This window comes from Camelus ferus, chromosome 14 (genome assembly GCF_009834535.1).
Source record: "Camelus ferus isolate YT-003-E chromosome 14, BCGSAC_Cfer_1.0, whole genome shotgun sequence".
NCBI lineage: Eukaryota > Metazoa > Chordata > Mammalia > Artiodactyla > Camelidae > Camelus > Camelus ferus.
Window position 1 is genome coordinate 26,256,327 of NC_045709.1, and position 243,793 is coordinate 26,500,119.

Sequence of the window (243,793 nt, forward strand, 5' to 3'; positions counted from 1 at the left end):
GAAAGCATTCGTGGATGTGGTCATATCCAGCACCCTCTCCCAGCCTGGATGGAAAAGCTGGGGCTCAGAGAGGCGGCAGGACTTGGTGAAACAGTCCACGTCCTCGGATGGGAGCCTGGAAGAGTCTGGCTGGGGGCTGTTACCCTGCACCACGCCCCTCCCGGCTGCCTGGGGGAGGCACCTTGGTGGCCTTGGTCTGTTTCTAATCTCCCAGGGTGGTCACCCCCGTAAAGAGCAGAGCATCTGCGGACATTAAGAGGAGGACCCCAGACCCTGAATTAGGAGAGATGCATGTTGCTGGGATGGGGTGGGGGTGGGGGGCTGAAGCTCAAATAGTTGGGGGAACCCTTTTATAAAAAGAATCCAAAATTGCAAAGCCAGGCATAAGCCTTGGAGGAGGAGCTTTCTGCGTCATTAGTTCTGTCATTAAGTCTGCCTCTGCAAGTAGCTCGAGGAGAGACCTGGACCAGGAGACAAACCTGGCTTCTGAACACGAAGAGGAGTCACCTGCGCCTCCCTAGAAGGGTCTCTGAAGCCGGATGGGAGGGGAAGGCGGCTGAGCAAGGACCTGGAGCAGCCCGCGCATGTGCCGCGCCCAGACAGGATGTGCATGGAATCCAGCGAGGTCTGACCGTGACCATGGACGCCCCCACCCCATCCTGGCTGCTTCCTCACCCGCCACTGCCTCAGCCTGCTCGGGGCTGCCCTCCTCCCAGATCAGTTGGGGAGGTGCTCGTCACAGAGTTACCCTGCATCCAGTCCTCCCTCCCCAAAGCACCTAACTGACCGTGGGACGAGCCCCTCAAGGCACTCTGTCCTGGATGCCCCACGACTCCCGTGGCATGCGCTCAGGTGTGCTCCAGCTCAGGCGTGTCCTGGGGTCTTTGCTGAAGGTGCTGACAACCCACCACCACTATTGCCAGAACCAGGAGGAGCACCTGGGCCCTTCCAGTGATGCCTGATTCTCCCGCGGGCCTTATCCCCCAGCTCCGGGTGAACAGAAGGGGTGGGGGGAAGAGAGGAGCGAGGAAGGGAGGGGATTCCTGGAGACTGGCAGAGCTGAGGCATTGCACCACCCCGCCCAGAGAAGACCCCAGGGCGGGCCTCCCCCTCTCCCCCTCTCCCCACCCTGATGTCTACCTCAGCCTTGGCACCTTAAGGCTGACCCAGTGTCTCCTTACTTACCCACAGCACACCAGAAGGGCTCCTTTCCTGATCCAGAACTTGACCCCCTGGCCAGCCCCATCCCCCTGACCACCCTCAGCCTCCTTCGGCTGACCACCTGCCTGGACAAACCCGCCCTGCCCAGCATCTCTGGGCAGGGGCTCCACTCGCACCTTTTTCCTGGTTTTTCCAGCATGACTTTCCCACTGGACACCATGTCCACCCCAGACTCAGAGTGGCCACAGCACCAGAACCCAGCTGGGGTTAGAGCCTGGCCCCACCCCCTCACTTGCCCGGGGCGGGAACTCAGAGCTTCCTGCACACGGGAGGCGCGTTTCCAACAGGGGCAGCTCAGGAGTCTCACGGCAGAGTGGTCGGGGCGGGTCTCGGAGGCAGCTGGGACTCGAATCCCGGACTTCGCGACCGTGGGGAAGGGTCTTAGCTCTCTGCTCCTTATCGTTCTGACTGGGGAGCGGGGTGATTACTGCAGCTTAGCTCAGAGGCTTGACTTTGGGACGAAGTGAAGTGTCACAGGGACGGACGCCCGCGAACACACGGGTGGGCGGTGCCGACGTCGGGAGGGCTTGCCCCCGCGCACCGCCCCCACAGCTCCTCGTGAGGAAGCCCCGCCGCAGACAGCACTGATGCTGTGACGGGCCCGCTGTCCTGGGCCTCGTCCTCCCCCGTTTCCTCCAGGACCTCCCCGTTCCGTTTCTCTCGCCCCCCAGGGACTGATGCTGACAGACGCAGTCCAGCCAGGTTCCGGATGCCCGTTTCCCATTTCGGCTCTGCCGTCGGGATGAGCAGACAGCACCCTCACTTCTCTGTGTCCCCGACTCTCCATCTGTGAAAGAATCATCATTCCTGCCAAATACCTGCCCTCCCAGAGATGGGCCAGGATGAGCCGTGCCTGCGCGGCAGCTCGACATTTGGGAGCAAAAGGAGTCACAGAAGCGGAAAGTATTGTCGTGTGCGAGGGGCTGGGGCTGTGTGTGTGGCAGGAAGGCTGGGACCTGCGAGACAAGGAGGAACGGCGGTCTTCCACCGCGTCCAGTCCCCCAGGGGTGCTCTGGCCCCGAGCTAGCCTCGCTCCCTGCGAAGCCTCCGTGATTCAGATGGGGCGCAGACGGGGTGCTGGCTCGGATGAGCTGAGCCGGTGGTCGGAAGGGCCTGTCCTGCTCCCGGCCGTCCTCGGTGTCTGCTCCACCCGCACGTGGCGACATTTCGAGCCCTGACCTCGCAGTATCTCCCACGGCGTGGGCTCCACCTGCACGTGCTGAAATTCTCAAGTCTCTCGTCCTTTCTGTGACGACTTCCCAGCTAAGCGTCCTGCAGCTTCTCTTCGCACCCCAGGGGCAGGAGACCCCGGGGTGGGCAGCCTTGGTCCTCTAGAGGGAAAGCGATGTGGGGCCAGATCCCACGAGTGGACGATGAAGAGCCGTTCAGAAACCACCTGTTCTTTTTAATGGTGGACAGAACTGACCAACGGTTGCCCTGACCTCTCCCCACAAGCCTCTCACACATCCATCCCCCCTCTTACTGCAAACTGTGGATCCAATCAGAAAAAAACAGGACCCCAAATTCTCTATTTTTCAAGGGCAATTTCTGTTAGTTGGAGGAGCAGGCCCAGTCGATGTGACAGCACCCATTTCTGCTGGGGAAACTGCCCGTACCCTCCCGGCCCCTGCTGTCGGGCCCAGGAGCTGACCACGCGACGTGAGGGGCAGCCCCGCTGTCCTCCGCGGGCGTCTGGGAGGCGGCGCTCCTGACTCCCGGGCAGAGTGAGCAGGAGGTTTGCGGTGGGCGAGGCCTCCAGGAGTCGCCGTGGAAGGGGCACCGTGGGCTTCTGCTCGCCTCTGGATTGGAGGCGCAGCCTCCAGCGTCGTCTGCGGACGCCCCCGCGGGCCGGGCCACAGAACCGAGGGCCTGCTGGTGACTGCACAGGACAGCAGCAGCTGGACTGGACGGAGGAGAGAAGTTAAATAACTGAGGTGACAAACAAGGGGGACTGAGGAGAGGAGCCGCCAAGGGGGTGGGTGCGGGGCTGGGAAGCGCTTTCTTCCAAGAGGCCAAGCCAGGCGGGCGGCTGGGGGAGGTCCGGCCCTGAGGTAGCAGCAGACCCGGGGGGAGGGGGGGGCCGGGCTCAGCCTCCGAGCTTTTGCGCTCGCTCCCCGGGGCCCTGTCGCCCACATTATTTACGCCTCGGGCTCAGAAGTGCATTACTCTTTGGTGATAGCGGCGGGCGACTCGTCAGTGGATGCAGAATGCTGAGCATGTGCTGTTCCGACCCCGGGAAGCCACCAGCGAGCGCACAGCAGTGTCTCCGAGAGCACCTCGTGGTGGGCTAAGAGTGGCCAGCGCTCCTTCCCTCAGGAGCCCTGGGGTCCACGTGCCCTCCCGCAGACCCGGGTGCTGCCCTCGTGGGGCGGCTGGAGTGGGAAGGGGAGCGGGGTGCGGTCCCCGGTCCTGACCGGTTGCAGAGTTGACGTCGGACGCCTGTCCTGGTGCCATTTTCACGGAGACGCTGCCCCGGGATGTGAACAGGGAGGCAGGAGAGAGCGGGTGGCCGCCCGGAGCAGGTGGGCGCCCAGACCTTGCATCGCTCCATCGCCGGGGTTCCCAGGAGCCCAGTTTGCCAACCGCAGCCCGCCCACCACAGTTCTCATCATCTTCATGGGGAATCCGGGCCCCGCCCTGATGGGTCACCTGCAGGCAGCAACTCCAGGCGTCCTCCCTGCACTAAACTCCTTGGAGAGCTCTCTGCAAGGTGCTGAGTCTCTCATTTGCAAATGAGTGAAAGCTCATGAGCTGTCTCAACAAAGGAAAATAAGACAAAGCAAAACAGGTACAGAGAGACTTCCTGGGTCACTTACCAGGAAAACCCAAGGTACAAACTTAGGCTAAGTTTCATGAATTTGTTAAATGAGCACGCGTTTCTGTGTGTGTGTGTACTTACCTGTATATGTGTATTCTCAGCACGTAGTTCATGGTTAGTACTGAATTCTGCTTCCAGGCGGCCTGTGGAGCTGAACTGTAGGGCCAGCTCTGCCCCGGGGCCTCCGGGCTGCCGGCCCGCCCTGCGGACGTCAGGCTTGCCTGTCCCCCACTCACGGGAGCCAGTTCCCTAAAATGAATCTCTCCTTCTCAAATGTGTCCACGTATAACTGTAGACACACACACACACACACACACGTTCTATGGGTCCTGTTACTCCAGAAAACTGCAGAAAATAGTCCCTAACACATGTATTTATACACATTTTTAATAAAAATCGACTCATTTTCATACGGACGGACTCCTGGCTTTGCTCACGTGGGAGTGAGCAGACCACCCGGCTCCTTGCGGGGACTTCCAGCGGCTGCACAGTGCCGCGCGGACGTGTGGTTATGTGACCAGGGGCCTGCCAATTTTCCAGACGCGTCTGCCCTCCTGCTCTTCTCCAACGTCTCTCACAAAACCCCTCCCAACGGTGACAATCAGAAAGCCCTTCCAAGGCCCCACCCTCCTCCTGCTGAGGGCCCTGGAGTCGGGTCCCCTGTGCCCCACTGGCCTCGCGGGGTGCAGGATGGGGAGGGGTCCGTGGAGACCAGGCCCTTCCCTGAGGACCCAAGCTCCCTTCAGGAGCTGCCAGAGGTGGCTTCCAGGTAAGCAAGCAGGTTGGGCCCAGCAACCGTCCACACCTGGCGCCCCCTCATTGATAATGTCATTACCAGGAGAGCCCCAAGCTGCACACACAGCGTTTTCAACCATTTATCACAATGTTGATCTTTATTTTAAATATAAATCAGGCAATCATTTATGTCTTTTATGTTCTTTGTATTTATTCGGGAATATTTAACTGTAGACAAAAGGTGACTTATTCATTATTCATCCTGAACAAGGCAAGTGTGGCAATTTGAAAAGGCTGACATTTGAGCTTTTTGCCAACACTCGCAAAATTATATCCTTCCCATTGTAAATCAATGAAGTAGAATCATCGCACACAAAGGAATTAAATTGCCTTGTCACTTTAATAAGGCCACCTTATATGCAGCCCTCCCCCCACGCCATTGTGCAGGGAGAGGCGAGGCCGGTCCGCAGCAGCCTCAGCTCTCAGCTGGCTTTCCAGTCACACGGGCCCGTCTCTGTCCTGGGAGCAGCGTCAGAGCGTCAGCGACACGCACGCTCCTGAGCAAACTAGCATCCGGGCGGCAGCCTTGCTGTGGGCGTTGCGCCAACCTGTGCATCTGGTCTTCCTCCCCCGGGCCCTCCTCTATCGCTCTGCCTCCCCCTCCTCACACCGGTAGGAGCACGTCTCTCCCATTCACACACTCACACTCACACCTTGAGAAATAATTCTGTCAACTCAGTTTTGGTTTCTTGGGAAAGGTCCGAATTTTCCAGGTAGGAAGCATTTGTGTAACAACGAATGGCAGCCTTTCCGATGTAAACATCTTGGTGGGCAGTCAAGAAAGGAAGCAGGAGGGTTGAGGAGGCAAAAGCACACAGTAAAGGAACAGCGTGACGGCAGCCCAGAAGGCAGCTGCAGCGGGCTCACCGAGGCGTCCTTCGCCTCTGTCCCCCGACGCCGAGTTTACCCCAGGACCAGGGGAGGTGGGGGGGAGGCGCCGCACACAGAGTGGAGCTGGCGCTGCCCGCAGGCTCGCGGCAGGAGCGCGGTTTGCGGGGTGGGAAGCAGGTACCCGAGCACAGCCGACGGGGAACAGTGATGGGGGCTACGCAGGGTGAGTGCTGAGCGCTCCAGGGTGGAAGAGGTGACAGAGCCGGGCTGAGTCACCCCCAGGGTCACCAGGAGGCTCGGGAGTTGGAGATGCCTGGGTCTCCCAAGGTAGGGGCGCAGGGCGTTGAGCTCAGGGCTTGTTGAGACGCGTTTGGACCCCAGGCCCCTTCCCTAGCTTCCGCAGCCCCTTCCCGGCTCAGGAGAGGGCAGGACAGCTAGGCTCTGAGGAGGCTGAATGAACCAACGCTGGGACGGGGGTGTGAGGGTGAGATGCTGCCATGAAACAGGCAGAGTAGAGGTCTGCGCACCAAACCGCCAAACAGCATGACATCTGCCCTCCTCGACGGTTCTCTGGACGGCAGCAGCCAGGCCTCCAGCCAGAAGAAGGGTCATCTTTGGGAAAACCGACAGACCAAAGAGAAAAGGCAACAGACACTTAGGGGTCGGCCAGCAAACAGCAGGGTCCCCACCCAGTCACCTTCCAGCCCACAAGCCTCGTCTGTGAGAACAGAGCGTCCAGACGTCCACCCAGGGCATCAAGGGTCTCCGGGCACCTGGTCAAAGTCCCCCACATACAAGCCAGGGGCAGAGAGACAGGAAAGAAAGGGGGGGAAAATTAACTCAGAGGAAATAGAAATAATAAAAGGAGAGAGGAAGCTTTTTGAAAGTACAATTAACATCAAAGAGATGAGATGTCGACTTTGCGAACAAGAGGATATACTGTCCAGAAAACAGAGAACATTTGAAGCTTGTCTTGAACACAGTGACCACCTTTGTAACTTGGAAATGTCAAGAGATGCAATGAAGGGAAACCACTAAACTACAGGAGACAATGTCTACGTTCAGCCCAGGAGAGGTCCAGGGACAGAGCACCAGGAGGGAGGCGGAGTCAACAGAGATGGTGATGGCGCAGTAACTCCACCTCTGAGCACAGCGCGCTCCTTCCCAAATGCGCGTGGAGCATTCACAGCAATTCACCACACTTAGTCACAAGTTTAATAATAATTTACAAACATAAATCTTATTAGAAATGCAAAAAAAAAGCCAGAATACAGAACCTTAACACCAAAAAACCTTCCTTTTTTGGGGAAAAAAAAAAACTCTATAATAAACAGCAATTGAAAAGTACAAATAAAAATTGTAGAATTACTAAAAAATAGTGGTGATAAAAACGCTACGTATCAGACTATGTTTGTATCTATATACACACGTATACATGTATGTACACAGAGATACATGTATGTATACATAAAGTCAGCCTTGAAGTCATTATCTTTCTTAACAGGAGAACAGCAGAGGTATTTCCCGCTGAGGTCAGAAACCAGGCAAGAACTCCCACTGTCTGCACCAGTTTTTAACACTGTGTTGAAAATATAATGAACACAATTAGATATGGAAAAATTTAACCATTACAGGGTTAAAAATTTGGAAAGAAACAAAATTTTATGTGCACATGATGTAATAATACACTTGGAAAACAAAAGAGACCCAGTAATGAAAGTAACAGAAACAATAAAAGAATTTTAAAAAATAGAATGAATGTGAAATGAGTGCACAAAAATCAATAGCACATGCCTAGGGCGGGTGATGGGAGAGACACTCACTGTTACGAGAGCAACAAAAAGGATTAAGTGCTCAGGAATTAATTTATCAAGAAATATGCAAAATCCATGTGAAAATAATTTCTAACCACGCCTAAAAAACACAAAAGTGACTTGAACAAATGCAGAAACATCCTTTGTTCTTGGATGGGATGACTCAACATTATAAAACACCAGTCCTCCGAGAGAGAACGTATAAAGCTGACAAAATTGAAATAAAACTCCCAGGCAGTTTTTAGTCTGGACTTAACACAAGTTGATCCTACAGTTTAAATGAAAAATTAAGCTGTCAGCAAAATTATTACTGCATATTATTCAAATGCAATAATAGCTGGGAAATCCTAAAAGAAGAGCAATGAGGGGGGATTAATCTTACCAGATGGTAAAATGTGTGAAAAAGGCTCAATAATTAAAACTGTGATCTTGGCAAATGGGTAGACAGACCGATGGACCAGGAAGTCCAGGCAGAGCCCTGAGAGTGTGTGGGAACACAGCACAGGGCAGGTGACCTCCCAGACCTCTGGGAGTGGGCAGGCTCCGTGAGGACACAGGTGCTGTGGCCGCTGGATGGCCATCAGAAAGGCAGAAGCAGGTCCATGCTCCACACCAAAACCAGAACAGAGACCAAACGCATCAGTCATCTAAACGGGGAAACTTCTAGAAGAAAATATGGGTAAGTTCTCTTATAATCTGTATATGAAAGATGTGAAGAAAACTTTAAACTGTTACATATTTACATGCAGTAAAAGCCACAATTGATTAACTTGACTAGGAAAGCTTTTTTTTAACTTTTGAAAAGCACCATAAACCAAGTCGAATAGCATGAGACAAACTGGTCGAAAGCCTGCCGCGCGCTCACAGATAAATGAGCTGTTCTCCCCAGTACACAGAATGATCTCAAAAACAGAGGAAAAGACGGAAAATCCCATAGGAAAATGGACAAAAACATAAACTATTCACAGAGAACAACATACAAAAGAACAACATACGAAAGATGCTCAAGGTCACTCAGAAGCGCGGACTAGAGCTGCGCTGGGAGGACACCCGCCTCCTCACGCTGGTGACACTCGGGAACCGGGCCACACGCCTGCTGGCGTCCCCCCCCCCGCCCCCCGCTGCGCGCCTGCGCCAACCCCGCCGCCTCTCTGCGCCTCAGCTTTCTCAGGGGTCTGAGGACAGCGCCGCCCCGTCGGGGTGTTGAGAAAGTTAGGACTGAAAACGTGGAGAGCAAAAAGCAAAAACGAAAAAAAAAAAAAACCCAGGGAAAGTGCTTGGAAGGACGCCGGGCAGAGTTAAGTGCTGAGGAAACAGCGACTTACGCACATCTGAGAACAGCTAAGGACCCACGGAAGGAGAGGGTTTAGAGCCACACAGGAGACCCCCAGGCACCACTGCGACAACGAGCTGGCTGCCGCTGGGCGGAGGACGCGGGGGTGGGGGGGCGGCGACAGCGTCACAGAGCACAGAGGACTGACCACCTGGGCGCTGAACTGCACCCATGCTGAGCCTGAGGGAGGCTCATTATGAAGAAAGAAGCAGGGCATGATTCACGGTGCGACCTCTGACACCTCTGCGTAGAAGTGAGCTCTGAGCCGCAGGCGCCTCCCCTGGGAAACGAGGGCCGAAAAGCTGGGCCCCGGAGCACAGCGCAGCAGGTTTTATTCTGAAAAACAACAAACCCACAGCCAGTGAACTGTTACATAAAAATCTTGAGATTAAATCAAAACCAGCAACAACAGAATCTGTCCCATTGTCTGGCCCACCATGGGCTCCACGGTGACGGCCTGCGTTACTGGTCGGCACAGCCTGTGGGAGTTGGGACCCTGGGACCACTCTGCCCGCAGGCTCTTCTTTCCCACCGGCTCCAGGTGCCCGCAGGTCCCACAGGAGCAGGGTGCCTGTCCCCACCTCCACCCCACCCGGCCGGGAAGCGACAAGATGTGGTCCTCAAGAGGCAGCAGAGCTGACACAGAGCTGTCTTCAAGTTCACACACACAAACACACACACACACACGTGTGTGGAGCTCTTTCCACTCTCAGTATTTGGTCCTGCTCTGAGGCTTTCCTGAAATGACGTGACTGAAGACACGCACACACGCACAGGGGCCAGTGCGGGGCGACGACGGGCTTCCCTGCTGCTCACACAGCTATGTCCTCGGAAACGTTAGCACTGAATGACCTTTTTCTGAAGGGCATTTTGAGGAGACAAAGCAATTTGCCGTAATGTGGTTACCATGGTGACTGGCCCTTCAAAAGGCCGGGGAGAAATGTTGTATGTCCGTAATCACTGTAACAGCAAGTGGTTTGATCAAGCAACATTTGGGGATTAATTTGAAGCAGAATAGATAAATGGGTTTTAACAAGTCAACCAAAAAACCAAAGCAGCAGCAACAGCAGCGACACAAACAGGGTCTTGGTAAGTGGCACCGACCTCTGCCCAGAGAGAACGGAGGCCCCGAGCCAGTCCCCGGAGGTGCTGGGGACAAAGGGGGCCCAGACGGAGGGGGACATTGTGGCAGCCCCTCCCTGAGGGGTGAGGAGTGAGCTTCCCCTCCTCGTGGAGGAGAGTGACTGGAGCTGGCCTCTCAGACTGAAGAGGAAAGGAGGCACCCCTGCAGGCCCAGGGCTCGCGGGAGAAGCGCGGCTCCCGGGCTGGGCCTGCAGTGCCGGGCGCGTCAGGGCGCAGGGACGATCTCACGGAACCAGAGAGACGCAGGGCTGGAGCCAGCTCGCAGGGGCTTCCCCTGGCGGAACCTGAGAGAGTTTAGACGTCAGAGTAAATCATGGCTGTAACAGACTCTCCAGAACCGTGGGCCGTGGGTCCGCGCGGAAGTGCACGAATGAGTATACAAACAGGAGGATTAACGCGGATTCTCACACAACTTGAAGTTACCTGCACACGCCAGCTAAGGAGGGGGAAGGAGTGACATAACCGGGGGTGCCACCTCCATCGAGTGAGTCGCGATGGCCATCCTCAGCAGCGGGGCTACTGCAGAGCGACACCTCTGTGTAGTCACGACAGACACACGTGGGCTGAGTGTGTTCACAAGGAAACAGACAGACTCAAAAGAAGGAAGCTAGCAACTGGTCTGTAATCTTCAAAAGTGACCTTCGCACAGTAGTCTGGGGAGGCCCGAGGATTGTTCCATGATGAAGACGACGTGAAGGGCCTGACAGCCAGGTGTCAGGTGTGCAGGGCCGGCTGCCTCCGACGTAAAGGGCGTCACTGGGAGAAGCGGCAGCGTTTGACTAGGGTCTAAGGACAAAAGGGCAGTGGGCGGACCAGTGCTAGCCTCCTGACGCTGATAGGCATGCCGTGGTGTTTTAAGAGAACATCTTTGTTTGCTGGAAATACACATTAGCATACTTGGGAGAAGAGCATTATGTTCGCAATTTATTCTGAAATGTTTCAGTGGAGAAGAAATGTTTGTGCTGGGACTTGCTACTCTTCTGTAAGTTTGAGGGCGTTTCAAGAAGTAGATTTTAAAAAGACGGCAAATTACTAACATCAGAAACGAAAGACGGGACACCATACAGATCCACGGACACTAACAGGTTAATAAGGAAACGTTGTGAGCATCCTCATGCCCGCAGATTCGATAACCTAGATGGAATGGACAAATTCCTTGAAAAAGACAATTTGTCAAAACTTACACAAGGAGAGATAGACAATCTGAATAACCTATGTCTATTAGATAAATTAAATCAACAATAACCTTCCAAACCAGAAAGCACCAAACCTAGATGGATGCACAGATGAATTCTACCAAACATTTGAGGACAAATTTATACCAATTTCTTCTACAATCTCTTTCAGAGGATGGAAGTAGAAGAAACACTTCCTGATCGTTCTGAGGCCAGCGTCACCCCGATACCAAGAGCAGACGAAGACGTGACATCAGAAGAAAAAAAGGCACAGAACAATGCCTCTCATGAACATAGGAGCAAAACTCCTCAACAAAATATTAGCAAACTGAACCCCAAAAGGATTAAAAGAGTTCTATACCACGACCAGGTGGGCTGTACCCAGGTGTGCAAGGCCCGCCCAATATCTGACAGTCAATTAATGTGATCGTCACAGCAACAGATGAAGAAAAATCATCTGAGCACATCAGTAAGTGCAGGAAAACGGGTTCGACAAAATCCCAAACCCACTCATGACTCAAAACGCTCAGTAAACTAGGAACGAGGAGGAACTTCAGTCTGATGGGGATAGCCACCAAAATATCTGCAGCTGACCCCACACTTAACGGTGGGGAACTTGACCCCTTCCCACGAGGTCGGGTACAAGCAAGCTGCCCCCTCTCACCGCTCCTCTTCAGCACTGTGCGGGGGTCCCTGCTAAAGCAAACAGACAAGAAAAGGCAACAGGGGCACACAGACTGGAAGTGCAGCTCTACCGACTGGGAAGGAAGAGTTAAAGCCGTCCTTGTTCACAGAGCACCTGACTGTTTACACAGAAAGTACGGCCGATCTGGCAGAGCCATTCCTGGAACTCACTGGCAGCTGCACAAGGCTGCAGTGTAGGAAGTGCACGCACGCAGTCCAGGTGCTTCCCTACAGACAAGCAGGGAACCAGTGGGACCTGAGATTAAAAACACAATACCATTTACGTAAGCACCCTCAAAAATGAAGTCCTTAGACATAAACCTAATAAAATGTGTACAAGACCTACGTGAGGAAAACACAAACTCCGATGAACAAAATCAAACTAGGTGAGTGGAGACAGGGTCCATTTCCGTGAATAGTGTGGAGATTTCAGTTCTTCCCAACTTGGCCTATAGATTCAGTGCAGCCCTAAGCAAATCCCAGCAAATTACTTTGTGGATATGGAAAAGCTAGTTCCAACGTTTATATGGAGACGCAAAAGGCCCAGAACAGCCAACACGATACTGAAGGGGAAGAGCCACAACGGAGGACTGACACCACCAACTTTAAGGCTTACTGCGAAGCCACAGGAGTCAAGGCAGCGTGGCGCTGGTGGAAGACGAGACGCACAGATCAGGGAACCGAGCAGAGAGCCCAGAAACAGACTGACGTGAGTGCAGCTGACTGATCCCGGACAAAGGAGCAAAGGCAACACCGGGGAGCAGACAGTCCTTCCAAAACACGATGCTGGAACCACTTAACGTCCACATGCAAAAAAAAAAAATCTAGATTATGCCTTTCACAAAAATTAACTCAAAATGGATCATAGGCCCGAATGCAACATGCAAAACTAAAATGCCTGCAAGATAAGGCAGGAGGAGGCCTAGATGGCCTTGGGCATGGCGGTACCTTTTCACGTACCACACCAAAGGCGTGGTCCGTGAAGGCAGTGAGTGACGCTGGCCTTCATCAACACTCAGAACTTCTGCTCTGGGAAGGACAGCACCAAGAGAGTTAGCGGACAGTCCACCGACCGGGAGAGAATGTTGCAAAAGACACAAAGGACTGCGATCCAAAACTCGTAGAGAACTTCTAAAGTCAACAGCGAGAAAACAAGCAACCTGCTAAAAAGTGGGCGCCCTGCCCCTTTCCCATCCTCCCTCCCGGCTGAGGATGCGCTCCTCCTGGATTTGAGCCTTTTCGGCACCACCCCAGCGCCCCCGGGCGAGCGCGCTCTCTCCTGGTCTCACCACAACCTGGTGCGTGCAGACGCTTCACGGAAACTTGTCCCTTTGTTCACCCGAAGGGCTGGTTACCTGCTGCTCTCAGACGATGAGCAGTCGGTCCTTGGTGGCCGGGCGGACAGCAGGCTGCCCCGCCCCACCTGGCATCGCCCGGCCTTGTCCTTCCCTGCTGTGGAGCCACCAACGCCCAGACCAGGGCCCACCCTGAGCGTCCGAGCCTCGGCCACCTGCTCCGGTCCCTCTCCAGGTCCAGATGTGTCCGTGACGTGAAGGGAGGATGCCTCACCCTGCCCCCAGCCATGCTCCAGGGAGAGGGGACAAAGCCTCCGTGGCAGAGTGACTTGGAGTGACCTTTGGTCTAAGACCACCAGTCTATGAAGTCAAGAGATGGGGCTTCATTTTTTTTTCTTTTTAAATCCATTTGCTTCCAACCTAGAAACAGGGGAAAGAAAAGCCAGACTGGAAACCACAGTGGGAGGGAAGGGAAGCTTTGAGCCAAAGAAAACGTTCTGACTGTGTTTTCCTCCTTTGTAAAGAGTCAGTAGAATCTTTCGTGCGGATGAGACCCGGAAAGTTCCACGTGCGGCGGGACACACTGACCCGCAAGCGCCCGCAGAGGCCAGGGAGCGGGCAGCACCCTCCAGGCGTGTACGTACATGGATCCAAATTAGGACTTATCAGCAAGTTCATTCTCTAAAAATAAATCAGCTTTTCTTTGCTTCATCAAAAGATCAGATTAGAGTGTACGCCGCCTTACTTGCAGAATAAAATGTGTTTATTCTTAGACAAGCAAGGACAATGAAACGATTACATAACCTGTCAGGTCCCGCAGGGCCAGCTGCGGGAGGGGACTGCTCCTTCACGGCGGGGGTGAGCCAGTCCCCCCACCGCGGAGACAGACTATAGTGGTCAAGAACAGAATGATTCCGGGACCCAAGGTGCAGACTAGAAAGCATCCATCGCTAGCATTTCAGACGGACGCTCTCCGCAGCACGGGGGTTTCCTCCAGGCAGAGGACGGCCCTGGCACCCTGAGGTCAGAACTTGGGTCCCCCCACCTCCACCGGACCCCTCACAGTGTGATGAGGGTTCCGCTGGCCCCCAGTGGGCGCCCGAGCAGATCCCCACAGGAGCGGGTGAGCTCGCCTCCCGCCCTGGCCAGTGCGTGGGCCGGCGGGAAGACGGCTGCTGGAGGGAAGAGGGGACAAGCGTTTAGCCACGCTGCACCATCCGAGGGACCGGTGTCCACAAGGCTGCTGTCATCTCAGATACTGGCCACAGTCCAGGGTCCCCAGACCACCCGCACTTCAGGCCAGATGGCTGCCAATTTGGGGGTCCTCACAGCCACCCTCGTGTTCCGTGATTTGTTGGAACAACTCACAGAACTCAGGGAAGCCCTCTTCTTGTGGTTAGTTTTTTGTAGCAAAAGGGTGCGACTCAGAACTGGCCAAAGCAAGACAGACGTCGGGCGAGGTGGAGGGGCCCCCAGGTGAAGCGTCCGTGTCCTCAGGACACGCCCCTCCCGGGACATCAGCCAGGGGTGCTTAGCCCAGCCTCCCTGTCGAGAGTGTTCACTGTGGCCTCGTGATACAGACGTGACAGAGCCACTGCCTGTGCGCTTGGAGCCCTCTCCCGCCCTCGTCCCTCCCTGAGGTCAGGCTGGCGCCCCATGGTAGGTCTGCCGGGGCGGCCAGCTCTCATCCAGAGTCACCGTCTCAGTGTGAACTACCCAGGGCCCCCGCCCTGAGTCACACACACTCCTGTCGTGTGGGAAACTCCATGGCTTAGAGGCACCACTCTCCCTCTAGGCTGATGTTTATTGCATGGGGGTACACGGGTCAGGGTTCTCCAGAGGAAAGGAGCCCATGGGAGATGGAGTGACTGATGGCAAGGAACCGGCTCATATAAATTACAGAGGCTGCCAAGTCCCGGGATCTGTTGGCAGCACCCGAGGCCCAGGAAAGGATATGCTTCAGTTTGAATCCAAAGTGGAGAAAGCTGACATCTCAGTCCAAATGTGGTCAGGCAGGACGAGTTCCCTCTTACAGGAGGATAAGCCTTTTTGTTCCCTTAAGGCTTTCACCTGATTAGATGAGGCCCACCCACAGGCGAGCAGGAACCACTTCCCTCAGGCCGCCTGCTTGCACGTTAACCTCATCCAGAAACACTCACACAGACTCACCCAGAACAATGCTTGACTGCCTCTGGGAGCCCGTGGCCCAGACACCGACACCAGAGTGACTCAGCCCAGGGGGAAGACAGGTGTCTCCCGTTGTCCCCCAGGACAGGCTGCGCACGAAACGCTGTGCGGTCAGGAAGGAGCAGGAAGAAAACACCACCCACAGGTAAACATTGCCATTTAGGGTCCCTCGGACGTAAACAGTTTATTCTTTTTTTCTGGGCTTTTCGTGTTTTCTATAACAGATTTTTAAGGCGGAGGTAAAAACTTAAGCAGCCACGCAGTCCCATATAGGCTGCCGGGTTTCATCTGACTGACGCTCCAGCCCACAGAGCTGAGCACGTTCCCCGTCCTTCCCCGGGGACGTGCCATGCTGAGTGCGGGGCTCGCAGCGGCCAAGCCACTTCTGCCCAGAGCGGGCCCCCAGCCACCCGCTGTGCCCAGAGCTCCTGTTGGGCCAGGCTTCGGAGCCACAGCAGAGCCGGGAGATCAGCCGGCCTTACCAGCCGCCCTGCCCCTCAGGCCAGGCCGGACCCGCATCACAGGCCAAAGCCTCCTGCTCCATCCTCCTACTGGGAGGATGCCCGAGAACCCTCCTGCCCTCCCCCCACCGTGCCCCCTGCCTGGGGACCCAGTGACACGCAAGTAGTCACTCTTCTCCTGCTTCTGCCACCAGGTGGGACGCCTTCAGAGCGACCCCCACTCCCACCTCTGCTCTGGGTCCAGGGCAGTTCCTGGGGGTGGGCAGTTCTCTCCCACAGCCCCGTGCACCTCCGGGTCCAAGATCTGCAGCAGCGGGACTGGAAGGGCTGAAATCCTGAGCTTCCCCGAAAGGGCCACGGCCAGCCCTCCCGAGCAGCTCCGCCCCGGTGACGCCTCTGTGATTCGGGAGGCAAAGGGATGACAGGGCCCAGGGCCCTGCTCTGGGACGCAGCATGTGCCACACAGGAGGTTAACTGTGTTCAGCGTCACTTGGCCACGAAGGAGGTCACGGTGCTGCAGCCGCTGCCCAGGAGCCCGGGGAGCTGCCGCCTGGGGTGCAAGGTCCAACCTCCCCTGGAGGAAGGGGAGCTGCGAGGCCGCTTCCGCAATTCTCCGCAACGCACCCTCGTTTCCCATTAAAGACACATGCAAAGAGGTGCGGGTGCCCACACCGCACCTCGGGGCTCAGCTGCAGATTCTGGGGCATCTAATCCGCCTCATCTCTTCGAGGGATGGTCCAGCCCCGGTCAGCCAGGGACCAGTCTCCTCTGGACAGCACGAATTTATAGCCAGAGCCCACCCCCATTCACGGGCCAAGGCCTCAGGAATCTTCCCCCTTATTCCGAGACAATCAAAGGAACACACAGGTTCCCAGTCAGTGGCCTCCAGAGGCATATCTAGGAACTCAGGACCAGGGATGACAAACCACAGTTGGCCGGCCGCATCCACCCGTCACCTGGTCTCATAAATAAAGTTTTGCTGAAACCCAGCCACATCCGTGCATTTCCATGGTGCATGGCCGCCTGGATGCTGACAGGCAGAGCTGAGGAGCCGTGGGAGCGCTGGGCCGCAGAGCCCGAGCTCCTCGCCCTCCTCTGGTCCTCTGTGACCTGTGGGCGGGCCACACCCGATGCAGCCCAACCTGCCGCAGGTGCCGGCTCCAGTCAGCAGGACGCCGGCCAGGAGGCAGCGCTGCCCGGGCCCTCCCTCCTCCGGGTGCCTCGATGCCGCAAGGGGCCCGTCCCGGCTCAGCTACACACCGTGCATCAGAAGTGACAGCTTCTGGGGCGTGGGCTCAGCTGCCAAGGCTTTCTCCCTCCGAAGACAAAAACACAGCCTTGGGTGAACAAGACCAAGCAGGAAGCACTCAAAATACCTTTACTTTTTTCTCCCCATGGCCATTTCCTCGTACATCTCAGCCATCGCTCACCGGCTACCCCGCTTCCCGTCGAGGTTTCTGCCAGCCTTCACTTGGTCTTTATGAGGCACTTCAGTCCTCCGTTTCATATTCTTCTTCCATTGTCCATGTTGCTGGATTTAAAACAGAAGGAAAAGAAGTGGTGTTTTGGGTGGTGTTTCGGCAGCCTCACGAACCCTGCTCAAGGCCTGCGAGCACGTGGGCGGGGACGCGCTCCGCCGGGATTTATTCAAGAGCAAGCTTGGGGGGCGGGGCGGGTCTCTGCTGCCCCGCGTCTTTCCACTCGCTCCTGGGGGAGAAAGGCTTATTAACAGGGATGAGTGGAGGCGCCTCGCTCTGCAGAGCGCATCCTGAGAAGGTGGGCAGCGGGCCTGCACATCCGCCAGGGGCCACGTGCAGGTCCCAGGAAACATCTGGGCAGGCCACTCGCTGACCAGTAAAGCCACGTCTTGACGAGAGACCTAGACAGAGTCCCCGCACAGACATCCCCCAGGACAGATCACTGAGGACGCTTCTCTAACCTGCCAGGGGCTCCCCCACGGATACAGAGCCACAGGCACTGGCCAAAGGCCACCTAAGAGGCCAAGTGACCAGACACGCAGCTGGCCTCCTGGAAGCCAGAGCGGGCGGGACCCGGCACAGCCCTCCCGGTGCCGCAGAAGAAGTGGCGCTGTCCCCCACCAGCACCCCACTGCCCACGCCCTGCACACGACACCCAGCCTGAGGGGCCGGGGGGACACAGAGCAGGGAGGGAAGAGGGAGGCTGTTTAAGGAGGAAACAGACTTACAGACAGGAAACTGCGCTGAGGGCAGAATCCACCTTGCAAACCTGACCCTCCTCATCAGAGAAGAGATATTAGACTTTGGTCCAAACCAAAAAACAGATACAACTTTTCGAAGGGCCAGTGTGGCCTCCGAGTGTCGTTCCCAGGTACCAGCTCCAGAGCAGTAAGGCTGGGCCCATCCCCCGCCTTACCATACTCCCCGCTGGTGTCCCAGCTCTTGTGTGTCCGGTCTGTGCTTGAAGCCTTCGACGCCGGCTGCTCAGCGGGGACCACCGTCTCAACTTTAGTGCTGGGCTTGGATGACACAGGTATTTCCGTAGGGACTTCCTTTTCCCTCCACCTCTCTTGGACAACTCTGATGGAAAGAGTTTTTATCACAGTCAGAGGAACTAAGGGTGGAAAACTCTATGGGCCAGTCCAGCCCTCCACCAGGATGTGTCCCTAAAAACACAGGGTTTGAGGGGCGGGAATAGCTCAGTGGTAGAGCATGAGCTTAGTGTGCACAAGGTCCAGGGTTCAATCCCCAGCACCTCCATTAATATAAACAAACCTAATTACCTCCCTCCAAAAAATAAATACATAAAAATAATTTTTAAAAAAAATATGGTTCGTGGTCACACGTGTGTGTTTGCCAAGATAAATGCTTTGTCTTAATAGTCCCCACTTTTGTTTCTTATAAATGCTCCCAACAGTTGCTCTGCACATGGCATCCAGGCTCTCAAGACAGAGCAGGGCGTGGGGAAGGCATGTGCCCCGCACAGTCACAGCCTGGCATCTTCTGGAAGATGCCCCCCACCCCCGCACCACTCAGAGGAGGAAAATGGTGCTCGTTGTTGGACAAAGTGACTCAGTGAGTCTCATGGCTTTTACTCGTGTCGCACAGCCCCACGGCCCCAAGGAAGGAGGCTGGATGCCAGTCCTGCCTGTGGACGACAGGCAGCTGTGGGGGCCTGGCTGAGTGGGTGTCCTCACTGCCAGTGGGAGCTGGGGGACTCGTGTCCGAGCACACGTCTACACCGCAGCCACCTCAGGCCGAGGGACACGGCCAGCCTTACGGGGACCAGTGGCCAGGGCTCTGCAGACACACGCTTGTGGGCTGTGAGGCTGAAGGGAATAAGCCTGCTTGGCGACGGCAGGTGTCATCAGATGCTGTGGTGTCGCTGTCAGGAGCGCGGGGGAAGTGGGCTGTCCTGCTGGCCCACCCGCGTTCTCGCAGGGCCCTCCTCGTCACCGACATCACAGGCTGAGGAGCCCCCCCGCCCCCCCCCAGGGTGGCAGGTGAGTTTGGAAGGGCACAAGCGCTGACCTGCAGATCACGGTGATGACGAAGGCCCCGGCGATGACCACGACCAAGGCAGAAAACACCTGCACATAAACTGGAAAACAGTGTCGGCTCACCCCTGGTCCAGGTCCCTCCTGCTCCCTGAGGCAGCTGTGCCCTCCACCGCCCCCACGGCCTGGCTCAGCCCTGAGCACCAGCCTCTCCACTTTGTCCCTCAGGACTGTCCCCTGAGGACAGTGGTGGGAGAGCTGCCCTCTCCTGTCCCCCAGAAACGGCCCCAAGCGGCCCCCTGGCCTCGAGACCACACCCTGCCCCCTGCTCCCTGGAAATGGCTCCTTAATAGTCACGTCAGTTGTCACAAAATTGAGTTTAGGAGATGCTTTGGGGCGACAAATTCCACAGGTCTGATTTCAAATTTCACTGACTGAGCTTTCCTTTGTTAACATGGGGCTCGCACGGCCCCAAACTGTCCACGTCGTCCCTAAACCCACCCCCAACAGAAGACCTGGAGGCTTTTGGGGTGACTCTTAGTGGGGGCCACTACCCCCGCGGCTCCCTGTGTGGGGGCATCAGTTGCTGTGAATTCTTGGCCCATCCCGGGTCCAGGGGAAGGAGAGGGAGGAGAGGTCGGGGTGCCACCCCCGGAGCCCTGGGGATTCTCCACCGCAGGGGCCCTCTCGGTGCCCGGCTCTCAGGCTGGCCCAGGGGACCAGCCTCCCTGGAGGACGGGTGGTGGCCCACGTCCGCTGGCCGACCCGGGACTCACTCGGGCAGACTGGAGGGGTGTTCTGCACGAGCGCCGCCCCAGGGAGGCCTAACTCAAACAGCATTCTCCCCCGTTTTCATCCTGCATGTTGTCCTTGTTGGGTGGGTGTAAGGACTCAAGGACGGCACGCCGGCGTGGTTGTTAGCACGCAGGCCTCGCTGGGCCTCCGTCATCGCTGGGCTGCCAGCCACCCTCCATGCTCTCGAAGGATGGGGCCGGCTTGCCTGCAGATGCCTATCTCAAGGGCCACGAGTCTCCCACCCCCTCCTCCCGCGGGGCTGTTTCCCCCGGAGCCCCGCACTAGGAGGGGCGTCCTCACTGGTGCACTCGCTTCCTGGGGCGCCGTGATGGAGCAGCACGCCCCGGGGGGTTACACTGCAGGAGTTCCTTGTCTTGCAGTTTGGAGGCCGGAAGTCCCAGATCAAGGTGTCAGCAGAGCTGGGCTCCCTCTGAGGCCCTGGGGGGTCGGGGAGGGGACCCTTCTTTGCTTCTTCCGGCCTCTGTGGCCCCCGGAATCCTGAGCTTCTGGATGCCTCACCCCGTCTCGGGCTCCATCACCACATGGCCACCCCCGTCCCTGAGTGGTGTCTTCACGTGGCATCCTCCTCCGTGTCTGTGTGTCTGCGTCTCCCCTTACAAGACACCGGTCATGTTGGAATGAGGGCCCACCTGGTTCCAGTGGGACCCCGTCTTAATTCACTGCATCTGCAAAGACCTCGTATCCAAGGAAGGCCACATTCTCAGGTACCAGAGGTGGGGACTTCAGCATCGGTCCTTGGGGGACACAAGTCAACCCGCAACACTAGGAGAGCCATGGCTGTAGAGGATGCGATGGCCCCTGGGACCTGCACTGGCCGGACGGACCTGCAGGACCTCTGGGAATGGTGAGGCCACTGGGGCCCTTTACGCGGGGCTGACGTCGGGAAACAGAAAGGGCTTGAAGCCGAGCCCAGGGGCTCGGGGACCAGCGGTGAAGCACATGGCGGGCACCCTGGGATCGGGAGTCCGCGGGAGAGGACAGAGGGGAGGGCAGCTCCGGGCTGTGTCGTGCCGGGTATGACACAGCCTTGTTCCCCTACACAACCGCCGGACCAGGAAACTTCCTGTTGCAGGTCCCTTCTCACCAGCTGCTCTTCTCTTTCAACAGTGCCTTTCCCGCAGAAATGTGTTCACCTGGGTTCACCCTCGAGTCTCCAGGGCCGCCTCCAAGATGCCCCCAGTGATTCTCACCTCCTGGCATTTACCCCGTGGTGTAGGCGCTCCCACAGTGGAGAGGCTGACCTCTGAACCAGGGGCACTGCAGTGGAACGTGACCCCCAAGGCGGTGTCCTGATCGCTTGCTCCGGGGAAGACATCTCGTGTCATAAGGACATGCAAAGGGACCTTGTGACAGGGAGAAGGGCTTCTTATGAGCTCCCAGTGCCGAGCCACCTGGAATTAGATAGTCCAGCCCCGGCCAGCCTTCTGATGACCACAGCCTCCTGGTGTCCTGACTGTGGTCTCAGGAGGCACCTGAGCCCAAACCACCCAGCTAAGCCTCTTAAGCTGTTGCTTTAAGCCACTACATTCTGGGCCGCTCGTCGCAGACTGACAGATAACTAACATGGGGCGTGTCGTCGGCGTTGGCTCAACATGCACATTAAATGATGTTGGATGAACTGAACAGAAATGAACAAATTCAGTGAAAGAATGAATTAGGAGCTTTTAAGGGAGAAGAAGGCAACCCTCGAATTTTTGAATTCCAGAGGGTACATATTCCTTAATGTGATTCTGTGTCCTGGTTCACGAAAGAAATTCGGAATTTGTATGTCAGCGAAGTTAGACCGACGCGTATTTAGTCAACGATTGAGTATTCAGCCGTCAGTACATCTCTATATGTGCGAGCATGTTTTCTCCTTGCGGTCAGGTTCCCAGAGGCAGAGGCTGAATTTCCAGGACTCGCTCCCGGTCTCTCGGCACGGCCTCCGGCAGCACCCCCCTCGTCAGGAGCACAGCGCGCGAGTGCTCGCACACCGCGTGCTGTGACCGGTCACTCGGAAGGAGCCGCAACCAAGGAAAGCATGCTCCCGAAGGGGGATCCCTTGGTCAGTTCTTCCCCCAAATACAGGTAAACAAAAGTTTTGGAACCGTCATGAAGCCCCATGAAGAACCTGAAGGCAAGCACCGGGGAGAAGCGACAGCTCGCACAGCGCCCTCCAAGCCAAGACGGACGAACGGAGGCGAGTCATGCTCTTTGAACTCCCGAGTCTTTCCCAAAGAGCTCATGCTAATTCCCCAAGTTCATATTCTTAATAATACAGATTACGCCATCACACAACGCGTGCTTCAAACCAGCCAATTTAAGAAGTTGGTGAAAGGTTTTCATAACATGGAATTATGTGCACAAAGAACTCATAACGCCCTGTCACCCAATACTGCAACTTACACAGCACAAAGGCTCACTTGCCGTCTTGAATGGGAAAGATGTCAAAGAAGTGGAAAATAATTGAGGGCACAGTGAGACCCCAAACGCAGGGCTCGCTGCCCAGACCCCTCCCACGACGGCCCGACCTCTCAAGCTTGAAAGAAGTCACAGGAAAAAGCCCAGCCCACACAGCTCGATTATTCGAACGGAAAGGATTGGAAGCAGGCTAACACTTGCCTCCAGGGAAAACGGCCCACCCACCGGCTGAGCCGTGAGCCGTCTCCAACCACAGAAGTTTCTGGAGTCTGTGTCCTTTTCCTGGTTCCTTAAGGACACTAATAATTAAGGTGTTACAAAGAATAAGTTTCATTTTTTTCAAATAAATGACAGACATAAGGTGATTGTATTAATTTAAATGATGTCTGAAATACTAACATTTGCAAAATGGCCAACTCCCACATAAGACGCTGAGGAGCAGATGTCCAGGGGACAGGACAGAAACGGCAGCGGCGTCTCGGATTTCCGTTCTTTGCTGGCGACCGTCTTCCTTGAATGGCCCATCTCCTGAGATCCGAGTGAGCTGGGTAATGAACGACCACGGACTGTGACCAGGGACTGTGACCTGACCCGGGAACTGAGCGTCTTCTGCACCTTTGTGTGCGAGAGACTGGAGGAGCGAGCGCGCACGCCCCTGCGATGTTCCTGTTTCCTGCTCTGGGGGCCCCGTGGTAAGTGTCTCAAAAGACCAGCCTGTTGCCTTGGATGCAGAGGCCTCTAAGAGGCGAGGCTTCCTGGTGGAGGAAGAGGGCTGGCTGGGAACCGTCTGCTCTCCCAAGTAAGATGCGTGCAAGTCAAACACCAAAGCCACGAAACAGCAACAAAAAGATGACAAGTTGCAAAAAGCATCAAATTATGGCCAAACCACCACCTGGGGCTGCAAAGCCAGCTTCGGGAGTGGCAGTCACGTGCGCCGGAGCACGAGCGGCCGGGACGCCGCAAGATGGCAGCTCGTCCAGCGACGGAGGCCCTGAGGCGAGCCAGGCCCCGAGTGGGATGCTGGCTAGAGGCTGTGGGTTACGATGTGACGGGTGGAGGCCGTCTTCCTGGTGCAGCTCTGACTTCCCGATTGTGTAAACTGGACCCGAGATCTGCTGGGGCCCAGAATTAATGTTCAAAAACAGCGGAGAAGGCGCCCCTCCTCCAATTCAAATGCCCTCTCCATGGAAGCACTGGGACAAGGGCAAAATGGCCAGAAGGAAGTGTCTCGGGATTCTGGAAGCTCACCGCGAGCATGCAGCCGCCGGCTCGCTCCGGGTGTCTTTGCCTGGCCTGACCGGGAGCTCAGTGCGAGCGGCCCTTCCCTCAGCCACTGGCTGAAGGCAGTCAGCCGCAGCCTGGAGAGTCAAGACGGCTGGCGTGGCAGGTGGTCGTTGGGGCAAACGTCAGGCTGACCAACGGCTAAAAGGGGAACTCTCGGGGGTGATCTGTCTACAGGGAGGTTTGGAAAGCGGTGACACGTTCCTTGGAGTCTAGAAGGCGGGGAGCACATCCCGGGCTGGGAACACCCCCAGGAAAGGCCCTCCCAGGCTCTAAGCTCACACTGCTGGGTGCCCTTGAGTTTCTGTGCAGGCGTGAAGGCAAGATGAAGGCAGCGCTGGAAACCCTCGGGCTGAGCGTTGAAGGTGAGCCCAACACACACACAGGGCCCTCGGCAAAGACTGGGAAGGCACTGTCCCAGGCATCTGTGGAGATTTCTGTCCAGCCATTAGCTGACCACAGGGCCAACACCACAGAGAATACAGATGTTAGACAATTGGTTCAGAAAAGTCACTAAACAAGGACAACAACACACAGCAACAAGAGGTCCTGGGAGGCCGGAGACCCTGACTTTCAGAGTTGCTATATTGTATTATTTAAAATGTCGGTTTTCAACAAAAACTGTCATCGGGAAATCCTCCCAGCTGTGAGGGGCATTTGCTGTGGCCTGTTTTTGAGTCAGACAGATTCCTCTTTTGCCCCACGTGCCAAATCTTCACCATAAAGGAAGGCGGACACCCCCCTTCGGGTGAACCCCAGTTCTGCCAATGCTGTAGCTGCTTGAATTGTCTTCCCCGTGATACCGCTTTCCTGAAGGAGCTGGTCTAAGGTTTGGAGTCTGGGGGTTGGCACTGTCCCAGCGGGCAGCGTCTGACCTCCAGTGTCCAGGCACAAGAAGGCAGACTCAGCCTTGCCCCTGGGGGCTCAGCCCGGCTGGGGCTCAGAGGGAGACCAGGGAGGAAGCGCCCTGGGAAGCCCTGGGACACGGGTGCTCCTGTGACTCCTGGGGTGCCGGAGGCCAGGGAGAGGACCGGGCAGGGAGGGCCCGGGACCATTTCCCAGAGCACTGGAGCTGCTGAGCACCCACGGGTTGTGTGTCTGGGGGCAGCAGCCCCTCCCTGAGCCAGTGGCTTTGGTGGAACTGTTCCCTCACACCCAGCTTTCTACACCCCCCAGAATGGCCAGCCCTTCAAAAAGGAGGGCTCTCAAAGCAGCCTCCTCAACCGCAAGTGGACTTTCTCCACTTGCCTAAACGGCCTGAGTCCCACTCCCAGACCCGCAAGCCTTCCCGCCCCCTGCTGCACAGAGCAGGCGGGGTGACCAGGGAAGGGCAGCGGAAGCCCGTCCAGCAGTGCTGACCCGGGCGAGGGAAGCAGGTGGCTCAGGGCTCACGAGGCTTTGTCCGCAGGCCGGGCGGCCCCACACTTACTGGGAACAGCTTTCTCGTAGCAGACGCCTTTGTAGAAGCAGCACCCGAGTTCCTTGCAGCGATCCCTGGTGACGTTGTAGTCACATATGTCATACAGAGGAATGTCGCACACTGCAAGGCAGACACGCAGGACGTTGCCGCCAGAACACAGCCCCTCGGGGCCTCTAAGGAACGCGGGGCTGGGAGTGGGAGCTGGCGGCTGTGTGTTGTGGGTTTAATTACGCGTCACACAAATCTCACTTTGAAACGTGAATTAGATTTCTGAACAAAATAACGCAAGTTAATCACACAGAACCACGCGGGGTCTGCTAACAAGAGGAACTGGCCGGGCTCAGCGCCGGGCGAAGGGCCGGGAGACGCAGACCTCACACCACGGCTCTTCGGGGGTTTGGCCAGGAACGTGCTATTAACTCACATCTGAGCACCCAGCGAGTTAAAATTATCAACATGGGCTGGGGAGTATTTCAGAATTGAAAAGCTGAGCAAAAGGACGGCAAGCTGAAGTTCAGGGAGGCGCAGGCAGGGCAGCGCAGCACAGGGCTCAGCCCCGAGCGCCTGCTGAGCCGCTGCCGGGGGCGGGGGGAGGGCCCCCCAGGAGGGCCCCCCTCCCCCCGAGCCTCCAGCGACGCCCGCCTTCCTCGAGGGGTTAGTCTCTCAGACTCGGGGATTCTGGACAAACTCAGTGCCCCTCCTGCCCTTCCCTCCCTGTCCCAAGACACGCCCACTCCAGGTTTGCCAAATCCGTCCGCATGGCCTCCCTGCCGGCCGGGGTTGGGAGGGAGGGAGGGAGGGAGGGACAGCCTCTGCCACGGGTGCCGCAGACACAAGGCTGACAGAGTCCCAGAGTCCGAGGACGAGAGGCCCGAGGCTGGCCACCTCCTCCCACGCCGCTGGCCCTCCGACAGCCCAGCCGGGCCCCAGAAGCCAGAGCCCCGCCTGCCGACCTGGGGGCGGGCTGGCCCCCCGGGGCCCAGCGGTCGCAGGGCAGGCACTCGGAGCCTGGGGAGTGTGAGGGAATGAGGGCTGCGCCGGGCTTTGTCTCAAGTGTGTCTGGGCTGCAGGGACCCCCTTGGGGTGGGTTTTCTTTAAGTTCTATTTCCCCCTTTCGTGACACCAGCCCCTCTGCAGAGACCTCGTGGTCCCCACGTTCAAGGGGAGGAAGTGAGGATGCTGGTTCTGAACGTCGCGGCCAGCTGAGGGGGAGGAAGTCGCAGGACCGTCCTGCACACCTGTACCCGAGACGGCCCCGGATGGGGCTGCAAGGACCTGGCCCTGAGGCCACACCCCGTACCCTTCTCGCTGCAGGAGACCAAGATGTGTGCAAAGAGGCTTCTCACAGCGGCGGGGAAGAACCGGGCCCTGGTCACTGGTTCCAGGCTCGCCTTCTGTGCTGCTCGCTCAGGCCGCAGTGCACCCGCCACCTCCTCCGAGCCGGCTTCTGAGAGCCAGGAGCCCCCACACCTCAGGCCCCACGGTGGCCCCACCTCCCTACCTGCAAATTTCTTCAGGAGGTGCGATGGGGACTTCTTGAATTCTGGTGCATATCTCATTGTAGTGGTTGAAGGTCAGGCGGGGGCTCAAGGGCACCTGGGGGGAGAGCAGGTTAGCATGGGGGACCTCGTGGACGGGCCGCAGCTGCAGTCAGTGCCAGGATGGAGGTGGCCAGGCTGAGCCGGGGGGGGGCAGTCTTCACCTGTCAGGCACGTCCCCCACTGACCCCTGGTCACACGTCTCTCAGTCACACTCCAGGTGGACAACAGCTTTTAGACCAAACAAGAAACTGACCACCACCTCCCTCCTGCTGCTCCCAGCCAGTGGAAGGTCCGCTCTGCCCGCTGTGATGTCACACAGGCCTGGTGACATCACAGAGGGTCAGACAGGGGTGGAAGATCCCTGCAGCCTCCAGACCCCACACCTGAGCCCCTTTTCTGAGCAACACTTACCCCACTGCCCGGCCAGGCTCACCTTCAGAACAAGTCCAGCAAGGATGAAGCAGCAGCAAGTGCAAAGGCCCTGGGGTGAGGCAGCCCAACAAAGCTGAGAACCCGGAGGAGGCTGTGTGGAGTGAGGGGAGGCAGGCAGAGGAGAGACACAGATCACAGGCACGTGTGAGAGCACCGTGGGCCTTTGGCCTTTGCGCTGAGTGAGGTCTGGGCGTTAGGGCAGGATTTGGTGCAGAGAGAAACTGAATCACACATTAACACGTCATCCCGGCTGCGCTGAAAACAGACCCTGAGGGGGCAAGATCAAGCCTGGGGAACGGCACAGAGACCCAGAGAAGATCAAAGGTGGAACTGGCTAGTGACAGTTGACGCTTCTCGGACGTCCTCAGAGTCAGGACTGGACGTGGTGAGGGGGGAACTGGGCTGGACGGTGGAGCTGCCATGTTTAGGGTGGACACTGGGCTGTGAGCAGACAGGTCAGCAGACATTTCCCCTCTGGTCAGGGCTGAGGTCCTGGAGGGCTGCCACCAGCAGACTGGGGGTGGGGGAGCGGGCCGTTGAGGCAGGCGTGGCCACGTTCCAGGAGAGAGGATGAAAACATGGGAGGGTGGAGAATGGAGCCTGAATCACTCAGGCCCAGGGGTGAGGGGCTTGGGAGAGGACCTCAGGGTCGGAGCTGTGGCCGGAGCCCAGGTGTGCGTGTGACTCAGGGAGCAGGTGGCCGAGGCCAAGAAAGTCAAGGTCATTGAAGGTCATGGACGATGGGACAAGGAGCAAGGAAGCCCAGGGAGGGAGGGAGGACAGGAAATGGGGTCAGCCAGGGACGGGTCAGAGCCTGCGGGGCCGCCGGAGTGATCTGAAGCCTTGGGCTCCGGCCGTGGAACGCGCAGAGCAGGCCGAGAGCGCCTCCCTGGCTCCTGCAAGATGGAAGCGGCTTTGGCAGCCTCTTTGTTATCATGTAACCAAGCTTCTCTGGCTTCAGCTTCCTGGTCTGAACCTAGGGTGATGACATGTGCCCATTGGCATTACTGTCGCCCAGTAACGATGTGCAGTGATGGTCCAGCTGGGGGGGTCAGGGCAGGCGTCTGCTGTCCAACAGCTCCCGGGGCTGCACCACTCTCCAGTGTGGACAATTCACCCGTCTGAAGCGTGTGCTTAGTGTGTGACCATGGCGTCCACACGGTTTGCAGCCACCACCACAGCATACTCCCATCAGCCCAGGAAGAGGCCCTATGCCCACAAGCGGCCACCCCGCATCCCCCACTCTCTCCCAAAGTGACCACGAATCCACCACGAGTCCAGGGCTGCGCCTGTGAACACGCCCTGCCCTGTCAGAGGAGCTGCACAGTGCGGGGCCAGTGTCTGTGTCCGGCTTCTTCCACCTGCCCTTGTTCCAGACACACCCGGCGGTGCCGGAGCCCCACTCCCTCCATGTCTGGGTGCTATTCCAGTGCACGGGTGGACATCACTTCCCTGTTTGTCCGTGGGTGGACACCTGGGCCGTTTCCACTTTGGTGGCCATTATGTGTGAAGCCGCCGTGGACGTCCACGTATGAGTTTGGTGTACGTGTACATTTTGACTCCCCTCTGGTACACACCTTGAGTGGGCTCGTGAGTCGGAATAACTCAAGGCTAACCTTGACTGTTTCCCAGAGTGGCTGCCCCGCTTGGCGTTCCCACCAGGAACTCTAGAGGCTGAAGAATAGTAGAAGACGGTTCATTTATTCACAAGCTTCCTGTGAAGCCGTGGAGACGTTCAGGTGTAGCCATCTGAAGGCTGGGTTGCCAAGGAGGCTTAGAAAGCCCCGGAGGGTGGTGGGGGCTCAGGACAGGCCCCCATGGCGAGGCCAAAGGGGACCCAAGATTTCCAAGGATTTACTCAAGTGGAGACATGGAGAGGAAAGGGCAGCGTGGAGATCGCATGGGGGCACCGGAGGCCACAGCGGTGCTGGTGAGACCCAAAGAGGAGAAAGGAGGGCCGACCTCCCACCCCCCCAGGACCACAGGACAATGTGATGCCACGAGGTGGCCATCACCCCAGAGCACGCTGCTTGGGGGGCCCCTCTGGGGCATGTCTGGTGGTGGTCAGTGCCTGGGCCGCCCCACGGCCTGCCATCCACTTGGCTGAGCAGCCAGGCCAGGCGCATGGAGGACGGTGGCTCCTCGGGCCACAGGAAGGTGCTCTGTCGTGGCTGGGCCAGTGTCTCCCTCCACCAGCCTGGTCCCCTGGGATAAAAGTGTGGCTGGAAGGCAAGGCGCCTCTGTCCTCCCACAGGGGCTGGGAGCAGTCGTGGCTTCTCTGAAACGGGAGCAGCGTTGCTGGGGCCCCTGGACTTCCCTCACTCGTCAGAGCCACAGGGGGGTTCAGTTTCCCGTCGGACCCGAGCCGTCAGCCGCCAGGAAGAGCGAGGACAGCGCTGTGGGAGGGACGTGCCTGGCCCAGCGTCCCCGGCACTGCGGCCCCCCGCACTCACCCCGCGGCGGTGCCGATGCAGGGGGGTGGCCACCTCACACCTCCTTCCACTTCTGGACGCAGCCACGTTTGTTCACAACTAGAGTCGAGTTAATTAAATACCCTATCTGTGGAAGAAGCAGAGACGGCACCGTCTCGGCCCTGCAGAGCCCAGCTGGTTAGCATCCGGCGGTGCTAGGAAAGGCATGCCCACGCGGCCTATACGTGAGGAGGCTCTCAAAGGGCAACGCTGTCCCCGCTTTGTTCTGGTGGAGTGTTCAGACCGGCCCGCCTGTGGCCCTCACCCTCCTCTGGTGGTTTCCAGCCAGGGGGCCAGACGACCACCACCGAGACGGCAGGGGCAACACGGCCGCAGCCCCCTCCCAGTGGCCTCGATGTGAACGTTGTCAGGACGAAGGAAAGGTCTCGGCAGCTTTGGTCCCTCGACCCCTTTTTGAGAAGGCAGAACTGCAACGCTGTCGAGGACATCACTTCTAAAACCCCTCCGAGGAATCCGGCAGACCCTACGAGAAGGTTGAAACTAAGCACAAGGCGTCCCTAGGAGCTCACCACGCAGCTCCTCAGCGGGGCTGCCGGCTGCTCAGAGCAGGACGTCCGCTGGGCAGCAGCCCCCAGGAAACAGGCGCGCCCGGGGGGCGAGCGGCTTACGGAGTGGTGGGGGCCACAGCCGGATGCACACACCTCTGGGGGTGACACCTCAGATGTGCTCAGTGTCACCGAGCCCAAGGGCGTCACAGCTGTGTTTCCTTCTGAAAGCGCCATGTGGCTTTTCATGCATAGCCCTTATCTACCTGGAATTAACTTTGTCTATGATGTGACGGGGAATCTAGTTTTTCCCCCATGTGGGTTTAAAAAAGGCAAGTCAGAGAAGGCTAGACCTCGTGATCTCATTCGTGGGGAACAAAATACACACAAATACCGCAAACCTGCTGTCTGCCCAGAGGACGAACAAAAGGAAGCAAAAACACGTCTCGCGGCCACGCTCGTGAAGGAAGAGAGGGCAGGGCGGGGAGGGGGGAGCTCCCTTGCCTCACACCCCCGGCAGGGGTCTCCCAGCGAGCAGGCGTTGTATGATTAAAGACGAGCAGGAAACCAGACACCTCCGCCTCCCCCACTCGAGCCGAGGCCCCTGGTGAACCACACATCTGCTCCCAGTGCAGATCAACACGGGCACCTTCTCAGTGCTGCTGCCTCAGCCTGAAGTATGGGCAAGCCTGGCCCTCCAGGCAGCAGTGGCACTAGGGCTCGTGGTGGCCGGACACCTGCACAAGTCACCCCCGGTGGCCAGGAGCCGGGCCAGGCACAGAGACGCTGGGCAGCTGCCACTCGCGGCCCTCACGGCCCCCTTCCAGGGCCACCCACCGCCCGCGTGCAGCGGGCACACCCGGGCCCCCCTCCCAGGAGCCCCCGCTCACAGCTGCGGGGCCTGGCCGCCTGTCCTCGCCCCCCAGCAGGCCTGCCGTCTGACCAGAGTTTCCGGGGATGCAGCCAGGACAGCCTCTGCCAGACACACGAACCCTCACTTGTCCCCAGAGACCCGAGGGAAGACAAGCAGGGGTGGCTGCGTTACGGACGATGGCTCCTTCACCCGTGGTGGGGGGGTGGTGACGAGGTGCCGTCAGCTCCCAGGTGGGGGGGGCTCTGGGGGAGGAGGTGCCCCAGGCCCCTGCCCACGCCACCTACTCCCCTGGCCTCCGGGAACACTGGCCCGGCCTCCTCAATGGACGGAGTGCGGGGAGGACAAGGCTCCTCAGACAAGCACCTTCCTCCTGCCACACGGCACTGCTGGGAGCACCCGCGGCACCGGGCGACACGCTCACCCGTCCAGCCTGCGGCGCAGCTGCCAGGAGCTTCTGGTGGGGGGGGGGGGGCCGCCCCCGGGGCGGCAGGGAGAGCAGAGGCCGCGCCCGTCAGCCCTTTCTTCCGTGTCCCTCCCCAGGACTCTGCTTCCTCAGCTTATCGTCACGTATTCCCACGCCATAGACCCTAAAGGCAAATGCGCTATTTCCCAGCGTCAAAAATTCACACTAGAATTTAAAAATACTAAAAAAAGCAAAAGAAAGTGTAAAAGTAACACACACACACCACGGACAATAAACGACGTTTGTAATGTAAGAAAAATAGTCAGTTTAATAATTACAACAATGTAGCGTGAGCCGTCAGCGCCAACGCACTGGAGGGGGCACTTCCTGGAGGGTCCTGGCAGCTGTAAACAGGGACTCCGCACGTCCCAGAGACACGAGGAAGGGGTCCACACGTCCTGGATGCCCCCACCCTGGCGTGCATCGTGTCCCGGGTGAGGACTGCTTGCCTCCTTGTCCACGAAATTGGGAGCAGAGGTGACCCACGGAGGCAGACAGCCGCTCCCTAACGTCCCCCCCAGCCCCCAGCCCTGCGGAACATCACACGAAGTGGATGCAGTCTATTTACAACAGGGCAGGCTTTTAGAAAGAACTGCTCAGACTCAGATGTGTCTTCTCTGCTCCCTAAAAAGCCTCCTGAGGTCTTGGCTCCACGGGAAGAAAAGGCAACGCACCACACGAGCACCCCCCGGCACCCCTTCAGAGGAGGGGGGGCAAACACAAGTGTCCCCCCGACGCCAGATCAACAGTTAAGGCAGGTTCTGTGCAAGCCCCACCCCGGGACGCTGGTGGCGACGCTGCCAGTCACAGGTGGTGGAGAGATCAGGCGGTGAACGCTGTTCCTGAGTTAAAATCTGCTTGAGAAGGTGGACGGCAGCACGCTCGAGCGCACTGCTTCCCACCGCGATGTCTGCGCGTCGCCAAGAAAACCACTGTGGAAGGGGGGCTTACAAAAAGCCGGAAGACGGCCTTCTCTAGTCCGAGCACTAATGAACAGAACGCCAAGTTCAGGAAGCTGGCGATTCTAGTCACGGGGTCGAGTGTGGGCAGGTCAATGCCGCTGCCCAGACACACCTGCTGGGCAGGTGACCACTGTGCAGGGAGCTGAGAGTGCGGCGGGGGCCGCGGGGGCTGCGGGGACCATGGGCACCCAGACGACCAGCTGCCCCAAGCTGCCTGGTCCCCGGACACCAGACGACCCCATGCAGCTGAAGGGTCACTTGAACCCCAGATGACAAATCGCCAAGTCACACCTGGTGCCAAATGGGTATTTGAGCCGTTTCTAGTGCACAGTGCTGTGATTCGGGTTTTTTTTTTTAAGATATGACATTTGTCCTCTGTAAAAGTTTATCTCACTTTAAAAATGACCTCTTCAGCAGAGCAAGGGGAGAACATGGGGCCCGACACCGCTGTCCCGCCTCTGAAGCAGAACCAGCTGGACCCAGGCCCGGCTTCCTGCCTGGACATGGAGGGTCCTGGAGCCCCGGCCCAGAGGGGTCTCCCCCGTCTCGTCTCCTCTGCCGTCTGGACGTGGGGGCGGGGCTGGGAGGGAGGGGCCTGCGTTTCAACTTGCCTCACCGAGGGGAATCTGAGACGTTTATTGCTTTGTTCCTGCCAGAGCGAAAGCACCTCCCTGCGGCCGCAGGCGCCTGAGGGCAGGGCGGGCCTCAGAGGAACAGCGCCCAGCCTGCCTCGGTGTCCTCAGGCCCCAGCGATGTGGATATATAGCACATGTTATTTACAGGCTCCAGTGAAGCTCGCCCTCTCGGGGGAGGGCAAAGCTGTGGGCCCTGTCAAGCGTCGGACCACCCCACACGTCAGGTCCTCTGATCCCCAGCGGGGGACGCGCTCCGACGCTCACCGTGTCACGGGCGGGCGCACCTGTCGCTGGACACCTGGCGGCAGGCATGGCTCCTCCGGTCCGGGGCTGAGGCCCAGAGCCCTGCGCTCCGCCACCTGCGACACTGCCTTCCCTGGTGACTTTCACGTGGGATGACGGCGTCGGTGCAGGTACCAACGAGGTGAACTGCCCCGGGCAGCCTGGCGTGGGAAGTGTTTCAGAGCCCCACGGACATGCGGGGCTGGACAACCAGGCGTCTCCCCGAATCACCTGCGCCCCGCAGGGGAGACACACCAGACTCCCGGGTGCCTGAGCTCAACCCGCCGTGCGCGGGACCAGTGAGCCTGGTGGAAGGAGATTCTGGCGCCAGCATCAGCCCAGACTCAGCCAGCACGGATGCGCATTCAGAAGGGAGCATTTACAGGAAACGCGTGTGTGACATTTATATATATTCCACGAGGCCTGACAGACCAGGCTTGCAGTCCGTCGCCGTGCTTATTGCAAAACGAGGTACGGAGACGTCAGCAGAGCAGGAGTCTCGCCGTCCAGCCCTCAGCGTCTCTAGCTCACGATGCTTCAGAACGGCGTGGCCGTGCTCTGCACGAGTCGGACTCCGGCTTTCCTTGCACAGAACGCGGGCGGGCGTTGGTCCAGCCCCGCCCTGCGGCCCCGAATGTCGCACCACGGGGTCCCAGGGCTCTGGCCGGCCGTGACTGGTCTTCAGGAAAGAGGCGAGGACGCCCCTCAGAGGTTGGTCTCGTCCCAAGCAGGGTCGTTCATGTTCTTGAGAACTTTCCGCACCAGCTTCTCCAGGTCCTTGCGGGCTCGCTGCTCCTCCTCCAGAGACTTCTTCATCTTCTTGTTGTCCTGTAAGCGAGCAGAGTACACGGCATGAACCGCCTCTGGCACCAACAAGGACACCCCCTCCCCAGGAGACTAGGGGCCACCGTGCGCCGCAGCCAGGGGTGCGCTGACCAGGACCCCCAGACGCCCAGCGGACGTGCAGCTGCTCCCAGGCGCACAGGCCCGGCATCTCCACTCGCTGACAAAGCCTCAGAGAACGGCCGAACACGACAAAGGCACCCCCGCGTCCTGCCTGCTCCTTCCAAGGCCATGGTGGTCTTATTTGCAGGGTTACACGAGGGGGCAGGGGCCAGGTTATCGGACGCACATCTGCGCCCCCACGGCCGCACGCAGCGCCCCCGGCTCACAGACGTGCCCCCTGCTGAGTGAAGCACAGAGACCCCGACGGCAAGAGGGAGTCGTGGGCGGGTGGCCGAGGGCAGCGCTGCGCGCAGGGAACCCCCCGGCCTGTCCAGCCCAGGCCATGCTGTGCTCCAGCCGCCCCTCCTCGGACACACAGACACCGCACAGACACAGAGTGTGCGCCTGGCCGGTTCCCACGGCTTCCCCGGAACAGGGACCACGCGCCACACCAGGAAGCGGCGGAGGATGGTCTGGGGGCCCCCCGACAGAAATTCTACCCAGATGGAGCTTCCGGTCTCCTGCGTGATTCTTCCAGGCAAATTTGAGGTGGTTTATGACGTCAAAAACAGTGCAGCAAAAAGAAAGGTTAAACGAGTCACTCTGGAGACTCAGTTTCTGGTGTGTCACGTGTACAGAAGACCAACCATCCTGACCTGCTGCTGGGACCCGAGTTCTGACAGAGGCGCTCCTTTCTGCGTCACTGTGCCGACACCTGGCTTCTGTGTCTAACACACTGTTTTTCTTTTGTCCCCCGCTAAAAAAAAAAGATTAAAAACGAACGAGGGCTCACTCACCTGCCTTAACTCCTGGACCTCGTCCTTCAGCGCGTACACAGTGTCAACGAGGCTCCTGAAACAGAACAGAAGGCTCCTGAGGGAGGCAGGGCCGGGCGCGCGCGGCTGCCCCCGCCCTCAGCCCAGGCCGCCCCTGGCCGTGCCCACCACTGGCCGCATCTTACTTTTCTTCTATCACCGTCTGCCCGTTACTCCTCGTCTCCTCCACTATGATCTTCTCTTCCTCGGGAAGCAGAACCTGTGGTGCTGACTCTTTGCGTGAACCTGTCACCATTAAAAAAGAAAGAAAAAAATGCACACAGGTAAACACGACGACAGAATTGAAGCCAGAACTTGACTACACAGCACTACGTAATTATTAATATTAAATTCCAAGGGTTAATTCCAGTATGTTAAAAAAAATGTATTTTCTAGATAAAACAGGGAAGGGCAACTTTTACCAATTTTCTCTACCTCTGTGTACCGAGCCCAGTCTTCTTCACGCCTAAAGCATCACACAGGAAAGGAGACATTAGCCTTTCTTGCAATTTATTAAGCTTCAGTTTCCGAATCTGCATTGTGGGTACTTTTATCCCTGAAATTTTAACCAGGTAGTAAGTTGAAAATTCTCACCACATCACCCTGGCTATTTTGAAGGAAATATTCAAATTGGTGGGGGTGGGGATAAATATTCAAATCAACCAAATTTTGAGCCATATTATTCCAGGAATTTCAGAAACATCCAGCAGACCACACAGGACACCTACCCCAGGCGTTTATCGAGCCAGTGAACCAGCACTTAAAACATTTAACTCCACGGCCACAGCTAACGATGGTACAGGACACAGTTTAGAGAAAGTGAAGTTCATTACTTGGTTCTCTTATGGAAACTTTACTCTACATTCCCTGGAATATAAACTTTTTTTTTTTTTTTTCCCAAAGGGAGGAAAATAAGCTGTTTACAGTGTCAGAGGAATGTTTCTGTCATTTAACCAACACCCGGCATAAAAGCTTACCCAGGACAGGGGCCCAGAAACATGCAAAAGGCAGACATTAACTGGGAAACTCAACCCATTTTAAAATGTGAGAAACGAGAATACAATCCTAAATAAGATTTAAATAAGGTTAAGATTTAAATTTATTTTCAATAAAATTAATTAAATAAGATTTAAATAAGATTAAGGATGCAAAGAAGAAAATACTCTTTTTAAAAGGTCGTATGGCACAAGCGTCCCATTTACATTTCTGAAACATCACATCAGATGCACCTTTGAGGAGGGACTACTCCAGCAGACGCCTGCTGTGCCACTGACGCAAGTGCAGCGTTTCTCCCTTGAAAGCACACCTGAGGTCTGGCAGGTGCTCACCAATCACGGAGACGGTGCTTCAGCCTGCTCGACCTTGTTTCTGCTGGTGTCCCTGCCGTTCGGGATGGCACCTCACGGGAGGACACACATTCGGTGTAGCACAAATGCTAAGACAGGACTTAAGGGTCTCACCAGTGTCTTACTGGGAGCTTATACCCCCCTGGACAGAACAAGACTGACAGTTACAGTCAAAGCCCAGTGACGAGAGGCTCATAAAACGCTACCGGGGTCCAGAGAGCACGCGCCCGTCACCTCTGCGGCAGCAGGCCGCAGAGACAGGGACCCTGGCTTCCCGGCCCCAGCTGTCCTCCCCCCCGGTGCTGTCTGGGCGTCTGCAGACAGACACCAGCTCCCCCCCACCTCCCCGGCCCGCTCTGCGGAGCCCAGCAGGGCGGGTGCTGGCCTCCTCCTGTCATCCAGGCCCCGTCAGAAGACTGAGCTCCGGGGAGCAAGTACGAGTCCACGTTGCACAGGGCGAACCTCTGCACAGACACATGAACAGACGTCTTACGCCAGCAAAGGAAGGGCTGTGACGTGCCCTGAGAACCTCAGGGTGAAGATCCAGTGCAGTCCTCAGAATTCCGTCACGACCGTACAGAGCAGGTGGATCTGTCCTTAAATCTGTCAACTGCTACTTCAAAGGTGGCCCCGCTAGCGGTCTGGAGTTCACACGGAGATTGCAGATCCTGGGGCAGCGGCCCCGTGGCCAGCGGGGAGGGGGACGCCCAGCTCACACCCCACCCAGTCACAGTGACCTGCAGGCCAGGGGAGGGCTCTTCAGACAGATGGTGATGCCCTGCAAGACGTGGGCCCAGAAAGGGACACGTTCTAGAAGACTCCATCAGGCCGACAAGAATCACCTCCCGGAGGACCGCCTTTCCCAGGTCCCTCTGCGCGCGGCTGGCAGGCTCGCTGTATTCTGGGCCTTTCTCAGTAAACAGGAAACACTGCCGGGATATCTGGGCCACGTGGGAAAATACTGCCTAAGAAAGAAACTGGTCCATGACACACATCACAAGGAAGCACAAGGCCCTGGCCGGGTCAAGAGCTCTGAAGGTCCAGATGGTCCCCCTTCCAGCACGAATGCAAACATCACCCACGTTTTTATCAGGAGAAGGTAGCTCGCGCTATTTTCCTTAGGAACTGACAAGGATTCCTAAGATTCAGATGTGGGTACCACGTGTGCAGAGAGCAAAAGGCTCGCTCAGTCCCCCGGAAAGAGACGCAGGCAGATGGCTCGAGACCACTCCATTCCCGAGGGCTGAGGGTTCCCACCATCACCAGCTTTGCACCCAGACAGCCGCCGTGTCAGGGTCAAATCGAGAGCTGTCAGTGTGCATCCGTCAGCACTGTCTGAGATACAGCATTTCTCCCGATGCACTAGCTAACGAGACAACAGGCTGGAAATGGTTTTGATGCAACAGCACTTCAGGAAGATTAAATTCTGTGTCTTTTCAATCATTTTGCATCTTCCAGCTCCTGAGGCAACCCATCTACATTCTGTGTTTGCAGCAGTAAGTTCTTCAAATGACATATAGAGTAGAATCACAAGGCACGTCCACTTAGGGAAGAAGTGGGTCGGGGTGCAGGGGCCGTTGTGCAGGTGCTGGAGCTCCCGGGACGCAGGAGCCGGCCCGTCACCCAAGCACGGAGCCTCAGTTCCATCACCCGGAAGACAGAACAACAAAACCAGCTGCCTCTGCAGAGCTGTTCTGAGGACTAACTGAAAACTGAACATTTTATAGATCTCTTCTGTCAAACGAAACCGTAAATATAAAGCCTGAAATTCCATTAGGTAGCGACTGAGTCAGGCCACTAAACCCGTGACACCAGGTCACCAGCCGCATGTGCAAGATGCCACCCTTAATGTCTGCAAACACACGCAAAGCCACAGGAGAGAGTGGCAGCGGACCACAGAGAGGCAAGCACGAGAAGGTACTGTCACAGACAGGATGTACTGAAAAGTGCCACCGATGGATGTGGTGGTGAGCCGGGGGGCTGTAGACAGATTCCTGCTCAGCCTGCACAGAAACCCATGGGGTGCCAGTTACCTGCCTGGTCTCAACACAATGTCCTTTTCTAAAATGACGGGAAAGATCCGACAGTCTTCAGTAAACACTAAAGGAACATTCTCCAGCCAGGTTTATAAAGAAGTTGGCTGTTTCTATAAAAACAGAAGCTTTAGAAAGTAGAACTCAAAGACCATTTTGGTATCTGTCTAGGTGTCGCGGAACTTTTCTCTGAGTTGCTTGGCTCGGAGAAGCCCCTCGGCAGCACCACCACCGAAGGCCGTTCTGCCTCTTGCCTCAGAACCTCCGAAAGGGGCAGAGACCCAGATGGGCGCATTCACGAAGCTTCCAGCTCACTCCAGGCCTGTGCTTCCTCAACACAGAGTTGTGTGTTTACAAGCGATAGCTGGGAGTCTGCAACACGTAATTTTGAAAATGCTGAATGCTGTAGCCACCTCCTGGAGATTCACAGCGCACATCTAGCATGTTTGAGGCTTTCAGCAAAAATACCCATCTAACTTCGGCATTTCCTAAATGTGTCCGAGTGCCAATCTATCAACGTTCCGCAGCATTCTGGGTAACTGGGGAGTGCGAGACTGGCCCACAACCCCATCTGTGTCTGTGAACACACATGAACGCTGCTTGGCTCCGCTGCTGTTCAGCGTGGGGGAGAACATAATGAAATAATAATACTCGTTGCCACCAACCCAGCCGCCACGGCTCCCCAACAAGCACGTGGCAGTTCTGCACCGCCACCAGCAGGGGTCACCCTGCACCGCACAGCTGGAGGCGGGGCAGGTGCCCAGGCGTGAGCTGGCTCAGATGTGGGACCCAGAAGCTGGAGCCACGCTTAGAACCCTGTCCCCTAAAGCAGTCACAGACCCCCCGGAGAACTGTGGACCTCAGTCTGAGAAACACAGAGGGACGTAACATCTCCACCGTGGACAGAGGACTGGCCCAGGCAGCAAGCATCAGGCCTCAGGCCCAGGGCGCGGTCCGGGCTGCCAGAGCACCACCTCCCGCCTGAGCTGACGACACGCGGCCCTCAGATCCGGGCAGCAGCACTGTGTGCACACGCCTGAGGGAGCTGGCGGGCCTGCACAAAAAGCCTAAAAACAGGAGGTTTGTCAGCAAAGAACATCTGCTTGTCTGGCCGGCGGCTGGTGCGTCTGCAGACTCACGTGGCTTCTCCAGTTGGTAACCTTCCTGAGGTCTACATCTCATTATACTCAATGGCAACTGAAGCAACTTTCAGAATGAAACAAAGTATTACACTAAGAAAAATCTACTTAATAAAATCTCTCTGAAAGGCCACTTTGTTATTTATGGCCATAAGATTCAAATTCATTTTTCCTAAAACAAAACAGAACACGAGGACCCCTTCAGAGGACAACGTGCATGTGAGCATCACTGGTCCCAGCCCCGCACCTGCCGCAGGTGCGTCTTTTCCTTCCTTCCAATCTTGCTGTTCCTAGTCAGCTGGACATGCACTTCACCAAACAAAATTAAAACCTGACCTTCGTCTAAGTAAGAACTTTCATGGTTAGGCTTTTTTCCATTTATGCAGCTTCCTCCCTACCCCCTCCACCCCTGCCCAGAGGGAGAGAACTCTTTCTGAAAACAAATCTCCCAGTGACTTAAAACTTGTTTTAAGAAAATTAGAGGGAAACAGATGAAATAAAAACGTACAAGGAATGATCCTGTATCATCCAGAACATATTTAACCTAAGAACATGCAAGTTTTGCTGTCCAGGCAGATACGAAGCGCTCTACTGCCCGGCCCCCTGTGGAAGGCGCCACCTCAGACAGGCGAGGGCTCGCACTGACCTGCGGGCTAGGCTGCTCCCCCCACCGTGTAACAAACAGTAAAAGCCACAGGCTAGCAAATGCAAAATTTATTTCAACTGTACATAACAGATATCTTTTTTATAAAACAAACACTTCATTGCCATATGCAACCACAAACAATATGCATACTGTACAATACAATGCAACATTCAGGGGTACATCCAACTGAGTGTCCAACGGTAGTCACCCACTGACAGTGGCTTTCCTGTTCACAGATAAAAAGCACAATATATAGATTTTTTTCAAGGTCTTATACCACTATATACATGTCACTGTGTTTTGGCAATTTTAGGCAAAACACATACTTAATATAGCATATACTTGTGGCAAGTGTTGAGTCAATGGAAACACCACTGAGGCCGTTTGCAAAGGGCCCGGTAACGGCTTAGACCTACCTCCCAGGTCAGATGCCTCACCCTTCCGTGGTAACGCTAACTGTGCACATGGAGTTACAGAGCTGCTTACACGTAAGATACTACTGCGGCATAACTCAAGTCCCACAGTGGGGAAGCCCCGGCCTCCGGATGCCGCGTCACCACCGCCACGTGAGAGCCATTTTCAAGCCGGGGCACCAATACTGCCAACCAGGTCACAAGAGCTCACGGTGTCAAACAGACAAACAGCCAGGCTGTTCAACAAAAATCAGTATCAGAAGGGCTTTAACTGGTACAAAAAAAGAATCATGGGAAAATGTCACACCTTTGGCGTAAAGAATACCAATGAAAACGTCTCATCAGGACAGCCCAAATGACAGCCGGCATCCAAGGGAACCCAGGGCGGCAGGTGCTGTGCTGCCGTGGGCCACACGGCACTGGCACAGACGAGCAGCCTGACCGAGGGCGGCGGCGGCGGCGGCGGCGGCAGGAAAGCCAGCGCGCATCGCGGCCTCCGAGCAGACGAGTCAGCGACAAGCGCCAGAAAAGCGGTCGTGGACCGCCCGACGCAGTGTGAAGGAAGCCAGAACTGCCTCACTCGCTGCAGGGTGGTAGGTGCGTGAACTCTGCAGTTACTTCTCCCACCATTCCATCTGCGATCTGGCTGGACGCAGACAGACCCCTCTCCAGCGGGGTTAGTGCTGGGCTCTAACTCAGAGGGCTGCTCCTCAGCTTCCTAGTCACATGGATTGCTTTAAAAGCAAACGCAACTCCCAGAAGTGGGCAGCTTGGCAGCCACTGGGAACAGATAGGCATCTGGAGGGACCGCTCTCCCAGCGCCTCCACTGCGCGGTCCTGGAACCGCGGGCTGTCTGAACGGCACGGGAGGGTCCCGGCACCTCGGGGCTGTGAGCAGCGGGGCCAGCTCCCAGGACACGAGGGCCGAGCGCACCAGAGTCGTCTCTGCGCAAACAAGGGCAGAGCACTGAACACACGGGCTGGGCTCAGGAGGTGCGGTGGGAGCAGAGGGTCATGGCCACCCTGAAGAGAGGAGAAAACATTACTCCCAATTGATTATGGCATCTCATTTTCTGAAGCTGGTTTTAGGGCGTCCTTAACGCTGAGCCTCTAGCTCCCGTGGAACACCAAGGAGAGCACGCGTGGGGAGCACACGCTCTCTCCCCCAGCAGCGACCTGTGTGGACCGGGTGCTACACCTGAACGCAACATGGTACTTTCAGTTCTTTCTGAAGCAGGAATCAGTCTGAGTGAGGGCAGAGAAATTACCTTACAGAAAATCCCAGGGAAGTGGGGGCCCCCTCAGATCTGAGATGTTCTTGTAAGTTGAGTTACATGGCAGCTGAGTAAGTTCCAGCCAACTGAAACACCCCCACAACAGTCAAGGGTGGTCCCATTCCACTGGGTGGCTGTAAATGGAGTTTCCCTGCAGCTCGTGGCTGAAAGCACACACGTGTCCGTCATAGGCAGTGAGTACGGATGTGGGTGGTGGGGCGCGGCCCCGCTGTGACTGAGGCCCAGCCCTCTCCCTCTCAGGCACGCACACCAGATGCCCCTGTGACACAGCCAGAACTACACGCTCAGAGGCTGGACACTAGTCCTCCAGTGGAGCGGTGCAGGCCTGCCAAGTGACTTCAATGAGAAATTACTCCAACTGAGGAAGGTGTGGTGCGATGAGTGGGTGTCTGAGCTGCGGGGAAGTGGGGACACGGGAACACACAGCGGGGGTGTGGACAAGCCCTCCTGCTCCTGTCCAGAGATACACCAGCCACACCAGCAAGGGCTCTCTGTGGTCACACGGCACCCTGCAGAGGCCCGGCACTCGGCCGTCTGAACTGGACTCAGGACTCCAGATGCGTTTCTTCTCATCTCTCCTGCACCGCTGTGTCCAGGACACATAAAACTTAGATCCCTGCACAGAAGGCCAGGGTGCCTTCCGTGTCACTGGCACTTAGATCACAAACCTGTGTGGTTTCAGTATAAAATACGAAAGTGTTCATACAGCTGATCTAAAAAAAAAAAATGAGACAGGTGCTACACGGGCAATAAAAACCCAACCCTCTGGGGCTGTAAACCAGCACTGAGAGAAGACCCTCAGGTAGAGGCTGTGTGCGCACAGGGTCCCCTTCCACGGTCAGGAACTTGGGTGGACACTCCAACAGGCAGTTAAGCCTCCACAAAGTACAATGGGAAATAGCAGAAACGCTCTCCAAAGTTGTTAAAATATCACATAAAAGAGACAAGAAACAGCAAGAAAACATCTAAGAAAAGCAGGCTGCGGTACAAGCATCGTTAAGGAAAGCTCAGAAGTGCGTTAGTTCTGGTGAGAGATATATGAGCAACAGCTCTTACGAGATGCAGAACCCATCCTGTAACTATGGGCTGTCCATATACTGTCATAGTCAGAGTCTTCCGAGGGGTCTGAAGGCTCCAAGCGGGAAAGGCTGCTGCGACGACCCAGGGAGTCTAGGCTTGACTGGTCGTCGTCAGCCAAGACGTGATTATGCATCAGGTCAGTGCCTTGCCATGCTAAGACGGGGGGGGGGGGGGGGGGGGGCGGGTGGACAGGGGACAGGCAGAGGAGGGGTGAGCAGGAGGACGGCAGGGAGAGCCACAACCAAAAACATGGAAACAAAAGCAAAAGGTGACGGGAAGAGAAGGGAAAGAGAAAATACTGTTACAAAACGGCAACAATGTTCACTTCTCCTTATTTATGGCTGGGTTTTAAAAACGAATTTATTAATTAGCACAACCTTTAGAATAAAACTAGAGCAATTATTTAAATAAACCTAAATCATGATACTGTTTCCAGAGTGTTCCTTGTTTAAACCTACTGCTATAAAGTGCTCACTTAATTTTTTTTTTTAACAAATCAAGCCCATGTCCACAAGGTAATTCTAAAGACATGCGACAAGTAACCAATTCTGCTACACATTCGATTAACAGTCTCATTTAGGACATTATTTGTGAAAGGAACCATTTATGGGCTTAATTAAAACCTATTCCCCATTCATGAAGTGGATGCACTGGGTGCAAAATCCTTCCAAGGGTTCCAGGCTCCTTTCTCCAGCTGTCTGCTTCCTGGGCTGTGAATCTCCTGATGTCATCTTACCAGTGGGGTCTAAACTTACCTTACCTCACTGTGACGCCTATGACGAGTTCAGACGGAGAAAGGGGTGAAACAGGGTCCCCCTGCCCCTGCCCGTCACTCCTCCACCTGCAGAGTGAGCCTGTCTCCCCCCAGGGCTCGCCGGCACTCGGCCAGGGAGTCTGTGCAAACGCCATCAAAACCCTGGGACAGGAGGCGTGAGCAGGCAGCGCCGCTCCGTGAGGAGGACGGCAGGAGGAAGCGGGCACGAAGTGAAGAACAGAAACGAGCCCATGAGTGGCTGGTGGCTGGCGACTGCGAGCGATGAGGCTGGCCAGGCAGCTGTGGGTTGGGGTGCAGGCTGGAATGGGCCAGGAGAGGGTGCTGGGGTCACACTTGGGGGGCACCAGGGGCCCCTCTGGCTCCGTTCTGTTCCTGCTTCTGAGCAAAGGTAGACCCATTCCCAAGCCGTAACAAGAACAGGCAGTGGACCAGCCTGGGTCCCACAGACCAAATCCCTACAGTCTGTGAAGCCACGACACCCTGAGAAAGAAATCAGCACTCACGATGCCTGGCCGAGTGTCTCCTTGGCGTCTACACACCCTGAACAGCACTGAACTTCAGGCGAGATGGGAGAGGGCTGCTTTCACCCAGCCCCATTCCTGGGTGTCTTAAATACACACCTTCCCAGCACAAGGGATCCGTTTCCCCCTCCTGCCTGCTCTTGAGAACGTCAAGTTTAAGGCCATATGTGACTGTAAGCCCTCCAAAGTCCCAGAGTGGTAGCCCATAATGTCATTAAAACAAGAATCGGCGTGCTGCCCAGTGCTTCTCCTGCGCAGGTGCAAGGTGGTGAGGTCCACACCCGCCCCGGGCTACCCTGCCGGCAGCCACGGCACATCAGGGCACCGTCTCCGCGACAAAGAATCTCAGCTCACACAAACACACACACAGCTCCGATCACCTAGCCTGTTCACCTGAGCCCAACAAGTTCAAATTTTACTTCAAACAATTGAAGTTGAGGTGAGTAATTTTTTAAAAATCTCAAATTCAAAACCCAAAGAACTATGGTCACATTTTTAGCCTATTACTTAAAAAACAATTTTTCTTACCAAATATATGAAACTGTAATATCTTGAATGACAACAGCCCATATTCACAAATCATTGCTCAGTTCTCAGCAGACCCACCGCACAATCAGGCCTTTCCACTTTTCTCCTGCTCTGCTGACCAGACAGAGAACGGACCAGAAGTCTGAACATCAGAGGTGGGACATGTACAACACCAGCCTTAAAGAAGGTTCTAGATCATCTGCAGATTCCACCCAGGGTTTAATCCTATTAGCCCTGTCCTCATAGCCACAGTCATCTTTAACACAAGCCAAAGCAGTTGAAAATTCCTTCTCCCACCTGTTTTTCCCCCCAGAGTCAGTTTACAACAGACATGACACTGATTTGAACCACCACTTTGCAGGCGGTAAAAACGAGGTGAGCGCTTCACCAGAAGTCAAGACGGAAAGAGAACCAAAACTACCAAATCTAACGGAGACCAAGTGTTTAAGTCAGAAGTAACAAGTAAGTTGTCCAGTATGAAGAAAGGGGGGAGGGGCGGCAGCCCCTTTCTCCTAAGCAAATCGCACGCACGACCACACCTGCCGCCACCCTGCACTCCTCTCTCCACTGCTGGTCAAGTTAAAAAAAAAAAAAAAGAGCCCACCTTTTTACTGTTCACACAACAGATTAAGCTTTTTTCCACTTAAGACATTATGCATAAGATGCAGGTAAGTTCAGTGGCACTGAAATCTACCCAATACATTCACTGGTGTCTGTTTCCAAAAATTTTTAAGTGTGACCGTTTTAAAGATGGTGGTGGCTACTAAAAGAATTCTGACTCTAGGCTTATATTTTTGACAATTCTATAAAGCCAAAAAAAGGAAAAAGAAAAATTCCACCACCACACTCGTAGTTTAAACAGCTTAAATAATGGAGCTGAATGAATCTCCGTCTTCGAACACATGCTCGCTAAGCCAAAGAGCTTCACAATTCCTCGCAGGACCTGATCCTCGCAGGACCTGATCCTCGCAGGTTTCCCAGCAGAACATTCTCTAGAAACCAGTCATTTTACTGACAGCTCAAACCCTTCCCAATGACTGAGGGATGCTGGGGGGGAAGCCATGCCCTATGTGGCCAGGCCACGGAAGCACCCTCATGGGGGACCACGCTGTCGAGCCTGCACGCGGCCCAATGGCTGTTCCTTAGATCATGACCTGAAGCAAAAGGAAGCACCACGAGCCCCGGGAGGCTCCCGGGAAACTTACTTGAATTGAGCGTCTGCCGCGTTTTGGCGCTTGTGCAGTAAGCCTCGATGACTTTCAGAATCTGGGCGTCTTCCTCCAGCGCAGCCGTGCCTGTCCGGGGACACACGACACGTCACGGGACAGAAACCACTGCGACAGCTCACTAAGTGAACGCTGATCAACTCGACCCAAAAGGGCGACAAGCAGCCATCTCCCCTTTTGTTTTCCTGTCAGGTAACTGTTTTCCAGTAGTCACAAAACAGTTATTCTTAAAAGCATTTTTACTTTTTCTATGTATTTTTTATCTGCAATGTATCTGCCAAAGGATTAATACTCTAAATGTATATAAATCGTCTTAGTAATCCACAAGAAAAACAGTACCCTCCACCCTGTAAGTGAGAATTTTTCTATGTATTTTTTATCTGCAATGTATCTGCCAAAGGATTAATACTCTAAATGTATATAAATCGTCTTAGTAATCCACAAGAAAAACAGTACCCTCCACCCTGTAAGTGAGAAAAGGCTACAAACAGGAACAATTCAGAAGAGAGCACAGAAAAAAAAAACATTCATTCTCACCAAGAAGTGACAATTAAAACGAAGAACCATGTTTTCACATACCAGCCTGACAACAGGCAGAAAGCACGACAGTCCTCAGTGTGGACGAGAGCATCAGAAAGGAGACCCCTCCACCCACATCTGGGGGGCGAAGACGGGGACAATCCTCAGAAAGGCCACTTGACCATATTTACCAAAGGCTTTAAAAGAAAGGAGCATTTCCTCTGATCCAAATTCCTAGTGGAGACTTAATCCAGGAAATTTAGAGACAACCTGCAGCTTGAAGAAGTCACTCCAGATCCTGGCTTCATCCAGGCTCAGGGGTCACAGGCATGGAGGGTGGAGCCTTCCAGACTAAGGGCATCTCACCGGTTGTCTGAGGACAGGGCACACCCCCTCACACCCAGCACACTCCATGCTGTCACATGGTTAAACTCTGTGATCCGCTTTTGTAGATTTTTCTACAGTTTCTAAGATGTTACTTAAATACTTATTTTAAAAAGCCCAGCTACGCTCACACAGCCACATGGGGAGAATGGAGTCACTGTATCAAGAAGCTCAACGCCATTTCATGATCGTAAGATGGACACGTACAAGGCGGGCCAAGTACTCCTGACCGAAGATGAATTTCAGCACCAAGAGCTTATTGAGAAATGGACTTGAATATCACAAACTGGGACCAGTCGCTGAACAGGTTTCCGTAATAACAGCATTTAACTAGCTTCCCTCCAGGACACGCTGCAAGGAAACTTCCAGAGCAGGTCACCCCTCTGCCTGCGGAAAATGACCTCTGTGAGCAACAGCGAGGGTCCAGCTGGTGTGATTGGATTGCTGTTTTCAGGTGGGACAGGCACACTCGCGTCACGCAAGTGCAGGGACAGCACGACAAGGCCAGGAAGGGCCGGCCTCCCGGGACGCTGTGCTGAACGCCCTCCCAGAGCCGCCTCCCAGCAGAGGGCTCAGAGACAGCAGGTGGACAAGAGGACAGCACGCGTCTTCTATGTGGCAGGCTGTTCCACGAACTAGGAAACTCTCGAGGGTCCTGAACGTCACAAAGGTGAAAATAACTTAGGAAATCAGAGCGTAACCCAAAGCTGTCAAGTTCACCGAGTACTTGCCACACAGCCACGAGCTACAGAGGGCATGCAGGCGAGAGCTCTCCTCCAACTCACAGAAAACTCCGGTCCCTCCTTCAAGTCTCCTCCGCCAGCTCACCTCCTAAGACTCTCCCTGTCTTTCTCTTCCATCTATTCAGTCTCACAGCTTGAAAAAACCACAGAAGCACAGAGAACTCGGGACTTCCCACCACCAGCCCAGCCCTTCCCGGGGCCTCAGGCCCTGGGCCTCGCTGCCTGTTCCTCATCTGGCAGGTGTGCAGGCTGAAAGCCTCACCCTCTCACGCCCTGCATCCGACCCAACAGCACAGCCCAGGTGCCGCACTTCTCAGCCCCAGCGCTCTGGACACATGGGGTCAGCTCGCTCTCTGCCAGGGGGCTGGCCCAGGCGGGACGCTGCCGGGTGCTGAGCACCGGCTCTGGCCTCTACTCACTGAGGGGCAGCAGCACCCTTATCCAACTGTGGCAACCGAAAATGTCCCCAGTCACCCCTAAGTGCCTCCTAGGGGCAAAGCTGCCCTCGTTAAAAACAACGCTGCAGGCTACAGCTCAGAGGAGTCTGTCCACGCTCCCCTGAATGTCGTCCTCACCTGGATCGTGGCGCAGCCTCCCACCTGGTCTCCCTGACCCACTGCCGCTGCCCTGCCTGCTCCCAAGGCAGGGATTAGTTGTCCTAAAATACCCAAGCCAGCCCCACTGAGCCCTCTGTTCACAACTGAACTGAAACTGTCGGTTCACTCAAAGCACGTCTGGGACCATCTCTCACTGCTACCCTGGGGTTGGTGCTGGGGTCCCTGGAAAGAACCGTGGGGGTCCTACCTCGGGGTCCCTGCAGTCCGTGCCTGGGAGCTCTCCCCCAAAGACATCTGCTCCACTGGCCTCGTGGCCCCTCCCCTCCCAAAACACCAGCAGCCTCCCTCCCCGCACTTCACCGCAACAGGGCTATCGTTGGCCTGGCTTGGCTCCTGCTCTGCCATGGGAGGGATCCCGCGGGGCAGGGGTTCACTGGCACACAGGAGGGCACTGAATCCCATCTGCCAGGGAGCAGCTGGACCCCACGCTCACTCAGCGCCTGCGCACACAAGGCGCTCAGCACAGCTGCAGGAGGAAGGGTCCACGAGGCACAGTCTGCAGCTGCACGTGGGGAGCTGGTGTTCAGCCAAGGCGGGACCCTCCGCACGGGAGCGGTGGGCCTCACCCTGGTTTCATCAGGGGTCCGGGGGGTGCTGCACTGCTCTGCAGCCCCCATCTGAGGGAAACGGCCGTCAGGACGGCAGGGCTGTGGCTGCTACAGGGACCTCAGGGACAGGCTGGGAGGGCTCACCCTGAGAGGCCTGCAGGCCGTGGCCTCCCCACGGCTGCCATCCCCTACACCAAGACGGGGAGGTCCCACCCGCAGCCACCACACCAAGCCACCTCCTTCCTTGGGTGGCAGCTGACGTGGGCCCCTGGACTTCTGACTAAAGCCTTCTTTTGGCAATGAATCTCTGAGGGTCCCAAGTGGCTGTGCAGGGGAGGATCCAAGCTCCAGAAAGTCACAGAGCCTGGTGACAGCCGTGGGGGCGGGGAGCGAGCAGATGCAGAAGGCAGCAGGAAGGGCCAGCTCCCTGTGAGGGACCCCGCCTGCCCCAGGGAACTCATCCCTGGGGACTGCTCTCCTGGCGTCACTGTCAGCCCCGCACCTTTGTGTGCGGGGTGCCCTGGGGGAGGCCGGAGCTCAAGTCCACGAGCCTTGGGCATCTCACAGCTTCTCCTGGAAGGGATGGGGGCCCGCGGCAGAGGCCCTCCAGGTGGAGGTGCCCAGGGCAGGGGACCTGCACAGAGAGCTATCTCGGGGTGGGGGGTTCGGCACGGACCCATCTCTCCTTCCTGCGGGCAGTGTCCGTACTGTTCCCACCCTGCACCCTGGCTGCCCCAGCTGCCCCCACCCCCCATGCGGGTGCACTCACTTTTCCTCAGGGCGAACTCCTCATCCGAAGGCTTCCGCTCAGGTTTGCGCTTGGGGAGTAGCTTCTTCATGGTCTTGGGGCTCTTACTGAGATCCTGGGAAGGAGAGGGAAGTGCTGACACACCCCGCGGGGACGTACTTTTGCTGGGCCCCGGGGAGGGAGGGCAGCTGTGAGGGTGGGGCTTCCCACCCTATCGCGCTCAGACTTCCCAGAGCCAGTGGCTGAGCATTAACTGAAAACCAGCAGGGCACAGGCTTGGCCCCACCAGGACGGGACATCACCCCGGAGGTGAGGCGGGCCGGCAGCGCCAGGACAGGAAGGGACAGCTGGCCGCCACCTGCACAGGGAGCCGCGCCCGTGGTTCTGGAGTGGATCCACCTGCTGCAGCCAACCGGAAAGAGAGGAGGAAACATAGGCTACTTCTTAAGGAAGGTAAGTAAACACAACTCCTTCAGGAAAACATCTGAAGCCTCAAGGGACGGGAAGAGGGGGTCAGATCAGCCCCTGGGCTCAAGCGAAGAGGCGCACGGACGACACGAGAAGCGTTCAGCAGCGGGTTCCCAGCGCAGTGGTCTACCCTCACCTCTGCAACACGTCTCCTAGAAACCGAGCAGAAGAGGGAGGCAGAAAACAGAGCAGGACCAAGCCCAACGACCACAGCAGGCAAGGTGGGCAAGCTCTTGATTGTCAGGATGCACTGAATATCCGTATCAAAAAAAGGCAACCTGCTGCATCACTTAAACTGCATAAAGCACTGGTGAACCTTTGGATGAGAAACCAAGAAGCAGAAGGTGCCCCGGGCTACGGGATGGATCAGATGCAAAGCACAGAGAGAGCAGGGCCCAGCTTCTAAAGGCATCGCTTCAACATCATCTCTGTGAAAGCAGGGATTTCAAAAGCTCTGAAAACACAGCAGAAATTAGTCCCCGAAAAAGTAAATGCAGCATGTGCCCTAGACTTCCCCGAGTGCAAGGGACGGAGGTGGAGCAGGCAGAGCACCGGTGGGGGAGACCACTCTTCACCGGGGCTCCGAGGTGCCCCGCCACACTGGGCACGTTCAGTGCCACGCCTCTCCAGGCCTTTCTCTCTCTCCTCTGCCCCACCACTCCCCCCCTAGGAACGAAGCCTGCACACCTGCAGCTCTGAGCTGGGGAGTAACAGTAGGGCACTCTTCAAGGAACTGCCCAGGGCAAAGACACTTCTGACTGGGCACAGGGCCACCGGCAAAACGTACTTCATAAAAACTAAAATTCATTAAACACAAGAAACAAAGAACTAATTATAGTTTATGTTGTGTTTTTCTATTTATCTTAAAATACTTAGGGCCACCAGCAAGGATGGAGGGTCTGCTCCAGGTCCTTTTGACAAATGCGGCCTCGTGGAGGCACAAACCAGGCAATGGTGCTCACCACGCTCACAGCCCTGCTCACGCTGGCCTCGCCCACAGTGCTTCTGGCCGAGCCCAAGTCCACCCTGAGCAAACCCCGCTCGGGCGCAGGCTCACACTTGCCATAACCACACTCATTTCAATCATCAGCTTCCTCAACGCGCAGATACTCTGCAGAGTATCTCCCAAGGCCCTTCCTCTTCTCCCCAGAAACGTTTCACCCTGCAGGGCACCCGTAGAAGCGCTGTGATCTCTCTCACACAACAGGAGAGCTGCCTTCATCCCCGTTTTGGGGAAGCCTTCTCCCCACCTCAGGGAGCTTCTGGGGACCTAATGCAGGCTCTGGGCAAGAGCTCAGAACACACACAGCAGAACAGCATGCACAAGGGCGAGCCCGCATGAACTGCAAGTCCAAAGCAGGTTCAGGCTCAGGGAGGGCCAGGAGGAGGCCCAAGGGAAGCCTCCCAGCTCCTGGGCCTGCGGCAGCAGGAGCCCAGACCGGGCCACGTGGGCACAGAGAGGCCCCCACAGCACAGAAAGCAGTCATGAGAGAATGAAGGCACACCCTTCACAGTTCTGAGGAAGCTGCCTGGTATTTTTATGTCACTGGCAGAAACATGGGATTTTCCACATTTCTGATTCACTGGGTTGAAGCACAGAGCCACCAATCTAATGTGCCAGCCGCCCAGCCGGACCTCACCTCCTTGTAGCAGAGAGCTGCCGAGGGCCGGAGTGGGGGTGCGGGTCGCAGGCAGCTCAGGCTCCATGGCTTGGGGGTCTTCGGAGGCTCCAGGGGCCCCCAGTTGATGGTGGTGTGAGGGGTGCCGTGGTGGGAGGGGTGGGGCAGCGTGTGGTAGGCGGGCGTCAGCGGCACTGGCTTGCTGTCAGCGTGCTTGCTGGACGGGGTGATGGAGTGGGAGGGGAGCTGCCGGGACAGAGCAGACACAGCGTCACCGTCCCCATCAGAGGAGCCTCGACCCAACGCACACACTTAGTTCTGCTAAAACCCTGCCGGTGAAACATGCCCCCCACCACGGTTGTTATCGTTTCTCCTGCATCTCCGGCTCAGGCACTTGGCTTCCCAGCCACTTGGGCCGAGCGGGGAGCCACGGTCTCTGGTTCTGCTTCAGGTCAGGCCGAGCTCAGGTCAGGAGGCGCAGGGGCTGGGGGTCCAGATGCAGAAACTCCAGCCACCACCATTAACTGCCACGTTAATGGGGGCCACGTTCACCAAAGGTATTTCATATTTCTGAGACTCAGATACAGAACTTTATGAAAGAACAGGCGTTCCCTGCGCTGGGGAGGTAATTCTCCCCAGTCCTGTATTACCCTTTTCCTGGTGGTTCGGGGTGGGCAAAACTAGGGCCTGATCTCTGTTTTTGAAAAAAAAAAGAAAAGAAAATTTCCCGGGACACAGTCAGGCCCATTCCTCTCAATGGCTGCTTTTGCACCACAGAGGCAAAACAGCATTGTAACATTTGCCTAAAAAGCCAAAAACATTTACTATGTCTCTCTGCAGACAAAATATGCCAATCCCTCAATAAGACATTTTCTCAGAAAAATCAGTTTTAATCAAAACAAAGTTATATGAATCTAATTCCTCAGAAGGATGTCATTAACGGAGCTTATATTCCTGGAAAACCCAAAAATATTCCATCCCACTGACAATTAAATGATAAAATGTTGAATAAAATAAATAACTACTCAAAACTAACCAATGACCTCAAATTAGCCCAAAACAATAAGCATGCTTAACAGTAGAAAGAGCTGAGTGGCTCTGTGGGCAGGAAGGCTGAGTGAGGGCGTCATTCCACAAACTGAACAAGACTTGACACACGTGCTTGGAAGGGAAGGCCAGGCGCCATCTGGTGCTGCGTATCCCAGAAGAGAAGCGACAGACTCTGCAGCATGTGTCCGTGTGTGTGTTTGCACACGTGTGTGAGCATGCATGCATGTCTTGTGACTTCCTGTACAACCACCACGAGAAATAACGTTTTCAAACTAAACAACTCACAAAAGGAGGAATTATGCAAAATACCCCTTCCAGTAACACTGTCACATAGCATTGGATTTTGTTTCTCCTCACTTGAAACAGTCAGGAGAGGTACATTTTATGCTAAAATTAAGAGTATTATTCAAGCTGGACACAGCCCGATCACAGGCAGAACACATATGCCCCCAAAGAGAAACACCCGAAGAACACACAGCATTTCGAAAGCCTGTCTGTGAAGCAGAGTGCCCTCCAAGCGGTGGTGGCCAAGCACCAGCTCCCCGCCACCAGAAAGCTGACCTTGCCTCTGGCTGACACGAAAAGGAACACGAGAGGACCGGGCCCAAACACAGAGCAAGGTGCTACTCAACATGAAGCTTTATCAAGGTCAGTTTCAGGCTGTTACAGACAATCTGAGCGAACGGGCACATCCCTTTCCTTATAAACACACACAACGCATCTGTCCTTGGAATGAATTCAGTCCCATGAAAGCTGAGCATCTTCAGCATTTTTTTTAAAGTATGAAAAAGTTATAGATGGACAGCCACTCAAAATGGAACATCAGCTGAAGCACACCAGCAGTTTTAACCCCCAAACTGCTGGGAGAAATCAAGTAAGATGCCACACCCATGATCACCACGCTGCACCGCAGCCACCCTCCCTGAGCTAGACTTGTCCCCGAGGACTGGGACCACAGAGATGAAAGAAGTGGCAGAGAAGTCCTAGTAAAGGTCATAACAATCTGGTAAGGATGGCAGAAGAGCCCACCAGCGGGAAATGTGGTGGGATCCTAGGTCACCTGTGAGAAGGGTGCCTGGTTCAACACTGTTCAGTAAAGCTGATGACTGTGCAGGTGATCTGACACCACCCGTATCTTAAGCATGAATCCCAGTAAAGAGAAGTTTTAAACACTGAGGCTATGGTGCTGATCTATTTTGAAATGTTTAAATATCTATAAAGTCAGAGAGCTGTTGAGTTTTACTAAGTAAAAGATACAGATTTCTTAAAGCCAAAACAACAAGTCAAAAATTACATTTTAATGCCTTTGGCATGAATCTGGTCCTTTTGGTCACCATAAATATTTGTTTGGGTATTTTTTTGATGGAATATAATAAATACAATTAAAATTCTCAGAAAAGCCTTCAACGGAAACACACGCCAAGTGCTTGGGTTTCTGCATCCACATAGTGATTATGCTTGGAAGCACCTGACCACTGAACCAAAGGCTGACCCAGAGTGCGGAGGCAGGAGGCGTGCGAGAGCCCTTACAGTATGAGACGGCACAGAGTGAGGCTTGATGGTGGGGTTTCCCACAGACGTGACCTTCGTTTGCTTCTGCAGGTGGTCCACCCACTCGTGGAGGTCCTGCTGGTTGTTGCAGGACACCAAGATCCGCTCAATCATGCTCCCTGGAAGAGACACAGCTCAGTCTGGAACGGGGAACTGGGTGGAGGAGCACCCACGCACACGCCCCCGGGGATGACTCAACGACGCTTCGACACCAGCCTGGAGAGAGCCAGGCAGAGGCTGCACACAGCCAGGGCACTGCCTCTTGCCCGACAGCGTGGCAGGTGGCCCCCACTAAGTCTGAGCCTTCTTCACCTGCTATTTCAAACGCGTTTCTATGATTTTCACTGTCCTCAAGCTTTGTGATCGTCATTCCTGTCGTTGGCAGCTTTCCCTAAAAAAGACCCCCCCCCCGAAGAAAACAGTTAGTGCTTTTCTAGGAAAGAAAGTACCCTTTCTAAAGTAAATATTAAATGTTTTTAGAAATGGCAGAGGAACTATCTGTAAAGCAAAAACACTCTTGTTCGTACCAGATGCACGAATAATACAAACACCTCCATCTCAAATAAGAAATAATGTCACTATAATTAAGAAACTGAGCTGGCAAAGAGGTACAGGGGAGCAAACCAGAACAAAAATAAATTTCGTCTGATGAGTTACTCTACACATAAACAGCAGAACATAAAAACATTACACATTATGATTAAAAAAACCCAATGTCTACAGTAGCTGTTTTAAAGGATGTTGTTTACGGAAAGGAGGCACAGCTCTGCCTGAAAGAAACGCAGAGGAAGGAGGGAAAATGAGAGGGAAACTGGAGCAAGAGGACTTGTGCAACAGTGGCATGTGGTCATCCACCAGACAGGGAAGTCAACAGGTGTGCTGAGCACCGCACAAAATGAGGAAAACCGCAGGCAACCGTCCGCTCCGAAAACGGGGGGCTCGGGAAGGGGGGCGGGAAGTGTCCAGGAAGAGATACCCTGCGTGGGCTGCTTATAAGCCACCACAAACAGGGCAGAACTAAAAACAAGGCAGCAGACACACCACCCAGCCTTGAGGGAAAGTCTCCCAGCACCTGGGCTCTGACATCTACCAGGAGAGCACGAGGCCGTCCCCCCGCACAGGCACCATCCAGTCCCCGAGGACAACAGGGCTGAGAAGCCTGTCCTGAAGGTCAGAGGTGGGACAATGGACAGCAGCTGGCCCGCTGTGGTCAGATGCGGGACACTGCATACGCCTCCCCAGGAGCCCTGAGGCACAGAGGTGACCCTACAGAGAACAGAGCTGCGTAACTGCGTGTGACCCAGCAGCGGCACCAACAGAGGACAGGGTGCGCAGTCGTGGCTGGGTTCAGTGCTCTCTGATATCCTTTAAGGCCAGAAAGAATGTTGACAACACATGGGCCACGTGTCACGGCACTGGAGAGAAACCGCCCAGGAAACTGTGTGCCGGGTGGGAAACCAGGGCCCTGCCCGTGGCATGAGGGGCCTGTCGATGCCAACATCCTAGGGGCCTGGGCCTGCCCCAGATGGCACCCTCGGTTCCCTCGGTCAGCAGGGCCCTGGCTCAGCCTCCCGGGGTGCAGAGCAGAAAGCCAGGGAGCACCGCCTGGAAAGGCCTCCGCATTCCGCTCTCCGGGATCACCGAGGAAGCAGGAGCTGCCGGCTGGCGGGACCCAGGTCGGGGTCACAGACTGAGAGGCCCCTCTCTGGGCCCTCCCACATGCCACGTGGGCTGCTCTGTCAGTACTGGAGGCCCTTCCAGAGTAACTGTGTGAGGACAGAGCCTCTTGGGCAGCACAGCTTCCCAGGAAAGTACCAACAAGCGCCGGCCCTCTGGACTCAGGACCCATGAGCGCTCTCGTCGGGGATGATGCAGACGAGGCACTATAGCAAGTGTGGCGGCTGGACAACCAGCACCTGGGCCTCATCAGGCCTTGAAAACTCGATGGGAAAGGCAGTGGCTTCTATAACAACACAGGAAAAAGGAGCAGACCTTGCCAGAAGCACCTGCGAGACGCGCAAAGAAAATGTAAGGCACTTAATGCCACGTTTTAAATTAGCCTAGACGAAGATCTTCCGTTGCACTTCCTTCTTAGATCAGCTCGCGCATCTTCTCAAAGAAAATAGGAAAAATGATTAAAATTAGAAAAGGGTAAATGATCACTGGCCACCGCTCACACCACCTGGCATCTGCGCGCTGACCCTCGGCCGTGCACTGCTCACACCATCAGGCCGCACCGGCCCCCTCAGGCCAGCCCCACCAGCCACCGGGGAAGAAAGGGCGACTGCAGGACATGCTGCAGGTGGGGATCGAGCTGGCCTTGCCCCTCCCCAGTCTGTGTCCGCAGGGCTAGCTCTACAAATGTCACTTGTTTCCTTCTTTTTTTGCTTCGGATTAACACAAGGATCAATTTGCAGTCACATCGAAACACGGACAGGAGTGGCATGTACATACTTGAATGTGACACCACACATGTAACACGGCACATAACACACGGACGGGTTGGGTATTTAACTCAAAGATTCAAAGTAAGCCTGGAAATGATTTTCAGATTCACAATAAACAAATTTAAAATGGATTTTACCTGATATATAAAACCACTCATCCTAGGACTGGCAGACAACATTAGCAAAATATTTGGGAAGAGTAGAAGGTATCTTTCATTCTTTTCCTGATGTAAGAGAACAAATTCAAATAATTTTATAAAAAAACACATTTACAAGTGTGACAACAAATATTTATATTAGGCCTTATGAAACATTATACCATAATTCCTGTTTAGATATTTCTCTCTACCAAATTTTATTAGCTAAATTAAGTGGAAACAAACTTACGATAAATTCTTAGACTCACACATAGATCATGTAATCTCTTTTTATAAAATTTGGTTAAGGAGTTCAGCTTAACTGCCATTAACTCTAAATTAGTCTAAAATTTTCTTTCTGTGGGTGACAGAAAATGGAGGAAAAGATCCTGTAAAATTTCAGTGGGAGCAGGGGTCCAGGTGGACCCTAATGCTGAAATCAGTCTCAGTCCACTGACAGATCCTGGCACCAACCTAAAACCACAACACGTCAGCTCAATGTTGCTTCCATCCATCCTGCAAACTTTACCCTGATTATGTCAAAGACCTGGGCGTCTGATCAGGGCAGCGGACCAGGACGCCGTAAGTTCTTCTGAACCGACGGAACCCAGAGAGGCAGCATCACTTTAAACTTCGACAGGCAGGAAGGAATGTGCCTTGAGAGTTAAGTTTCAGCTTTCTGACCAGCCTAAGAGTCTCATGTTTGAAAATGCGTCATTAGCATATTTTGATGGCCGTAATTACTCTCCTCAAGGATGGAGTAAAACGCAAAAGGAGGTATTTGCCTATTGACCCAATTAACATGTAACTCTCAGGAATAGTGAGGCACAAACTGCTCAGTTTTCACGGTGTGGGGCTACTGTCACAAGAATCTGGCTTCAGACCCGTTAAATGTCATCATCATTTGACCTTCCTTTAAACTTTGCTAATACATGAGCATGAAAACGTAACATTCTACAGAATTTACAGTTCTGACTGTGGCTGAGGAATCCTAAAAAGCATTTAGAAAACAAATTACATTTAATACAAGTTATGTTTGGCTCTTAACTCAATTTTTGTCCCAGGCTCTGAATGGCTTCAGGAACGCAAGTCAGAGAGGGGCGTGAGAGCAAAGCTCGGCCAGCACAGGGGCAGGTGCCCCGTGTCCCCGCGCCCCAGCATACCTCGCTCCCGGCACACTGAATCAGGACCTGGGACATGTAAATGACGCTGCCCAGGGTCTTGATGTCGTCCCCCTCCCAGCTCCGGATGGCCTCCGTCAGGATCTGCAGCTCTAGTTCTTTCCGCTTCCGCACCTCCTGGCACTGAGCCTGAGAAGCACAGGACGGCGCTGGTAAAGCAGGACACCAGGACTTGTGGAATCTTGTGTGCTGGCCACACTGCTTTGTGTCTTACCTCTTCTCAAGACAGGTAACCTACTGAGCAACTTGTGTGACTCACAGGCATGGAAGCAAGTCAAGAGAGACAACACACACGAACAGCTCTGGAAGGACAGACACTATGCAGAAACCAGAGCACATCTTGCCGCTGTCAGAAGAAACGTGGACTGGACAAGAGAAGTATTTTCTGATCTTATGAGTGAATGCCAACAGAGAAGACTGAGAAGGGTCAGCACCACTTGTGCTATAAATAAGGCACGTGTTGCAGAAAACACCGTCGGGAAGACAGATGACAACAGATGAAAAGACCCGCCGGGACCCCACTCCACACTGTGTCACTAAAGACACGGGGTGGCGGTTAAAAACATGTTCTAAGCCATTCCTAAGCAGCTATGGCATTGTTTCAAAACTTAAACAATTACCATCCCATTTGTCTGGTGTCCACAGTCCAGGAAAGCATGAGAGTTTGCAGCCACAGAATAACTACTATAAAGCTGTTTTCATTCCAGAGTGAACCCAAGTTCTACTTCACAAGTAAATTTTCATCATCTAACTTGAGGTGACAAAACTACTTTTCTGCCTTCATTTGCCATAATAATGTCTGAGGGAAAAAGAAAACATAAAACAACATGCTTCGTCACTTACGGAAAGGTTTTTGAAGGCAGTCATAGATTTCTGAATGTCTTGTCTATCTGGATGATAATCCTTTAAACAAAAGAAGCACAGCGTTAGCTCTCATAGTGAAAAGGTCTTTCTTAGAAAGGCACTCTGTGGACTAGCTCAAACCTTCCCAGTATTTTCAACATGTAACCTGCCCGATTCTTCTCTGCATTAGAGGACCATCTGTCAGTCTTCAAGAGAGTCACGGGGCTGATGGACAGTAATCTGGAAAAGCTGGCACCCCCACACCCACTCGTCACAGAAGGGCAGAGGTGAGCAGCCATGAAGGAAACCAGATGGCCTGCCCTTTGGGAAAAAGCTCGCTGCACCCTAGGCAAGCCAGTAACCCAACCCCAGCTGTCTCCCAGGCCCACAGTCGCTGGCGGAGAGCACGGTAAATATTTATCATCAGTAGAATCTTTTACTACTGTTGCTCAACAACTCACTCAGTTGACACGTACGGACAGCTGTTCCCGGAGGACCCCAGTGCTGTTTATAACTCAGCTTAACATTTCCCAGGTTTGGAAGTCCCTCTGCCAGCAGGGGTGGATGAGGCAGGAGACGAAGGGGCACACAGCCACCCTCAGAGCTGGGCCAGGGAAAACCGTGCGGTACTCAGCAAAACCACTCTGGAAACCCATGGCAGCGGCTCGGGGGTACCTCCATGTGTCTCTCCAGCTCCTTGAGCAGCGCAGGGTACTTGTCCAGACGCATGAACGGCTTGCTGAGGCCGGTGGTCAGCACGAGGATGCCCGGGCTGCTGGCGCCCTTCATCTCCATGAACTCTCCCAACTCCTCACTGCCACAGGAAGCGCGGGGAGAGAAGAGGCCACCGTTAGCATTCAGAGGGACAAGCCCCTGACCCCCAACACCGGGTCCGTGGACTGCGGTGGGGGCTTGGACATTTCGGAGGCTACAGCTTTCAAAGCCGACCACGTGCTGGTTGTTTCTAACCCCAAAGGGGAGACCCCAGGAGGCTCATGTTAACGCCCCCACCAGGAGCAAATCCGTGTGTGCACGACAGAGAACGCCTGGTTTCCTAGGTAACCCTGCACGTAGGCTGGGACGTGGGGAGGCACACAGCCTCGGACCCTCGTCACCTACTGGGAGGAGCAGCACAAATGGAGCCGTAAAATAAACCCGCAAGTCCTGAAGAACCGCTGAGCCCGCCACCCCTGGGGCAGGTCCCAAGTCCGCCTCACTCCTCAACCCCCGCCCCGCTCACCTGGCCCCCTGCCCAAGCTCCCTGGGCACAGCAGCCACAGGGAGGGCTCCTGGTGGAAATACGTACAGTACGCAGGCCAGACCATGGGAGACGGCTGATTCAGGGGTGACTGTGGCCGTTCCTACAGTTCAACCTAAAATGACTTCCCATGGGGCTGTGAGCACCGCAGCGGGCACCCCCTACCTCTGACCCCCCACCCCTCCACCGCCTGACCCCCCACCCCCTGCCTGACCCCCCCACCTCTGACCCCTCACCTCTGACCTGCCTCTGACCCCAGCTGACTGCAGTGGTTCTGCTGAAGGCACTCTACTTAACTAGATCGACTTAGAGACACAAGATTTCAAATACCAGGTTGAAAACTAGTGAGTGGCTGGGAAATGAGCCTTGCAGTCTGGAGCGCGCCAGACCCCAGTGCAGACTGCTCCTGCCTGGGCTCAGGCGGAGGGAGGCTCGGCGTCTGGCCGGGGAGGGGGCGCCCTGCACCTGATGCCAGAGGGCGGCTCCAGGCTGCGGGACAACACAGCAACAACGTGGCCAACAGCCCCTGCTGCCTGCCCGCCGGCCCGCCCACCTGCCCACCCACACATATTTCTTTCAAAAAATTTACTGTTTTAATAAATATATGTACACACTTGGGTGATACTACCAAATCAGAGCAAATTATAAAAAGGGAAATTTTCCACAAAATCCTAGTTACAGCAACTCAACACATAGAATAAACACGTTCTCCTCCCCACCAGCAGGAAGGCTGCCTGTGAGGCGGCCCGCGTGCCGGTGCAGTCTGTTACCGCAAGGGCTGCCAGGCTACCTCTCGGGTCCCGTGTGCACACATGCTCGCAAAGACGACACGTGACCCAACGTCTCTGTGCATGTAACTGTGCTCTCGAAGACTGGCTTTCCTGGGAAACCACAGGGCAGGGACGATGAAGCCAGGCTCAGTGACGCTTTAGGACCCTGTCATGGGCGAGCCAGTGCTGACCGGGGCGGCATCCACGGGCCGGTCTGCACAGTTACACACTCGACCATCTCCCTGCCTTTCCCCTTCCTCCCACAAGAGATGGGCGGGTAACTGCAGGTGCTCCAGGTCTGACCCTCAGGGCTGCCCCCTGGCCCATCTACTCTGAGCTCAGGGACAGGGAGACAGACAGACAGGAGAGGCCGTCAGGAGGAGGAAGGGAAAGAGGTGGCCCGCCTGGACACGTGCCCTGTACCAGGCATCAGAGCAGAAGCTTCCATGCGTCTCCACAAACACCACCCGGGCCTGCAACACGGATCACCGTGTATTTGTGCAGAAGAGACCGCGGGCGAAGGCCACTGCCTCCATTCCCACCGGTCAACCCAAGTGCGACCCCAGGACCCCATGCCCGTTGGCCCCTCCTACCTCGCTCTGCCGCTTATCTGTGCTCATTCACAAGTGCCCATCTCTTCGCATTACTCACTCCTCCAGCCCCTGACGTATGCGTACAGTGAAATGGTGAAATGATGGATTTAAGCAGGGAACACTTATATTTTACTGGCATTTCTCTAAGTGCTGAGCAACTGATCAAACACAGTCCCCCAAAAATGGAACTTAATGGTACTAACAGCACATTTCGACTCCTTTAAATATAATCCCACTGGGGCCTTTTCTACCACAAGCAAAATCTTGAAAGACTCTTTGGGTCATTTTTGATATTTCCACATTATATCTGAAATTGCATAACTATATAGTTATGCCAGAAAAAAATTAACAAAACAAAGAAAATTATACTCATCACTCCCCCCACAAATCCCTTACAACTAAATATCTATGTGGAATTTCTGCAAGCAAAAGTAACTTCTATAAATATCAACATGACACTTTTGCAATGCTAGACACGTACACAGTTAAGGAAACAGAGCTTTTTATAAATCTTTATAGACCACTGTATTTTGTTCCATTTTTTTAAAAAAAAATTACCACCATAAAAAACAAGGCGAAATAGCTGGTTACAGCTTTTCTGACAAAACAAAGGCCCTTTCAGCTTAAGCTCTCCCGATGCTGGCAGCCCTGACATGGGGTGTCTACTGAGATGACACCGACATAAAGAGCCGTCTCGGAGCCAAGCAAAGAGCGACACCAACGTGCCAGGGAGAGGGAACCTCGCCCTTCGCTCTCACTTACGAACCATAACTCACTCAAGACAGGCAGTCAGGACCCGGCTGGCTACTGCCGCACGACAACGCAGAAGCACACCTGCCGTAGTTCCAGAGGTGCCCCCTCCAGGCTCACACGCAGATCTCAAGCCAACACAGTGCAGGGGCCAGGAGACTGCAAATAAGGCTCTGAGACTGCAAAACACTACACTTAATCAGTCCTTAAAAAGTATGTTCAAGCAAACAAACAGAAAACCAGATTAATCCACCCCCTGAGTGTGAGTCTTAAGGCTTCAGCAAGTGTGAGGAAGCGGGAAAGAGGTTACAGGTTAAGACCCCAGAATAAGCAGCCAATCTCTGCCAGCCCTGCCTCACTGCGCAGACTCCCGCTTGGGCAGTGGCGTCTGACTTGCTGACGGGGCGGGCCCTGCGCGGCCCGGACACCCTCCTGCCCCTGGGCACACACTCCCAGAGCGTGACCGCCGTCCTCCCCGCTCCAGGACACACCACGGGAAGGAGATGCAGGGGTCCCCACTCAGAACGCACCAGCGTTCTCTCCCTGGAATTCTGGGTTTCAGCTACAACACAAACAGCCATCAGAGGAAAACGACAGAAGGCAGGTAAACCGCACATGCCTGCAGGCGTTTCCTTGGCAATCTTAACGTTTTAGGAAACTTCAGCAGCCTGAATTGCTTTAAATGTCACCTTCAGGACATATCTGCACTTCCGTGTCCCCCAAACTGCCCACCCACCCCAGAGGACCAGTCCCCGACCAGAAAGGGGGAGGAGAGAAAAAGCAAGAGGTCCCGCAGTTCGACCCTAGCTTTCTACTTGTTGCTTACCACTCCCCACCCCGGCTGTATCAACCATTCCCGAAGAATCTTCAGACACAAATAGAATCCCTGCACTTCACTGATGTGGAATTTCCATGTAATCTGTCATTCCGAGGAGCACAGGCGCTGGAGCGCACGCCCGGACACGTGCCTCACGGTCTGGGAAAGGTACACGCCGACACGGCCCACCTCCAGAAAGCCAAGGAAGATCTCAAGGATGGGGGGGGGGTCCTTTGCGTTTTTCTGGATCTGTGGTCACCGTGTATCCTAATCTCCCTTCTTTCCATCACTGTGACTTTCATCAGAGGCTGCTCGCTTCATTTCAGGACTGGAGATGCTTTAACGCAAATGGAGACACCAGAGATGTTAATGCTTCAGTATCTGAGTGCTCTGAGAAACCGTGAGCGCCCGGAGTTGGAGGGGCGACACACAGATAGGATAATGAAGTCATCCGCATTTGCTGAGCCTTCACTGAGCTTCTCAGCTCTGACCGGACCACGCGTGTTCGGCCTCACACTTACAACACCCTCTGCACAGGCACCTCCCGAGGAGGGAGCTGAAACCAGGGAAGAGAGGCGACCTCCCCGAGGCCCAGCGGCTCCAAGGCTCAGGCCGGGTCTGTCTGACCCAGAGGCCCTCCCACCATGACCACACGACCCGGCCACGCTCAGGGGGACGCTACACTGGAACCTCAGCTCAATTTATGAACAGCTCAGCAGCGCCTGGTCACCAAAGGAGCTTCTAAGTTTTAAACGAAAATCATTAGTTAAGAGTAAGTTGAAGTCAAATGTTTAAATTAGAAGCACAGTGGCATTTACCTTGATGCTACTAACATAGTTTTTCATTTATGGCTTTAAAAATTTTTTGAACTGCTCTTTTCAAAAGAAACCAGAAAAAATATTCTACAACACTTACTAATACAAATGTGTGCCTTTCTGGAAGCAGAAACAGCAGTCCAGTGCTTTCCAACACCCACAGGGCCCCTGCCCCGCTGGTCCGCCCTCCTCCCCAGGGCGGCCCAGCAAACACACACGGCCGTGTTCCCGAATGGACACTGCTTCCCCTGCTTCAGTGCTGCTTCAGGGTGAAAAGCTAAAGCTAACAGTCTCCACCCTGGTGCCTTCCAATGAGACCCAGTCCTCAGTGTAGCAGGGCCCTCCCTCCCACAGCACATCTGACTTGTCTCACTTGCTCGTTTCTCCCCGCTGAGCCGGACTCAGCCCGCTGCCACCTTCCAAAATACTCGCCAGCTGGTCCAGCCCCCGGCCGGAGGTCCGCAGGCTGCAGGGGACACTTCACAACACACCCTTTTCCATTACAACGATGCTGATCAGGGGTTAAGAGACTTCTTACCGGCACTTCTCAGGCACTAACTTTGACGGTAATTAAAACGAGCCTCACTGAATGAACAAGTGACTGTCGGCACCGCACCTCCAGTAGTGTTTCACAGAAGCAGCTGCCCTGGACAGGGCCCCGCGACGCCCGCCGGCCCACCCTCCTGATGGTGACGCGCTTCCATGAGACCCACCTGTGCTCCGTGAGGACGCTCACTGCCGACGGGTGGTTGGCACAGTACGCAAGGTACAGGGTCTTCATCTGCGGCATCAGGTTTAGAAAGCAGCCTCCGACTCTCTGCTGAGCTTCTGGCACCCTGGAGACACGCAGCACAGGGGAAGGCACCCTGAGCGCCACGACAGCAGGGCAGCCCACCACTGCTAACGCGGAGAACGCGCGCGAGCAAGCTTGTGGGCCACCGCCACGCAGACGGGGTGGCAGAGCATCAGGCTGTGGCTGCTCTGCCACGAAGCCGGGGGCAGGAGCCGGCCTCGGATGCCCGCCTGCCGCTGCCTCCCCTCCAGCGTCCAGATGCCAGGGCCTGTGCCCAAGCCCAGACTTCCCGCCTCGGGCAGTGAGGAAGCAGGCGTGGTGAAGCCCAGCCTCTGTGTGAGAGCGGGACCCCAGGGCCGCACCTCCAGCAAGCCCTGACACAGGTGCAGGCGGCACTGGCCTGACGACAGGAGGGGTCACTGTGGCCTGATGGCAGGCAGAGTATCAGATGCCATCAATCAGCGGTCTGACAGGGACATCATCAGACAGGGCCTGATAAGAGGCGAGGTGTTACCGAGGGTCTGGTAGCAGGCGGGGCGGCACAAACTGTCCAGCCTCCGTCTCTGCAGTTAGAGCAACAGCAGAAGGTAAAAGGGGACACGTAAGGGCCCCTTTTCCTTCCCTAGCGTGAAAATGAGTGAATCCCAGGAAGAGCTCGACAAGGCCCAGAACTGCTGAACAGCTTTCCCCCGTAAGACAGCAGTTCCTGCTGGTATTGCTGCCTGGACAGATTACAGCCCAGCAGCCTCTGACTTGACAGGAAAGACTCAGATCAACGCCAGGACCTGACTGTGAGCTGGGTGAACCTCATATAGTGGGCCGTCCTCAACTGAGCCCGCAGGGTCCCCCCATTACTGCCTGGCGGCATCAACAGAGGCTGACCATGCTCCCGGGTCTGAGCGAACAGGCGGGGCTTAGGTAAGAAGAGAAGCGGAAGAAGGTGGATCCAAGGGAAGGGAGGGCCCGGTGGGAAATCACGCCAATCAGCAGAAAGGGAAGGTTCTTCTGGGCTGAGGCGCCGGCAGGGGGAGGAGGGACCCCCAGGTTATCCCAACGTGGGAACTGCCTTCTAACTCAGCCTTCCCCTGAAAAGCTGACCTGTACAAGGGCCTCGAAGACCAGTCTGTAAGACACAGCTGAGAACAAATACATGAATGACCAGGTGCCACCAGAGTTTCTGAACAGAGCTCGGACCAGAGGCTGATGGAGAGATGGATGTGCAGGGGTCAGCTGCAGGTCAGGCCTGGTCAGGAGGTCCGTGCAGCACGCAGGGAAGGCGAGGCCGGCATGAGGCAGGGTGGTGTCAGCCTAAGGGCAGGGCAGCTGCTACCACAAGAAACACGACCCCTTACAGGACAGAATGCTTGGGAAAAGAGCACCAGCTCTAACAGTTCTGGGCGTAGGGTGACCCACAAGGGACGGGGGCAGGAGAGCGAACGAACGCACGAGGGGCCGGCACAAGCTGCGGGGACCACAGGCAGCACACTTGACTCTAGAACACCCAACCACAAGGACACACCACTTCAAGTAGCTTTCATGAAAGAGTAAAGGTCACTTTTAGTAACATTTTCACAAAAGCACTACCTAACAGTTACTAGTCAGGAACTGGAGACAACAGGTAGTTACAAAACGTGGAAAAGAATTCTAACAACATAGTAACAAAATCTGCCCGGTTTTGAGCTTCCTCCTCCCTGCACCGCAGACCCTTCTTCTCAGAGTTGACAGCCCTCACTACAAGAGAACGACGGGCAGCTTGCAGCCCGGGGGCCCGGGGGGCCCAGGGGCTCGAGCTCTCTGGCGGTCGCCCAGCTCGGCCCCAACTCCCGCCGCAGCGCCCTCACAGACACAGCTAGTCTTTGCACCCGTTCCTGGCACACAGCTCCTAAGACCCTGTGGCTTCCTGAGTGCCGGGGGTGCCTGTTACCCAGAACTGCCCCTTTAACCACAACAATTCATGCTAAAGCCCCAGACAGTTTCGGGGTGGGGGCGGCTGCCAGGGCACCAGCCGTGAGACTGCAGGGTGGGCACCCCAGACCTGGGGAGGGGAGAGGGGCCTGAGACGGAGTGGACCACTCGCAGCTATGTAACGAGACCTCCATGAAAACCCCTACAGACGGGGGCTCCAGAGCTTCCAGGCTTGGGGGCTGTGGAGTGCGTCTCTTCCATCTCCTGTCCCTGAGCCGTCCCCTCGTAACAAACCTGTACACATAAGTAAAGCAACTTCCTGGGTTCTGTGAGTCATCCGGCAAATTACTGGTCAGGGGACGCCAAATGTGTGGTCGGCCGGGCAGCAGGTGGTTAGGTGAGCGACCACTGCAGCTGGCACCTGAGTGGGGCAGTCTCAGGGATGGGGCCCTTGGGCGGCGGGGTCCGGGCTGACTCAGTGGCACCATAGGTGGACTGAACTACACACACTCAGCTGGGGTCAGAGAACCGGGGAGGGGCTGGTGTTGGCCTCTGCCTGGTTAAGTCCTACTCATTCACCCCTCAATGCTGGTTATCTTCCCCCAAAGTCTGCCTTCAGCTTCCCCTCACAGCGTTCCCACGCTGCCGTCTGTAATTATTTCTACAACCTTCCCCAGCTGTCTGTGCACCAGACCACGAGCTCCTTGAGGACGCGGTCATCCCTGCAGGCCCTTTCACAGGCCGAGCTCTCTTCCTCCTCAGGGGTCGCTCTCCCTCCCCCGGCCCCAGTGGTGCCTGAGGAGTCACCACTCCTTTCTCTGAGCGGTCAGCAGATCCTTCCCTCAAAGACCCTACCATGAAAACGGTCTAAAACACAGCTTTTACTACAGGAGCTGATGTGCCCAGGAGAGTCCCAGTAACCCAGTCTCCATCTTTAGAAACGGGGATCCTGCAGCTAAATCTGACCCTTTAACACCAGTTACGTCAATGTGAACTTCGCCGCTTTCAGCGTCTTACTCACTTAGTGCATTCTTCTAAAGACTGTACGAGCATCTGCTGGAAAGAACATATTTCTTCTAGATTTCCCATTAAATGTGAAGTGTTTGCTGAACTCAACCTAGAGCAAGGAAAGTAACAGTGAAAACATGTGAATGGTTTTCCTGACACCCCCTCCCCTCCCACCCCAACGCCCCACCAAGCCTCCACTCAGTAAGCCCACTGCCTATGTCCCTGGCAAACTGCCACCAAGTTCTGTTCCAGCGTCTCGGCCTCTACTCTCTGAAAATACAAGGGACAGCTATGGTGATGACTACTCCAGTTAGCACAATCACCGTCTAACTTACTTCTCACTGGTCTGCAGTGGCCGTAGATAGGCTGAAAGCACTGTCTGAAGTTCTTTAGAATATTCATTTTCTGTTTCCAAAATATTCTGTAGCACCTACAATAAATGAGGAATAAGTCATTATTTGACATTAAGATGTACAAGCTTTGGAAATTTCATCGCCATCTTTCAATTCACGTTGCTGCTTCTGTGTAATACTAATTTGTAAGAGCATCACTCCCAGTGGTTATTAACTACTAAATCCACGTGATGAAGTATTACTAAGGCTACACAACTGACGTCATCCTTCAGCCACGCACATCTGACACAGGTATACCGGGAATGAGGCCGGAATGAATTCCATCATCAGGTAAGTGAGGTCAAGTCTGTTTAGACACAAAGGAACCACGGACAACCACGACAGCATGGATGCACGGACGAGCCCCCACAACACTGCGGTGTGCGAAAGAAGCCATCCACCTAAAGGACCTCACGCATCTTCCATCTGCAGCAAGTCCAGGAACGGGCGAGACTAATTCATGACGGCAGAAACCAAAAGGGGGGTGGGGCATGACAATGGGGAAAGGGGCATGAGAAATTTCTAGAGTGGTGGACAAGTTCTTTACCGTGATTTGGGCAGCTGTTATACAGATACATGCGCATGTCAGAGCTCACTAAACTGTACCCTTAAAACCTATGCATTCTGACACAAGAAAGTGTATCAACTGAAAAGATGACGTTTACTAGTAATCTAGTAAATCTAAGTCAATTTCTGGGAACTACAGAGCTTCATTAGGGAATATGACAGTCTCAGATCATCCTACACACGTTTACTAAAAACTAAAAGGTCTACCAGCATAAAACCACCTTTAAATAGTCACTACTGTGCTAAAAAATAGAATTATTACAAACCAACCGGAAATTAAAATGTTTCCTGATACTCTATATTATGTAGCAAATATAGTTACCAACTCCTAAAAGTTGAGAGATAAATACAAAGTGCAAAACGGCTGATCTACAACACGGCCCCTGCCATAACTGATCGCCCCAGAGCGCAGGTGCCTCACGGGGGGCACAGGGCGGGACGGGGGAGGGGGGCAGGCAGGCGAGAAGGCGCCAGGCCTGGGTGTGGGGCTGCCACAGACGAATCATGGACACTGACTCTACTCCTGGCACTGAGGAAAGGGCCTCGCCAGTATCCCGAACCCTCGGAGAACCTTTTCCTCTTACCGAGGGAAAGACTGAGCACAGAGAGGCTGAGTGAATTCTCCAAAACCACAGGGCCACTGAACGGCAGAGCCAGAAGGTGAGCCCTCACCCGATGCCGCGCTGCACCCGCTGCCTTCCCTGGCTGGGCTGCGGGAGAAGTTGAAACCCCTCCTCAACTATATCCTTCAACCCCGTGAGACAGCCAGTACATGCTGCTGTCATCAGAAACTCAGTGCACGCACTAAAATGTGCTAATTTTCTTCCAAACTAACGCGTCAACCTAAATTAATCTAACAGAAGAAATTATACAGAATAAAGACATCAAACACGCTCAGTGTTCTACCCTCGGTTTTTGATAACCAAAAAGTATGTTTGAACATTTAAGAAAAGTAATCATTAAACTAACTTGAGATTTCAGCATTAATACAAGCAACGTGGATGAGTCTCTGCTCGCTTCTGCTTCCTGCGTTGAGGAGAGAGCAGTCACCCATGAGTAAGTGCAAACCTGCCTGAGTAACTCGGTACCGCGCTCTCTGAGATGAGGAGAATCGGGCTCTTCCACTCTGACCTGCGCTCAGCTTCCTCCTGAATAGAGCTGTTCATGGACGACAGGAGGGGCGGCTCCGGGAGAGGGCTTCTTTGTCGGGCAGTGTGGGCGCTGATCTTACAGTGACAATGCCCTCCTTTGAAGAAATGCTCCCTGGGCCTTGAGCCCGAGGACTGGTGGACAGAGTGCAGTGTGACATGACCATGCATCAGAGAATCACACTTTAAACCACATCTTAGCCTTCAACATAATGTGAGGCAAGCCAAGTATAACGAGATCCTGTACTTGAAAATAAAAAACCTGAAAACTAAGTACGTCACAGATGCATAAGACATAAAGTCCTTTTCTAATGTTAAAATGCAGGTTAAACCATGATTTCATGCCTTAACTACAAATATCAAGAACTATGAGCAACGGTGCTTACAGCACACGTGGAAAACAGAAGAACAGCTCCTGGGTGACGTCAGAGGAATGTCCCGAGTGCCGGCAGAACAAGATGACGGTGCCTTAATCGCAGCACTAAGCAGACACGCAGATACAACAGCTTCCCAAAGACCATGTCAGAAACCAAGCCGAAGTCCACTCCGAACAACTGCATTTACTCAGACAGTTAAGTTGGTTAATTTCAACCACCAGATGTAAACATTATCTTCAAATACGCACTCCGGACAAGGTCTCTAATACTCCCACCCAAATAATCACAGTTACACTTAGCTTTTCCACAAACACATGACCAAGACTTGCTCAGCGAGTCACACTGACGCCAACCGTCCACTCTGCCAGGGGCCACACATCCCTCCCTGGGCGCGTAAGCGCGTCTGTGGACTCCAGCCATCACCTGTCTCCCCTTTCTCGACTTCTGCACACTCTGGCTGCTGCAGGACCCCATGAGACCTCACGGCCCAGCCGCCAGGGCCCCATCACACGACGGCTGGTCCCGGAGTGCGCAGGCAGCTTTCACGGAAGAGTGGCCTTCCCTCCACAGCAGGAGGAATGCGGGCTGAGCTCAGCTGCGAGAACTCTCCCCAGGGCATGAGGCGTGGACGGCCACGTCCGGTCAAACAATGGTGCCACACAGGAGGACGACATGGGGCAAGCCACACAGACAATCCCTGAACTGTCAGCCGCTACAGCAAAGCAGAGCAAAACAAAGGGCCGACTTCATTGCCCTGCAGCCCACAGGCGCTCGTCACCGCCACAGTGAGGGAGCGCTGAGCACTGCTCATTTTACAAACGAGTCACAACGGCCACCACACATTTTGGTTGGTGTCACGTGTTCTGTTCTATATGTCATTGATAGTCCTTTAAAAATAAATAACTGATTTACACACAAGAGAAGAAACAGTAACATTAAGTAATTTTTTAAAGATTTGATCCAGATACAGTAAGATCATCACGAACTAAAACCAAATTTCAAAAACATAAGCCTGGTTTACAAACACAAAGGAAAAACCAGAACGCAATGGCTACTGTAACCCCGCTCCCACCCCCGCAACTAGCCCCAGCCCACAAGGAAGAACCACCACTGCACGGTCTCTTTCAGCCCAGTCCATTTAGGCTGTACCCAGCACTTCACGTTTCAGAAAGTAAACTGCTGGAAAGGACCCAAGCCACTTACAAACCACCAGCCTGAGGGAAAGGAGGGGCTGGAGGAAGCAGGACCTACAGGCCCTCCCCGTCCATCCAGAGCCAGAGGTCGGGAGGACGCGGGGAGCGACCCCCGCCCCCGCCCCACCAGCCGAGTGTGTGTATCACTCACTCGGTGTCGCCTGTTGACTTCTGCCGGTTCTGAATACTTCATACCTGATAACAGTAACTCTCAAAAAGAGTCTGGGGAGGCCGCGTAAAGTGTTACTGCGTCTTTTAAAAGGAGTTACGTTATTATAGTTTCTAAGTTGGGGATTCACAAGGTCTTGGGATGTATTTCCTCCAAATGCCGAAGGCTTACTATACGAGAGCTACAGCCAATGCTGCAGGCCCAGCCTGGTCTCCGCCACCCAGGAGGCCGGCACGCCCGCGCCGAGGTGCGTGGGGAGCCCAGGATGGGCGCACATGCCAGCACTGCCACAGCCCCCCCGGGACAGCACGCGTCTGTGGGTCTGTCTCCTTTCACTGGTTTGTGATGGAGACTCAGGAGTGTCGGCTCCCTGACTTAAGGCAGCAAGGACCCTTACAAACCACCTAGTACAGCATTCCAGCCCCAACCTGGGCTCCTGTCTGGAGCTACTTCACGTGACTCCATGAGTCAGGAAGTCACTACGTCACAAGATGGCCTTTCCCAGAATCACACAGCGCAATCCTTCCCTCACTCCTACGGCAAGTCTTAGCTACTACCCGGCCCAGCTCCTGCCACCACCAAACACTTCATCCGTACAAAGCAGGACTTTACAGGACAACGGGGGGCAGCAGACTCCATGGCAGACGTCAGCAGGCCCTCACCGCAGCGTGAACGCGGGGGCACACAGGAGCGCTGGGCACAGAGCCGCGCACCCCGGCCCCGCACCTGAGGTGGCGCCCAAGCGGAGACGTCAGCCATCAGCACTGAAAAGCAATCTTGGTCAAGGCGGGGAGAAGCAAAGGGGACCACAAAGGATATACGGTGCCAGACCAGGGCTTGGGGTCAGTGCAGCGCTGGGTAAACCTCCGGGCCCCAGGCCCAGGCCCTCCCTGGGTGAGCACGCACAGGCTCCAGGCAACTCCAGGAGCCGAGGGGGCAGACGGGCGCGAGCTTGCAGCACAGGAAAAGCCTAATAAAAAATGCCCGTCTACTCTGTGTGTTCATTAAAACTGGTGGCTGCTACCTACTACATCGTGTTTGCAGTCTTTCAAAGAAAAAGCTACCTCGCCTTACCGTGCTATTTCACACGAGTGGGAGCAAACAGCGTTCTATCTGCTGCTCCCCGTTTAGAGAGACTGACTGAAAAATAAAGCCACGTGCATCACTGAACACTAAGGCCGTGGGGACCTGTACCTTCCCAGAGAGACGTATTTAAGGAACCTCGTTCTCTCAAGGTGATTGAGGAAACTCCTCGCCCCCTAAAAGAGGTGATGAAAGACTGTTCACCCTCTGGAGGTGGGCAACCAGCTTCTACAGGAGAAGTGCTTTCTCTGGTCTCTACCAGGAAAGGTGTGCGTTCCTGTGAAAAGGTACATTTCCTCCAGGGTCAGATCCATCAAGCTCAGGCAGGTCACAGGCACGCTTCCTTTACTTACATGAGCCCATCACCCCTCACCACAGCTCTCCCAAGTGACGGGGTGCCTGTCTGCAGACAGCATGGTATGGTGGCCTTGGTGAGGCCTGGCGCCCCAAATGCTTCTGAATGTTCTTCCTAGCAGCCATGAACACCTCTTCAGGGCCAAGAGCTTCACTGGGCACCTTGAGGCTAACTGCTAACCCTCTAAGCGATACCACAAGGCCAAGGCCAGCGTCAGCAACCTCACTCACAGAGCTTCGACTGTGCAGGCGGATGGGGGCCTTCCTCCAGGCCAGCCCACCGACCGGGTGCTCGAACACTGCACACAAAGCCCACACACCCCCCTCCACTCCACCACCAAAAGAAGGGCAATCCAATTATCCACAGCCACTTTCCACATTCGAAAATAAACTTGGAGTGCTGCCTGGCACTGTGACATGAAGGACACATATCACTGAGTGTTTGTCCAAACCCACAGCATGTGCCGAGCGAGCACTAAAGTAAACCATGGCCTTTGGATGCCTGTGATACATCAGCGCAGGTTCATCCTTGGTAAAGAGGCACCAGCTGGTGAGCAGTGCCGGTGCTAAGGGAGGCTTGCACGTGCGGGGCCAGGAGGCATGCAAAGTCTCTCCCTCTCTCAATTCCACTGCAAATTTAAAACTGTTCTAAAATAATAGAGTCTTAAAAAAAAAAAAGTCCAAAGGACTAAAGCAAACTATGTTTAAAGAATTAAACTATAAGAACAATGACTCAGCTACAGCCTGGATTTGACTACAAAAATAATCAAATGGAAATTATGAATTAAAAGGTACAATAAATAAAGTGAAGAATTCACTAGAGGGGCTCAAAATCAGATTTGAGCTAGCAAAAGCAATAATCAGCAAACACAAAGAGATCAGTAGAGATTACTCTTTGGAACAGAAAGAAAAAGTGAGGAAAAATGAACAGCACCTCAGAGACCCATGGGACACCACCCTGCTCATCAGCACATGCCCGGTGGGAGTCCCAGGAGGAGAGGAGGAGACAGACAACGAACGTTCCCACCGACAGCGCACGTCACGAGGAATCACCTCCTAGGCCCAGCGCTCCTCTGGCTTACCCTGGCCACCGCACAGCAGCAGGAGGACACAGGCCCACCCCCATTCACCCGTCTCCTCACTGCCGCTTGATTTCAATGTCTGCACCTCCACCCCGAACACTGTCCTAACTGCTCTCCACTGACCCCAGTGGGGACCCAAGTCTTTCGCGTTAACTGTCTCCAGTAGCATCAGCCCGCACTGATCTCACCTCCTGGAGAGCCTTCTTGTCTCTCAGTGAGCTTAAAAATACCTATACTTCCACAGTTTTCTGTACATGCAGAAATACACAAGGAGGTGTGAAAACGTCTGTCACGTTATTTCATTTTGTTCTGTGTGTCATGTTGCGTCCCATATTTTACGTCTCTGTATTTATAACCGTGGGATTCAGGAAAGCTGAAACTGATTCCTGGCCTAATCACTGACCAGTTTTCTTCACTGCAAAACTTCCACAAACCATTTGCATGAGCTCTGCAAGCTGATGTCCGTAACAACTGCAGTTCAGCCTGCGCTATCTACTAATACCGCCTACGCAAACAACGTGGATGTGATTTTAAAGCCAAGGTGTTTTCCCGTCATCCTGAATGAGTTGGCTGATTCAAAGAGAACAGCACATGTGCCGTGTCCCCGTACGAGCAGAGTTAAAGAAGGAAACCTAAAAAGGTACTGGTTACATTTCAGTCTGAAGAGGATCACAGAACCTGTAATGCTGAGAAGAGCCCTCCGGGACTTCCACACAAGCACGGCCACCTAGGTCCACAAGACACCCAGCGGAAGCAGGAGCCAGGAGACCAGGCCAGCGCTGCTGGCACCGACTCGCGCAGGGCCACCCTGTCTCCTCTGATACGATACTTGGACAGAGACCAACAGGAGACACGGAGGTCCGCCTCCAGAGCACCACTGTGGAGTAAGACTGCACTCCTCGCCCCCGGAGCCTTCCCCAGAAAGGAAACCAACATCTCACATAAGAAGTTTTCCTGCTGTGAGCCCTGAAGAACCACCCACAGGACGCACAGTGCCTTTCTGTGGCTGCAACAGAAAACCACACACACAACACATTTCACCCACTAAAAAGCCAAGATGTTACAGCAGAGCCACGTCCCGGAGGAAGTGGAGGGCAGAGCTCAGCCAGGAATGGCAGGCACCCCCACCTACCCAAGCCCTAGGGTTCGGACAGAGGACGTTGGAGTCCAGACGAGGAGCATGGAGAGCTGCACAGAGAACGAGCAGAAACCAGAGCCAGACAGAGAGACGTGGATGAAGGAGCTGCCTGCAGAACAGAGGAGGCCAGGTTGCCGGGGCTCTGGGGCGGTGTGCTCAGAGACCAGGGGACAGAAAGGGGGGGTCACGCAGGGCAGAAGGGGCAGAGGGCCAGCCCACAAGGGAAGGTTCGGCCTTCCCCTCACTGCTGCGGCCCCAATGCCTGGAGCCAGCCCTGCAGAGTGCATGTCTAACAAACCCTCTGGGCCTGGGGGTAAACGCAGGTAAGCACAGGAAAATGCAGCGGAGACAGCTGAGCGCAGGAAATAAACGCTCCTGATGAGGGACCGCCGCGGGGAAACACTCATCAGTTGCTGTTTTAGTTCAAAACCTCGAAGTCTCGTGGATTCAGATTAACATCTCCTGATCAAGAAAGTAAGAAAGACTGGGAGCGGGGAAAGAAATAACCACCTCTGTGCACACTGTCCACACCCACGCTCGCCCTGCAGGCTCATCACACCGCGCAGCCGTCGCAGGGACATGAAATGGCATCTGAATCAGGGCCTGACTTCCAGTTTCCGGCACGTGCAACTGTCCAGGAACAACGGAGGTCTGGCTGAGGTGTCAGACTTAATTCCACAGATCTTCTGAGCTCACAAACGGCCCAGGTTTCAAAATGCAGCAAGTTTTAGGATTCCGAAACACCTGTCTTCACTGCGTGTGGCGCACAGACGCCCTCCTCCAGCTGCGCACTCTCTGCATGTGCGCACGTCAGTCCCAGGGAAGGCCGTGCTAATACACAAAACCAGCGAGGACCTGCACTGGTCTGGGGACCGGCAGTCTGCACCAACACGGGCAGGGGGGTCTCTGACGCACACGAGGTCTCTAAGTCACATTAGGCATGTTGTAAAATCACATTTTTGAAAACATGTAACCATACAGGGAAACAGCCACAACACCAAGTTGGGCAACGAGAACAGAGTACAGCGCCACACCTTAACACAAAACACAGAGCACGACACACACACACGGAGACCGGAAAGCAACACAGCAGACCATTACCGGAGGGCCTATCTGTGTGGCAGACAGCTGACGGTTTTTACATCCATCTTCCTACTCTAGGCAGTCCACCTATATTCTACGTTGCTAATTTTTAGAGACATTCAAAACATAAGTTATTCTATAAAAATGTTTTGCAATTACTCACCACATTATAATAGCTTTTGTTAATGGCAGTCGTATCAAATCCTTTGGGAGGGCTCTTCAAGGCTCCGGATTTGGGTGACACGGGCTTTTCTGAAATAAAGATGGAGGCAGTTTCACGGCTCCACCCTAGAGACGACCACCCGCAGCAACCCGCAGCAGCCCACACAGTGCCAGCTTCTGGTCCTCAACGGCCCTCAGAGGGAGGCGGCACAGCCCCACCTTCTCCCTATCGCCGTCAGCTCCCTGCTTCCCCAGCCCGTTCCCCCGGCTCAGGCCGAACACCTCCGACAGATTCCATGCCACTGTTGTCAACGGAGCCAAGAACGTCAAGGCGTGAGTGTCGTTTATCATGTTGCTGCACAGGGACGCTCACTCCCACGTTCCAGAAAGTTACAAGCCATCAGACCCCAGACCCCACTGTGTGTCATGCCGGGTCCCCACGTGCCTCGAAGCGCCAGTCTTACATTTTACACTCTCTCCGCCCAAAAAGTCTGTGCCTGGAAGGGACAGCACAGAGCACCACCCTGGGTGCTTTTTGAACCCTAACGCACAGGCGTGTGCACGCACATACAGATGCACACGCCAAACCCACCCCACAGCGAAGGAGAGGGTGAGAGCACAGGCTCCTCCCAGCAGCACAAACGAGGTGCTGAGCCCCCTCGTGCCCTGCCTGCTCTTTCACAGCCAGTGAGCACGGGCGTCCAGAGCTCAGTCTGCACTGTGTCACTTCTCCATGTCAAAAATAAACAGAAAATACTGAAAAATGGCAAACTCAGGAAGCGGCAGCGTGCGTGCTCATTAAGCACCTGTGGATCAGCAAGCGAGAGTCACTCAAGCTCTGGTGTCACACTGCTGCCAGGGCGACGAGAGGCGCTGGAGGCCGTCAGTGCTGGGCTGTGCCTTCGTGACGAAACCGCCATAACATCCCAACAGCAGGGGCTTTCGAGAGCTTCCAGGTTGCTGACACACCTACGTGCCAGGAGGGTGGCATCCAACTCCACAGGGACAGAAACCCCTGAGCTCAGGACCCTTCTGGCCCTCACCCCGAGGGCCGCCAGTCTGGCTGGCTGCTTCCCGGGACCATCCACCACGCCCTTCATTAAACACTAAACCAGGAAACGTAGGCCACGCATCCTCCGAGCTCTGTGAGGCGTCGCAGCAAATCATCAAACCCCAGGAGAGGGTCGTGGGAGCCCCAGCTTACAGCCAGTCAGAAGCACAGGTGACCACCTGTGGCCTGCAGTGTACACAGTGGGGTCAGCCTGGGGACTGAGCCCTCAACCTCTGTGACCCTAACTCCACGTGGATGGTACCAGAACTGAATTGAACTGTGGACACCCAGCTGGTGTGAGCAAATTGCCTGACGTGTGGGTTTTCCAAGGAAATGTGTTTCGGAAGGGTTCCCAGTGTGGTGGTAGTGTGGGAAGACAGGAGAGACAGAGGTCTGGGGTCTTCTTACCAGTGGCGTGACCATATGGTGAAATACTATTCAGCCATAAAAAGGAATGACGTTCTGACACACACTACAATGTGGATGAACCTGGAAGACACGTTGAGTGAAATAAGCCAGACACAAAGGGACAAATGATGCATGACTCCACTCACACCAGGTTCTCAGAAGTCAAATCCACTGAGACAAAAAGTTGAACAGGGTTGCCAGGGGCTCAGGGGAGACAGGAATTATTTGATGGGTAGAGTTTGGGAAGATGAAAAAGTTATGAGATAGATGGTGGTGAGGTTTGCCCAACAATGTGAATGTTCTTAATGCCACTGAAATGTACACATAAAAATTATTTTTAAATGGTTAAAATGATAAATTTTTTACCACAATTAAAAAAAGAAAGAACAGGCATGTGCTATTCCTAAAAAAAAATCCAACACTAGAAACCTTTATGAATCAGGGCTGCTGTCTGCCTTATTACAATACTTACTGTTTGAAGTCATTGCTAAGAAAATACCTGTTATATCAAAACTGTTAGGTTCACTTTTTAGAATCTTTTTTTTTGCTACCTTAAAAAAAATAGCAGCAACTATCACTCAGTGAGCGCCTGCTCTGTGCCACACGGCGTGGCACAGGCAAACAAACCTGAGCACACGAACCCCCAGACCCTGCAAGCGAGGCCCCTGACCCTCATCCTAGACCTGAAGCACCTGCCCTGCGTCTGTCCACCCAGCCCTGCTCAGCACCACTCACCGAGCACCACCTCCCCACGCAGAACAGAGAAACTGCATCACACGACAGTATTTCCAATACAAGGCTCATCTCCCAAACCTCACCCCCTTCCCTTCTCTCCAGCCAGCCACGCTCTTCCCCTTTAAGTCACTGGTTTTGAAGCCTTATTCTGGTTTTACACCTCACCTGACCACCTATAACCAAGCTCCGTGAGAACACAAATTTTATATACATTTACGTATATTACACACATACACAGACACACACAGGCACCTGTGAAGGCAAGGACGACGGGATGGCACTCTTAACACTGGCAGTCCTGCCCCAGCCTCTCGTAGTTAGTGACCTGGCTCACGGAGGGAGTGGCAGCCGGGCGCCCGTGCTCAGGAAGCACAGCACCGCCCCTGAGGGAGGCCATGCAGAGCAGCGCGCACTCACTGAGACCCGTCACAGCCACACCCAGGTGACCTGAATCACAGACCCCAGGCCTTCGAGATAAGTTTCAATTCCACAGCATGAACCACACCTAAGCAGAGACGAAAAAGCGCCAAGTCCCCCTACTCCCTTTCAAAACAAGGTACGCCCCTGAACAGGACTTTAAAGTCAACAAAATACTGTTGAGCAATTACAGAAAACATAAAGAACGTGACGCATTTTAAACCACTACTATCTGTGCAAAGAAGAGGACAGAAAGCACTTAACTGCACCCGACTGGTAAGAGCCCAGGGTGAGCAGCGCAGCCTGCGCGCGGCAGCAACCCCGAGTCCTGACACCAGCCCGGAGGAGGGTGATGCGTACCACCTTCCGTACCAGCGCAGCCCGAAAACTAGACCCCAGCAGATCCCAGACTTCTCCTCAGGAAGGGAAAGCAACAGGGAGCGCGACGCTCTGAAACTGCTGATGTCACAACCGGATGACATGCGGGTTTGTGACCCCGGGGCCCTTCACCCCAGCACCCGCGTGGGGTAAACATTGCTCCCTCGGGACAGAAAGCACAGGGGAGACTCTGCCCCTCAGCCCAGGGCCGGGTCCCGGGCCCAGTGGCGTGTCCTGGGCGCGTCCACGGCTCTCCCGCCCTGCCGGCCACTTACCGCTGGACTTGACCTCGCGCACGTAGTTGCTGGGGAACCAGCCGGTCCTGCCGTTGTGCGTGCCCTCCCACCAGCCCCCCTCCTCCACTCGCGTGACGTGGATGACATCTCCTTTCGAGAAGGAGAGCTCGTCTTCATTTGTCTGCTGGAAGTTAAACTTGGCTCGTACCACTAGCTGACTGCTGCTGTTATCCGTCATGTCCTGAGAGGGGGGAAGGGAGAACAGTCCGTGAGGGATGTACAGCCTAGTCACTATGATCAGATTAGACTTTACTACTTCAAATGCAGCATAGCTGCCCTGGTCACGCAGCAGAGGAACAACTAGAGTCATTCAGGTCCCCACCTCCCGCCGGGCACCCTGACCACCCCGACCCCAACTCCAGTCCCAGAGGAAACCCTCTTAATGGCTTGAAAGGTCTCATTCCTGCCCCTGTTACGCCTACGTAAATGCAGACACTTTCACGGACATTTACACAGAATTACATGGTACACACTTCTCTGTAATTTGCAACAAGTTAAAATACTGTGATCATTTTTTTTCAGCAGGACTTAATTACCTGAGTCTCAACTAACTGCATAGCGTTACACTGTATGGCAGTGCAGAGTTAACCAATGAGGCTGGTCCTAATATTTTTCTATTGCAAAACAAGGCTGCATTAGAACTGTCTGCACATCTGTCTTCGAACACAGCAGTAAATAAATCAAATTGTTAAATTCAGATCAGAGAACAAAGGTAACTCACATGAAATTTTCACACCTATTCCTAAATTGCTCTCCAAAAAGGTCCTACAGACCCACACCAAGCCTCATTCCCGCCAGCGGCATCTAAGAGTTCTCACTGCCTCAAATACTCACCAACACTGGATACTGCCAAACATTTAAATTTTTCCTGAACTGACAGGTAAAAATGGTACTTCATTTTAATTTGCATCTTTCTCAGAGATTAAGCATAATTACAGAAAACCCGGAAGAGAAAGGTAGACTGGCTAGAATTTTTTTTAACCTCCATCCACCCCCGACTGGAACTGCCAACAAGAATCAACGAAAATCCCCAAGAAAAGCCTGCTCCCCTGGTCAGCGGGCAGGGAAGGGGCAGCAGGCAGGCTCACTCATCCGGTGACAACGGGTAAGCCGCTCATCTGGCACCGGGTGTCCAAGGGGACAGGGTCGGACGTGCTGTGCCCCATCAAGTGCCAGCGCTGCATCAGCACCAGGGACGCGGCAGGAATCTAGCGCCCACTCCCCAGGGGCAGCAGGCAGCACCCCCTGCCCATGCAGGGGAGGAGCCGGCCCGGCATCTCCCCAGTTCCCATCCAGAGGCACTGTCAGGGCTCCAGCAGGAGCCCCAGTGACACCAGGTAAAGGCGTCTGACCAGACAGCACTACGAGGAAACTAACCTGTCACTAGAACCACAGCCGCCCAGCCCAGGCCAGCGCCACTGCACAGAACAGCCAGGGCCACGGCTGCAGAGACACAGACTGAAGCAGGGCCCGGCTCCTCCTAACACCCTCTCCAAAGGGTTCAGGACACAACCGAAAACATTCCTCGTCCCAGGACAAGGAAGACAAGAGCCCAACCGAGAAAGGACAAGGGTACTAAGACCAAGACGACGCTCTCTCAAAACGGACGGACAAAACAGAAAATCCCAGAAATGAAACAGAACCTATAAAATGTACTCAAACTGACAGAGAGGAGAAACATGATGAGAGCCCCCTGGGCTCATGGAAGTGACAAAGATCTGAGGCTGGGGCCATCAAAGTCCTGGAGGAGGAAGAGGCCAGTGCTGAAAAGGAGTGTAGAAATAAGGCTGAAAAGTCCTCGATGCGACAAGAGACGCAAACATACAGTTAGGAAGCTGAGTGGACCCCAAACAGGATAAGCCTAAAGGAGTCTGGACTAAGCCACATCACAATTAAACTGCCAAAGGGCCAAAAACTCTTAGTATTTGGATTTAAAAAGACATCTGAGGATATGCAGGGTCTGAAAAACCTCACCTCCCCTGAGCCCTTCCTCAAGAAGTTAGTAAAAGACGTACTCCAAAACAGATGAATTAACCAAGAAAAAATGAAGACATAAGGCGGCAGAGGAAGTCGCTCAAGTCACAGGGAGCCTGCAGGGCTGATGAAGTCACAGGCGGCAGCTGGCGCAGCCTGGTGGCAACCAGCCAGCCAGCCCTCAAGTGGGCCGCTTCCTAGGAGGAGGCAACCGTAAAGTCCTAACACGTCTGAGTGGCCAAGAAGAGACTCTTTCAAAAAAGGCAAAAGACTGGGCCTGCAATCTGCAAACGGTGCACAGAAAACTCGACAGGCAACAGAATGTCATCAGGAAAGAACAGTCCCAGACACAGGGTGGCTCCGTGGTGAGTCTGGGTCATAACGATGTTGTACCAACATCCACTCAACGAAGCCAGGCGGGGCTCAGCCACGGGGGGACCCAGCTGCGCTCAGCAGGTGAAGGCTGGGGCGTGGAAGAGCCCAGAGCCCCCTCTTTCCTGGGGGAAGTCCACAGTCATAACACGTCAAGTTAAAAAAAGGAAAAAAAATCCAGCTTTACATAAGGCCTTCTCGGTAGAGACACAAAGACAATTACCTACAGAACCAACAGAAAAAAACGGGAAGTAGCCGACTCTGCTGACTCTTCCTGACAGCAGGTCTGCGAGGATCACCTGACTCTCTCAACCAAGTGCACGTGTCACTGAACAGGGACAGAAAAGGACAAGGCACAAACACAGCGCCGAGCAGAACTTCAGGAAGAGAAGCTGACGGAGCTCTGAGCACCTCATACGCACCCATCTGCTTAAACCTGAGTTTGCACATGCTCTGCTGTGAGTCATGAATGTTTAACAATTCACATTAATACATTACAGATTTATGTGAAGAATTGTACATGTAACGCATACTTAATATTTAATACTTAGAATAGTCAGTAAAGAAATCTCTCTGCAACACTTGGCCTGGATGCAGGGCTGACCGCCATCCCCTCACCCTCGGGCGGGACACACTGCCCCCCGTCTGGTCCGGAGGACGCGACTGGCTTAGAGGCCGCAAACTGCTGTCCCCTCTGTCAGCCGTCTGTCCCCATCTCCACCTCCACCACACCATCCTTTCTGTGATGTATCCAGCTTTGGGTAAAACGTGCAGCCACGAGCTGGTGCCAAAGTCCAACAACAGAACACGACATAGAACAAAAAAACAGATGCGCAGAGCAGGCCTCTAGGGGTCAAGCCGGGCCACACGAGGGGATGCCACACAGGAGGTGCCCCACGTCCACCCCACTGTCATGGGTTAGGCCCACAGTGACACTTTCCTACTTCAGAAAGGGACACTCCACAAAGAACAGGACAGGGAGGTGTCAGGGGTGGGGGCACAGAGGACAGGTGGCCAGTCCAGACCCTTCACTTCTGAACCCACAAACTCCCCACTCGGGAGGCGTGCTCTGGAGGCGCTGTCGGAGGGCGGGTGAGAGGACACCCCACCGGGCTCCCACTTCCTCACCCGGCCCCCGCCGCCCTGCCGTCTCGGGCAGCTGGAAAGGCTGTATCTCATCACTGGCTTAACTTCGTGGGGTCCTCCTCCCCTTTTTAAAGCCTCCTGGAAACTCTAGCTGGTCGCCATCTGGGCTCAACATGACCCTCCCCAACCGTCTAAACCACAGCAGGCCGATCAAGAGTGGCCGCCGTCATTGCTGTGAGGAAAGGACAGGGACGCGGCTGGAGCGGCAGCTGCCACACAGGCAGCGCCCACCAGCCTCGGCTCCACCTGGGAGTGTCCCCTGTCAACTCAGGCAGGCCGGGCTCGTCCTGCACGGACGCTGCTCCTCACTAAAGCTGAGACGGGAGGAAGGTGAAGGCGGAGAGGTGGCCCCCAGGCAGAGAGCACAGCCCACGTCCTCTGGAAACAGGGACCCTAATGGCCTCTTTCTCACCCTACAAAGTGGCACCCATCAGTGTCCTGCACCTGTAACGTACTCACGTGCCTTCCTGTCCAGCGTTCTGGCACTGTCCTGATAATCCCAACCCGGGGTGTCTCAGAGTGCTGCCCTCACACACTCCACCTCTCCTCTAGTCCCAAAAAGGGCTTATACTCGCATTTGCAGAACCAGGGAAACATTTTAAAGTACCCATCACTCCAGGTAAACAGACGTATATATCTTAGACTGTAACTCCCCAAATACACCAATTTCTCAGGAGCTGTCCTTAAGCAGGGCACGTGGAGAACATGAGTGAAGGCAGCAGGGCCACAGCGCCCTCTGCCGGCGACCCTCCATGGGTCCGAGCGCCCAGCACACAGGTCCGCACACACTTGTGTCCCACACTCCACTCTCAGCAGCAGGCTCTCACTTACCAAGCTCCGGTACTGGCCCTGGAACAATTTTGAAGTCCGGCAGTGCGAAGGCTGGGATCCCAGGGAGTCGAAGGACTTTATCCGGTGAGATGAGGGCCGGGCACACACGGAGTCACTTCCCAGGCCGATGTCTGCAAGGGCGTCAGAGGGAAGAGAGCGAGCTGAGCGCCTGACCCCGCACCCTCACCGCACAAGGGCCCCGCATCCCATCCCTGCAGGGGAGCGGGAGCAGGCGCCATCCTGCACCCACTCGGGCACCGGCCCAGAAATTAACCAGACATGACTATTCACCTGTTCTTCTTCAGGGTAAGTTTCAAGTTTGTAAAGTGTTTGTAACCATTTTTAATACTTTCCTTTCACCTTGAAAAAGTAAGCCCCTCACATGCAACTACTTAGCAGAGCACCACCCAGGACTCACCCCACCGCACGCCTACCCTCCGGGATTATACCTCAGACAATAAGCAGTGAGTGTGATTTTGCAAGAAAGGAAAAGACTGTCTTACTGAAAACAAACAGAAACCTCCTAGCATTTTCTGGCCAGAGAGGCCCTTCTGAGGATGATTTCCTCAGCTGGGAGGCAGCCACGCTTTCTTCCCCTCGCAAAGCGGCTGAGAGGACCAGCCCAGGTGGTACTAGGGGCTCAGCTCTCTCTGGAGTCCCTTCAGGACTGCACACCCCACTCAGGTCAACCCGCACGACAATGTTAGCAACCCACTTTGCAGAAGTGACATGAGACCCCAAAAAAGTTTTCCAGGGAAACCACTGCTGTGAGATGCACGAGGTTTAGAAACTCCCTGCAGCTACACAGGGGCTTCCCCCTCCTCCCCCAGGTAAAACACCCTGCAACTGCTGGTCTCCAGGTCCTATCTTTCCAGCAGATGCTTGGATTGGCTTAAGTGGTGTCTCATAAAACTCCAACTTAGTTACCAACAACTGCAAGTGTGAGGCCTTTACAGGGAAACCTAGGTTTCCAGCTGTCCCTTAAGCATGTAGGCTGGGATACCACTGGGTCTGGGTCCCTGGACCGGCCCAGCGCTGCAAAGGGCCACCCCCTGCTTGCCCCCCTCCTCCAGACTGCCTGCCGGGCCCACAGGCCCTGGCGTCTGGGAGCCCTGCCCTAAAAACCACCCTGACATCTCAGTCTTGAGTCTGTACCTCCAAAGGGTCCCTATGATTCTCAGGTCCCGCTCAGGGCTGGCAGTAATGCCACAGAGTGTTAGTGCTCCCTACAGAGGCCTGGGCAATCCCAAGCACAAACCAGCTCCCAAAGGGCATTTTGTGAAGACGCTGCCCCAGTGGCTGCCCGCCTGCCGTACCCAGGGGACACTTAACATGAGGGAAGTCTCTCCAGGACACCTCTTACTTCCCCAGCACCAATCTTTTTTCTGTCTCCGCACACCAGGAGAACACACGTGGTTTCCTTTAAGTGCCAGAGCAGAGGGAAGGTGACGACAGGCTTTTCTCAAGAAGGCTGCCAACGACCGTGGAAGCAGCAGGCGCACCTGTCTTATACCTAAGTCAGCCACGTAAAGCTGAGGTCTAATAAAGATACAGTCATCTCCATCGCACTGACTTCAAAAACAAAAATTAAGAGCCAGCAAACAAAAGGCAAAAACTTCTTTCCGTCTGAGAAGGCTGTCATCTTGTCTGAAGAGAAAAGTACCAAGTTTATTTCAGAACCCCCGACAGGTCTTTGTTCAGAACAGCGCTCCCCGTTCCACAGCCAGTGTGCATGCGATGCTGTCAAGAACACAGGAGAAACACCTCCTTGTTAGGGGGTAAGAGCCACAGGAACAGGCAACCGGAGACGCGGCTCCCGGCCTTCACGTCCCCACTACTGACGTGTCACCTGCGGCCGCACCCTGACAGCCCTCCCAGCAAACAAATGGCGGGAGGGTCACTGCAGACGGTCCTGTGGCCCCGAGTGTCGTGGCTCTATTCCCTCCACACAGAGGCGAGTGCACCCATCTGAAGGGCCAACGTGTAAAACTAGGAGGGACCCCCTACAAGATAAACACAAGTTTCCTGATCAGGAGACTGTCAAGGTCCAACTTCCCCCATAAATCTGAAACTACAATCTGTAAAGGTAAATGGGAAAGCAAAGATGACTTTCAAACAAAAGAGCCACCAAGTCCTTCTAGACTCACACACTCTCCAGACCCAGTTTCTCCAGCCCGCGGCCAGTGTGGCCTCCCTGGGAGCATGTGCACAGACCCTGCAGTCCTCACCGCGGTCTGGGAGCCCACCAGAGGGCCGGCACCGCCTCCTCCACTCACCCTCTCCACTGAGAGTGAGGGGCCCAGAACCTGCAGACCACACAGCCCGGGTGCCCTGTCGCCCACAGGAAACCTGGCCCAGGCAGGAGTTTACTGTAGAGGCCAAAAAACTGGCCACACCTCAAAAACAGTCACTAGATCTGCTGACCAGATATGCTTCAATCAGCATTAACTTAATAAAAATCCAGAGCAAGGAGCTTCTAGGTCCAGGGCAGCCCACGAGAACGCCCATGTGGACAATGCCTTCCTCCTCTGCTCTACTTCCAGGCAGAAAGTCTCCGCCCACAGGAAGGAAAACAGTCAATACCTACTTGATATCTACCAGGACCTACAGAGGAAGACTAACAAGGAATAAATAATAAGAATACCATTGCAGCAGAAGAGACAGCCTAACATTAATGCAGTCCTTTTTCATTCAAGGACACTCATTCTGCCTCCTAACAGGAAAGCAAGTCTTTGCCCTTCAGTGGTCCCCTCCCGTCCAATTCAGTAAAAAGAGACTTACCTGCTGTAACTTTATTTAGAGTCACTAAGGAGCTGAGGACCTTGTTGAAATTCTGCCCCTGATACAAGTCGTTCGCATCAAACGTCTGAAAGGGAAAAGTGGACAAGCAGGATTAGCAGAGCCCCATGAGGGGCAGGGGAGCCGGCGCCCCCCGCAGCAGCAAGAGGACTCACAGGCCGAGCAGGGGAGACCCTCGGGGCACGGCACACCTGGGAGCCCGGCCTACGTGGGACGGGACGCCAGACCAGGCTCCCTCGTGGGGCCCCTTTGATCCCGGGCCTGAGCCCAGTTTCCTAGCCACCTGCTCCTCACCCTATGCCCACCACCCCCCCCAGCCACAACCTGGGCGATGCTGGTGCCCAGCAAAGCCTCCCTCCTTAGACTGAGGCTGAGGCCGCAGGGCAGGCCTGCTGAGGCCTCCTCTCCTCTCACAGCCGAGGCCAGGGCCAGCAGCAGGAAGGGGAAGCGCAGACATCGGGGCACACACTCAAGAGGAAGGAGGGGAAGGACTCTGGGAGCAGGGCAGCAGTTCTGGGGGGGCACCTCCATCCTCGGGGCAGAGAGCTGAAGCCAGACCAGGACTGTCTGATCTGCATCTCCCACAATCTCAGCAACCAAGGGACAGGGGACATGACCAAGTCAGCCCCTGCCCACCGCCGGCCCTCCCCGCCCACCCTCAACCCCAGGAGCCGAACGAGATGCACACCCAGCCTTGCAGAGCCAGCGCGGCCAGTGCACGACACGTGTACAAACACATCTCACTCCCAGACACTGACCACATACAGCTCTAAGCCCTGAACAACACCCCACAAACTCAGCATCAGATCACCCACAGCTCTGTGACAGACAAGTTATGGAAAAATTCTTTCAAAGATGCGATTAACAGAAAGGTGTGTTTAGGTGACAAAATGTAAACTGTGTTAACATACGTCAAAGGTTCTGGCACAGGAACAAAAACGAACTAACAGTCATCCCAGGAGTGACTTCCTCTCTGGTCGCCCGCCACCTCTCCTCCAACGGCAGCCCCTCCACCCCACATCCTGCCAGGAACCCCGCTTCTCTGCTTCCTGCCCCCCACCCTTCTCATCTGACTGCTCCAGCCCCATGTCCCCCTAGGCTCGGCAGGGCCCAGCCAAGCCCCCAGCACACCCATCGCGACAACTTTACATCCCATGTGCACACGCCACTCTCGACTGAAATCTATAAAAGCTGACTTCACAGCACATGACATCCAGCAAGTGGCCGGTACAAGGTAACAGTGCAAATGTTTGCTGAACAGGTAAATAACACACCCACCCACCCACCAGCCACCCTGTGGTGCTGAATGTCCCTGAGAGGACAGTCACACAAATAATAGCTAAGAGGAGCCATCCCGGAGCTGAACAATGATTGCTGTCTTCCTAGAAGTCTCCAGTTAATAGTCTTCTGTCTTAACTTCCCAGATGAGAAAAAATCATCACCAGATATGTTATTTAAACATGAACAAAAGAAAGTACAGAAGTTGAAAAACCACCTCTAGAATGGAGGCCATGGGAGCCGAGCTGAGAGAGCGTCCAGCACAGAGAAGGGAGAGAACCAGCTGGACCCACAGCACAGACACCCGAGAGCCCCAGCACATCACGGACGCACCTCATCTGGATGAAGCAAAACTACAGCTCAGGTCACGACTGCTAGACCCTGCCTATAAGAATAAGGAACCCTCAGAACAGTCTTTAGATCACCTTATAACACAGCTAACTCATCTGCTCTGGTATCTATTATTTTAAAACAAATTCCAAGTCAAATGGGAGCATTCATTGTCTAGGCTGATGTACCCATGTACATTTTTTAGTGGGTGGGCTGCATTTTTTATTAAAAGTATTACCCTGCATAGGCCTCAGCTCCCTTCTGTAAAATGTGGGAGCAGGTGATCTGTACACCTCCCAGCCCTCAAGCTCTAACTCGAGAGCTTGGAAAATTCAAATCGTGCTATTGTGCAAAAAGAAACATACAGAAAGACACCGACTAACCTTCATTGTGGCGAGGCAGAGAGGCACAAAACCCAGAAAAACAGGATGCCGAGAACTGAAGTTTCCTGTTATTCCAGAACTATATATCTTTCTTACATGGATACCAGGAAGTGTCTGGTTGGCAGAGACGGTCCACCAATGGGCTCCAACGTGACGTCAGACCAAAGTGAGTTCACACACATGCCACCTTCCTAACAGGAAACTACACAATGAGATGAGGCGAACGCTTGTCACTGAGAGGAAAAGGCGCATATTCTAAGTCAATGAAGTGTTTTAACTGAAGTTCTTCTCTAGAGAAAGATAACAGGCTATTTCTTGAAAAAGGAATCTATTCGACACAAAGCAAAACCAGAAAAATCTTCGCATACAGAGAAAGCCTGCGCTCCGAGAGTAAGAGGAAATTCTCACCAACAGGCACATATCAGGGGTCCCAGAGCCACAGCCTGCCCCGCGGGGGCTGCCCACGCTGAGGGCTGGGCTACAGGGGGCGGAGCCGGGTGCTGCCCCTATGTCCCCCTTCAGGTGGTTCTCAGGAGGGGCTGCGGTCAGGGCCTCCCAGGACATCAGGAACCAAGATGTTCAAGACACAGAGCAGACCAACTGAACGCGAATTGCTGAGGAAGGGGCCCCAGATGAGAATGGGACGCTCACCAGGTGATTCCGGGCAGCCCAGGATGAGGTGGGGAGAGGAGGAAGGGTCACAACCCTCTCCCCGTGCAGTGAGGAGGGGACACAACACCCCACAGATCCTAGAATCGATCCAGTCATAAAAGTGTACGACCAAATACTCACCGTCAACTTTTACACTTAAGTGAAATAAAGGTGCAGCAGAATAACCCAAGTCTCAAAACAAGCCTACAAGTTTTCTACAAAAAAAAAACAAACAAACAAACCTCATAATATTAAATTCAGTAGCTACAGTTTTTTAAATATTTCACTTTCAACAGAAACAACAATGCATAATGAAATACAACCAATAGGAAACCACAAGGAAACCAGGATGGAAGAGACGCCGGGTATTCAAAGTGAGACGTAAAATACTTGGAGAGTCTCTACCGTGGCCCACAAGGGGAGAGGCTGGGCTGGACCAACACCGCACGGCTGTGCTGGGAAGGAGGCAGGCGATCCTTCTCAACCTGAAGCCTCCCCCTGCCCTCCCCCAGTAGTCAGGGCCTTATGCTACTGAAGCCTTGGGGGCCTCCGGTGTCCCGTCCTTAAATGGGAACGAGGAGCAGGTAAGATTCTGAGGATGCTGCAGGTGATGATATGAAGTAGCAACGGGCAAACGCCTCACCAATGACTGAGATCAAACTCTCAGTTCTGCACCCAGAACCCCAAGGCCTCCTGTAAAAACTGGCCCACCAGTCACTACGTTCTACCAAGGGAAACGCTTGTTTAATAAAATGCAAACAACTACAAAACAAAACCAGCTTCATGCATGGCTGGGTGCTCAGGACCAGAGAACACTTGAGAAACGGTGCAGAGAACGGGCTGCACACCCCACACACGCAGGCGCCCACCTCCATGGACGACACCGCCGCCCCAGGTCGCACTCCAGCGGGAGACCCCCCTCCGCCAGCACTGAGGCTCCCATGCTGGAAGCCGCTGCTCCTGACACAGACCCTGCCCCGCGCTCACCTTTTAGCACCCCGAGCCTGTGAGGGGGAACACGGACACTGCCAGCCTGCACTCGGGCTGCTCCCCGCTGCACCTGCCGTCGTCCCCGAACGCCACCCGGGTCGGGAACAACTGTCGCCCCGCTGCTATCTGCAGACACAGAGCCATCCAAGGCCTTCTCACTGTTAAGTCTGAGAGAGGGGATCACAGCCATTATTAACACAGCACACAATCACAGATCTACCCGGAGCCAGCCTGCGAAAGTGGGTGGCGGGGCACCATCAAGGGCAGTGCCTGAGGTGGGCGGTGCTGCCCCGAGGACCACCTGTGCCCTTCCTACAGGACATCCTCAACAGGGGAGATGGCCTCCTGGCAATGGGAGGGAAAGAAAATTAAACCTGAGGCTCTCTGTCCAGGGGTCCCACTGATCCCATTTGGAAGGGGCTTCTAGGAATCTGCCTACATAGCTAGGAACCACCCATCAGAGGTTCCCAGCCTGGCCTTCCTCCCCATCTGTTCTGCAGCCCAGAGAAACCAGGTCCTCAGAGCACCCAGCACCCTGACCACTGACCCCCAGGAAATACTGCCAGTGACATCACTAGGAGGACTAAACCTGACCGTCAAATACCCAGAACCTGGCCCAAACTCAACCTCCCAGCCTTAACTTTTGCTAGTCCCCTAGAAATAACCTATTTTGACATATTCCTTACCTATATTTAATATCACATTTAGTGTCAGGTTTAGTTACTGAACTAACACCTGAAAAAAGGAGGGTTCACCTGTACATGAGGAAGACAAGGCTGTCTGCCACATGTCAACCGTCACCAGTACCCCTCTTGGCAGGGCAATGCCATCAGGGTGACTTCATGTGCACATGGAGGAGCTCCCAAATGTGCAAGCTCTAGCCAGACAGAGGACGACTATGTTTTAGCAGAAAGAGCCACCATGGTTTTCAGGAAAGCATTAACTGCTAATTTGGTAAAATAAGGAGATTTCGAAGGCACAAGACAAGAACGGATGCTGATCTACCCAGAATGTTCACTCTCATTATGCTGGTTTCCAACCTCCCTTGTCTAACTCCAAGACACTGCGACCTCCACTGCGACCCTGGGAGAGGGTGTGGGCCCCCACCCACTGCCATGCCTTCCTGCAGGTTCTGGCCAGTGAGGCGTGCGCACCAGGTACCAGATACTGGAGGACGCTGCAGGCCAGCCCCCAGCAGGAGCTTTAGGGACCCCCGAGTGTTCAGCCTGCCTCCCAGTCTTCTCCTTTAAATGAGAACGGCAAGGCCCAAATTGGAGCTGCTCCATCAGCCTGGATCCCAGAATACAGAGCACAGAGCAGAGCGACCCCGCGTCCGCAGCTAACACATGATGGCAGGGTAGACCTCGGTGCCATCAGCCCCAGAGACGTGGGGGGCGGCCGGCCAACGGCATCTCTAGCACGAGCCGGCAGCACACCACGCCCACCCTGCCCCAGCAGAACTGGGTCTGAAGGGCAGACCGCAGCTCCAGAAAAACAAAGACACTGCCAAGACAAGACACCAGCGTCTTCGTGCTCGCCCGCAAAGAGCGCCTTCTCTCTCGGAAGACTCTCTCCTCCCTTGCCGTCGGCCAGCACCCCAGAGCAAGGAGGGCAGGTGCCCCAGCGTCGGCCAGGTGCCCCAGAGCAAGGAGGGCAGGCGGGACCGGGAGCCACCTCCGACCCCTTGGCTCCTGCACCGCCCGCCACATCCCCACAACAGAGCCCAGAGGCCCAGAGGCCCAGCCGCCAACAGTCTGCGCAGCGGGAGTTCAGAGCAGCCTGGCTGGGGGTTGTGACCCAGGTCTCCCACAGGGCGGTCGTCAGGAACCCGCTGCCAGCCTGAAGGCCCCGGGCTGAGGACCTGTTGGGACAGCTTGCCCACCGGCTATGGCGGGAAGCCTGACACTTGTGTCCTCACAGCACGGCTGACAATGACTGGTTTGCACAACCAGCAAGTCAAGAAGGGCAAGAACCACACGCACAGACTCGGAGGCTCCAGGCCATCCCCTGACCCTGCTTTCCTCAGTGTGGGCCGCAGCCTCAGGACTGCCCTTCCTCACGGGGCCACAGAACTGCCGGCAGCCCTGGAGCTCAGCCAACAAGACCACCCCCTCAGCTGCACCTGCCGGCCCCGCCCTGAGTCCCAGCCACACAGCGAGGGACGACGGGACGGAGCAACAAGGAGCTGCGCCAGCCCCAGGCGACACAAGACAGGCGCCTTCTAGCAAACCTGTGCCCGCGTGTGACTCCCAGTGCAAAGCGGGGGGCGGGGGCCACGCAGCACCAGGACCAACCAGAGCAGCCCGACGGACTCCACCAGGGATGGCACAGCAGGGGGCTCTGCTACCACTGCCGCTTCCACACACCCTCCCCAGAGCCCACCCACACTCACGGCAACCTGGCTGCACGGACCCCCAGACGTCACCAGCCACAGCACCTGACCCACCTCACCACCCCGACACAGGAGCAAAAGTAGATGGCTCACACCTGAATGACATCACCAACGATGACACTCCGTGATGTACCCAAGGACAAAATGCCCCGCAACGTGGAGAAGTCTTTCCACCGCCTCAGTACTAACAGAGAGACCCCCACAACCAAGGCTGGCAAAGCACCTTCTCAACTTACACAGCCTTCATATTCCAAGTGCAACCAGCCAGGTCAGCTCCTCCACTGAGTTTATGAGGAAGCTATTTTTGACACAAGAAATTGTTACTTTTAGCACAGTTCTGGAGTGTGGTTCTCGAAGTTTAAAAATATAATCTTGTCCTATCACACTGTCAAATGGAATTTGTGATTTCAGAACAAGATGAATCTTAAATAAGTTGTGCTTTTTAAGTTTAATGCAAATGGTCCATATTGTTGGAACTATGTGAAAAACAGAGCTCCAGCAGGGAATTTTTGCCTCCTTGGCTTCTGTGGATTTTGTATTTCATTCCACCTACACCTACACCCTGGAGATAAAATTAAAGTCTGATGCTGGATTCTGTCAGGACACAGCCTTTCACCCAACGTGCTCCCAGTTTCTTTCAGTTTAAAATGACAATGAAATCATTTTGTGGATGCCCCTGTAATCAACACCCAAAACCCCAGGACAGGGACCACCTGTACAACAATATTTTAAGTGGTTCCCAAGAAGGCTGAGGGGGAGGGAGAACGAAGCTCTGAGAAGTAAGGCAAGATGGCTGACGCAGCCAAAAGGCCGCTGAGTCTCCGTCCTCCATAAAGCAGCAGCCGTCCGAACAGAGTCCGCCAGGAAGCGGAGGCTGGCCAGGCCGGGGAGAGGAGGGACGAAGCGTCCAAGAGGCACGGGGCGCCAGGCTGCAGGTTTCAGGCCAATCCTATTTCACAAAGGGGAAAACAAGGCTCCAAGATGGCGTAACAGAGGTTCCAGAGGAGAGCAAAGAACTGAACCCAGTGAGTCGCTGCTGCTCCCCTCCCTACCCCCACCACACACACACACACACACACACACACACACGTCAAGCAGGGCAGCACCCGAGAAGAGGGCTGGGCTCAGCCATGCCCTACACAGGCGCAGCAGCCCACTTGCCTACAATGGGCTCCGAGTCCGTCTCCCAGGGACAGTGAGGTGAGCCCGGGAAAGCAGCCACTCAGTGGCCACAAGAGAAAGGTCTGGGCAGGTGCACGATAACTTCTCAGGCTGACAGTGAGTTAGGTGCTGGCATCAGAGCCAGAAGGGCAATAAGCACAGTGCGTTCACTTTAATACTCCATGTAAGTAGTTCTAAACTCAAACTCTGAGCAGTGCTTCACAATGGTAAACTGCAGACATACACTTCCTCCCAACCTTCCCAAGGCTCCACTGCAATGACAGAAAAGGCAGGCTTTAAAAAACAGCAATAAAGAAGGAATCCACTGCAGTGCTCAAGGAGGGAGCGGAGAGGCCAGGAGCCGTCCAGATGAGGCTTAGGGAATTCCTGAGAACAGGAAGTAGACGGGATCTCAACATCTGAGAGGGGTTCTCCACAGCACTCGTGAGAGCCCGGGGAAAGAGAGGGGAGCCCTCCAGCACCAGGACAGGAGAACAGCGCCTGGGGCCCGCAGCGCAGTGGCCACTCCCTCCCCGACTCCCTCCCGTAGCCCAGCGCCCCAGACCCCACCAGGAGAGCCTGCTGCCTGCCTGCGCGGGATTCCTAACGTGAATGAGGTGCTGCCAGTCCCCTACACCCCACAGGCACCAAGAGGAGGAACTGGAGAGGCAACTCTACCCGAGAATGGAATGCCCTGAGGGCTCTCACCTGTCCCCTCCCTGGAGGGGGCAAGGCAACAGGATGCAGGAAAAATCCATCCTTCCACCCTGCCTGGGGGCACCGCCCTCAGCTCCCCACCACTACCCCATCTCCGTCCTGCCACAACCTGCAGTGACACCATCCTGGGCCAGTCCCGGACCACCAGCACGGCTACACATTCACATCAGCCACTGGGCCTTCAGTCACAAACAGGAAGAGGAACCAAGGCCACGGTTGACAGAATAGTAAAGAGGACAAGTGACTTCGGCTCCAAACAAGATGTAGCAGACACTCTCCTGTTCCTCCAGCTGAGCGCAGCTAAAAGCCCCAGACGTTACACGTAAGAGACCACATGTAAGAGGGACGAAAGACAAGCCAGTGCTGAAAAGGACAGGCTCGCGGGCTACGAGCTGCAAGACCCGAGAGACAGCACAGAAGCAGGCTCTCTGGGTTCCCTGTCTGCTCCCCCGGCTGGGTGCTGAGGAGCCTGCAATCCCAGCACACCGAAGGGCGCAGACCTAAACAGCCCGGGAAAGCCTGCCTTCTCCAGCCAGAGCACCAGGGAGGCGGCAGCCCAGCACACAGGCAACTTCTGGACAGTAACCAACCTCCCCTCCAAACAGCACAGGAAACACGGCCTACGCTCCCAGGCCTAAACAAAGTGCCCCCGAGGCCCCACAGAGTCGCACAGAGTTCCTCATTTTCCAGACAGGAGCAAAGTCTAAGAAGTACCCACTTCTGGTTTACTATGTACAAAACTAACTACTGAAAAATTATGAATCACCAAACAGCACAATGAGTAAAATTTGGGATACAGAGGGATGGTGAGGGAGCTGGGAGACAGTCAAATGTGCCAAATCCTTTTCTTTCACGTGAACCGGAAAGAAGCATAGTAGGAGAGGAGGAACTGGATGAGGGGACGACTTTACGGGTAAAAATCCAAAGGGCTTTGTAAGAATTAGCCATTACAGTGATAAAATGAGAAAGCACTTTATAAACTAACCAGTGCCTCACAGATACAACTTCCCCCAGGCAGCACGGAAAGCTCAAAGGAAATCTGAGCGATCAGAAAAGACAGAACAGCAGAAGGTGCATGACATGAAACTTGAGGGTAGATGCCATCAAAACGCCCACAGAGATGTTCAGACAATTTCACGGAGAACCAAAACCAAGAAAAATTACGCTTATGACCAGACATTTTCACTCAGATTCACAATCCCCCCTCTAACTCCCATTTAAGGCAGGTCATCAAATCCAGGACATCTCACCGCTTCCACTCTTCAAATCACCTTAAGAAGCCAGGGGGCCAACCAGGAAGCAGCGGCAGGCCCTGCCCAGCCAGGGGCTCGGCCAGCCTGGACAGCCGGAGCCCTTCTCTCTAAGCCCCAACCCCGTGTTACCGTCCCTGCTGCAGGACTCACAGCCACTGACTCGTATCCCACTTTCGTTTGGTTTTACCTGCCAGGCAGCGCCCCGCGGTGTCCTCCAGCACAGACGTGCTGCCGTGCGCTTCCTCAGGACAAGGCTCAGGAACGCCCTCATGAATCTTGCACAGACTGACTGACATCACCTGGAGACCCACTTCCTTGTTCCCCATTCATGGGGAAACGAAACTTACTCTTCAGTTTTTAGAACACATTCTATCCAATAAGCACTCTGGCTGAAGGACCCCACAAGCTCATCCTATCTGAACAGGGGAGCAGCCATCCTAGGAGCACTTGCAGTCACGGAGAAATTAACTTCTCCTCTTCCAGGGGCCGGATTCTGAACTAAGATCCCAGCAAGATGCTGGAAAACAAGAGGGTAAGTTTCCAGGTCTTCTGCTGGCAAAGAGATGTCAAATTTAAAGTTGGAACAAGACAAAATACTTACTACACAAACATCCTGCCCTCTTAAGTGCCTTGTCCTGGTCCTTCAAACACCTCTATCTGACTGACGTTCTCCAAACTCTGACCATGATCCACAACAAAAATGCATTTTACATCATAACCAGTACACACACAAAATCCGTATAGCTGTTGTGTAATCAGAATTTTTAGTAAAGTCGCCGTCAAGTAAGAGGTAAACAATGAGCAAATGCAACAAGAACAGAATTGATTCAAGCTTTAAATAAAGTTGCTATTGATCCACTGGTTCTGATTTAATTCAGTTATAAATCCTTCATTATATTGAACAGCTTTAACTGAGTTATGCATTACACCCAAAATGAGGGGGGACGTGTAGAAAATTAACATTCTGCAATTAATTCCCTCTTCAGCTGCACAGTGCAGATCATCTATATTAATACACTTATTAAGAATTCAAAATACATGAATCATAGACACTACGTTAAGAGCTCCCTAAAAAGGTCAAAAGCCCAGGCCCACAAGCTTGCCTCCAGCCTCTCCCTCTCGAAGAGCTTCCACCAACCAGACTCTGCCGTCCCCTTCTTTCAGCTGATCTTTAGTTTTAAACTTAGAAATTCTGGAATCTTTACAAACCTGGATTCAAATATCGGCCCTGCACTTGGTGAACATCAGCGATCAGGCACATCACTTCAGCTCTGCATCTCACTTCCACTCCAGGGACCGGGGCTAACTGCGCCCACCTTACAACGTCGCCCTGTGGCTGGCCTGGTACTCAGGAGCCAGTCAGCCCGCAGGCGCCACCAAGCTGCTGGTTCAGTTTTAAAGGCTATTAGAGGCACACCTGGGAGATATCGCAGATTTGGTTCCAAATCACCACAATAAAGCCAATGTCACAATAAAGCCAGTCACATGAATGTTCTGGTCCCTGAGTGCATATGAAAGTTATGTTTATGCTACACTGCAGTCCATTAAGCCTGCAATAGCATTATGTATATATCTTAATTTTAAAATAAAAATCTGGCGGATGTCACATAAAAAGCAATGGACATATCTTGATTTTAAAATACTCCATTGCTAAAAAAGGCTAACCATCATCTGAGCCTTCAGAAAGTCATAACTGTTTGGCTGGTGGAGGGTCTTGCCTCGATGCTGATGGCTGCTGACTTTTCCAGTGGTGGTTGCTGAAGGCTTATGCAACTTCTTAAAATGAGAGAGACAACAGTGACGTTTGCCACATCAATTGACTCTTCCTCTCATGATTTCTCTGTAGCAAGCAGGACTATTTGACAGCATTTTACCCACAGTAGAACTTGTCTCAAAATTGGAGTCGATCCTCTCAAACCCTGCCGTTGCTCTATCAACTACGTTAGTGACATTCTAAGTCTAAGTCCTCTGTCGTCATCTCAACAGTCTTCACAGCATCTTCACCCGGAGTAGATTCCATCTCAAGAAATCACTTTCTTGGCTCATCCATAAGAAGCAACTCCTCATCCATCCAAGTTTTATCCTGAGATGGCAGCAGTCCAGCCACCCCATCAGGTTCCAGGTCGAATTCTGGTTCTTCTGCTGCTTCCACCACAACTGCAGTTACTTCCTCCATGAAGTCTTGAACCTCAGAGTCATCCACGAGGGCTGGAATCCACTGCTTCCAAACTCCTGCGTGTGTTGATGTTTTGACCTCTTCCCATGAATCATGAATGTTCTTAAGGACATCCACCATGGTAAATTCTTTCCAGAAGGTTTTCAATTGACTTTGCCCAGACCCATCAGAGGAATCACTGTCGATGGCAGCTGTAGCCTCACAAAATGTACTCCCTAAATAATGAGATTTGAAAGTCGAAATTCCTCCTTGATCCCTGGGCTGCAGGAAGGATGCAGCACGAAAACAATGTTAATCTCACAGTCTGTCTCCACCAGGGCTCCTGGGGGACCAGCGGCACTGTCAATGAGCAGTAACAGTTTGAAAGAAATCTTTCTGAGCAACAGGTCTCAAGAGTGGGTTTAAAACACTCAGTAAGCCCTGTTGTACACAGATGTGCTGCCATCAGGCATGTCTGTTCCGTTTACAGAGCACAGGCAGAGGAGCCAGCACACTTCCCAGGCTGTTCAGATGGTGAATGAGCACTGGCTTCAACCTGAAGTCAGCAGCTGCATGAGCCTCTGGCAGAGGGTCAGCCTGTCCTGTGAAGCCCTGAAGCCAGGCACTGGCTTCTCCCCTCTCGCAAGGAAAGCCCTAGGTGGTGCCTTCTAACACAAGGCTGTCTCACCGGCGCTGAAAACCTGCCGTGCAGTGTAGCCAGCTTCATGAATGACCTGAGCCACATCTTCGGCAGAACTTCGCGGCTACACCTCACACTTCGATGTCACGGAGGCGGCTTCCGTCCGTCAGCCTCAGGAACCAGCCACCTCTGCTGGCTTCCAGCTGTTCTGCAGCTTCCTCCCCTCTCTCAGCCCCTGCAGAAATCAATGAGCCAGGGCCTGGGTCTGGACGAGGCTCTGGCCGAGGGAGTGTCGAGCCTGGTGTGGTCTTCCATCCAGACCACTTGAGCTTTCTCCACGTCAGCAACAAGGCTGTTTTGCTCTTTGCTCTCTCATCATTCATGTGTTCGCCAGAGGACCACCTTTCATTTCCTTCAAGACCTTCTCCTTGGCCATCACAACTTGGCTGTTTGGCACAAGAGGCCTCACTTTCTGCCCATCTTAGCTTTCGACAAGCCTTCCTCGCTAAGCAGAATCAGTTCCAGTTTTCAACTGAAGGTGAGAGATGTGTGACTTCCTTTCACCTGGGCACTCAGAGGCCATTGTGGGGTTATTAATTGGCCTAATTTCAACATTGTGTCTCAGAGAAGAGGCAGGCCTGAGGAGAGGGAGCGATGGGGGACCAGCTGGTAGGGGAAGCAGTGAGAACACACATTTGTAAGTTCCTCCATCTCATATGGGCATGATTTGGGATGCCCCAAGACAATTACAAGGGTAACAAAGATCGCAGATCACCATCACAAATATAATAATAACAATGGAAAAGTATGAAATATTGCAAGAATTATAAAAAATGTGACAAGAGACATGAAGTGAGCAAATGCTGTTAGAAAAATAGCGCTGACAGACTTGCTCCACTGACAGTTGCCACAAACCTTCAGTTTGTAAAATGCACGGTATCTGTAAAAAGCCTGGGAAGCTAGCATAAAGGCAGTGCAGAGCTCAGGAGAGAATGACGAAGTTCACAAGTGATGCCATACAGTCTTCGGATTCTGGAAAGCAGAAGGAACGTCTTCTCCTTTTCCACATGCCAAATGCACACAACTTGCAGGCTTAGATGCCCAACACCACCCTCAAATGTCCCTTCCTGAGGCCCCAAAGGCAGCCTCATGCCAAAGGCCGCAGTACCACCTGGCTCCCACCATGACAGTAACTAACTCAGGAAGGACTGGTCAGGGGTTGCTAGGAGCATCAGGCAAAAGGTTCTGGGCCCCAGCCCACAGATGATGTGCGAAGTACCAGGAGAAAGGGCCCCTCTACAGCAGAGAGAGCTGGTGGGCGCCAACCTAGCCTCATGAGGGAACTCCGCACCGGCAGCATGGCATACATCTGCATCAAGTGCCTTCTGGTCTGACCCACGGGGACACGGAACATCACATGTGCAGAGCTCGTGCCTAAAACGCCTGACTTGAATCAGATCCTGCCCAGACTGTGGGGCACCCTACATGACAACAACCCTCAATTCTTCAAAAACCTGAAGTCATAAAGGGTAACAGTGGTGGAAACTCAAGAGACGAACGAGACACAACAAACTGAATGCCATGCATGACCCTGGTTTGGGGCCCACATTTAAAGAAAGAAAAGCCACGCAGCTGACCTGGAGACCACCGGACACACCTAGACGGGATCTCAGGAAGGAGGCACCGGCAGTGCCCGGGCACCCGCGGGGGCGCGGCCGCACGGGAGGAGGTGCCCCCCAGACGGCCGCCGTGCTGAATGCCGCGAGGTCTGCACGCGGGTTGAAGGTCTACGCAAGGGCGGCAGGGAGGCACGGGGCGTTTACACTGGCCTCCCCACCTTCCTGCCAGGTGTAGATTTTTCACAACAAAGCGGGGGAGGGGGGGCAGATTACGAGGCGCTCTCGAGTCCCCTCAGCACCCCTGCCTCCCTCTTCAGCAGACTCGGAAGCATCTCGCCCTTCATCCAGAGCTTTCCCACAAAGCTGTCTGGGAACAAGGACTCAAAAGAGCACCCCCAGCAGGCCCCCGTCACGTCAGTCGCTGCCACACCAAGCTCCCCAAGTTCCCGCACAGCTAGGCTGGCCTGCTTTTGCAACGCGAAGGCTGGAGACAAGGAGACTTCCCTCTGCTTTCCCCAAGCTAGGCAGCCTTCTAGGCTCTTCTGGGAGCCTGGGGCACTCACGCGGCTCCCTCTCGCAGCCAGATCGCTCCTGCCTGCACCATACCCTCGTGGAAAGGACCCACTGGGTCAGCTTTAGACACCAAACAAATCAGATACTCTCCAAGGGGTGCTGGGGTCACTATGCGTAAAGCTCCACACTGCAACCCTCCCAGGTACCACCCCATCTACCATAAGCCTTCCTGCAGAGCACGCGCACCCACTTCACTGGCCTCAGAGCGAAGCGGGAGGCCAGTGGCCGTGGGAAGTCAGACCGCACCGCTCCCCACGCCAAGGGCCAGGCAGCTTCCAGAAACCACCAGAGACAGCACCCAACAGAGAACAACAGAAATTAGGTCAGAAATGCGTACTCTGGCTAGAAAGTTATTTGCTTAAACTCACTAAATGCAGACTTCACATCTAAATATGGTCTGAAAGGCCTGGGACTTGTTTTGCTTTGTAACTGCTCGCTGGGAACCTATCCTCTTGCTGGTTCCCAGGACTTAAGAGAACTCCCCAGGGACACAAACTGCTTTAAGGCAAGAAGCAAAGGGGGCTCTGCCTTCCTCCAAGACCAACAGGGAAGTGCCAGGGAGAAAAGGGGTTCCTTTCCCCTAAGACCAATGGGGATTTTCTTAATTTGTTTTTAAATGAAAATAGAAAAGTGAAAACTAAAAGACTCTCAAAGAAGTCTGTTTAACTAGACTTTAAAAAGGTGAGAAATGGGAAATAAAAGAGAAGAATGAGATCAAAAGGTGGAACCCCAAGTGACCAGAACTTCCTATGGCCAGAGAAGCAGGCAGTCACACCACCCGAGGACTCTCAAGACTGCACGTGCACCTGAGTCCCAGAGTCACACGGCCCCCACGCAGCAGTCACCACCGACACTGTCCCATTGTTCACAAGGCCTTCCTGGAGAAGAGCAACCCAGACCCCCGCTGCAGGGCTCTTCCCGCCAGCGGGCCAACACTGGAGATGCTTGTTCGGATGCAAAATGAAAAACGCGCATGTGACCTAATGGATTCAAGACAGCACATGTTTCATACATAGAAACCCACTTCTTCCCCCGACTCTGGGCCGGTGATGTGTCCGAGGCTGACGAGGGGCTGTGTGGCCGGCAGAGCCACCCCAGAGCAGTGGGCATGAATGCGGGGAGCCTGGCACGTGCAGAACGCAGCCCCACAATGGCAGCTGCTCTACCTGAGCTGGTTCCAGGACACCAAGGAGCTGTGACCATTTGCACAGGAGAAAGACTCTGTAGAGGGACAAGGGGCAGGTAACAGAGCAGCACTGGGCTTTCTCTGACGCACAGATGCCTGCCTTCCCCAGACTCTCCCATGGCCTCCCACCACCGTGCAGCCTGAGGAGATCCCCTGTCCCCAGGGCAGGAGTCGGAGAAAGCTCTGGACACTCTGCTGACATGTCACCCCATCAGAGGCCGGGGAAGGAAAGTGATGATTTCCATTCCACTCTCCACAGGACATGCTCAGTTTCTCCTCTCACACCAGAGCTAGAGAAACTCGCTAAGTGCAGGGTCGAGCCGGGCTCAGGGTCCTCTCTGATTCTGGAATTCTCGGTGATAAAGATGCCCAAGAGCGTCCCTGGGAAAAGTGAACAGCCAGGCCCCAGGCCACCTCCCGTGGGCTTGGCCACAGGCAAGGTGGCCCCGCGAGGATCGGAGCAAGGAGCAGGCTGACCCATCCCTCGAGCTGCCCTCCTGCAGTCACTGGATGGGAACGAAAGGCTGCGTGTTCAGCTGGAGAAAGCGCTTCTAGGGCCGTCTCCCCTCCCGGCACGATGAAGTGGCAGTGGGCTCACACACCACGGGGCCACACCAGAGCCCAACCTCACTCCCCAGGATACACAACAGGTGTTTCAGGCTTCTTCCAAATGGTCCAGAACGACTGGAACATCACTCCGCGTCTCCGAACTGGCCTTCGGGCTCCGTGGATTCGCTAAGTGACACAGAGCAGGAAACGGGCCGACACGCCGCCACCCGGCCACGTCTGGGGAGACTCTCTGACCTCCTTCTGAATAAGCACCTTTTGTGAAGAAGCTCCGGGGAGAGGGAAGCACTCAGACAAACCTAACAGCTGTGGGAAGGCGAAACAGCTAGAATTCTAAAAGTAAATGCCCTTCCAGACAACAACCTGACAGTCACCAGCACAGTGATAAACTGATAGACGTTGCAGCGCCCCTCTGGCCGCCTCTCAGATGACCACAGAGCGACAAGACCTGGGGATTATCCTCTTCAAAATCTGCATTTTTACAGATGAAGAAACCGAGTCCCTACGGGGCTAAGGGTCCTTGTCTCCCCTGGACCTTTCCAGACATTCTCTGGGAACACACCCTCACACAAACCCTGTTCATGGACATCCAAACTGAGGTCTGTCCCAGAGTGGAGACCCCAAGAGTAAAGGAGGCGACCTCCGAAGCCCAACGGGATGTCCTGAATGCATCTGTCCCACGCGCTGTGCCCTCCTCAGCGCTGGCCATGGCTGGGACCATCCTCCCTGCAGAAGGACAGTCCATCCCCAGAAGTACGTCCAAATGACACATCAAACCACTGCAATGTGAGCTTCCAAGGAAGGAGCCACAATCATTCAAATGTGTCACGTGAACTAAACTTCAGGACCATCCCGTCCATCACAGTCTCACGTGCTCAACACGTACTTAAACTGAGCGCTCCTGCGTGCCAGCGGGAGGACAAGCAGGCCCCGAGTGCTCACAGTGCCCTGGAGGTTTGTCGTCCAGGCTGAGTCCTGCTTCTAACCGGCAGCTGGGTGAGAAGGCAGAAGCTCCCCAAGCACTGCGGTCCCGGCTCTGCAGGAACCGGACGTGTACCCAGCCCAGCACCCAGCCTTGGCTAAGTCGCCTTCACGGAGGCGTGGGAGAGCCAGACAGTGCAGAGACTGCTTCCAGCTCCTCCGAGGGTCCTCCCCCAAGCCCCCGCAGTTCTCCTGCTCCGCACCCACCAGCCCACGCTGGAGGGCACCTTTCTTGAAACAACCCTTTGGAGAAGCAAACCCTGAGGCCGCAGTACTTGCTGTCGTGCTGATGGGCAGGTGGGGCGGCGGCTCCCTGGGAGCCGGGCTGACGTTCGGTGCGCGAGAGATGATGCTGTCTTGACTTTGCAGCAGAGGCGCTCCCTGGCGGCGGGATGGACGCGGGCTGGGACGCTGCGCCGCACCTTACTCCTCCGCCTCCTCCCAGCTGGGCCACAGTCCACCGGGCCGGCCCAGTCTACCCGGAACCACGTCTGGGACTTCAGCCTCACCAGCATGACACGAGAGAGGAGCTTAAGTATCTGAGCCACCTACACGCCTCCCCTTTCACACTTAGTCCCACCTACCTCTATTCCTGCATCCCTTCAGGAAGTCTCCTAAGGACCGACGCTGTTCCGGAATCCTGATGAGGCGGGGTGGCGGGCTACTCCACCTTCACCAGCCCTGGGCCTGGGGCAAGCGCCCTACTCCCCAGTACCTTAGTCTTCCAATCACAACACTGGAATCAGGATACAACCTAACACAACAGAGTCGCCTGGAGATTGAGCGAGTTAGTCCACGTCTTAGGACCAGGGCCCAGGACATGATAAGCACCCAGAAAGTGCTGCTTATTCTTGTCACCTCTCGTACACCTCTAAGAACGATGCCACTAGCTGAGACCAACTACCAATTTGCACGGTCCAGCACAGACTGAAAACTCAGAGCTCCTTGTTCAAAAGTTCTTAAGGATTTTGAAGGGGAGAGCACAGCATTAAACCAAGTGCGGGGCCATGTAACGATGCGGGTCACACGCCCACGAGGCCAGCCCTGCCACCAGCCGAGTTCTCCTGAGACCTCCTTGCCACGAGGCAGTCCAACGGCGCGACCTCACAGCGTTAGTTCACCTAGTCAGTCCAGGCACAGCCCGCCTGACAGAACGCAGTCTGCGCAGCTGCGGGATCTGAGTTCAAATCCTCACACCCTCACTTGCTGGGCTGTGCACAACTCAGGACCCCTAAACACCTCATGTCTCAGTCTGCTCACCTGCAAAATGGGGAGAGCGCCTTCTCTGCAGGCCGTCTGGGAGGACTGAACCAAACAGTCCACGTGAGGCGCCCAGGCACGTACTCTGTGCAGAACCAATGTTAGTCACCTTCAGTGTCAAAAGCACTGCGTCCCCCAGCCTCTCCATGACCCGGAGTGGCGCTGTCCTATGTGAGGGCCAGCTGCCTGTGAGCGCCTGAGCACTTGAAATGAAGGCCAATTCAGAGAGACACTGTGAGTCTGAGAAATACACACCAGATTTTAAAGACTTAATGTGAAAAACCAAAGAAACAATTTCATAAATATTTTTAACTACATGTTGTAATAACAACATTATGGGTGCACTGGCTTAAAGACAACGTCTTATTAACTTCATGTTTCTTATTTTTTTAATGTAGTTACTAAGAAAGTTAAAGTAACAAACATGCTCACAGCATTTTCCTGTTGGACAGAAATGTCTGGTCTAGACATTGAGACACCCAAAGACCTGCGGTTAAGGGAAGGTCTGGCAACGAGGGAAACGCAGCCTGTATACGGAGGAGACTGACCACGCGCCCCACAGGACAGCAGGCCAGGCTCTGCAGTGCAAGACGGGGGCAAGGTGCACGCTCTGCCAGGAAAAGTTAGAATTACAATCTCAGTTTCTCTGCTTGTAAGTACCAACACGATGTTTGGAGAACAGTTACTCATTCCATCTCCCAAATGACTTATTACTTAACTTATCTCGACTTTCTTAAAAGGCAAGTTCTGGCAAAGACATGAATTAAACTGTCCTGAAAAGCTTATTCAGCTGTCAGTCAACAAGCACTACGTCATTACCTACCTGCCGTTCCCAGCTCACCGCGGAGTCAGGAGGACAGAAGGCGGCTAGCTAAGAAGACAGACTGCTGTGTGGCCTCAAGCACACCCTCAACACAGAGCTGTGCAAACAGCCTAACTGTCCCTCTAGCCTGAACCCAGGTGGAAGGCGGAACCTGCTGGGGCTGCCCACCCCCGGGGGAGGGACTATGCATTTTGCCCTGTTTCAGTTGCTCTTAGAGCTGCGTCAGCAGTTTTAAGTTTACACATGCACACGTTCCGGTTACTTGAATGGTATTTTTAAATATTCTTTCGTATGAAATCTCAATCACAACCTTAGCTAAAAGTCTAGGAGAGAATTGAGAAGACAAAGAAGTTTAATAAAAGAATTTGTCCTTCAGAAACACACAGGACAGACGAGCGTTTTAGAAATACATAAGGCAATTTCCTTTTCAAAGCCTCACCCTGACTCCTCAGCCCACAGGCCAGCTGATGGCAACACCAGAGAGCCCGCCAGGCACCCCTCCGCGCTCTCTCTCAACGTTAAAGAGAAAATGAAAACTTCATCACTCCCACAAAGGGAAACTGGCACCTTTGCAAACAGTCTCAAGACGCTTCCAGCCCAAGTTCCCTCTGGTACCGGCGGCCCCAGGCTGCCCCTGGCCAGAGCAAGCTGGAAGGCAGCACTGTGAGTGTCTGAGGTTTTCAACTTGTGTTTCCTATTCTGGCAGCTTTTCTTTCACATCCTTCAAAAGTCCAATGCAGGAAATCCTGAGCAGGTCACACTTGCTTTGGTTTACTGTGTACCAAGAAATGCGGGCACTGCCGACGATACAAGAGGGAAAAAGAAAACATTTATCTGGAAGGTTTCCATTTTTCTAAGGGAAGAGACAAACACAACAGGCACAGGCAGTCACAGGGCGGACTGCAAAGGGCGCCCGTGTCCCCTGCTCCCAGCAAGGGGGTACGCCGTCGCGGAGACCATGGGCAGCAGTGCTCAAACCTTCGCACGCCCCACCTCTGACCTAACGCACCGCCTTGCAGGGACTCTCTCCTTGAGAGATAATCAAGGATGAAAGATGTTGTACAGAAATGTCCATCACACTGTTCACTGTTCACAGGACTAAAAACTTAGAAACAACGATGGGGATCAGCACCACAAACCACGAGGAAGCTGTTAAAAATTAGTAGACAGTTATTTAATGTGAGAAAACAGTCTGCATCTAGTTAAAGCATGTCATAAAACAGTATGTACACTATGATGTCATGGATATTCTAAAAACATATTTACCTATGTGCGAAGGAGGAAAGACAGACAAACATATACTAATTTTAACACTGCTTATCTCTAGACGGCATTATTATACAATTATTTTCTTCTTACATTTCTCTACTTCCTGAATCGTATATAATGAATGTGGGGACAGATTTTTTTGAAAATATGTACCAATGTATTCAAACTACCAAACAGAATGATACTTATGATGGTAGCAGCTACTACATACTCAGCACCTAAAACTGTCCTAAGCACCACGTGCACGCCGCCCCCTTTGCAGGCGGGGTTCAGGCCGCTGTGATGTACGCCTGCCAAAGCAGAAACGGGATTTCACCGGCAACCACCAGGCGGTAAGAAAGACCTGAAAGTCCAAGCAGGAGACCTTCACGACAGGTCCAGACCGCGGTGGGAGAGCGCGCCCAGCTGACCACTCAGCGCCCACCAAGGATGACCTGCTCGACACCACGATTCCTGGGAAGTGATAAAACTCGGTTTTCTGTGAAAAATTACTCTAAGACGCCAAGTGCCACTAATGGTGGCACAGGGAGAGAGGTCTCAGAAAGTAATGATTGTTAGCTAACAGACACAAATGTTAAAAACAAGTGAAAAATAAGACATCAAAGGCAGCCAAGACACATCCGCGACGTGAACAAGTCCACCCCTCGCCCTGCAAAACAAGCCCCCAAGACAAAGCCCTACTGAAAGCCCTGGGAGAGAAGTCAGAACGCTCCCTCCTAAGCCGTCCCGCAGACGAGGGGACGGCCTTCCGTGGGCTCAAGCACAACTAAACAACCGGGGCAGCACCCCCGACCCGAAGCCGCCTTCTCTGGCTCACCCGTGGCCGCTGAAGACACACGTTAGTTTGCAGGTGTTGACAGCTTACCTAACGACAGAGGCGAGTGCAAAGTGAGCAGCTGCAACCCTGAAGCAGAGGGCACCTCCCCTCCAGGCAGGCCAGGCAGCAAGGCCGCCCGCAGCGGCAGGAGGAGCACCTGACTCAGGTCCAGAGACAGGCGGGCAGCCCAGCCTGGCCCCTACCAGCCAAGCAGCCTGGCCGCATGGCCAGGTCGGCCTTTCTGTTTACCCCAGCCCCAAGGCTCTCACGTCCACGCCCGCTCCCCAGGGCCCGCTGAGCCTACAACCTCTGGAGATGGGTCCACACATCAGTATTTCTTAAAAAGCCCAACAGCAGATCCAGTGGCCGGCGTTCATGTGTTTAACAGTGAGAACTAGTGAGCTAGGCTGCGTTTCGTTCCTGTAAAACGAGGGTTGTGATACCTTAAGAGACTAAGGAGCCAACTACAGCATGTGAAAGTCCTCCAGAAAGTGCTACAAGTAACCAAAGCCCGGCAGGACACTAAGGACTGACGTCAGGGGCCAGGTAGAGACTCTGGGAAACTAAAAAGGCAGAACTCGGTCAGCATGAACAACATTCTCTCACAATGTCGCCTGTGCATCTAGGACAAGCTCTGCCCTTGCCACGTACACCAGGCAAACACGGGTTTCTAAATGTAACATCCACAAGCTGGATGGAATCACAGCGCCTGGCTCCTTTACCAGTAAACTTGAACTTTTCAGAAGTTCCTACTTTAATTACCTAGACGTAGTTCTAAACGGGGTCATCTTTACGTAAGATCTTACCTTATACACCTTTAAGAACATGGGGAAAAAACCTAAATTCTAATCAAATTCCATACTATTTAAGGAAATTTTAAAAAACCAAGTAAGATGCTTACTGGGTAGCCAAAAAAAAAAAAATCACAAGAATCATTGAAGTTACATGTGCTGTTTTCCTAAAATGCAGTTTTCCAATTTTTAGTTTTTTTTAATTTTCCAAATTTGAAAATGTTTTCAACTTAACACCTAAATTGCTTTTCAAAGTTTAACAATAAATGCAAAGTATACAACATCCTTTTAAAATTAACACTCCTTTCATAATCAGAACAACTTGTTGGAGGATAATACCTGATTTTCAACAATTAAGACGTGTACGCATTAATATGACTGATAAAGTAATTATGATGTTCAGTTCCTCTTTTCCTATAAGAAACCTTAGGATAGTTTATAATGGTGGGAAACAAGAAAATACATATACCAAAAATAGGTAGTCTGTTACAAACCAATTCAGTCTAAAATAACCCTGGAAAAAAGCATCATGACACTTATTAGAACAAAAGCTAATTCAGAACTCAAACTATCAATTTTCAGAGTCATGTCCGTAATTTCCAAAGCGGTCTTGTCAGTCCCTTGTCTTCCAGAATTTTATGAAAATGAAGTGTGTAGAGCTAGAAGGTGTTTCAAAAGAGCAAGGTCTTTCTCTCTTTACTCCCTTTCCACGAATTTTTCATTAAAAACATTGGGAAACCACCACTCTATGGTCCACGTGTGAGGCTATCGTTCAGTAAACAGGCCTGTCCCTTCACATCACGGGTCAGTACAAGCCTGGAAGCCCAAGTTGGGTCCATACCATACAGACCTCCTTTGTCAGCGTAACTAAACAATGTATGAGTTTTTTGATGTGCTTTTTTTTCCCACTCCTTTGTCTTTTTTATTACTCTTAGGTAATTAAAAGTTTTAAGTGTGACTTATAACTGAACTTGAATGTTAACTAAACTTGTCTCGATTTTAAATTTACTGGAAGAGATACTTATTCTTTAAAAATAATGCAAAATAAGTCACAATGATTTTTTTTTTAATTTAAAAGGAAATATTTGCTACCAACTACAACTTCAAGGTCATCAGTTAATCACAAGTATCTATTAAAGGCCTACTGTATACCAACCACTGTTCTAGATGCTTGGGATATGTTAGTGAACAAACTCTCTTCTAGAACATCTTTAAATAAACTCTTAATTTTAAAAAATAGTTGCTTATAAAATTTCAGCAGCAGTCTTTGGAAAACTAAGAATGAGGGTTATTTTTACACTCAACTGTCTTTAAAACAATACTTTCTTAAAAAATCTTAACACTAAAGTTGTCAGACTATAATCAAAGTGCAAACTGAGTTTCAAATTTACTGTAATGAAAAATAAACAAAACTCCATAATTTGAAGGGGGTAATAAAATCCCATAACAAAGGATGGATTTTTCTTGAAAAAAGAAAAATCAACAACTGCTACACGCGAAGTATTTACTTTCACAGCCCAACAGGGAAGTTCAATGGTAAAGTGACAAAGCCCATCCAGCAGAGGAAAAGCCCTTTCTGAAACAGTGTCTCCCCAGTTCCTACACAGCTGCATCTCCACTTTGGAATCTCCCTCAAGCATTTGCACTGAGCTGTACACAATACCCTCGCAGGCATCAAACGCTACCAACTTAATGTTTACAATCATTCAGAAAAACAGTATTTTAATCTCTACCAAATTTCAACCAACTCATAAGCTTTCCATACAACCTTCCTCATAGATTTGATGACTTCTAGACTTATTTCCTGAGAAACCTTAGAGACTACCCTTCTAGAATGGGAAACCTTTATGGTTCTGTGGGAGATGCTTTCATGCACAGTCATCCAGGAGCTCGGTATAATTCATCTCAGTGCTCAGATAAGGAGATAAAGACAGAGAGTGGTAAAGTTGCAGGAGAAAAGGCAAGATTTCAACCCCCAACTGATTACAACCTCACTGGCCTGCAATTCCCAAATTAAAAAAAAAAAAAAGCAGCTAGATTGCTGATCAAAAGCACTACCTCAGCATTAAGAAAAATCACACATAAAATAAGATGAAAAGGCAAAGAAAGCGAGCGGCCGCTGAAAGACTGTATTTAGCGTAGAGACGAAACTCTAAGCGACATGGAAATGACACCCCGCCCAGTCCGCTCCCCGAGACATAGATTATTATGTCTGTAACCTAAACACCGATTATCAGAATAAAAACCACCCAATTTCTGGCCTAAGGAAGAAAAATGAGACTGGGAGGACTGGGGGCCCATTTTATCTCTCCCAGCTTTGTCTGATCACCTGCTTAGGGTTCTGACGGCTGACCCAGGCCTGGATGCGGGTCCTCCTAGAATCCCTAGAGCAGCGTTAAAGCTGAGGCGTGTACCAAAGAATCAGAGCGCACCGCTGACAACCAACGGTTGCCGAAAACGTGTTGTCACCCGCACCGTAAGCTACTGGAACCACTTTTCCTCTTTGCAGCTGGCAAGATTTGGGGCTCCTCCCTGCCCTGAGGCCGCCTCCCGGCGCCGCCGCTGCGGGCCGTTACCCCGCGGCCTGCCGCCTCGCATCCCCGCGCCCCGCCGGCCGCCCGCGCCCCCGCCCGGCCCGCTCACCTCCAGGCGCAGGGACGCCCCGCAGCCTCGCAGGAACTCGCGGATGTTGCTCAGGCACTCGCCCTCGCTCCGGGGCTCCGGGTAGACCTGCAACACAGAGCACAGACGCTGAGCGCCGCGGGGAGGCCGCGGACGCGCCCCGAGGCGCCCCCGAGACGGCCCCAGCGGGCGTGCCGGCCCCGCCGGCGACCAGGGCGCGCGGCCCCGGCGGCCCGGAGCGACCCTGGCCGTCCCCGCGCCCGCCCGCTGGGCCGGCGCCTCTCCTCACCCTTTTTCCTTCCTCCGGGCTGCACCAATCTCAGGCCCCTTCCTTCACCAGGAAGTGGAGCGGCGCCGGAAGTGACGTCTTCAGACCGCGCCCCAGTCGGCCCACACGCGACCTCTTCCGGTCCCCCGCCTCCCGGACGCGGCCCACCCGGCCCGGCGCGCGGCCTCCTCTTCTCCGCACCTGGGGCGCGGCCTCCCTCCCGCAGCACCTGGCGCTTGCCCTCGGGCGCGGCCTCTTGACCTACCCACGCGCGGACTTTTCCGCTGGCTCCTGGCGCTCGCCTTCTGACACGGCCCGCCGGGCCCGGCCCACGCGCGGACTCTCGGCAGCTCGCCCTCCGACGCGGCCCCGGCGGACACAGCCGGCCCCGCCCAAGAGGGGCCTGGAGAGCTCGGCCTCCGCTGCTCGGTGTTTCTCAAGTTCCTCCTCGCCCCTCTAGAGTGGAGCTAGAGTTCTAATACTACGATTTTAAATAATTAGCAACGTAAATTATGCATGTTGGGATTAAAGTGCAGTGTTTTCTTTTCCAAGTATAGACCATGTGCTGCATGAATGATTAACCAAAATAGCCGGTTACTCGTCCGCGAATAGCTGCAGAGAAATCGCGGCAAATGCAGCCTCCACCACAGGAGAAGAGTAGCGAGGGCTCCTGCAGACCGTCCGGTGCTTGGTCGAAGGCAGAACTGTGAGGGCCACAGGCCACACGTATAAGGAGTTACTGACAGCCTCCCAAGGCAAGAGACTAAGGAAACCAGGAACAGTACCAATGACAGAACATTCAAGCGAGAAGCTGAGCTCTCAGAAGACCTTTTGTTGTTCTTAAGTACATATGAAGCCTCTATGTTTGGCAGTTATTACACTAAAGTATCATCCAGAATTCTAGCATTTGAGGACATTCTAGACATTTTTGTCCTTCTGACCTCTAGGGGGAAATCACGGTATTCCATCAGGGCTCTCGGGAATACTGGTTTCATTCAAAGTACTCAGGTCTTTTAAAATTACAAAACTAAGCCAGAGCGTTCAGCAGTGCAAAGAGGGAAGAAATGAGACTTCTTTTTCCTACAGTTTAAAAATTCTTTGAAATGCCAACATATTTCCCTCCAAATATTGAACAGATCTTTTTCCCCAGTGGAACTTGAGTGGACCTGCAATACCAAAGCTGCCTTCTAGTCCATTTTACTCCTCCTCCTCAGTTCCTGCATACAAATACAGTCAATCTTCATGATTCACAGATTCTGTATTTCCAAACTCACCTATTTGATAAAATGTATGTGCAATCCCCAAATCAGTATTTTCCACACCTTCTCAGTCATTTATAGACATGGGGAGAGCAAGGAATTTGAATTGCCTTATGCATACATTTCCAGCTCAGTCTGAACAAGGCCATGCTCTGCCATCTTGCTTAAGCTCATGATATAAGCAGGTGTCCTTTTTGCTGTCTACTGGTGCCACATTTTTCACTTTTTTTTTTCTTTTTCCTGGGGATTTCACTGTTCTAAATGGCCCCCAAGCGCAGTGCTAACACACTGTCTAGTGTTCCTAAGCGTAAGAAGGTTGTAATGTGCCTTACAGAGAAAATCCGTGTGCTGGATAAGCTTCATTCAGGCCTGAGTTACAGTGCTGTTGGCCGTGAATTCAATGTTAATGAGTCAACAGTACGGTACATCCAGATAAAGGAAGAGATTCGCAGATCTGTACGTGAAGCTGCTCCAGAAAGTGCCAAAGTAACCTCCATCGTACGTGATGCAGCTATGGAAAAGATGGAAAAGCAGCTAAATTTGTGGATTCAGGAGATGACAACCAATAGAAAGGGCGTAGCGGACAGCGTTGTTGTGAGGCTGAAAGCCAAAGAAATTTACGGTCATGTTACCCAGGGTCAAGAAAACGTTAAACCCTTCTCAGCTAGTGCAGGCTGGCTTGCACGATTTAAAAGGCGATACCCCATTAAAAATGTTAAACTTGCAGGCAAGACAAGTTCCACAGATCAAGAGGCTGCAGAAGAATTTAAAAAATACCTGTTAAGCATTATACATGAAAAGGGTTATACAGAAGAGCAGGTTTTTAATGCTGATGAAACTGGCTTATTTTACAAGAATGTTGGCAAACGAACCTATGTAATGCAAATGGCCTCGAAAGCTCCTGGCTTTAAATCATTCAAAGACTCTGCAACCTTGCTGTTATGTGCAAACGCCAAGGGTGACTTTAAGTGCAAACCCCTCCTGGTACACAGAGCACAAAACCCACGAGCACTTAGAGGGACAAACTTGAACCGTATGCCAGTCCACTGGAGATGGAACAAAAAGGCATGGATGGCATCTGATATATTCTGGGATTGGTTCCACCACTGCTTCATCCCAGAAGCTGAACGCTATCTCCATGGCAAAAACCTTGCCTTCAGGGTTTTATTAATTCTGGATATTGCCCCAGTTCATTGCCGTGAAGAACTTGAAAATGCCCACCCTAACATGGAAGTTCTCTTAATGCCCCCAAACACGGCATCTCTCATCCAACTGCTCAGTCAGGGTGTGATCAAAGCTTTCAAGGCCCTCTACACCAGGGAGCTTTATAGCAAGGCTTCCGAGGCTCTCAGTGCCGACAAGGGGACCAGCATGACGGACCTACTGGAAGGCAGTCACTATTCGCAATGTTATTGACTATGTCAGCACAGCCTGGGACAGCGTCAAGCAGGCTACCATCAATGATTGTTGGGGAAGTGTTTGGCCAGACTGTGAAAAACTTTGAAGGTTTTGAGGGTGTTACGGAAAGCATAAAGAACAGTATCAAAAACAATGCACATTGCACAACAGATAAATGGAGAAGGTTTCCATGACATGAAGGAAGGAGACATGGAGGAAATTTTGGCAGAAATGGCCGTAGAACCCACTAACAAAGAGCTGGACGAGATGGCAAAACAAAGCTCTGGAGTCAGCGACAAGGATGGTGGTGGCGGTCAGCCTGAAGCTCCAAGAGTTGTTCCCCTCACAGCAGCCAAAATATCGGAATGGAACTCCACCTTGGAAAAAATTTTCAATGACATGGAAAAGTGTGACCCTGTGTCCGAACGCAGCCTTACATTTAAACGCCTTACCTCCACGGCATTCATCCCTTACGCTGAGATGCTTAAAGATTTGAGGCAACGAGCCAAGCGGACAACGCTGAAGCCATTTTTCAAGCCAGTTTGGGAGGGAAAGTTGCTGACAGCATCCACCAGCTGTGAAAGCCAGGCTCCTGAGGGAGAACTGCCAGGTCTCACGTGCCACCCTCATTGACCTCGTCCTCTCTGCCCGGTAAGTTTCACCACTCTCCCTTGGATTTCATGGGGCAAGCCAGGGTCCAGAGGTTTAACCACACCACGTGCACTGCCCCACCACGCATCCCATGGCTCCACCAACAGTAAGGTTTCCATACATTTTAAAATGTTTAATCTTTTCTTAATGCTTTTTTCAGGGCATTCTTACATTCCTGTGCGTATTATACAGTATACAGCAGGTGTGTGTGTGTGTGCATGCGCGCACGCAATGTATGTGTGTCCTGTGTATATGACGGAATGCAAGAGTTAAATTAGAACAGTAATGCTATGGTAGATCACATGATGCTGTAACGGAAATACTGTTTTATTATAAAGAAATATTGCATGTAGTTATTTATAAAAATATATGTTAAATAGGCCATCTCTGGACAGAAATGGACCAAAAACAAGATTATGTAGTCATTCGTTGACCAAATGTTGTGACCTGAGTCCCGGAGCAAACTAACCCTGTGCTTCCCTGGGAACAGTGGTTCATTCAGTGGTCACAGTGACTTTGCAGAAGGCAGCTACCAATAATAAGAATTGATTCTACATTTGAAATTATTAGTCCACAAAGATCTAATTGTTATGGTTTCTCTTCTGAATTCACACAACTGTTACGAGTTCACCAATAATGGAAACATATGTTACAGTTTTTGATGAAAAGCATTAAATATAACGTGCAGATTTTTATGTGGAAATATGTATCTTAATGAGACGTGTAGGGTTTTTTTAATGAGTTCCCTTTTCCCCGAATGACCATGAGTTACTGCGGGAAGGACATGGCATATACGTTATCTAGTCCTATTCCGAGGTTCTTTATGCAAACACTGAGAAAGCTTGTTCATAAAAATTAGTGCACGGAAATGGAAGGAGTTTTGTTTGAATGTAACTTGATCCTTTGAAGCCTTCTGAGTTACATAGCCGAAGTCCAGATATAATCTGTCATAAGTAAAAATTTTAGATCAGCTAACAGCCTGATTAGAGTCTCCTTGAATTTCCATGAAAGCTAAGAAGTGGAACCCTGAGCTGCAACATGCAGTCATCAGTCATTCCCCTCCCAGCACCGCAGGCAGTTCCCGCTGTGCTCTGTGACATGGCCAGGACGCCCTCCACCCTGCAGCCCACCCCTCAGGAAGACAAGGGGTGAAGCAAGAGAAGGCCGGCCTGAGAGGGGTGGGTGGGACAGCTGGACCAGCCTGACGCTTTCCTCGGTCACAGGCAGCTCCTCGGGCTGGTCGCTGTTAGTTGAGCACACATGCAAGCTGAGGACCTGGAAATGAATTCCCTTAAAACTGCCCTGAACTCTCTACCTAAAGCTACACACCTGTTTGGAGAACTGCAACCTGAAAGAGTCAAGTCTTTGTAGTAAGTAGTTCCTAACTGTAACATGCATACTGACCTTGGACAAGCCACCGGGCCTCTCTGTGGCTACACCCCTGTCCCCAGTTTAAGGTTCGCACATTCAGCCTGTGTAACAGGGCTGTTGGGAGGATCAAATGCATAATAAATGACTTCAATAGTACGGGGCGGGATCACGTGAAGGGCACCACACCTGCGGAGAAGAGAGCCAGACCCTGCCCTCGTGCAGAACGCACACACGTGACAGTTGCACTCAGGACCATGGAGGCCAGATGGGCAGAGGTGTCACAGCCCAAACGGTGACACCTGAGCTGGGGGGAAAGGGCCAAGAGGCAGATGGAGCTGCATCTTCAAAGGTGTGATGTTTAAAAAAGCCATCATGTTTTCAAGGGTGGTGAGTAATGGAGGGTACCTGAGGCTGTGGGTGAACCTGCAGTGGGAAAAAAATGCATCTGAGATAGAATGATACCAGAGGAGAGTTTAAAAGCCCCCTTCGTGTTTGGCTAGAGAGGTGGTAGGAATGGTAAGGGAGCACATGGGAAGGTGTTGCGCATCCTTAGTCGTGAGGGAAGTGCAAATTAAAACCACAGCGGACACTCCCCACCCACCAGAGCAGGGGGACCGCTAAGGCTGATAGTATCCCCTGCTGGCGGGACAGGAGGCGGCAGGAGGCCCACCCCGAGCAGTGGAGGTGGGTGGTACTGGGGAAACGGCAGTTTCTGGAAGAGTTAAACATTCCTGAGCCCCAGCAATTCCTCGCCTTGGTATCTACCCAAGAAAGATGAAAACACATGTCCACAAAAAGCCACCTACAGGAACATTCCCAGCAGCCTTACTGATAATCACCACGGCCTGCAGAACCCAGGGGCGAGCTCTCCTCGACACCCTCCCCAGGTGTGTTCAGAGAGCAGCTCTGGCCTCAGAAGACCGACAGCTGCCCCTTCACTTCCCAGAAATCCTCTCCCAAATCTCCCACAGCAATAAACTCCAGGCTTTTTTACCCAGAACTCTAATCAGGCAGAGGCATAGTTCATCCCAGAACCATTGTGATTTTCCCTTGAAATGCGGTTTTTGTGTTCAGTATTTGACAAGGGCTGGGTCTGATGTTCTGAGGATTGGCTGCAGACGAAATCACAAGGCAGCGCTCAGGTCAGACCTCCAGGGCTTCCGCAGCTGTCCAGCCCCCGCCCCAACTCCTCTCCACCACCCACTCCGTGCCGGGAGCAGCCGGCTCCACCCTCGGTCCAAATAAAGTACCAACTAAAGCAGCTGCCTTCTCCCGACTCTAAAAGTGTTTCAAGTCTTAGTTTCCAAAGCCACATGAGAAAGAATAGACAGTTACAGTAACGAAAATAATTGAACAGGTTTAGCATCCCTGCAACAGTTAAGATGAAGAGCAGAGAAACCACCACAGCTGGTAGCATCTGGGCAACGCCAGCTCCTTGGGATCCCAGTTCCCGGAGGTTCTGATCCGGGAGGCCTGAGGTCTAGCTCAGGAGTCTGTGTGTGCGCGCACGAGCTCGAAATCCCCCGTCGGCCTGATTCTCATCCAGATCCAGGAATGTCTTGAATGAACACACGCATCACAGTCACCAGAGTAAGAGCTTCCTAGGGCCTGCCACAGAGATTAATCAAGAGGTCCGGGGCGGAGACCGAGACACCGCATGTGATGAGGCCCTAGGTGATGCTGATGGTACCAGGACCACACCTGGAGGGCTAGCAGCCTAAGTAGACTGAACTGGAGAAACGTTTTCCCCGCACTGGGAAAATGAGCTGCTGACCGCAGAAGAAAAGGCCTCCCCAGGTCTCTGCCATCGACAGCCTCACCGCCCCAGCTGCAGAATCACTTCCTCCCAACAGCGGTGGTTCCAGCGGCTTCCCCCTCGTGTGGCCGGACCTGCTGGAGCATGTGTCTTCTCCCTCGTTGGACAGAAGCTCCCTGAGTGCAGGGGCCCACAGGCACCTCCTGTTAAGTAGCCAGCTTGACTAGATGGCCTTCCTGCTTAGGTGACTGAACTCGCTGACCACAGAGGAGCATGGGACCCTTAGTGTAGAAGGGGTCAGAGAACATTTACAGATGAGGAAACGGGCTCAGCAGAAAGGTCCTACCCCACAGAGTCACACAGCCTGCGAGGGCCACCAGCCTGCCCCGTGCTCCAGGGGGCTGACCCCCGGGGACTGCATCAGCCCGGCTGCCCTGCTCTCTGGCTTCCGGGAGCAGGAGGCCAGCAGGCAGGTGGCTGCCCCGCTGGGCAGGGGACGCAGTGTGGAGATGTCCCAGGGCTGCTCACGAGAGCCGACCACGTGCTCCCCTTGCCCCAGCTCTGCCTTCAGTGACGTCACGTTGGAGCTTGGAACCAGCCACGGTGGAAGCAGTCACCCCACAGAAGTCACCAGACACCGCAGATCCAGGCTTCTCGCCACAGACACTTGTTGTCAAGCCTTTACCAACGCCCGCCAGCCCCAGCACCCGCTCCCCCATGCTTCCCTGGTGAGTCCTTACCCCGCCCTCACTTTGTGATTAGTGTCTCCATCTCTGTGCTGTGTTTTCTGGGGGGACCCTAACCCGGTGAGCTTCCTGGGGTACAGTTAGAAAGAGAACAGCATTACAGCAGAAAATGAGAAACAACTGAGAGAAAGGGTTAAATCCATCACAGTTCTGCCATAGAACAGATCACCACCGCAAAGGGCGGCCTTTTAAAAAGAGGCGGCTCTATATACTAACAGGTCGCGACTTCCTGGCTGTGGTAGGTGGGGGACGAGGAACACGGGGAACAGGGTGCACGACTTACTACCTTCTATATTTAAAGAAAAAAGCAAGAAGAAAACATGCCTGGGTGTTCAGAAATGCAGGGACAACCCCTGGAAGCACACCAGACCCCAAAGGGGAGAGGCCATGGCCGGGGGGGGCAGGAGAAGAAGGGAAACTTACTTTTCACTCTGTCCTCTGATGCCCTTTGAATTTTGCACCACATACAAGTACTAGAAAATAGTTTTTTAAGACAGGCACTCCCACTGTCAGGACGTGGGGTCCCTGTAGGGCAGGCCTCCACGCTCCGTGCTTAGATGCAGCGCTATTTCAAATCCTACGTTCACCTCCTGAAAGTCTGCCTAGCACCTGATGGCTCATCTAACTTCTAATTACCTGGTAGCCATTGCTTCACTCTGACTAGGTCGCAGCCATCTCCCTGACCAGGGACCACGTCTTCCCCGGGAGCCCTCATCCTGAAGCCGGAGAGGCTCAGTGGAGGGAAGACAGGTCGGCAGCTCACATGGAAGGCTGCCGAATCCACCAGAAAACAATGGAGCGCCCGGCAGAGAGCTCAGGGGCTTGGTTGCTAAATACCAGATAGGTAAATTAGCTCCCAAAAAGCGTGTAGCCTGGGATTGCAGGTAGTTTATTGAAAGAAACGTAGGCCTTTAAGAACGTACGTTTCTCTTTTGCTTTCCTCCTTCTTCAATGTATCCTGAAGCCCAGCTCCTACTTGGATGCTATGGAAAGATAAAAATATCTTCTATCAGCATGCAACTTGCTAAGTTACAAAGGGCACTCAGAAATATGGACACACTAAGTTCGGCCATCCCAGACATGTGGGAGGTCGAGGGGGGACCAGCAAGCCTGCATGGCTTAAATTAGCTCATGTGTCCCCCGAGGCCTGATTCCCACAAACTCCAAAAGCACATTTTAAGTCCTTCCAAGATGGTGGCAACCATTCCAAATTCATACCAATGCCCAAAATGGACTTTTAAAATGTAAGCATAAACATTCTCCAGATAACCTAGTTAAATTTCTCCACTGAAGTTGTATTTTGCGCCCTCAATAATCTAGATCAGAACAGGCAGGTGTGTACTAATTGTCAAGTGAGAACGATCTGGAAAGCAGCACGTGTCCGTCTGGCTGTGCCCGGGACGGGCCCTTGTTAATGTGCCACTCGGTCCTTCATCAGACGCCATTTCTTACACCTGTGAAGGCTCTTGATCCGGGAAAAGAGTACAGACTCATCAGACGACGCAAACTGGGCCTCGTCGTCAGAGACTTCTTAACTGCAGTTTCACCTGTTCTTGTGAATAATCACCTTTTCCCTCTCATTCTCACACTTTCCACCTGGGAACCGGCATTTGTCAGGCTGGCCCTGCTTGCTCTCTTCCCCAGCTCACTGTCTGCTTGTTCCCGGTCCTCTGACATCCATTTCCTCTCCCAGTGGACACAATTCAGAGTGACTGGCGAGATCTTTCCCTGCTGTCCGTTGGTGGGAAAGCCCACGGAGAAGGCCTGTGGTCCCCAGTGGGAAGGTGGGAAGTAAATCCAGTGGGAACTTGCCGGGTCCCTTTGTAGTCTCGGTGCAGCAGGCAGGCCGGGACCCTCCAGGATGGAGCCCCCACCCCTGCAGCATGTGCGATCGCTCTCAGAATGGACACTGGTGGCAGTGGTCTCACAGGTCTGCTCTTTTCCCCTTGAACAGCCCAGCTTCCTGCCTTTGACTGGGACACCTCAGGTTAGAAGGTCCAGTCCTGTCCCCGCAGCCACTGCTGGAGCTGCACTGCTCAGACCTGTGCTCTCCGATGTCTCCGAGGGCTCTGAGCCTGTCCCTGCTGCCCCCCCTCGCCTACCTCGCTGCCCACGCTCCATCCCCTTCGCACGCGTGCACACACACACGCGCGCACACACACACACACACAGTGAAACTGAAGGGCAGCAGTGGGCCTGAGAGCAGCCCACCACCTGGTGCCTGTCCACCCTTCCCTCCCAACTAAAGAACTTGTCTTTCATTTGTAAACTGCCTGAGAAGCTGCACTTAAGGTATGTTAAAGCCTCTGGGCCAGAAGACTGGACGCTGCCCACCTTAGAGAAAGGTCTGTTTTCACCCACATGTTCACATGTCGGAGGTTTGAAGGCCCGCAGGGAGGGCTGGCTGATTCTGGAGAGACTACGAAGCAGAAGGGCACCTTCTTCGGAGAGGGAGCCCTGAACAAGGGGACAGAAGACAGCTGAGGACGAGCACTGGCCAGCGGGCCTCTCCCTACATAGCAGCTGGGCCTCCCTGGGGGCAGACCGGGGAGGGGCGGCCGCAGCTTGGACTGCTCCTACCCTCAAAGAAGCCAGTTGAGACTTCATATTAAAAAGGTGATTAAAAAGATCGTTATCTCCCGAAACTTAAGTATCTGCAGGGTCCAGGCTGACACAGATAGGGCCGGGGCTGAGTGAGATATGTGGCAGTGTGTGGTTGGGAAATACTTTTTCCAAGTTTTCAAAAAATCACTTGGAAAAATTCACCTTCATTAAGTTAAAGATAAGGCTACCAAAGCACGCTCAGGAGTCGTTTCTTCCATACTCCTGTGCCTGAACTATCTCACTGCGCGTTGACAGTCTGCCTGTCACGTCACCCCTCTGCTCAAAACCCTCAAAGCTCCCCATGTCACTCAGAGTAAAAGCCAAAGTCCTTCAAGGGAATGAAAAGATAAGACACAGACCGGAGGAAAGTAGTGCATTTGCAAAACACACATCCAATCAAGGACCTGTATCCAGAATATATGGAGAACTCCTGAAACTCAATAGCAAGAAAACAGACAACCCAATTTAAAAATGGGTTTAAAAAGGAACAGACGCCTTACCAAAGAAGGCACACAGACGGCAAGACAGAAGAGCACATGAAAAGATGCTCCACATCATACGTCATCAGGGAAATGGAAATTAAAGCACAGAGAGATGTGACTACACACCCACCAGAATGACACAGACCCAACCCTGGCGACGCCGGGTGCCGGCCGGGGCATGAGCAGCAGGAACTCTCACCCGCTGCCGGCAGGAATAAACTGCTGCGGACACAGCGGGAGATGGTTCTTACAGAACTAAACACCCTCTTACCCTGAGGTCCAGCAATCTTGCTTCCTGGGTAAATATGCTTTCCCCAGATGAGTTGAAAACACATGTCCATACAAAAACCTGAATACAAATGTTTATAGCAGCTTTATTCATAGTGGCCAAAAGCTGGAAGTAATCAAGATGCCCGTCAGTAGGTGAATGAATAAATAGACTGTGGTCCACTCAGACAAGGGAAGATCACTCAGCACTGAAAAGGAAGGAGCTATCAGGCCACAGAAGGACATGGAGGGAACTTAAATGCATATCACTAAGGTAAAGATGCCAATCTGGAAAGGCCACACACAGCGTGATTCCAACTCTGTGACATCCAGGAAAAGGTAAAACTATGGCAACAATGAAAAGATCAGGAGTTGCTGGAGACTAGGAGATGGGGCAGGATGAGCGGGCGGAGCACAGGGAGGTTTCAGGGCAGTGAAACTATCCTGTGTGACACCGCGGTGATGGACACATGTCACGTCCAGACCCACAGACCGCACTCACAGAGGGACCCTGACGCACACTGTGGGCTCCGGCTAGTAATGTAACACCCGAACCACACAAATACAGGATGTTACGAATGGAGGAAAGTGGAGAGCAGTGTATGGAAACTCCCTGTACTTTCTGCTCAATGTTTCTGGGAACCTAAAACTGCACACAAAGTCTACTGATTTTTACATCAACTCCTTACGATGGCCAAGCAGGCCCTGCGTGGTCTGTGCCGTGTTCCCTTGACTTCATCAGCCGGCTGCACCCTCCCCCAGCTCACACTGGCCTCTGCTGTTCCCAGAATTTGCCAGGCAGGCTCCCACCTCAGGACCTTTGCACAGACTCCCCCCACCCCCACCTGAAATTCCCTTCTCCCAGATATTCATGTCACACCTTTGCTCATATCCCTCAAGTCGTTTTTCAAATGTCACTTTTGGTATGCCTGCCTTCCTGCTGGATGTGAGATTGCAACGTCACTCTAACTGCTGGCACGCCCCGCCCCCGGCCCCCCCCCCCGTGTTTCTCGGTCACACTTGTCCTGTCTGACATACCATGTAACCTACAACGTCCAGTGGGCTCTCCGTGGGCGCCCAGTGGTCTGAACTCACACTCACCCTCTTTGCCTGAGCACAGGCGCCCTTCTAAGGTCACAATGACCAGGCTGACCGTTCAGCCAGGCCTGCCCAGGACACTGCAGGCATGCCTGTTGGCCCAGGACACTCAGTCATGGAGCCCTCTCTTCTCCAGGCACACTGCCAACACTCTCTGGTTTGGGGGGTTTGAAGCACACTCTCTGGATGTCTTGCAGCATACTGTCCGTCCGCTTCCACTGACTGCCGGTCACCACACCCTCTCCAGCCTCAACTGCCACCTCCCTTAGCCCCCAGGCTCGTCAGCATTGCCTGGCCAGCTACTTCCAAGTCCCCAGCCCTTCTTAAGTTCTCACTCTATGATTTCCCCATAAGAAATCCCGCACCTCTATGGTGTGACTCCCCAATTTACATCCCAACCCAGGTGTCCTCTCAGAGCCCCGATCCAACACACTTGGCACTGAAGCCACTCATGATCCGCTGGCACCAAGCCCAGGCCCCAGGCCACGGTCCCTCTCACAGGTGAGGCTGCCATCTGTCCTAGTGTATGGCCAGAGCCCAGGAGTTCCTTGGGACACCTTTCGCCAGCGCAGCCCACTGTCAGACCCTGCTCCATGCCTCCCCTGGTCTCTCCCTGCTCCAGCCTCATGTTTTTGGGAGCACTGGGTCCATTCCAGTCTCAGCTCCCAGCGCTCTCAGTGGCTGACTCCAAGAACTGAACAATGATCTTGTCCATTCTGGATCCATCCAATCTGTTTCCCACACTGGAAACTCTGGAGGATGGTTTTAAAAATTCACAATTGATCATATCATTCTTCCCTTCAAAACTCTGAAAAAATATTGAGACCAAATGTCACCCAAGACCCAGCGCTGCTGGCCTGTGTCTCTCCAGGTGCCCTCGTAGCTCTGCCTTAGTCTCAGGGCCGTGGCCGCCCGGGCCGCCTCCCCCTCACTTCCTCTCACCACACACTCCCTCCTCTAATCTCAGCCTGCCCACATCAGAGCCCCTCGGGTGCCACTCGTCAAGGAGACCTTCCTGTCCCCACTGCCAGGTGTAAATCAGGTCCCTCTGTGACACACCTGCAGAAATCTGCTTCTTGCCTTCAGAGCACGTATCTCAACTTGTAGAGTAACAAATTCAGGTGGTACCTTTCAGGTACTTCTCCCTCACCAGACATATGCAAGCCTCTTTGCTAATCATCACGTCTCCCGGCACAATTCTTGAACCACAGCAGAGACCCAATAAAGATTCGATAAGAAAATACACAGATAAATAAATGAGCTCTGGGCAATGAATCTAAGTATACTTGCCCTTTAAAATTCTATACGTGTTTTCTGAACAACTAGGTTCAAAAGTAGAGGACTGGCAGTGACATGAACTCAAGCGCCACCGCACACAATACACAGGGTGAGTACTGTCCGGTGCCACACACTAAGATGTCGTCAACATTCAGTAAACTTCTCGTACTTGGAGTGTTCGATCTGAGAAGTTTTCATCACACGTTCCCTTGTAGAAACCATTACCAGAATCAAGATCACGAACACAGCTGCCACCCCCAAGGGACTCCTCGTACCCTCCAAAGGGTCCCTAAGCAAGCACAGGCCCACCTTCTGTCCCCATAGATGACGCTGCATTCTGTAGAACTTTACATGAGTGGAATCATACAGTGTACATTTCTGACTAGCTTCTTTACTCAGCAGAATTTTCATCCATGCTATAGTGTGCTCCCTTTAATGCTGAGTAGTAGTCTGTGCAAATACCAGACTTTGTTTACCCATGTACCAGTTGAAAACATCTGAGTTGGGTCTAGTTTGTAGCTATTAAAAATAAAGTGCAATGGACACTTGTGCACAAGACTTGGTCTGGACATATCGTTCCCATTTTCTTGGGTAAGTACCTAAATGTGGAATTGCTAAATCATTTGGTTGATGTATGTTTAATACTTTAAGAAAGTGACCATTTTCTAAAGGGAACCCTCCTACACTGCTAGTGGGAATGCAGTTTGGTGCAGCCACTGTGGAAAATAGTATGGAGGTTCCTCAAAAGACTAGGAATAGACTTACCATATGACCCAGGAATCCCACTCCTGGGCACATATCCAGAAGGAACTCTACTTCAAAAAGACACCTGCACCCCAATGTTCATAGCAGCACTATTTACAATAGCCAAGACATGGAAACACCCTAAATGTCCATCAACAGAAGACTGGATAAAGAAGATGTGGTATATTTATATAACGGAATACTACACAGCCATAAAAATGACAACATAACAACTTTTGCAGCAACATGGGTGTCCCTGGAGAACGTCATTCTAAGTGAAGTAAGCCAGAAAGAGAAAGAAAAATACCATATGAGATTGCTCATATGTGGAATCTAAAAAAAAAAAAAAAAAACATAAATACAAAACAGAAACAGACTCATAGACATAGAATAGAAACTTGTGGTTGCCAAGGGGGTTGGGGGTGGGAAGGGATAGACTGGATTTCAAAATTTGTAGATACTGACAGGTATATGTAGAATAGATAAACAAGATTATACTGTATAGCACAGAGGAATATATACAAGATCTTGTAGCTCACAGAGAAAAAAAAGTGACAATATATGTATGTTCATATATAACTGAAAAATTGTGCTCTACACTGGAATTTGACACAACATTGTAAAATGACTACAACTCAATAAAAAAAAGTTAAAAAAAAAAAGAAAGTGACCATTTTCTAAAGAACTTGTACAGTTTTACATCCCACTATCTTACATCCAGTTTTACACCCCACCAGCAGCGGATGGGAGTTCCAGTTCCTCCACACCCTTGGCAATGCTTGGTGGTGTCAATCTTTTAAATTTTAGCTGTTCCAATAGGCGTGTAGTGGTGTCTCACTATGGTTTTAATTTACATGTCCCTAACGACTAATAATGTCAAACACCTTGTCATGTGCTTGTCACCTGTGTATCTTGTTTAGTAAAGCCTCAGACCATCTGTCCATTTTTAAATCAGGTTGTTTGTCTCCCTGTTATTGAGTCTTGAGAGCTAGTCACATATTCTGGATACAAGTCCCCACTTGCTTGGTGGAATTCAGCAGGGAGGCCGTCTGGCTTGGAACTGTCTTTATGAGACGCTTTTAAACTACAAGTTTAAGTTCTGTAGTAGATACAGGGCTCTTAAAGCCACCCATTTCTTCTTGGGCATCTGTGTCTTCCATGGAAGTTGAACCTTTCATCTAAGATACAGAATTTATTGGTATAAAAATGATCCTAATACCCCATTATTGTCCTTTAAATACCTGTCGAGTCTATGTGATTGTTCATATTGGGCATCTGTGTCTTCCCTCCATTTTTCCTGATCAGTCTAAGAGGTTCATCCACTTACTTGATTTTCTTCAAGAACCAGCTTTGGTTTTGTCAGTTTTCCCTGGTAATTTTCTAGTTTGCCTTTCACGGATTCCCATTCTATTCTTTATTCTCTTTTGTCTGTTACTTATTCTGGGTTTCATTTGCCCTTATGTTTCTAGCTTCTTAAGGTGGAGGCTCTCTTACAGACAACAGAAGACTTAAATCACGTGCAGGGTGAGTACTCCCCTTTCCAGAATATTGTTTTAACAATTTATAAACAGCGTACCTAAGACTCACCCCAACAAAATATAGTTACTGTTAGTTATTTGAAGAACGACCTTGGACTGCCGACAGCAGTTACTCGAAGTCAGTCCAAGAAAATGTGCTTGGTCAGAGGTCAGAAGCACAGAAACGGACTCTCCATCTCCATTTCTCGTCTGCTGGTTGCCTCTGGAAGACACTCAGTTCCAGTCTCTTGTCACTTAAAAGCACGGCTTAAAAGTGTGATACTTTCTGGAAGCTTAACCTTTGCCACAAGTCTGTCAGGAATTTAACCCCATTCTATTTATGGAGCTTGTTTTCAAAAGAAACAAAAATACATTAACAAATGTGAGAACTATGACCATAAAATTTCATGTTTCCGTGAGAAGAACTCTGTGACCAATGTCTTCTGAGCGTCTCTGAACAAGGCGATTCCCCAGCCCGTAGACACGGTCACACCGAGCCTGGAATACGGTCCCATGTGCTCTGACAGCCTCCTGCCTGTCCTGGAGAGCCAGCAACACAGGCTATTGGTACCAGGACAAGTCCTCTGAAACTCCGAATTTTCTGTCAGAATCCCTATAACATTCTTCCTTAAAGCGAATGACAGAGCCATCATCTTTTGGCAAGCATTCACAAAGCAGTGGGGATTTTCCCCCCCAAAATTTGTATTCCTGACAGAAGACTTCTGAACAAATATGCCAACTAGAGATGGAACTTAGTCTCTTATGAACTTAAACCATCCCAAGGGCAGGCGGGAGGTGGCAGGGCGCCTTCTCGGCCCCAGAAGCAGCAGTGAGGCGCTCAGACCTGAGGAAGAAAGGCACTCACAGGCCGGGGCACTGACAGATTATCCAAAACCAGGCTGCTCTACGGGTCTCTGTTAGACTGCTGACGGAAGTCACACGGCCAGGACAAGACTTCACCGCCAGGAGCTGCAACTTCAAAGCAAAGTTGGAAACGAGGATTCCTGTTTTAAACTCAGACACTTCGGAAGGGACTGGAAAAGGCTGGAAGTACTGTGCTTTTCTTGGTTCTGAATTACATGCACCTTCTTTAGAAAAAAGATAGGAACGTGCTTGGCCCCTTAAAAAAAAAAGCTGCTCTAAGTGTAACAATAATTAAAGTTATGCACAAAATACCATCCTGCAGGGCACCTGCAGCCTCAGTGGGGCTGCAGGGGCGGCAGCCGCCGGACATCAGGGGCAGCTGAAACTGGCAGGTGCTCCTGCCCATGGGGCTGCGGGCCAGCCCGCTCATGTGGCGGGGGAGAACTCCGGTTTGGGTGGCAGCTCCCCCTGATCTCAGCTGGGCTCTCTCCAGTGACGGGGGCTGGTGGGCTGCGGGCGGGTCCAGGAGGCCGCTGGGGGACAGCTGAGCTCTCCGCCCTGGAGTCTTGCCTCCCTCTGCATCCAGGGCGGGGCTGAGAGTGTGGAAACACACAGGGCCTCCCAAGGCCTGGCTGGGAACGAGCACCTGTCACTTCTGCCACATCTCATTGACCAAAACAAGCTGAGGCCAGCTCAGATTCAAGAAGTGAGAGAAGTCTCCACCTCTCAATGGTAAGAGCTACAGGTCACTCTGCAAGGTGGGGCCACCTCCACAATCTACCCAACACTCCTCTAATTGCTGTGTACCCTCAGAGGTTGATCTTTACAGAAGCTCACCATTATGCACCACTGCCCCGGAGCCCTGTCCCCAGCACAATTCAGGAGCTACCATTCATTTAGACTACAGTGTGAATGACTCCCTAGACTGTGCAGTGCACAACTTATACAACCATCTGCCACTGCTCTCAGATAACCCATCTGTAAAATGATGAGTTTGGGTTGGGAATTCATTCCCCTCAGAATTCACAAGTGCTTTACACTTCAGCCCCTACAGTTTCTCTTGTGACTTGTCTGAAAAGATGGTACAGAACACGTGTTTCCGTGTTTATGATGTGTACACTAGCATGCATATAGTAGGAACGTGATAAATATATTGGTTAGATTTAAATATTTTGAAGAAATGTGTTGGAAATATATGAACATCTCCGCCCCTTCTCCATGACTTTAGACTGCAGCAGACACTGTCCCACAAAAGCCGGGTGGAGAGCCACAGCTGGCTCATAGGACTTTCAAAATTCAGAGCTAAGTTCAAATATATCAACATTAAAGTCAAAAATATAAAAACAACAGGAAATAGGAAATAAGTTCTCCTAACCTAACTTGGCAGAATTGAAGGGAAAAGTCAGAAGTGGTACCCTAGGCACACAGGGCCCTGGGGCGGCCCCAGAGCCTTCCTGCTGCAGGCCCAGGGTGGCTGTCCCAGCCCTCACTGCCCATCTGTGACTCAGGGCCCTTCCCATGCATGAAACTCTATATACATGAAACCCGAGCCCCCCGCTCGGCCCCCCGGCTCCTGTGAGCCAGCAGCTGTGTGGGGACCCAACGCTAGCCAGAGGGCCCAGGAAGCCAATTCTGTGGTCCCACCGCCCCAGATGACGGTAGTCTGTCACTGTGGGAAGGGAGGGGCCCCCTACGGTTGCAAGAATCTGCTCAGTTGTGAGAATAAGTAAATACTCCTGGATTTGGGAGGAGTTAAGGTTCAAATCCTGGCTTAGAGTTTCCTAGACATAGCAGGCAGAGTTTTCAGCACTAACCCATCAAATAATAGTGACTCCTGTCCACGAGGACCTGCTGTGCGCCTGGCACTGCGCAAGCCCCTGCACCTACTCAGCTACACCGATAACGACCCCATTGCCCCAGTAGGCCATTCCCTCCAGGCAGGAGTCATTCATCTTGCTTTTAGGAGGAGGAAATGGGGGTTCAGAGAAGTTAGGCAGGTTGCCCAACGTCACACAGCAAATGGATGACTGGGGCACATACTGGGACCACCTCATTTTACAGTGGCCTTGGAGAGACCAGGAGGTCTTAGGGGCCACTAAGCCTCAGCCCCTGGTGTTGCCCCAGCAGAGCTGAGTGCCCAGAGGGATGGTGTGCCTTGGCCACCTTCTACTGACAGTGACAGACTCATACGCGACTCCAGCCCCGGTGTGATTCCTGTCCGAAAGTCTAGAGATAGCCCTACCAAAAAAGTTTATTATATACAATATGTATACATATAGTATTGCTTCTACAATGTGTGTATATGTAGTATTGTTTTAAGCCCTGGCATAGATGGATTCTCAGTAAACAGAGTCAGGAAGGCCTGGGGGCCAGTCAGGTTATCCAATCTCTGAGGGAGAGCCTACAGTGGCCCTTGGGAGCACCCTCCACAGGAGATGAGAAGAGGGGCAGTGAGCCCCCCCGAGGGTAGGGCCCCCACAACTCCCCATCATCTCTCCAGTGGTCGCTGAGCTCCCACCCGGCCAGGAGAGCACTGCTCACACCCGCAGCTACCTGCCCGCACTCCCCCTGTCCCTGCCCTCTTGGGACCCCGCTGAGCAGTCTGTGCCGCAGGACCTAACCCTGAACTCCACCGCATCCACCACTGGCATCCACCGTGGCCACACACACTGTCTGATTTCCTGCACTGAAGGCAGAAACCATCCCTCTGCCCCAACCAAGCGCAGGCCAGGGCCCTGCCGGCTCACTAAGGCTGGGGCAGCAGGCAGACCCAGGATGAAGCTTCCCCCTCGTGTCAGCTGGGTGACCGGGTGCAGCAAACCGCCGGGCCTCAGTGTGCTCCTCTGTGAAACAGGGCGACACCAGATGACAGCAGAGCCTGTGTCTCAGGGCACACACAGCTCCTTCCTTCAAAGAGATGGGTATAAGGGCTGGCAGTACTTAAAGAAATGAGGGAAGGAGGCCACTCTGGGTGTGGCTTCTATTAATAGAGCGAGGTCCTGGGAGAGCACCAAGGCCGTGCCTCCTGAGAGTTGCCAGCGGCAGCTGCCCTGGTGACAGGCCGTCCCAAAACCCTTCCCCCAGCGCCCTCCAAACCCAAGTCCAGTGTGAACACACGTGTGCCGTCCATGTAAACACAGCTTTTCTCACGTGGCTCTCAGGAGCTCACCTTAGGCAATCCCGATTTAAATTGAACTTAGGTGAGCTTGCTTTATTTTGAATGATCCAGCAAATGCAGTTACAGCTACCCTCTTCCAAGGGCCTGAAACCCAAACAAGACATCCTGGTGTGGGGCTGAGCTAGGCCTTGAATGTCACATGCTTCAAAAGCAGATGTTTATCATTACAAAATTAACTGTTCCAAAACCTGAAGCCGGTTCATCAGCGGCAACCTAATATAGCCAACAATTCAGTTTGCAAACCTTGAAGAGTTCTCTTTAACAACACAGGGGATAATGTGTTCTGTAACTTTTCTCTGTGAGGGCTTCTCCGGCGACAGGGAGACATTTACGGCAGCTTCAGGGCGCTGGCCTTCAGAACCCCCTTGTCCTGAGCAAGACCCTCACCCCAGCGTCACCCTGCCATTGCTGACCACATCCTTCTTGGGGCAAAAGGGCCGAGAAACAGGTGGACACTCAGAACTGCTGTCCGACGGCCAGGAGGACCCCATTTCTCTTGGGCCCCACCCCAGCCAGCCCCAGCACCTTAGGCCTGAGCCAAGAGCAAGTCAGAAATCAATTAGGAAGAAGCAGATTCTTTTTCCTATGCTGCATCAGAATTCACTGATCCTCTGCAAGCCTGCAGAGGATCAGTGAGGGCTGCCAGTCGTGGTTTGGGGAAATATACGCGATGTTCTAATCCACGTGTCAGAAAAATCATCGGAGGCTGGGCAGCTCAGACGTGGGTCTCTGACTCCTTCGTTCTTCAGTTGCTGCTTTTCTTCCATGCCTGACATCTTGATTTCTGATCTCCCTCTACCCCGCGCTGCTCCTGTTTCTGTAGTTATGTTTTGCTTTCTCCTGCACTGAAACCCTGAAGAACCTGGTATTTAGTCTTTTATCTCCCATAGCACCTTGTACCCTGCAGGCAGGTAACTACTTAATAAGTTCATCTGGTTCAGACTTACTGTGCAACCTGTTATGGGTTGGATTGTGACCCCAGAGATTCGTATGTTCAAGCCCTCAGCCCCAGCACCACAGAACGTGACCTTATTTGGAAACAAGGTCGTTGCCAATGTAATCAGTTAAGTTGAGGTCACACTGGGGGAGGGAGGCCCTAATCCAGTGACTGGTGTCCTTGTGAAGGGGAAGTCTGGACACAGAAGAGACCCCAGGAGATGCCGTGGGAAGACTGGAGTCATGCTGCCGGGAACCACCAGACGCCCCAGAGAGGCCAGGACAGACCCTCCCCTGCACCTGCAGAGGGAGCGGCCCTGCCCACACCTCCCTCCCCGACTGCTGCCTCCAGGATGTGAGAGAGTGAAGTTGTGGTGTTTCAGCCCCTGGCCTGCGGTCTTCTGGTACTGATAATAGCAGCCCCGGGAAGAGAACACACAGCCAAGAGCTTAAACCAGTTTAACCGCACACACGCACGCCCGGGGCAGCCAGCGAGGCCAGAGGGCAGCCTCTGACTTTCAGCCGCATTCCACAGATCCTGGCAGATGGAGTGTCTTCTGTGCCGCACTTTGTGTGCTACGATGTGTTCCATTATCCTGGGCATAGAGAGAGAGCCTGGTTCCTTGGGTGTTTCCTGGTGAATCAAGCAACTTCCTCTGCTGCATTTGCAAGTAAAACTAAAGCAGCACATCATGACTTCCACTATGTGAACATGCCTTTGTGATCTCCCAGAAGTTTCAGAGGCTGGAACGTTACTGTATCTCGATTTTACCCCCTCGGCGAAATAGTCTAAGGATGTTTGGAGTGTTTGCTCGTGAGCCAGTGCTAACAGGCCCACTGGACTCTGTGGCCTTTGTGTGTTTCTCATCACAGGAGGAATGACAGAAGCAAGGAGCGTGGGCAGGTCAGCAAAACATCCTGGCCATTACTAGACCAAACCAAAGCAGCAGAGCATCGAACGCGAAGATTTAGGGAGCCCTGTGACGCCCACTTGTCTCTCCCCTGTGGCAGAGGACGTATCGTTGGCAATAATGAAATGTGTCTCTTTTCTGTGAACTGCTCGTGTGAAGTCTATCAGCCCCTCCCCTGCCTGACCTCCCACCCAAAGGAACACAGGCTGTGGGAAAGGAAGGCGAGCAGAGCAGTCTGAACCGGTCAGCTGCCCCTTAGTTCTGCACCTTTTACTGGCCCTAAAACAGAACAAACCAGCAGAGCACACAAAACACACCAGGACGTATTCTCTTTGTCTTGTTATTGTTTTGGGGGGAGGTAATTAGGTTTATTTACTTATTTATTTTAATGGAGGTACTGAGGATTGAACCCAGGACCTCATGTGTGCTAAGTGAACACTCTACCACTGAGCTGTCTCCTCCCTCAAGGATGTATTTTCTTAATAAAAGGCATGTGGGACACTTGAGTCACCCCAACACAGTTCTCGATTCTGCACTACACTGTCCCCAGCCTGATGGTTCATTTTACATTGTGACTTTGCAAAAGTTACGTTGCAGGCTGCTTACGCCCCATTAACCAGTCTTCCATGTGTTCACGTGGCAAACTGGGGAAAGTTAGGACCCTTTCCATTCCATACGAATACTCGGTGAAGTTTCCAAATGTTCCTTTTTAAGGAAAAACGTCCTCAGACTAACATTTCCACATCCACGTGAATGCTGTTCCGCTTGCGTGCTTTCTGGCAGACATGATTTGGTGTGCATGCAAACATCAGAAAGTTCAAATAAATAACTCTTCTTAGGAAATGGAAAACGCTCACGAAACTTCCAAAACCCAGGGTTTTTAGAGGTGGAGAATGGCTAATATTTTACTCCAAAAACCTACCTTTGTACCATATCGACTCAGTGCTTGTGTCTATAATTTGCTACTTTGCAGTTGAGCTTCCGTGATGATTGTGTTCCTCTAAAACAAACCAGGTGGGGCCTAGGGGGAATGAAAGGGTAGCTGGACTATAAGAAGTTTCCAAGTGACCACAGGTTTGGAAGATGCTGGGTTGTTTCAGTTTGGCTTCTGCAAGTTAAACATGATGTTCATTCCTCTCTTTGTTTCCAAGATGAAAGGAATGCTATGGTTTTCTAAGAAAGTCTTTCTACAGTTTAAAAGAAAGTGATTATTGAAGTCGGCTGATCAATGTGAATGCAGTTAACATGCCAGATAATATATGCATTGATAATGGCATGTTTTTATCAAACAGCCTCCGAAGTTTCCTAAAGCCTCACTCTCAGAAATGGAACAGTCTTTTATATAACCTGTTTTTGTAAACTTAGCATGCATTTTCAATGTTTTTCAACATCTGTCTTTTATTAGCAGAGGTCCTGATACCCAGATGACAACAAAGGATTTTGAGTGCCCTGAAAGTTAGAGCCTGCTCCTTATTTCTGTCTTAAATCATAATTTTACTGTGACATCAGTTCATGTAGAAGCGACATTTTTATTTCCTGGGCAGACAGGCAGCTGTTCGGTCTAAAACACTGATTCTGTTTTCATAAATATGTTCCAAGTAATACCTAAAAGTAGCATGCATACACAATTCATATTAAATAAAATCTTTTCTGACTTTTAACATGTATTGCCAGAACATGCACAAACTTAAAAGATTAAACATTTTACTTTTTAAAGTCACCAAATTAACCTTTTATTATTAGCAAATGGATACTGTGCATTGGGGCCAATAAACCTCATTTAAGAAATTAAATAGTTTTTCCTAATTATGGTGCACTTTCATTTCCACACTTAACACCATTTAAATAATTGTTGATCGTAAGATTATGTACTGGCAAAAAAAAAATTGGGACAAGATTGCAGTGTTTTTGAAATACAGGGGTCCACCGTTTTAAAAGGCGCTCTCTCCGCCCTTTCCTCTGTCAGCTGAGCCAGAGGAAAGCAAACTTTAATCACTCACAGAGTTGCGGTCAAGGTTCATGCTGCAGCCCCAGGAAACCGCAAGTCATGACGAAGAGAACCAAGGTCTGCAGAACTAGACTCTGTTCAAAATCAGGTATGAACCTGAAAATCAAATCTACGCTTTCAAGCCAACCTTGAAGAATGCCAGGGCTTCCCAGCCCTGTGTATGCCATCCTCTGGGCTTGGGAGACACGAGGAATTCCTTCGTGGGGAGGGCAGTAAATCATTTCACAACCCAGCCCTCGGCTATTGATAAATGCATCTTTTAAAAATGCACAGCAATTGGTCAATTAAACAGAGGGTGAAACTCATACGACACCACCCACAAAAGCTATTCAAACAAAGCCTGGGAGGAAGCATTGCACGGCGCAGGAGCCGGGTTCTCCGGTCAGGTCGAGGAGGGGGCGACTCCTCCTTCAGGCGGGGCAGAGCAGAGTGCTCCCCTTCCCTCCCGGCCTCCCCCCGGCCGTTCCCCTTGAACGCGGCCCGGCCCCCTCCCCAGCCGGCACCGCACACAATGGCGCCCGGAGCGGGATCCCGCCACCGGGTCCTCGCGCCGCCAGCGCGCCCCCCGCGCGGTCCGCGTTCCCGGGTCCGCGCACAAAGGAGGCGCGTGGGCTCCTTCGCGCCCCGCGCGGCCACCAGGTGCCGGCGCCAGCGACCCCGCGCCCGAGCGTCTCCGCGCATTCTGGGCCGCGGCGAGGGCAAGGTGGGGCGCGGGGCCTCCCACCGCCCAGGGCTCCCACAGCCCAGGCTCCCACCGCCGGGCTTCCCACCGCCCCGGGCCTGTCCGCCGGGGGTGGGGGGGGCGCGGGCCGGGGGGCACTCACTTTCTCGATAGTCCCGGGCAGCAGGCGCTCCAGCAGCCTGCAGAGGACCACCCCATCCTTCAGAGACGCCTGCAGGAAGCCCTCCGGGTCCGAGATGGTTTTCTTGGGCGACTCCAGCACCCCCAAGGTAATGAGCCACGTAACGGTCTGCTCGGCGGAATTCATAGCGGCGGCGCGCCGGGCCTCCCCGCGCCGCGAGCCCGTCCTCGGCGCCGTTCACCTCGGAGCGGCGGCGGCCCGGCCGGCTGCGCCCACCGCCCCCTCCTCCTGCTTGCCCATGGAGAGGCCGGCGACGGCGATTGGCTCGGGCGGCGCCGCGGTCCGGCCGGCTCGCGCTCCCTCGCGTGCGTCCTGGCCGACTGTCAAGTGCCTTTTCATTAGATGCACATGAACCTGCGGCGGCCGCCCGGCGCCGCCCCCGCCGCCGCCTCCCGGCTCCCAGCCTCTGCCGCCGATGACATCACTGCGAGGAGAAGAAAGACGCCGCGCTGGAGCGGCCCCGTGCCCCGGGCCCCTGCCTCCCGGCCCCGCGACCCCCGGGCCCGCCGGCACCCGGCCGCCGCACACGCGCCCGCCGCCGGGCGCCCCCGCCGTGCGCCCTCCACACCCTGGCCGGCTGTGAGCGCGCGTCCCCACCTGCGCCGCCGGGTGGTGCCCCCCCCCCCCAAGGGCCCGATGACCTCCAGGAGGCGACAGCCTGGCGGCCGGGGAGGACTCGCCGGGCCTCCCAACCCGCGGGTTGCGCGCGCCTTAACCGTTTGCGCCCGGCGGGGCCCAAGCGCAGCCCCCTCTCCGATGCGAGACCCGGGCCAGGCACCTCTCGCTGTCCTGTGCCTTCTGCCGCCTTCTTTCCTCCTCGGAAGACTCGGAATCCTTTGTTTATATTCTTAATTCATGAATGTTTAAATTATTAAGTGTTTCCCAGAATGCTCTTTTTATTTTTGTCAGTCTTACTTCAAGAGGTCGGGAGTGGGGGGAGCTGAAAACGAGATGTTTGCTTCTCTCCGCTACCCTGCAAGCCAACAATTACAGAACACAGTGATAATTAAATCTGTAACCAGATGGGTCTAATTTGGGGAGGAATTGATTTTCCTGATGCTGCTGCGATCCATGGGACGTGGAGGCCCCAGAGAGCGGGGCAGCCGGTGTTACGCGTGCCCCCTGCTGGTAGGCCGGTCCGTGCGCGTGACCTCCCCGGTGCAGCGGGCCCACTCTCCAGGACCGAAACCTTGGAGTGATTCCACTTTTAAGCTGATGGTGATGTTTCAGACACTGTGGGAGGAAGGTCAAGAAAACAGCAGAGCCAGAGCTGGGTCTGTGCAGATGATCTGGAAGGAAGGGCTGAGAACAGCTCAGTCCAACAGGCCACTTGGCCAGAGCACACCTGGGCAAAAATGCTTGGTTGGAGATCTGGCTGTGATTGCCCCAGTCAGACCTAAAGAACTCAAACATTCAACTGTCAGGCAGTGAACAAGCTTCTTCCACAGAGGAATGGCACTGACACGTATATGCTCAGGAAGGGAGACAGACTTCTTAGAAGGACGTGTGGACATGGACATGTTTGTCCGTTTACTCCATCCGGTTCCTGCCTGCTTTTCCAGTTTGCCTGCTGGGATTGCCCACAGCTATTTCAGCCAGCACAGCAGTCACCCCCAGAGAGCTTACCATGTGCCCGGCACATGTATTAATCCAATTAGTGACAAGGCTAGAAAACATGAAGATTAAAAAAAAACAAAAACAGAGGCTTCACTCTCCCCTTCCTCTGCCTTCTCCCACAGTGCTTCATGCATGAATTGCATTTATTCCCAGCTGTAAGTGGTTAAGTTTTCTTTCCAAATGCAAACACAAGGTGATTCAAAGAGCAGTAGGAATTCTGGATCACGAGGGCCAGGTTTCCAGTGGTCACAGCTCCCGCTTCCTGAGCTCCCAGTGTCTGCCATGTGCTCGCCCCGCTTGATGCTGCAGGACACTACCACCGCCTTGGGAAGTTTCTCTCCTCCTCCGCATTTTCCGGTTGCACATCCCTCAAGTGGTGGAGATGGACTCACGCCTGGGCTCTGCAACTCCGGGACGGACCCTCCTCAGCCATAGTCCAGACCACTTCCCTGTATACTTCCCAGGAAGCAGGGCAGTCAGCGGCTCGAAAGACACGTTCTCAGCAGAAAGGTATTGTCCCATGAGTGGTTTGTTCACTGAGATTCCTGTTTCCTCTCATTACTGCTGAACTGGACACGATTTAGAATACAGCCATTCCAAACTCCATCAGATCAGGCTTGGTGCTCAAAATCTGGTGAACGAGAGTAAGGCTGAGCTTGACTCCATCAGGCGCTCCCACAGGAAGGCGGCTCTAGGAGTGGACTTAGGTGACCAGTGCACCTCTCCCGCTGGTGGCCGGCAGTCTCTGGTGTTCCTTCTGGGCTTGTAGGTGCCTCCCTCCGATCTCCGCCTCTGTCTTCACACGGCCTTCTCTCTCTTCCTCTGGGTCAATGTCCAAAATTCCTACATTTTTTTTAAGGACACCAGTCCCTGGATTAGGGCCCATCGTAACTTGATTACATCTGCAAAGATCCTATTTCCAAATAAGCTCACATCCAGAGGCACTGGGAGTTAGGGCTTGAACATATCTTTGGGGGAGAAAATTCAACCCCCAGTCGCACCCTCTGAGAAACTGCCCGCCAGAGGAGCGCGAGGCTGAAGTTCCTGTCACAGCACACCAAGGCAGACGTGAATCTAGGGATCTCTCCGTAGTAATGCTCCGATCCGCGGGAGGTTCTGATGCCGTCTCCCCGCCCATCCACGACAAGCCTGCGCGTCCTCATCATTCGTTTCCACCGCTGTCAACAGTTCCCTCCCCGACGCAACAGCTCACTGGGAGTTGCCTTAGCTTGGCCGTCTCAGTCACTTACCAGCTGGAATTCCGCAGAGGCTCTGTTCTTATCAACTATATGGATAGCTGCTGCAGGACAGGCAAGATAAATGCTTATTTTCTGCCTTGACCAGTTCTCAACATCATGAGCTGGTGCTCTAGCATCCTGAAAAGGAGACCAGGGATTTAAGCATCACCATGAACGCGTGGGTTTTGGAAAACGTATTTGATGCGTTTCAGTTTACTTCCCTCTTCCTAGCTTCTCTTTTTTGTCCTTGTTGGGAGCTGTTTCCTTATGAGTCTCTCATGTTTCTGAATATCTGAGCAGAAGTAACAGCAGCTTTTGTTCTATCTTTTCAAGAGTGTTTTGGACCAAACAGCCTTTTGAAGATAGAGATGTGGTCCCCTCTTGGGCAGAAGACAATTTTGCTTGCAGACCAGCCGATGAAAAATGTCTCCTCCAGGACAACGTTTGGGCAGGCTTATTTGCGGTCCCTTTAAAGATCATGGTTTGCTAGGCAGGGGTTCCTCAGCTGTGACACAAGCCCACCGTGTGTGGGGCACCACCACCCCCACCGAGTCCACCATGCTTTGCCTTGGACTTGGGAGCAGTGGGCACGGAGAACCTGGGGCCTGTGGTGACAGCTCGGCTGAGTCACACAGTCCTTTGTCTCTGACCCGGGAGTCTCGTGCCTCCTGCCAGCAGCCGCGGAACCCTGGCTTACCCGTGTCTGTCTCTGAGTAGCTGAGGTCCCAGGCCCGTGCCTTGGCCCGCGTCCCGGGACGAGGGATCCATCTTCCTGAATACTGCTTTCGCCTTGTCCCGTAAGCTTTATTACTGAGTACTTCCTTCTTCATTGCTTCCAAGGAGGTGTGCAGCTTCCCTTTTGATTTCCTCTTTGGTCAGATCTTTTCCAGGAGTCTGCTTCTTTATTACCAACAAATTGAGAGCTTGTTGGCCATTGACCGTAGCTAGTCAACTAGGCCTATAAATCTCTGCTTCTCCAAATTTGCTAAGGTTTTAAATGTCCCATGAACATAAAAGGATGTACATACTCTGTTCAAGAGATTATATACTTATATTTATTATGTAAGGTTTTTGTGCTTTTTTAAAAAAGAATGTTTTATTCCAGAATAGTTTTAGATCCACAATAGGTTGCAAAAATAGTACAGAGACTGCCCATGTAACCTTCACCCAGCTGCCTTCAAGGGTAACGTCTCACATAACCAGAGAGCGTTTCGGAGCAAGGGAGGCGACGTCGGTGTGAGACGATCAGCTGAACCACAGACAATGTTTGGATTTCACCTGTTTCTACATGTGCTTTTTATGCATGCTTCTGTCAACTCCACGGCGGGTGTAGACGGCGTCCTCACCATCAGGTGCAGAGCTGCTCCTGCACCGCAGCAAAAGTCCCCGCCACTGTCCCTTAGGGGGTTGCACCCTGCTCCACTGAACTTTTGAGTCTTGTCCCCACCTTTTCTGTTAAATATGTCTAATTCTCAGAGACATAAATGTCAAAATCAAGTTTGTCCTAAATTTCAAATCATTTAAAAACTTTAGATAAAATGTTCAAAGCACAGGTTAATTGAAAAGTTACCTTTTTCACAAATTATGCCTTAAATCAATTCATAATGTTCATCTTTCTCTTCATTATTTTATCCTAATTTTCAATATATCTAGTAATATTTTTCCATTCCTGCTTTTTTCACTTGCACTCCCTGGTAACTCTTTACCTACGTCCCCGCTTTCAGCCTTTCTTCATCGCTTCGCTGTAAGTTAGACTGTGTGAAGAGCACAAATGGGGTTTTAATGCCTCATTGACAGTGTTTGTTTTTTTAATAAGAAAATAAGTCCATTCATGGTTAGTGTACAACTAACAGACTCTATTTTGTTCCTTTTATTTTAAACAAGCTGTTTTTTATTCTACATGGCTGTTTTCTATTTTTCTTTCCCATGTGTTTGTTGGTGCAGCAAATAGCTCTTTATTCCGCTTTTTGTCCTTTTTAAAAATTTTTAAAATTGCATCATAGTTTTCCATTTACTAATTTACTAAATTGTTATCTTTTACTAAGTAGTTATCTTTCCTTGGTTGGCTTGCAGTCACACACACATGTCTCTACTTTTCAAAGTGAGATGCTATGACACATTACTTCCCCACCAACATGCTCTGTTCACTTCCTGCCCGCCACTCGCCCCGAAAGATGAGGCTCCGAGAATGCTTATGCCTCCCCCTCCTCAGCCCTCAACTGCACTCTTCCAGAGAGACCCCTGGAGTGCTTTCCATCCTCCCCTTTCTTTACCCCAAACTCTCATATTTTGCACTCAGTGTAGCTATTTTAGTTTTGAACCATCATTAGAATTTCATTTGTAGAATACACCTTTTCCAGGAGTCTTTATTGAGCACATGTATGACACACATGGGCCTGTGCTTGTGCGTGTGTGTGCACGTGTGTGTCTATATGCTATTGCTCACCACCATTTTTTTCTTTGTCCCTTCATGCATCCTAAGGTGTGTGTGGTGTTGGTGTCGTGCCTCAGACATTTACCTCTAGTGGACTATAAACTATTCTATTTCATCTGTGTTTGTCTAAGTGTTCTTATCCTCTCAACAGTGAATGGCATCTTGGCTGGGTAGAGAATTGCTAGGATGAAGCCTCTTTTTATCCCAGCAGTTGGCCGGATGTTCTTCCGCTGTCTTGTGGCTGCTGGTGTTGTGGAGCAGGCGTCTGTGCTGGGGCTAGCGGGGGCCATGACCACAAAGACGTCACACCCACCGCTCTCCACTTAAAAACTCATTGAAAGGTTCTTTGTTAAATGGATAACTTTACATTTTACTTTTTTCCCTTAAAACTGTATATTTGATATACGTTCCCCATAGGGTTTATCTTAATGTAATATACTTTTATATTGAAAGACTTTTATCACTCAAGCATACTTTTCTGCATAGAAAATATACATAAATAGAAATACGTATTTTTAATGTGATCAAAAAGCTGTAGGTATCAAAAACATTGATTCTAGATTGTTATTATTATAATTTTTTAGGTTCACAATTGATAAAAACAATGCAGGTACCAATTTTTAATAACAGAGTGTTAAATATAAAAATAGAATTCTGGAAATGGCGGAGACAGACAGGGCTGTTTTGCTTCCCAACTAGTTCCTGTATCTGTGTATAAATGTTTCCTATTACCAGCATGAGACAGAGGTCACCATCTGGGTTAAGGATTTCTCTCTTACTATGGGAATGTGACCTTGGGCTAACTTCCAAGCTCTGCTCCCCTGAAAGCTTTATCAAGGTGTCACCCGTGTCACCAGGTAGCATTGCTTATGATGGAAATGACCTCCCTAAGTCTGGACTGGGAGGGCTGTGAACGGTGGGAGGCCCCAGCATGGTGACCCCTCTAACTAGCATGTCGGCGCCCTGCGTATTGTAAGACCTAAAACTCAATATACTGCCTTGATGTCTCTGAGCCTCACGGGGTCCCGAAGGCCTAATCAGGAGCCCCACGTCCTCACCGGCTGTGCCCCCACCTTGTGGGACACGCCTCCCCCGGCTAGTTCCCACCCCCTCCCTAGTCCTCAGTCTCCCTGCCAGACCCTGGGGTTATTCAAACAAGTCATCACGTCCCCGTGGGGAACCAGGGGGCACCGCAGCCTCTTGTTACTGCAGCGTCTGCCTCTCTCAGCCCCCGGGTCCTTGTGCAGCCCCCCGTGGCCCTGCGTGCTGTGCCGTCTCCCCCCAGCTGTGAGAACAGCCGCCGTCCGCGTGTCCGGTGTTCAGGGCGAGGGGCCTCTCCTCACCAACTAGGTGACCAGGCAGGCGGTCAGAGCACCCCGGAAAGCACCCCTAGGAGCTGTCACAGGACAGCAGTTCCTATTCAGGGTCTGCGTTGCTCCGATCCCACCTGGTTGAGTCTTGTTTCCTCTTACCTGCCCTGGGCTTTGGGGGCTGGACCGCTGCGGGGACGCCTCCCGGCGGGGGCGGGCCTGCGCCTGCTCCCGGCACCAGTGTTCCTGCCCCGTCCTTAGGCGCGAAGCCCCGGTGCTCACTCTCGTGAGTCTGAATACAGCGGAGCCCAAGGTGCGCCCCGAGTGGGTGTGTCCAGCACCGGCTTTATCCGTGCGAGTGATGGGGAGCCTCGCTCACAGAGAAGCGGCAGCAGCGGAGTGTGCGCAGAGAGCGTGTGTGTTAAACGGCAAGTTACGCGGAAGGCTGAAACTAGCAAGGTCCGTTCAGGAAGAAATCAGCCCAATAGCCCTGTTAAGTAAATTAAATTCGCAATTTAAAACCTTCAACCAAAGAAAAGAAAGGCCCTGGCAACACAATTAGAGGTCTCGACGCGGAATGTGAAGTGGCGCAGCGACCGTGGAAAGCAGAACGGCGCTGCCGCGGAAAACTAAACGTAGAATGACCACGGGATCCAGCAGTTCTGCTTCTGGGAATGCAGCCGGGAGAACTGAAGGCAGGGACGGTAGCGAGTATTCGTGCCCCTGTGTTCACAGCAGCAACGGCCACAGCAGCCAAGATACGGAGACAACCCAAGCGTCCATCCACAGACGGCGGACGGACACGGTGTGGTCCGTCTACACAGCGGGACCCTGTTCAACCGCCAAAAGGAAGGGAACTCTGACATGCGCTGCGGCAGGGGTGAGCCGGGAAGACGTCATGCTGAGTGAGATGAGCTGGACAGAAAAGGCCAAACACTGAGTTAACTCCCATGAGGTGTGGAGAGCGGTCAGAGTCATGGAGGAGAGGGTAGACGGCGGGGCGGGGGGAGGGGAGGGGAGTTGGAGTTTAATGGGGACAGAGCTTCAGCTTGGGAAGATGAAACTGTTCTGAGCTGGGTAGTGGGGATGGTTCCACAATGTGAATGTGCTTAATGCTACTGAACCCTACACTTAAAATGGTAAATTTTATTACAATAAAAAAAGACTTCATTACAACTAACTGCTTTTTCAGAAATGTTTGATTCATTTTAGGTTTTTTTTTTTTTTAATTCTTATTTTTGGGGGGATGTGGTGATTAGGTTTACTTATTTATTTGCATTAATGAGGGTGCTGGGGATTGAACCCAGGACCTTGTGCATGCTAACCACGTACTTTACCACTGAGCTATACCCTCCCGCCAGCTAACTTTTTAAACATAGAAAAAGCCCTTATTTTGGTTCCAAAAAGCATGTTCTATGTCTCATCAGCCTCCTTAGGTAGAATCTGGTACAACCTGGTCCTAATAGGTTGGGTTTCTGTGGGGCCAGCAGCTCTGTCGCATGACCGCAGATTGCCTACCGACATCCGAGCTGGGAATTCTGCAAACTCAGCTAAAGCCGTAAGACGGATAAAGAGGAGCATCTAAGGAACGCCTCAGCCTGGAAAATCAGCCTTGAGCCCCTGATGAGTCCAGTGCCGTTGGCCCCCCATCCCCAGGCCAGAAGGGCAGGGCGGGAGGCGGGGGGGAACCTGTTCAGAAGACGGGGCAGATGTATTTGTCTCTGCTCAGAGCACATCCTGAATTCTCAAAGAAAGATGGTGTGAGTGAGAAGTTTCTGTCTGCTCAGGTCCAGAAGAGGCATTGCTCATTCTTACTAAGAAGAGAGAATTTCCTGGTTCTGTCACTCCAGAAGTTTCCCTAACTCGTCCATGCTCGTGGAGTGACCTGGCCTGAGTAGGACACGTGGCATCCACATGTGTGTTATCCTCTGTGTTCACACATCAGTGCAAAGGTCCAAAGGGAAGGCAAAGCCAGCCCTACTTGCTTACATGCTGTTAACCTTGACACTTGCTCCTCCACAGCTCATCACCTTCTGGCTTCATCCTCTAACAGCACTGAAAAGACGTTGGAGCTGGTAACACTCAGGTCACCCTGGACCCGTGGGATGTGGTGGGATGTGGTGGGATGTGTCAGGAGCGGCGCTGAGATTTGAGACGCCTCCTCCGGTGAGGAAGAGCTGATTCCGCCCAGGGACTTTCAACTGTCCCAACCCTAGGGCTCACTTAGGGCCCTGGGGTTAATCACTGCAGCAATTTAAATGTAACATGGGCTTAAAATAAGTGAGGATAAAGAATTGTACCCATAACGCCTCCCGTCGATCAAGAAGAGACGTCCCTGACTTGAGAAACAAGACTAAGATTTCCATTAGAATCCTCCGTGAGCTAGTATGGCTTTTGAGTGCCTGTCATTACACAGTTCTTAATCTTCTTACTCATTTCCTAGCATCTGGCTAAAGTCATACTGTTTGGAAAATCCTGGAAAAACTGTATGTTGAGTAACATACAAATTTCACAGGTTTATGATATCAAATCCTGGTGAGGGTGTGGAGCAGCCAGCATTGCAGCCAGTGGGAACGCACGTTGGTACAACCTTTCTGGAAATCTGTGCAGCGGTTCTGCTCCTAAATGTACACCTGTCAGACACGCGTGCACATGTGCACCAAAACACGCGCACAAGATGTTCAGGACGCATCATTCACAGCAGCCCCACACTGGGATCAGCCCTGTTGCCTGCTAGCGGCAGTGCGGATAAATGAACGCGGTACATTCATACCGCAGAACGCTACACTGCAATGAAGCGTGAACACACTATGCACGCACCATGCACTACATACATCCTGCATAAATGCATACTGCCACGGAATGCCGCTTCATCGGAACGTGGACAATCTCATGAACATAATATTGAGACGACCCCAGACACACAGTGTGGTACCCGGTGTTCAGCGAGTAAGGACAGAGAGCCTGACCTGGGGGGAGAGCAGCTGGAAGTGCACCTGCATTGCAGAGTAATGGCTGGGAAGAGATGCAGGGGAGTCTCCGAGTGACATTCTATGTCTCGCCCTGGTGGCCCACAGATGTGTTGCCTTTGTAAAAATTCTTCCAGCAGTACATTTACAATTTGTGAGCTCTTCTGTACAAATGCTACATTCCAATTTAAATGTTGACTTAAAAATATATCTATATCCTTTAACGTTTATTTGTAGACATTTAGGAAAATTATTTTTGAGACTAAAGTGAAATTAATGAGGGTGATAAAAGTCCTATGAGATTCAAGGAGTTGAATATTTATGTTTTAATAAATGTGTTGAAATTTGAGATCGTACTTTTTAAATTAAGATGTTTTCGGAATAGGAATGAAGCTGTTGACACGCCCCCTATTGGCCACCATAAGTAAGTGCAGGTAGAACCAGTAGGTAGAATTCGTCTTTGCTCACAGTTGCTATAAATCAGCGTTAAAGTTCAGTAGAAAAGGTGAAAAAGAGGTTGGAGTGCTAGAAATGATGTCTGGTGAGTGAAAAGAGCTGTAATGACTGCAGCTTTGTTTCAGAACATCTGTGAAAATCATTTAACCATCTGGGCACTGATGTTCCAACCCCTCGGTCCCCCATGCTGGACACGATGCAGGCCCCCCAGGAAGGGAGCCCATGGCCGCGTTCTGCCATCACTCCCACATCAGCAGTGCTCCATGCAGAATAGATGCTCCAGGAACGTGCAGCCATCCGAGTGCAGCGGGGTGTCAGGGGGAGTGGAGGCTGTCCCTGGAATGAGCACACTTTCTCCTGCATCGCAGCTTATACAGAGGCCGGGATGCAAGCTGGATGCTCTTCTCCCAGAGCCTGGGTTCTGGCTTTTCCTTCCGTGGGAACCATCTCGGCGGCGGCGGGGGTGGCAATAGCTCCAGCAGCTCCTAATGCTGGGACGGCACGGAGACCTTTAGGCTCACGGATCCACAGAAGGACTGGACAAGAGTGACAGCTCACAACAGGCAGTGAGCGGTCCAGTCCTTTATATTGCTGAGTCGGCGCTCGGGCTTAAAGGCACTGCTTGCTTTTTTGTCTGTGGACCTCACTGGCCCGATGTCCATGAAGGCCGTGAAGGCGCCATTGCAGGGGCCTGTCTGGAGCTTCTGGAGGGACCTGCCCCACCCCTGCCTGCACTCTGCACGGTGGCCCAGTCCCCTCCCTTCCTGAGTCCCTGTGAACCCTCTCTTTCCAGACTGCCCTCAGCATTTCCTCAACCCTTCTCCCTGTCCCTTCTGAAATCTCTTTCTGTGGTGGAAGTACGACTGGGGTGGCCACCCCCCTGTATCATTTCCAATACGTAGTGCAGAAAAAGAAATGTTGACTAAAGCTGAATATTGGAAAGATGGGCAGAAAGGGGGCGGGCAGAAGTCCTGTAGGTTAAACTGAAGGCGATGTTACATGTTTATTTTTAATTTTCATAGTTCGATAAAATAACATAAAATGACCATCATGACCATTTTTAAGTGCATAGTTCGTAGTGTTCAACATATTCACGTTGGTGTGCAACCAACAGAACTTCTCACCTTGCAAAACCAAAGCTGTCCCCACTGAACACCAGCCCACCCCCAGCCCACCCCCAGCCGGCGCCCCCGGCCCGACGTCCCCCTCCGCTCTCTGGATCTGATGGCGCCAGCACCTCATTTACATGGAGTCGTACAGGATTTCTCTTCTGGTGACTGGCTTGTTGTTATACGTTGGTTTTTAACACGAAAGCCTTGCAGGGAGTTGTAATAAGGCTCTGCCTGTTTCCACGCAACTTGCTTCACGAACACTTCCCTTGTTCTCTGTCCTGTGATGTCTTTCTCTCCCTCTCTGCTTACTGTTTCTCCCTGCCCCTGGCTTTCAGTGCATTTCAGTCTCCCTTTCCTGTCTTCCCCTGACTCGCGTTCCCCCACGTCCCCGGACGGGGCTTCGCGGGGTCGGGGTCGGGGAGTAGCAGGTGGAGGAGCGGAGAGAGCGGCGCCGGGGCTCCGCCGCGCTCCCCTGACCTCAAGGGGGCGGTCACCGCTCGCGTTTCCACTCGGGGTGGGGGGCGGGCGGCGCTGCCTGGAAGGAAGCGGGGGCGGGGGGCACTGCATCTTTCATTTTCCAGGGAGGCCGGATGACCAGGTCCCGGGGGCCTTCCGGGCGGCGAAGACGGGCTCTGGGGTCAACCCTCGGCCTGGCGGGAGAGGGAAGCTTCTCGAAGGCGGATGGTGGGCGTGGGAAGGGGGAGACGAGCGGGGCCCAGAGTCAGCTTGGTCCGATGGAGGAAGGCGGGGCTGCTCGGAGCTGTGAGCCTCTGGGGTCCTCGCACAACCCAGGGGAGGGGTAAGGAGCCCCCAGCTCTGCACGTTGTGGTCTGAACTGTGTCCCCAAGAGGATGAGTTCGCGTCCTGACCCCCTACACCTATGACTGTGCCCTGACTCGGAAAGAGGGTCTTTGCAGGTGTGGTGAGTTAAGATGAGCCCGCATCTGAGCAGTGGGGCCCTCCGGCCACTGTGAAGGGTGGGAAGTGAGCCTCCCCCATCTGGTATGAATCTCAAGGTCTGAATCCTATCCTCAACAAGGAGAGAAAGCTAAGACTTTCTAGAAACATATTTGAAACAGCAAAGTGCAGAAGACACAAAGCCTTTAGGTTCATCCTGCCGTGCTCGGCACTGTCTCATCTCATGTTTCTGCTTTATAACCAAGTGAATCAGTAAATCAGCGTTTTCTTGAAGATGAGAGATGCGATTTCCTGTTTCACAGGGTCAGCACTCAGATGAGCAGAAGCAACTGCGGAGGTGACTGAACCATTCTCTCTGGTCTGCTTTCTACGTGACAATCTAACAGATCTTTCCTGAGCACCCACTACGTGTCGGGTGCGGCACCCAGAGCTGGGCGCGCCGCGACGGGCGACTTGGGTGCGGTTGTCCCTCACGGGCCTGTGTTTTTTCACGCTGTAGTTCATGCCCCTCTTCCCAGTTCTCATTTCTCTTATTTCCCATGTAAACTGAGGGCTTTACAACTGATGACCTTATATCACATTTTATTTACTCTCGGGCAAATGACTGCTTCTCTGGGTTTCAATTTACTGTCATGCAAGAGTGGGCCTCATGCTCTCTGATTTCAGCTCCAGAATCCGAGCATCTTGGAGATTTCTCCCCTCTAAATGTGACTTTCATATTTGATTTACAGTGACATTGCAAAAAAAAAAAAACCACAGTGAAGTTGCCCACATATTTATTGGTGATGGGGAAATTATGTCTATAATGAATAAAGAGAAAAAATGTGATGCTTTCCATTTTATGGAACAAGAAATATTAAATTGCTAACCTGCCACCTTTCAGTTTACAGTTTCTGTTTACTCTTTACCAGGCATCAAGATGGAGAAAACAAGAGAGCTAGGTCTCAGCCTCACGTCACCGCAAGAGGAGTTCATAATGACCTGAGTCATGATCACATAGACACTGTCCTAAAAATGCGGGGTGACCTCCACACATGGAGACAGAGTGAACAATAATCAGTGAAGTCACAGCTTCAGAATCCTCTCTCACAAGCAGTTGAGACAGAGCACCAAATGTTCTAAGATGACCTCATTTAACCAGGGGTGTTTTGGGGACGTGGCAATGAATCCTGAAACATGAATGGGAGGGTGATGACCCAGACATGGGAGTGAGGGCAGCAGCTGTGACAACTGCGGCTCATGAAGGAAAGCTGGCCCGCCGTGAGCCAGCGCCGCAGGGCCCCTGGGGGTGCTTCCCCTGCACACGACCTCGCTGAGCAAGGACAGCAGGTCGGGAACGATGAGGCAGGACCGCAGCCGGGGCAAAGCTCAGAGCTGAACTGTCAGCCACAAGAAAAACTCAGGGGCGGCAGGTCCCTGTGCTCATAGCCATTTCAAAAGCATTACAACTCTGCTGAGTCTCTTGTGTCCCACAGTGTTTTGAAAACCCGTGACTTGTATGGCAGTGTGCCTGGCGCTCCAGCAGGTGGCCCTGCCAGCGGCTGGGCGTGTCTGTTCCAGGGACACGTCTCAGACTTGGGGTGATGCCCACAGGGCTGGTCAGGGGACCCACTGCCCTCCGTAAGTCCCTGCTCTGACTGGTGGCTGAGGTGAGTCTGGACCTCCTGGAATTTGTGTCAGTTCAGAGCCAGTGTCTGGCAGTCCTGAATGTCTGATAATTTCCCTTTCCCCAGTGCCCAGTCACCCTGAGAGGGGCTGCATTCTCTTTGGAGAAGGCTGGGAGGAAGACTCACAGTCCATCATCGGCAGTGGACCGGGCTTCTTCCTTAAATGGACCCCCCCCTTTAATTCAAGAGTCTGGGACTGAGAACTGGCCAAGTCTGGGAACTGACTGGGGGGCATATGACCCTCTGTTTTTCTAATTCAGGTTGGACTTTTGTTCACACGACCTCGAACTTCTCTGCTTATAAGATCAGGTAAGAATGTAGCAACAGTCCTCTATTTCTCTTCCAGAAACGCCGTGATCGCCAGCCAGCCAGCCGATGCCAGAGGTCTCCGTGTGGACAATCCCCCCACCCTGCTTGGACCCCGCTGTCCGTCACAGTCACCATGCCAACCTCGCCCGTGGGGGTCGTGCCCCTTCTTGGCCCCACACCTGGACCCTGTTACTCCCACTGCATTTAGCTTTCCCGTGTGAGATCTGCCTCCAGAGAAGGGTGGTCCCAGAGCCTTCCTGGGCTCCCCTCCTGGGTTGACTTCCCACGCTCACAGTGAAGAGTGTGTCCTCTGGACCCTGCCAGGTGAGCAGGTCTTGCCTGGTAAACCCACTGGCACATTCCAGCCTCCCTCGGCCTTGGTCCCTCTTCTGGGCACGCCCAGGCGTCTCCACTTCATTTAGTACTGGCCACCACGAAGTCCATTTTTGAGCCAACTAACCAATGAACAGCCCTATCTGATCTCTCAGACTGAACACCACACCCAGATGGACGCACTACGTTTGGCGCCTGTGAGAGACACAAGGACCGTGTTTGGTATGAAGTTGGACGCACCACACTGTGGAGTCAGAAGGCTGAAAGGGGAGACGCCTTGATGAAAGGTGGTCCTTCCAGTCCTCGGGTCAGACAGTCTCATTGAAGGCGTGCGGAGTAAGGAAAGAAACACATTGAGGTCAGAACCCTGGGCAGCCCCCAGCAGTTAAGAGATGAGCAAAAGAGGGTGTTGTGGAAGTCAGGGGAGGAGAGAACTTTAAGGAGAAGGAGGGGTGACAGTGTGAAACCCCGAGCAGCGATGAAGCAGAGCCAGGAGTGGAAACCATCTGATTGCATTTGTAGGTTAAGTTTCAGTTCCACGAGCACCAGAAGTCGCCCTTCATGGCTGAGGTATGAATGGCAAGGGAGGAAGAGGAGAGAGTGGACGTCACTTCGGCAGTGGAGGGAGGAGAGAGATGGGGCTGGACAGCGGGTTGACTTACCATACAGACCACACACTCAAAGACAAGGCCGAGCGTGTGCTTAGTGTCGCGTGATTCTGTGAATTTATAAGAAGAAACATCTATTTGGTCTTTTCCCTGGTACAGTTCCTAAAACCTTGGCATGTCCAGTGATAGTGCCTTTTTCTACGCTAATGAGGGGCCGGGAGCTCCTGGGGAGCCCCGCGATGGGGGCTGGTTTCCAGGGGAACCAATCATGTGATCAGAGGCTTGGAACTGTCAGCGCCTTCCCAGGTTGAGTTAATCTCTCATGACCAATGGTTTAATCAATTACGCATTTGAAGTGGGGGCAAGTCGGGTAGGACTGACCCGGTAACCTCTGGGATCGATGCGATCTCCATGTAGACAGTATCAGAATTGAGTTAGATTCTGGGACACCCAGCTGGTGTCCACAGGAGAGCTGGAGAGTATCTTGGTGTGAGGAAAACACCCACACATCTGGGGTCAGAGGCCAAGTACTGGGAATAGGGTGGTGCGCAGAGGGAAACAGGGCTCTCTCCTTACCTACCAAGACTGGGAAGGTAGAATCTCCAGGTCAGCATGACTCACCTGTGGCTTTTAGTAAGAAAAGAATTGAGCACAAAGGTAGCAGACGTCACTAACAATTTGTTTATATCCTGATAGATTCCAGAGTCCTGTAAAGCAGAGTCTTACAAGGCAGGAGTATGGCTCTTTTCTCTTGAGGTATTTAGAGCAAAAGGGTGAAAGAGGATGCCACTCTCCAAAAATATATGTAAAATTAATGTTTATTCTCAATAATACCAAAGCACTGAGCGCACAGTCCTGAGGGGTGGCCGGGGAGCTGTGAACACTTTGGTTGTCCTCCCAGTGTCCCTGCTGTCCTGTCCCTCTTCTCTTCTGCTCTCCTCTCACAGCATGTTGAGGTCTACCCGCTATTCTAGGTTCTGAGCTGACCCTACAGTGAAGAAGATTTTTGTTCTTCTATCAGTTAAATTATCTTTGGCTGCCAGTAAAGGGGACCTCTGACCAAAAGTGCCTTAACAATTAGGTTATTTATTATCTTACATAACAGGGAGCCTACATGGTTCAGATTGGCTCAGCAGCTCCATGCGGTCTTTGTAGACCCTAATGGATCTCTCTCTTCCCTGTGCTGTTTACAAGGTTAATGTCATCCAAGGATGTTTTCTCTCATAACCATCCAATGGCCACCAGTGGTAATTAGGGCATGGTGGTTCCTCGTTCATATCTAGCAAGAGAGACAAAACATCCCAGAAGCTCTGAGTAACTGCTCATTGGCTCAAATTGGCCCAGAGACACTTAGCCATGAGCCAGTTGTTACCATGGGGAATAGGATTATCATTATTCACTTAAATCAACAGTTCTCAACCTTGTCTTCTCTTTAGAGTTATCTCGGGAAATTTCAAAACCTTTAAAATCTATGCTGGATCAAAGATTACATCAGAATATTTGGAGTGGAGCCCAGGCATGAACTTATAAATCAACTTCTCAGCCCCCAAGCCTTTGGTTTAAGGACCATGGCATTTCTCACAGAAAAAAATTGGAGTCAGAAGACAAGGCAATGATATCTTTAAAGTGTTAAAAGGGAAAAAAACTTTCAACATAAGATTCTATATCCAGGGGAAATATCTCTGTAAAATAGGGGTGAAATAAAGACAGTTTTAGGTGAATGAAAGTGAAAAGAATTCACTGCCAGCATATCTGTGCTGAAGGGAGTTCTTCAGGCAGAAGGGGAATGGGAAGAGAAGGAACAAAAGGCACCAAAAACAGTAAACGAGTGGGTAAAACTTACTTTCTACTCAATCTCTTCAAAATCTGTGTGACTATTTAAACCAAAAGCCATAACGTTTTGCTGTGGCTTTGTAACACACGTAGCTATGATCATATAGCAACCATAGTGTGACGATCAAGGGGGTAGTTAATGAAAACGTATGGCTGTCAAGTTCTTATGTGTTACATAAAGTGGCACAATATTGACTCTAAGTAGACCGGAAAATTAAGAATACACATTACTAACTAGGCAGCAATCGTTTAAAAACTCACAAAGAGCTTAGCTAAAAATTCAAAAGAGAAACTGAAAGAGAATTCTAAAAAACATCCAATTGTTCCAAAAGACAACAGAAAATAAGAAACAGAGGAATGAATGTGTGAGAAACAGAAAACCAATAACAAAAGAATAGACACAATCCAATCGTATCAATAATTCCATTAAATGTAAATGGACTAAACCTTCCAGAGATTGCTAGGTTAGATGTTTGTTAAAAAAGCAAGACCTAACTCCATGCTGCCTGCAGTGCGTTGTGGATACAGGCGCATGAATATGAGGCTACATACAGGTTCAAGTAACAAGAAGGAAAATGATACGCCACGCAGACGGCATTGGAAGTGTGGAGTGGCCGTGTTCAGGTAAAAGAGACTACAAAACGTCTCGTATGACCAGAGATAGAGACATTTTACATGACGAGGAGTGAATTTGTCAGGAAGACATAATGATCATAAATATGTATGTGTTTAATAATAGAGTTTCCAAATGCATGACACCAACATTGACAGAATTAAAGAAGTTAGTAGACAAGGTCACATTCACAGTTGCAGATTTCAGCATCCCCCTCAGTAACTGTGGACCAATCAGGTAAATCATCAGCGAGGACGTGGAATATCCAAATAAGACTATCAGCCATCTTGATCTGATTAGTATTTGTAGAACCCCACACCCAACCACTGCAGAATACATACCTTTTTTTTTTTTAAAGTAGACATGGAATGTTCTCTAAGACAGACCACATGCTGGGATATAAAGTGTCAATACATTTTAAAAGATTCAGCTCTTATAAAGTCTATTCTCTGACTGCAATGCAGTTAAATTACAGATCATTCACAAAGCATCTAGTCAACTTTTGGAGATCAAACTTTGTTACACAGGTTCATACCTCCTTTATGGGATTTACTGTAATTCTTCTTCTGTATTCGTAGTCTTTTAAATAACCTCCTTCAGGAGATTCTAGATTAATTAAAAGCAGAAGCTGTGATTTAATCATCCCTTGTCACGTCCACAGTGTCTGCCACGGTGCTTCGCATGAAGACCTCAATCGATGCTTGATGAGCAGTCCTTCCAGGAATATAGGGAGAGCTCATCCCGGAGAAGAAATTACCTTGGGCAAAATTGTCACAGATTTTCAACAGGCTAGTGAAGAGAAATAGGCAGGGAATAGTCTTTTTTTGATGATCTTGAAATAAAAGGTCACAGGAGCACACAGGTGCTCACACACACACATGCACACACACGAGCTCCCAGGCAGGGCTGAGAACCACTGGCTTACACCTCCCACTTCTAGGTAAATGCATCTAGGGAGACGGCCTCAGTGTCCTCCACGGCCGTCCTGCGGCTTCGTTTTCGGAGGCTGAACCTGGATCCATCTGCAGGGTGTGCAAACAGACAAGTGTGCCCAGGCCCGAGCATCTCTCCGATGAAGCAGTGCTTCCAGCTCTTGACTAGGTCAGACACCCAGTTAGCCCTGGAGAGCCGAGCCTCTGGACGTGAGGCTGCAGCTGCCCCGGGCCCTCTGCACCAGGGCCACACGTCATCCCGAGCACAGGGACCCGGTGGCCGCCCTGGCCCCTCCTTGACTTTATGCTTGCTCTCTATGTAGACAAAAGCAACCTCTCCAAGGAGAGAGGCTGGAAGAGCCTGACTGACCCTCTTGCTCGGGAGGACAAACCTGTGTCTCAGCCGGTGACGTTGGTAGCGTGTTGATGGGTGTGCCCTGTCCCCAGGTACTTCAGTGACCACTGCAGATTTCTCTGAAGCACAAATAATTTTAATCAGTTTTGTTAAAAGGTCAGACTGCTCTGTTAGAGTGCTTTGTGAAATGCTGTTAGGAAAGCAAACAGTGACAATCTGTCGGCACTGCAGAAACTTCTTGGAGTTACTGCTCCTTGGAGAAAGGACTGGATTTCTCTTAAATGCTGCGATAACCATGCCATTTGTTGTGGGATGAACTGTGCACCCCCAGATCCATGTGTTGAAGTTCTGACCCCCAGCACCCAGGAGTGTGCCCTTATTCGGAAATAGGGTCTTTGTGGATGGAGCTAGTAAGGACGAGGTCACGGCGCACAGAGGTGCTCCGTCAGGAGGCACGTGGTGCCCGCCTCTCCCAGGACTGTGGCATTAAGGCCACGTCATCGGGACATCTGCCCGCTCCTCTACTGCAGGCCTGCCTTTCCTCGCTTCATCATCATGATGATTCCCTGCAGACGGACCCTGAGAGTCGGCACACATCCCGCAACTTGCCGAGCTGACTCGCCGGCCTGGTTACCATCGTGACTGTCAGCGATCCATTTTCCCCATTAGTCTTAAAGTGAAACCTCCCCTCTTTCCCCAATGATACATTTATTCATTTGTTTATGTCATTCAAACCAGTCTTTTTAAACATTAAAATGTATTGAGTAACAAATTTCAAAATCGAATGATTTATTAAGTTTATTTTAAAATTTCTAGCTGTTTGACTAGAATCAACTAGTTTCCCTACAAAATGTCATCAGAGAAAGCCTGCCCTAAATGTTGGTTTCGTGTATTTCTGTCCCCTCACTGTCTTCCCCGCCAGCCCACTACTTCTGGTTATAGAGTTCAGGTTCCTGGTAACAGAAATGGAGATACGAGCAAGACAATGTCACACAGAGTCACTTGTGGATATTCTGCACCAGCGTTAAGGCAGGGGAGGCACTTATCCTATTCGCTCGGGAAACAGAATATTTAAAGCTGTAGAATTTCCTGAGTGGGGGGCTGTTTTGTTCTGTTTTTTTACTGAATGGCATAGTTTAGATAGTTACTACCTAAAAATAAACTGGCGCCCCTCAGACAGCAGGCAGTTCCCTGAGAGCATATCGTCCACATGCCGTCGTGAGGGCATTTACAAACTACTTAGAAAACACGTTTTTTTGTTCAGAACCCATTCCTCCTGTTTGGCTGAGAGCTAGCATTCCCTATCACGTGTCACTGTTGACCAGAAGGTCACTAGCTTTTATAAATTCAGTTTTCTTTGGAAGCTTTTGTAGCACTGTTTGTGGCCAAGGGTGAGATGCATAAAACCAAGTGGAGCCAGTCAGGACTCCGTCTTTCGGTCAGAAACTACTTCAGCATGCAGAACGACACAGCTGTTTGTCAGAGGGTGGGCTGCTTCACCAGCCGGGGTGGCGCGAGCACGCGAGGCCCCGCCGAGGCCGGGAACCTGAGCCCGGGCAGCTGACCGTCTCAGACCCCGTGTCCTCCCCGCGGAGCTCGCGGCCGGAGCGTGCGTGTCAGGCATCCGTTACGTCCAGACCTGCCGGTAAGGGCGGCTCGCCCCGCGAGGCGTCTCCAAGGAACCCGGGAAGGAGCGGAAGACAGCCGGGCGGGGGCAGGTCTGTCCGGCCTGCGGCGTGTCCTCGGCCTTGTCCTGTTCCCAGGGCTGTTTCCCATCCCGCCACGATGGAGGAGCACCAGACCCGCTGGCGGAACCAAGCCCAACTCCCTGGGCCGCAGAGAGCGCTAGACTTTCTGCAAGGGGTTCCGCTGGGACGGCCTGCCCTGTTGGGCGGTGGAGGTGGATCCAGGCAGAGCCACAGGTGAGCTGTCGCCGGGGACCTGCGCAAAGAGCTGCCCCTGCACGACAGGCAGGGGGTCTACACCAGCTCCCCCCGCCCCCAGGAGAGGCCGAGTTTACGAAGTTCTCAGAGGTCTGGCTGGCCAGACGCTCCCGTATCCAAATGCTTCCCATGTGAAGGGCTATGAACAGGTGCGGCCAGGCCGCAGTTGGGTTTCCTAACTGACAGATGGGGCCGCACACCAGGTGGGCCACTTCCAGCCCGCCGAAAGGTTTTGTTTGAACCACAGTGTTTTTAAGCTCTTGTCAATTGGTTGGGCATATTTGAAAATAGGAATAGTTCACAGAAAATAAGGATTTCTGTTTGTCTTGAAGAAACAGAGCCATGTGGCAATCCTGGGCCAGCACACGGTGAAAATTCCACTGTCACCCAGCGCGGTCCCTTGGAGCCCCCTCCCACTGTGAGTGCCGCTGGCAACCCCGTGCCTTCATCATCTTCTCTTGAACAGGCAACATCAAAACCTACAAGTCCAAGAAAGAAATACAGAAAATAACCATTAAAACAGTAAAGGGAAACGCACAGCCGACGACATGCTACAAAGAAACCTACTCCCAGGTGGAAACCAGGGAAGGAATACGCCTTCCAGGTGAACGGGTGGCTTTGGCAAAGTCCTAGACTGACATGTCCCTGTAAGGGAGTTCACTGGGCGGATAAGAAGCAAACAAGAGAGGTGCTTCACTTTGCAGAAGGTAAGGATCCAAGTCTCCTCTTCCTCTTGGGCGTTTGCACCTGAGACACACCTGCAGGCATCCCCAGGCCTCCCTGACGCACCACACGCAGCCTCTGTTGGGGCATTCGTTTCCAGTGGGGAGAAGGAACACTGTTTCAACTGCGTTTCAAGTTATAACCAAGAATAGGAGATGTTTGTCTGGGTTTTATAAAAACGCTGGTTATAGAGTGTTCCTGAGTTTTTTAATTTGCTAGAAAACTTTTTGCCAGAAAAATCCTGCAGTTTGGATGCCTTAAGGAAATCATTGTAACCTCATTTTATCCTTGTAGGCTGGAGTTTATTTCTTACTAATATGTGTTCAGTGAGGTCATGTAACTTTTCATCTGATTCTACAGATGTGATGTTTCATGTGTCATGTGTCTGTGGCTAAAAGTATTACAAAAGTAGAAGCGATTTTGAAAATGGAGGCAAATTAGGTAAAGAAGTGGATAATTCTGTTTCTCTGTTTGGTAAAACGATGCACCTTTCAGAGCGGTGGTTCTGGACTGGAGGCTGTTTTTGCCTCCCGGGACACACCGGCCATGTCTGGAGACACTCTTGTTGTCGCGAGTGGGTTGAGGGTGCTGCTGGCATCTGGAGCACCCACAGCACATGGGACGGCCCCACAACCGAGGATGCTCTGGAGAAATGAACAGAGAAAACAGTCGAGAGACACTGTTTCAGAAAGTTAAGAGATTGGCTGAGAGATGATTAGGTCAGAACTTGAAGCAAACAAGTCATCTGCATACTTTGAGCAAAGAAAACCGTCCTTGTTCAAAACTGTCCGCAGTGGCAGAGCTCTAAGTCACCCAGTGACCGCACGTCTTCCACAGAGGGCGTGGGAATGACGGCGGGGGTTTTCCAGAGCCCTGCTGCCGCTCAGCCGAGGACTAGGGTCACACTCGGCTGCTGGACACCCCGCGACACTGCTCTGGGGAGAGTATGTGCTGACTAGCTTGTGAGCCAAAGAACAGCTTTGAACATTCTCAGTGTTAGCTCAGTCACCTCCCTAAATATCACTAAATAGAAACTTTATTTACTGTTACACTACACAGCTTACTTCTTTAATTATAGCTCTGATCTGTTTATAAGCAGCAGTGTACGCTGAACGGGCTTTGAGGGTCGGACAGCAGCAACCTGACGGCTGCGTTGCTGCCGACATACCGGGCGTCAGCACTGGTTTCCTGACTCGACAGGTATTTCGTGGCCATATAGGCTTTGCTTGTAAAGTGAGGGAGTACGGTGACCTCAACTTACTCTCAGATGGTTCAGGGGAAAATGTTTCATTGTACTGTTGTAAGTACTGCTACCTGCAATTTTTATGTAGGTTTAAGTTTTTTTTTAAGTTCATTTAAAAAAGTAATTGGGATGCCTGCTGCTAAGGAAGTGAAAACTCAAACAGAAGACAGGAATGAACGTATTTAGCTGAGAGGGTCTGAATGTGACCGTGACACTGGCCAATTCAGAGAAGTGGTTGGCGAGGAGCGGTTCTCTGACTTACCGCCGTCTATACCACGCTGTCTACACCACGCCCATCGGCCTCAGGCAGTGATGCCCACAGAGCGTGCTCCCCTCTCCATAAAGTCCCCAGTGAAGCCATTGGCTCCAACAGACGTGGCTTCTCATCTCCTTTTCTCGAGGCTGCTTTTCCCATTTGACTTTCTGGAAGTTTTAATCCGATGCTCGGGCGCCAAGTAAGATTATCATGTCTGGTCCCAGCTGGACTTTTGAAACAACAATTTACAAGTGCTCCTCCAGGGCCAGGGCAGGACAAGTCACTTTTTGAGCCCCTTCCAGTTCTGTGATTCTGGATAGGAAACCTAGGGCAGGAGCAGAGAGGGCCTTGGGGACACTGGTTCCGGTCAGCTGCTCCCGCCCCTGCCACCTGCTCCGAGCCTGGAGCCGGGGGCAGAGATGCAGAGTCCAACCAACTCAGCTTTCCGGGCAGTGGGGTGAAAGGAAGTCTTTAAATAGTCGCAGCTGCTGGTTTCTCAAGGAAATTTCTGGGAACTTGTCTACTGAGTTCAAGTAACATTTGGTGATTTTCTTTAAGAATATTCTATCAAGAACTATTAAGCATTCATCTCAGAAGGCAGTTTAGTCCCACAGTCAGAACGTCATGTCATGCACTCACACTGAGAAACTGGGTAGACGGGCGGACGGCAGCCAGAACACACATGAAAATAGAACTTTGGCCCGCAGAGTGCAGCAGCTGGCCCAGGAAGCCAGCCCTCCCCTGCAAACGGCCACCCAGGAAGCCAGCCTGCGGCGAGGCCGACGCGCAGGAGCCAGACGATGATCTCGAGTGACAATCCAGGAAGCTAAACGGTAACTTCTGGAACAATCGGCCCCCGAAGGCCAGGACTTGATCAGTGTGTCAGTTTCCACTGTCTTTTGTCCCTGCTTAGAACTCAGGACCCCCAGAGGCTGATGAAGCTGTTCTTCTAGCCCAGCGGCTCTCGCACGTCAGCTCCGACCTCTCTGGGAGCCCGGGGCCTGGTGGCCGCCCATCTGTCCTACGACCCCTTAGAGCTTCTTTCAGGGCCTCTGAGGGTATTGCCGAAGGAGCAGCTGCGAGGCCCACCTCAGCTCCCTAAAGCACCCGTCCTAAAAGCCGAGGTGGGGAAAGAAAGTAAGGCTGGGGAACGAGGGGCCCAGACGCCCGGTTACAGCAGACGTCACGCCGGGAGGTTCACCACGCCAGCCTCCGACCCCCGGCACCCGGCTTAAATCTCCCGAAGGCTCCGCGACGCAGGACTTGTCACCACCGCACAGGCAGGAAAACGGGGGCCAAGGGAAGTTAAACAGTCCCGGTCGGGGGGAGAAGGGGCAGGATTCGGGGCCAAGCTGGTCGGCTCCAGGGCCCTGGTGGGCGTCCTCGCTGCACCCATGTGGCCTGTGCTTCCGGTGTGTGCCGCTCCGCCACCCCCGGGCGCAGCCGTCGGGACCCCGGGCAGAAAGGACAGCGGTACTTGCTGGACCTCAGAGGCTAACACCCCAGAGTCCGCTCCTCCAGCCAGGAAGCCAGAGGGGAGAACCAGGCGAGGTGGAGCCCGCGGCCTGTGGACCTGTGCTCACAGGTGAGGGGGGAGCGAGCAGGTGAGGGACGGAGAAGGCCTCCTCCTCGTCCCAGACGCTCTTGCCCTGACTCCAGCCCTGCAGAGCACACCCTGGGGGGGCCTGAGTGGAGGCCAGGCAAAGCCGGATCCGGGGGGCCTGGCATCCTCTGTCTTCCTACAGACACAGGCAGGCCATGGAGGGGGGCAGTAGGCCAGAGTTAAAGCATGATATTTTTTTTTCTCCCAAATACTGCTAGATGTTTAGAATTACTAATAGGTGTGGAGCAGAATGCATAGAAAGCACAAAGAATTAGGAATTCTAAGTTTAATTTTAAAATAACTGGTGTGTAAAAAACATATCTTTTAACATTCATTCATTCTTCTTCCTTCAAAGCACAGGTTTAAAAAAAAAACTACGAAAATAGCTTTCTAAGGCTTTTTAAAGCCTAGCAGTAGAGTTTTTAAGAAGCAATTTAAATTCAAATGTTATATAATCATCTACTTAATGGCTCTTTTAAAAATTTCTATCCTTTTTCTTATTCCCAGTTAATGGCCTCAAAGTTAAATTTAGCTATGAATTTTTCTATTAAAAAAAAAAACTCAATTTGTCACAGGCAAGAAAGAAAGACTATATACCTTGTCACGAATCCATTTAAAAGACTGGCTCGTCATCCTAGCTAGCTACCAGAGGGTTCATTCATTCAGCCCTTCCCTGCCTCCTTAAACCAGCTCCCATCCCCATGCCTCCTGCCGGATGCCAGGCGGGAGGCAGGAACGGGCTGCCAGCATGCAGAAGCTGGGTGGCACCTTCAGAGAGCGAGGCCAGGTGAGGAAGCCCAGTCCCCAGAGGTCACACACCACCTGACTCATTGTCTAGCACTCCTGAAGTGACAGAAGAAATGGAGGACAGAGGTGCGATTTCTGGGGACTAAGGAGGGTGGGCAGGAGGAAGCAGGTGTGTGGATGAGGGACCGTGTGGTCCATGAAATCCATGGAAATGTCTTGTGCCTTGATATCAGTGCCAATGGCTGTGACCCTTTGTTAGTTTTGCAAGATGTGGACATTGGGGGTCACTGGCTGAGGGGCATGTGGTATTTCTCTGGATTATTTCTTATAACTGCATGTGGATCTGTGATGATCTTAAAATTAAGTTTAACTAAAGAAAGATGTCATAAAGGCCCCCAAAGATTGATTTTACTTTCACTTTTAAGCACTTTCTTTGTCTAATAAGCTCCTGTTAATACAGCTCGGTGGCACCTGATGTTTATGGCTATAGGAAAGGTATCGGATTGTCAAGGACCGTCAAGGATGTCAAGGATGTTAAGGATATTATTGGTCATGAGTTCTTACACATATAGCAAGTTTCATTTTTTTAAAGAGCAGAAAAAGAACTTATTTTAAAAGAAAATATAACTGTGACTTTAAAAGTCAAAAAATGACATTTGAGTAATTAAAGAGGAATGAAGTTTTAAATACTAGGATGAAAGTTTGTTGAAATGTGTATATAATTAAACAAAATTTTTTTTTCTAATGGAGGTATGAGGAATTGAACCCAGGACCTTGTGCATGCTAAACACACTCTTTACCACTGAGTTGTATGCACCTCTCCATCCCCATCATCAAGACAACTCCTTTAAAAGATAACATTCCTTCTTGAGCTCATAAGGGGTCACGTGACCCACCAGGAAACTGTCACTAATATGTCGTTTGATGTACAGCCCCCGTCTGAAAAAACTCACGTAACTGCACCTTGACTTTCAACTAGCATTTTCAGAGCTTTCTGCAATGCTCTTCCCGGGTCATAAACCTCAAATTTGGATTGAATAAAATTTTCCATTTCTTTCTTAGATCAACTGATTAACCTTTCATCAACAGAACCAGTTAAAATCCACACCCTCAGTGAGTTCCCTCCTCCTCTCCCCTTCACCCATCCTTGACCCTCTAGAAGACCTTTAGACCCTCTGGACCCTGACCTCAAATCCCTCTCCTCCACATCCGGACCCACCTCCTCAACAATTTCCTTTAACCCCTGAAAATTCCCAGCTTGCCCAGAAAATACCTCAACCACTCCACTGCCTTGCTTTTACCGTCTCTTCCCTCGCAGGGGCTCCAGAGAGCGCTGGGCCTGACCTCCAGGCACGAGGCAGATTTACGTGAATGCTGATGTCCGGACCTTCCGAGAGGAAGGCATTCCACTTACTTCCTGCTGCTCTGACATCAGACGGCATCAGCGCCGGCCCCCAGTGCCCAGTGCGGGTGCAGCCTGACCTCCCCGGCCCCCACCACAGAGACCCCGTGTCCCCGGGACAGTAGCAGGTCTCTGAAACTGTAAAGCCCTTTCCCTGCATTCCCTGCTTCCCTCTCAGAAGGTTCTACCAAATTTAGAGCCGAAAACACCCATGAGCATCTACAGCCCCATCAGAGGGTGGGCTTCTCAGGGCTTTCCTCCACACCGGGCGGCTGGAGACGTTCAGCGGGCCAGATGCTCCCTGGAGAAGCCACCCCCTACCCCAGACGAAAGAACAAAAGACCCTCCCCTGGGGCCTGCTGCCAGAGGATGGCCCAGTGGGACCCTGAGGAAGAGGCTTAGACCACATACTCAGAGGGAGGGGAGGACAACCTGAAGCCACTTGTGGAGGGATTTACAGAAACCGGGAATTAAATCAGAGGCTCCCGGGCGTTGGAATCCTTTGACTTCTGCCTTGTTAAAAATCTTTCTGGTATTAAAAAAAAGCAAATCCAAAATAGTGTGGCTGGATGGGCAGGAAGATCTGCTAATGTCATCACTGAGGCTGCCGCCCAGCTCTCTGAAGAATTAGAAAGAACAGTCTTTGTCTTACTCCTCGAATCTTTACAGAGCAGAAGTGTGGCTTCAGAAGTCACCCAAGGACCACCCAGCCTTCTCACCACCCGCACTCAGGATGCTTGCAGGCACTGCAAAATGCTGGACACCGTGAAGGGGCTGTCCTGCTTCTTTTCCAGAGGAACTTCCTCCTTTGCAAAAAAGGAGGAGAACACGAGGAGGAAATTGCCCTAGTTCTCTAGTAACAGGAGACTTCTACCTGCTTTGTCAAAGGAAGATCAAAATGGCGCTGGTGTTGCCAGGAGAGCCTCTGAAACGGAGCTGCAGGCCCCTGGGGAGGTGGGGCTTATGCGTGTCTCAGCCCAGATGGAATCTCAACTCTGACCACTTACCGTCTTGACGCAGGCATCCAGAACATCTGCAGTGTTCTAGAAACTCAAGATACTTATCAGACCCTTGCCCTAAATAATTTTTGACAGCCCATCCCCTAAGGACAAATATTTCCTCTCTTCTGTCAGAGTCAATTACAACTCTTGCCAGACAACTTCAACAGCCCTGTGGCTTTTTGCCTTTAGAAGCCCCTGACGCTTCCTCTTCCCTGGAACACTCCTGTAGTTTCACCTGAATCTGTGTCCCTCAAGTTGCAATTCTTAAAGACCCCAAATAAAGCTCTTTGTTCTCTGCAGCGCCAATACCGACCGCTGTTTGACAGCATCCGTCTGTGTTTATACGTGCTGTGCGTGTGTGGCTTCTTCTATCTCAGGAGGCTGCTGCCAACTTAACTTATAAAACTCTTGAAGAGCTCTGTTTTAATTGGCTTAGGGAAAAATAATTATTTATACAAATTAAATATTCCTAAAATTCTTAGCAGTACAGGAGCTCGCCCAAGTGTTTTCAAGTTCATGCGATCTGGGGTAACAGCTGTCTTGGATTATTGGACCATTCTTTTTTTTCCCCCTATTTTTGTTTTCATTTTTTTAGATTCCACCTATAAGTGATATCATGTGGCATTTTTCTTTCTGTTTCCCGTCCACTTCACTTAGAATGACGATCTTCAGTATTGGACCATTCTTAGTGAGAGGTTTTGTGTGAAAGTCTTGCTTTACCGTCTGAACACTCCACACAGGAGATGAAGATTCTGTGCCCTTCGGGTTGTCTTTGCCATGTCTTTGATTGTTAAAGAAAGCTGAGTCTTCCCAATGTTGAAAATGCTAAGTTTTTTTTTTAAGCAATCACATTATCTCCTAATATTTTTTCTTTTGAAATCTTTTATTGTCACTTTGCTTAAGTGAGTAAGTATTGTTTTATAGTGATCTGTGATCCTGTTTAATCAAATGTTCAAACCTTTTGGCATTTTGGACAACTTCCCAAAATCAAATTCCAAATGTCATCTTCCTGACCTTGAGACTTTATGAAATTTCCCAGAGGATCCCAAAAGATCTCAAAGGATTTGGTCTCTCACTTTGTAAAAAGAGAGTTGCTAAACTAACAAGGTTTGCTTGATACGTTAAGTTGTGTTGGAAACATTCTCGATTGAAAAGTGATGCTTAATCTTCTCTAGGTTATATTTGTAAGGATGAAATGTTGTTGTTTCAGAAATTGTGTGAAGTTCCTAGAAGTCTGACAGCATCCTTGCTTTCCATGGTTTGTCCTAATATAATGTTACCAGTCGTTCCTCTTAACATGTTGATGTCACAGGGACAACCAAGTTGCCTTGTCAGTTGCAAATCCTCACCACGTTGTAAACCAGGGTCCTTTTAAGCGTTTTGTCATTTTTCACTCCGAATGCTCTTGTGATCAACTACAGGCCAGAGTTCTTCATTTTCAACAGAGAAGACTTGAGACTTGTGAAGGACTTGTGGAAGGACATGCTCTCTGGGAGGACAGGCTCCTGGTGACACTGCTCAGACAACTTTAAGATTATACCACCAGACTGGGTAAAAAATCTTCAGAACTAACGGAGAAGCTGACAGAGTCATAGAACTGCTGACCCAAGATCGAGCAGAACAAGAATTAATTACACGGGACTTAATGAACTGACTGAGAGTGGTCATGATTTTTGTGGGGTTTTTTGTTTGAAACTGCAGGTTCTTGAATGTTCTGTTTTTCCAAACTGAAAGACGCCTTTTCCTCTTTCTCTTAAGCCCTTTTTCTCTCACCTGTGGAGTTCCCCTGTCAGAAAGCCCTGGGTCACTGGATAGCTGACCCTCTGGGGGACCAGCTTCTCCCGTCCCGTGCCCGAACTCCTGTTCCCATGTTTTAAATTTACAATAAAGAGTGAACCCACAAACCCCTAAGCACCCCACCCATGACCCTAATAGAGGCAGAGCCCCAGCCCACATGTGCTCAGTCTCTCTCCTCTTCTACCGTAATCTCACTGGGTGGCAGAGCTGGAAAAAATTAAAACTGGGCTGGATTCTGAATTCTTCTCATTTTCTCCAATGTCTGGCTACAACTCTCCAAACTAATGTTTCCAATTTTTTCCCATCTGATTTGAATCACTAAAATGAAACCTGCCCTTCTCCTGAAGCCGTGCAAGTTAAAGGTGGACAACCTGATACAAACTTCAGACAAGTCACCACAGCAGCTCACGTCTGGGTGACCTTCGTGTCTGTTGCCGTGTGGGCCACTCAGGAAGTTCAAGTTCACCAGGGGGTCTGGGGGCCTCACCAGAGACATTCAAACTGCCAACCAGGAGCATCTGTCAGAGTGTCGGCCTGCCCCTACTCCATCTGAAGATGCTTTGTGCTCGACGTCTAGAAATCTTTACTGTGCTCGTGTGTCTCCTGGGGATCGGGTGAAGACGCAGATTTGGATTCAGGAGATCAGAGCTGGGTCCTGAGCTCTGCACATCTAACAAGCCTCTAGGTGAGCTGTGAAAGTCACCAAAGGCTGTCCAGCACTGAGGAAGGAACCAGAACAGGAAACAGGCGTGAGCAGAGGCGACCTCCACTTCAGGCCCCAGCAGCCGCCCCCCTCCTTCCCGGTACAGACCTTGAGCACAGCGGTCCCCCACCACACACACAGGCAGGGCCAGGCTCGCTTCCCACTGTGATGTCACACAGCCCGGACATTCCACAGTGTCCTGGAGACCGAGGCGGGAAAAGCCGAGGGCCCTTCAGGAGAGGGGCCTCCTCCTGCAGCGGAGGGACCATGGCAGCTAGTTCAGGAGTGGCCGTCCTTGTCCTGCTGCTCTGCTGCTGGCGGGGAGCTGAGCTCCAGCCGATAAGGTTATTTCCAGGTACCGTCACGGGGGCTGTTGTAGAAAACGGGGGCCACGCCTCCCCCCAGGGCGCCTCCCCGAAATCACCATTTATTCGCGGGCGAATGGAGCAAGTAGAAAAGTTGTTCTATGTTTGAAGAATTTTTCAGACCTAAACCTCCGTGGGAGGGTAGCATACAGTATGTATTTTAACTTTTTGTTACAGGAATTTTCTAACTAGCCCCAAATTAGAGGGACGGTGGGAGCAAAGTCCAGCACCCGGTTTCAGTCCTGTCCTCCTCACGCGCGCACAGGCACACTCGCGCTTCTGTTGTTACCGGAGTGTTTCAGCTCCGTCCGAGATGTCTCATCATTTCCCGCAGACGCTGCCTTACTTACATAAGGCATTTTTATTCCACATTCCTACAGTGTCATTAACACACTTATAAAATTAAAACTCCCTGCAGCTCCCAGTACCGACCACACTCAAACCTCCCCCAGGTCCCAGAACGACCTTTACAGGTGGTGGGTTCGAATCCCAGCCCAGTGGCCCCGCGTGCCTTTGGCTCCAGCCACTTGTCCTGACCTCTCAGGAGCTGAGGAAGGGGACAGTGGACGATGACTTCCCCGGAATGTGACTCCCTGGCTGAGCAGGTGCAGAGAGGGGCGGGGCCTGCATGACCCCCTCTTCCTGCCCGGAGGCTGTGAGCCCAGGTCCCCTGCTCCCCTGCTCCCCCGAGGGCCACCTCCCTCCTTCCCCGGGGGTCACCAGGGACGAGCTCAAGGACAGGGGCGCTGACAGGCTCCCCCCGCCCAGCTCCCCGGCTGGAGGAGCAGGCGGTGCCCAAGTTAACTGGGGGTCGGCCCAGCCTGGCCTGGGCCTGAGCAGGAAGGCAGGTGGTCACCCCGCCTGACTGTGTCACGAAGCAGCTAATATTTCCAGCTGCCTCTCCTCAAGATGCTGAGTTTTGAGACATTTACTGAGGACAGTGCCCTTCGGGTGCTGGGCATCAGAGGGTCTGTGACAGGTGGGAGGTGGTCACCCCCGCCGCTGCACGCCCTCAGCTGCCCGTTCCTTTTCCAACGGTCCGGCTCCCAGTGCCCTCGGGAACTGCTCCCACGCACGGGTTACACTGAGCGCTCTGGACGCAGCCCCAGAGCCCGCCCCATCTCCCGTCCAGACACAGACGCCCTTGGGTGACCTTCAAGGGCTTCTCAGCTGGAGAGCAGCTAAAGGCAGATGGGAAATGGTTCTCTCTGCTCGGACTCCTGCCTCGGTGGGCCCGGGGTTGGCCCGACCACGAGGCAGGAAGGGGAGCAGCAGCCCTGGGCCTCCTGCGGGAGGAGGGGACCCCCTGTCCTCCCCAGATCAGCCAGCGCGCAACCGCAGAACTCAACAGTGAGCCTCTCCCGGTGGCCAGGGTGTGCACTGTGCAAATACGGAGAAAGAGCAGTGGGACATTGGAAGGCGGGCACAGGGCCGGTGGAAAACTGAGTAAGGAAGAGGCGGCAACAGGCAGAGCAGAGGGAACAGCCACACTTGACAATGCACTTCAGAACCCGGGCGGATATCACAAAGCATAAATATTTGTCTGCATACGCTCCCGGGCTGGCACAATGCCTCCAGTGTAATTAGGGACACACACAGCATGAAAAGAGTGTTTTTGACAAAGTGCTTGCACTAGCAGCTGTACCCATTCGCAATGACTCATTAATGTCGCCTCCAAAGAGAACTGTACTTTGTTTGCCCGTTTACGGAGGTCAGCATGCTGGGAAGCGATTGTCATCGCAGCGCAGACCTTTTTGTGTTGTTTCCCCGCATTGTTCTAAGCCCTCGTGTGTGCAGATGAGCCCATTGGTATGCAGATTGTCCATCATTAAAGCCATTTGAAAATCAGCGTCGTCACTGGTTTAGTGCTGGGACTTGAGTGTCTGCAGATGCCACCTGAGCACTCCGTGCGCGGCAAGGGGAAGCCGGCCCTGCCCAGTGGTCCTCAGGGTGGCCGTCGGCTCTCTGGTCTGCCCCCGCTCCCCAGGGCCGGAGGAGGAGGCTGATCTTGACCTGGAGTGGAGGCGGGGGACCCGGACACCCAGCTTCAGGGGGAATGCGAGGCCCTCCTGGTGGTGGAGTGGCCGCGCGCCGGCTGGGCCTCGGCACAGGCCGGGCCAGGCAGGCCTGAGGCCAGGACCGGACTCCAGGGACCCCAGGAGGACTGACTTCTGCGGTCAGCTCCCCCGTGGGACTGGGGCCACCCGGAGTCGCTCTGCTTATGGAAGGAGCCAGCAGGCGGGCGGCCAGTCTCTCTGGGTCCCCCGCCCACTAGAGAGGCACCCGGCCCATGGCCACGTACACTCTCCACATCACATCCCTCAGCACCTGGACGCGCTCCTGGCTGGAAGCGGCCACGCAGGAGGCAGAGTGAGGTTACTACAGGACAGGCGTGTCCCTCCTCACTTGTCCCTTGAGCACGGGCAGGGCGCGGCCGTCCTGGGAGCCAGACGCTGGTCCCCCCCACCCCGAGGGTCGGGACGGTGCCAGCCAGTGCTGCCTGGGGGCGCAGGTGTCAGCTCCAGCACGAGCACATGGCGTGTGTCCTCACCTTCCCTGCTTCCCAGATGAGGCCCAGGAACCCTGTGCCGGGCTCCTTCCCCGAGAGCGGGCTGCTGGGCCCCGCAACACCACTCTATGTAGCGGGACGTCAGTGCTGATTCAATGAACTTTGTTAAACTATTAGGGTTTTTATTTCCCTCCCCTCCCTGCCCCCAGGTCCAACTACTGAAACAATGAGCTCAAAAAATCTAGAGGATATACCCGGCGTATTCGGTAAGGAACCTCCTCTTACCAAACTTCTGGCTGTACCTGGACGGGTCGGGTGACCGTCACTGGGCGTCTCCCGGGTGACCTCGTGCTAGTGGCACAGGGTGGAGGGAAGTGATTTAACCTGAGGCTGGAATCACGTCCCCACGGCCCCGCGCAGGCGGGTGCGGTGGGGGAGTCAGACCCCCTTAATGATGCTGCGTGTGGTCGGACGGGACGGTCAGAAGCGCCAGGGCCAGCCAGGTGGTCAGGTGGACTGTCCGGGAAGCATCCAGCTCCACCAGGTCAGGGAGTGGCTGTGACGAGGACCCGCACGTCCTGGCGGGTCTGACAGTCACTGTACGTGGGGACTAGAGTCCTGACACGGTACTCGCTCCGTCCGTGGGGCCCACCGCCCGGAGCCCCAGCAGCCTTTGGGGAAAGTTCAGAAAGAATCGAGTCACTGGGACTTCCGGTGGTGTTCTGGGCTCAGCAAGCTAACCCTGCAGGGGGACTGCAGTGCCCCCCCCCCAGGTAGAAAGCAGAACACCTTAAAAGTGAGAAATCCTTGCCTCTGGGAATAAGCAAAGAGGACCCCACGAGAACAGCCCAGGCTGTTGGACCAGAGCTCGCTGCACAGGGCTCAGCCCCGTCACGTGTGTGGGTCAGAGACCCAGGCAGGCGGGGAGGGGAGGCTCACGGTGGGCAAGAGGATTCAGGAGTGTCCTGGGGGCAGTGCCGGGGGGACAGCTCGGGGGTGTCCTGGGGGAGGTGCCGGGGGGGACAGCTTGGGGGTGTCCTGGGGAGGTGATGGGACAGCTCAGGGGTGTCCTGGGGGAGGTGCTGGGGGGACAGCCAGGGCTAGGGGTCCCCAGTAAGTCACTCCTGGCTTCCTGCAGGGCAGACTGACTCCCGGGGGACTCACTTGTCTTGCTGGTCAGCCAAGCCCTGCCCCCTGCCTGGCCCACCCGCGTCGGGGCCCCCCACCCCAGCCCTGGGGAGGGGTGGCTCTGTTACAGCCGAAGGGCTGTGCACGGCCTGTCTCTCGAGGTCGTGCCCTCACGCCCGGCTGGTTTGCTCCAGACAGAGACCAGGGTCCCAGGCGGGGCCATCCTCGACCCTCCAGCACCTGGACTGTTCCTGGTATACAGCAGGTGCTCAATACATGCTTCTGGTTCTCATGAGTATCCACCCTTCTCTGTAACCCCAAATCTAACCAGACACCACAACGGTTTAGGGACCTAGAATGGGTTCTCCCGCCCGGCAGCTGCCCAGAGAAGGGGCCAAGGTCGTTTACAAGGTGTTGCTAGAGCAGCTGCACCAGCTGAGACTCGACCGGCTTCCCGAGCGGAGCCCGGGGCAGCTCAGCCACGTGGGGTCGTGCTCCTGTGGCACCAGCGGTTCCACCGCATGAGGCCGTGTCCCTGAGGTCACCCTGGCCGGCCCTCCCGCTGGTGCCCCACGTCCCAGATGGCGTCCACAGCTCCAGATACCAGGGCCACTTCCAGGGCAGGAGGAAGCGGGGTGCAGGTCCAGACTCTGCACGTCCATAGCCCACCGGCTGCAGGGGTCTCAGCACCCCGCTGGTGCACTGCCCCAGGCAGGTTCTGGTCCGAGGAGGGTGGCGCGGCCGCACATGGGCCAGCGCTTCCCCGCCCTGCCGGTGATGTCTGTGTCCTGTGGTATTTCCGGTCTTCTCCCCCGACTTGAGTATCCCACGTGAGCTGGAACCGGGGACCAGACGGCGCTTTGCCAGGACTGACGGCTCCCAGGATGTGGGACCTTCATGTACAAGAGGAAAATCAGGGCAGACTGAGGCAGGTTGGTCCCCTGTGCTGGGTTCACATCAGCAGAAACCCAGCGTGTGGACCGGCTGGTCGGCGTGACCACTGGGCAGCAGGGATGAGGACTCACCCCCATCCATTTGCTGTGTATTGTCTCAGCCTCCACCAGGGTCCCAGAGTGCGTTGGGCGCCTCCCGCATGCCCTGCTTTATTTGAACCCCATAAAAAGCCTGATGAGATAAACACAGACCCCATTTTACAGACAAGAAACTCAAGGTCCGGGAGAAACTTGTGTAAGATCACAGCTGGTGAGAGCAGAACCAGAGTGTGGTCTGGGCTGCCCGACACAAAGTCCAGGACTCATGCGTTAGAAGCTTCCTGGGAGCGGTCAGAGGATGTAAAGGGAGGAAACACGGCTGCGTTAGGTAGAGGTCAGGAAAGAGTCTTCACCCGCCTGCTCAGGGACAGCACAGGGGGGTCTCAGAGAGCGGACAGGACAGCAGTGGGGCAGGAAGGAGAATTACAACCATGCCCGGGGCCAGGTCCCCAGCACCGTACCTCTGGAGGGGTAAGGGGTGGGCGGGCAGTTTATTGTCCAGGTACCTGGATGACCTCAGGTTTTCATAAATTATTCAGGGAGTTTCTTTAGAACTCCAGACAAGCTTCTTTAGAAACCAAATTCCACCTCCACGGAGTTCGCTGTGTTCTGTTCCGGTCCGCCGATAGCTGACGGCCATAGGTCCCCGTAGAGCAGAGGGTTAGGCCCTGCGTCTCGGCTTTAACTGTCCTTATGTGCTTTTCCCAAGATGAAATTCTAGTCGAAGACATTTTGGATCCAAACAAATCAACATTCCTTGAAACACAAAGACCGCTAGTAAAATCAACAAAGGCTGCAACAAAGAGAAAAAGTAAGTACAGCTGTGCGGCATCCCGGAGCCCGAGGGGCCTGCGCAGCCCCGTCAGGTCAGCGCCCTCGGAGGCCGGCTGCCTCCGGGGCAGACGCAGGTGGAGACGAGAGGGAACGTGTCCCAGACATTGCCGTGCTCCTCCCGAGACTGGGGAGGTCAAGCCCAGCCGGGCAGAGACCACCTCCCTTTATTCTGGGTGGTCTCTGGTGCCCGTGCATGAAAGGCCTCGTGCTTGGGGGGCAGGTGGGGCTCGGCCACTGCGGGACCACGGGGCACACGGGAACAGGAGCATCAGCTACCCAGCACGTCGGATGCTCACCGCAGCCTCCTAAGAGCCGGGCAGTGACCGTGACCCCACCCGACAGGGGTGAGGCAGGCCTGAAGGAGGACGGGCCCAGGAACACACAGCTAGCAGTGAACAAAAGCAGCACGCTTTCCAAAGTGCGGCTTCATAGGGTCCAAACACACAGATGAGGAAACAGCACAGTGAGGTCCAGGACGGAACATCTGGTTGACCCTGGCTAAGGCGAGAGCCCTGTGTCAGAATCCACAAGGGGTGGGTGAAAATGCATTCAGTAGCAGCGTGGGGAGAGGGGGTCGGTCAGCATTTCCTGGAAGTGTGGTGTCCTGATGTAAATTCCAGTCCGGAGGGTTAGCTCACCCAGCATCTGCTGAGGCCCAGACAGCGGGCTTCGGGGAGGTCAGGGGACGCCTGACTGTTGACACGTGAACTTGCCAAAGCACACTGTCAGCGGAAGCTGAAAACTGTGTTCGCATTCCAGCCTAGTGTCTTAAAGTGCAGCACAGAAGAAAATGTTCCTAAGCGTGTACGTTATGTTTTCCCTCCTTTTTTCCATGCTCTTCACCAAAGAAGCCCATAATAAGGCCAACACTAAGAAGATGGAGCATGAAAAGAAATTCTCTGCTGGGGAAAAAGGCAAACTCTTCTATAACGGTAAACGCAGCCGGGCAGTTCCTGCCTGAGCTCAGGCGTGGTAGGAGGACAGACAGACAGATGCAGGCAGGACGCCTCCTTCACGAGGGGGAACAGAGTAGTTGGAGGCGCGGCTGCTCCACCTGGGTTGGACTGGTTTCCCGCCTCTGTCAGGGCTGGGGAACACCAGCTCCACCCCTGCCCGTGCGTCTGACCCTGGGCAACTGGAGCCGGGAGGAGCAGACCGAGATGCTGTCTCGTGGGTAGGTGGATGCCCACTCCCTCCCAGACTCTCAGTTAAGTCAGTGCTCCTCCCCTAGGGCAGGTGAGGTGGGGAGAGCCCGGAGTGTCCCCCAGGGGTGTCCCCAGGGAGTGGGAAAAGCGTCCCTCCGACTGGTGTGCTTGCTAGAATAAAGACCAGTGTGCCAAGCCTCCGAGGCCGAGGGGCCCGCGTCCTGCAGGATAACAGCTTCTTTTTACCCTAAAGACCAAGCAGGAGGAAGGGGGCACCTGCAGCTCCTGGGGCCCCCAGGTGAGACCCATGCTGGGCCCTAGACTGGGGGGGACCAGGTCACGGCTCGCAAGGCTGACGGTGCACCAGGCGCGCAGGAGGGGAGCTGACTCAAATACACATTCCCGGGCTTGACCAAGCGTCTCTGCAGATGGGGGCCAGGAACCTGCATTTCTGTCTGTTCCCCAGTCTTTCCATTGAGCCTGCCTCTCAGTTTTGGAAGATTGAACAGGAATAGGATTCCAACTACAGTTAACATTATAATACCTCTGGATGTGTTCCAGTCCTCGACTTCTACGGAACCTGATGGTTATAAACTAAATACAGCTGGACATCCTTTTGGCAGTGGGCCCACAATAGGAGAGGTCGCAGGGTGAGTCCATGCTGAAGGGACTGACCCTGAGCTGGAGTGGCCTCAGGGACACACTCGCTCAGCATCGCACCTGTGGCGTTCCCTGAAGAAGCAGGAGGAAGTAAGAATGGCTTGAACATCCTGGGACAGGCTAAGCGTGAGAGTTACGGGAAGGTCTGAGTCTGGGGTCAGAGGTGGGGGACAGAGGACAGGGTAAGGTGAGCCCCATCAGAGAAGGCACCCACCCATCAGGGTCCTCAGAGGGACCATGAGACCCCCAAGCCTGCCACGGGGCGGACAGGGCTGATCAAGTTCCTCCCAGTCCCGGGGCTGCCCTGAGGCTGGGCCGCCACCCCCCCCTCCCCAAACCGCCCCCCCCCCCGGCACGGGGCTCTCTGAGCACCTGCACTCGGTGGATCTGGGCCCCCAGAGGCCGGCGCCAGCTTTAATGCCAGTGAATCTGTTGGTGCCCCTGTTTCGCTCCTGACCCCAAGCGAGACCAGTCTCTCTAGAGACTGAGGGAAAACAGAGGTAAGATATGAGTTCAGAGCAGGACAGGCGAAGACCAGCCTAGAAGGGAATTTGGGGGCAAACAGAGGCTGACTGCAGTCTGGAGGCAGGAGGAAGGTGGCACCTGGGAGGCTGAGGGGACAGAGCGCAGGGTCCCTGAGCTGCCCTTGTGTGGAGGCCGCTCCGCTCTCTCCTGTGAGCTGCTCTCGGTGAAGCTGAGCCCAGGATGCCCGGGGTGGAGGGGCGGGGGAGGAGGTGCCTTATCAGCAGCACCTCTGTGAGCAGAACCTCTCTCCCTGCTCCTGGCACATACCCCACCTCTGGTGCAGCTGCCCGCAGGGGGTTTCCCCAGGAGCAGGGGCGGGTGGCGGCCCCCTGGGCCTGTCTGGACCCACCAGCCTCTTGGCAAACAGACACTGCTCGCTGGCACAAGCCCAGGCCATTGGTGACCCAGAGAGAAGGTGGCGACGTGTGCATGAGACAGACACATGCGGCACGTGGAAGGAGGCCAGACCCGGCCCCCCGTGATGCCCTGTTCCTCTGCCTCTGCCCTCCTGCCCACAGAAGCCAGGCACTGGGGAGTGACGTTGTCAACCGTTGTGGGTTTGGTTCTGAGGCGCACGCCTCATCCAGCTTCCTCATGTCACAAGGCCAGGGGCCAAAAAATTTGTTGTTAAGTTTCCTAAAAGAATGCTAGGGCCAGGGGACTGCAAGCCGGGCACTTCAGGTCAGCAGTTTGCCCCCCTCACTAACTGGAAACGCTTTGGCTCGGACAGAATAGCGAAGGGGCCCTTGGTCTCTGGGAAGGCTTGTAGGCTGTGCTCCCCCAAGACCCGCGTCCACAGCCCGAGGGCCCCCTTGGCATGTGCCAACAGAGCATGTGTAATTCCCACCTGTAAGGTGTAGGCGGTGGAGTTAAAAACACACAGGCAGCGCTGGTGATTCTGCAGCAGGCAGGCAGAGCCGCCTCTGACCCACGCTTCCTCCTCTTCCTAAGCGACATTCTGCTCCTGAGGCAGCAGCACCTGAGGAGAGGTGTGAGTGGGAGGAGGGCAGACCAGGTGGGTGCCGAGGCTGGCCGAACAGCGCGTTCACGGCGTCATTTCATCTTAACCATTCAGACCATGCTGGGTGTGACTCGCCTGGGGAAGATGTCCTGTGCTGGCAGGAACTTCCATGCAGCGAAGGAGGATGAGGTCCATCTGGCTAGAGAATATAGTCCCTCTAGTCCCATCCTGTATTTCCCAGCTGGAGAAGCGGAGGCACCACTCTGTTAAAGACTGCCCCGTGTCATGTTTCAGGCTGGAGGTGGACTGGGAACTGGCACCCAAGCAGGACTGATGCAGGTGTGTGAAGAGGTGGTTGGAGCTTTGCCGGAGGAGACAAAAGCCTTAGCCTTTTAGTTGGGTCATGATAGAAGCCTGGATGGACCGCTCCGAGGAAGGCGACGTAGCCACAGGCAGGAAGTCTGACGTGCCAGTTAGCGGGCAAACGGGTCATGGCACCTGGGTGCGGGTGACGTCTCCAAGATTCGTGGAAGAGCCTCCTGGCCGAAGCGGGCACAGGCGGGATGGAGGACGGTCACCCTCAGCAAAGACTACGATGGTCCATCTGAACAAAGATGCTTCTTTGCAGAGTGTTGTTGGCCACGGGCAGATTGTCTGCAGCTACTGATTAACTGGGCGTGGGCTGCGTGTGCGCACCCAGCGTCCCAAGCGCACAGGTGGCAGTGGCGGCGTGGCTGGAAAACGAGCAACGCGGAAGCAACAGTGTGGGTGAGGCAGGATAATGCGAGCATTTAAAATGGAGTCTCCGTTGTGAAATCACCTTAGGCTTACAGAAAATCTGGGAAAGCGGCACGAAGAGCTTCCTGCGTTCCCTTCACCTGGCCTCCCCTGGGGTTACACCCGGCGTAACCAGAGCACCGTCACGAAGACGGGGCATTGCCACTGAGGGACACTAGCAGGCAGCCTACAGACCTGATGCAGACTTTGGTGGTTATCTTACTATTTTTTTTTTTCTGGCTCCAGGGTTCCACTTTGCCTTACTTCCCATGTCCCTTAGGTCTCCTCCAATCTGGGAGGTGCCCTAGTCTGCCCTTGTCCTTTGTGACCTTTAAGAGAACTGTCTAGTCCCTTTGTAGAATCTCTTTCAGTTTGAGTTTGCCTGAATGTTCCCCACGACCAGACTCAGGTTAGACATTTTGGGCAAGAACACTGAGGACATGATGCTCTGCCTTTGTCTGTGCAGCGCGGGACATCGTGCTTGATGCAGACATATCTCTCAGCAGGGATATTTACTTCCTCACTTGTTTAAGGTGGTGACTACCAGGCTTCTCCGTAACCAAGTTAAACAGTTTTTGCCTTTGTAGATAATTAGTGTCTTGAGGGGAGGTACTTTCAGACGGTGAAAATACCGTATTTCTCGTCCTATTTTCACCCATTAATTTAGCATCCATTGCTGCTTACCTACAAAAACGATCACTGTAGTATTTGCCGAAAGTGTTTTTCTGTGTCCATCAGTCCTTCTACACTCATTAGTTAGAATTCTGCTGTGAGGGAGAACTCTTTCTTCTCCCTTCATATACTAATTTTTTTTAACTTTGTTTTTTACTGAAATGTAGTTGATTTACAATGTTAGTTTCAGGTGTACAGCAAAGCAGCTCAGTTATACGTATACATATATATTTTTTTCCTATTCTTTCCATTATATGTTGTTATAAGAAACTGAATATATTTCCCTGTGCTATATAGTAGGATACAGACTGAATCTTTTTTTTTTACTTTGGTTTTTTTAACTTTTTTTTATTGAGTTATAGTCATTTTTACAATGTTGTGTCAAATTCCAGTGTAGAGCACAATTTTTCAGTTATACGTGAACATGCATATATTCATTGTCACTTTTTTTTTTTGCTATGAGCTAACACAAGATCTTGTATATATTTCCCTGTGCTATACAGTATAATCTTGTTTATCTATTCTACATATGCCTGTCAGTATCTACAAATTTTGAAATCCCAGTCTATCCCTTCCCACCTCCCTCCCCCTTGGCAACCACAAGTTTGTATTCTATGTCTATGTGTCTGTTTCTGTTTTGTATTTATGTCCTTGTTTTTTAGATTCCACATATGAGCAATCTCATATGGTATTTTTCTTTCTCTTTCTGGCTTACTTCACTTAGAATGACATTCTCCAGGGACATCCATGTTGCTGCAAATGGCATTATGTTGTTGTATTTCATGGCTGAATAGTATTCCATTGTATAAATATACCACATCTTCTTTATCCAGTCTTCTGTTGATGGACATTTAGGGTGTTTCCATGTCTTGGCTATTGTAAATAGTGCTGCTATGAACATTGGGGTGCAGCTGTCATCCTGAAGTAGGGTTCCTTCTGGATATATGCTCAGGAGCAGGATTCCTGGGTCATAGGGTAAGTCTATTCCTAGTCTTTTGAGGAATCTCCAGAGTGTTTTCCACAGTGGCGGCACCAAACTGCATTCCCACCAGCAGTGTAGGAGGGTTCCCTTTCTCCACAGCCTCTCCAGCATTTGTCATTTGTGGACTTTTGAATGATGGCCATTCTGACTGGTGTCAGGTGATCTCATTGTAGTTTTGATTTGCATTTCTCTGATAATCAGTGATGTTGAGCATTTTTTCATGTGCTACTTGTTTATTGCATTATGTGTTAATATCCATGTGAACTTACTGACAGTTGCTTTATTCATGAGGTAACAAACCACAAATACTTAGTTTCTTAGACTCTCAGATTTGGGCATTCAGCTAATTGCCAGTATTTTACAAACAATGCTGGGATTGATAACTGAGACATGTGTATTTTCATATTGTTGGAGGGGGAACTTCAGGGTAGGTATCTACAGTAAATTGCTGAGTCAAAAGATAAGTGGTTGTGCTTGAACCACCAAACAACCCACAGGAGGCTGTGCCAGTTCGCACTGCTGACAGCGGACTCTGCGGGTGCCTGTTTCCTCGCAGCCCAGGCTGCAGAATAAGTCGTCAAACTTTGCCATCTTTGCCAACCTGATAGGTGAGGAGTGGTATTTCAAAGCTGTTTAAACTCATATTTCCCTCAGTATAAATGAGTTGGAACATCTCACATGTTTATGGATCATTTTTATTTATTTTTGTGAATTATCTGTTGCCATCTTTTCCTCATTTTTCTCTTAGTTTTAAAGAATTCTTCATAGATGAGGGATATTGGTCTCTTGTCTGTGATGTCCATTGCAAACGCTTTCTCCCAGTTGACCAATTGTCTTGTGCTGTTGCTTGAAAGTATATAAATACAGGCTCATGTGGGTTTACGGTTTGAATTGGTCCTTTCTGCATGTTCTGGTCAAGGTGAGAAACAAGCGGAGTTTTAGAGCCCTGGCATTGACACTGCTGGGACACTTAGTAGAGGCAAATGCAAGGTTGCTTTGAAGGAACATCGCCTCACCCAGGCTACACATGATTTCCTCAGCCAAAAGCCCTGCCAAATATGAGCCTGTAATTCACACACAAAACACGTAAGGAAACACTACACCAGGAGGGAGAATAAAACAGCAGGTGTAGATGAGAAACTCAGATAACAGAAGGATCTCGAAGCAGAGAGTAAGTGCGCTTCAGAACCTCCTCATCCGTTTGGGGTACAGAGCGGCCAGGAACACTGCTCCCACTCTCACGATGCAACGTTGTGAGACCTCCAGGTTCCCTGCATGTTGAGTACCTTGTATCGAATCCTGGACATGGTAAATATTATGCTGCTCTAATTTAATCCTCTGGAGAACACGGAATGTTTTTATTTTAGCAATCATTCAACCTGGTGAGGTTCACACGGTGTATTTTGTCTTGCCGTGTATTGCTGGTCGTTCAGATCTATCCCTTCTCAAAGGTTCTGCTGGTTTGAGTGTCTTGCGTACATGCTGGTTCCATGGTGAGGCTGGGACTGCAGGGTTTCATACGTAGAATTAGGAAATCCATTTCTCCAGCATTCCCCCCCTGAATTCCCTTGGGCACTCTGTGCTGAGGGGCTCCTCTCCCGCTTCCTACGGTCAGAAGAGTCTTGGAGAGGGGAATGGGGGCAGCAGGCTGAGGGTCTGGGCAGGAAGCTGGCCTCACTCAGCTCTAGCCTGGGCCCTGCCCTGCTGGGTGCTGGTTAGAGCAGCCTCTCGGGACGCTCCTCTGAGGACTGTGTACGAGGTTGAGCCAGTAGAAATTCCTGTTTGTGCAGATCAAAGGTGGTCCAACCCAGTCTCTGAAACACTTTCAAGGCCCCTGCCCTACAGAGCGCTCCCCACATCAGGGTCCTGCAGGAAGGTGGGACCCCTCCCCTGTCCATCCTCCATCCTCCATCCTCACTCGGCGCCCGCGGTCTGCTGGAGCAGGTGCTGCTCCCCTGCTCCTGTCCCCCCAGACAGAGCGTTCCCTTTGCTCAAACACCTCCGCAGCACTCCAGCCTCCTCCCCAAGTTGACGCAAGACCCCCGCACAGGGGCTGGCTCAGGACTGTTGGCTCTGTGTTCATTTATCCCACAAGCAGAGCCATCCCACGTGTTTTGGTCTCATCGTCTGGGGCTGCCCTGAGCTGTGCTGATGACCTCCCCAGACATGTCAAAGTACAGGATCCCTGCCCTTGTCCTCACAAGCCGTACCTCGGGGTTACGGGGCAGAGCGGTCCAAGAGTGGGGCTCCCGGGAATGAATGTCCCGTGTGAAGCTCCAGGCCCTGCAGCAGGGGAGCCTCCTGGAAAACCACTCGCTCCGCTTCCTGGCCTGGGATAGTTTCCTTCATCTACGAAGGGGCGTGATGGCACCTAGAGAGATGCTTTCCTTTTCCTGAGTCTTTTATACTTGGCTTCTGAATGCTTCCTGTCCTCCTCTGATACCTGATGTCACAGGGCGCAGGGGTGGAAGGTGAGGGAAAGAGGCAGGAACTGTGAATGACGAACAGACAGAGTCTATGTTGACCCAGGAAGCCCAGCTGATGCTCCCGGCGCCTTTCTGAAACGACTGAGGGGCTCATGGTGGGACACAGGGACCCGGGAGACGAGCGGCGGGGAGGAGTCTGGGGTCAGGCGCCAAACTGCCTGGGGAGGGAGAACACGCGTCTGGAATTAAACCACAGTTGTGCGTCAAATCTTGATCACTGTGCTTAATTTTTCCTGCAGAAGAGGACAGAGAAACACTTTATCAGATTAAAAGCCTAGCAGCTCTGGAAAAAATCATTGAAAGTCTTCGAAAAGCTTTAGGTAAAGGGAACTGGGGACCACCCTGGCAATAGATAAGTGTGGAGGATGGGGCCTCGTGCTGGGAGTCTGCCCCTCTGATACAAAAAGAAGTTAAGTGTCCACTCAAGGGACCCCATGCCCTGGGAACAGCTCTCTGGGAGAGCAGGTGACTCAGCCCTGGGGGACCAGCCGTGAGCCCTGCCGAGTCCAGGTTCCAGGAGTCACGGGCCTGAGTGGGTGCCCCCTCCCTTCTCAGCCAAACTGAGCGAGAGCCTTTCCTCTTTCCCAGGAAACACTGGGACTCAGGGGGCCATCCTCACACGCTCGCACAGTGTGGTCACCTGCCCCCTGTGACCAGCCCAGGGAGGTCCCCCGCGCACCAGCCAGACCCGCCCCTCTCTGCCGGCGCCTCCCCCCAGGGCCCCTGTCTCCCCCTGCCATCACCTTTTCAGACACGACTTCCTAATGGCTGAAGTTGGTCCATGCTTTCCCCGTGGCTTCTGCCCTGGCCCCAGGCTTGTCCCCAGAACTTTCCAGAACACCTCTGAGCCTCTTCTCCAGGCCAGCCCTCCTGTCCGCCCAGCCTCTCCGAGGCAGACCTGGCAGTCACATTGAACACTCCTGTCAACCCCTCCTGTGTCCTACACGCCACATGCCTGTCCCCTCAGCTCATTCTCATCTACGCTTTACTGTGCACCTGCCGCACGCCAGGCCCGGGTCTGGTCCTCGGGACTCACCCCCGCAGACAGAGCCCCGGCTCACCGAGCTCACGCCCCCGGGCTGCTCGGCTGGGCCTCGCTGCTCCGCCTGCGGGAGTTTCCGGGTCCTGCCTCCTCCTAAAGGTGGCTCCTCCAAGGCCCCCTCACCCTCAGTGAGACGGGACAGCCATCTCATCCTGAATTTAACACTGGTGAGGAGGGGTCCCAGGCACATCCCTGGGAGCTCCTGTGTCGTCAAGCACAGGCCAGGAGCTGCTCTGAGGTGAGGCCTCCTCCCCTCAGACTTTGGGGGCCAGAGCCAGTCCTGGGGCTCCCCCACCTCCCTGCCCGCTCCTCCCCCACCTCTTGTTCCCCCAAAGTTGCCGGTTCTCTCTCCTCTCCTCTCTCACTGCCAAAGCCCCCTAAACCCACACTCCCCACCTTCCCTCCATGTACACACGCCTGTGGAGCCCCGACTGCTCTGGGGTTCTGTCCTGTGTCCCCTGAGCCTGACCAGGGTGACGTCCGGCACCTTAAACTCAGAACGCCCCGGGCCGGCCTCTGCCCCCACCCAGGACTCGCTCCTCTTCCGTCTCCTTCCAGCCACATGGCTCCTCTGGGGACACTGAGGACGCTGCCCCTCACTGAGGTCCCGGTCGACTCAGGGCTGGTGGGGCTGGGTGGCAGCTGAGAGTGCAGGATTTGGAGCACTCTGACTTGGGTTCAAATCCTGACCAGGCCCCCTGTGAGCTGTGTGACCTTGGGCAAGGGACAGAATGTCCTGAGGTTCAGATGCTCGTCCTCAAAGTGGGATATTCAGAGCACCTGCCTCACTGGGGTGCAGGGGATGGAACAAGGTGATGCTTGCTGAGGGCTTAGCCCGGTGTCTGCACACACCCGCCCACCTGTGGGAGGGCCACACCTGAAGCGACCCCAGGAAGGCATTTGTCCTGGGTCAGGGACTACAAAGGAGGGGACCCATCGCTGCTCCTGGCACCACCTTCCTCAGCCTCATAGCCCATCCCTCAGCTCGGAGCTCATGGGGGTGAGTGAACTGTGGGAGGGTCTGAAACAAACTCATAGGAACACCTAGAATTTCTCAAGAACACCTTTTCTTTCCAAACAGGAAACTCTCTCATTAAAAGAAGAAAGTATAAAAGTGTGTTCCGGGGAGCCAAACACCACAAGGGGAAACAGAGCCTAAACTGAGAAACCAGGACTGCCTGGGGGCTGCCCGCTCCCCACTGCTGCAAGGAAGGGAGACAAAATGGAAGTGCTAACCACTCTGTATAAAGAAGAGTCGCTTTATTCAAGGAGTGCCAAATAAAATGAACCTATTTAAACATTAAGTTAGAGGCAGTGTGGGGTTTTTTTCCCCTTAAACAAAAAAAGAAATGACATTGATTGAGCCTGAAAAATAGTGTCCAAAGCTTCTATTGTCCACTAGGATGAGCTTTGAAACAACGTAACCTCAGCTGTGCATCAGGGCCCTCCAGAGAAGCAGCGCTAACAGGATGTACACATAAATATAGAAAGATGGATTGTAAATAAATTGTAAAGACTGGGATCCCCTGACTGTGGAAGCTGACAGCCCCAGGCGCTGCCGCTGGCAAGCTGGGCCCAGGACAGCCGACGGTGTGGCTCCTGTGTGAATCTGAAGGCCGACAGGCTGGAGTCCCCAGATGAGCCGACGCTTCAGTTCAAGTCCAAAGGCAGGAAAAGGCTGATGTCCCAGTTGTAAGGCCACCTGGCAGGAGGAATTCCCTCTTACTTGGGGGTGGGTCAGACTTTTGTTCTATTCAGCCCTTCAACGGGTCAGATGCAGCCCACCCAATCCACTTTACTCAGTCTACTCATTAAAAAGTTAATCTCATCCAGGAACAGCCTCATAGAAACACCGAGAAGAACATTTGACCAAGTATCTGGGCACCCATGGCCCCGTCACGCTGCCACATGAACGTAACCATCACATCCATCCACGAAGAACCAGAGCCTACGCAGTCCCGACAGCCAGCCCTCCTGTGCCTCCCCCGCCCCCGCTGCAGTTTCCTGCAAGACGCACACGCGCGTGCGCGCGCACACACACACACACACACACAGCACGCTTCATGGCCTCGTGAAGGCTCAGAGAATACAGACCGGGTCTCGGCAGTGTGGAGATGAACCAGCATTCCAGGGAGCCTCGTGGATGGACCCTCATGGAGCCGAGGCTGATCCCACCTCAGCATGGCCAGGCCATTGACTGCCACTGTCCAACCCTGAGGGTGCTTAAATATTTTGAAGCTGACCCCTGCATGACACCAAGATCTCTGTGGAGAAAAAAAGCTCTCCGCTCCCCAGGAATGACCCAATTTCAAGTAATTTTCAATGCACTGGATTCCAGTTTATCAGAATGAAGTCAGTGTGGCTCAGAGAGCCTGGGACGGGCCCTAGGAGCTGGCCCTGCCTTCCCACCTGCGAGTCTTGTCACTGTCGGAATTTCAGCTGAAGAGGATCTGCCCACCAGCATTTTCTGACAAAAACCTTTCTTTCAGCAACTGTCCACGTTGGTTTCTTATCCACACTGGTTCTGGCTGTGGATGAGCCTTTGCTCAGCACACTGAGGCGAGCAGGCCGGAATGTGGTATCCGCCCCATTTCTCCAGAAAGACGGGTCTGAGGAAGTTCGTGAACCTTGTGTCAGCGGCAGCCACGGAGAGAGAACTTCTGTCCCGAGGCACAGACCGGGCCATGGGTGGTGTTCGTTCTCAGACACCACTTTAAAGGCAGCTGGAGATCAAATCAAACGAACTTGTCTGTGAGTGCCAGCTGTGCGCTCTTCTCAGGACAGACAAAACCCTGTCCTGTCCTCCCCTGAGGTCGTCAAGTCGGCTGTAAAATCGAGGGCTGGGGGTGGGAGTCAGAGAATGAGATCTTTAATCCAACCTGGGATCCCAGACGAGGACGCTGAGGCAGAGAGAGGTCACCGGGTAAGCCGGTGTCTGAACAGGAAGCACTGCCCTGCTCCCCAGCCCCCCCATTTCTGTGACACGGTCCTGCAGCCCCTACAATAAACGGAGAGGTCAATGTCGTTATTTCGGGTTTTGTTTTCTTGCATTGGTTTGCTTGGGCTGCCGTAGCAACGCACCACTGACAGGGTGGCTTAAGCAGCGGAAATTCATCGTCTCCCCGTCTGGAGTCTGGAAGTCCAAGGCGGAGGGCAGTGTGTCCCTTCTGAGGCCCTTGTCCTTGGCGTACAGACAGCCATCACCTCCCTGCTCATCACCTGGCCTTTCCTCTGCATGTGCATCCCCAGTGTTTGTATGTTGGTCCAAATCTCTTCTTAGAGGGCTCCAGTCGGAGGGGATTAGGGCCCACCTAACAGCCTCATTTACCTTCTTCAGCCCTTTAAGACGCCATCTTCAAATACAGTCACATTCTGAGGTGCTCGGGGTTAGGGTTTCGACGTGTGAATTTTGCAGAGAAGCAATGCTGCCCAGAATGCCTCTCCAACATTTTTAGAGTGCTTTCGGATTTGTGAATTGTTCCCATGCACATAATGCCATTGAATCCTCCCCACAGTGCTTGGGAGGGAAGTATCCCCTGCGCTCAGAGATATTAAATGACTTTCTCATTGTCACATCATCATATGGCCTGTGGTGGACCCAGTATTCCAGGCCTTGTAATCCAGAGGTCAGGGTCTTCTCACCAAATGTTTTAAAATCACAACCATCAGTGTTTGCCAATCAGAATTGCTGACATAATCAGTGCACACGCCAGGTACACCCCAGGTGAGAGGAGACAGCACAAGGCCCTTTTCATGAACTTCTGTAGGTGGAAAAGCTGTGCTTGAGCTTGGCCTCCCCTTGCTCCACCTCTGAACCTCATAGCACCTCTCAGTACAGCAGTTTCCAAATCCTGAAAGTGTAATGACAATATTTCAACCACATAAGAATGCTCCCAACCTAAGGGACAGGGTCCAAAGCAGCTGAGTCAGTGCACTGGGTCCCCGGTAAGAGCGGAGCTTCTGTTCTCCGGAGACCTGATGTCCAGCAACGTAAATACACTTAGCACTACAGAGCTGTACACTCATAAGTGGTTAAGATGGTAAATTCACAACAACAACAACAAAACCTTACAGTGTACATCTACAGCTCCACCATGAAGAAAGCGAACAGAGAACCCCGAAAATAGGAGACTTTTTTTGTAATCGTATATCTGATAAGGGACTTGTATCAAGAATATAAAAAGATCTATTACAGCTCAGTAATTGAAAGATAAATAACTCAATAAAAAAGGACAGAAGATCCGAATAGATGGTTCTCCAAAGAAGGAAGCAGGCCTTCAGCCAAGCCTGGTACTCAACCAAAGAAACTCTAAGTCCTCCCCCAGTAGAAAAAGCACCTCGGTTAGTTTTGCTGATTTATTGATAGATGGTATATTAACTTCCAACATGCCAGGGCTGACCAGCAAATGAAATACAGGATACATACACATAATTTAAAATTTTTCACAAGCCACACTAAAAAATATATATAAACAGATAGAACCAATTCGAATAATACATTTTATTAAACCCAATGTATCCAAAATATTATAAATTTAATATGTACTCAACATTAAAAATCATTAGTGAGATATTTTATATTCTTTGATTTTTACTAAGTTTTCACAACTCACTGTGCATTTTACACACACAGCACAGCTCAGTTGAGCATCAGATTTTCATTGGGAACATTTGGTCTCTATTTAGAGTTTACAGTAATTACACTTGAAAGGGGAGCAAGTCATATTCAAGTGGTTTTTAGATTGTTTAAACATACTTCACATTTTTCCAATAACTGAACCAAGTTTAAATTTTTAAATTTAAATTTAAATTTTTAAATTTAAATTTAAATAAATTGAAATTAAATAAAATTTAACATTTCAAGCCTGTGCCATTTGGATTTTAAGTTCGATGAAAAGGTACTGGTAGGTTTTTAAGGCCATGCTGTTGTTAGATTTACATCTTGAAAAGGGTCCCTGGCTGCTGGACAGGGAAAGTTGAGAGGCTATCATGAGATTTAGGTGAGAGATGAGGCAGTCAGGGTGGAAGAGAACGTGCGTCCCGTCGAGGCAGGGCCACCAGGACCTGCACAGGGGCGTGTGTGAACCCCCGGTGCTGGATGTGAGCCACTGCAGACATCGGGTTCCTTCCCAGAGACAGAGACCCTGTAGGGGTGGTGAGTGGGGGAACGGGTGTGGGGTGACCCAAGCATTTCATCTGGAGCATAGGTGGAGATGCTGAACAGAGATCCAAATGGAGATGAGAACTGGATTTATGAGCCAGGCCGCGGGAGAGGTCCCAGTCAGAGATGTGAATTTAGGGACCATCAGCATACAAATGCTATTGGAAGGCAGGGGGTGCAATGGCATTGCCTAGGAAGAAAGTACCAAGAGGAACAGAAGGTCTAGGACCCAGGCCTGGGGTTCTCGAACATTTGGAGGTTGAACAGGAGAGCTGGAGGGTCACCGAAGCCAGGTGATCAGGGTGATTCAAAAAAGAGGCGAGGGCCAATCCGCTGAACACCCCTGTAGGTAAGATTAGGACAGAGAATTAATCGCAGGTCCGGCAAACACTAAGGTCTGTGCTGAGTTTGACTGGAGCCATTCCAGGGAGGTGTTGAGGGCTGACACCCAGCTGGACCAGGCGGAGGAAAGATTATGAGGCAAGGGTATGCAAATTCTTTGAGTTAGGCTGTGAAGGGAGACAGAGGGACTGAAAAGGTATGTGTGGGAAAGAGAGCTGTTGTCCTAAGGCAGAGCGTCACTGCCAGTGAGACTGAGCCAAGTGTCCTTTTGACGGGGTCGGTCCAGGCAGCAGGGCAGGGGAAATCCCTGATTGCTCGCTTCCTGGATATTTACATTCCTCTCCCGTGTTCACACCCTTCACCTGTTTTCTTTTGTTGCTCGTCTTTTGCTTGTTAATTTGTGTACTTTTTATATGCTGAATACGAATCCTTTATTTGTTAAATGACTCACAAACTGTTTCCTTCAGTCTGCAGCTTAGCTTTCACTTTGTTTCTGGTGCCTTTTATCACAATGAAGTTGTCAGTTACGTCTGTCTTTTTTTTACGTGTTGCTTTGTGTGTCTTGTTAAGAAACCCTTCACTACTCTGACGTCATAAAGACAATCTGCTCTTTTCTTCTAAATCATCTTCACTTTTGCTTTCAACCTTTCTGCATCATCCACGTGGGCCAGGTTATTGAGTGTGTTCTGAACTCTCTGATTTAACCTCTCTGGCCCCTCATCCATGGAGGCAGGTGGGGGTGCAGCAGGGCCGGTCAGATGAGCAATGCCAACAGCCTTGGTCTCCAGCTATTCTCTGCAGGGTAGCAAGTCCTTGCTAGTGTCCCCAGACCTTCAGTAGTGCGGCTCAAAGCGACAGCCTGCTCTCTGCTGTGCTTGGGGGAGTTAAGAGGAAGGGGCCATGCTACATTTGGATGAAGGGGCCAGGGGAGGGCAGTGTCTCCTGGCCACAGGTCAGCGTGCTGTCACGCCAGCAGCCCTGGGGACAGCAGTGCCCAGGAGGGGCGATCTCCCAAGAGCCACAGGTCCCGGGAGCAGGCTAAGCCCCAAAAGGACCCTCACAGCTGCTGGTGAGCACTCCAGGCAGCACCAGATTCTGATAACAAGGCCCCAGGGCCTTGACGCTGTAATTTGCTCTTCAAGAGAAACAAAATATCTAACGTCAAAATCTCCTAGCAAGAAGAATTGGTAACTGAAATTTTCATAAACTGCTGGCGGCGGGGAGAGCAATAAAGGCACACTGGGAAACAGTCAGGAACCGAGCTCCTCACAGCCTCCAAACCCGCCCACACTCACAGTCCAGGCCGACCCGAACCAGGGCCCTTTGGCCGAGCCAGAGTAACACTTCTCTTCTTCAACGAACAAGGAGATTGAGCCAGAGAGGCTGAGAAACCCTTGGCGAGGAGACCCGGTAATAATCCTTTCCTGACCCGTCATTGGCCCGCAGACATGGAGAAAGGGGGCAGGGCTGGCAAAATGAGAGACGGGGGTACCAGCCACGTGGTCCTGGCCCCCGCCGCCCTGGCCTCCTTCTGTCTTTCCGGCCGCTCCCCCCGCCCCCATTCCTCAGGGGTTGGGCGGGTGTGCAGAGCTCCAGGGGACTGGGAGGAAAGAGGCACCCACGCACTGGTCTTCCAGGTAGAGACGACACTGGGACTGAGAGATGGGAGCTTTCTGCTCCACCTCACCTCCTGGGCAAGAGTAGTTTTCATTTGACACCTAACTCCTGTTACTTCATCAGATGGTTAGGACTGTACTGCCCTCAGTAACAGAAAGTCCTGCCTGGCTACATGCTCCTATTTCTAGAACATTCTTAAAGAATAAATCCAACGGTGGGAGTGTCAGGAAGGATGAGGAAGAAGTGATAAACATCCGTCAGACCAGGTGCCTGGGTTTGGTACAGCGAGCAGCTGTCGGCAGTCTCTGCCCCAAAACCGTGGCTCTGCCTCGAGGGCCAGCCTCAGGGTGGCCACACAGGGACTTCCCAGCCTGTCCCTGGAAGAAGCCACCAACCCCACCCCCAGGGACGGCCGGGCATATTAATAATAGCCATGACTCACCGGGGCTTTTCTCGCCGGTAATAACATTGGGGAACTAAGGAGTCCACCAAAACACTTTAAAGAGCTGTGTGGTTGCCAAGCTAAAGGTCAAGGGGCCGGGAGGCCTGTGGGGCCATCCTCAGGGGCCAGCAGGGCTCAGCCCCCGGGTGCCATCTGGCCAGCCCACTCCTTCCTTCTGCAGACCTTCGCCCTCCATCCCCCAGGGCTCTGCTTTCATAGTCTGCTTCTGAGAGGAGCACCGACCCTCTGTTTTGATTTCATTTTAAGGGCATTTGTACTGGTCACTTTTCTAACAAGACTGAAGCACTCAAACTTCGTCTTGTGTTAGTTTAATTGTAGGGAGAAAATGTAACCACCCCTGTAAACTCACTGATATTTTGCTAATGAAGAGGATGTGAATAAAGTTGGTAAGTTTTAAAAAGTGAATCTATTTTAAGAAAAAAGTTAATAGCACAGATCCCATGTGGGTAGAAAAATCCACATGGATGTGGTGAAATCCAAATGGAGGTGGCATCTGATGACAAAGTTTGGGAAGCTGCCACTCTGCACTGAGTGTTTCTGTCCTCCCCTCACTCTCCAACTGTGATGCTATATGGAGGTGTGGCCTCTGGGAGGTGACCAGGTCACGAGGGTGGTGTCCTCGTGAAAGGGACTAGCGCCCTTAGGAGAAGAGACAAGAGAGACGGCTCCCTGTCCATCGCGAGAGGACACAGAGGAGGCAGCTATAGACCAGGAGGACAGCCCCCACCAGAATTCAACAGAGCCGGCATCTTGAGCTCAGACTCCCAGAGCCGTGCAAAACAGGTTTCTGTTGTTTAAGCCACCCGCTCTGCAGTACTTGTGACAGCAGCCCACGTGGACCGAGGCTGTTCTTACGTCCAATTTGAAGCAGACCTGACTTAACCGGTGGATCTGGAAGAGTGATGGGAGATGGTGGGATGGGGAGAAGCGGCAGCGAGAGAATAGAATGGTAAGTCTCTGGTTCTGCCCTTAGACCAGAGTGAAGGCATCGTCAAAGTGGGCTGGCTGCCCCAGAGCCAGCCGAATCCCGTCAGGGTCCCACTCCATGCCCCGCCCTCCCCTTACCCGGCACAGCAAAGCCCCGCGCATCTGGCACATCCAGGAATTACGGCAGCTCCGGGTGTGGTGGACAGAGTGGTCCTGCCTTCCCCTGCAGCCTCAGCTCGCGTGACACGCTGATCACTGTGCCCAGCTCCTAGTGTGATGACAGCACTTGGAAGAGGCCCGCCGAGGTCCACCAAGTGCGTGGACTCCCCATGTTTCTCACAGGACATTCCTTCGACAGAGCCCCGCACATCCGAGCAGTTCCTCACATGCACTTGTCTTTTTTTTTGGAGAACACAATGCCACCCTTCCAGGCCGGGTCTGGTTTGGGACACAACTATTGAGTTTTGACTCTTCCTCTTTTTCATCATGTGTTTGAATCATATCTTCAAATACCCAAGTTTGTGTATGTTAAAGAAAAACATTATTTCAACCTGTGAAAGAAAACATTCAAAGACATCTGTTAAAGCACAGAAAGGCAGGCTTTATTCAAGGGAGCCTTTGCCGTGAGTGTGAGGACCACAGCAAGGGGCTGGACAAGACACCCTTCTCCTTGTAGTCGGGAGAGAGCAGACTGAACTCCGAATACAGCATGGACAAGTGGGAACTCAGAGCCAAGGAGCAGGCTAGGTGTCAGTGGACAGAGACTTACTAAGAGGAGCCATCGGCATCAGCTAGACCTCAGGGGTTCTGGCTAAACCGATGTAACAGGATTCTTGCTGAAGGCAGGCCAGGGTGAGGAGACATCACCTGGGGGCCAGGGCTGAAGAACCAATTAGATAAGAGGAGTTATCAGATATGGGGCATGAAGAATATTGCAGAGATGAACACACAAGTCCAAACGTCCAGGCCTAGTTGAAATTCAGGGGAGCCCAAGTAGTTTGGTCAAGGAGAGAATCTTTGTCACTCATTTCTGGTTGTTTCATCAAATAAAAGACAAAGGGTGTGAGTTATAAATCTCTGCTTTTTTTTCCTTTTCCCTAGGGCATTTTAGAAACAAGAGTCCTAAAGAAAATCTGTAATTAGTAATAACTAAGAGTTAGGCAAAACCTGGGACCAACCCACTGGAAGGTCGGCTCTGGGAGTTCTCCTAGTCTGCCCCTTATCCTCACACCCATGATTCCCATGCAGCATATCTTAGGGACCCATCATCCGATTTCCATTTCTGTGCAGCTACTTAAATATGCATATAGTCCAAGTCACCCTGAGACATCAGAAGTCATCTTAGCTGAGGAATGATGTAAGATGTAAGCATCTTCTCAGCATAACCTACTTTGTTTTCCTAGGCCTTAACATTCTTCATGCAAAATAAATGCCAAGGTTAAAAAAAAATCTGTGAGTTGGAAATTAGGTCTGGATATTATTCTAAGCTCTGCCACAGGCACGCAGTCTGTCCTTGGCCAAGTTCCTTGGCCTACCTCTGCCTCAGTTTCATCATTCGAAGAATGCAGCTTAAGGAAGAGTACTCCTCTTCTCACTACAGTGGATGACAAGGCGTGCTTACGTCCTTCTGCAAAATGGGACACCTCTTTCCTCGGAAGTGTGGAAGTCAGTACCAGGTATAATCTTAAAGAAATGATTAGATTAAAAGCAGCATAGTGTAGACAAAGAAAATTGAATTCTGGAGTGGACCAAGCTTGACACAGGTTTATAGCATATTTCTACCTTTTTGATTCAAACAAGAAGAGTGTTGCTTAAACTACTGGTATGTTCTTTCCTGGCTCATCATATTTCTCATCCATTAGTAATTGCTCATTGAAGTGAAATATTTGCTACTTATTCTTATTTACTTTATCTAGAGCACTTCCCACTGTGTTTCACTCACTATTGTACTCAACACGTTTGTTGTATGAATTGTGTTGCGTGTTTATACCATAGATAAACAATTTCCCTTTGTTAGCATTAGAGTTCTAATTTCTTGTCTTACTAACTAATGCTGCAATATGCTATCTTATGCATCAATATCTTCCCAGGCATCTTGTTACCTTAAAGCTGAATTACTGCAATTGAGAATTTTGTAGAAGGAAAAAGGAAAGCAACACATACAGAGAAAAAGAGTATGTACAAGTTAAACATCATATGGTAAGAAAAGTACTATAAGGAAATATCCATAAACGTTAACAGGGGTTACTCCTCCATAGTGAAATTATTGATGATTTTTCACGTATTACTCATTATCAGAAAAAAAAATCGATTTAAAACAATCTATGATTCTTGGTCACCGAGAGAGAATTTAGCATTTCCTTGCACGCAGCGGTGTTTCTCAGTGTTTTCCCGTGGGTTCTCGCAAAAGTGCAGCGCACCTCGCCGGACAAGCAGGCGCAGAACCGGGACAGAAAGTGCGGGACCGCCTCCAGGTCTCCGCAGGCGCCCCACGGGGTTAACTGGGCGAGTTAGAGGTGCGCGCCGGAAGCTCAGGGACCGGGCCTACTGTGGGCGCCAAACCTGCGGCTCCAGGGGCTTTTTATTACGGTTGGGTCAGGACACTGTCAGGCCTGGGGTCCGGGCACGGAAAGCGGCCGAGGCGGTACCCGACCCGCAGAGGCCGGAGGCCGCCCGGCCCTTCCCAGCCCGCTCAAGGTCCCGCCCTCGGCCCCCGCCGCTCAGGCGTCGACCCGGCCCCGCCCCAGACGCTCCAGGCCCCGCCTCCAGACCCGGCACCTCCCGGCGCCGGCCCCCGTCCGGGCCGCCGCAGGCCCCGCCCCGCCCCGCCCCTGTGCGCGCTCCGCTCGGCGGCCGGCGAGACGCGGCCGCGGCGCTGCTTTCGCTCCTTTGTGCTCGGGCGCGGCGGCGGCGGCGGCCTGTCGGGTCCACACCGGCACGTCTTCTCTGCTCGCCAGCTCGCGCTCTCTGGTGACGGGCCATGGCGGCGGGAGCGGGCGCGGGCGCGGGGGAGGCGGGCTTCTCCAGCGAGGAGCTGCTGTCGCTCCGCTTCCCGCTGCACCGCGCCTGCCGCGACGGGGACCTGGCCGCGCTCTGCTCGCTGCTGCAGCAGACGCCGCGCGCCCACCTGGCCGCCGAGGACTCCTTCTACGGCTGGACGCCCGTGCACTGGGCCGCGCACTTCGGCAAGGTGGGCGCGGGCGCTTTAAGGCGCCATTTTCGGCGGCTTTCCTGTGGGGGTCGCGGGAGGCGAGGGGCGCGGGGTGTGCCGGGAGCGCGGGGCGGAAGCGCGGTGGGTGGCGGCGGCGCCCCGCGGGGCCCGGGGCGCATGTGCGGCGGCGGCGCCTCTTCGGAACGCGGGCGGCTTCCCGGAGGCGCCGCCCTGCGGGTGAGGGCCCGGGCCTCCGGCGTCGCGTGGGCGTCGGGAGGCCCTCTGAGGAAAGCGCGGGGCCCGCGGGTCTTCTCGCGCGCGTTCGTACGGGGCTCGCGGGCCGTAGGTGATGCCGGTGCTCCGACTGTGCCGTCGGCGGACGGTGTGTGAGAGGAAAGGGACGCGGAAAGAAGCGTGTGGGGAATTCTGTGTAGAGAGCTGTGCGTGTGCTTCTGCGACTCGGCTTGCCGGGTTCAGTGGAGTCAGCGGTGGTTCAGTTACGTTGAAACCGGGAAGGACGAGGGCCGCTTTGAGCTCCGAGAAGACGAGGCAGCCGCGCCGCCGCCTGCGGGGCGCGGGCCGCCCGGCCGGGGAGGAGCGGGCAGGAGCGCCGCGCGGCGCTCCGCGAGGGGCCTGGGCGGCTGAGGCCGAGACCCCGGCTCAGGGACCCTTGGCAGGTTCCCCGCGGGAAGGATGCGGCTGGGGTGACACACGCGGGAGTGTTGCGGGGGGTGCGAGGTGCGTTCCCGTCTCGAAGGGAAACCGCTTCGTTTTATGTGCTTATTTTTACCAGCAGAGGAAGCTGCTTTACTTCTCTCACGGTGCTACAGTTACAGCTTCTGGGAAGCAGTTTCTGAGTCCCCTGGTGAAATGAAGTCAGATTTATTTCAGGGAAGGAAACGAGAGGGAGTTGGGACGGCGGGGCGGAGGCAAGTCAGTGAGTGACGATCCCCCGACTCCCGCCTGTCTGGTACCCAGCGCCCGTGGGAATTCAGCCTCCGCAAACAAAAATAACAACTCTGCTTCCTGCTCTCCTCCTAGCGGCCTCGAGTGTGGGTTTCCCAAGGCGGGCAGTTAGCCGAGGCGTTCTCTCCCTCCTGAGTGCTGCTTGCCCTGGTCTGTTTTTACATTAAACTGTAGGTCACTCTCGGAGCACGGGTTCTCAGCATCTTTTGTCCTTTCGTGTTTGGGGGAGAGACAGCCTGGTAACTGGCAAGGACAACTTCCTCAGGAAAGGCTCCCCTTTTGATTTCAGTCCTACCCTGTTGAGAGGGACACAGTGTGACAATCCCATACATTCTGTAGAATGCTTAAAGCTTCCTTACAGACGGTCACTCCGAATATTTACCAATCCAAGAGTGCCTCTGGGTATCTCTGGAAATTGAAAATAGCCATAGCTGCTTTACAGTGCTGTAAATGGTAAATTTCATGCATGGGTGTTTTATGAAAATAAAATGAAACCAACTGAATTTTTTTTTTTTTTGAGTCTACTTCTGTAGGGCATGAGTAATAATGAAACATAGGAGACCAAGTAGTAGATTAACCCCAGAGACCGAAAATTGTAACGCAAGCTGTTAGTGTTTCCAGCTGTTTTTAATTATGATGACTGTAGAGTCTTGGACACAGAAGGGGCCATAGAAAGTATTGTTCAGTCTGTGAGCAATGACTGCCAGGGTAGAAGTTAGGCCAGGACTCCTGGCTGTAGGTTCCCAGTCCTGTCTCCCGTCCTCACCCCAACAGCTTCCCTTTTTCTGTGTAAATTTAAGCCTGTAGTGTTCTCAACCTTTGCAGGAGCTCACTAAGCATTTAGTGTGTTACGAACTGTTCCCAGCTCTCAGGTTGTGTTCCTAGAAAATCGCCAGTTGCACACAAGTTACCCAACCCTTTATGAGGCGTTATTTTAAAATTCTAATTACGCCTTGCTTTTACAGGCTGTTGTACTGAACAGTATTTTTCCAGAATTCCAAACCTGGTTTCCTACATCAAGCCCATAGGTAACAAATTTAAGTCCAGTGAATTCTTAGTTGATAAGATTAACCACTTTTGGCATACCAAGGTGTTTCATTTTTGTTGGGTTTGAGACCTGCTCATCTTATCCCTAGTATTGGCTGTCATTTTTCGCTCAGTACCTTAATAAAGTTAATATATTAAAATATACCAGTGGTGCCTCTTGATCAGCTGTCATTCCCAGGTTCAAGTTCTTTGAAGACAGTGTGTACCCTCAGCTGTGAGAGTTCATCCCACAGAAATGTTGATTGCAATGATCTGAGCTTTGCAAGGAAAGGCTTAAGTTTCAGGAAGACAGTGAGAGACATGGAGAGAGATCCAAGTGTAGCTGTTCTTCATTTGAAGTCTGTCCTCAGGAAGAGAATTGTTGGCAGTTAGAGCTTTTTCACCAACTCTGCATTGTGCTTAGGGAGGGGAAATGGGGGGAGGGCAGTCGTGGGACCAGGATCCGGGATCTGAGGACATACTGGGTGGAACAGTGTAAATCTTTGAAGACAGCAGGACTTCTTTCCTGGTGCTTGGCAAACGGTAGGCACTTGCCAGATATTTGTTGTGTGATGAATTCTTTTACCCAGAGGCTAGTATGATACTGGTGCCTGGCTGCAAAGTCTTGGCTCATGTGTCTTCGTTTTAGTCACCTGCTAGGCTCCGAGCTCAGCTGTATTCTAGGCCTTTTTATTGTGGGGGTAGGGGGTAGGTTCGGTACAAACAGTTTGGGAAGACTAAGTGCTGCCCTCTGGCTGACTCCACACATCTCTTCCCCGAGGCGATAATCTAGAGGGTGGGCCCCAACTGAGTGTCCCTCGGCTGGTGTGGCCTGTGCCAGGGTGTGCGGAGTGGCCTATGCAGGCTGCGGAAAACGGTCTTTGACTGCAAAGAGTTCACCTACTAACCGCTTTACCATTTATTGTTTAGAAAAGTGTGTGGAAGTGGTGAAGTGTAGTGTTGATACAAGTCCTCGAATGTATGTGTAATCTAGTCTTTTCTGATTTGGGTTTTTTTTTTAATTGAGCTATAGTTGATTTACAACATTGATTTTGGCTTTTTCAACTGTAGGAAAGACAAAATGTTTAAATTGGTATAGTGTCAATTGTTTATACTTTCTGTTCCCTGTGTACCAATTTTTTTCTTACAAGACAAGGAAAAATACTCTTTTAAATAAGCCTTTTTAAATTTGTATGATACTGGGAGGGAATGACTGTTTTCTTAAACAGGAAAATGCCACTTATCTTTGTTACAGAATTTAGATTACTAGTGTGACATTTAGTAGTGTTCTGGCATTTACATGTGTTCCATCCTCCCTCCCGCTGTTCTCCAAGTTGGAGTGCTTAATACAGTTGGTGAGAGCTGGAGCCACGCTGGATGTCTCCACCACGCGGTACGCGCAGACCCCGGCTCACATCGCCGCTTTTGGGGGACATCCTCAGTGCCTCGTCTGGTTGATTCAAGCAGGAGCCAGCATTAACAAACCGGTAAGGCAGTGCCCATGATTGACGTGGTTTGTTTTTGTTTTCTTTTTCCAGCTATAATTACAAGGTGTTGAGTTCTAAATTTAGGCTTTAATTAGAGCTTGATATCTTTACCTTTGGGCTAACTGGAATTTATGTTTATTGAATTATTTGTAGATAATTGGCCCTTGACATAGCAGTGCCGTCTGTTTAGAGAGAGCTTTTACCTGTTATGTGATTTGCTGTGATCCACAGTGAGTTGCCCAAGGTCACAGCTAGTAACTGAAGGAGCCTGGCCTTGTGCCCAGGCTTCCTGGCTCCCCTGCTTACAGCTGCCTTAACGTCATTTCCAGAGGTAATTGTGAGAACACATCTGTCCCAGTGAGAGAATGGCTGTGAAATTATCTGTAATCATCTGCGTGGTTAAGTTACCATTAGCAGATTGACCAGTGTGAGTTGGTATGGCCTCAGATGCGAGTCGAGGATGACAACCAGACACAAAGAAGTAGCCAGGCATTGTGCAGTCAGTGACTCCTGGACGCCAAAGCAAGGAAAGGTGTTCAGCAGTTGTTTAAAACAAGGATCAGTGAGAAAGGGGCGTGAGGGATAAGCAGGCATTTGTCCTCTGGACAGTCTAGTAGACACAGCATGAGGAGAGCCCTGGATTTTAGGCTCGTCTCTGTTTCTGAGCTGGAACTTACCCGCTGCCCCTCCCCCTTCCTCTGTCTCCACACACAGCACCTTGACGTCCTCACTCACCTCCTGCTGTGTTGCTCTGATCCCTGGGTTCAAGGGTTACACCCTGGGTGATGCCTGACCCCCCTGGTCTGCTGCTCCTGTGTCCTCCTCCTCCCCTTCTGGTAGCAGGGCACGTCCGCCGCCTCACCTCCATGGCCGGGCAAGTCATTTTCTTGGTTGTAGCTCAGTCTCCTTATCAGTAAGACATGGATAGCCCGTGAATAGCAGTAATTACTATTTAGTATTAACATGGAGTTTTAAGTATAGACGCCTATATGATAATTTTAGTTAAGTTGTTACATAACGTTTAGTTTTGAGAGATCTAAAGAAATTGTCTAATGCTGCTTTTCAGATCTTTTAAAATCTAGAACTCCCCTTTTCATGTAGTGTTTTATAGCAGCTCAGTATTTTCCACAGATGAAATGTTTACGGCTTCTCCCGTCCCTGCTCCCCCCTCCTCTGAGCCGCTCTAGGGGGCTCTGTGTGGAAACCCCTCCTGAAGTCCACTCCCTGGGTGGGAGTCCCCAGAGCCCACCCTCCTCACAGCTCTGCCTCTGTGTAAACAGCCCCCCAGCTCAGCACCCCCAAGTCGTCTCATGTATGAGGCTGTCACTGGGTTTTTCAAGTGCCCTGGCATTGCTCCTGGAAGGGCCTCGGTTGGCTGTGGTCTCATGTGGGGCACTCTGGCTGTCAGGCTGGACTGCTGTGATGGGCACCCGGTGGCTCATCATGAGGCACACAGGTTTTCTCATTTCCCACATAAGCTGATAAAACTAGATCCAGATTTTTCTTATTCTTTGTGTATTATTTTTCTGAACCGAGCATAGCATTTCTTCTTAATAACTTAGTTTTAACCTATTTTCTAGTCTTAATCTTTTGACATGTTAGTTACCATTCTAAGTTCATTTTCCTCGAGTTGAGTAGAGACTCTCCCTGCCATCTCTAGGTTACTGAGGCTCACATGTACTGTTTGGAGGCTATGTGTTCTAAGTTTACCCAAAGAGGAAGTGAAGTTAGTTTTCACGTGGTTTATTTTTGTAAGTCTGTAGTGTCTACTCATGGGTATCACTTTTTGTAAGTGTTTGCAAGTCACCTCTTTTTACCCCTTCTAGAATGGTGCTGGCATTTGGTAGTGCCTTCAGTTTCTTATAACTTGATTAGAAACAAGGTTTTTCTTCGTTAAAATTCAAGGTGACTTGTCTGTCTTCAGATTTCTGGCACCTGTCCCACTTTCCCTCATGACTCAGAGTTTGCCAGCAGCAGTTCTAGAATCGTATTACAAACTGTTTGGTGTTTTTGAAATATGACTGGTGTGAGCTTGAGCTGTAACATTAAAAAGGCTCTTTACTCTCCCTCTCTTGGCTGCTGTTTTCTTTAAATACTGTGTATTCTGCCCTTCCCTCTTAGATGGTCTCCTCCTGTAACAAAAAAACAGGAGCGAGTGGTTTTGTTTTTCTCTGTCATCTGTTGCTACCCCACCATCTTCTTGAAATAGTATAGAAAATCTTTTTTTTCTTCTCGTTTCAAAGATAGCTTTAAAAACCCTTTTTTGTTTTCTTGAGGTTTTTTGCTGTTTATTTGGCAAAACCTCGGGTCTGCTTTTCCTGGCAGTGCTTATGTATAATTTTTATTTATCCTTAGTATGTACCTCCTCTCTCTCCCCTTTTGGGAAATAGGGGTAGGTTTTGTTTTTGTTTTCATTTTTTATCCGAGTTCACTGGATAGTTCCCTGTATAACCTCATGATTTTCTATGTTTCTTTCTTCAAAAATGGACTATTCTGTTTGGAATTTTACTTCCCTTTTGAGCTCATTTTAAAATAAATATACATACTTTACACTGTAGTAAGCAGTTGAGTCTTTCATATTATGTTTTTCTGTAAAGTAATTACCACTGTTTCTTTCCACTCTTGCCCTAACCTCAGCTTTCCCCACCGTGAGTTACTGCACATGGGTGAAGTGCAACACTGACTGGGTTTATGAATGAATTATTTTCCAACTGCTGCACACTGCCTGGTTGCCCTACTCCTGCTTTATGTCTTTGTCCCTTAATTATTAGTCTTCTGCTGCCAAGTTCAATGTCCAGTGATGATGACATGTGTTTGTTTTAGGAACTGTTGCTGCTCATTAGCCATTTGGGATTTCCCAGGCAGAAAGTCCTAAATCAGTTTTCTAACAGAAATGACTTTTTTCTTTTGATTACTGTACTTTTCATTACCTCTTATTTACCTGAGAGCCTATCAGTGAAATTGTATTTTAGATTTTTTCCCCATTCGTACAGTGTAAAGTAATTCCTTTTGTTGTTGTTAGATGACTGCATTAGTCTTCAGAGTCATGTCCTTGAGTCCGCTGCTCCCTCCAGCGCTGTTTCCTGAAGCAGCAGTATGCTGCTCCTGCAGCCCTTCTGAAGGTCCTTGAACAAGTCGTCCATCACACATAGCCTGAGTTGTATGCAAAGCTGGCTGTGTTTGACCCTTGTGTTCTCCCTTCCCTTCTTTTCTTGACCCTTTAACCTCAGTCTTGTTGTCTAAAGCATAGTGCTAACTCAAGTTCAAGATAAAAAAATCCAGGGGAGGCACTGGTGATGTCACGACAGGCTGTCCTGTGGTAGATATAGGTGAATGTGGATAGACTACACCAGACATTAGATGTTAGGCCTTGATTACTATTTTTTTGTCTGAGGATAATAATTTTGGGATTTTACATACATTTGTGCTAAAATCCATCATAAAAATGATTTCTGAATTGCCGCGCAGAGTGTACGTGCTGTCACTGCTGGAGAGGCCCCAGGATTTTTTTGTTCTTGAGCTGAGGATTCAAGCGAATATGCTCCTTCCTTGGTCTCTTCCTATCTCCATTTCTTTGTCTGCTTCAAATTTAGCTCATCATATTGTTCTATTTCAAAGAGGAATGAGGTGGTACTTGAGCTTTGTTAATTCCTTTAAAAACGCAGAGGTCTTGTTGGATCTAGTTGAATGGTCATGGGGATCATTTTTGTCGTTTCAGGACTGTGAGGGTGAGACTCCTATTCACAAAGCGGCTCGCTCTGGGAGCCTGGACTGCATCAGTGCCCTGGTGGCTAATGGGGCTCATGTCAAGTAAGTGTCTTCATTTATTCTTGTCAACCAACGATGTAGCCAAGAGTCTTGTGTTTAGAGACAGGATTTAGAGCAAGCGAAAGCCCTGAGCTTTGTCTTCAATGCTAGTAAAATACTTTTGCTTTTTAGATCAGTTGGCCTTAGTGAGCAAATTGTTGTATGGGTTAAGCTGACCACTGGCAGAAAGGGGCTTAATCACAGCAGCCTCAGAATTCCTGCCGTCAGAGAGAGCGTACTGGGCTGGAAAGGACAGTTAACCAATTAAATTTGGAACCTGGCGTCGTTGACTTTGCCACTGACTAGTTGTGTCACCATGGGCAAGTCTTCAAACTTTTCTTTGCCAAGTTTTAATTTCGAAACTAGTGCCTTGAATTGGATTAGAGTATCTTTTCAGGCCTCTCTGGCTCGAAAAATTCTTGCAGACAATTAACTTTCCTAAATTTTGATTTTCTCATCTTTTAGCAGGTGAGAGAACATCTTATGTTTCAAAGACTATTATGACTTTTAATGATTTTATAATTCCCTGTAAAATGTAATTGTATACATTAAAAACTTCAAACTCATTCTGTGTTTTTGATACTGATGGCATTATTTTAGAATATCCTAGTTTTAGCCAGTTTACATCAACTGGCTTATTTATGATTTGCTAGAACAATATTAATATTTAAGTATATTAATTTAAAAATGTGATCTTGTATGCAGTCATTAGCTAGCCATGGCATTATTCATTTATTTTAGGTATTAAATTTATTTGTATTAACTTTCTCTTGAAGATTTATTATAAAAATTTTTCTTCTGCAGTTCACAGCATTAACAAAATGGATGCGGTATTCACCCTTAAATGTTGAGTGTAAGCTGTAGAGCTATAGTAACCAGAATAACTACGATAATACCAGCTTTTTTGTTTTACCTTGAGTGTCTTAAATATTTCATAAAAATTAATTACAGACCACTTTATTCTCATTGGAAATGTGAAAATTTAGACTTTGGGAGAAACAAAACCCACAAAACTTAGTTTAACCCTTTGGTTTCCACTTCATTGCTTTGACTCTGTATTATGATAAATACTGAAAATAGATCCTGGACAGCAAAACCATGTAGGTTAATGCAAGGCCTGTCTAAGACCAGGGGCTGTCATCAGGCTCTTAGTATCTGAGCTTCTGTTTCATTCAGTATTGTTGTTAAGATCGGATACTGGTTTGGGCTTGGATCATTTACTTACATAGCGATTTAGTGTTATAAATATATGACCTGTATTAAATGTTACATGGCAGGGAACCTTGTGACTTCATATGAAGTTATGACTTAAGGTAATTAAAAACAATTGATAGTGTGAATATATATTATACAACTTAAAAAACATTGAGATGATTCTCAGTAGATTGCTTTTAAAGCAATTGTAGATACCTGTTTCTTAGCTGTCTTTAGATTAAAAACTCAAATCTTTAATTTTAATAACAGAAGCTTTGATTGTAAAATACAGAGTCATAAAATAATTGAGTAAATTCCTTAATTGTCATTTATTGAAATAATGAGTAATTAGAAGTTGATCTTTTCAGTGACTTATTTTTCTGAACAATAATTGGTCCTGAGCATTTCATTACAAAAATGTTAGTTTTATTCACGTTTAATGGATAGCTTAATCCTTTGAACCAATAAATATCTTTCTTCTGCTATGTCCTTTTTTTAGTAGGTGTCTTTTTAAAATGAGATCATTTTATTTACAATTCTGTCCTTGTTACAGGACCCTCGAGTGTCTCTTTTCCACCAAGTGTGACTGAGCATGGCCTCGAGTGCCAGTTTGTTTTTCCTTCTCAGTATAAGAGCCACTCCCTCAAGACCCTGCATATGGTGATTTCCCTTGACTGAACTTTCAGATATTTTTTAGAAGAAGCATTTAGCCTGAGCCACCTAGCCAAAAGCGATTCTTTAAATGATCAGTCTTTGTCCTGGAGGTAGAGCACCAGTAATTATTCTTTATTGCTGTTGTATGTTTGGTTATTTAGTTTTAACATCTGGATAAAATGTCAGTCTTGCCAGTAAGGTAAACTGTAAATTGCTTTTTAATATCTCGTGTCCTGCACATTTTTATAGTTAGCACTTTTAGTCTACCAGTAATTTGATTACCCCAAATTATGGTACTTAGATCTCTTTTACTTATTTCCTATAATGCTGCTTGTATGGTAAAGTGTAGTCCTAGCAAATAAAATCTCTTTTTCTTTTAAGATCATCAAGGGACACAATTAATTTATTTACTTAAAGTTATGTATTTTTTTTTTCCAGTTCAGAATGAGCCACATTATTCATTTTAATATTACACTCTGTAGTATTCAGGAGATAATAGAAATTTTTCCTTTTCCTGTGAATAGATTAAAAGCTGTCTCATATCAATATTTTATCACACTTGGTGGTAATTAATAATTTTGTTGTTAATTTCTAATTTGCTTTTTATATATTTGCTACATAAACTGGCTAAAATCTGAAGTTGCTGCTTTTTGGGTCATGGGGTAGGTAATGGTGAGGGCAAGTGTACCAGGCGCCCGTGGCTAGAATGGTCTGTTACATAACCTACTTGTCAATGTAGGCTGCATCTGTAAGATAACGCATGTCAGCTGCTGTGCACCGTAGCACATTTTCTAGCACCACACGTGAGTATGTTGATGGAGTTTCTTTTTCTTCTCTTATTTTACATCTTGAGTTTTGGTGCCAAGTTTTCTTTTTCATGTGAGGTTTTGTTTCTGCTTATATGATTGTCATTGCTGTTGGCCATTAGATTTGAGATTGGCCACATCTAAAAATAAAAACACACAGGATTAGATGTCAGTTCTGCAACCAGACTAAGTGTATGCAGACTTTAAGTATCTAAATCCCTGCAGACACTTCCCATTCTCGTTTTTTCCCAGTTATGGGGTTTTCATAAGTTGAACTGTCATCATCCTTAACTTTGCGTCATTGCAGCCAGGATGCTCCACACGTAGACTTTTTGATTAGAAGAAGGGCATATACTAAGACGGAAAAGTTGTTGCCTTAGTCTTCTTCTGAATGATCAAATAAGGAACAATGTAAAATTAAGTCTTAATGTGATTTTGGAGAAAGTCTTTTAAAACTTGCTGTCTGATAGTTAAGATGACCTATTACTCCTAACATTGTAAAGTGCAGATTTCCAGCCTTGGGCTATCTTTACTTTTAGTATTCTGGCACTCATTGATTTTGGTTTCTTTATTTTCTTGAGAGATAAAGTGGGAAATGTTTCCATATCAACCAGATATTAAAGTGGATTTTTTTATGCCTCAGGGTAGGAATGAAGGGATTTAGCAGGATTTAGAGGTACAGAATTGCTCGCATCTAAGGCCAACTTGCTAGTCCATTTTAATATCGCATTGTACAGGTGCCAGTGTTTTAATAGGTTGTGACAAAGTCCCTTAGCTTTCTGTAGGAGAGCGTTTCTGTAGAAGCCACTGACTCTGGTAGCCAGATCTTCCAATAGGCTACATGTATTTTAACTTAATTGTTTTGTTCTCAAGAGGAACTTAGCTGTGACCATCAGATAGCTGCTGAAGCATCTATAGCCTTGTATAAGCAAGTTCAGTGACTCACTCTGGAAAAAATCTTTCTTGCCTAATTTAGAAAACAGACACAATTGGCTGTAATAACAAAAGTTTGAAAATGTGATCTTAATAGACTTTTTTTTAATGTTGCAAAAAAAAAAGTAATTTGTTGAACTCTTAGAAATTCTTAACTGAAATAGAATTGCTGTAGTTTGGTGCATATTTATGATCCACCTTTATTTGCTTACCCATAGAGCTCTATCTGGAAGCAAAATTTTCATTAGGGCAAATCATGCGATGAGCATATTTAATACTGGTGTCAGAAGTCGGTGTGCAGCTTTTGCCCTTAGCAAATTGTAACCCAGATTTACTTTATTAGACATTTATTCATGTTTGAAATTTGTGGTTTCTGTTCATTTGTTTCTCTGTTTGCCCTTCAGAATAATAGTCCGACCATGAAGTTTATCCGAAGTGTAACTCTAAGTTCATAGTTTCTGGTCTCGGATCCTCTGCCTTCCAGTCCTGACTTCTTGTGTTGCCTCCCTGACCTGCTTGTCACTACGATAGTTCCAAGGCTCTTTTTTCTTTTTATTAAATGGTCACAGGCAAGGTGGAGGGGTTATTTCCTGAGATAGCTGTTAAAGTTCTGTCTGCAGGACAGGAGAGGTAGATAGTGGGCTGACAACATTCCAGAGCTTTTGACGTTTAGTTTTGGATTTTGATTATTTTTCATAACAGCTCGAACAATATATAGGCTTTTTGTTTGTTTTATTTATTTATTTTTATTGAAGTATAGCCGATTTAACAGTGTTGTATTAATTTCTGATGCACAGCATAGTGGTTCCATTTTATATATATATAAAATATATAGGTTTTAATGTTTGTTTAGCCATTGCTTTTTTATAAATAGTGCTTTCAAATAAAACCAATGACTTCTAAGTTCAAGTATCTTTCTTTTGCTAAATTATAGGTGGGAGCATGTTGAATTTTTTTGTCAGACTCTTTGAATGAAGCTCTTACATTTTATGAATGCAAACATAATTGGGGTTCTGTTGCAACATAAAACCATCCTCAATAATGTTGAACTTGAAATGAAAACTTGGCACCAAATTTATTCAAGTAGAAACTTTAAAAAATAGTTTCTTCCTATTGTTACCTGAAGAATATATTTAAGAAAGTCTTCATAATTGTGCATTTAAGAGTTTGGATACCAAAGGGTTAAAAATACACGTTTTTCTTTTACTGAAGAAATTTTAGATGTTTGTAATGTTTTGTCTGTACAAATAGACATTTAGTAATGTTTTTCTATCTTTTTTTTTTTTAATGATTCCCTGTATTTGCTTATTTCCATCTAGGAATAGTTACTAATGTATTTGAGATACAGCATACCAAATTTTAAAGTAACCAGAATCGTGAGTTAATGGTTTTTAGTCCATACTATTAAACTTTTGTTGAAATACTGACCTAATTAAGTTGGCTTCATGCTGAAAATTACTAGAGGTAATTGAAAAGGCAGTGTTTTAGAGCAGTAGCTCTTGGTCAAGGTGGTCACATGACAATGGCCTGCGCTCAGTAAATGTGCTTCTGCACCTCATGTATGTATATGTATTTTTAATCCAAATGTTGCCTGCAAATATGTGATCCCTTATTATTTAAGTTTCCTGTTTTATGAACCATTGCCCGTTTTGAATCACACAGAAGATTCTGAATCTGTAAAAACTACACATGTCAATGTTTTACAGCTACGTAATTCGAATTGACTTGGTTTTTTCAAGTAATCCTAGAAAGGGGGAGCATTCCATATAGAAACTGCTGAAACTGCCACAGGTGCTTCTCCGAAAACCTTACAGTTGTGGCATTGAATGTTCAGTATGGCTTCCTTTCTCCACACGAGGCATACTGTTGAGGTATTTGTTGCGGTGATTGGTTTTAATGCTAATCTAGGAATTCAGATATAGATTCTTTAGATTTGCATGCTTTGCTTACCCTAATTTATGATATCTACCTTTTTATTTGTAAACTAACAATAGTTAAGTTGAGATCAGAATTTTAACAGAACTATTATTTATATTAAATTGTGGTTATCTTTTATTGTCACATGGCATTAATGAAAAGAAAACATCCTGAAGGTGATGTGACAACTCAGGTTCTGAAAAGTATTGTAGATATTTCCTGATCCGTGGTTTTTCAAATTTAAAAACAAAAACAAAAACAAAAACTTCTTATTAGAATGGCTTCTCATATGTTCTGATGTTGTGACACTGTAAGTGGAAAAGAGATGGGGCATTCGCTGGCCGCAGAGTGGAGTTTTGTTTTAAAGTACTTTGGGGAGACATTCTTAGATATAGTAAGTTTTAATATTCTATTCAGAATTTCATTACAGAAAGTATAGTATATAAGCATAAATAAATCACAGTAAATATTATTTTGCGTCTTCCCATATTCTCATATCTGATTTTTAAATACCAAGAACTATTGGGAGAAAATGGGCAGCCTGCCCTAAGTTGACTTTTCATAGTCTCCAGTAATGTTACAGGAAGCAAGTCCGTAAATAAAGGCAGTGTCATAGCCTCTGTAACAAATTGTAGCAAATTGACTTTACTAGCCTAAGAATCTGATCATGTCAGCTTTTAAAGTCATTTTTAAAGCTTCAACAAACTAGATCCAATTTGAACATTAAGTTGATTGATGTCTAATTTTTAAAAATCTCTGCCCATTTACAAAGATTTTTCAAATGATTATTAGAGGGGACCAAGGAGGGTGAACTAAAGCTTTTCAATGACCTCACAGCACGTCCCACATGGGGCCTGTCATTTTCAGAAATGGACAGAGGCGTAGTCTGTCTGCCCAAGCGCAACAGACTAAGAACACTAAATTCAAAAGTACTATATTTTTTCAAAGATTTGGTCTAAAAATAATCTGTATACTTTCATTGCTACCCTAATTTTAATGCAGCATACTGTTATTCAGAGTCATTTTGAACAGTGTCTTCCAGGTATTGTAAATTTCCCTCTGGGCTAGTGTGTAAAGACTGCAGTTCAGATGAACCTTGTCTGAACCAGCACCTCACTTGGGGTTGACGGGAAGGCCCACAGTCAGCGCACTGTGGCCATGCCACACTTGCAGTGAACACCTATGGATTGAAGGGTGAAGGTTTGTCTGATTAAACAGTGCTGTAACAGAATGAAGTGCCACATTTGAATGTGAAATTATCTTAGAACCTGTAAGTCCCACGTCACATTCATGTGCCCAGCTCCCGTTGAGTTTTAGGAAAATCACAGAGGGTAGCTTAGGTTTAATATCTGCTTAAAGTTGAAACACTAGAGTCCGAAGGCTTAATAAAGTAATGATACATTTTCACCAGGATGATGGTCAACTCTTAAAACATCAAAGTGGACACATGCTTAACAAATAGGAGAGCAGATATTAAAAAATTAACTTAAAGACCTGAGTCTCTTGTTAAAATTAAGGTGTTTTGAGAAATACCACTTAATAATTATTTATTCTAGTCTTTACCTAGGAACATGATTTTCAGCCTCTATACTGAAAATTCTCTCTAAACATGGTTTGAAGAATTCAGGCCTGCAAAGACAGATTTCACCTTACTCATTTTAAGTACGTTGCGTAATTCAACTTTAAGACTCTTTGAACCTTTAACAGAAAACACTCAGATGGAATAGGAATGACTGTATTACTTCTCCATGTTCTCTCAAGGTGCTTGATTTTACATTCTTCCAGCGTTTACCTTTAGATATTTTTGTATTTAGCATTTTGTGATTTAACAGAGTTGGCAACTTTTAAAAAGTTTATTTTTGTTTGAATAGTGCATAAAATTACCAGAAAAACGGTTTTCAGGAACCTATAAGCATCTGTTATTACTAGTTACCAGTATCATCTGTTGGTATTTTTTTTTAAATGTTACTCAACTGATCTAGCCCACTGCTTGTTTTTGTGTGGCCCATAAACTAACAGTGATTTTTACATTTTAATATGGTTGAACAAAACTCAAAAGAATATTTCATGACACATAAACATATATGAAATTCAGACTTCAGTGCCTATAGTTAAAGGTATCTTAGAATATACTGTTCACATATCATCTAAGGCTGCTTTCAGGCTATGGCGAAAAGATTGGAGACCAGGGCCTGTAAGGCGTAAAGTCCTTTCCGCCCTGCCCTTCATGGAAAGAGTGTCCCAGGACCTGTGATCCCAGCTGTCCCTTTTCACCCAGCCACTTGCAAGTTAAGTGTGAGCAGAGCAGAGTTCGGGGCAGAGAACGGAGGAGGGCATGTAGGTGCATAAGGAAGAGGTGGGAAGAAAAGCATGTGGGCGTAGGAGAGGGGAGCTTTGCTCTCCTGCACCAGGGTCAGGTAGAAACAGATCCTTTTGCGTAAGAGGAGCATAAACACTTAAACTATGTTACGTTCAGTCCTTAGTAACATGAGAAGTAACAGCTGAAATCTGTGGTTCACCGGAGGTGGAGAGAGACTGCTGTATGTCCTCGTTTTTGCTAATACTGTAGGGATGGTGCCAAGATTATAACGTCCCAATTAACTCTTCCACAGTCACCATTTATCCCAGATTCTCATACCTGTCCACATATTTTCTGGAATATTTTGAACTCCTTTTAGATTACTCTAGCTTCCGGCCCCCTAAGTTACATGAGGAGCCAGTTGAAGTAAGATTTGGCTTTATTCTTTCTTACCTGGTCCACATGTGGTGAGTACATAGCATGAGTTGACTAGTGAGTGACACAACTCTGGTTATTTCAGTTTTGAAGATAACCACCTCAGACCCCTAGAGATTTGGTTGGCTCTGTCCCAGTCAAGTGAGTGGTGTGAGAGTGCTGGGCCACGTGCGACCGGGAGGAGGCAAGGCAGGTGGCTGGGTCCAGGCGGGTATTCCCACTCAGATGTTTAGTCTCTGGGATTTTCTCATCCACTGAGGAGTAATCTTTACAGTCAACTTTGTCTTGATTTTAAGCAACAGCTTCTCATTTCTGTATTCTTTGATTTTTTGGAGAGCAAGTCCATGTTTTTCTCTAGAAAAGATCGTTTTATAAACTTTGCTTATGTTCTAGGTCTTCATCTTTTTAAATTTTGAAGAGTCACATTTTTTTTTAATGTGGCAACTTACTCTGTTCACATTCTTGCTAAGAGTAGACCTTATTGGACTATTCACTCGTGATATCTGAAAATGAAACACACCATTTAAGAAGGTTACTGAGTTATACACTTACTTGAATGTTCGATTTCAGTAATGTGTTAATATTAAAAATTTAAGTATATGATCAATTTGTATATACATAACTAATGTAATTCACTCTACTCAAACTTTGGTTTTTCCTTTCCATTTAATTCATATATCAAAATTAAATTTCATGAGATTTTAGAGTAATAATTATCTGAATTCATAGCCATGAAGTCAAATAAAACTGTCAATTTTAGTCCCAGTAGTCCTGCACACAGCTGCCTTATATTATAAGAAAATACTGTTGGATTTGAGGAATCTCATCAAGTCTTGCCTCTTTTATGTGATCAAATTGAGTTTGGGCTTTTGCCTTTTTTCAAAATACATAATACATTTCTTTATCTCTTGCTTTAACAAGTGGAGACATATTTAGTGATTGTCCAAAAATACATAGATTTTTTTCCTTTCTGAGGTTGGAGTCTTCTGAGTATGATGACCGGAAATAAGAACATAAGGCTTAGTGTTCTCTTTAAAGTGGAAAACCCTTATCTGTCCCTGATTCTGTAGTTCGCACTCTGAGGTGGGTTTTTGCCTTGACATCAACCTAGGAAGCGAGCATCAGGGTTGTGTGTGGTTCTTTCAGGGGCGAGACTAGGCCTGCGCCTGGTCGCGGCTGTACTGCCTGGCAGCGCTCGCTGAGGGGGGCGCTGTCTGCCCGTCCTGTGCCTCTGCTCTCCGTGTGCCAGCGTGCAGCTGAGGACCTGCGCTGCTGTTTTACAGATCTGTTTCACAGAGCAGTGTATTTTCTGATCTCCTAGGGGCAATTTCAGCATGGAGTTGCTTTTGTTCCCTCAGTGTTTATTGTTTCCTAGTGAAGGTTTACAATTTCCAACTGGTTCTTTCATGTTTATCTTACTCAGATCTTCCGTTTATATTCTGCTGGTGCTTCCTGATTTAATCAGAGGACAGCAGATTTTTGCTTGTTCTTGTTGTTGACGACTAGGACGGTGTTGATTCTTTTCAGTGGTGGGACTCGGCCTAGGGATGAGTTCCTAGGACAGCAGTAGGTGGCTTTTCACAGGAAACATCCACACAAATGCACTAGGACGCCAAAATCTTAACTCCTGCAAGTTCTCCTAAACAAGGCCAAACCACAAATAAAAACCCAGCTTCTCAGATCTCCAGTCTGATGATAGATTATTTTACTGTCAGGACGTCCTTCTAAACTTCCACTTATGGTGTCACACGTTAGCACAGTATCTGGCTTATCCTTAAGCCTTTGTTTTTAGGAAGCCAATTGTTACGAATGCCATGGACAATTCAGTACATGTTTGTTTGTTATGATTTTACTCAAGCTAAAGAAATGGATTATTAAAGTTAAGTGCAGATAATATAGAACTCAGTTTCAGGTTAAGTCTGAAGTTAGCATAAATTTTCATTCTTCAGACTAACATAAAAAATGCTTTTGAGAAGTGAAATAGGAAGATGCCTTTTTTTAAAGTTTAGTGTATTGATTTTAAATTACTATCTCCCAAATCTTGCTTAGTAATCAAATGTGCGTAAGAGAGAAGTTAGTTACAGAGCTAGGATGAGCAACTCCTTCTTTAATGAAGACACGCTGTAAATCTGTGTGCTCTTTCCTGTCGCCTTCAGATAGTCAGTCAGTTCGGCAGGAGCAGAGCAGGTGGAAATGCTAACGGGACGTAATTCAGTGTTTTTGTGTCATACAGCCTGAGAAATGCCAGTGGCCTGACGGCAGCAGACATTGCTCAAACCCAGGGTTTCCAAGAGTGTGCCCAGTTTCTCTTGAACCTCCAGAATTGTCATCTGAACCGTTTCTATGATAACGGCCCCTTAAATGGGGGCCATCCGAATTTACTTACTAGTCACGTTAGTGTGGGAGCAAATCGCAAGCGATGCTTGGAAGATCCGGAGCCCTTTGGAGTGAAGAAAGCTAGAACCACAGGTGAGACTGCTTGGTGGTGGAAAGGAGCAGGCTTGTTCTCTCTCTCTAACGTGTCTTCTTTTCCATGACTGAAAGCGCCTTCGAGATGACTCCTTCACGGAAGGGGTTCTGTGCCCGGAGGACTGTGGTGCAGTGATGGAGGAGTTTGTCCTGTGTTGCCACTTTGAAGATTGGCCCCTTAACAAAAGAGAGGAGATGAGAGGGCAGTGTTGACAACTCAAATGTGAATGTGTGTTTATAACTTTCTGCACACCAGGTTTACCTGCTCCCATGAAGTAGATTTTTCTCGTTTCTTGTACCTGTTCAAAATACAACTATTAAAAGAATCTGCCACTGTGCCTGATTTTTTTTTCCTGTGAATTTCCCTGGGCTTAAACAGTTGGTCTGGTTGTAAAACATAATTGCACACCTGGGGAGGTAGCTGTTTGCTGTGCTGTTCACTTGTGCTGTGACGTGGCCTCGTCTGGTCTCCGTGCCCCACAGTGTATGTAGTGCGTGTCACAGTGAGGCCTGGTGTGCCACTCTGACATTGAGGCCTTAAGTTAGAGGTAAGTTATTTTTGTTTTAAGTATTCTTCACTTTTTTATCTTTGTATAGTTCTGGGGTTTGCAAAGAGGCAGAGTCAGCTAGTCACTCTTCAAAGCTGGGGAAAAAATCTCCCTTTCCTTTAGGGGAAAAATTAAGATATATTAACCCTAATTGTATCAGAAGACATACTAATAGCTTGGTAGGAATATTTAGCAAACGTACATGGAAAGGGAAATTCAGAGATGATGGTGAAAAGTAATCACACTGAAATTATGTGCTCAGGTGAGATGTACAGAATATAAATACAAAGTTGGGCCCTTTGGCTTAAAAAAACTTAAGCATACAAGCCTAGCCTGAGGAACCCTGCGTGGCTAGGTTTTGCTGGCTTTAACCTGATGTGTCACTTCACCCTCTGCCCGGCGCTGTGCCTCTTTAATGCCCTGGGGTTTACCCAAGCAGAAACAGCTTTTCCCTGTAGAACCGGTAGCGACCTTAAGCCACTGCAAAAGCTTGTGCCTGTGTGACTTCTATAGACGTGAATGTATGGACTTAAAAGTAATCCTTTTTCTCAAAATCATAATTTTTATAGGTTATGGGCCTAATAATTTCAAGAAGTGTTATAGAAGAAGCGTACATAACATGAAGGTGTGTCTAAACTTCAGAGAATGGTCCTTGTGTTGTTCAGGGCCTGGTTCACCTCTTGGAGAGGAGTTGTGAGCTTCACAGTTTTGTGCCCTCGTGGGAGAATTGGACGAGTGTCCGTGTCATGTTAGTTCATAGGATAAATCTTAAATTCTATTTAGTATTTTTTTTAAAGGATGTCACTTAACATTTTAAGAAGACTCAAATATACCAAAGAGTTTTAAACCAGTCTCCTCAGGTTTGAAGGTCATTGAATTGGCTAATTATCTCGTTGCTGAAGTATCCGGAAGAGCCTTTCCAAGGATTCCTGAAACTTAAGTTTCCTAGACCTGTTACTACACCTGTACATTCAGTTTGAAGAATCATGCAGGTTTGGGGGGGGGGTTATTTTCCTTTTCCATGCATCTTGGTTATCTGGTTAGAGATTCGTGTTTTGCACGTGAACCTCACCGTGCAGCTTTCCCAAACGCCTGGGTCCTAGCGCTCAGCTGGAGGAGGTCCACTGAGGAGAAGATGAGGTCGGAGCCGCAGGCGATGACTGTGCACACCTGAGGCTGAGCGCTGCCCCGGTGCACGGGGAGAGGGGCTCCCACCCCTGGGGGGGTCTCCGCTGGACAGCCCGTGCACCTGCCTTCTTGTCGGGGGGGGGGGGGATATCTCCTCTTGTTCTGCCATGACATACTGGGAATGGGTATTGGGCAGGAATTCTCAGTTAGTAAAACAAGGGTTTTCTCCCCAACTGCCTGAATTTTCTAAATGAAATAATTGTTGGCTTCAGTAGCTTTGTAGTTATTTTCATTCTTTGACCATTTGTTTCTTGTTTTTGGTATGCAGTTCAGGATATGTTGCTTAAGTTCACTTTCATTTCATTTCTGGCATGTTTTGATTTGCTATTTAAGTGTGAGCTTAAGGTTTACTCATTCTGAATTAACTCATTTTGTAGGTAAGTTTTTAGTTCTCATGCCAGAGTTTAAAAAGTTTTTTTCCCCTTATGTAACATATGCATATAAAACACTCTTGAATAACTTCATATTTAAAAGTATTTAGAAGAGTTAAAATAATTTTTTTTTTGGTGGTTTAAGTTTGGCCTTTTTTAAAATAGGTGCCTGGAGTAATATCTTGGCTACATAAATGCATAGCTTGGATCTTACCAGTAAACTTGGTGTATTCTGTCTTCCTAGAATTTAAGAATTACACACAGTGATGTTTTTCATGTGGAATATATAGTCACAAAAGCAGATACTTCCAGAAATTTTTCTGGCTAAGACAACTCTTAAAGACAGATGTGTCCTATAAAATTGAGTCTTTTTTTTAACTTTGGAATCATGAGAGTGTGAAAGTTACCTACTCTTCTCCATATAGAGTAGTATCTCCACTTAAACTTTTTTCCAAACTCTTTTAAGGTAATTGAAGTGATTCTTCCCTTGGAAACCATATTGATGTAAAAACTTAGGCAGTGATAATTTGTGCGGCTTGAATAGAAACTCTCCTACAGGCGTTCATTCTTTAAAATGTCTTTTATGCCGTCATTCGTGCCAGTGTCAAAATGCACTCTGATCAGAACACAGATCTCTGGAGGGTGAGAGAAAACCCAAGGTTGTTCGGGGCAGTAGATGCTGATGAAAAGTATTTTAGGGTAATGTTCTTCCCAGTATGGGATTTTGTTCCTTTAGGCTGGTACAAGGAAGTGTCAGTATATAACCAGGTTTGGGTTGTGTTTTTATTTTTTCCTCCCCATTTACCAGCCACATGCTCAGGGTGGAGTGACAGGTGGCCCTCGCAACTTCAGCTGCAGCTGCTCAGTAAAGTTTGGGTTAGGTTCATTAGTGTCCTGCCTAATCTTCAGGGGTAACAATACAGTCGTTCACAAATGTATTCCTTGGAGATCTGTCTGAATTAGCAATGATCCCAGGGTAGAACAGAATGCCAGCCCCATCCACAAGAGAAACTTCATCTTGTTTTTAATCCGTGCTTGTTTTGGGTGCAGCTCCAGCATCCTGAGTGGGGAGGGGCTGACCCAGTCACTGACAGTTTTGCTTTGGGGAGCAGTAGCCGTCGGTAGGAGGCTGTGGTGCCACCAGGTCTCGGGCACTCGTTGACTTCAGTTCCGTTTTAATCAGGTCGGATGTGCTCGTGACCTTAGCATCTCATGTATCATGAGTTCAGTGTTCAATATAAAAACACTTTTTAGGAAAGATACATATGACTGAGCTTAAAATTAGCAGTAAGAAGTTTCCCAACACCCTTGCCCGGGATGAATTTCATACAAAGACTCCTCTTTTGTTAATTATTTGTGTTGGTCAGGCTTAAAAGAGACTAGGCGAAAGGACAGAGGGGCGACTGAACAAGCCTGTTAAGTGGTGTGTTACCTGATGACTTAAAACTTCGGATTAGAGAAGTCGGATGTGTCACGTCTGCCACTCCTCCTGGTTCAGTTCCACGTGTTCCTTGTACCAAAGACCTCAGCTTTGCTATGTCCTTTGTGTTCTCAAACTTGCAGTGAATGGCTGTGTTTGCTTATAAAATTTTGAATCAGAGTGAGAGAACATTGCTAATTGTGTTCCAGTAACAAATGGCGGTTTGTCTTCATCCCTAAAGACACAGCATTTTGTAAATGTAATCTGAATGAATTACACTTAAGAACCAGGTGATTTTCTGTCTTAGTCCTGAGCTTGGCAGACCTCACGGGCCTCACCCGTCCCTTTGCGCAGTGTAGCGGCGAAGACAGGAGTCAGGCCTCGGTCCTCGCACGCTTTGTTCCAGGCTCTGTCTCACATGTGCCTTCCTTTCTGTGTTCCTTTAGCAAAATCTCCTTAGTGTTTCCACAGTTGTCACTGCTGCTCTATCCTTGGCATCTTGCCTAACTTCTGCCCTCTTGAATTCCCTCACCCCCTGGTCTGTAGTTGGGGACATGGCAAGAGTCCCACGAAAGGTCACTGCGGTAGAACCACCTTCTTACTGGCCACGGGTACTGTTTCGATTTTAACAGGACCTCTCCTTCAGAAGGTAGTCACCTGGGTAAAATGCACTCTGTAGTGGAACAGAACGGTTCCGATTTCTAACAGAGGGTGAGCCACCAAGGAAACACTCTTGGCTCTGTCCATGGGGAACAGGGCTTCCCCAGTGGTCAGAGATGCTGGTTCTGTGGGAAGGCCAAAGGGGCCCCAGGCCACTGCCTCCTGTCAGCCCTTGGGACATCCCACGCTGGCACCTTAAAGAGGCATAGCGGAAGACAGGTCACTAGTTTCTCGTGACCCCAAGCTTCACTTGGGCCCGCTGCGTGGAGGTGCTCGGCGGTGCTGGCACGGTGGTGGTGGTCTCCTGTGTGGGCTGTGTCCAGGGAGGGACACCCTGTTGGCTCACAAAGCGCCTGCATCCCACAGTGCAGGACTGTGTAGGTGGGTTCTGCCTGTCAGAGAATTCTCTGCCTTCAGAGTTAAAATAAGCCTGGTTAGACATGTTTCATCAGCCCTAGATGTCTTTGTAGGCGTGCCTGGCCGTCAGAACCATGTTCTGTGTGCGTGGTCTGCGTCTCCGTGTGAGTGGAGTGCCAGTTGTAGGGCAGGGGCACATCTTCCTGAGCTGGCGTAGCCAGTACCAGAATAAGCTTCCTTGATGACGTGTTTCTGTGTTGCTGCAGACCCCTGTCTTTTAAAAGCTAAGGGAAGCTTTCCCTACATTTTAAAGCTGCTTGATCTCACTGAGAATTGGCTCTAGAGGTTTTATTCACCTCTCAAGCATTAGATGAAAATTTAGATGCAGACTTCTGCGTTGTCCAGCACCTCCCCAAATGGAGCAGGTTTCCTGGCTCTGAGGTCAAGGATGGGGGCATCTTGGGCGGTGATCACACCGGGTTGTGACTCCACCTCTCGGGGGGTAGTTATTTTGAACCAGTCCTAGGTGATTTTCTGTCATAAATAGCTCTGTCCAACATGTACTGGAGTCTTGTCTAGTCACATACCTGCTTTGGCAAAGTAAAAGGTAAGGCATTTTTTACAAATGGTCAGTTATTCCTCCTTTTAACTGGAATAGGAAGATGGGAAGGGAAAGTGCTTCTTTTCTAAAACAGAATCGAAACTGATAATTTTGGAAGAAAATGCTTTTTTCTGAAATGTCTACAAGCCACCTTTCTGAGCTGCAGCGTGGACTATTTACTTACTACTTCTGCAATGGCAGCAGGCATGTGGGAGGAGTCAAGCCCAGATCAACGGCCTTAAAATTCTAGAGGCCACCTTTAATTTTGTGGTTTATAATGCAATTTTAAAAAGTTAGTAATTGCACCCTCCACGCCCCCATCCAACTACTCGAGCCTGTCCGATTTCCGGGTGCTGGAAGTAAGTACATGAAGGCATCGGAGTACAAGTAAAATACGTCACCCAGGGTTCTGGGCAGCTGGGGCTCAGCCAAGTGGCTGAGTGTCCTGGCAGGTACTTTGTGGAAACAACGTGCTGCAAAAATTGCTTGTCTTCAAAGAAAGTAATTCTAGGCTGTCTGCATTAGCACATTCCTCCCACATTAGAGTTTCTTTACTAAAACCTGGAAGCCTTTGGTCTGTTTGATTTTCATCCTGCTCTGCTGGTGAGAAGCTGTCTGTGTTAACAAAAGGCACATCCAAGGGGAAGTCTCAGAGTGGAGGCCCGAGCACAGCACGTGGGTCTCTAGTTAAGGGTCAGTTTTTGCTTTAAGATGGCGTTGTGCCTGGCTCTTTTCTATGCAGTTTTATTTGGAGTGTCCCCAAGTCCCTTTGCCACCAGCTCTTCCAGCCCCCTAGTGGCAGGTCTGCCCTCAGGTTGCGCTTCAGTGACAGCCAATCTTCCTGAGATGGTGTCTCGCTTGCCTTCACAGTCGGCCTGCTTGCCGAGTGCGCTGCCCTGGCTGCACGCGGGCTCCATTCACTGACGGAGCACCGCTCGGCACGGGGCTCTTCAAGCTAAGACAAAGGTGCCCTGCTTTTCTGAGGTGGTGTTTTGAGGGGAGATGGGGGGTCCTCTTGTCTTCATCTGTCAGGTTTTCTTTTTAAAACCTGCTTTTTGGAGACTTGAAATTGCAGCTGTAGCCTAGTTGTCACTTTCACTGGCACCTGAATTCCAAGACAAAACCAAGTATCAGAGTGTAGACACGTAAACCTACTGCCTTGTACCCCAGGCAAGGCCGTCCCTTCTTTTGTAGGAGGACGTCGTGGCTTTGGCCCAATGGCCTGCAGCAGTTCTCAGTTAACTGCCAGGCTTGGCTTATCAGGCGTTGGAGAGTGCAGGCCCCTCGTCTCCGCGGTGACTGGCTGGGAGCTGAAGGTTGTGAGAGTTTTGTCGACTGCTACCTGGAACGTCCGTCCCCAACCCTGTCCCCCCGTTTTTTAAGATGTCTTGTTCACCACTGATTTCTTGAAAGTACCTTGTTTCACAGTGAAGATGGAGCCTTGCCTGCCACTGACTTGGGGTCTGTGGAGGATTAAGAAAATCTTTGCAAAAGACTGAAGTCCTTGGTTTGATGCCTCTGGTTTTAAAGCGCCTCTTTTTTAGAATTCTTTTGGCCTCATACCTGCAAATTTCTCTTTTTTCTCAAATGCACAAGTCACACTTTCTGTTTCTCCCACATTCTAATCACTGAGAATTTGTTTTTCTCATTTATTTATACTAGTCTTTCATTGAAAACAGTCTGAACAGTTTGGGGAATGCTCTAGAACGGGTACGCTCATTCCTGTATTGAAAATGACTCGTGTGCCTCTAAAATTAGAAGTAACTGAAGCTGTGAAGTTCAAGTCTCTGTTTTTAGATGTTCATTTGAAAGAAATAGCACTGAAGATTGTTACTTGTACGTGTCCTCTGACCTAGACATAACTCCAGATGTTCATACGCGTAAAGAACCAGAATGTGTGCAGAGGTGCGTTTACAGGGATGTTAGTGATGGTGTTCACGATGGGAAAGGGAACGCCTCCCTGGTGGGCAGCAGCGGGGAGCTGGGTGGTGGGTAATCCAAGCACGTGTGGATTGTTATTTGTTATTCTACTTAAAGATTGCTTTGAATTCAAGTGATGGGAAGCGTTCATGCCATAGTAAATGAGTAAAAGCAAGGTGCAAAAGTGATTTTTTCCAGTCCTTTTGTGAAAATGCATGATTAGACTTGAGAGCAAAGTCTGGCTGCCCCCGGAGTGAGGAGTGAGGTTCCCAGGGGCTTGCTGGAGGTGTTTCCTGCACAGAGTGTGATGCCTGGAGGAAGAGTTGCCACGTGTGCGCATCAGCTTTTCTCCAAGATGTGCAGAGTGGTGGTTCCATAAGGAAGGTGCGTGCATAGCTTCAGCTCTACAAGTCTTGGAGCCAAGACTTAACGCACGTTTCCAGTTGCGCTTCATCATGGTGCACGGGGCCAGAGACGCACTTGGGCAGTACCGACACGCCTGTCTTGATCTTGGCTTTTACCTTCTTTTCTGTTTCTGAAATAAGTGAATTGTTTGTTTTTCTTTTAATTTGAGGTTCGTTTTGATGATTTTTACGTTGTTCAGGAAATGTTTCTTTATGGAAAACAGTTGGAAGAATGGGGGCATGACTCAGAGGGCCTGTGCATTTTAAGAAGTACTTAGAAATGCCTCTTGAGTTATGTAACTGCTTTGTGTTGTCCAGGTAACAACCTTAAATGAGAATTTATACCAACAAGTAAATCTAGAGTAGATAATCTGAAATTTTATGACTTCATCAAAACTGCGCATTTCAGGAATTTTTTTATTGTGGGAAAGTCAGTTTCTGGGTAGGGCACTAAGCTCATTAATAATCCATAGGTTATTCAGTTGTTTGATGGTTGTGGAGCTTTCAGTGCTCTGACAACAAGGAATAAGAAGCATTTGCCTTAAAGTCCTCTGCTTAGGTGCAGGGAACCTAAAATTGCCTTTGTTTTCTGCAGCTCAAAGATCGGACGACTCCATGCCAGTTGTGAACGGCGAGGCAGAAGACGATGCTGACAAGATGCTCGTCGATAGAGAGTTTGCTGTTGTAACAGGTGGGAGTGGACAGTTTCCCGTTAGCCGCAGCAACGGTCCAATGGTCGAAGACACCACACGGCAGGAGGGTGGTTCTGTTGGACCAAAAGAAATAGAAATCTATACGGTCTCAGCAATGCAGACCCCCTGTCGTTGCAAGAACCAGTATGCATGTTATTTCTAACATGAGCGGCTCTCAGTTTTTGCACTTTGTCCAGCGTTTTAAAGAATGTTATGCTATGATTTGCATATGTTGGACAAGTTTATAGACACAGGGAAAAGTGTTTTCGGTGCATTTTATGGATGTGAAAAACAAGTAAGTGCAATGTTCCTATTTTGATTTGACACTTTTGCTTAATGTGCCTTGTGTAATTTTATGAGGTTGCGCATTTTTCATTTTCTGACATAAGACGTTGGGCGAATATCCTGAACAAACATCTGTTGCTCGTCATTTCCGAGCGACGGACAGCAGGAGGCCAGCCGGCCGTAAGCACTGGGGGCCAGGTGGCGTGGTTTTGGCTCGTGACCAGTCAGGCCGCTCAGTGCGTTGGCTGCTCTGGTTTGTGTGGCCTTCACACTAAGGCTGCTGAAGTGCTGAGCACTGAGTCTCACGAAACACGTCTTACCGGCTGGGGGGAGTTCAGCACATTAGAACAGTTGATAGTCATTTTCAGTTTTTAAAAGGCAAAGGCTCCATTTCTTTTAGTATTTAAAGATTTATTCATTTAGTTAATGCTTTTTTGCCCACCATTCTTTTGTTTAGATGACCGTGGAAACACTTCAGCCATTCTCTTTATGTGTTAATATATTTGGAAATAGATAGTAGGTTTTTTTTTAAGTTTTATTATTACGTCTGTATGCTAAATTCTTCACTGGGAATAAAAGTACGTATTTTGTTTCCCAGACATACATGAAAAAAATCATTTTTGTTCACTAAAATGAAAAGAAAATGTGTACATCTTTCTAGAAGCTACAGAATTGTTATGGGTGGAGTCACCATTTTGCCAAAAAATGAAACGAACTGGGTAGATTTTCCAAGGGAAATTCTGATTGGTTACTACATTCAGAGACTTTGGCCAAAGATTAAAAAACTCAAACTCAGTTTTTGTTTTGTTTTTTTCAAATGGCATTGCTACATGCTTTTAAAAAAGCAGAAGTAATCACTCCCTAATCTTCAAACATTAATTCCCTGGGTTTTCAGGTTGAACTTAATGCCACACTTGAACCTAAAGCTGAAAAGGCCACCCTTTATTTAAGCTCAGCTCACCCATGTAACAGGTGCCAAATAACCATTCCCCGTATTTTCCATTGTTTACAACACTCTCTGACCGAATAAACAAAGAGTATGAAGTCGCTGGAGATTGCTCGCAGGAGATGGGTGAGTGGGCGGGGCGGGAGAGTCCTGGAAGGCAGAGGAGGGCAGAGGGCGCAGTGGAGGCGCCCTGTGTGAGCCCGTCTCCGGGACGTCCGCTGGTTCCCTGCTCAGTTTTACTGGGTGTCCCATGATGACGTGGGGTCAAAACCAACCTTGATTTTGAGATCGCATAATGGAACTAATCTACTTTAACCAGGACACCAGAGGAAAACTATGCGCACACACAGTGGACATTAAACGAAGAAAGGTTTAGTTAACTCGGATTCCCAAGACCCAGTCGCCTTAACGTAGAATTGTCTTTGCTGGTGGTATTCTGAGTGTCTTAGTAACTGCCAAGGCCGCCATCCTGCTCACGAGTCTCATCGCCCAGGAAAAGGTGTTTATTTTTTAAATATATATATATATATATATATATAAATGTTTCCTGAGAACAAATTGTTTTATTTTTTCTTTTACTTCATGTTTAGTTCTTGAAACTCTTGTTCTCTAGCCTTGAGTTTAAATAGAAAAGCTGTCATTTAATTTGAAAAGTAAGAATCCATAATCCTCTGAAGAATTTACTACAGCTGTTAAACTATGATTGTCACTTAAATTGCCAGAACATTGGTGATTAATGGAATGTTTAGAAGATGTTTTGTTCATTGAACAAGCGTGATTTTTTGTTAGCAGGAAGATTTGCAGGACTCCCAGAAACCTGTGTGAGTGCAAATGAGAGGTGTAGAGATGGCGGGACGGAGCGTGAGCCCTTCGCGGGAGTCCCGTGGCTGGGGTGTGTTAGGGTCATGGGACAGACATACACGTGTCCTCATCCTGGAGATCACAGTCAGTGCTTCTGTGTTTAACATCATACCTCACTTCACTAGTGCAGAGCAAGGGGGTAAAATTAACACTCTCAAGCAAGGCAGCGTTTAGATCACTCTTTGCACTGTTTTATGAATTCCTGTGGACACGAGTATTCCTAAGTTTCTACACAGAAAAATACCTTGTAACTGCCTGTTCCCACGTGCCCAAGCGTTCTGACTGACTTTTTTTTCCCGTGAGACTGCCTCTTCTTAGCAGATGTCTGTACATGCAGATTAAACTGTCAACATTTTTCCAACGTAAGTGGTTTTTTAAAGTGGACCCTTGGATATCATAGTCACTAACCGCTGAACTCAGAAGAAACTCTTCAGAACTGTGCTGTCGGCCCAAGACTGTGCGCGGGATCAGTAGGGTCCGCGGTTCTCCCTGCACTGGCCGCGCTGCTCGCGGCCAGGGTGCCCCGCGGCCCTCTGCGGCGCTGCAGGAAGAGCGCCCCTCCTCTTCGGTGGGCGCGCCCCTGGCCGGGCTGAGGCCTCGGAGAAGCATCCCGCGAGGCTGTCTCGCCTCGTCCAGGAGCCGCCTCGGTTCACGTGCTTCACGGACAGCTTTTCTTTCTTTCCTTTTTTTTTCATTTCTTAAATGAAGTTTTTTGTTTTATTTTAACCCTTTGTGGGAACCCTTACGTTCAATTCTGCTGGACTTTTTCAGGGGTGGTGATTTTAAAAATTGCTCTTCAGAAGCAGTCTTAAGCTGAGAACAGTTTTGATGGCTTTTCAGTACTGTTGGTATTTTTCGTGCAGTGTATTTGTCAGCTGAAGTTTTTTTTTGTTGTTTGGCTCCCCAACGTAATGAAAATGATAAATGTCTCGCTTTTATGAGGCAGACGCTACTGTTGTGTTTTATTTTTAAACCTACCTATGCGCCATTTTTGTACCTTGCAGGAAGAACTGGTTTGTTTAAAGAAAAGGAACTAAATAAATCCTTTAAAATTGTAGCAGCAATGAAGCGTTTTATAGTCTCTCCTCCCCTCTGGTTCTGAATTTTGGTGACAGGTGTATTTCTTAATGCAGATATGAAAAACAGTAGCTCCGTATCGAATACAGTGACTAATGGATGTGTCATCAATGGACATTTGGACTTCCCCTGCTCGACACAGCTCAGTGGGATGGAAAGCAGGAATGACCAGTGCTTAACAGGACCTAACGGAATTGGCAGTGGGTTAGTTCCAGGACCGCCATTTCCGCGTAGCGGGGGCTCCCCCGGTGTCAGTGGGGCGGAGGAGCCAGAGAAGATGGTGAGCGCCAGCGCCGAGATGTGCGGGTCCCTGCACCTGAACGGGAGTCCGAGCAGCTGCGTGGCCAGCAGACCTTCCTGGGTGGAAGACATAGGGGAGAATCTGCACTACGGACACTACCACGGCTTTGGGGACACTGCCGAGAGCATCCCCGAGCTGAGCAGCGTCACGGAGCACTCCCGCTCCGTGGAGGTGGAGGAGGGGTATGCCAGCGCCGTGCTGGGCGCCGCGCACCTGTACCACGGCTCCTAGGCCGCACCGGCCGCCGCGAGGGGCGCCCCCGCCCGGCTGCTTCTGTACCTGCGCCTTCGGGCGGAGCGAGCTCTCGCGTGGCTGTCCCCCCCCCCCCGACCCCCGTGAGGCCTCGTGGGAGGGGCGGCGCTGCGTCGGGGCGCGGGGGTCCTTCCGCGGGGTAGTGGGCCTCTTTCAGGACGCACTTTCGGAATTTAATTTTTCTGCTGTCAGTCTCAACATTTCCTTTCGAACACTGTCACCGTAAGTTGTCATTTTTCCTTTTGTCAACTTAAGTTGTATCTCATCAGGATAAATTGGAGGCAGTATATGAGGTGCTTGGTAATTGACCCAAACTTGGCACAGCGGCATCGTTTTGGTAAGCTTGCTTTTACTCTTCCCTGTGGAGTTTTGACAGAGGACAGAGATTTCCCCATGCAAGGTACAGCTTTACAAAGATTTCTTGCAGTGATTTGTATGGAGAAAAGAACGTTTGTCTTTTTCCAAGTCTTTTCATTGAAACTTGGCTGCTGGCCGTGTGGTGACGGTCTCACCTGTAGACACAGTGTTCGGGGGTGTGAGTGGCCCCTTCCCCACGGGGCGGCTGCTGCGCTGTATTTCACTGGCAGCGCGCAGCCGGGGACTGACTGCTGGCGGAGGCGTTCTTGCTCCACAGGTCCTGCTTGGTCTCTAGGGCCTTTACCGCAGGGAGCGGCTGCCTCTATGGGCCGTGGACGTTGCTCTTTGCAGGGACTGTCAGGTCAACACATTTAACTGACTCTTTTGACTCGTGTTTTCTTCCTTCCTTGTTTTTGTTTTCTGGGGGTTTTCTGCTTTTAAATATATACCACTCTGTATATCCAGTTAACTGAGAGAATTTTGGGTCTCTCGTAATAAAACCGCAGTAAGTTTGTGGTTTTATAGCAGTTAGCTTCTGTTTAGGCAACTAGTGGTCACACTGCGCAGATAGTGCCGTGGGTTTCTACTTTTCTGATTTTTGTAATAAAAATTGGTGACAATAGAGAAAATGTCAAGTGAACAAACCAATGTTTTACGAGTGCTACTAACATTTTGTTTTTAAACTGTTCTTTACAAATTGAATAAAAACTCTCACACTTGGTTTGTGCCTGCGTCTGCTTCGTCTCCTGGGCGTGTGGGGGGCCAGGGGAGAAGTTTACTCTTTCCTTTCAGGGGCCTTTGCAGGTAGTTGTGGTGGCTGTACACACCGGCAGAATGCTACAGTGGTAGTTTTGTAAAGGTTTGTTGCCGTGTTGAATCGGAACCCATATGGATGAATTTCTCATACTCAAGTTACGTTAAACCTGTTCATATTGTACTTTAAATGGACCTCTAATCCACGCATGATTTTATAGCGTCATGCCTTAGCTAGTTGGAAACTAGGCTATAACTGAGTCTGCAGATCTGCCAGATGTTGAAACACTTCATTTAATAGTAAAACGCTCATTAATACCACTAACAGTCTCATAAAAGTCAAAAGTCAGAAGCTGTCAAGTACGTGGTGGTGGATATAAGTTTTGCAAATTACCATTTTTGTCGGAAAGCTCCAATTTTATCATTAGCCACAGATACTGTCAGTTGTTTTCCTTGAAGTGGTGAGCTCACTTAATTTTTTTTAGATCGTGTCTGCCGGAGACCCAAGCTTTAATAACCAGTTTGTCAATCATTCTTTCAAATAAAGATGATGTTTCCGGAAAGAAAGCAGCTGGTTACACTGTGACACAACCCGCCAGACAAGTGCTTTTCTTGGAGACAACTACTGTGCTTCGTATGTGACAAATCCTTTACAAACGTGCTTTCCATTTCATCACACGGGACATGTACTTGGTGGTTGAAGTGAAATAAATTATTTCTACTGCATCCAGGACATTCTCAAGTGAAACTGGCCTTTTTAAACTATCCTTTCCGTCCCCTCCCCAGGCCTTGGACAGAGCCTCTCTTCTCCCCAGGAAGGTCACCAGGCCCTTTGAGGAAGGAGACACTCCCGCCAGGAAGGGATGCTGGTGACCGTGGAGTCACCTCAGGGCACTGTTCTGCTGGTGGGTCTCGCTCACTTGTCTCTTTCTTCCAAAAGACCCCGCTTTCCTAGACTGTTTGGTCTGAGCTGGATCCCTAGTTGTGGGAGGAGTATGTGCTGAGCCCCAGGAAGGGGAGAAGGCGGTGATCCCCCCTTAGTTCCTGCATAAATGACGAAGCGGTTTATCCCTGCAGGGGTGTGGTCTCTGTGTTTGGTGTCTCTCCCTAAGACAGAACCGCAGAAGAAAGATCACTGCATCATAGTTTATGACTGTCTCCAGGGCTCTTGGTACGCATGGCCAGCTTGGTCTCAGGAGAGGAAGACAGTGCTTAAATTCCGGCACACTCAGTTTTTTAAAAAATGCTCATGTCGGGGCAGGGGTCGGGAGTGGTGTTGGGAGGTAATTTTGGCTGTGATGATAAGCAAGGCGAGTTGGGTGCTTGTAGGTTCTGTACGAGAGTGACAACTAACTCTTCCTTTCTCAGACCCCATCGCAGAGTATCTCACAGGTACCTGGTTGGCTGGTGTTCGTTGCTGAAAATTAAGTGACGGGTCCTGGGCATGTTGCAAATATTTAAGTCTTAAAAGGAGGCTGAGAGTGCCTCATTCCTCCCCAGACACAGTAAGGGTTCACCTATCTGATGAAAAAAAATATATGGCCAAGTCATGGAAGAAACCTCTTTTAAAAAGAAGCTGAAAAGTGGTGCAGAGAGAAGGGGAACGAGACGACAGAAGGATTAACATTTCACAGAAAGTCTGGGACCAGATAGAGCCAAGAGTAATGTGCGTCCAGGATTACAGAGTCAAGGATGGGACCCTCTGTGGGGTGCCACCCTCATGACTAATGATTGAAGCTCCCAGAAAGCCTTAGGGGAAACAGCGGTCCCTCTGATTTACCCCAAATGCCCACCACGTCCAGTCTGCCTTTAATTTCATCACTTTATTCAAATTACTTCCCTTATGAATCCTAGAAGCCAGCGTTAAACTGGCTCCTTGACTGAGTGTGGGTTTTTAAAGTTGGGATGGTGGCGTTGAGAGTATAGCAGCTGCTTTTGAAACCGGAAAGGGAGTAGTTCACCTTGCGAGGGGCAGCAATGGAAGAGAAGATCGAGATACACTGAAAAAGAACAGAAAGTGCAGTTCAGGCTGAGCCCTCGGATTTGCTGAAGTCACCTGTGCAGTCGCACAGGAAGCCATCACCTACGCCCTCCTGCCCTGCTTTTAATTTCTGAATGTAAAGCACAAAATCTTTTCTCTGAAGCTTACTTACAGAAAGTGACAGGATGTGTTTCTACCAAAATCAAGAGTTCACCCTTGACGTGATAAGACAACTCAGTGTTTGTGATGAATGAAGATGTGCAGGTTTTAGAAAGAAAACGAGGGGCGGGTAAAGCTCCGCAGCAGAGCACACGCTCAGCGCTCACTGGCTCCAGGCCCATCCCCAGCTCCCAGCACCTCCACGCATTGGGCCACTGCGGACGCCCACTTACCAGGCTCCATTAAAACAACAACAGCAGCATTGTAAATGCTTGATGAATTACTCGTAAAAAATACATTAAAAAAAAAAAAAAAAAAGGACGGAACAACAACGTTCTCCAGTGCCTGCCAGTTTTGGTCTTCATGTGGAGCCAGGTAGGTGGGTGGCTGCAGTGGCAACAGGGCTTCCAGAATCAGTTTCTTAAAGCCTCAGTACTTTTTTATGGGACAAAACATTTTCACCTGAATTTAAACAAGGGCTTGACCGTAATTTTAAGCCAGTCAGTAAAGGAGCTCTCAGTTACAGTGTTTTTATAAACTCTACCCCCCACCTACGTTACTTTTTCTGTGACTCGAGTGCGCCGTCCGGTTTTCTGCTGCACGGCCTTTTTTATTGAAGTACGTAAGCTTTTGTACAGCATCGGTCCTTTCACGCACATCACACATTTTGACCTTTCTATCACTTGCTTTTTAACTTTGTTCTCATGTCTTTAAACTATAAAAGATCTCTGTCAAATCTGGCCTCTTTGGTGGTTTCTGGGTTTAATTTCTTTTATAAAATTACTTTCCCAGCCACAGGAGTTCAAAAATATTCTGCTACATATTCTTTGACTTCTTGCATAAGTTTGCCTCATATCCGGTTGTCTTGCTGACTTCTAGTGTGGTATTTTTCCGGTTAAGGCTTTCACATTTTGTAGTCATACCTTATACCATACATGAAAATTAGCTCAAAATGAATTAAAGGCTTAAGTGTAAGATCTGAAACCATGAAACTACAAGAAAACATGGGGAAAAGCTTTTTGACGTTGATCTCAACAGTGATTTCTCAGATATGACTCTAAAGGCACAGGCAGCAAAAGCGAAAACAGACACGTGGCGCAGTGTCTGACTCAGACACACACGGCTGGGGAGTAACCAGCCTAGCGAAGGGGCGTCTGTGGGCTGGGAGAGAATACGGCAGACCACACATCTCATAAGGGGTTAACTTCCAAAATACGTAAGGAACTCCTGCAACTCAACAACAGAAAACAACCTGATTTTAAAATGGGCAAAAGTCCTGAACAGACTTTTCTCCAACGAAGACATACTAACGGTCAATAGGTCCATGAAAAGATGCTCAGTTTTTTCTTTTTTTGCTAGTCATCAGGGAAATGCAAATCAAACCCACAGTAAGGTACTGACTCACACTGTTAGGTTGCGTGTTTTTGTTTTTATTTTAAGTGTTGGCAAAGTCATGAAGAGATTGGAAGCCTTGTACTCTGTTGGTGGAATGTAAAATGGTGCAGCTGCTGTGGAAACAGCGTAGAGATTCCTCAGAGACGTACAGGTAGAGCTATCATATGACCCAGCAGTCTCGCTTCTGGGTATGTGTTCAAAAGATTTAAACTAAGGATCTTGAAGCCCTGTCTGCACCCCATGCTCAGTGCAGCACTAATTGCAATAGCCCAAATGTGCATCAGCGAACGACTGGATAAGGAAAATGCAGCCCGTACATGAAGTGGGAGATTATTCAGACTCTTACGAAAAAAAGAAGTCCCAGCATTGGTGACGACGTGGGTGCGCTGGAGGATGTCGCGCTAAGTGAGGTCAGTCTGTCAGGACGAGAACTGCGCGTTCCTCGTCTGCCTCTGCGAGGCATCTCACATAGACGCACGCAAGCGGACGGTAGACTGGAGGGGGAGGGGCGGGGCGGGGGCGGGGCTCCGGGAATGACGCCACCGCTGGCGGGGGGCGTGGCTCCAGAGGTCGGCTGGTGTAACGCCGCGCCCGCGGTTAGCGGAGAGCTGCCGTGCGCTGGAAAGCCCGCGAGTCTGTGCGTACGTCCAAGTTCGCCAAATCGTGTACATTGACGTGTGCAGGCTTTTCTATACCAATTATACCTCAATAAAAGAACAAAGTTAATTTCTAGCCAAGTTTTTTAAAATGAAACTAATGATAATTTGTTTTTTCTTTGGCTTATTTGTGCACTCAGTTTCCTCGCTCGTTGCTTTGAGTGAAATGTCCGCGGCCGTGTTCCGTAAAGGAGCATGTCCACGTGGGCTTCCGCCTCTGCGGCCCTCAGGGTTCCGTCGTCGGCACCGCGCCTGTTGCCGGGTCCCGGGAGATACTTCCGTTACAGTCTTTGAGTTCTACTGCCGTGTGCACCGCGTGTGACGGGGAGGCCCGACTTCGTCAGATGCACGTGGCCGTGTGGTGAGGGGTGAAATCGCACGGCTGTTCCTGCTCTAGCGCGTGGGGTGGGGTGAGTGGTGCGCGGGCTCCCGGCGAGGAAGCCGCCCCGCGTCCTGGGGTGGACACCTCTGATCGCGGCGCGTGTCCCTAACACGGCCTCGCGGGGTTCGCGGCGTGCCTGCCTCTGTGTCGCGAGGAAGGAACGTCTCGGCTGCGGGGGGAGAGCTTCGCTGGGTTGTTTGTGAAGATTCTGTGAAATGACCAGCGCTCTGTTCTTCTCTGTTCTGGAACAGTTTGTGTAAGGGGGGATTACATGTTCCCGGATCTCTGGTAAAATCACTTGGAAAATCATCTGGCTTTGGCTGCGTTCCACCTTTTTTTGGTGGCGGTCTTTGCTTTTCACAGGGTTGTGTGGCTGGTTGTGTGGCCGTCAACTCAGGCTCACTCTCACTCGGTGGGTGAATTTTTCCACAGAGTCATTAATTTCATCCACATTTTCAAATTGACTCACAAAAAGCCGGCAATTGTTTATACAGTCCTTTCCATCCCCCGCGCCTCTGCCGTTGCCCCTCTGCTCTTGCTCCTAAATTTGACTCTGTGTTTTCCCTCTCGGTTGCCCTGCGAGTCAGGCTTGCCAAGAGCTTGGTTTTCCTAAGTGCATTTTTTAAATAACCAGCTTTTGGTATTTTTATTAGTTCAGGGGCTTTTTTCTGCACTTGATTCATTCTGCCACCTGATTTTCTCCTTCTTACTCTCTTGTTCATTCTTTTTATGGTTTCTTCTTTTTTTCTTGAATTACAGTTGATTTATAACATGGCGTTGGTTTCTGGTGTACAACACAGTGGCCCCGTTCTATGTACACATATTCTTCTTCAGATTCCTTCCCATCGCGCCTTGTCGTGAGGCGCCGAGCGCCGCTCCCTTGCTGTGCGGTCAGACCTTGTTTATGACTGACAGCGAACGCTCAGCTCGTTTATTTCAAACTTTCCTGCTCAACAGTAAAATTATGGGCAAAGCTATAAAATTTTCTTTGCTTATGACTTTAACTTCATCTTAAAGGTTTTAAGATGAAATGTACTCATTTTATTGATTTCTGTATAGCGAGTCACTTACAGGGTAATCTGCCTTTCGATCTGGGAATTATTTTTAAAGTGCTTTCAAATTTTCAAGTCGATGAGTGTTTGGGTTCTTGTTACTCATCTCCAGGTTAGTGGGTCTGTAAGAAGTCTGCTTTTCACAATTTACGAAAACCTCCTTTGATATCAAGGAACAGGGAAATTTCTGTTTTCATAAGAAGAGGCTGTCACACACACGCAGACACTCACCTGTTGATTCTTATGTGAATGCTGAGCGTCTGTTTGCTTCCATCTTGGCTGGGGTGTGGCGGATTCCCCCTGGCCCTCTGGTCTTTGGCCTGGTGTGCGTGGTTCAGTGTGCTGCCTGTTTGCCTTTATGGGTGGGCTGTTCTTTTTTAACTTTGCAGCAAACCCCTCTGCCTAGTTGGTGCGTAGATGCGGCGTCCCTCCAGCCCCGTCCCCCTTCTCTGCCCTGGGGGTGGCCACCGTGGACGCCAGTGGGCCACAGCGGGTGGAGGAGGCCCTGCCCTGACCGCCCCAGCTGCTTCCTTTGGGTTTGCCTCAGGTTGCCTCCTCTCAGAGACCCCTTCACTGACTCTCTCTCTCTCTCTCTCTCTCTCTCTCTCTCTCCCTCCGCGTCTCGGGTCCCAGTAACCTGCCCTCCCCCACCCTTTCAGAACTTGGAGAAAGAAGGGTCCTGTGGTTGGCAGCCACCGAGTGTCCCCCGTAGTGCCCAGGCCCCTGCCCCACCTTGGTAAACAGCCCTGTCCCTAAGCCCTCCTCCAGCTGTCCAGGTTGGGGAGCCACCCGTGCCCTGTCCTCTCCCCTTTGGTCCTCGGGTTCCACTGTCCCGCCCGTCTGTTCTCCTGCATCTGCCTGCTCTGTTACTTCTTCACTGCTTTTCCGACTGTCTCACAAAAATGACATCGTTCAGTGTCATTCTGTTTTCTTTTTACTCTAATCTGAGTGCCGGGGAGGAGGTACAGGTGCCCGTGGGGTGACGTGCAGCGTCCTGACCAGGGTGAGGGTTTCACAGGTGTGCTCACTGGTGACTTGCTCAGGCCACACAGCAGTGGTCCGTTCGCGGTGCGTGTGCCGTGACTCAGCGAACATGCGGACGCGGAGCCGAGTGTGCAGCTGTCCTGTGATGCTGACGGCCCCCAGACAGCAGCAAGGAGTCCTTCTTGGGTCCGGCGGGGGCCTGTTGTTGCCTCGGTGTGAGGACAGGGAGCCGCTCGCTCCTCAGTGACGGTACAAGTGGCAGCTGAGAAATGTGTTCACTTTGTCACTTAGTGGAGGAGCACATGGGCCCTCAGCCCCCGCTGGGGCGAAGGCTGGGGCGAGGCTGGGGAACCCGGGCTCTCCTGCCAGGGCCCGGCCCGGCGTCCCCTGCCCGCATGCGCCTGGGCGGCCCAGCGGAGCAGAGCATCAAGGTGCCTCATCAGACCAGCAGGGTCTGTCCAGCACAGCCGAGGGGCCGTGAGATGATGGGGCGCCGGGAGGGTCCGAAGCAGGGGCAGTGCCTCTGAGGAAGTGTCCTGAAGGAGGGGTGGACTTGTTGGCCTGGGAGACCCCGTGGGCATGAATCCAAGGGTGCAGGACACCGCCTGGTGGGGAGGGAGTACCCCTGGTTTGTCTCGAGGGGGGGGCCACCCCCTGCACTTAGAAGTCCTTTCTTCTGAAGCAGGTGGGAAGCAGCAGAACTTCATCTCCCTGGGCTGCAGGCCCTCCCCTCCTCTTAATCGAGAAGCGGGGCGCCCAAGCCACCATGTGTTGGGGGCGCCCCCACTGGCTCCCCTTTCCTTCTCTGCCAACAGCCCACCCCTCAGCAAGCTGGCGGGGAAGGACGGAGGCAGGGTAGCAGGTCCGGCCGACGTCTTCCCGGACCCCCTACCCCCGCCTATGAGCCCCACTTGCCAGCCTGGGGTTCCGAGTTCTGGCTGCCCACGCAGCGCCCTCCCTGGCTTCAGCCCCGAGCATCTGTCTGCTTTCTAGGAGGCTGTCAAACCCAGTCATCCTCCTGTTCCCTGTCCGGGCAGCAACAGCCTCATACACTGGCTCCCAAAACTGGAGGAACGCCCTTGACCTCCCTCCCCCTCGCCTCCGGGAGCCACTCGCGAAGTCCAGGCGATTATAATCCCGAGTGTTTCCGGAATCCGTCCTCCCCTCCATCCCACCAAGGCTGCCTTCGTCCAGGCTCTGTGGTCTCTTCCTGGGCTGAAACTGGCTCTTCACCAGAATGCCTCTACCTCCACGACTTGCACGCACGGACAGAGTCCTCTCTGACCACCCCCAGTGCGGCTGTGATCGTGGTGGGTTCAGGCCCTTTAATGAAGAGCTGAGCACAGATTCCTGCTTCATCTCCCCTTCTCCCGGGGTGGTGGGGAGGACGCGGAGGGGCTGCCCACGCCTGCATCTTCCCAGCTGGGAAACGAGGGAAATGGTGCCGCTTCACAGAGCAGTGCGAGAATTCAGTTAATTAATACTTAGAACATTCTTAAAAGGCACTTGGCTCCTGGAAAGCACTACAGTCAGCATTAGTCCCTGCTTTCCTGGGGCCGAACAACAGCGTGCCATGGAGTGGGAGGCTTAGAAAACGGAAATGGATTGTCGCATAGTTCCAGGTCCCGAAGTCTGAAACGAAGGTGCCAGAGGGCTGGTACCTCATGAAGATGGTGAGGGAAGGGTCTGCTCCAGGCCCCTCGCCTCGGCCCACCCATCTCTGTCTTCATCCTGGTGTGTACTTGTCGCTGTGTCCACATGTCCCCTTCCCATGAGAACGCCGTCGTGTGGGACCATGGCCTGCCTTGAGGACCTCATCTAACTTAGTCATCCTCAAAGACTGATCTGTTTCCAAATAAAGTCACACTCGCAAAGGGCAGGGGTTAGGACCGCAGCCTCTTTTAGGGGCACACAGTGCTCCCAGGACGCGTCCACATGGAAGTACCTAGTTGACACTGAATAGCTGAGTGTTTAGCCTGGGACTCAGGACGGCCTAAGAGGGTGCACAGGTTGAGATGCGGTCAGCCTGCAGATGACACGGGGATGGGTGAGCTCACCCGAGAGACTGCAGGAAGAGAGAAGAAGGGGGGTGTCGTCGTGTGAGGACCACGGGAGGAGAGGAGCCCTAGAGGGAGACGGTGAGACGTGGGCGGTGGGCGGGAAGGGAGGAGAGCACTTGGGAGGACGGCGTGCTCAGCAGTGCCCGGAGCAGGCTGAGACCCGGAGAAGTGCCCCATCCAGCTGGGGAGCAGAAGGGCCCTCGTGAGAGGAGGTTCGTGGAAGGATGAAACCCAAGTGAGACAGGAGCTGTGGAGGGGAAGGGCGGCTCTCATTATTACTAACTCCAGAGGGAGAAGAGGGAGGGGAGGCAGAAAGGATCATGTGGTGTGGGGGTGGGGAGGCAGAGAGGAGTTGCATTCAGGATGGGAAGGGCCTGGCCACACGCCCCTGCCTTGCAGGGAGGGAGATGGTAGGGAGGAGGGACTCCAACCACAGGAGACAGAAGGAACAACTGAGAGATCTAAGTCCTTAAAAATTAGGAAAATCAAACATAAATCTAAGTCCAGTAGTCACAGTGCCTGACGCTAGACCCAATGTTCTGATGTGAAGAAACGGAGCCACGAGAGTGTCCCTGCAGTAATGGGAACACTGTGGGTAAGGGGCACTGTCAGCCTCCTCCATGGTCGGACCACAGCCCAGCTTACTTGCTGTTTACATTTGGGAAACTTAGACCTTTGGTTGTAGTCGGTTCAAAGCAGGCCGGTAGTCTAGCCAGAGGTGGTGTGTTGGGGACGGAGGATGCGGGTCTCCAGTGCCTGTTGCCCAGTGGCCATGAAAAAATCCTGGCTCGAGCTGGTCCTCTGGAAAAGCTTGCTTCTGTTTAGTATGTAGCAGGACCAGGTCTACAGAGGTGACTCCAAAATGTAACGTCCCACAGATTTTGTAACCAAAACCCCTTCTTGCTGCAGAGGTCCCATTCTGCAACGAAGTGGGATAGATAGACAGATGCAATGGACAGACAACATGTCTCAGTCATTCGTCTGACATTTAAAACAGTTGCTCTATTGTATTTATTTTGGCACGGGGTAGGTAATTAGGTTTTATTATTAATTTTTGGAGGAGGTACTGGGGATTGAACCCAGGACCTTGTGCATGTTAAGCATGCGCTCTACCACTTGAGCTACACCCTCCCCCCTAAAACAGTTGCTTTAAGCTTGACTCAGTCTCTTTTCAGATGGATTTAAAAATCACCCAATTCTGGAGTCTCCTCTTGCCCTTGTCCCCAAGGCACTAGAACTGGTTTGGAGGGGATAGTATCACCCTGTGGGCAGAGGGAGAGAGACATTCTGGCCTCTGGGCTGGACCCGGATCCCTGCTGGCCTCCGTGGGGAAGTCCTGTGCTCTGGCTGTGACTGGACGCCCTGCGCTGGTGTTCGGGGTCTGAGTTCGTCCCCTCCCTGATGAATCATGGTCTCTGCTGTAGCCACTGGTCTCAAGGTTTTATCTCAATTCAAGGCTTTGATTTACTCATGGGGGGCCTGGCAATGTCTGTCAGCTGCTCTCTCTCCACCACATGGGCCCATCAGGCTTAAGTTTCACCTGCTGAAGATGTAAGAAGGCCACTTCTTTCCTGCCTCCTTGCTGTGGTTGCCTGTGGGGCTGGAGACCACGATTTTAAAGGCGTTCTTGAAGACAGAGAACTAGCAATAGCGTACAAATTTTTTTTTTTTTTTTGAGATCCTGGAGAACACAGAAGTCTATAGAGGCAGACAAAGCATTTGGGGCCACCTTTCCTAAAGGTACATTTGCTGATCTGAAAGAAAAGGCAGGAGTGCAGAGCAGTGATTCTTAGAGCCGCACACAGCTAGGAAGAGCAAAAGCTGGAGTCCAGGGCTCACCCTCACTCCACAATCTGAGTTGTGAACTTAAAGGGCTGCATCCCAGCAGTGCTGGTAAACAAGGGGAAAAAATCCCCCAAATGGACTTCAGCCATGCTTTGGACATCTGGGTGGCCCCAGAAGCTCAATTCTGAAGAAGTTTGAGTGTAAAATCCTGGATTGCCGATGCAAACAGGCACCTCGTGGAAGCAAATTTCTTTCAAAATCACAACTTCTTTTTTGTGGAGAAATTGACCAGCTGAATCTAAAATTCATATAGAAATGCAAGGGATCCAGAACAGAACAATTTGAAATAGAACGAACTTAGATTTTCAATTTTGATTTCAAAACTTACCACAAATGCAGCTTTGTGAAGCTACGTTTATCAAGACTGTGTTGTGCTGACGTAAGGATTGACATACAGATCAATGGAATAGAATCAGGAGTCCAGAAACAAACCCAAACATTTGTGGACGGTTGATTTTCATCAAGGTGCCAAGATGATTTAATGGGGAAAGGAATAGTCTTTTCAACAAACTGAGCCAGGACAACCAGATATCCATGTGCAGAAGGAAGAAGCTGGGCCTCTATATCATTCCACGTTATAAAACGTTACAGTTGGGGGAGGGCGTAGCTCAGTGGTAGAGGTCCTGGGTTCAATCCCCAGTTCCTCCATTAAAAATAAATAAACCTAATTACCTCTCCTCAAAAAGGAAAAGTTAAAGTAGATCAAAGATCTCAATTTAAGAGCTAAAACTGAAATTTTTAGATGACAGTTGTAAATCTTTGTGACCTTGAGTTAGGCAGTGGTTCCTTCATTATGACATCACAAGCATGAGCAATCAAAGGAAAAAAATAGATAAATTGGACTGCTTCAAAATTACAAGCTTTTATGCTTCAAAATGCACCATCAGGGAAGTGAAAACGAGCGAGATCTTTGCCCTCAGGGAAGTGCGACCAAAACCATCACGAGATGCCACCTCACACCCACTAAGATAAGCAAAAAGGTGGAGAGAGAGAAAACGGGAGAGAAAATGTGGTACCGTGTTAACATTTGGATGGGATTCTAGGGGAAGAGTACACAGGGATTCTTTGTTCTTGTCTTGAAATTTTCCTTTAGGTTCTGAATTATACCAGAATTGTAAAAGTAAAAGAAAAAATGATCTTCATTTCCGTATCTTCCCTCAGCCAGTGTAGTATCACAACGAGCTCTAAAATTCTGCTTTTGCATCTCTTAAGGAGTCTTGAAAATAGTTGTCTCTGTACACAATTAAGTTATATAATTTTTTACATAAATCCAGTGAATGCATTTTTAGAAATACTACATATTCTATACATGCTTTAAATATACTTTTGTCAAAGTCTTGGAACTCCATATTTGGCTCATTTAGTACATGCAGAGTATCTGCCGTGTACCCTACCTGGCAAGGCAACATGCCAAAACCAGGGCACGTGTTAGAAAAAGTCTAACCTTGTTTCTTTCATTCAGATAAGCATGTTAATGTCAGATATTTCTGTGGCGATCTTCTCGCTTCTGAATTCTAATTTTAAGATAGATGATAGGATAGGATAGATAGAGCCAGCTAGACAGGGAGTTAGGAATGGAGTCAGACAGGGCGACGTGGGGCCTGGTGTGGTTTGTGGATTGGATCAGATATGGTGCTTGCAGGTTCAGTTTTTCTTACTGGAGTTCCAAGTGCTCTTCCACAAGAATGATGAACTCTAATTGTCCGCCTGATTGTGTCCCAGAGATTTTATTTTAGGTTTTATGTCTACCATCTATCATCTGCCTGTCTGTCTATTTGTCTTCTGAACTTTTGGAACATGAGTTGCAGAAGTAATTTATGCCTAAATTTGGACTCTCTTTTATATAACAGTATAATTATCGAAGTCAGAAAGTCTAACACTGATATAAAAATGCTACCTTGTATATAGTCCCTGTTCAGGTTTTACCAGTTGTCCCGATAACGTTCTTGGTGGACGTTGAAAAGGATCCAGTCCAGTTTTATGCATTGTAGTTAGTTGCTGGGCTTTGTTTTGGGCTTTGTTATTTGTTTTAGTCAAGGTCGGTCTGGAATGCCCTCGACCTTTCTTAGTCCCTCAAGACTGGTGTTTTTATGAGTTCAAACCAGTCATTTCGTAGACTGCCTCTGTTTGGGCTTGTTTGGCGTTTGCTCCTGATTAGATTCAGGTTATGTACTTGGGGCTGGAATATCCACAGTTGTAATTCCACCATTGTCGCGTCCCCAGTGCCACGCAGCTGCACACACAGTGCCTCTCAGCCTTCACGTGCGTCCCAGCCACCTGGGCATCTTGCTGACCTGCAGGCTGACCAGCAGGCCCGGGACACCCCCAAGACTCTGCATTACTAACAAGTTCCCGGTGGTGCTGGTGCTGCCAGTCCAGGGACCGTGGCTTCAGTAGCAAAGTAGAGCTGGCTTTCAGGCTCAGCTGCACTTGGAACCCGGGGAGCTTTAAAAGCACTTACACCTGCACAGGGCCTAGGATCGTCTTAACGGCCCGTATGATGCCCGTGGCAGCCAAGTTAAGAACCGTCATGCTAGAAACCAGAGCTGAAATCTGAAAGGGAGCCATGGAACTCCAACGCTGCTTTTGGAATTATTTTATTGTGTGTAACTTGCCATCAAATGTGGACTCTTGGTGAAGGGAGATAGCCTGTTAACAGTTTCGGCTCCCTGAAACTCCTCCTCCACCCAATGAGGCTGCAGCAGGCTGCTGGGGGCAGGGAGCATCAGCTCCAGGAAAGGACACGCGGGCTCCTGGCGACACGTTTCCAGAGGCTGCTACCACGGTGCACTTACCGCCACATTTACACCACTGACACTGCTTTTGTGTTGAATAAAAATCTAAAGTTTCTGCCTTTTTGCCCAACAGTGAGTAAATTAAACAACCCTACATAAGGGAAGGGGCAGGTAGTCAGTGCAGATTTGGAGTGGCTTGTGGAAATGATTCTTGACTGAGTTTTCTTTTCTTTCCTTTCTTTTTTCTTCTTGGCTGAGTTTTCTAAAGGCTCCTCCACCCAGGTGGCCTTTGTGCCCGGTGAATGTAACCTGGACTGAGACCATGTGTGCTCATACACACACACATACCACGCACAGTACACAAAGAAGGCATGCACACAACACACACATGTACCCAGGACACACACGCCACACACACAATATGCAGACAAGACACACACAACACACAAGACACATACCCAACACACTAACATACAACATACAAGACACACAAGCACCACACACACACACACACACACCCCCAACAAAGCAGTTGTTTACCGGTGGTGCCGCAATGACTCTCCACACCCAGGAGGCTTCCCAGACCCACAGTCGTGGCACCACCATTATCCTGAATTACTTTGTCTTGAAAAGAAAATGTCCTACTAAGCTTCTGATCCACATGGAGGATTGCATTGGAAACAACTAAATGTATCTGTCTTTTCTCCAAACCATTATTTCTGTTCTTTACTGTGAGGAAAACAGCGTAATTGACCTGTGGCAGGGTAAACTTAGGTTATATCTGGATCTGGCGAAATGCTTCAAACGCCCCGTGAAGTAGGTGATGCTGAGACACGCTCCCCATGGGGTGCGGGGCTCGAACATGGCGTTGGGAAATGCATCGAATGTGCACTTGACTGGAGGTGAAAATTCTTGTTTGAGTAAATGTTCTTATATTTTACCCATAATTTCAGTTACAGATCCTTCATCAAACAAATCAGCAATTTAGCTTACACGTAGACAAATGTGGGGGGGAGGTAAGTAGCAAGCCGTTATCTATTATACCTCATTTTGGCGAAATGACCTGCTGTGCACCAGTCTGCTTCCCAGGACCCATGTGGAATTATTTCATGGGGATTTAACTTCACCATGTCAGTCATGCTGACTGATGTGGGGTGTGCGCCAATTCAGCGTTTTCCAGTCAGACATGCAGAGATGAGCCGGGCACCTGCACTTTCTTCAAAATCTGATGTGCTGTGTAGACACAAGGGGGTCACAATATCAGGACAGTAGCCAGGTATGATGTGAGGAGAAGACGGGTCATGGTCCCTCAGGAGGGCCCGGGTGTGATGTGAGGAGAAGACAGGTCACCGTCCCTCAGGAGAGACCCGTGTGTGATGTGAGGAGACAGGGGTCACCGTCCCTCAGGAGAGACCCGGGTATGATGTGAGGAGACGGGGGTCACCGTCCCTCAGGAGGGACCCGGGTGTGATGTGTGTCACTGTCCTTGTGCCCTGGCCCCTTGGGGTTCCCTGGTGTGGTTTGGGTGAGTGACAGGACCATCTGGGACAGTATTGTCATGTTGAGTCGGTTCCCTGCAGCCTGACTGCTGACCGAGTGTGTTGTCAGCCTGGCCTCTGCTGATCTCAGCCGCCCTGGACACCTGCATCACTGCTCCCCCGACAGCCCTGGGCTGGGGGCAGGAGGCGGCACCTCCCGAGGTCGCCCTGGGTGTTTCCCGGGGTTGGCCCCACAGCCCCTGGTCAGACTCTCCGTGGCCGGGCTCTCAGCTGCCGGGCAGCCGGCAGGAAGGACATGTCGGGCAAGCGGCACGTGCCCTGGGCCGTGTGGCCGTGCGGGGCCGGGGTGAGGGTCCGGGCCCCCAGCCCTTCTGTCAGCCTGTCTCCCTGCTCTGGTCTTGGTGTCCTTCCCCTGAGATGCGCGGGGTGTGCGGCCGCTGGCTGAGGGGCAGCCGGGTCACCTGAGCAATGTCCCCGCCCCAGGCTTCCCCTTCCACCCACGTTTAAGTCCCAAAGTGAGGCCCCAGCGCCATCAAGGCGTGTCACAGCAGATGAAGCCGAGAACAGCGTCAGAATCCTGGCTTCGAGCTTCGTGCCGCAGCAGCGTGCAGACAGACACCCATATCAGGCTGAAACAGCTGGAAGTTTCTTACGGAGAACAAGACCTTCCAGCCCCTACGCGGCCCCTGCCCACCCACTGCTGGAAGGAGGGACCCAGCCACGGTGTGGCAGGGTCCTCACCCGGGTGAGGGCAGCCGGACGCCGCTCCCAGGCCTGTGCCGCACAGGCCGAGGAGGTGCCGAAGCCTGGCTCCAGCTCAGCAGGCATTTCCTGGACGAGAGGGGCTGGGAGGCCTGGATGAACCAGAGACCCTCCCGTCCTGGGGCCCCAGCCTGCAGCAGGGGAAAAGGTTTTGTGTCCTTTCTGCCTCCTGGTCCCCTGCTCCCGGCAGGAGACACTAAGCAACCATCCCTGATTGATGCGTTCTGCCCGCGGTGAAATGAATTCTCCTTAAGCAATTTGTGTCTGTCCGGAGATCGGCTGTGGCCCATGAAAACTTGATTTGCTTAACCTTTCTTTGAAAGAAATAAAACTGTCTGGCATCACATGGTTGACAAATGACAGAGCTGCCATGGCTGTGCCGCTCGGTCGGATCGCAGGGGAGAGGAAACTGGCCTCCAGCCCCACGACAGCCGGGGAGCACGGCTGGAATAAGATGACGGTGCCGGGCAGCAGAGCCAGGCCAGTCCTGATGGTGGACAGGGGCCGGCATGAGCCCGGCGTGAGGACCAAGGACAAGAGCCAGTGAGGACAGGCTGGGAAATGTGGGGACACCCAGGGGAAGGAGAGGCCCTACTGGGAAGGCGGGCTTCCTCGCCTTGGCCTCGTCTGCCTGGTTTTCCGTCTCTCTTCATCAGTAGCTGGACCATTAGTGCCTTCCACTCCCCGCCAACCCGCATTCATTTGTGGGCACACGAGTCTCCGTGGCTGATGCCTCAAAGCTCTGCCACTGCATGGCTGAAACAGCAGGAATGTTCCCCATAGTCTGGGCCCTAGGACGGGCCCCTCCGAAGATGCTGGGGAAGGGCCTTCCCGCTTCTCCCAGCTCCGGGAGGCTCCCTGACATCCTGGGCGCCCCAGGCTCGTAGGTGATTCACCCCAAGCTCTGCTTCCGAATCTCGAGAATTCCGTGGGCCCAGCTCCTAGGCCACCTACAATTTTGCCAAAAGGACAAACACTGGGCACTGGACATGACTCCCGTCCATTCAGGCCTCTGAGAAAGCCAGAGGGACAGCTTCCTTTGTGTCTGAGCAGCGGACCAGCCACAGGATGCAGAGGCTGTAAACAGCCAGGGACAAGCCTTGCTGGGCAGCCAAGCTGGCCTAACTCGTGTCCGCAGCGGCGGTGGCTCTGTGGGCGAGGACGGCAGTCAGAAATGACAGCGCAGAGGCTGGCACTATCTCAAGCGTTCATCTTCGGAGTGCATTTTCTTCTGGTTTTAATTTTGAATGAGGTGTTGAGTGAGACTCGGGTTTGATCAGTGACTTGTCTCGAAAGATAAATATACTTACAAATTAGTCATAAGCCATCAAACCCGATCCCGCTCAACTGGAAAAATTCCCTTTGGGAAAATTACCAGAAAGAAACCCAAAGGCTTGGGGCCGGTCCCCTGCGGCACCTCCGTGGCGCTGCCCAGACGGCTTTTCGGGACCCCTGGTGCCGCGTCGGATGCGACGGGAGCCCGGGGCTGGCATGGGACTCCGTCTCTCCCCGAACGTGGCTCCATCTTCAAATATTTATCCAGCACCCGCTGTGTACCTCCGCTGCCCTGAGTCTGGGGGGGCCCAGGGTGCAGGAGATGGAGAGGCACCTGCCTGTGGAGCTCACCATCTCGGGGGACCTGGCAGTGATGCCTGCTAGGTGTGTGTGGAGGAGCTTCTCAGCAGGGCCACGTGCTCTGTGAGAAGGAGGCGCAGTGCTTTCTCCCTCTGCAGAGGGGGGTGGGGTGGGGGGCCCGTGAGGTCCTCAAGCAGAGGTCTGGAGCAGGTGGTGGGCTCATGGCCAAAGCTACTTTTGGGAGGCCTCTTGGAGGGAAGCTTGGTCCGGCGTCCTCCTCCTGGCTGGGGACATTTGAGGGAGAGAAGCAAGAGTCTGGAGGGGGCACTGGACCTGGTCCCTCACGTCCCCAGCGGTGGGAGCTGGCCGTCCAGAGCCACATGGCTGCCAGGGCAGCACTGTCCCGCAATGGTGGGAACTCAACCAGGAGGCCATTCTCAGGGGTCTGCACATGTCACACTTCAGAGGAACCGTAGCCGCACCCCGGGGACATAAAGGTACTTTACACACCTGTGTTCCCTGCCCAGGATGAATTTACCTCCTAATTAAACAGATAAACTCTTGCAGACAATAACTCCTTATTTCCAAAGATTGACAAAGCAAATGTACTTCTAAAAATTGATACAAAATATAAGGCAGACTAAAATAACTTAAATGATTCTTTTAAAAGTTCTCCATAGTACTTATTAAAAAATACTTTAATAGTGATGAAAGGGAAAAACTTACAACCAAGAACACTCTCCCCAGCAAGTCTCTCGTTCAAACTTGATGGAGAAATCAAAAGCTTCACAGATAAGCAAAAGCTTAAAGAATTCAGCACCACTGAACCAGCTTTACAACAAATGTTAAAGGGACTTCTCTAGATGGAAAAGAAAAGGCCACAACTAGAAGCAAGAAAATTGCAAATGGGAAAGATCTCCAGTAGAGGCAGACATACAGTAAAGGTAGGAAGTCATCCACACACAAATTAATAGGGAAGTTGAAAGATGAGAATGGTAAAATCATCTGTATCCACAATAAGCAGCTGAAGGATGCACAGGACAATTAGATGTAAAGGAGATATTAAAACCAGTAATCATGAGAGGAGGGGAGTTCGAGATTTGCAGATACTAACTACTATATATGAAATAGATAAACAAGTTTCTATTGTACAGCACGATATACTGGAACTATATTCACTGTCTTGTAGTAACCTGTAATGAAAAAGAATATTGGGGGGAGGGTGTAGTTCAAGTGGCAGAGCACATGCTTAGCATACACAAGGTCCTGGGTTCAATCCCCAGTACTTCCACTAAAAGTAAATAACTAAACCTCATTACCTCCCCCCTAAGAAAAACTGAAAATAAATGAAATTTTAAAAAGAAAGAGATATGAAGACAAATATACGTGTGTATATGTATGACTGAAACGTTTCTGTACACCAGAAATTGACACATTGTAACTGACTATACTTCAATAAAAATGAATACAAATTTTAAAGTATTTTAATAAAAGTGAATACACAGTGGAGAAGAAAATAACATATTTGAAATAATTACAATGTCAGGTATGCAGGAAAAGCAAAATTTCAACAAGTATTTAATACCTGGTGAGCAGTAGGGAAAAAGTAAGTTCTGCTTGACACTAGCTCGACTCTAGCAGCAATGCCACCATTGCTTCGGAGCCGTGTATCCAGGTGGTATTCACTTCGACTCTCAGGTATTACAGGAAAATCCCAGGCTTTGCATGGAATTAGCTGTGTGGCTTGTGGGAGAAAGATAGCCCGGGATGTGAAACTCCAGTTGTCTTTGCTCTGATGGTTTACAAGGTCCCTCTACCAGGAGGGGGCAGCAGTACCACCCACATCACCTTCCCGGCCACCTGGTGACGTCCACTGAACTCGCGTCCCAAAGACAGGGGTGGGAGGCAAGGAGAACTGAGGGTATTTTTGAGAAAATAGTACACGCGGTACTTAAAACACAGCATCAAGCTTCAGTTAATCTGGACATGATAATGAGGAGTCACCGATAACTCACGTCAGAGTCCAAACAAAACCGCAGCCGATTCCCAATTACTGGGGGGCAGGGAGGGCCCGCCCCCTGCTGTGAAACAAGCAGTTCAGCGGATGAATCACCCCCCTCCCCTCCCCGTGGGAGCGGACGCCGGTGCTAATTGCGCTAATGGACTGCACCAGCCCAGCTACAGACACTCCACATGGACTTTGGAAAATCAGAGACAGCCCACCAGGCTGGGAGAGGGTGCAGCTCAGCAGCAGAGCACGTGCTTAGCATAAACAAAGTCCTGGGTTCAACCCCCAGTACTTCCACTAAAAAAAAATTTTTTTCAATACATAAATAAACTTAATTACCTTCCCCGACCAAAGAAAATCAGAGACATCCCACCGTTCTATACCCAGTTAAGGGAAAAAAGTGTTCACCAGTAAACTAACAAACATGATTTTCTCAACATTTAGAACTTCCACTTTATACTTGTCAAAAGAGCTCTTTTTGTCTTAAAACGGGTTTTTATCAAATCTCACTTCTTGGGATGCATACATAGGGAAATAAGGCAAAAACAACTGGTTAAGATTCCTTCGTGCTTTGTCAGGCGCAGTCTGTCTTCCGAATCACATCCCAGCCCTGATGCACACGTCAGGCTCCTCAGGGCCCTTCCGCATGGGCAGGGGGGCGGGCAAGGCAGCGTTCGTGAAATGAAGGAGGCTCCAGTCCTGCCTCCGCGCGGCTCTGACCTCAAGGGCCTACCCAGGTGAGGAGGCCACGCAGGGGTCGAGACCTCTGCCTGGACCAGAGCAAGTAGACAAAGCATCCTGAGTGCAGAGAGGAGGAGGAAACAGGCGTCTCAGGGTCGGTACCCTGTGGTCTGCAGTGTGTATGGACATACTTTTACACTGTATTTATGTGTGCTCTGTAAGTGTATACATTCATTCAATAGGGATTTTATATATGATAGACGATATATAAAAGGATAAAATAACATTACGATGGTAGCAGTGCTTATCTCTAACAGTGAGATTTGATTTAGTGATTTTTCTTTTTTCTGCTTTTGTTTAACTGTGTTTTCCAGTTTTCTACGTGAAACTTGAATTATTTTTGAGTAAAAAAGAAGTTACTTTGTCAAATAACAATGAAAATGTAGAAACACACTCTTGTAGATTGAATCAAAATTCATTTAAATCACAGAGTTTTTTTTCTTATGGAACTTGAAAAGCTGATTCTCAATTTTTTTTGGAAAAATGAAGGACCCCAGTGTAAGACTGTGAGGAAGAAGAGAGGGGGAAGGGGGGCGTCCTCACGGGATGGAGACCACGTGTGAAGCTGGGTTGTGAGGACAGCGTGGGGCAGGGCAGGGGGACACAGACAGCAGAACAGCCCAGGGTGCTGAGAGCCAGGCCCCATCGTGCTGAGGCAG

General features: G+C 51.4%; 4 protein-coding genes and 1 long non-coding RNA gene across 20 annotated transcripts; 3 read left to right on the plus strand and 2 right to left on the minus strand.

The window, feature by feature from the left end:
* Positions 1-17,139: 17,139 nt before the first annotated feature.
* Positions 17,140-27,207, minus strand: TEX29 (testis expressed 29). Its single transcript, XM_032496023.1, has 6 exons — positions 27,102-27,207; positions 26,651-26,745; positions 25,159-25,269; positions 19,267-19,336; positions 18,152-18,315; positions 17,140-17,288 (listed from the first exon to the last, which is right to left on the minus strand). Exons 2-6 carry the CDS (start codon positions 26,706-26,708, stop codon positions 17,248-17,250), a joined length of 444 nt encoding a protein of 147 aa, XP_032351914.1. The 5' UTR covers positions 26,709-26,745; positions 27,102-27,207; the 3' UTR covers positions 17,140-17,247.
* A 4,466-nt stretch (positions 27,208-31,673) lies between these two features.
* ARHGEF7 (Rho guanine nucleotide exchange factor 7) lies at positions 31,674-135,778 on the minus strand. 7 transcript variants are annotated; one of them, XM_032496615.1, is made up of 22 exons: positions 135,415-135,778; positions 111,276-111,362; positions 86,779-86,863; positions 83,998-84,128; positions 79,654-79,855; positions 76,391-76,479; positions 67,977-68,071; positions 67,655-67,750; positions 64,649-64,771; positions 59,608-59,746; positions 58,933-58,992; positions 58,072-58,218; positions 56,909-56,995; positions 54,637-54,715; positions 54,304-54,443; positions 51,745-51,969; positions 49,658-49,751; positions 46,057-46,146; positions 43,004-43,180; positions 35,222-35,321; positions 35,058-35,112; positions 31,674-34,143 (listed from the first exon to the last, which is right to left on the minus strand). In XM_032496615.1, exons 1-22 carry the CDS (start codon positions 135,577-135,579, stop codon positions 34,021-34,023), a joined length of 2,589 nt encoding a protein of 862 aa, XP_032352506.1. In that variant the 5' UTR covers positions 135,580-135,778; the 3' UTR covers positions 31,674-34,020. The 7 variants fall into 7 exon arrangements, with proteins under 7 accessions (XP_032352506.1, XP_032352512.1, XP_032352507.1 ...); XM_032496621.1 differs by lacking the exon at positions 135,415-135,778 and adding an exon at positions 111,544-111,631; XM_032496616.1 differs by lacking the exon at positions 43,004-43,180 and having other exon boundaries at positions 135,415-135,773.
* On the plus strand, positions 113,260-126,931 carry LOC116668625 (tigger transposable element-derived protein 1-like). Of its 6 annotated transcripts, none has more exons than XM_032496630.1 (3): positions 113,260-114,830; positions 118,517-118,685; positions 126,646-126,931. In XM_032496630.1, exon 1 carries the CDS (start codon positions 113,295-113,297, stop codon positions 114,195-114,197), a length of 903 nt encoding a protein of 300 aa, XP_032352521.1. In that variant the 5' UTR covers positions 113,260-113,294; the 3' UTR covers positions 114,198-114,830; positions 118,517-118,685; positions 126,646-126,931. The 6 variants fall into 6 exon arrangements, with proteins under 6 accessions (XP_032352521.1, XP_032352520.1, XP_032352517.1 ...); XM_032496629.1 differs by lacking the exon at positions 126,646-126,931 and adding an exon at positions 120,658-122,606; XM_032496626.1 differs by lacking the exon at positions 126,646-126,931 and having other exon boundaries at positions 118,517-119,278.
* A 13,015-nt stretch (positions 135,779-148,793) lies between the features above and the next one.
* On the plus strand, positions 148,794-156,807 carry LOC116668626. 3 transcript variants are annotated; one of them, XR_004325852.1, is made up of 4 exons: positions 148,794-149,156; positions 149,241-149,434; positions 149,521-156,079; positions 156,567-156,807. It is a non-coding gene; the product is annotated as an uncharacterized LOC116668626 (long non-coding RNA). The 3 variants fall into 3 exon arrangements; XR_004325853.1 differs by lacking the exon at positions 149,241-149,434; XR_004325851.1 differs by lacking the exon at positions 148,794-149,156 and having other exon boundaries at positions 149,167-149,434.
* A 35,180-nt stretch (positions 156,808-191,987) lies between these two features.
* ANKRD10 (ankyrin repeat domain 10) lies at positions 191,988-223,268 on the plus strand. 3 transcript variants are annotated; one of them, XM_032496623.1, is made up of 6 exons: positions 191,988-192,353; positions 195,641-195,793; positions 199,512-199,603; positions 210,072-210,307; positions 218,372-218,467; positions 221,694-223,268. In XM_032496623.1, exons 1-6 carry the CDS (start codon positions 192,144-192,146, stop codon positions 222,167-222,169), a joined length of 1,263 nt encoding a protein of 420 aa, XP_032352514.1. In that variant the 5' UTR covers positions 191,988-192,143; the 3' UTR covers positions 222,170-223,268. The 3 variants fall into 3 exon arrangements, with proteins under 3 accessions (XP_032352514.1, XP_032352515.1, XP_032352516.1); XM_032496624.1 differs by lacking the exon at positions 191,988-192,353 and adding an exon at positions 192,477-192,551; XM_032496625.1 differs by lacking the exon at positions 191,988-192,353 and adding an exon at positions 192,584-192,696.
* Positions 223,269-243,793: the final 20,525 nt, after the last annotated feature.

Excerpts from the sequence above, each read along its gene's own strand:
- LOC116668625 (XM_032496630.1), top strand. The coding sequence starts at position 113,295 with ATGGAAAAGATGGAAAAGCAGCTAAATTTGTGGATTCAGGAGATGACA.
- ANKRD10 (XM_032496623.1), top strand. The coding sequence starts at position 192,144 with ATGGCGGCGGGAGCGGGCGCGGGCGCGGGGGAGGCGGGCTTCTCCAGC. Across the intron at positions 192,354-195,640 it reads GGGCCGCGCACTTCGGCAAG|TTGGAGTGCTTAATACAGTT; the intron begins GTGGGCGCGGGC and ends CTGTTCTCCAAG. Across the intron at positions 210,308-218,371 it reads GAAGAAAGCTAGAACCACAG|CTCAAAGATCGGACGACTCC; the intron begins GTGAGACTGCTT and ends TGTTTTCTGCAG.
- TEX29 (XM_032496023.1), bottom strand. The coding sequence starts at position 26,708 with ATGAGATATGCACCAGAATTCAAGAAGTCCCCATCGCACCTCCTGAAG. Across the intron at positions 25,270-26,650 it reads CCTCCTGAAGAAATTTGCAG|TGTGCGACATTCCTCTGTAT; the intron begins GTAGGGAGGTGG and ends TCTGCCTTGCAG. Across the intron at positions 19,337-25,158 it reads CTACGAGAAAGCTGTTCCCA|TTTATGTGCAGGTGTTTTCT; the intron begins GTAAGTGTGGGG and ends ACTGTTTTCCAG.
- ARHGEF7 (XM_032496615.1), bottom strand. The coding sequence starts at position 135,579 with ATGAATTCCGCCGAGCAGACCGTTACGTGGCTCATTACCTTGGGGGTG. Across the intron at positions 79,856-83,997 it reads AGGGCCAGTACCGGAGCTTG|GACATGACGGATAACAGCAG; the intron begins GTAAGTGAGAGC and ends CCCCCCTCTCAG. Across the intron at positions 56,996-58,071 it reads TTCAGTGTGCCGGGAGCGAG|GAAAAGAATGAAAGATACCT; the intron begins GTATGCTGGGGC and ends CTCTTACATCAG.